The sequence below is a fragment of the Phyllostomus discolor genome, chromosome 4, assembly GCF_004126475.2.
Source record: "Phyllostomus discolor isolate MPI-MPIP mPhyDis1 chromosome 4, mPhyDis1.pri.v3, whole genome shotgun sequence".
Classification (NCBI taxonomy): domain Eukaryota; kingdom Metazoa; phylum Chordata; class Mammalia; order Chiroptera; family Phyllostomidae; genus Phyllostomus; species Phyllostomus discolor.
In genome coordinates this window covers 21,309,805-21,523,333 of record NC_040906.2, presented here as the reverse complement: position 1 = coordinate 21,523,333, position 213,529 = coordinate 21,309,805, and the positions used below count along the sequence as shown (strand labels likewise).

Here is a 213,529-nt window from a genome sequence, read left to right as displayed (position 1 = left end):
CGAGGACCAGAAGCAGAGAAGGAGAATAGTAATAATAACCACCATAATTTTGTTCTGAGCAACAGACATAATGTGCTGAATGCATAACCTGGATTTGCTTATTTAATCCTCACAACAACCCTAAACACTGGACACTCCTTAGCAGATGAGGAAACAGATAGAGGAGACAGAAGTGACTTTCCAGGTCACTGTGGACTCAGAGGAGAAAGATTCATTTGCTGTCAACCCTGAGAAGGAATTATTCTGCTGCGATGGACTCCCCATGGTAAACCAAGGGCTCAATTTTGCATTTTATTTTTAATTTCCATTTTCCAATTACACTTTACTTTCAATATTATCTTGCATTGGTTTTGGGTAAACAGGACAGTGGTTAGACAATACTATACAAAGTGTTTCCCCCAATATTTACAGTACTCACCTAGCACCATGCATAGTTATCACAATATTATTGACTTTACTTTTTATGCTGTACTTTACATCCCTGTGACTATTTAGTGACTACCAATCTGTACTTCTTAATCCCTTCACTTCTTTTACCCAGTCCCCCAATTCCCCTCCACTCTGGCATCCGCCAGTCTATTCTCTAGGTCTTGAGTCCATTTCAGTTTTGTTTTTTCATTTATTTTGTTCTTTATCTTCCACATATAAGTGATATCATATGGTTTTTGCGACAGCATGGATGGACCTGGAAGGTGTTAATGTTCAGTGAAAATGGTCAGTCAAATAATAAGAGCCTAGAGGTCATTTGCCAACAGGGCCTCTTACACACTCTGTATACCTGGAAGAACTATGCTCTGCTCACTTACTCCCATTGAGTCAACTATCAGAAGAGAGTTCCTGGTTTCACCTTTCCACCAATGGACTAAGACCTGCCCAGGCAGATTAGAACTGCCCCATAACAACCAATCAGAATTCACAGTGCTGACCAGTTAGTACTGCCCTCTTCAGACCAATCAGCAGTGTATGGGTTTGGATACCTCATTTATGTAAAATGAACCTAATTGAGAACTTGGGCAGGAACTTTCCTTTATAAAAGATAGCGTTCCCTTTGTCTCAGTGGAATACAGTTCAGATTGTTACCCAGATTGGTAACTGAGTCTATGTCTCCAGGCTATAGCAACCTTTGCTCAAATATTGTTGACAAAAAAGTTTGTTTTTCCCCATAAAATCGCTCTAGTAGCGCTTATTTGTCTTTAACTTCATTTGAAACAATTTTGTTAGTGTGTATTGACAGTTGTTGTATCAGTGTTCATTTAAAAAAGAACTCATCACCCTGGCTGGCATTAGCTCAGTGGATGGAGCGCGGGCTGAGAACCAAAGTGTCCCAGGTTCGATTCCCAGCCAGGGTACATGCCTGGGTTGCAGGCCATAACCCCCAGCAACCGCACATTGATGTTTCTCTCCCTCTCTCTCTCTCTCTCTCTCTCTCTCTCTCCCTTCCCTCTCTAAAAATAAATAAAATCTTTTAAAAAAAAAGAACTCATCAAAATTGGTGAATTTTTGTGTAGTCATCTTAATATCGAAGATGGAAGAAAGTACACATTTTCAGCACATTATGTTTTGTTATTTCAGCACATTATGTGGACTTTGCAGTCCACAACTGAACTGCAAAGAAAGATGTGTGCAGTAATGGAAAAGGTGCTGTGCCTGATTGAAGGTGTAAAGACTTGTTTGTGAAGTTTCATGCTGGAGATTTCTTGCTGGATGATGCTCTAAGGTCGGGTAGACGAACTGAAGTTGATAATGATCAAATTGAGACATTAATTGAGAACAATCAATGTTATACCACAGGGGAGAGAGCCAACATAATCAAAATATCCACATCAGTAAATTTATTGATGAAAATGAAAAATGTGTCTTCTATGGAAAAAAACCAAGTGGACTTTTTGGACAATGCAATGCGTGCTTTCCCTTCCTTATTACAATCTATAATTAATTTGGTTTTAACCTTACCCAGCTAAGTGTCTGGCAGAGCTACAATTCGGCCCTAAATCTGACTCTTTTAGGTCTTAAGATGAGTTCAAGGAGAGAAATATGAGGAAGTGGTTTTTGGTTTGTGTTTCTTAAGGGTAACAGGTGCTGGAGAGGAAAGGGGCGTAAGTGGTAGAGAAACAAAATGTGAAGCAAGGGCATGAAGGGAAATAAACTATATGTATGTAAAGTGGAAAAAAGATGAAAATAAACCCCTTGGGTTCTGAAAGGACCAAGTACTTTTTCAAAAATAAAGGTCAGAGGAAGGGACCTTTTTTTGAGACGCCCCATCCCTATACTTTCAAGCTGGTCGCCCCACCCATTAGGAAAAGGAGGGACTTCCGCCTCACTGGGCAGCTTCTTCCGGCAGAGTCCGGAAGACTCTAAGGGAAGAGGTGGTGTCAAAACTGAGCAGCCAATCAGGGCGACGCCTTCGTCTTGCCCGGGACTCGTGAGGTAACTTGCTCCTGGGAACCATGACCATGGCGTCTGGCTGCAAGATTGGCCCGTCCATCCTCAACAGCGACCTGGCCAACTTAGGGGCCGAGTGCCTCCGCATGCTGGACTCTGGGGCCGATTATCTGCACCTGGATGTAATGGACGGGTAACTCCGCGGCGCTCGGGTGCGGGTTGCTGCGCGGGGCGGGATGGGTGCCCCTGTATTGAGTGCCTGGCGGTGCACGGCGTCCCTGTGCCGCGGAGCGCCCCACTCGGAACTGGGTATTGAGAACGAGACCGGGCTGGAAGCCCTGGAGGCCCTGCCTGGATTGAAGCCGAGGCGGCATCCCGGACCGCGAATGCGTCGTAGACCTCAACCTCTTCCCCTCTCCCCCTCTCCCCGCATAACGTACGGTCGGTCCCCTAGCGCTTAGCACCTGGAAGCGACCTTACACCTCTAGGGCGGGCCTCTCATTTTCAGACGGAGAAACTGAGGCCCAAGGGGATAGGCATGACTTGCCCAAGCTCATATAGGTTATTGGTGGCAAAGCTTGAGGAGACTGCCTTGGCACCTGGAGTGAGATCGCCCGAGTTCTGCCACCTGCTGGGATGACCTGGAACAAGCCATTTAACCTCGTTGAGCTTCAGTGTCATTACGTGAAACATGCGAGTAATGGTAGAATATACCTCTTAAGCGACTTTGAAAGGTGAAATGAGGTTGTACGCGCCCAGTTCGTAGTGCCTGGCATAGAGTGAATTCTCTATGGTTGTTAGTTGTGTCATTGTTCGAATTTTGATTTTGCTGTCCATTTTCTCTTCAGGCACCCTGCTCTTCAGGGAGGTCAGTTTTTTTTTTTTTTTTGTAGTTGTTGCACATAATCAGTGTTGTTTAGAAGCAGGATGATACTGGTTTCTTAATTTGATTACAAAATGAGGAAACTTAGAGAAAGCAGTAAGAATCGCCCCGGGTTCCTCACCCTTGTGACACAGTTGCAACTTGGGTTTACCAAGTAGTTTTCTGAGTCCCGCTGATAAGTCGTCATAAAATCGTAACAGCCATTACCTTGGGTTGCGGTAGGAAAATAAATTTATTTTAAATGGGTAAAACCTCTGTGTGCCTTTGTGCAAATTTGCAAGTTGTGTTATTTACAAAACAACCAGTTACTTCTCTTTTTAATATCATTCCTCTTAGAAGTTTTATCTTTGTTCTCTCTGGTTCAGTTGTTGTTTCTCTTTTGCATTCTGCTCAGTTGCCTTGCCCACCTTACCTGTGTGCTCACAGGTATAGTGTGACAGTGGCAAAATCTTGACCTTAGAGTACTCTAAGAACTGTAGGCAAAGAGTATAAGAAGATCAGTAACTATCTCTCACAAAAGCTTGATTTTTAGTTTGCTATCATATGGAATCTACTTAGATACTTTTTTGACCACCTTGCTGGAAAGCCCTGAATGTTCACAGGTAATATTGTGGAATGGAGTGTGTACCTCAGAGATGGTAGCTACATTATTTTTTTTTTCTGAGACACACAGCTTTGTGTCAGACACCTGGGCATTTCAGGGTAGAAGGGGCTCCATGTATGTGGATGCTGTCTGTTGACACAGAAAACAGTATGGTTTTCAGGAAGTCTTGTTTGGGTAAGTGAGTGATTGGGAAAATAATTTTCAGTTCACCAAATTCAGAATGTTAATGATAGCAGTAGCTCTCAGCCGTTTTGGTTCTGATGCTTCTTGTGAATGAACTCGTACAACCGGAGGAGGTTGGCACTGTTACCAGCACCAGCATCTGACGGTGGAGAATCAGATGCAAATAGATTGTCACCTGTCCTCAGTTTCAAAGCTAGGACTGGAAGCATGCAACTGCTGTATTGTCTCAGAAATTAAATGTCCTCTGTGGGTACTGGGCTTACAGAGAATGTCTTAGCCATTCTCTGTCCTTAAAGAGCAACTCATAATTTATATACTTATTTTTGCTACTTATTTCATAGCTCTTTAGCTACACTGTAAGCTCCCTGAAAAACAAGGTGTGTCTCTCTGGTTCAACTCTGTATTCTCTTCGGGTAAATCACCATAACAAGCTTAGTTATAGTAGCTTGAATGAATGAAAGGCTATATCATAATCCTGAGCTTACTATAAAAGTATTTGTGTTTTTATTGACTCCACTCCCTATCTGCCAAGAAACTTGTTGGCTTAAAAAAACTAAATTCTGCATACACTATTTAAAAACCCCTTTTCCTCTTAAGCTTCACAACTTTTTGAGCTAACAGCTATTCCTATTCCCCTATTGTAAAGGAGGAAACCAGTTTAAGGAGGTTCAGCCCCTTCCTGAATGTCCCACCAGATGAAGTGAAGCCAGGCTGAGCTGTAGTGTCTCCTAGGCTGGGGTGTGAAAGTGGGGGTGTGGACTTCCACTGTGGCCAACCACATTTTACCCTCTGTCCTCCTTTCTGGGAACTGATTCCATGCTTCTCTTGGCTGGTTCCCTTTACAAATCTCCAACTTTACACTTAGTTTGGATGTGCTTTTGTTTTCTGGTCCCCCACTCCCACTGAGGCTCCCATTTCTCTTCTGATTAAAACTGAATGTCTTCATCTTGAAAAACAAGTTCTGGAAACACTCTTGGGGGTGGGGCACCAGTATGGTTAGATAGTTGAAATAAAAGACAAGAGGAAAAGAAAACTGGAAAGCACATAAATGTGTCATGACCAGATAGGAACTGGAAATATGTTGGTCCTAGGTGTGGAAACAGAGCAAATAAGCAATTTCTAAATTAAGTACCAGAAGTTAAAATTGGAGAGATTTCACATTAGTACTAGATTTTGACTTTGGGAAAACACCCGAAGGTTTGCCAATACCGGGAGGTTTCCACAGTCTCACAAATCCCCAACAGGCTGGAGCTGAACGGCGGCCACCGTTAGCCAGGCCAGATGTTCTTCGTTGGTCTCTTGTCCCCATTTCCCTTCTGCTCTCCCTGTTACCTGCCAGCCCATGTAAGCCCATGAGTTTGTGATTCCTGGCTCACAGGAATTGTTTTCTGATTACAGTTTTGTGACATTTTATATCAGTCTTTGCCTTTTTGGGAGATTTGGTAAAGGTTTGATATGTGTGAAATACATTGCATGACAATTATAAACAAAGTTTAGGGTTGATGGAACATGATGAGAGAAAATAATTGTGTCTCTGTGTTATAGTAATTAAAGTATAATTTCAGTAAGTCCTTTGGGGAAAAAGATTTTTCTATCACATTTTATTCTTTGCAGACTTTACTCCCAAAAATACCCTCATGGACAAAAGAAGTAATGTAATAATAATGAAGCAGACTTCCCTGATGAAATTTCTTTTCATTAGAGTGAAATGTGGTGTTTTCCAATCCAATCTGATAAGCGCTCCCTGTGAACTTAAGAATTCAGATTCCCAGGTCCTCTTTGGTGTCAGTAGGCTTGAAGTAGAGCCTGTAAATCCTTTTGTTGCAAGTGTTCCATGCGTATTGTTGTCAAGCAAATTGGGGGTCACCCTGACTTCATGCTGGGGTGTGTAACCTTTTTTGTTATGTCTTAGCTCTGAGCCTTTGGTTTCTTAGGGCATTGGTGAATTTTTGTTTTCCCAGTGTACTTGCTGAACCTAGTGCATTGAATTGACCTTCAGGTGGTGCAATTCATCATGTAATTTGGGGGGGGGGGGTCAGTAGTTCTATACACTCTGTCTCCCAGTGAAGTAGAAGTATATTTGTTTTAATTCTCATATTTTCCCAAGATGTGGTTATGCTTGTTCTCATGATAATGAAACCTAAGTTTGAGACAACGAAAGTACCGGCATACCTTGGAGATATTGTGGCTTCTATTCCAGACCGCTGTCATAAAGTGAGGATTGCAATGAAATGAGTGGTCATCTTTTCCCTGCTGTAGGGGTCTTGCTTTTGGTTTGTTTAAAAAAAAAAAAAAAAAAGCAACACCAGTGAAATGCAGTAAAACAAGGCCACACAGCAAATTAAAAGAACTGTGAACGAAATACAAATCTTTCAATTCCAGAGTTGTATAATATTAATTAAGCCTCACTGCCTGCTTCTCTGACCCTTGCTTCCAGGTTATAAGTAAACATAAGCCTCTTATCTATAACCCTAGCAGCCGTTGCTCTTAGGCAAATGGTAGAATGATTTCTTAAATACTAAAACCCCAATCTCCAAGGATCAAGGTGCCAAAAGTGAAAGTGTCTGTACCCACCCACCCACCTTACCAGTCCCTCTCAGATGTGTCCTAAGTCCTTTACATCTCCCGCTTAAGTCTCTCCTCACCTGGACTTTAGTTTTCTGTTATTATATTGTTGGTGGAGTGGCAGGTGAGCATAATAAAGGACTTGGACTTTGGAGCCAGGTTGCCTGCTTTTCCTGCCTGCCTCCAGCACTGTCTTGCTTGGGTGAATGCAGATAATGGAGTACCTATCTCTTAGAGTTGCGGGATTTTAATGAGTTAATGTGGAAAGTGTTTAGAATGGTGCCTGGCCGATACAAATTTGAACTTTTAAATTAACAGTCTTTCTGCCTCTCATCTAAGCTTAAAATCCTAACCATGATGTATTTTCTGTCTTCAGTGCTCACCCCCCATTTTATCAGTGAACAAATCCTATCATGTTTACCTGTTCTTGTTCCCGTTGTTATTGTTCCTTGCCACAGGCCAACACCTCTTACCTCCCTTCTTCCAATTTACTGACAAGTCTACTGTCCTACTTTGTCATGTGCATCTTATTTTTTTGTTTGCTTCTTACTTCATATTTGCAGCAGGATGACGTCCAGGCACTGAGCCTGGCATTTGATATCCTTGTTGAGGCAGAGTCTGCTTCCTGCCTTTCACGCAAGCCCAGCTGGTCAGCACCATCTTCCTCCTTTGAACACAACTTGCGTATTTCAGCCTTTGCTTCATTTCTTTCCCCACCTTTACAATTCTGTTTGCTCCTTAAATTTCATGATGTCACCCTTCTTGTAAAGTGCTATACTGCTTGCCTCTGGAGCCGTTTTACCTCCTATTTGTCTACTTGTTACTGTTGAGCTTTTCCTGCAATCCTCACATGGGGTAATACCTATTACTTTTAACACATAAAGCCCATATTTCAGTGGCTTACCATTATGAAGTTTATTTCTGATTTATGTAACAAATAGTTCAGTGTGAATGTCCTTCGATGATGAAATTCAGGGCAGAGACTCCTTCCATCCTGTGGCTCTGCTGTTCCTTAAAGGCCTCTTTATTGGCAGAAGGGTAAAGTGAACGCAAAAAGGGAATACTGTTTAACCTGCTGGGTGCTGCAGTGACCTCCATCACTTAAACAGTCCACTGGTGAAGACTAGTCACATGGACCAACTGGATGTAGAGGGAGTTGGGAATTGTGGTTCTTGGCTGGCTGTGATGGCTCCCTAACAACTGTACTGTAACAGTAGATCATGAATTCTGGTGAGTTTTTAGGCATCTCTTACCAATGAGATTGTAAGGTTTTCTGGGCTAAGTAGGAGCTCTCACATATTTTTATAAAATACAGTATTCTGAAGCACGCAGGGTGGTACTTAAAGGAACACAAGGACTAACTGGGGTAGCAGGATGTTCAGTAATCCAAGCCTGAAACCTGGAGGACTTAGTTTGAATCCTGCCCCCACAAGTAATTAACTGGTTGACTTAAGGAAGTTATTTGCCCTGTGTTCTTCATATTAACAACACATCTACTTCTGTTGTAGGGAGTAGGCTGTTGGGAAGAGGAAATGAAGAGTAAGATACAGTACCTGGCATGATGTAAACCCTCAATGAATAGTGGATTTTAGTACACACCTTAAGTTTCCTTATTGATGACCTTTAAAAATGTCTAAATAAACTCACTGAGTGCCCTGTGGTATAGGTGGATTAGAAGTAGCCTCAGGTAGCCCGTGACAGACTAGGGTCCCGTGAAGACCCATATTAGAGTCTGGAACTTCCTAACCAGTATATGACTTGGGCAAGTCATATAACTTTTGGGGTTTTGATTTTGTTATCTTTCTAGTTCTGTCTGTCAGGGATTACGAATAGCAGAGTTAAATCATGTAGCATTATTATGATTTGTTTAAATATCAAGGAGATATTGCATTGTAAAGCCAAAATTATCCAGATATTTTTGGTGCTATTTAATACTGATAATGTTAAGTATTAAATTGAAAAATAATGCAATCATAAACATTTCCCTCTACCACCATCAGAATGCATATTGAGCAAAATACAGAAACTGAATTGAAAATATTTTCAGAGTAAGATTTTGTTTGTCTTGTAGGCATTTTGTTCCCAACATCACCTTTGGTCACCCTGTGGTAGAAAGCCTCCGAAAGCAGCTAGGCCAGGACCCTTTCTTTGGTAAGTGGGTGTTCCACCATCTGAAGCTGGATGTGTTGCTCCACTAAAGGAAAAGATGGTTGGTTTTATCAACTTTCAATTTCATCTAGAACCCCTTTTCCCCTCGCTCTGTGCTGGGGCTTCCTTGGCTGCCTGTAATAAGCCAAACCCTTTCCTCTCTCGGGCCTGGGCACTTTTGCTAATTTCTTTGCTTGGAAAACTATTCACTTGGCTAGCTCTGCTTCATCCTTTGGCCTCAGATCGTTTCTCGTCTCCTCATAGAGGCCACTCTAAGCACCCTATCTTAAATTAACCCTTATCTATTTGTATCAGCTTCTGGATAGTCTTCTTAGAGCTCCCTTTAATTTCAAGTTATTTTTGTTAGACTGCACACTCCTTGAATGCAGGGATTTCATATATTTTTTTATTGTAGTTTTCCTAGAGCTAAGCATAGACACAAGATTAGAGCTCAGTGTAATTTTAAATGAATTTATGAATTGATTCATTTATGGTCTAGAAATGAAGCCAATGATCTCATACAAATTAGAGCTTTCTGCACATGGGACCTATATAGGTTCCCACTTTAGTGCTGTAGGATGTGAATTAAGACATTTAAGATTACACAGTAACCTAGAAGTTACTTCTCATAGATCATGAATTGAGTCCACACATTGTTGCTGCTCTTTTAAACTTAGTTAGCAGTGGCTTACTTAGCAAATCTCTTGTACATAGGTTTCTTGGTGGCTTTAACCATACTACAAGTTCTCAACCCCATGTGGCTAGTGACTACTGTATTGTATAAGGCCACCATGGAACATTGCCATCACCATAGAATACTGTCGGACAAAGCCTCATCCATCCACTTTGAGCGTACCAGAGAAAATGTACATCATTGCCTAATGTATATGATATGAGGGACACAATGTTCCAGCAACATGTTCATCATTTTGAAATTTCCAAGTAATGGAATGTAATCCTCTGATAATCTAAACCTCTTTTTTATTACATTTTGGAAAATGAATTTTCCACTATAAATTTGCTCTTATGACTGTCAAAGGTCGATGAAATAAGTAGCATTATTTGCCTACAATGGCCACAATGCCCTCTGCTTCTGGCTTTGTGTGGATTTAAGCCAGAATTTTTATTCCCTTTTCTCTCCCTTTTATTTGGGCTCCTAGTGTCGCTTCTCACTGCTGTTTGTGTCTCTTACTATCAGTGCCTCCTGCCAGCCCTACTGCCACCATCACACATAATCTTCTTTTTCTTCCTGTTTTAGTTTGTTATTTGTTAAACTTAATAATTTATCTTTTAGGATTGGGTCTAAAATAAAGATGAATGGATTCCATGTGCTTTAATGTTTGGGTTTGTGACCTTTTTTAAATTTTTAATTCTTGGATCTTATTTGTTGGTTAATTGAAACATCAATATATTTTAGGAACTAAATCACACATTGTATGTATGACTGCTAGAGTTCTTAACTGTGTAATCTCAGTACTGAGTAGGAACAGCCATCTAAGAATTAAAATGGTAGGGGAAAGTCTGTTTTTCTATTATCCAAGTCAGTGGCCTTCAGGTTTGGTCTGATGACCCATGGGAATCCCTTCCAGATGGTCCATGAGGTCAAAACTATTTCTACATTATAACATGATTTGCCATATTTGTACCGAGGATGCAGAAGCAATAGTGAATGAGTTTGCTGGTGCCTTAACCCAAATCAGGGTAGTGGTATTGAACTGTACAAGTAGTCACTAATATTCTTTATCATGATGTGTTCATAGTAAGTGCCCTTGATGAGGTAGTGCAAATGGTTAATGTAGTAAATCTTGATCCTTGAATGGATGTCTTCTTAATATTTTGGGTCACCAAGTAGGTAATCTAAGGCACCTCCCCTACATACAGAGTATGCTGGCTTTCTCATGGAAACTGCTGTGCTGTTTCTTGAGTTGTGAACTGAACTACCTGGTTTTTGTTGTTGTTGTTGTTTTAAGAACAACATTTTCACTTGAAAGAACAGCCGACTGATGAACTATGGTTATCAGACTTGGGTATTTTACTGACATTTAAAAAAATTATGTTAGCCTGTCACTTTAAGGAAAATATCTTCTTAGTTTTTGTTGCCCCCCTGATAAAGTTATAGCTTTCAAGTAAAAATTAGAATTTTGGTAAGCATGTGTACCTGCTGCTGTGAACTTTTCTAGTAAGATCTGTAGTGATATACTAAATGTGATTTTTTGGATAGCATATAATGAAATGTATCTTACATGGGAGATCTGTGTAATTCAGTGAACCAGTACTTAAAAGGTCCATTCAAAGTGTAAGGTAAACCTACAGATTTTAGTGTAACAAAGTAGGAAAAGTTTACTGGTAGGGTTTACAGATTCCACATTGCAGGCAACGTTTAGTAAAGTACAACTTGCTGAGTTTGGGTGTAGAAATGAATATCCACAACTTTTCTGAAAAGAGTGGTAATGTAGTCCTCCCTTTTTTGTGTACTATTCTGCCTTCTTTTCATATAAAACAGCTTATTGTAACAGACTGAATGCAGAGCAGATGTGAGAATACAGACATCTTCAGTTAAAGTAGACATTAGAGATTTGCAAAAATGTAAAATAATACCACTTACATCAACACATAAGATTTGTTATTGCTTATTTTTAAAAGAATTGATAAGTAGACTTCAACATTTTCTTAATTTGAACTTCTAATACACCAACTCTAGATAAATCTATCCCACATCAACAGTGCTTTTGGGGGGTCTTCAGTAATTTTTAAGACTATAAAGGGAGCCTGATAATAGAATATTTGATAACTGCTCATTGTGGTATGTTAATCACAGGCAAATTGACTGAATTGCTGACTCCCTCCCTGATCACTGGAGATTCTCCAGTAAGCATTGTTAGTGGTTACTGCAAGCTAAAAATTGAATGACATAGCAGTCTGGCAACTTAAGGAATGAGTAAACTAGATATTTTAAACCAGATTGAATTTTCCTTGTTTATAATAGAAATAAGAAAGGCCAAAGAGCTCTACCTTTTAAAAACAGTGTTTTGTCTGTTAAAGTATGTGGATTGTTTTTTTGTTACTTTTGTTTAGAAATGTAAATTTTAAATCTTGATGTTATTAGTCAAGTGGTATATTCTTCTCTAGACATTTTTTTCAAAGCCTTAGTGCCTTTCATAGTCTTATTTGAGTTCTAGAATACTAGAATTTTTTTTTCTTTAATATAGTTGAGCTGTGTCAGAAATGTGCTTCCTCAAGCAAAATAAAAACTCAGGTCTTCTCACTGGTGTCTGTCCCACAGAGGAACATTTACTGTTTCCTTCTTCACCACAGTTATTTCTTGATTTAGCCTCTTTTAATCTGCCCTCTCCTTCTCAAGTCAAGATCTTGAAGAAGGCCATGCCCATTTTGCTTAACATAATATTTATATGTGACTTAAGCTTTTAGATTAGGGTGCATGTCAGACTTCTTCTGCTAACATGTCCTTCCCCCTCAAATCTGTGCTTTCCTCAGCGGCTTTCTGCCTCTCAGTTCATGGCGGTTCTGTGCTGGTTACTCCGACCCCAGTCCTTGCATCATCCGCCTCTCCTCGCACTGTCCACATCTGATCCTCAGCAACTGCTGTTGACTGTACTTGGAGACCATACCCAGAATCTCCCCACTTCCCACCTTCTCAGTTGCTGCCATTGTCCTTTCTCACCTGGGTTATTCCTGGAGTATTTTTTCTATGTCATTTGGAATAAAATCCAATGGCCTGCAGAGCTCTACACCGTCACCTCACCCCTTGCTTCTTTGCCCTGATCTACTTTCTCCATTGCTCCGCCCCCCAGCCTCATGGGCTTTGTTAGCTACCATCCTAATGAGTGTATTGTATTTACTTTTTATTTTTTTTTTAATTATGTGCCTCCCCCGCTGAGAATGTAGGTGCATGACAGCAAGGATTTTTGTCTGTTTTTTTTTTTGCTCTATCCCTAGGGCCTTAAAATAGTTAATGATGCAGTAAGTGCTCAATAAAATATTGCTGAAGAGAATCACTTAATTTAGCTTTCTTATTTATTTACTTATTTTTAAGGTTTTATTTATTTTATCTTTAGAGAGGGGAAGGGAGGGAGAAAGAGAGGGAGAGAAACATCAATGTGTGGTTGCCTCCTAGCCGCCCCACCACAGGGGACCCAGCCCACTACCCAGGCATGTGCCCTGACCAGTGACCCTTTGGTTTCCAGGCCAGTGCTCAATCCACTGAACCACACCAGCCAGGGCAGCTTTCTTATTTTATAAGTGAGGAAACAAGCCTTCATAGGTAACATGACTTTTTAAAAAAGTTTTTTAGAGTGGCATTTTCTGGACCTAGGCATATACTTATTGTAGAAACAGGTTTATTTGTTTGTTTGTTTGTTTGTTTTGAATGAATTTTAACCAGAACCTCATCTTCAGGATAAAAGGAGGCTAGTTATACAGAATTGTGACTATTTAACAATTATTGTGATGTCAGAAGAGTTTATATATGAAATGGGAAAAACTACAGGTGGGTTTCAATAATACGGGACAAGTATTTTCCTTTCAGTAATATTTAGGAGATGTGTCTTTTCTTTCTAGACATGCACATGATGGTGTCGAGACCGGAACAGTGGGTAAAACCAATGGCTGTAGCAGGAGCTAATCAGTATACCTTTCATCTCGAGGCTACTGAGAACCCAGGGGCTTTGATTAAAGACATTCGGGAGAATGGGATGAAGGTGAGAGGTCAGCGGTGACAGTATGTGCTATACTACTCACACTCAGAGTTGGGACTGCAGGCAGGAAATGACAGGTAGATAAGACCGGACTTAAGCAGATGTTGTTCATTGGGAAGCCAGAGTTTTAAGTATACCTTGTTTTTTGTATAAATGTATAATACTTCTTTGGAATATTACTGGTTTTTAGAAACATTTATATTTAATCTCCTTGTTGACTTTTAGAAAAATAATTATATAGTCTGAACAATCTATGCTTTCCATTTGTGTATTCTATTTTTTAAGAATAGGTATTTCTACTGGGCCCGATACGCCACAATAATATAATGTGAAGTAGTTGTCAGTGTGATGTAGCAAATTTGTCTCTGTCACAGGTTGGCCTTGCCATCAAACCAGGAACTACAGTTGAGTATTTGGCACCATGGGCTAATCAGATAGATATGGCCTTGGTTATGACAGTCGAACCTGGGTTTGGAGGGCAGAAATTCATGGAAGATATGATGCCAAAGGTAAAAGAATTATTTGAATCTGGGGTGAGACTTATTATTATGTGTGTTTATTCAATAAGCATATATTGAACCCCTTGTATATTTAGGTTTGCCCTGTTGTGAAGGTGGGGGATGGAAATGCCTACAGATCACTGTAATACAGTATGATCAATGCAAAGAGATTTAGGTGTGGAAATCAGAAAATATATCTTAATCTTGAAATTTTCTATGGAAACCATTACCTCTACAACCTTTAGAGCTTTGTGGGTTTTCATTTACTATTGAGTGTATTGTCTTTGTCTTTTTTCCATGAAGAATATTCTCTGTAAAACCATGACAAATTTGCTGCTATTTGTCAAACAGAACAAAGCTTGAATTTAGGAAACTTAATTTGGTTCACTATATTAGAAAGGAAGTTTTCCCCAGTCATAATTTGTATTGATATAAAGTTATTGTGTGAGACGCTTGGAGTCCTATGTTAGTGGCTTGTACTGGCTGTTTGATTTTTTTGTTTGTTTATTTTGTTGTGTCCCCATCACCCTCATATCCACTTCAGGAGTCACTTACTTCCTTGTGTGTATCTAGGTTCACTGGTTGAGGACCCAGTTCCCGTCTTTGGACATAGAGGTCGATGGTGGAGTGGGCCCTGACACTATCCATAAATGTGCAGAGGTGAGACCGCTCCTCAACTTGGCCGTTTCCATTGTCTTGTGGGCCAAAGAGGTTTCCTCTACATTTCCTAAAGTGCCTTTCTTTCTTGGAAAAGTACTTTTTGTTCAAACGTAGAACTAGGAAAATAAAAAAAGCAATAAATGAATATTCTAAAATCACATAATCATTAAATAGTAAGTTTGATTATATCAGAAAGTTCTTTTTTGAAAAAGGATGGACTGAGTGCCTGTCTTTAGAAGATCATTAAGTTCAGGGCCTTAGAATGAGCCTTTTTTCTAAATAGGGAAAGAAAAGATACCTTTCTGTAAAGGGAAAAAATTGTTACTCTGTAGAACTTATGTGTGTTAGTTACCAATCTGTCTCTTGTAAGAGCTTACTAGAGCCGTTTCTGTTGAAGTTTTAGATCTGATGCTTCCTAGCACTGTGTAGAGCTGAGATGAGCTTTTCCCTAGTAGTCAGCCAAGCTGAGTGAGTATCCTGAGCCTCATTACAGGGGTGCCAGCCCTTCGTGTAGCACTGCTGGTGGTTAAAATTTATGTAGCTTGTTCTTACTAAGCAACATGGTCTAGTCTGCACTTCCTGCTTTTGTTTAAATGCTACACTTGTCTGTTTGATATTTGTGAAAAGCTTGACTGTAATGAGTATTTATGGAAGAAGAGCTGGCTGAATGATTAGTGAGGGTAAATCCTTTGACCCCCTCATGGAATTCTTTTTACTAAACTGCTTTGCCATTCTGCTGCTCCTGTTTACATTAAGAGATGTATTAAATCGTAACCTTATAAAGCTTTTTTTTTTCACTTTTATGAGGAATGTTGTAGAGGTATAGAATGCACTGTATCATAGAGTTGACAGCATTTCATTGGAAAAACTTTCTCAGCTTTAGTGGTTCTCCAAAATAGTCCCTCTTTCTTCTGTCAGTGAATCACATAATGGGTTGGGTTTCTTCCCTCTTTGAGTCAAACCCTAGGAAGCAGAGAGCTAAATTTGGACTCGTATTATTTGCTTTCTTGTATTTTTGTTTTTACATTTAAAAATATCTTGAAGTTCCTTAAACCACCTCAGAATTGTTCCAGAATGTAATGAAGCCTAAGTAAAAAGTCATTCCATTCCTTCTAGCATCAAAATGAGAAATTATTTAATGTTGCCATGTTTTATAGTTTTACATTTTAGCAAAATTGTCCTTTCAGACTATCTACCAATTCATTACATAATTCAAAATTAAAACATAGTTTTTAGTACTAGCTATGGGGATATTGGTATATTTGGAAAATCTTAATTGAGTTGAGGATTAAGGGTTTTTAATCCTTATCTAAATATTAGCAAAGATGCAGTATAGCTTATTTAGAGGTCATTACAAAAAAGTCAATGGTTTCTTAGACACATCAAAAACAATTTCGCATCCTCATTTGTTAAGCATTTTAACGTCTTTCTTCATTGAACCAGATTGCTTAAATTTGTTTCCCTCAAAGGGGCGTTTGTGCAATTTAAGTGCTGACTGACAGATGCAAGCGTAGAAACTCTAGTCCGGGAATTCTGTTGTAGGTTTTTCTGCTCCTTTCTTTGAGGCATAACCTAAGTGTTTACTTCTTCCAGGCAGGAGCTAACATGATTGTGTCTGGCAGTGCCATTATGAGGAGTGAAGACCCCAGATCTGTGATCAACCTGTTAAGAAATGTTTGCTCAGAAGCTGCCCAGAAACGTTCTCTTGATCGATGAAAGCACCAGGAGTCCAGTGTTTCTGCCCATGAAATCCTTTTATTGGAGAACAAGAATACTGATTACCAAATCATACCACAATTTAGGCAGTGCTGCTTTTCTGAGCAATTATTCATTCCAGTGACTAGCATCTATTGTGCAGAATATTCCAAGAGGTTATAAATTGTTATGTATTGCTTTAGTGATGAAATTTAAAGATTAGTGTGGCGAAATATCATTTTTACTGGGAGACTTGATTTTTATAAACAGTAAAAATGTGGTGGCTGTATTAAGGTTATAAAAATATGTCTTCTAGGGAAGGCATATTAACTACTATGAAAAAATGTTTTTCTCCATTTAATTTTCTGTTGTTTCTCAACTGTTTTCCAAAAGCAAATTAAGTCCTTATGTTTTCTGTTCTGTGTCATTTTTGATTTGTGTGTATATGTGATAATGAGTAGAAAAAAACTTAGGAAAAAAGTCTAAGTTTGAATCGGGCTGGGATGGCATACTGTATTCTTCTTGGTTTTAAAACATCTATTATTTACTTTGCACCTTATATTTTATATATGTAAACAATGTGTGAAGCCCAGGGATTTTCAGGTGATCTGTCCTAAAATACAAGCATAGATTTTTATCAGGGCGTGATCTTGGCTTTGCTGCAGGGGCAGGTTATTCAGTGATTTCCCTACCACCACCTCATCCTCAGTCACACCCCCAGTTTTTAAGGACATGAGATAATGTGCTAGCTCCAAGCAAAAAGGAAAGCCTCTATTTAGAAGTAAAATTGGATTGACTGTTCTGCTTTCCAACTATTTGACCTAGGCAAATCAAATCAGTCAACCTCTTTGAACTTCTATTAACTGATTTATACATTGAATGTAATAATTATAACAACTCTGCAGGGTTGTGTTGAGTATTAAAAGAAATACTATTATATATGTAAAACTTCTGCTACTCTTCCTAGAATTGTAGCATAGAATTGAGTAGGTATTATTATAAAGTTTGTGTTTTGTAGGTTATAAAGTACTTTGATATAATCTCATTAAATCTGTAAGTCACTCCTTTGAGTGGGCAGACAGGTATTTTTGTCCGTGTTTTAAAAAATGAAGATACTAAAGCTCAGCAACAGGCTGCTAGCATGGAAAGGATCCAGTAGGGATTTCTGGTTTATACTCTTTATAGATGGAGGCCCTGGGAGGTGGACTAGGCAAAGGGAGTTCCCTTTACTTACCATTGTCTTATTTCCCATCTAACTTGACCCTGTAGCAGAACCAGATGGCTGAGGATATCCTGGAACTGTGGATTTTGACTCCAAGGATATATATTTTATTAATCCAAGAAAGACCAGGTAGGCTAAGAGATGGGAGGGTACAGAGTCAATCCATAAACTAAGTGTTTATAATTATGTCCCAAATTATTCTTTGACAACAGATGTGTGTGAACCACTTCATTATTGTAAATACTCTTGCTGTGTAATACATATAGCAAGAAATAATAGGAGCAGTGTCATTAAACTTATCTAGGCTACTGTGAGTTTTAAGAAAAAAAATTTGAAAAATAAGATCAACACATATGGAATAGAGTTTGCTTGGTTTTTCTGACTTTACAAGGTAAAAGTGTGTATCTTAATGTTGTTTATTTTGGTGTGGGAAAGTTTTGTGCCATGAATAGATGGCATTTAATCAAATCAGACAACAGGCATATAGAAATAACTTTAATTAAAAAACTTACATAGAAGATTATAATATCAGACATGACAGAAAGATTTATTTGCCCGGACAACTTGGGTTTGTCTGGCATTTGTTTTCTTTTTTAAAAAATAAATGTACAGTAAAACTACAAGCAAAAAATGGTCAGTATTGAGTTTGAATTCTTTTTCTTTAAAGGGATTAGCATAATTTCTAATCCCTAACAAAACAGTGTCAAATCCTCCAAGTCTAGGCCAGATGGCCAGGATTGTCGGTTATTTGGGTACTACAACTTGGAAAACCTTTTTTTACATGAGAAGGAACGATTCATATAAATTGTCCTCAACTTTTACACAGGAATAGAAAATGATGTCATAGCTTCAAAGGGAATTTTCCTTAATGTACACCCCAATATCCAATATTGATAATATTGAAGCATTTCCTTTAAAAAGGTTTGATTCTCACTCTAGGATACAAGTAAGAATAGATGCTTATTTGAACAGAGTAAGCTATGGTAAAGAATTACCAATTAACTAGAAAAATAGTAATATTTTTTATACTGACAGAACTTTCCTGTGTTGCTTATTTTAAGTTAGTGTCTTCTCTTCATGAGGTACATGACGTAGATTAAACTCAAGTTTTAAAAAAGGTGATAGGTGATAGTTTTTAAAACACCAATGTTTAACTTCACTTTGCTTGTCTTATTGTTAGGGGTACATAAAAAATGACCTGTGTGTAGTTTAACAGATATCAGTGATTTCAAATAAAGGAATATTGTGTTATCTGGTGTAGAAATTGCCATAAATAACTTCTATTGGTTAATCACATTTTTTAAAATCCCTCTTCTTGACCAATACTTTTAGGTGTCCATTGCCCTTGGAAACCTATGCTGCCTTATCTATAGTGCAGCTCTTATTTCATGGGGTAGTTCATACATGCATTTTTGAGTGGTATCTGTCAGTGCATATGTGTGTATATATGTATACTCTATACACACATTTGTATATTCTAATACCATTTGTGTAGAAGAAAGAAGAGCTGTCATTTGATGTATAGGGGTATATGTGTTTATATGTATGTGTATGTGGGTGTAAAATCTTTTAAAAATTATTTACCCAGTAATGTGATTTGACATCAAATTTGTAGCAGTTAACTTTTGGTGCTTTTGATTTGCATCATAAACACAAATGACTAGCACTTGTCTGTAAGTGAAAAGCCAGTTAGTTGCCCCTGTGGTTTAAGAAGGAAAGACATACGTGCCCATTGTATAAATAGCATAAAAGATTACTACATGCAGTACATGCTCGTACTCTGGAATTGTGACTGCGGGGGTCAGAGACAGAGAACAGGGCTTATTTTTTCTCTCCTGTTTTCCGTTCAGTTACATCGTTTGCTTAACCTGTTTTTGTCACCTATTTTTTTTAACATGAGTAAGTCCTACAGGAAAGGTTTTGTACTCTTCCATTCCGTCTGTGTGCTTTTTTGGATGTTGGCTGTTCTCTGCTGCACTGGTACAGAAGACTTCACCGTTGAAAGCTGGGCTTGATCTTTCAATCTGATCTTTTTCATCTTGGCATAGTAAGGTTTCTGTGTCTTCACCCTTCAGTGGAAAAGCCCGTCGTTCCCACCACAAAGACTGAAAGAAAAAATATGTTCAGTTAAGTTTCAATTAATTTGTTTTGTTTAATCAGTGTATCAAGTAATCTGTAAATATCAATTTTGTAATAACTATAGTTCTTTAAGCACAAAAAGCACATAAAGGTGCAAATTTTCATTTGAATTTAAGTATCTAGCAACTCAAAAATGGAACCTACTGAGTATTGTGTAGGGACCTTAGAGAATTATTTGTCCACTTTGCCTGTCCCATGAAGGGGAAGCGCTGCCAGAGGGCACTGGTCTTCACTGTCAGCCGAGGCGCGCCTCGGGAAAGCCCCTTTAGTCTTGATCCACTTCTCCACTCACTGTCTCCATGTGCGACCCCTCATTACAGGCACACACTGACTTGCCCTTTCTCTCAGCTTTCTACACTCTCTCCACTCGAGGTAATGATCCATTGCCTACTTAACGAATAAAAATGCACGAACTTTATTGACGCAGTGTTAGAAAACAGTCCCCTTGCAGCTCTGTGGATCTGTGGGGGTGGGGAGACAAGGGCAATAGCAGCTAACATCCACTGCGGGCCAGGTGCTGTTCTCCACTCAGATTTGTTTTATAATGAAACTTTGGTAGTATCCCCATTTCCTAACATAAACGCGTAGGTGGGTATTGACATGTTCCATTAAAAGGTAAGTATTTATAGTGATGGAACTAGAATGTTGGAGTACAGACCCTCTGATTTGTCGTACTAAATTTGTTATGTGATGATGACTCCTTAATTTATAACAAGTAATTTTTACAAACAAGGTTAAAAAAGATAAAAGGCAATTAAAAGGTTTAACTAGTCATGATTAGACTTACCTTGATTTCTTGATTTTCATTTACTGAAGGTGAGCCATGTGCATGCAGATCCTGGCTCCGAGGACTTGTGCTAGCACAGTGCTGACCGCCGTTACATTCACTAGGGTATTCTTGCAGACGTAAGTCTTGTCCTTCAACACGTTTACTGTAAGCCCTGACAAGAAAATCAAGAAAACATTTAATTATTTCTTGAGGTCTTAATATTTTAGGAACAACCCAAGGTGTCATTAAGCCAATTTAATTAAGTAGGTATTTCTTAAACACTCTGCCACAAGCACGTTTAAAAATGCATCTGCTGATCTTCCCGATGCTGTTATCGTCATATCTCAAAGACTTAAATATATATATGTATTTTTTAATTATATTTTTATGAAGTCTTTTGCTGAACTATGATACTGGTTTTCGTTTTGTTTTGGTTTGCCTTTTTTTTCCCTGTAAGAAAACAAGAAATGACATTTGCTTGACCCTTAGAGTTATTTCTGAGTTTCCACAGCATCCTATGATTACTGTAATGTCATCCGTGAAGGACTCAATTCACATTTTCCTCTGTACTCCTGGAAAGTTATGTCTCTGGAATGTGGAGAAAGATGAGACTTGAATCCCATATATATTTGGATATTCTTAGAATAAGGATCTACAAAAAATCTGGATATCTTGAGACCCAGAGAAATGTGTTTTAACAATACTGATTACATAAGAGATGCCCTCACACCAATGTGACTGACTACCAGACTCAATATGATTTTTGAGTCTTGGCTATATTAAAAAATAGTCAAATGTAAATATAAAATACCAGGGATTTTTCTCAAATACAGTCACACCTTGGTACTCGTCTGCTTCAGAATTGGTTAAACCCTGTACTCGTTGAATTTTGACAAAAAAATGTTTCAGCACTCAATGCTTGCAGGCCACTTGACACTGCTCTTGTGATAAAACAGAGGTTGATGTGTCGGTCTCGTGGTAGCTCGTGAACAGTTCGGCACTCCTCACAAGTTCCAGAACAAGTTGACAAGTACAAGGTACCATGTATATAATTATTAATATTGTTTTTAGGGTTTATACCCTATTCCCTCAAAGTCATGTTCAAAGTACAGTATTTTAGACTATTGGTTTTTTAGACTAAACAGGGTTTTTTTTTTTTTTTTTTTTTTTTTTTTAAGAATTTCTTAAGAAAAACATTTTTGACATGGTTATGTTAAAGCAGATTACCCAAATTCTGATCCCTAGTGTTAGGCCCACTATTACAATACACTGAAGTGACCTCCTTTATCTAGGCAGAATTATCACATATTTTCTCAGTTAAATCTATTCCTGAGGCTGATGGTGAGCATGAGATATGAGTGCAGTAAAATAAAGAAACTCATTTCATCACTATGTATTAGCCCAAATGTATTTTGAGTGTAAGCTATGTGCAGTGTTTCCCTTCTCGTGCAAATAGCTGATGTTATAAAGGATCTTTTTTATTCCTTTTTAGTGATCCCTCCATATTCACACAGAATTTTTGTTGATTCCTTGTGGATTCCGTGTTTTGAGTTTTAAATGTACAACACCTGCCTGCTGCTTCTTCGGTGCCACTTGCTTTGCTCCCACAGTGACCATCTGGCTTGCTCTCTTGCTTCATATTTTTTGTGTCTTAGGGAAAAGACTTCATCAGAAAGATCTTCTATCTGGAATTAGAAATAAAAAGCTTTGCTTTTATCAGAAACACTTTGAAATGTGAAACCAGGTATTCCTCATCAAGAGAGCAAGAGGAAGAATATTCTCAAATGCAGTCTAAATCAAGAGAACAAGTGTTATGAGATGAGCTTCAAATAGAGAGTTAAAAACTTTTGAAAACTTTTTTTTAACTAGTGGATCACATTTGAACACTTAACTAGATTACTAATAGGTTCACAGTACTTTCGTTTTGTATCCAGTATTCTAATGCTATATTTATTCAGTAGTTGTATTAATTGCTCATTGTGAAGTGCACTGTTCTAGGAACATGTTAATATTGAAGAAAAGTCAAGATTGTATGAGTTAAATTAGAATTATTTTAACAAATGACTTACCTGGAGTTTTAAGACTTTGGTGATAATGTTTTAAGAATTTGGGTTTCCTGACTGGGCTCACACTGAACTAGGGAAGTGGATGGAAGGAGGGAGGGACATTAAAAAGTAAATTTTGGTAGTTGAAAAACATGGTCAGAGGGCACAGAAAGGCTGTTACAGAAATGAAATGTCTTTTACATAATATACGGCTTCTATATCACTTTGGTATGTGTTTGGTTAAATAGTATGTTCTTTAATGTTTTACCCATACAGATCCCCAATCCCTTTCCTGCAATTCCAAAAATACGGAAAAAAACAAATTTTCATAAATTCATTTGGTGACATAGCCTGATCTGAAATGGTGTGAGGCTATTCTATGTCTTTATAAATTTTTCATTATAGAAACATTTATATCTGATTATGAGAACTGTTCTAGACTCCTTACACATATTACATGATATATGTACTGCATTATTTTTCTAAAGTTCAAAATTTTCCAAATTCCAATCAAATTGTTCCCAAGATTTTGAATATGGTGGGCTTGACTATTAAGACTAAATCTCGTCATGCAGGAAAATATGACTTAATATGGGGAATGAATGTAGAGATTCACATAAAATCAGTATTTTAACAATTCATGTAAGCAAATCGTATGTTTTTATTTCCTTTATTATTTTTTAAAAATTTTTAAAAGATTTTATTTTTAGAGAGAGGGAAAGGGAGAGAAATATCAGTGTGTGGTTGCCTCTTGTGCACCCTCTACTGGGGACCTGGCCCACAACCCAGGCATGTGCCCTGACTGGGAATCGAAGGAGTGACCCTTTGGTTTACAAGCCGGCACTCCATCCACTGAGTCATACCAGCCAGGGCTGTAGTTCCTTTATTTTTTTATACATTATTATCTTTATAGTCAAATTTGCAAAAAAAACTTTTTTTCTAATCAAAATATCCTTAATGAAGAACTTTGTTTTCATAAGTAAAATGAAAAAAAAAAATAGTATGTTAAAGGGCTTATATTTCCACAAGTATCAAATTCAGCAGACTTTATAATATATAAAGTGCTTTTATCCCATAATAAAAGGCAACTTACCTCTTCTTCACATACATCATATTCATCCAAAGGCTGAAGAACAGCCATCCGCCAGCTGTTGAAGATACAAACCAATTTCAAACAGCTCTAGGTCAGTCACTGATAAACTGGCTCAGCAACACACACACACAGCACACCATCCTGGCCTTGTTTGAATTTAATAACCAGATCACAGAATTTCTCAAGATTAAACAGCCATCTCAACCATCTAACCCTAGCCTACCACATAAATTCAATTATTGTTGCTACAGAACATCATAACCACAAATAATAAATGTTATTCCTTATGTGGAATATATCAACATTCTCTGTAGTAATTCTCATAGTACCTCCTCGAGTATTAGGAGTTCTTAAACCTCCACGTAGTTACTAAACAGTTAGAAATGAGCTGCGATAGACAGCAGTGGGAATTACTGGAGTTGTCACCCAGCTCACACCTGTTTCCAACCTCTTTTTAAAATTATTTTGTTTTTCAATTACAGTTGTCTGTATTTTCTCCCCACCCCTCCCGCCTCCAACCTCTTCTGTCAGTGTTTCCTGGGGCCAGATTCCTAGTCTTAAGAAACAGCTTTCATCATTGCTGAAAAAAATCAAATGATTTCATTGCCAATAGGAAGCAGATCTGTGTATGACATTCAAGGACCTCCACAGTTGGGTCCTAGCTCTTCTAGCATTTAACTCCCTTTATTGCCCTACACAGAGGCTTGCCTACGTGTTTATATGCCTTTGTTGTGGTCTCCCTATGTCAGTACACTTAACCTTCCACCTATAGGATGTGTTCACAGACTTTCCCATTCATCTTTGTGTTTACTGTGTTTATTGCTGACTTGGCAATTATCTACATCAAAATCTTATTTTTGTTGTCACAGGTGTTACTGTCTTAGAGTGTAAATGCTCCTTGCAAAAAGAGTTGCTTGCTTTGAATTCATTTTGCAACCTTGTTGTAAACCTTCATTTTAAAGAGCAATTATTAATTAAATGAAGTATAATTATTTACATTCCTAAAATACCTTTTAGAGCCATACACATAACAGATAACTACATAGTGAATGAAGAAAAAAAAGACTGCTAAAGTAAATAAGTCTCAGGAATTCCCAGTTCTTCACAAAAACTGAGAAGTAAAGTTGGGATACTGTACGCACTTTTTTCAGCATAAGTAATGTATAGCTGTCTCCATTTCCCCTCCGTAGTTACCCAAGTGGGAGGAAGGGGGAGAGGAGGAGCTTCCTTTTATTAATTAATATTTTAACTTTGCTCCAAAAATGTAAGTTCATTCAAGAAAAGGAAAGAAGAAAGAAAACAAAATGTAAGTATACATACCTTGGAGTAAGTATTTCCTTATACTGGAGTTTCTCTAACTTAGCTGGGGCCACTAGTGACATGGGAATCACAATATTATCTATGTCATAAGAACTCTCACTCCGCAGTCTCCGTCGTGCAGTGTTCTGCAGCAGAGCAAAACAGGGTTATTACAGTTGTACAGCACTATCTGGTTACCTGTGACTATACTCTCAAGTTGTATAAAGATGATCTGGAAGCATAACTTTTATATTTTATAAAAGTACTATTAAAAATATGACCATAAAGTGCTGAGAAAAGCAAGGAAGCATACCTGTCTTTTGTAAACCAGACAATGTCTTTTGGGAGGCAGGGCAGGTATGCAGCGCACATTTGTGTGTGCACACATAACAAACTTTTTAAGACCATAAAAAGTAGGAATGCCTTAAAATGCAAAACTCTTTATTATAAAAGATTACCATAAGGCAAAGATCATTTAACAAACTCAATTTTTATTGGGAAAGACTTTACTTGGTAAGTTATTTAGTAAAGATCGTTACTACAGTCTTCATTTATGTGTTCCGGGTCCCTGCACTTCACACTTTTTTCTAAACCTTCCCAACTTTTTACCTCTACTCTGATCAAATGAAAAAGAAAATAACGCAAGTGCTGGATTCTTACTAGTAAGGTTATATTTAGCTTCATGATAATGAGTAGGGAAGGTTATGGTAGTTTGTTTTTAACAGAAATAAAAGCCATAACCAAGGATTAATGAACAAGTAGCTCCCTAATGAAAGAGTTAATCGAATTTATTGTTCCCTAATAAGATAGTCCAAAATATACTAAGATGTGCTAGTAAATTAGGCTATTAACAATATGTACTTCATTCAAATTGGTCAGTTTTAAAATTCTGTGAAGCAGTTTTAGAGTTTAGTATGCAAAACGTACTTGTGATGAATTCTGGGTTCCTGATGTAACACTGGCATTAGTAGCAGCAGTCAAATTGCTATGGGATCCTGGTTCTGTGCGTTGAAAAGCAAATTTTTCACTTTTGGTTCTTTCTCCTGCCATGGGGAAAAAACATTGAGAATGTCAAGCAATGTGACTTACAAGTATTAGAATTATTTTCCTACTAACATGATTCCTTTTATGTTTATTAGTTTTCCTTTTATTATATTTTAAACTTATATCAAAAACAAGAGAGTGGAAAAGAATTTTACCCACAATTTTATTTTCTGGGGTAATTACAGTTTTATACATTATTCTACTTTTTGGAAGATCTTAGCTTGATCTTTTAACCATTAATTTTTGAATTTTTTTCTAATAAATTACTAATTTAGAAAAGTTCTTTTTTCTCTATTATTTTTATAGCATCCTGTTACTTTATGAGAAATTTTTCTTAGGGTAAGTCTACTTTTTTTAGAGGGTAGGGTATTTTCTGTGTCTCTTTCTTGATCCTTTTTTCTATTTGTTTTGGTTCCCTACTTGTGAGTATATATATAATTTATTCACTTATATATTGCCCTTGTTTATTTTACTTTAGTATGACCTCAAAAAATACTTTGCTGTGTAACATAAAGTCTGATACCTAGTCCATATTGACTTTTCTCCCCACTTGTTAAAAAATGTCCTTTATGTAATTTCTTCAAACCAGGATCCACATACTGAAATTGATTCTTGTCTCCTAGGTTTCTTATAATCTAGAATAGTTCATTTTTCATGATATTTTACTAAAGAGACTAGATGAGGAGTCCTGCACTTTATGGAATTATCTAGTTTTTTTGTAGTATAGAATCAAACTTGTTCCATTTCCATGTTTCCATCAAACTTGAACTTATATTTATCAATCCAAGTGAGATATTTACATCTTAGGTAATTTGTATTTCATAGTGCATCTAATTAAGATATGCAGGTTTTCCTGTGTTTCACTGTAGGCATGTCTGAACATTCTTCAAAGGCTAGGTTGTCTTAAGAGTGAGGCACTAAAAAGCATAATGAAATCTCTGGTTGTGGGTAGGAATTTAATTTTGTGCTGCTATAGTTGATCAGGTAGTGATTATCACATTGTAACTTGGTCTATTTTAGCAGGATTTCTAGAGACAGTGATAAATCTGTGACATCCATCATGTATAATTATAGTCAGTACAGTACATCTTGAGTAAAATTAGTATATCTGGGGAACATTTTATTAATGTATATACAGGGTAAGTTAAAAGCAGGTTTATAGCATACGGAAAATAATACAAAAGTTAAACAATATAAAAATAAACTTTCACATACAACTGTAAACCTACTTTTGCCCCAACTTATCTTATATCCACTGAAACAATGAACAAAAAGCATATAATTTGTTATTTAATGTATATCTTTTCAATTGTTTCATTTTTATCATTAATTAGCCATAACCATGGGAACTTTCTGAAATCCCCACCAAATCCTCACTTTATATTACTAAAAGAATCTTAGTTTGAATGATATCTCTCTCATTTGTTTTGGACCTGTTAAGTTCCTAAAGGAAATTGAACTAGGTGGTTGAGTTACCTTAAGTGAATCTTATCCAATTTCTCAAAATTCTGACTAAGAGTCAGTGTGTTGACACCTCCACAGTATGTACCAAAAATGGGGATACATTTCTCTGTGTCAACCTTGCACTAACATAATTTTAGTCCAGAACACAACCTTTGAGAGTAAGTCCTGTCCAGGGCGATAATACATAACTCTGGTCAGGGAACAAAGAAAAGAAATCTTTAATTGGCACAAAGTGGATGCACAGTCCACAATTAATTCTAAATTGATTATGTGCATGTGCAAATTAATGTTCATAGGACCATGGATGTTTTATATAATTAGTGACTCCTGAATTATCAATTCCCATGAAGCAGGGCTGGTTTGGAAATCAGAATTTCAGTTTTTAGTAATATCCTCATTTTAACCTACCTAGTGCTGTTTCACTCAAGTGTCTTTTCTTTCTTCCCTGTAACGGCTGTGCAGAAGATTCTGACCTTATTTGAGGCTTGCATATAGGAGAATATCCATTTCTCCACTGACTCAGAGAAGCGTTGTGCACTAAAACAAGTGGAAAGAAAGGAAGTGGATAGTTTTAATTCCTTAACACAGATAATGGACATTTTAGTGTTTCTACTTACAACATTGCAGGATATTAATATACTATTCAAAATTACATATAATAAGATTCCTTACAAACATCTTCAGGAATGTGTCCAGTTTCCTATAGTAGCTCCATGATTTAAGGGGATGAAAAGGAAAGGGATCTGTTTTCAAAGTCTTCTACATTACAAAATGTTACAGAAGAGATAGGTTCTTTCTGTCTGTAAATCTTGGTTGAATATGACTGAAATCCTTAAGTTAGTTCCTGCTTACCCTTGGATCTGGAATTAACTCAGGACCAATTAAGATTTTACAGAATCTAAACAGACTGGGAGCTCTTGAGAATACAGATTTCATCAGCCTCTGACAGTGCCTACCACTATTCTTTCACTTTTTTAAAGCAATGAATTGTTAAAACTTTATGTCACTTAATATCTCTGTGCCTCAGTTACTTCATCTGTAAAAATAGGGATAACAGGCATTAGAAGGATGTCTAACATGGTTAAGTATTAAATAAAGGTTAGTTTCTTCAGGATCACTGTCTCTTGGAACCCCATATTACCAGTACTTGACTGATCAAACTGGCTGCTTGTTTGAAGGGTTTGGAAATGTGGGAAGGAGTGGAAAAAGGAATATGTGGGCTGAAGTGCCAGATTCTCACCAACACTGAAAAGAAACACAGCCTAGTAAAAGTAACTGGGATTCTTGATTTCAAGATGGCACAGCACTCTAAAAATGACAGATAAAATTTTTATAGACAAGCACAGATCTGCACATATACATCCATACTAACAAGCAAAAAAGGGAAATTGTCAGTGGAGCAGAATCAAAGACTAACACCACATGGAATTAGACTGAAGAGCAAACTCAATGCAAAAACACATGGGAAATGTTACCACAAAAATGTGATCAACATCAAGGGTGCTCTAGACCTGGAGGAAAGGGGAACTGAGCAGGACAACCACCTGGAGCAAGTGATCGGGCGCCAGCAGCTCAGCCAGGCTGAATGATGAGAGATTATCCATCTGAATAAAATTGGAGAGTCTTGAGCACAGAGATGGAGAGAGAAGGCAATGTCCATGTACCCTACTTTGAAATGTCCTGCCCATCCTTAACTGCCTCTGAAAGATAGTACAGAGTGCAAATTTCTACTCTTCCCATGAAAAGAAATGGATACATAGTGTCAGAACAGTGAATAGCCACTTTAAAGATGAGAATACAATCAAGACTCTCAAAGTCTGAGAACCAGATACACCATAAAAAAAGAGGTACAAACGGGAAAACTACCTGAAGAAATAGTTGACAGAACAGATCAACAAGTCTTCAAAGTACTAGCATTGCCAAGAAAAACAGGTGAAAGGCCTCTAGAGAGACCTTAGAGATGGAATATAAAATTTTCATATTTAAAAACAAAATCCAACAGCTGAATTAATGTTCAGAGCTAAAAACCAAAATTAGTGGGTTGGAAGCAGTCCACAATTCAAAGGAATCCAGAGTGATGAAAAAAACAAACCAAAATGGGGTAACAAGTGAGATGAGAGAATGAACAGAAGGCTATATTTGAAGAAATGGTAGCCAAAAAAATTATATTAATGCTAAGATTTCAAGAACTTGAGTGTCAAATGGGAAAAAAACAAACCATAAATCATACAGCACATCACAATGAAAATATCAAGTTACCAGAGAAAGGATAAGATGATTGCAAAGGAATGATAATCAGATGGACATAAAGCAAAACAGTGCAGGGACACGGTGGCTTCAAAGAGCTCAGAGGAATATTAGAATTCCTAGATGGCCTCTAAGATTTTTTTAAGGGGTCAGGACATGTTTTATTATACGAAAAAACAGGTACCAACAGGCAGCAGGACAGCAAGCACTGTGACGATTGTAGGAGGCAGCTGGGGAGTAGCTAGGAACCAGTGTGGCTCTGTCTGGATTGGGAGACCACTTGGACACTACGCCACAGGAAACTTGAAAGCAAAGAGGACGTCCACCTCCTTAGCGCACACTTGCTTAATGAAAACTGAAGGAGTGAAAGGATTACAAAGTACAACTTCAGTAACTGGCTGGTTGGAGAGTTGTTTCTGGACAATAAAAGCAAGTGGGAAACAGCAGATCAGTGAATGTCTGCACCAGCAGCAGGCCCAAGACCACCAGCTTATGTGAGAGCACTTACGGTGCATGGCCACAGCAAGCCACTGGGTGTGCTGGCGTGGATGCACTTTCCAGGGGGATGTAAGGGAGACTGCCAGTATACCAAGTGCTCAAGCTCACCAGGAAACAAACACCAAGAGGCACGGACTCTAAAAACAGAACCAGTATGCCATGTGGGTAAGTCTGCTGCCAAGATTTACCGCTCAAAAAGGAATGTAGAGAAAGATGTTAAGCAGAAGGCAAGATGGCAAGCATAATTCTAAACTCTTCTAAAAAGATACAACTATAATTGTGAAAGTTAGGTTTTAATATGTATGTGTGCCTGGCACATGTAGATGTTCCAATAGTGCCAACTCTTGTGTTAATAGAAATATTTTTAAAATGGAGCATTTTAAAGCAAAGGCCGGACAATTCACCTTTTTCTTCTAAAAGCAATTCACCACCCTCTTTATCTTCTAAAAGCACATCATATATTTTGAAGAAAACTACCAAAGTGATGCTTTTTATTGAATTTTACTCAACAATTTTCTTCATACTTAACATGTTTCTTTTTTTATTGTTTTGTAAGGTTGCAATGGACTCTTGAAACAATAGGCAATATATGAGATTTCAGTCTAACTCCACACATTCTCTTAATCTGTTTTATTTATAATAACCTTCCCAGCCTTTGGGTTCTTGCTCTCCCAAATCCTGCCCTAAATTCTATCCTAAAACACTCAGTACCTCTCCTGCCTTACCTTTTAATTTATTCATTCAGTAACTTCATGGAGGTCCAGTTATGCCAGACACAGATATTGTGTTACATATATCCTAGGGACACAGTGGTGAGCAAAAACCAGCAGGGTGCCTGCCTGTGATGCAGTTTTATAGGCATTATCTCCACAACTGCAGCTAGTGTGGAGACAGAAGTACTATTGAGAGAAGTTAAGAGTAAGACAACTCTAGGAAAGGCTTTCCCAGATAAAGCAATAGATTTCAGCTAGCAGAAGTAGCTGACGGTAAGGGGAAGGAAAAAATGTTGCATATGAAGGCAAAAGGAAGCAGGACGAATTTGGCAACAACAACAGCAGTAGTGTAGAGTAAGGAAGCACAGTGAAAAGTGCACCATGAACAGGTAGGAGCCAGCCTACATAGGTAGGGCTTCCGATTAAGAGTATTTCCTGTGTCAAATATTGGAAGGGAATGGGGTTAGGGAGCAGGTGTGACGTCATTAGGTTTGCATTTTCAAAAGATCGCTTAGTACAGGGATTGCAAGGAAATAATTGATTAGGCTATTTTGGTGGTATAGATAAGGGATCATTAAGCTGGACTGAGTAGTAGAGATGAAGACAGAGTAACAGATGTGAAACAAATTTATAAGACTGCATTGAAAATGTTTTGATATGAGAATTGGAGGGTGGATGAAGAAGGCTACTGTGGTTGTGCTACTGTTCCTCTCTCATCTGTCCACTCAAAGAATAATAAACTTCAATTTGTCATAATTTCAGACTCAGAAAACTTGGCAGTAGTACAAAGAAGTCCTGTGTACCCTTGACTCAGATTCCCCAAATGTTAACATTTATCACATTTGCTTTTATCTTTCTGAATTCCAATGAAATTAAGTTGCTGGCATGATACCCCTCTAAATACTTTCCAAAATAAGTAAAAGGGCATTCTCTTACATAGCCACACTGATCAAAATCAAGAAATTAATACTAGTAGCTAACTATAGACCTTACTCAAATTTCATCAATTATTCCTATGATGTTCTTTATAGAAAATTCTGATCACTCTGTATTCAGTTGTCAGTTCTCATTATATCTGAAACAGTTTCATTGTCTTATCTTTCATGACTTTGAATATTTCGATGAGTACAGGCCCTTAAATTGGCATTGTCTTTTCTCTACGTCTTTGTTACTCTAAGTCAGCATTGCTGTCACAACTGCCAGCTATTATGGGCAGTCCACAGTAAATCCAAAGTCTGGAGAACACATACCACTACTTGCCTTCACACAACCTACCCTACACAGATACCAGGCCATTTGTGTGTACTTGAACACATTGCACTGTCTCATGGCTCCGTGACAAGTCACGTGTTTGTTTCCATTTTAAAACTTTGTTACTCACTATGCACCAATAGCATTTGAGTCACCTAGGACCTTGTTATAGATGTAGAATCTCAAACCCCATTCTAGAATTGCTGAATCAGAATTGGCATTCCAACAATATCCCCACTTAATTTGCAGATTACAGTTTGAGAAGTGGTGATTTGAACACTTCACTCTTCTTCCTCTAAATTCCAATTAAGTAGAGCTATACATCACTGTCTTACTGGAGTTCATCTTGCTCTTTTCCTATCACTCTTAACCTCTCTTCCCCTGCCTTCCTCTAGGCAGAGTTATACACTTCCTCTTCTTTTTAGAACATTTTCATTATATATGTACCCATCACGTCTCAATAATTGTGTCTGCTACCCATTACAATTTCTTTGATTTCCTGATTCACCTTTGATTCTTCACTTAATGCTCTACCTGGCACAGAGTAGACACTCAATGAATGTCTACTTTTACTTAGTTCTCTAGAAGTCACTAACAGTAAAACAAATTAATGACTAGCGAGTTAAAATATTTATATAGGATGAAACCTAAGTAGTGCTTATTTGGGTTGGGAGTGGTAGGACAGGAGAGAAGTGGATACAAAGAATACTTCATTATTTGCCTAATAATACAGCATTCAACTCAAATGTCCTATTAGTTCTTAATTTCCCATTACTAACATTTCATTACATTACTGAGACATTACTATTAATTCTATGCCTGACACATTTACACTGCTCTGTTTTTTTTAAAGTCAGATAAAAGCAACATTAGAATAAATATAATCACCTCACCTCACTAACAATATATAATTTCATTTTTGTATATTTCCTTTCAATAATACATTTCATACTTCAAGTATAATTTTATTTGAATATATGTAAAATGTTTTTTATCTGATAACTCTTCATTGTTATTTTTTGAGATAGTCACCTAACATTCTTCGATTAAATATAATTTAACTATTCCCTAGCCATTAGAGCTCACTGTCATATTATTTCTATTATGGACATTTTTGAAATAAATCATTTCATGCATGCATTTTTCCTACTTTTAAAAAAGTTTAGTCTCAGGATAAATTCTCAAGAGAATTAAATCATGAAAAAGAACCAGAACATAACCTATATTTTCCTATTATTTCTTTATTCTTTTTTCCTAAACATAAACAATTGTTCCTTGTCCTAAGTGCTTTAAATTTACTGTGAGAAATTAAAAAAAAAATGGAGACTAAGATAATGAACTCCCATGTACCTATCATTCAACATCAAAAATTATAAATTGGTAACCAATCCTGTTTCATCTCCCCCCACCATTTTTTGCTAAAAGTGTTTTAAAGTAAATCCCACACATATCTTATCATTTACATATACTCATATGTCAGCTGGAATCTCCTAACAGATATAGTATGTGTATTTATATAATCATGTGCATTATCACATCCAACAAAATGAACAATTCACTGATGTCCAACATCCAGTCCAGGTTCAAATTTCTCTGTCTCAAAAATTGTGCTTGTGTTGGTGTGTAGGTGTGTGTATGCACAGCTGAGTTCAAATCTGGATCCCCAAAAGGCCTACATGTTGCATCTGATTGCTAAAAAGTAGCATTTTTACATGTATCATACATAAAAGTAAAACCTTTTTTTCCTTTTAGATTACTTAACATTCTTTGATAAATGTTTCCATCCTTATATGAGTTTAAGATATTATTGACCTTGGCCAGTGTGGCTCAGCTGGTTGGAGCATTGTACCGTTAACCAAAAAGCTGTGGGTTGGATCCCCAGTCAGGTCAGGGCATGTGCCTAGGTTGCAGGTTTGATCCCCAGTCGGGATGTGTACGGGAGGCAGCAAATTGATGTTTCTCTCTCATATTGGTATTTCCCCTTCTCTCTCTAAAGGCAATGAAAAAAATGGTCCTCAGGTAAGGATAAAATTTTTTAAAAGATTTTATGTATTTATTTTTAGAGAGGGAAGGGAGGGAGAAAGAGAGAGAGAGAGAAACATCAATGTGCGGTTGCTGGGGGCTGTGGCCTGCAACCCAGGCACGTACCCTGACTGGGAATTGAACCTGCGATGCTTTGGTTCGCAGCCCAAGCTCAATCCACTGAGCTACGCCAGCCAGGGAGTATAAAATTTTAAAAAGATATTTTTGAAAGCTGTATATTCCACTACATTAGATAGCTAACCATGTCTATTATGCTCAAGTTGTTTCTAATTTTTTACTAACACAAATATACTAAGTAAATATGTTATAAATAAAGGTGGTTCTATATTTAGGATTAGACTACGTTCTTGGAAATGGGTTTATTGAATCAGAATACAGAGTTGATAGGTTAGTAATTTATTGTGAGCAAGTATACAAGTAGTTTTCATTTTCCTCAATGGTCTTATTTTAAGAAGTAGATACTTTAAAGGTCTTGTAAATACAATTCACAATACTTCCCAGAAGGCTTATATCAATTCTTAGTGGTACCTCAAATATATGGAGGGTCCTATTTTAGCTACAGTCTTACCAAAATTGATGATTATAATGTTTGAATTTATTAATATAACCAGATAAAGGAGTCTGGCATATAAGTATTCACTGAATACAGATAGTTTTTCTAATTCATAAGATAGTTTTTACATTAATTTTTTAACTCATTTGGAATGTATTTGAATGTTTAGCCATCTTAAATTCGTTTAAGTTAGAGGTCTCATTTTATCTTTTCCTAAAAGTCATTATTTAATGCCACTAATTACTACAGAAACAGCAGTTTGAGCATGTGCTCTGAGCCAGATTGCTTGGATTTGAATCCTAGCTCTGCCACTACTCAACTGTGATCTGGGGAAAGTTAGTCAAAGAGAAAAGTAATACTTGCTGTACAATATTGTACAGATTAAAGCAAACAGATATAAAGCCCTTCAATCGGTACTGGCATATAAGGAGTACTTCCTAATTGTTCACTATTATTTATTGACTAGGCCATCCTTTCCAGCTGATAGGAAGCACCACCTTATCATATAATGAACCCTTTGGTCTGTCTCTAGGCCTTTTGTTTCATTTCCTTGATCTGGCTTCCATCAGCACCAACATCTCACCACATGTATTTCTTCTTATGCAGTCTAAACTGAGAATGCATGCAAATGGGTCCATGCAAAATACACCAATTTAATTTTTTTCCAATCAAAATAAGAAACTAGTATGATCTCATTTCTATTAAGTTCTGAAGGTTTACAGCAAAAGTAATTTTGCTTCTATGTATGAAGGTTAAAAACTCATTTTACAAGAGCAACCAATTTCACCATTGAGTAAAAGTAAAAACTGGATTCTTGTTTAAATTAGTCCAAGGTAGCATTTAGGAACTTAATAGTTATAGGCTGCTAAACTGACACCATGACAAACCAAAATGTAGGGTTGGGTCTAGTTTTGTTTTTGTTTTCAATATCCAGTGCTTGTGGATTTAGTTCTGGAAATGTTGTAACTGTAAGTCAAGGATCTGTTTGGATTCCACCATGGGTATGCTCTTTGGGTTGGATGGCGGAGGGTGAGGCACATTTTGCCAGGCCCATGTCAACTACCTAGTAGTCATCAAGGTCAAAAAATTCATCCTTTCCTCCTTGGTATTCCATTCCCTGGAAATCTACACGGTACCACAAGATACCTCCAATTTCACCAAATCTTTTCACAAAATACGATCTTTCTTGTGACTTATCTGTGACAATTCCCAGTGTAGCATAAATTTTTTATAGTTGTTTGCAAACTGAGCAAAGGCATGCTCTCAATTAGTTTGTGTTTTTGTCCTCTTTGCCTGTGAAAAGAGATTTACCCATCTCTTCTTCTGGAGTTAGAGAATTTCCTCCTCTTCTGTGCCTTGGCAGTGAAGAACATATCTCACTACATTCAGATTTTCATGGCCTATTAGAATTTCTACAGCTTCCATTTCTAAAGCCTTTAGTGTATCTTCAACTCCAAAACAGTACTTGCCATGTCCTGGCTGATTTCATCAAAGTATCATCCTAGTAATTTGCTCTCTGGAATAAATTTCATGTTGAAGAGGACTTCAGTAGATAACTCATTTGCTTGGTGGAATCCATTTTCACCACCATAGAATATATCAAATAATTTTAAAACTTTTGAATGCACCCTCTGATCAGACATATCAGATTGACTTAGTTCAGCTTTAAAGTCAACTGATCCAGCTAAAACAAGACCAGCCCCATTCACTTTGTCCCCGGAAGCACACAGCTGCATAGCTGTCTCAGCTGCTTTCTGAACATAGTTAATGTCACTTTTCCATTCTTAAATGGGCAAAACTCAAGGCTGTCTGACCTCCTCTACCATATTTCCTTGGGAAATTCAGAGTGAATTTGTGCAGGATTTCACTGGTGTTTCCTTGGAGCGTGCCAAAAAGTGCACCACTACCATCTATTACAATGAAGCCAAACTTGCTACCCTCTGGTGGTAGCGCTGTAAGAGCCTCTGGATGGAATTTGTTGTCATGTTGACTTTCTTTTCCTTTCCTTCTTCTGTTAACAATTGTACCACAGTAAACAACCAGGCCATTTGGAGGTGCTTTGTTATAAAGTTTGAGCCTTTATTGTCCAGATATAAGGGCTCCCAGGATTGAAAGGCAGTTTGATTGTGACTTAATGTTAGAGACACAGCTCCAAACTCATCTGCTAACATTTTTGCCACTCCTGAAATCTGGTCTTTGGGAGGAATGATCAGTGATTTCATGCCTGTGCATCATCGCAGGCCACTTCCAAGCTTCTTGATTTTCCAGATCCCCACATCCCTGTCCCCAGCACTGGGTCATCTGCCATCTTCTCACCGCCTCCACCCTGAGGGCCCAGGCCTGGGAGGCTGCAGCTGCTCACTGCCAGCTCCACAGGACTTGAAGGAATATAGCTTCCTAATACAGTTTGATATCTGACACCTTCTTACTGATTTTTTAGTTTTTATTGGCCACTCAAATATTCTCTGAGATAAACTTCTGAATAATTGTTTCATTATAAGAATACCTCTGTGATTCTGACTAGAACTACATTATAAATTAATTTGGGGAAAAGGGACATCTTAAGTTATTTAAAACTGTCTTTTGACAGGAATGGGGTATTTCTCTCCATAACAGCACGTAGTCTTATGTTCCTTGGTAAACTTTTGATGTTTTCCTCATATAGGTCCTTGTTAGGTTTATTCCTAGATATATTTTAATGTGTGTAGGATACCATTCCTTTAAAATCTGGTGCTTTCCAGAATTCTAATTCTAAGAGGCATTCAGTTGACTCTTATGTTTTTGAGTAGATGATTATTTCTTCCTGAAATAATTTTATCTTAAAAGTAAAACATTTTTATGACACTTTTAATACTGACGTTTTAGCTTTGCAGATAGTAAAAATATGTTGATACTTTTTTCTGATAGCTTCCAAGCATAGACACTGTCCCCACCCCCATTCAGAGTACTCAGAAACATTTCATTATAATTTTTCAGGTTTTATTTTATAACTTTAGTTTTTTACTTGAAATTCTTGAACCAGTTAGAATTAATTCTGATACATAGTATGAAATGACTGTGCAAATGAGCTTTCCCCCAAAGACTAACAATATTCTTTACTGAATAGTTCTCCATTTTCTCACTGATTTCACTTATATAATAAAGTATAAGCAGTTAGTCTACCTCATGGATCTACTTTCCTAAGTGTAAGTAAAATTGAATCTAACCTAATTATTACAGGTTTTTGTCATACTTCCATAAGTGGTTGTGCTAGATTCTCTCAATACTTTTTCCAGCAATTTTCTTCATATCCTCTCATTTATTTTTCCCAAGGAGCTTTACAGTTATTTTGTTAAGTTAATCAAATTCCATTAGAACTCCTAATTATACTGCATTAAATATTTAAACCAATAGGGAGAACTTACATCCTTATTAATCTTACTGTCCAGGAATGCTGTTTATCCATATTTATTTAAATTTCTTTTTATATTTATCAGTAATATTTCATAATTTCCATTCAGTAAGTATCACACATTTCTGGTTAGGATTACTCCTGTGTATTTTCTGTGTGTGTGTGAAATGTGAATATTAAAAATTAAAGATTTACATTTATTCCTTTGATAAATTTTATTTCTTTCAAAAGCAAAAATAGTAAGTATATGAAAAATATAAAAGGTATATATATAAAGTACAAGATCTGTAAATGACATACCAGGGGATGGAGATAGGATACAGTCTCCTACAAATTTATTTTCGGCAAGATCTCCTTTTATTTCAGTCTTTTTTAACAATGTTTCAAAGTGAAAATGGAGAGGCACATCTGGAAAAATAAATTAAAAAACCATATTTTCAGTGAACACTACTCTTTATAGATTCATTAAGATGGCTTTCTTTCCATAAATAGCACATACCTTACAAGCTTAGAAAAATAAGGAAAAGCTTAAAAAGTCACAATTCTCACAAGTGGCAGAATATTCTTTCAAACATATAGGTAGTGGTATTTTGGAATTGCTGATCGAATGTTCTAAATAAATAAACATGATGAACAACTAAAATAGTACATAGATGAACAGAATTGTAAATATTCACAAATGAAAACAAATGTACCCAAAATGTCTTTAGTCAAACACACAGCCAAACCTGGGGACTCTTTTTAAGATCATTCTATCCTATCTCCAAAACCTTTGCATTGGAAATAATGAGGTTTCCAAAAGATAAAATACATGGCTTTAATTATTTGAAGGAAAAACTTTTCAGATGCCACTTTTTATGAAAATGTCAATTTTTACATTTTCTTAGGTTACCAGTATTATGAATCACAAAATGAATCTTTTACAAGTATTAAAGCCTACTGACAAGATAGCTCTCATTAAAGAGAGACATTCAAGTCACTGTTTGCATTCTATCTTCTCACAACCAAAAGAGAAGCTAAGTAGTAAGATGTGCTTCACATTATCAAGGGTTATTTTTTAAATCAAAAACACAAAAACAAATTCATCTTAAAAAGCATTTATTAAGAGAAACCTAACGTTTTTCCTAAGAAACATAATTTTATAAAGCAATTGATATACTGAACATGATGTTACTGAGAGAAGGTATTTATTTTTTTAAGAAAACTATGAACATATAGCAGGACAGGCCTAGGAAGGGTCTGAATTTTAAACAAAGCAGCATCTCTCCCTCAAATGATGTATTTTGATGGCAGATCCATACTAAAGTGTGAAAAAATATGAAAAAAAAAAGGGTTCATGAGTATCATCACGGAGGCTGGCTGAAACATTTCAGGATTCTGATATTTCCAATTACCAAAACAAGTTTGTTTCTCCAAAGAACTAGCACTTACTTTCATAAAGAGACTATCATCTATTCTACCACTGTTCTTCATGAGTTGTGAGAAAACATGATGTAACTAGGGAAGGTTCTTGTTCTACCCAAATACCTTCCTTAGTACCCACACTGTTGCTGGTGGGCTTTTATCAAAATTCTTCATAACACTTTATTATATGTATTAGTTTACATTTCTATTGTCTTAGACTGCAAGTACCTTGAGGGATTTATTTATATTTATACTCCTAACTCCTATTTAGTACCTAGTATACAGTAGGTGTTCAGATTTTTACTAAGTGAATACAAGAAGAAAAGAATAATCCTAATTAGTAGGTGAGGAAGATAATCTTAACTTATTATAGGGGGTATAAAAGGGTTGAGATAAAGGACTAGCTCTCAGGGTTATATCGTCAGAGCAAATTTACTAATAAGAAACAGGCAGTGAAGAGTAAAAGTTGGGAATATGGCTCTGGAGGATGACTATCTCAGACCAAATCCTACCTTTATCACTAATTATCTCTGTCATCCCAGGTGAGTAATTGAACATCTCCAACATTCTCGTATGTATCTAAGACAGAGGACAATAGTGCCTACCATCATAGAACTGTTGTAAGAATTAAATAAGAAAGGGTAACATGCTTTTATATGGCCCAGTGTACGCTAAGACCAAATGCTAGCTGCATTACTGTTATATTTATTAGTTTCTTTCTATTAAGGTTTCCTCAAAGATGTAATCAAATAGTTCTTGCCAGGAACTCACTTCAAAATATGATGTACTTAAGACACCATCTTAATTCTGGTAAAAACCAAAGTAAGATTCAGAGCAGGGATAGGTACAAAGACTGTTGCTTTACAAAGAGCAGCAGTCCCTGGATGATTAGGACCAAAGGCTGAAAGGAAACGAAAGCCCATTTGAGATATTCCTTAAAGAGAAGAACCTGAGATAACCAGAAGGTAAAATGTTTGTTTGTTTGTTTCTTTTTTTTTAAAGCTCAGTATGTACTTTAGTTCTTAGATAAGACGAGAAAGGTTCCAACAGAAACCAGTAACTGGAACCTTAAAACCACTTTGGGATATGGGGACGTAAATGTCTCATTTACTCTGTTGTAGATTATAGATATTCTCAGGGCTGTGACTTAATTCCTCTATGAAAACTGTGTAGTTATAATATCCAGGATAATTGATAACTAACATGTTATCAGATTCCTTGTATTTATAGGATTAGATTTCCCCTTAGAAAATATTCAGTTACTTAGAAAATTTCTATAAGGGGCTTACCTGACGGCAAGGATAGAACAGAGTGGAAAGAAGAATCTAGCTCTGATACATGTTCTCTGAGTATCTGAGACTTTGAACTGTGTTCGCAGGTACTCCAAGTTGAAGCTGACTGCAGACAAGGCATTTGTGTAGTATTTAAAAACACTGTTTCTTTTGAAGGCAAAGTCTGCAAGAAAAAAAAAAACATCATTTAAAGACTTCATTTTTTTCCCCTTGAAAACTGAGAAAGAGAGAATGTAACAGTTATAGCACAGTATCTGAATAACAGAGAAAGAAGTCCTGGCTTAAGTCACCTTGGAGAAAGACCTTTAAAATGACAGGGTGAGAGAAGTTACTTAAGGCCATGAATGTGATGAGCTTTGACTATTCCTTTTCAGTTTTTCAAAATGAAGAGCAACGTCTATAAAAATGGGTCTTTCTTCCATCTTGTAAAATCATAATAAAGAGAAATGAGTTTGAGAAACTTTGGGTAAAAAAGTGGTTACACTCCAGATTAGTGAGAACTCTAGGAGATCGTGAGCAAGGACTATGGTAAGAACTGTGTATATTCTTTGCCTCCTTGCAACCTATCACAACCAATCAGTGAAACTTAAATTTCTGCCTTAAATTCTACTGACAGACAATATCTTCAATGGAAAAACAGTGAAGTACTATGAGTATTTTACATGTTTACATTAAATTTAATTTAAAGTAAAACATTAAAAAGATATGCATGAAACATGCAATACATTACATGAGTTTGAGGCTTTTAAGATAAAGATTTGAGTCCAGGAACCTCAAGAAAACCATGTTACTAAATCAAAAAAGTATGAATGCTGACCAAATGAATTTTAACTTATTTGCTTAAAAAAATTAAAAAGTGAATAAAACTTCAAGTGCATGAATGCCTGAGACTATTTCATTGACGAAAAAAAGTCCCTGTTAATGTATGCTAAAATTTATCACATAATGACTTGTTTACATTTCATTGGCCAGGACTTAGGTCAGATGGTCACACCTAGTTACAAGAAAGGCTAGGAAATGCAGTTGTTATTATTCTGGGTGATCTAGTAAACAGATGAGTTTTTATAAAAAGATACAACGTGTGGATACATGATTATAAGAATGTTGAGTCATTTCCAAGATTTATTTTAATTATATGTATAAATATATAGGAACAGTTGCTGTTTCTTACATTTACAAGATGCAGTGGTATTTTTGACTCATTATAGAATTATTTGCTCTTTCTTGATGTAGTTCAGAAAGGTATAAGGAACACTTATTTGAAATTACAAAGAGAAAAATGTTCATTTCGCTTTTTCCATATATGGCTAGAGCATTATGAATAAAAGTTAATAAAATCTGAATATTTACCATATAATTAGTTTTCTCTTGAAATTTTTCCAAATCCGGGAAACCCATTAGCCAATTTGAAACTATCCTAAATAATTATGGAGACAAGTGAGGGGCATCTAGGAAAAGGCCTTTTTTTCCCTGCAGAGAAAGTGAAGCCCAGGAGGCTGAAAAGGAATGGATGGAGAAATAAGAGAAAAACCAGGAGATTCTTGCCAATAAAAATGCAAATGTCTAGAGGGTGTGATCAACAATACCATATGGTGCATAAAATTCAAGTCAAATCCTGGAAAATACTCATTAAATTTTATAACTTCAATAATGAAACATTTCATATGTACAAAAGAATATATAATTTATATTTTTTAAAATAACTTAAAAATTGCCTATACTCACCATCTTACTTTACGAAACAGAACATTACCAATACCTGTGATGTCCTTTTCCTCTTACACTGCCCGCACAAGGCTGTAAAAGAGACTGCTACTAGATTGCCACTTTCCTCCTGATACCTGTGCTGTCTCCCTGTTCAAAGCTCCTGATTTTTGCCTGGGCTCATTTGTTAAGCTTTCTTGCATTTAAAAATGACTGAGTTCTAGCCAGAACATCGTGAAGAGAAGTCATGTGTGCAATGTCCAGGAAGTGACCTTAAGAAAGTCACTTACTCCTTCATTCTTCCACCGTGATTACCTGTAACAGCTGTGGTGGTGGGCCTCTGTGCCCACGTGGGTGAGGGTAATGCAGAAACCATTAAACAGGCAGGAGGAGCCTGGCTCCTAGGTAACGGTGTAAAGCACAGCTGTCAGGACTAGAATATTTTCAATCTACTACAAGACAAATAAATTCACATCCTGTTCATGTCACTATTTGGGGTTTCTGTCATTTGCAGCTAAACCTGTATCTTAACCAATACAACATGCCTCCTTAATCGTATTTCTCCTACAATACCCAGGAGTAGCTGCTATCCTGAATTTTATCATTTTCTTGATTTTCTTTATAACTTTTCCAAATATTTACTGCTTAAATCTGTATGCTTTAAAAATGTAGACAGAATAATATTAAGCATATTTTCGTGCTTTACTACTCAAAATTATGTATAATCAATTTATCATTCTCCTGTTTATAAACATCTCGGCTATTTTTAGTTTTTACTATTAGGGACAATGCTAGTGTAAATATCACTGTACAAGAGTGGGCAAAAGTAAGTTTACAGTTTGTATGAAAATAATATAAATATTACAGTAATTAATAAATATTAATTATTTTCATACTCACAACTGTAAACCTACTTTTGTCCACCCCTGTATTTGTGCCCTGACACATGGGCATAAGAATGTCTCTAGCGTATGGTGATAGAAATAGAATTACTAGGTTATACAAATGTATGAATTCACATATTCAACTTGACTAGATGATACACTGTATTAAAAAGTAGTTGTAACTAATTGACACTTCAGAGCAGATCTTAGGTCTCATTGCTTCAGACCCATGCCAACACAGTATTGTCAGACTTCTTATTTTTGCCAGCCTCGGCATACAGATAGTATCTCATGGTTAAAATACACATTACTGTTTATTTTGAGCACCTTTTCATGCCTATAATTGGCCATTCACATTTCTTTCGTTAGGGAAACACATTCTTGATGATCTTTTTATTGGGACGTCTTTTTCTTATTGATTTTAAAAGTTCACTTTATGCTTCTAGAAAGTTCTATATATTGCTCCCTGTCTGAGCTTTTCACTTTCTTTGGTATCTTTTAATCAACAGATATTCTTAGCTTAAATGTTTCCTTTTATAAATATCTACCATTAGAGGTGCCAGGCCCATTCAAAGGGGAAAAATAGTCTCATCAACAAATGGTGCTAGGATAACTGGATATTCACAATTAGGAAGCAAAAGAATGAGGTTGAACTCCTACCTAACTCCATATACAAAAATTAACTTGAAATGGATCAATGACCTAAATATAACAGCTTAATGCCATAAATATCTTAGCAGAAAACATAGAATAAATCTTCATTATACTGGCTTAAGCAATAGAGTCTTAGGTATGACATCAAAGCACAAAAAACATAATTGGACTTCATCAAAATTAAAAACTTGTATATCAAAAATGTTATCAAAAATAAAAACAACCTGCAGAATGGCAGAAAGTATTTAGAAAATATCTATCTGATAAGGGACTAGTACCAAGAATATGTAAAGAATTCTCGTATCTCAATAAAAAAACAACTCAATTATAAAATAAGCAAAGAAAAAAATAAGCAAAGGGCTTAAACATTTCTCCAAACAAGATACACAAATGGCCAACAAGCACATGAAAACATGCTCAGTATCACCAGTCGTTAGGGAATGCAAATCAAAACCACAGTGAGGTACCTCATCACACCCACTAGGATGTCTGTATTTTTTAAAAAAGGAAATAATTAAGTGTTGTTAAGGAATAACAAATGTTGTAGAAATTATGGGACCCTCATACATTGCTGATAGAAATTTAAAATAGTTCAGCTGGTGTGGAAATTAGTTTAGTGTTTCCTCAAAAAAGTTAAAGTGTAGAATCTGCTCTTGCATTTTAACATAAATAGTAGCATATGAGCTGTTTTATATCTTGTCTTTTATTCCCTGGTAAATGGTACGTCTTAGAGACCTTTCAACACCAGTTTGTGCAGAGCCTCCTAGTTCTTGTTTATAGTATTCCAGTGCATGGAGACTCTAATGTATTTAGCCAGTTGCTGATGAGCATCTGGGTTATTTATAGTTTTTGCTTTTACAAGCAACGGTGCAATAAATTATTTCATATCATATATAAATTCATATTTAAAATAATTTGAGGTAGAATTTACATTTCATAAAACTAACCATTTTAAAGTTAACAATTCAGTGGCCCTTAGTACATTTACAATGTCGTGCAACCACCATCTGTAGTTACAAACATTTTTTATCACTCCAAATAAAACTCCTTACCCGCTAAAAGCAATTTCTCCCTATTACTTCACATCCCTAGCCCCTGGCAACCACCAATCTCTCATTATGGAGTTATCTATTTTGAGTATTTCTTATACACGGAATCATACAATATGTGACCTTCTGTGTCTGACATTTTTCAGTTAGCATAAAGTTTTTGAGGTTCATCCAGGCTACAGCATGTGTTGGTACTTCATTCTTTTATGGCTGGATAATACTCCATTGTGTGTATATACCACAGTTTGTTTATCCACTCATCCACTGATGGACATTTGGACTGTTTCCACGTTTTGACTATTGTGGCTAGTGCTGCTATGAACTGTGTGTGTATGTTCTTGTTTATAAACGTGTTTTTCATTTTGGAGGGATATACAGGCATACCTGGGAAATATTGTGGGTTCAGTTCCAGACCACTGCAATAAAGGAAATATCACAATAAGTGAGTCACACAAGTATTTTGGTTTCCCAGTGCACGTAAAAGTTATGTTTATACTATACTGTAGTCTATTAAGTGTGTAATAGCATAGCATTATGTCTTAAAAAGCAATGTATATACCTTAATTTAAAATTACTTTATTGCCAAAAATGCTAACCATCATCTGAATCCTCAGCAAGTCATAATTTTTTTTTTGCTGTTGGAGGGTCTTACCTTAAATTTGTAAAAAAAAATGCAACACCTGTGAAGTGCAATAAAGTGAAGCACAATAAGACAAGGTATGCCTGTACATGGAATTCATCCATGTTGTTGCATGTTTCTGTATACACTGTGATATAGAACTTCATATATCAATATATTACAATGATTCATACAATTGTAACTATATGAATAATTCAAACTGGACTGTTTACAGTTTGAAGGGACTATGAATAGTGCTTGCCCGAATACTAATATACCCGTCCTGTTGACGCACAAATGACGCTCTTCTAGGATATCATTCTAGAAGCAGAATCTTAAGTTACAAGTGTGTTTATTTTCAACTTTACTAGGAAATACCAAATGGTTTGCCAACATACTGTACCAATTACTCTCCCACCAGCACTGCCGTAGCTCTACATCCACACCACTACTTGGTATTATTTTATTTTTGATAATTTTCCAATCTAGTGGGTGTAAGTGGGTCTTTCAAATTGCCAACACTTTTTAAATTTGTTGGATGGGCAGAATCTCTCTTTTATTAAGTGGCATGTTCAAGTCTTTTGTTCATTCTTAATTGGTTGGCATTTTTCTACTTTAGTAATTCTTCATATTCTAACTATGAGTTCTGTGGTTGTTACATGTGTGGCAAGTACCTTCTCTCCCACAGCTACTTGTGTCTCACTATCTTTTGAACAGAAATTCTGCATTTTAATGTGGTTAATTTCACAACTTCATGGTTTATTAAAATGTTTTCCTACTTTGAGATCATCATATATTTTGTAGTATCTTCTAAAGTGCCTTTTAATGGTTCCTTTTATATTTAATTCTATAATGCACCTCTGGATGATTATTGTATGTCATAAGGGACAGAGATTCAATTGTACTGTTCCCATTAGAATCACCAATTTCCCCATCACCAGTACTTAAAAGATTACCCTCCCCTGACTGCTCTCTACTACCACCTGCCACCACCTGACTGACTACCACCTGTCTTAAATCAAGTGTCCATGTACACTGGCTCTGCCTCGGAGCTCTCTAAGACTTTACTGTTTATTTCTCCAGCCCTACACCAATACCACACTGCCTTAACACTTATATATATATAGCTTTAATATCTGGTAGAACAAGTCCCCCCAATGTATTCTTTGATATTGTTATATTTATTTTTAACCTTTGCATTGCCATATAAATTTTTCAATGAATTTGTCACATTCTGAAACAAGCAAAAAACAAACAAAAAACTACACAAATACATAAAACAAACTACACTTTGAGATTTTAATAAGCATTGTATGAAAGCTAGAGTCAGTATGAGAAGAACTGACTTCTTGTAATACTGTAGTATTCCTAATTATGAATATATATAACCATTCATCTACCTCTCAATAATACCTCTCAATATAAGTTTTAGAAATTTTTCTGTAATAAATTTGTACAGCTAAATATATTACAAAATACCAAAATACTCTAACTATATTACAAAGTATTTCACAAATTTTGTTAATATTGTAAATGTTATCTGACTACTAATTTAAAAATTAATTTTATTTTTTCTGAAAAATAATTTTACAAACTGATTATGACTCTAAATAATTCATCTGTTTATTCTTTTGGATTTTCTACAAAAACAATCTACAAATAACCATTCTGATCCCTCCATTCTAAATTATATATATCTCCCATGCCTTATCTTATGATAAGATATTCATCACAGACAAAGCAGTTTTAAGAGGGAAGTTCAGCCCTGGGTGGCGTAGCTCAGTGGACTGAGCATGGGCTGCGAACCAAAGCATCGTAGGTTCAATTCCCAGTCAGGGCACATGCCTGGGTTGCAGGCCATGGTCCCCAGCAACCGTACACTGATGTTTCTCTCCCTCTTTCTCCCTCCTTTCCCTCTCTAAAAAATAAATAAAATCTTAAAAAAAATAAAAGTGGTTTTCCTGTGAGAGTGAGAAAAAAAAAAAAGAGGGAAGTTCATAGCTATAGAGGTCTACCTCTATAGGTAGGCCTCTGTAGGAAACAAGAAAAATTCCAAATAATCTAACTCTACACCTAAAGGAACTAGAAAAAGAATAACAAACAAACCCCAAAATACAGAAAGATGAAAATAAAGATCAAAATAGAAATATAACAGAAATTTTAAAACAATAAAAAAATCAGTGAAACTAAAAGCTGATTCTTTGAAAAGATAAACAAAATAGACAACACTAGCCAAACTCATCAAGAAAAAGAGAGCAAGAAAAGTAACAACACCGCAGAAATGCAAAGAATCATTACAAAATACTACAATTACATGTCAACAAATTCAACAATTTAGAAGAAACACATAAATTTCTAAATGCATATAACCTTCTAAGACTGAACCAGGAAGAAATAGAAATCTAACAGATGATCATTAGCAATGAAATTGAGGCAATAATCTAAAACTCCCAGGAAATAAAAGTCCAGTGCCAGATAGCTTCACAGGTGAATTCTAGCAAACATTTAAAGACTACCTATCCTTCTTAAAATATTTCAAAAAACTGAAGATGATGGAATGCTTTCAAACTCATTATATGAAGCCAGCATCAACATGGTTTGAAAATCAAAGACATTACAAAAGAAAATTTACAGGCCAATATCCATGATGAACATATATGCAAAAATTCTTAACAAAATATTAGCAACTGTTTTCAACAACAGAAGAGACATACCTCAACATAATAAAGGCTACATATAACAAACCCACAGCTAATATCACACTCAATGGTGAAAACCTGAAAGCTTTTCTTCTAAGAGCAGGAACAAGACAAAGATGCCCACTATCACCACTTCTATTCAACAACAGTATTAGAAGTCCTAGCCACAACACTCAGACAAGAAATAAAAAGCATCCAAACCAGAAAGGAGGAAGTTAAACTCTCCTTACGTGCAGATGACATGATACTATATATAGAAAACCCTAACAAGTCCACCAAAAAACTATTAGAATAAATTCAATAAAGCTGCAGAATAAATAGTCAATATACAGACATGTATTGCATTTCAGAGACTTCTGGTCAAAATGGAGGCATAGGTAGACACACTGCCTTCTCGCACAACCAAAAGAACAACAACACATCAAAAAACCACCAGAACTGACAGAAAATTGAACTGTATGGAAGTCTGACAACAAGGAGTTAAAGAAGAAACATTCACCCAGACCAGTAGGAGGGGCAGAGATGGGCAGCTGCGCAGAGAGGACTCCTGGCGAGGTGGTGGTTGGAGAACTGGCAGGCAAAGTGGTGGCAGGAGGGCCCAGGTAAGACTGTGGCTGGTGGACTGGGCAGTCCCATATTCGTGTGCAGATAAACTGGAACAAATGGGGGTGAGACAGACTGAGCAACCCAGGGTTGCAGTGTGGGGAAATAAAGCCTCAAAATCTCTGACTGAAACACCTGGGGGTGGAGGGATTGCAGCAGCAGGAGAAATGCCCAGCCTCACAGGAGAGTTCATTGGGGAGACCCACAGCATCCTAGGATGTATATAAACCCTCCCTCCCAGGAAGCAGCACCAGAAGAGCTAAATTTGCTTGTGGGTAGCGGGGGAAGTGACTGAAAACAGGCAGAGAGTGGAGCAAGTGGCATTGTTCCCTCTTGGACCCCTCCCCCATATATAGTGTCACAATGCAGCAATGTGGGTTGTCCTGTCCTGGCAAATACCTAAGGCTCCACCCCTTACTACATAAGAGGAAAGCTGAAACAAAGAAATAAGGCCCAAATGAAAGAACAGATCAAAGCTCCAGCAAAAAGAGAACTAAGCAATGAAGAGATAAGCCAACCTATCAGATGCACAGTTCAAAACACTGGTAATCAGGATGCTCACAGAAATGGTTGAGTATGGTCACAAATAGGAGGAAACTGGAAAGGCTATGAAAAGTGAAATAAAGGAAAATGTATAGGGAACCAACAGGGACGGGAAGGAAACTGGGACTCAAATCAACAGATTGGAGCAGAAGGAAGAAATAAACATTTAACCAGAAAAGAATGAACAAACAAGAATTCAAAAAATGAGCAGTGGCTTAGGAACCTCCAGGGCATCTTTAAATGTTCCAACATCCTAATCATAGGGGTGCCAAAAGGAGAAGAGGAAAAGCATGAAATTGAAAACTTATTTGAAAAAATAATAGAGAACTTTACTAATCTGGCAAAAGAAATAGATTTCCAGGAAGTCCAGAAGCTCAGAAAGTCCTAAAAAAGTTGGACTCAAGAAAGCACACACCAAGGCACATCATAATTACATTACTCAAGACTAAGATAAGGGGAGAATCTAAAAGCAGCAAGAGAAAAGGAGATAATTACTGACAAAGCAGTTCCCATAAGACTATCAGCTGATTTCTCAAAAGAAACCTTGCAGGCAAGAAGGGGCTGGAAAGAAGTATTTGAAGTCATGAAAGGCAAAGACCTACATCCAAGATTACTTGGAAAGCTATCATTATCAGGAAAGCTATCATTTAAAATGAAAGGGCAGATAAAGTGCTTCCCATAAGGCAAAATTCAAGGAGTTCATCATCACCAAGCCCTTATTATATGAAATGTCAAAGGGACTTATCTAAGAAAAAGAAGAAGACAAAAACTATGAACAGTAAAATGACAACAAACTCACAACTATCAACAATTGAACCTAAAACCAAAAATGAACTAAGCAAACAACTAGAACAGGAACAGAATCACAGAAATGGAGATCACATGCAGTGTTATCGGGGAGGGCTGGAGAATAGAGGAAAAGGTAGTGGGAATAAGTAGCATAAATGGTAGGTAGAAAGTAGTATAGGAGATTAAGAATAGTATAGGACATATAGAAGCCAAAGAATTTATATATACAACCCATGGACATGAACTAAGGTGAGGAGGGAGGAAATGTGGGTGGGAGGGGGGTGAAAGGCAGGGGGAAATGGGACAACTGTAATAGCATAATCAAAAAAGGTATTTAAAAAATATATTATATTTCTATACATCAATAATAAATGAGCAGGTGGAGAAATTAAGGAAACAATCAGCCCTGGCTGGTGTGGCACATTGGATTGAGTGCCAGCCTGTGAACCTAGGAGTTGCTGGTTCAATTCCCAGTCAGGGCATATGCCTGGGCTGCAGGCCAGGTCCCCAATAGGGGGCCCTTGAGAGGCAACCACACATCGATGTTTCTCTCCCTCTCTTTCTCCCTCCCTTCCCCTCTCTAAAAATAAATAACACCTGTTTTTTTTTAAGAAAATAATCCCATTTACAATGCACCAAAAGCATGAAATACCTAGGAGTAAATTTAACCAAAGAAGTGAAGTCCTGTACTCTAAAAATGATAAAACACTAAAGAAAGAATCAGAAGAAGATACAAATAAATACAAGGACATACCACACTAATGGACTGAAATTATTAATATTGTTAAAATGTCCTTATTGCCTAAAGCAAAATATGGATTCAGTATAATCCCCATTTAAGTACCAATAGCATTCTTCTCAAAACTAACACTACCAATCCTAAATACATATGTGGAACCACAAAAGATCCCAAATAGCCAAAGAATCTTGGGAAAGAACTAAGTGGGAGGTATCATGCTCCTCAACTTCAAACCATACTACAAATCTACAATAAAACAGCTGGTACTGGCATAAAAACTGATCTACAGATCAATGGAATAGAATAGAGTGCTCAGAAATAAACCCTTGTTTATATGGTCAATTAATCTACCACAATGGAGGCAAAGTTATGCAATAGATTAAAGATAGTCTCTTCAAAACTGGATAATACATGCAAAATAATAAAATTGAAACAGTTTCTTACACCATATACAAAAATAAACTCAAAATGTAAAAATAAACTCAAAATAAAACATAAATGTAAGACCTGAAACCATAAAGGCTTGGACAACAAAAGAAAAGAAATAAATGGGACTACATCAAACTCAGAGTTCTAGTACAGCAAAGGAAGCACCAACAAAACAAAAAGACAGCCTACTGAATGGGAGAAGACGTTCACAAATGATAGATCCAATAAGGGTCAATATCCAAAATATATAAGAAACTCAAATAACACACAAACAAAAAAAATCCAAATAAAAAATGGCATTTCTCCAAATGGGACATAAGATGGTCAACAGACATATAAAAAGATGGTCAACATCACTAAACATCAGGAAAATACAAATGAAAAACACTGAGATATCACCTCACACATGTCAGAATGGCTATCATTGAAAAATCAACAAGTAATAAGTGTTGGTGAAGACGTGGGGGAAGGGGAACCACCATATACTGTGGATGGGACTGTAAACTGGCACAGCCACTACGAAAAACAGTATGGGGAATTCTTCCAAAAATTTAAAACAGAGCTGCTGTGCAACCCAGCAATTCCACATTTGGGTATACACCACTTTTACCTAAGTAGTAAACTAATTTATTTTCCATTGTTAAACCAATCATGCATCCCTGGTATGAAACCAGCTTTGTCTAATTTCATATTCTTTTTATATACTGCTAGATTTAGTTACTACCATTTTGTTTAAAATTTTGGCATCTCTGTTAAGAATGAAGATCAGCCTAAAACCTTTCATTTCAAAACTGTCCTTGTTTATATAAAGAGTATGCAAGACTCAATTTATTTTCTTTAAGTTTGCACAGGGCTGAGTTATATTTTCCTAGAGACTATTCAGTAGCATTCGATGTTCAATTCGGTGAAACCATCTGAATCTCAAATTTTCTCTTAAGAAGAGTTTCAATTATAGATTCAATTTTTAAATGGTTATAAACTATCCAGGTTTTCCATTTCTTTTTGTTTAACTTTGATATGCTACACATTTTTAAGAGTTTGGTCCATTTTGTATAAATTTTCTAATTTAAGGACATAATGTTGCCTATTTTCCTCCATTGTTATTTTTTGAAAGATCTGTATTGTCAGCAGGACATACTGCCACTCTGTGTAAAATTTAGGGCTCTAATTTTAAGAAAGGAAGTTGATATTGCATAGGCAAGTAGCTGGGAGGTAACAGAACCCAGCACAAACAATATTGACTGAGCTGTAAGATGACCAGCTCCAAGGTACATCAGGAGTAGCCTTGATATAACCAATAGAGCACAGCAGCATCTTGGCAGCTGAATTACAGCAGAACACTTACAAGTCAAATTAAAGTCTTTCCTTAAAACAGTAGAATATCATTAAAAGACCTGTATACATTTTTCTTCTGAAGATATTCTATTGTTACTGAAATTCTAGATATGTTATTTATTTAACCTTTGTCAGGATCCAACTGTGGTCATGAAAAGGACAACGGATTTCTAACTTCAAAGAAATCTACAGGAGGACTGTTTACATGCCCATATTCTTCTTATACTCAGCCCTTCTGGAAGAAAGGCAAAGAAAAAAAGAAGAGAGTAATAAAGCAGCCTAGGAATAATAAGAATGTATGTTGTGGGCCAAGAAAATCCACTTTTAATGAAATAATGAATAAAACATTTCATTCCTTAGAAATGTTTTAAATGATTAAAAAATAGCTAACTTACACTTTGAGACTCTTGCCAAAAATGTTATGCAAGTAAACAAAACTACTACAAGATTTAACATTTTAACAAATGTGTTTTTAGAGAAACATTAATAAGCCATATATAAACTAGTAATGATTCGGTATCCCTAAGATCTCTTAAAAGCTTTTAGATACAGTTAACACTCAATATTATTTTGTATTAGATTCAGGTATACAGCACAGTGATTAGACAATCATATACTTTACAAAGTATTCCCTCAAGATTTTTAAGAAACTAAAAACCTATTATTACTATTTGTTAAGCAACTCCCAAATGCATATGCAAGTGATCTATAACAATAAAGCACTGCATTCATCTATATATTTATAGACTACATTCTTCCAAGTAACACAGAAAGTAAATTAGTCATTTTAACATATTAATGTTGATGTGACACATTGGTACAGGAATGGCAAAAAACATAGCACGTCTGCTGCTAGTCTCTCCTCATCTGTGACCAACATTAATAATCGCTCATAGCCCTCCCCCCGGCCCAGACATCAAACTCTTTCTCAGGCAGAGCTTCAGACAGCCAACAGCCACTACCAGTCAGTTCCAGTGGGCAAAAAAGACAGGGAACATTTTCTGTTTTTTCATAAGTGACTGGAAAGAATTAATACACCACATGAAGGAGAATGAAATGGGGCTATAAGAAAAAAAAATCAAGGACCGCATAAGTTTAAAGTAATGACTTAAGGCTTGTTTATTTGGGTTCTGAAACATGTTTTGCTCATCCATTTCGCAATGGAGTTCACAGAATTACGAATCAGATGACTCCAAGGCAGGTTTCGGTCATGTTCTACTGTAATGTATTTCCTAATGTGAGTATTAATTATCGCAAGACTTGACTGGGCATTTTACAAAGTGAACTAAGCAATATCATAATTTTTTTTTGCCTCTTCTTCCTTTCCTCTTTAAAATTTTTCTTTAATCATATTAAATCAGTTAAGTCTAATCATTTCTTCTTTGAAATGTTTTTTATACCTGTCCATTTCATTCACTCTTTTTAACCTTACATCCGTACTACTGTAATATCCTCTTAATAGGTCTTTTTTTCTGGTCTCTTCCCAGACCAAGTTATCCTGTTAAAAGGAAACAAGTCAATCTTTCAAATACATTGATCATATCAGTCCCCCAAACCACAACCATCACTGATTTGATTCCTCAGAGTTGTCATAATCATTGAATCATAATCACCATCATCTCTGTCATCCACATTTGATGAGGACTTATATGCCAGGCATTGGAGTTAGGTAAATTTCAACCGTGGTATCTCATTATTAAATAAGATACTAAACTCTATGAGGTAGACTTATGTTTTCCTTTCTTTACTGCCTGATTCAGCTGATGTCTTAATTTGGGGTTACCTAAGCCTCAACACAGACCCCAAGTGAAAGAACTGCTTACTGGTGACAAACTCCTCCCATCCCTGTATGTATGTATGTCCTTATGCTGTAACTACCTTCAATTGGTGGTGTCTATTTCTCCATCCCCTTAAATCTGGGTTGGCCATGTGACATGCTTTGACCAATAGAATGCAGTAGAAATGATGTTACTGCGATCCAAGGCCTAGGACTCAACAGACTTGCAGCTTTCTCCTTGCCATCTGACGCACCATCCTGAAGTGTGATGTAGTAAGGCCATTCTAGCTAGCTATTGCAGGATGAGAGGCCACAAGGAAGAGAACTAAGTCTCCTCAGCCAACAGCCAGCATTACCTGCTAGAAAAGCAAATGAGGCTAACTTCTTTCAGCTCCAGCTGACTGTAGGCACTTGAAGGTAGTCCTACTTTTTTATGGGTCAGAAAAATAAGGCAGTGATTTTCACAATACTACATGCTATTAAGAAGAAGTAGAACTAAGATTTCAACCTGAACAATACATTTTACAGAATTCATGAATAAAATCACTAAAATGTGTTGCCTCCCCACGTGAAATAAATTTTAGGCTCTTTAGGATTTGTTACCCTCCATATTTATCTACAATAAAGCATATCTTTTCAAAAATACAATGTTACAAATACTATACATTTAATTTAAGAAGGGACTGAAGAAGCATATTATGACCAAAGAAATTTTTCTTTAATTCTTAATTGCAAATAAATTTGTACTTTAAAGAAAGCAATCAGCCAAATTTACATAGTTAGACTTTTATACCAGAGTATTATTCTGAAGAATATTAATATCTTAAATGTGCCTGCCAATGCATTTTCTTATATCCAAAGATATTTTTATATAGGTAGATCAAGCAATATTACACCAAGCTTTAAAAAGCATCGATTTTTCTGAGAATAAACTAAAGTGTCCTAGTAATGAGTAGGCTTAGACAGCAAAAGATGTGATTCAGCTAGAAGAATAAAAAAGCCAAAAAAAAATGAAATAGATTTAAAAATCACATGGAGTTTTAACAATTGTTGGTATGGAGTGAGATTTCATTGGAAGAAATAGCCTGAAACAGTTAAAAAAAAAATTCAGATCAGACGTTTTAATCAAGCTCATGAAAGACACAGTGTTAAGACTTAGCATTACCACTTAAAACTACAAACCTGCACTTTGTTTACAAAAGCCTGATGTGTCTTTTCATTCTCCTTCATGCTTTCAGTTGTCCACATTAAATGGGTAGTGAATATTAAATAAGAAATATATATATATATATATATATATATATATATAAAGTATTTATAAGTTAAAACAGTGCCTGGCAGACAATTGCTTAACAAATATTAGTTGTTATTATTTGACATCCTCACTGGAGATTGATTAGTATTCTAAAAAGGGCAAAGTAAAGTGAAAGTTCATAGTAATTTATACTTGTCATTAATTTTGACCAGCAAAGGAATGATAACCCCTCCAAATAATGATTCTAAATAGTTATTCCAATCTTTGTGCCTCTATTTCTTTCATCTTATAGCTCTGGCAGAATAAGTAGAGTAACAGTTGCCTATAGAAATGTGGGTGATAAGAAGGGTACGTAATGAACTCTTAGATCTGCCAAAGGAGATTTCTAGGCAGAATGTTCAAAGTGCCAGTGGGTTTTATTTATTGCCTGTGATAAAGTTTGGATGGAGTAGGATGAGCTTAATACAGAGCTGTAACGTTTTCAAGCAGAATTTAGAGGAGGTAAGAGCCAAGACTTGCTGGGTTCAAAAATAAGAGTTTCTTGTTTCCGACCACTTCAGACAGAAAAGGGTTCACACAGTAAGAAATGATATCAATTCAAAGATCAAATCCAGGGAACTGTCAGTAAAACTGGGGCTTCCATCTCAAGGGTGAGACTGTAAGACCTTCGTTAAGACCTTAGAATGGTTTTAAGAGTGTTCATAGATTGTACATCTAGTCAACAGGGCGTCTAAGGATCTTAAAGTTGGGCATCAGTGATTTTCTCTTTTGGTCCAAAATTGTTTCTAAGTATCTTAAGGCTATTATCCCATAGCTGCCTCATATGAAGTCCAAAATCAAGAAGAGATTTGTAAATACTACTTTTTCCCCCATGGAATTCATTTTACTATGATACATAAGAAGTCCACAAAGTTTTAAGGACTTGAACCTTTAAAATTTAATCTCTATTATATATATTTTTCCATTACCATTTAGTCCCCTAGTATAAGACGGACGTAGTTCAAATGAAAAGGCCTCCAGGCCTTCCCCTTCTACAGACAGGTAGGTACAGATAGTGAGAAAACTAATACACATGCAAAGGGCCAACTCAAGTTACACATGGATTTTCAACCACGTGGGCATCCTTTTTCTTGAAGGATGGTACCTGTTGGTAGATGAATAGCTCTGCTTGTCTGTAAAATTTGGGGGTTCCCACCACTTTGATTCATTTTGTCCAGTCTCTGTCCCTTTCGGTCTAAGCTGGTGGTGTTTCTGTTGTTATATTTTTTAAAACCTAGGGGTTCTCCCCTACATATTTGTGAAGATGACCCATGTCATTAGACAAGTGTGTTCTCCCCAGAGCTTTTGTGAATAAACCATCTTTAATTCTGGCTTCTGCTGAGAAGGTTCATTCCTTGAGTCATATGCCTAATCTCTCCAGCAAAAGTTTGTCCAGTCACACCCTTGACTTCTCTCCAGAGCATGCTATAGAATTTCTTGCAACAGGATAAGACTTTTCCAAATTATCAAGCTCTGGTTCCTTTTGCGCAACAACTCCTTCCTCAGTCTATCAAGTTCCCCTCATATTTCACTATAAACAACAAGGAGAAATCAAGAGTGCACATTCCACACGTTGCTTGATAATTTCCTCAGCTAACTGTCCAAAAGTTCAATGTTTACACATTTGATTTTCCACTTAACAGTCGAATATTAATCAGCCAAGTTTTCTACTACTTTATAACACAGACTGTCTTTCTTCCAGTCTATAATAACATTTCCTTCAGAAATCTTGAGAAGCACTTTTGACAACTGTTCATGACAGCCTATGTATTCTCTAAGATGGCAGCACCTTTATCCATCCTTGTGAGCTCTCATCAGTCTAGGCTTTTTGATCATACACCTCAAAATTACTCCCCACTACCCAATTCTAAAGCTGTTTCCACATTTTTAGCTATTTGTTAAAGCAGCACCTTCCTTTATGGTACTAAACCCTGTATTTGTTTCCTTGGGCTGCCATAACAAATTGTCACAAATCGGGTGGCTTAAAATCATAGAAATCTACTTTCTCACAGTTCTAGAGACCAGAAGTCCAAAATTGAGGTGTTGGCAGAACCACAATGACTTTTTAAAAAATCTTTATTGTATTTTTTTCTATTACCACTTAGTCCCTTTATGCCCCCACCTCCCCTCAGCAATCACCACACTGTTACACTCCCTTTGAAGTATCTAGGGGAGAACAGTTTCTTGCCTATTTCAGCTTCCGGTGGTCCCTGGCATTCCTTGGCTTGCGGTGGTATAACTCCAATCTCTACCTACACCCTCTCATAGCCTTTTTATCCGTCCCTGTACCACAAATCTCTCTCCTTTCTCTTATAAGGGTACCAGTCACAGGATTTAGGGCCCATCCTAAATCTAAAGTGATCTTATTTCAAGATCATTAACTTAATTACATCTACAAAGACTGTATTTCCAAATAAGGTCACTATATTATTTTGCTAGGTCTGCCATAACGAAGTACCACAGAATGCTTTACACAACACGAATTCATTGTTTCAGAGTCCTACAAACTAAAAGTCAGATGAAGAAGGTTGCAGCAGGATTGGTGATTTTTTTTTTTTTTGAGAACTGTGAATAAGACTCTGTTCCAAGCCACTCCCCTGGCTTCTGGTTTTTGCTGCCAGTCGTTGGTGCTCCTTGATTTGTAGAACTGACTTCAGGCTTCATCTTCACATGGCATGCACCCTGTGTGCATGCATCTGTGTCCAGATTTTCCTTTTTATCAGGGCACTGGTCATACCAGTTGTGGCCCACCCTAATCACCTCATCTTAACTAATTACATCCACAACAACTCTATTTTCAAATAAGCTCACATTCTGAGTTATAAGGGGTTAGGACATCAACATAGGAGTTCTTGGGGACACAATTCAACCCATAACAGTATTTCATTCCACTATCTTTTTTGCTTGCATGGTTTCTTTTTTATTTTTAAATTTTCTTTCCTTTTTTTTAAAAAAAGATGTCATTTATTTTTAGAGAGGGGGAAGAGAGGGAGAAAAAGAGGGAGAGAAAAATCAATGTGTGGTTGCCTCATGTGCGTCCCCAACTGGGGACTTGGCCTGCAACCCCGGCATGCTCCCTGACTGGGAATTTAAACAGCGACCCTTTGGTTCACGGGTTGGCACTCATTCCACTGAGCCACAACAGCGAGAACTAAATTTTATTATTTACAATTTACATTCAATATTATTTTGTATTAGTTTCAAATGTACAGCATAGCAGTTAGACAATGATATACTTTACAAAGTTTTCCCCAATATTTCCAGCACTCAGCTGGAAACATATATAAAACTATCATATTTTACCATGTATAATGTGCATATTTTTGCCGGAAGTTTTTAGGGAAGAATAAGGATGTGCATTATACATAGGCATAATGATCACATACCATGGGTATAACAATAGGTATAATAATCCAGTGTATCATGTGCACCAAAACATGGGTGCACATTATACACAGAAAAATACAGTATGTGATGCTTTACAAATCTGCATGTCATACTTGTGTGGGGGCCATGCTAATCTTCTCTGTATCATTAGAATTTTTGTATACATGCTGCCAAAGCGAGCCCTTTCATGGTTTCTAATTAGAAGTCAGCTATAATTCTTATCCTTATTCTTCTACAGGTAAGATGTTTTTCTCTCTGCTTTTTTTTCCCCCATGATTTTCTCTGTCTTCAGTCTTCTGCATTTGGAATGTTATGTCTAGGTGTTTATTTTTTTCATATTTATCCTGCTTGAGTTTCCTGCATATGTGGTTTGGCACTTGTCATTAACTTTGGACAATTCTCAGGTACTATTACTTCGAATACTTTTCTTTGCTCCATTCTTATCCTCCTGGTGTTTCAATTACACATTTTATATACCTACCATCTGAAATTGCCCCAGAATTCTTGGCTGTGCTGTTCTGTTTTTTTTTTCCATTCCTTTTCCTCTTTGCATTTCAGTTTGTAAAGTTTCTACTAACCTATTGAAGCTTGCCAAGTCTTTCCTCAGCCATGTCCAGTCTACTGATGAGCCCATGAAAGGCATGCTTTATTTAGGTTACAGTGTTTTTGATTTCTAGCATTTACTTTTGATATTTCTCCAGAGTTTCCATCTCTCTGCTTACATGACCATTTGTCCTGGTATGTATTGTACTTCAGCTGTTGAAAACTTTAACATACTAATCATTGTTATTTAAGAGAACTGGTCATATTTGAAGCTGGTTCTGATGATTTGTCTCTTCAGAGTAGGTTTTTCCCAGAGTGCTTGTAATTTTTTGTTCAAAGTTGGACATGACGTATCAGGTAACAGAACTGAAATACACAGGCCCTAAAATGTTATGTTAATCTGGCTACCAGTTGGACTATTTTAATGTGTGCTATAGTTGTAGGTGTCAGAAGCCTCAAATTCCCCTAAATGTCCTTATTTTTGTCACCCCTGTTGACTTCGGAGTTCCATAAGTACTCCTCAGAAAGAGTCTCTGCCATATGACTGTGTAACCCACTGTTACACCACAGTCTGGTTGGCTGGTGGCAAAGTGTAAGGGAGAGAACGCATATCTAGTACAGCAGCACCATTTTGTAGAACCTTATGATCAAATCTCAGTCTTTGAGTGGATCTGTGTTCCAGACCTGTGTTCCAGGTCTGTGTTCCAGGTCTGTAGAACCTTATGATCAAATCTCAGTCTTTGAGTGGATCTGTGTTCCAGGATCTGTGTTCCAGGTCTTGACAAGTGTTTCTTACTTTCCACTCCCATTCCAACTTAGGTGAAACAGAAAGGCTACATGGCACAGGAGTAGGAGAAATGTTCTTCTCCTAGGAATAAGGCTCTGGTAAAATCTTTTCCCCTGAAGAGTAAGCCTTGTTTTAGACAATACTCTGGGCTTACTTCATAAATGTTATAGTACCCCTTCCATGCCAGAGCCACTATGAATCATTCTTGTCTCTTCACTGTTAGAGCTTAGGGGGTTGCCTAGAAGTGAAGTCCATGAAAGGGTGGGAGCTTCCTAAGAGTATGGTCCCACACTCTCAAGCTAATCCACACTCGGCATCTTGCAATTCATCAAAATTCCATGTAAGTGTTCCTACCAGTTACTTCATGGTTACTGTGGCTTCTGTTCCAGGTAAGCAGGCCATAGCTGTGACTCTCTGTTTTGCTACTCTTCATATTTCGGAATGGCAGTTTGCTCTGCAACCTCAATTCCCTAACAGGTCCATAGAAAGTCCTACCAATTCTTTAATAGTAGATGACTTTTTTTGTAACTTACACATAAGTGTTAGCAATGAGATTAATATCTATTGGGTTGGCCAAAAGTCCATTTAGTTTTTTATGTAAAATAAAAGACACATTTTTCATGTTCACCAATAACTTTATTGATTTGGATATTTTGAGTATATCGGCTATCTCTTGCTCCTGGCTTCTAGTGGGTAAAGGCCAGGGGTGCTCCTAAACATCTCCCAATGCTTAACACAGCTCCAAAGCAAAGAATTATTTGGCCAACATGTCAATAGTACCAAGAAACTTCACAAACCACTTTGACACATTTGATCAGTCATAGCACCTTTTCCATACACTGCACAAATCTTTTTTGTGTTTCAGCTGCATTTTTACTTTTCTTAAAATAATAAAGCCTAATTAGTATTGCATATTTTCTTCCATCTTCAATATTAAAATGGCTGCACAAAAATTCACCAATTTTGAAAGTTTTTTAAAATACACATTGATATATATGACAGCTGTCATAATACAATCGAAAAAATTGTTTCAAATGAAACTAAAGACAACTAAATGCTACTAGAGCCATCTTATGGGAAAAACTAAATGAAATTTTTCGCCAACCCAGTACTATATGGCAAAGACTCCCACCTTTCACTATTGCCCTTCTGAAGGCTTTTCTCAACCAGTACTCTAGTAAGAGTTAAATACTACAGAAAATTATTTTTAAATTATTTGCCAGTACTTCCAAGAATTTTTTCAATTCTTCCAAGAATGTTACACTGTTAGTACCATTCTAGACACACACGGGTTAGTTTATTACATAAAATGAATGGCTTAACCACTTTGCCCCTTAAAATTTCAATATGTATTTGCTAGAGTAATGATATTTTCTTACATAAATGCAAAAGTTATCACATTGAGGAAATTCAAAATTGCTGCAATATTTTACATAATCTACCATTATGGTCCACCTTTGTCAATTATCCCAATAATTTTCTCTCTGCAAAAGAATTCTGACTTGGATCATATATTCATTTGTTACCCCCTATCTTTTAAGTCTTTCTTTGAATCTCTTACAATTCCTCAGCTTTTCTTGGCTTTCATGACATTGACTTTTTTTTTTTTAAGCATACAGGCCAGTTCTCATTTTTTAATAGCATGTTTCTGATTTTGGCTTTGTCTGATGTTTTCTCATGACTTAATTCAGGTTATATCCCTGGTCAGAATACTACATAGCAATATTGTGTCCTTAGTTTTGATCACTCAGGTGAGCTTATTACCTGGATCGCTACCATTTGTATGGTTAAGACCATACAAATACCCTGCTCCTCATCAGATTTCTCAGTCCTGATGCCAGATTTTTCACCTACTTATGATGCTTGCCCCATCAGTCTTTAACATGATTATTGCAATGATTCTCTAATTTCATTACTTACTCCACATTTATTAATCAACATTTGATTGTATGTTGAAGTTCACCCAGTCCCCTTTTGATCAGTTTCTCACTCTCATTAGTGTAGACTGAAGGCTTCCTACTTTTTCAATGGTTCATAACTATCCTTAGTTATTTGGCCAGATTTGATCAGTGAAAGCTTCTGCAAACCAGCTCCTAGCTTCTTTTGTTATGCACCCAGCATTAATTTTTGAGCTTTCCTCTTTTTTTAAAAGATTTTATTTATTTTTACTTTTAGACAGGGAAGGGAGGGAGAAAGAGAGAGAGAGAGAGAGACAGAGAGAGAGAGAGAGACAGAGAGAAACATCAATGTGCAGTTGCTGGGGGCCATGGCTTGCAACCCAGGCATGTGCCCTGACTGGGAATCGAACCTGCAACACTTTGGTTCGCAGCCCGCGCTCAATCCACTAAGCTACGCCAGTAAGGGCTGAACTTTCCTCTTTTATGGTAACATTAAGATGTGCCAGGCTCATCTAATATCTCCTTTTTACCAGCTCTGGAGATACACAGTTCTCCAAAGATGCCTGTTCCTTCCAGTAGGGAATGGTATTAGTGCCAGGTGTACTCACTGCTACTAGGGTAGTTTGAGTCTTGACCTGTCATATCCAATTTGGTAGCCGTTATGCACATGTGACTATTTAAATCAAAATTAATAAAAATAAATTAAAAATTCAGTTCTGCAACTGTACTAGCCACATTTCATGTGCTCAATAACTCTGTGTAGTTAATAGTTGCCCTATGAGTCAGCACAAATGTTTATACAGCATTTCCAGCATTACAGAAATTCTATTGCACATTACTATTCTAAACACTTTCACAAGTCAAATTTAGGCAACACATACACACAGCCGCACAAACACAAGTTCTCACTCTCCATTACATTTTAAAAATCTTCCTATGTTCTACTATATTAATTGTTTCTCATTATTAAACAATTATTTGTTGAGCACATACTATCAGACAGTTACTGTTCAAGGCCCTGTAGATTTAAAAATGTAATTCCCCGTTCTCTGAAAAAATAAATGTGGACTTCCAGTCAAGATGGAGGCAGAGGTAGACACATTTCGCCACTGAATGCAACCACAAAAAGAATTACAACTAAATCTTTAAACAAATAACACCTAGAACTGCCAGAAAATCAAAGTGTATGGAGTCCAACAACCAAGAATTTAAAGAAACCACATTCACCAAAACAGGTAGGAGGGTTGGAGACATGAGGATGGGGTGGAGAGGCGAGGAGACGTGGTGTGGCGTGGAGAGGTGGCGGTGGCAGAATGGGCATGGGCAGTCTACGTTCACTGCGGTGGATAAAAATTGGGAGGGATACCTTGGGAGTGAGTGATCCCAGCCTCAGGCCAGACTGCACAGCCTAGGGTTCCAGCACTGGGTAGATAAATCCCCATTACCTCTGGCTGTAAAAAGTAGTGGGGATTGGGGTGGCAGAAAAAACTGCCAGATTTTCAGGAAACTGCTTAAAGAGCCTGCACAGTCTTAAAACATACACAAACCCAACCACTCTGGTATTCAACACCAGGGCAACAACTGGAAGGGCGCCAGTGGCATACAGGGAGTGGGTCAAGTAACTGAAAATGGTACAAATGCCAGGCAAACCCCCAGGAGCCAGGCAGCTGCACTGTCTCCTCTCTAAGCCCTCCCCACACACAGAGTGTGAAGCAAATTGCCCCACCCTGGTGATTATCTAATGCTCTGCCCCACACAATTTACAGTCACCCTGTAAAAGGAGTCAAAACAGCTCTGCTGAATACATGGAAACAAACACAGGGAGGCTGCCAAATTGAAAAGACAAAGAAATATGGCCCAGATGGAAGAACAGAACAAAACCCCTGAAAAAGAGCTAAACAAAACGGAGATAAGCAACTTATCAGATGCAGAGTTCAAAACACTGGTGTGATCAGAGTGCTCAAAGAACTCACTGAATATGGCAACAACAGAAAGAAGAAATGAAAGTATACTAACTTAAATAAAGAAAAATCTACAGGGAACCAACAGTGAAGGGAAGGAAGACAGGATTCAAATCAACAACTTATAACGTAGTAAAGCAATAAACATTCAACCAGAATGGAAAGAAGAAACAAGATTCTTTTTAAGAAATGAGGATAGTATAAGAACACTCTGGGACATCTCCAAACATGCCAACATCCAAATCTTAGGGGTGCCAGAAGGAGAAGAGGAAGAGCAAGAAATTGGAAACTTATTGAAAAAATAATGAAAGAAAAGTTCCCCAATTTGGCAATGGAAGTAGACATACAAGTCCAAGAAGCACAGCATGCCAAATAAGTTGGACCCAAAAAGGACACATCATAATTAAAATGCCAAAGGTTAAAGATAAAGAGAGAATCTTAAAACCAGCAACAGAAAAACACAGAGTTACCTACAAAGGAGTTCCCATAAGACTGTCAGCTGATTTCTCAAAAGAAACTTTGCAGGCAAGAAGGGACTGGCAAGACATATTCAAAGTAATGAAAACAAAGTAAGTACCTACATCTGAGATTACTCTTTCCAGCAAAGCTATCATTTAGAATGGAAAGGAAGAGAAAGTGCTTTCCAGATAAGGTAAAACTAAAGCAGTTCATCATCACCAAGTCATTATTATATGAAATACTAAAGGGAACTCTACAAGAAAAAGAGGATCAGAACTATGAACATTAAAATGGCAACAAATTCACAACTGTCAACCACTGAATCTGAAAGACAAAGGAAAGAAGCAGAACAATCAGCTGGGAGGGGGAAGGGGAAAAGAGGGTAAAAATGCAGGGATAAGAAGTACAAATTGGTTGGTACAAAACAGACAGGGGGATGATAAGGATAGTATAGGAAATGGAGAAGCTAAAGAACTTACATGCATGACCCATGGACATAAACTAAGAGGGGCATTGCTGGAGGGAAGGTAGTATCAGGAGGAGGGGGGCCAACAGGGTAAAAATAGGGACAACTATAATAATATAATCAAAATTATACTTAAAAGTTAAAATGTGGAATATAGTAAAAAATAAAATAAAATATGTAATAAGACAGAAAAATAAATGGTTATTGTAAAGTGATATATTATTATAATACAGGGTGTTACATCAATATATACATCAATATGTATGTCAAGGAAGGCTTCCTGAAAGAAATAAGGATAATTTTGGGGTTGGGGCATTTGCTATCATCCATCAGTTTTTTCATCTGTTCCAATTATTCATTTAAAATGTCTTCTTTATTTCTCCCATGCTTTTTTCAAAATCCTGTTTATCTTTCAAAGCCAATCTTTTATGATACATTTCTTAATACGTTTGACCAAAGTCCCCTCCCAAACCCCAAAATACACTATCTTTACTGATTTCAAGCACACAAAGATTTGGTTTATTTTTGTTGCTATCAATGTAATGGGTTCTAAGAATCTAAGAACATAAGCTTTGCAATCAGACTTGTTCCTTAATAGCTGTGTGACCTTGGGCAACCTACTTAATCTACCTACATCTCAATTTCTGCATCTAAAGGTAGGATTAATAATAACTCATTTATATTTTCATGTTTGAGGATTAAATAAAACAATGTACTGAAAATGCCTAGTACTATGACTGGAATACAATAAATTATATGGTTCACTAGTAACGATAATCTTACAATTGTTCCTTCCCTTTTTCTCTGAAACTTCTAGATTTTTTCCCATCATTCCTGGCCAATCTTTACACTATCAAGGCATGTATATAGCATGTTAGTAACATCTAGCGAATCCCCTAAATTATTCAAGCAGATTCCTTGCAGTCAGCAAATTATGACATATTCACATGTAAAATATTTTAGATAGATAATATTTGTAACTATAAAATTACAAAGTCAATTTCAAAGATATTATTTCTCTATTGCTTATGGCAACTTTAAACAAAAACCTTTAAATATGATTTCACATATAAAATTATTAAACAAAAATATTTCTCATTTGGTAAATTTTGAAATAAAACTTAATTTAAAAAATATTTTCAAGTTGGTGAAGTACACTAGTAATATTTGAACTACTACTAAATGGAAAAAATCAATCTATTAATAAAAACCAATTTGTCAGAATCCACATTCCTATGTCCAATTGGATCCTATAAAACCATATTTACAATTGGTTACTAATGAAACAAAGCATCTTGATATTGATACAAATATATCTGAAATACTTAATGTAGTTATTATAGAAATAGAACTAGAGAAAACTTACTTTGCCTTTCATCACAGTTTGTTTGGGTATGCACTGAAGATATCTGGCTAACATTTTGCTAACAAGCAATAAATATGCTTTTCAAAATGAGTGCTTTTCATGAAATGTATTTTATTTGTAAAAAGTTAAGCATGGAGGTGTAAAATTCAATCTAGGAAAAAAATACTGAATGCTCACCAGGATTAGCAAATGCCAAACTGGAAATGGAGAATAAATGCCATTTCCTCTAAAATAACTGAAAGCTGGGAAGATTTTTACTTTTGTTTTTACTAATCAAAGACAAATGTGCAGAACATTTGTTTTCCTTACCAGTAAAATTTTAAAAATCACCTTGATATGGAATTTCCCTTCAAATTACTTGTAATAGTGGATTAAAAAAATGGAGATGTGAGAAATTTCAGAATACACGCTAATGTTTTAAAAATTATTAAATCCCACTAATATACTGTCGATACCTATTATACCAGTTATAAATGATATATTTAAAGCTTTCTAGATGTAATTATTCTAAATAACAGTATACAAGCCATATCCTCTTTACATAAAATACATTCATAATAAAATCTCTGTTCATGTTTCCCAAAGGCAACCTTACCTGCGGAGTCCAATAAAAAGTAGGGCTCAATCTGTAGAGTTTTCGTTTGTGGAAACTCTGGAGTGGCCTTGTTCGAGCTGCTGTACTCATGAGAGTCAAGGATGGAGATTTCAATCTTGTCCTGTCTTTTTTCCTTTTCTTACTGTGCTTCTGGTTAAGTAACCAGCTACTTGAGGAAGAGAGCTCATCTAAATTCTCTGAAGTACTGAAATGCCATGAAGTAATTGGGGAGTGGAGGGAATAAAACAAAACAAACAAACAAACAAAAAAAGACAAAGAAAACTAAATGTAAATTGCCTTAATCTATTATGATAGAAGAGTATTTATTTTAGCCAACTTTGTGGTAAAAATTGGTGAAAGAATTGATATTAATGAGGAATTACATATTCAAGTTGTAGAAATAATTTTTACCTCTATTTTCTCCTGCAAAACAAATGGCCTATAGGTTAGAGATGCTCACATGAGTTCACCAGGACAATGTAAGTGTTCACTGTAACTCAACAATACAGTGTTGTAACTATTTAAATTTTTTTTTTTTTGCATTTGGGTGAAATTACACAGAATTACAGGTTTAAAGCAGCCAAGCTCATCACTGCATTGTAGTTCACTACATACTGTTCTGGTGAATTTTGGAAAAAAGAAGCAATCTTAGTTTATTTTGGAAATTTTTAAAACTTATGATACAGAAATCACAACTATAGAATAATGAAAAAGGTCACACAAACTGCATATGAAAAAGCATATTAAATTTATAATTATTATTCATATTAATTTTAAACATTATATTTAAATATTTTAAAACAGAAGAACATCTGGGGAAAGTCAATGTTTATTGCCATGTAAATTTAACTTCATTTATTCCAGTACATTATATATAAAATAATTAAGCTTTTAGTCACTACAACATACCAATTTCAATATTACTTACATAGACAGAAACTACTTTATCTAGTATTCTAAAATGAACAAGTCAATTTGCTATATGTAGTATATATGTTCTAATCAGCATATAAGTTCTAAATGTGCAATTTGGTTCAAGTAGAATCAATATTTAATGGTAAAAGTGAGATAACGGCTTTTCTGTAGCACTATCAGTGGTCTCCCCATATCCATAATTTTCCCCTCCAGTACCTTCTATAGCAGTCCTTTCGGAAGATAAGTCTGATCCTGCCCTGCCTTTTCCTTCCCTGTCCATGCTGCTCAGAATCTCTCAAAGCCTTCCCACTGCTCTTGAGACAAAAACCCTCAGTGTAAAAGGCCCTGATGGGTCTGGCTCCTGCCAACACTCTCCTGTCCTGTCTTGCATCACATTTCCTCTTGCTCCCACTGTTCCAGCCATACCACCTCATTTCATTTCCAGTAACTCACACTCTCTATAACATGATATAGTCATATGTTATTCCTGCTTCCTAGAATTGTCTCACATCCTCCCTCACCTACTTAATTTCCAATAATCATTTGAGTCTCAGTTCAAAAGTAAATTCCTCAAGGAAGCCTTTAAACCTTTACCAGTGTCTCCAAATACTAGGTCAAATCACTTCATGAGCTCTGATAGCATGTTTACCCTTCCTTCACAGCATTTTCCATGGTGAGAATTTTACATTTATTTTTGTATTTGATTAATGTCAGTCTCCCTTTAAGTAGTGTAGATACCATCTGTTTTGTTTACCTTTTATCAGAAGTTCCTATATATATATATATATGCACTGCCTTGAGTTCCATTCTAAATCCTTAACTCTTTGGTTTACAGAAGTTAGTTTTTGATAGTAAGATATAATGTATCTTGTTTTACCTTATAATCAAATGACAAATTTATAAGAATAAGCAGATGAGAGCTACAAGATATTTTGATTTGTAAAAGAAAAGGCATTAATCAAGTCTAAAAAACATCTGAGAGTTTTATCTAAAAATATAATCACAAAGTCCTGATGTCATGTTTTATTAACACTGTTCAATTTCTCTAAGTCATTTAATGACTTTCTGAAAGCACTGGTTTTCTATTACAATCCTGGAAAATCTGGATGACAACAACAGGCATTGAATTTGCTTTTACAGAGTATAAATAGAAAACTTCGAGTGAATTTTTTAAATAATCTATTTCTATACTCTGGTTACTATAGGAACAAAGGCCCAGAAGTGAGTTAATTAATCGTTTACCTGACATTTTACTATAAATCACCACCAAAATCAATTTCTGCAAATAGTATGGGCTTATATCATCATTAATGAATAAAACAACCTAAAGATATAGGCATATGGGGTTATATCTTCACTTCTTGGTGTCATCTTGGTGGTGGAGGTAATGGTGGATAGATGTGGAAGGACCGTCTAATTTTAAACTTTTTTTAACACAGCTAAAATTTTTCATAGTAAATTATTTAAATATTTAATAACCTTTCCTTAAACCAAACTGTGTTCTTAGAAGGACTAGAGTAAATATCATGATGTTCTGCTCAAATACCTAGAGTAAAAAAGAAACTTTTGGACCTGGTTATAAATTTAGAATGCTAGAACCATAAAAGCATAGGAAAGATTTCACAAAGTTATTTTTAATTTCAGGGAATAGAAAAGAATAAATATTCAACACAGAATTTAAAAATACTATTTTAGACCAGTGGTTTAACATTCTCCCCTCATTTACCTGGTCTCGTATTTAAACACACTTAAGAAAAAGCAGAAATCAATCACAGAAAAGAGAATTAGAATGTGCATCCTCAAGATTAGGAGAGACCCAACCCCAGTTTCCCATACATTCATATACACAAATACCGACGACCCGCCACACTGCTTTCCACAATGCCCTCACAAAATGTACATTCACCAGGAAGTTCAAAATGTGACCTTATTTGGAAATACAGTCTTTGCAGATGTAATTAGGTAAGATGAGGTCATACTAATTCGGGTGGGCTCTAAATCTAATCACTGATGTCCTTATAAGAACACAATGACAAGACCCACCCAGGGAAGACCCGCCATGTGAAGATGCAGGCAGAGATGGGAGATGGTATGTAAGTCATAGAACACAAAGGACTGCCACCAACCACCAGAAGCTAGGAAAAGACAAGGAAGGGTTCTTCTCTAGAAGCTTCAGAGAGCAGGGCCCCACCTGACACCTGGATTTTGAACCTCTAGCCCCTAGAATTGTGAAAGAATAAATATCGGTTATTTTAAGCCAACAAATTAGTGGCGATTTGTTAAAACAGTACTAGGAAACTAATATATCCATAAAAATACACACTTAAGAATATTGTTTTTCCATGATTTGTAATCTCTACTCCAAGTTTCCTTTTCACCACTTGGGAGTTCTTTGGTGAATTCAACCAATACCAACTAAGGTAGGCAGCAAGCTTTCCCAAATATGCCCTGATGCCCACTGTCTGCCAACAGTTGAGTTTATGACGTTCTTTTCCTTCGATAGTGTTTGAAGAAATAAATTCATCATAGACTCAAGTAACTCAATGAAGGTTAGGATGATAGTAACCAATTTTAAAGAAATTTATCAAATCAAACTTACATAAACTTACTAAAATGGCCCACTAGGGGCATTACTTACCCTCCAAGTGGTAAAAATAAATACCTCTTTCAAATGACTAATAGATCAACAACCAGGCATTACTTTTGTATAGAAAAACAGAGCTTTGACTATGCTATTTCCCCTCCCTTGGATATTAAGTAACGGAACTACACCCCTTACTCAAAAATACAAGTCTCTTCAAATCTAGCAATAAGAAAATGTGTTAATGTATATGTAAAATGGCATTCAAAATTAGATGTGGTCGCTCTAGAAAATTCAGGCATATACCTCTTCTAAAAAATGAAGGCACATCTTAATGCAGCCACAAAAATGGAAAAAATATTTTAAGTATAAAAAGCTTCAGAAAATTCCAATAGATCACAATTATAAAAATAATAGGAAGGAAATACATACTGAGCAATATAAGTGATTCCCATTTTATTCTTAGCATTTTGTGATTTTCTAGTTTTCCTACAATAAGCTTATACTATTTTTATAAGAAAAAAACAAAAAAAAACGTCATCCAGAAATTAGTCTTTTTTGTGTTAAGGGACTTCAATAGTAGCTAAAAGAGAATAAAAGACTTCAGAAACATAATAACCAAATGTAATATGGACTTTCTTTGGATTCTGATTCTAACAAATTAACCATAAAAAGACAATTTTGAGACAACTGGGATAATTTGAATATGCATACAGAATTTCATGATAACAACAAATTATGGCTCTTATATACAGTAAGAATAATAAGCACATGATTACATGATGGTATGTTTAAAAAGCTTATCAAAAAAATATACAGAAATGTTTACAATTAAAATAATTGATAGATTTGCTTTTATAAAGTCCATAGAGAAAATTGTGTCAGGAAGGGAAATGGCTGAAATGAATTAGCAAAATCTTGAGAACTGTAAATGCTGGAAATATATGAATTCACTTTACTATGCTTTCTATACATTAAGGTTTTCCATAATAAAAGGTAGAGAGAAAAAGAGAACCACTATCGCAGTGCTATCTGCCTCTTAACTTCATGTGGGACTTCCACAGGAAGCCCGTAAAATAGTTACATTTTTCTGAGAAATGAGACATAAGGTTGTCAAATATTTCTAGCTACTATATAGTTTGGGAGATACAATTCAGATTCTTCAGTGTAACCTCTGAGCTGTTTTCTGACATATGAGATTTACATAGTTTAAATTGGGACTCTGTTTTACTAATTACTGTTTTTCATTTTACAGAAATCTGTAAACAAAAAACTTAAAAAACATGAAAACTAAAATGTTTTTCAAAATCCCGTCACCTTATACATACAAACACAGCTTTCAATAAAATTTTGGTTTATAGCCTTCAAGTCTCTTCAAAATATAAAATCATACTGTACACTGAGTCTGTTATCCTGATTTTCCCCCTTAACATTCTAAAATAAGCATGTTCACATGTGATTACATACTTTCCATGCACATAATTTTTAATAGTTACATTGCATTCTATCCAGTGGTTTTATAACAATTTATTTAAATATCCCCTATAATATTAGGCTTTAGAGTTACATTAATAGAAGTAAAAAGGGAAAGCAAATGTTTACAAAAGAAAATAATTCCTGCTGCCATCACTTTAAAAACACAGAAAGGAAAGTTTTATTTCCTTACTGGTGTCACATGCATCTAGCTAATATGATAAAGTCATTCATAGTCACCTAAGATTATGTTGAACACATTGGCCTGGAATATGCTGCTAACAATATTTTCTTATATCTGAGAAGTGACTGTAAAATATTATGAGGGTAAAAGAATCACATGATATGTGATTAATCTGCCAGTTTTTCAGTTAGGGTACCTAATTAGAAAGAATGACTGCATTTCATGAGATAACTGCCATTAGTGGAAATAAATAGCATGGCAGTGATTTGCTGAAATTTAATTTCATATTGTATTCTGGGACTCATTAAAGCAAAACAAACATCAACAACAACAATAAAAATCAAGACATTATTTCAAGTAGAAATTCACTTTCTCAGAGATAATGCCCCATGGGGTAAACAAGAATCCATTTACAACATTTTATCTTCATTTGAGTACAAGATCTAAAAACCAATAACTATCTCTATGATGATAAAGTACAAAGCTTCATTTGTTTGAAGACTTAATTTGTTCAGATGAACCATTCCTGGTGACTCATCCTGATGACTGCTGCCAAGATTAACAAAGCTTAAAAAAAAAAAGATTCTGACTTCTGAAAGACACTGCCTCTAAATAAGATGGGGGTGGGAATCAATGAATAACAAGTGGACAAACAGGTGCCCTGTAAAACAATTAACCAAGCGAATTTACTTTAGACATTGTGAGACAGTACCATTAGGATATTAAAAAACTGGCCTTAAATACTTTTATAAATTTTATTAAACAGTAAATTCTAAGTGGTTCACTAAAAAAATAATATACAGAATAGGTGACCAAACTTTAAAAATTCAAAATGTAAATTTCTTCTAACCTACTTATACACAAAAATTACAATATAATGTGATGTAAGGCTAGACTATATAGGCTTTAAGTGAACTTCACTTATGAGATTACTTATCTAGCAATCTCAACTATACAGAATGCAGCTGGAATTGCAAAAGCCTTTTAAATACCCTAAAAAGATCTCAGTAAGCCCATGCACGAAAGCTCATTCTTGTTGCTATTCAGAGAGGGCTTCTCTCTTACTAGAGAATGTCTCAACTATACTACTAATACACCTACCACTTTGGCCATCTGATTTTCTTGTCCAGAGTTAAATTAGATGAGAGGAAGTAGGACTGCAAGGAAGCAGCCATGAGAGCAACAACTAAAGTATCAATCCATGAGGAAGAAGAAACAAATATGGAGTGCTAATTACCTGCAAGAAATCCTGAAAGATCTTTCATTCACTCAACAAATATTTATTCATGTTCATGATATGACTCTTACTAATCTAGATGCTAGGAAAACAGCAATTAATAAGATGGACAAAAGAATGTCCTACTCTTACAAAGTTTACATTTTCATCCAGGAAGACAGGTAATAAACAAGTAAAAAAATAAATAAAATACCACAATTGTTATGTCACTTGATCCTCAGAAGCCAGAAGCAGAATGTTCTCCTTTTAATTGTGATGTATAAAGTTGCCCAAGATCACAAGCCTACCAAGTGGCAAAGTAGGGACTGATCTCAGATCTCATTCCAAAGTGATACTCTTAACTTTTCTTCATAGCACTTGATCAGGGTATACAATTATATTTATTTGTGCAATTATTAGGTTGATATCATTTCTCCCTAACTAGACTGTGCTACGAGGACACAGACCACATCCCAATTTTTGTTGTTGTCCAACATCATATATGCAGTATGTATGTATGGAAAGATATATACACACATGCGCACGCACGCACACACCTCCACGATGTCCAATCCAATGCCTGCACACTGAAGTCATTCAGTAGGTATTTGTTAGCTATTACGTGAATTATTTTACAGATATACAACTATTAATCTTAATAGGTCCTGAGGATGTGGTCATAGTGATAAATCTGAATTATCAAAAAGAAAAGGAATTAAATCAGTATCATCCAAGAAGCAATGTGTAATATATTGTACTGAAACAATACTTTCCAAAGGGTTTATTTCAAAGTTTTTTGCACTTGAAATGAATCATCATTCCTCCTACTGTCTTGGGTATGTCTTTCCATAATACCATCTAGATTGTTCTTAAGGATTCTAGCACATGTTGGGTAATTTCTCTCTATTCACTATTTCTCTTGATTTAAGCTCACATAAAATTATTACATCGAAAGCAAACCACAACAGTGATGTGACAAGATATATACACTGTAGACTGTATTGGACCTTCATGTTTTTATTTTTCATTTGTTTGAAAAAAATGAAATTCCTCAAAAATAAACATTTACCTGAAGAATATTAGCACTAGGAATATTTGTGTTCCAGGAAATTTAAAGATAAAGAAATGAGATGTAAGAGAATAATGACTTGCTTAAGGTCACTAAATGTCCACAACAACAAAATGTAAAGTGTGTACTCCTATAACCACAAGTTACCCTAAAGCTACTGAATTATATATTAAAAAACAGTAATTGATTACAATAAACAAAAATTAAAAATTTGTGGGGAGGTGGAGGAAGAGATTAAATACCCCAAGATGGTCTTTTGAGAGATATGTTTTAGGTAACATGCGAATAAAGCCCAGTAGTGTAAGTGTGTTCACACTGAATTTTAGAGTACTTGATTTAATTACAGAATTCCATACAAACTAAGCAGACCAAAGACAAGATAGCAACTTTACATCTTCCAGGAGATGTGACTCATACCTGTATGATGAATGTCTTCAGTAATAGCTGGCCCATAAGTCTTTACATGCCCTCAAATCTTTATCTTAATCCAGGCCACTTTGCAGCATTTATTTTAAAAAGTAACAACAGTTTTATATCAATGACTAGTATGCTGCCCAATATATGAAAGAAATAATGAACCACATCTACAACTTTAACACATATTATGTCATTACATAAAAATATCAATGGCTAATATTTTTAGGCTTTTTCTATGTGGTAGGCATTGTTCTAAGAGTTTTATATAGACTATCTCATTTACTTCTTACACAAATATATACTGCATGTCTACTGTATGATAACCATATCTGGTTATGCAAGACATACACTAATTTTTAGTCAATGACCTGTTGAGCTGTATACTATATTTTAATAGACCCAACAAGTATCTTTTAAGATAATATGACTGTAGATAGAAACTGGATTAGAATGGAGACTGAATGATTGTTAAATGTTGGTTAAGACTTTATGAAATCTTTGAAACAGAGAGACTATAAATATTTGGACACCACAATGACTTTAAAAATGTATAAAGCAAATATATATATTATTTATCATAGTAAATTACTAAACTTCCTGTTACTCTTAAACATACTTTTGTCTATATCTACAAATATTCTGCAACTTCCTATTCTCGTACTGCTATTCTTAGTTTGACATTTGTACTAATTTACACATTTTAGTTGAGTAGGTGCCTCAAAACTTACAACTGAATATATGAGTACTTTTCAAGTTGTTGGGGCATTAAAAATACACTAGCGGAAAAGAACCTATGCAACCACTGTTCATAGCAGCGCTATTTACAATAGCCAAGCACTGGAAACAGCCTAAGTGCCCATCAGTAAATGAATGGACTAACACAGTGGTACAACTACACAATGTAATGCTACCCAGCAGAAAGAAAAAAGAAGGAACTCCTACTCTTTGTGACAGCATGGATGGAACTGGAGAGCATTACGTTAAGTGAAATAAACCAGTCCGTGAGAGATAAATACCATATGATCTCGCTTATTAGAGGAATCTAATGACCAAAATAAATTAATGAGCAGAACGGAACCAAGACATGGAAACAGGGAACAGTCTGATAGTTGCCAGAGGAAAGGGGGTGAGGGGAATGGTGAAAAGAAGGGGAAGGGAGTAGTCAAAGACCATGTATGCATGACCTGTGAACATGGACAACAGTATGGGGATTGACTGTGGGAGTGGGGGGTGGGCTGGGCAGAGGAGGGCAAGGGGGAAATATTGGGACAACTGTAACAGAACAAGAATAAAAAGAAAACTTAAGGAAATACACTATAGCTACTGATCCTTTTTTTTTTTTGCCATTCATTTGTTTCCACAAGCATGTTCGAATGCTTCATTAGAAGGCAGAACAGACATCCTAGATTAAGACAAATTTAACAGAAAAAGACAATGGCAAGGGTTATAAAATGAACAACTAGATAAGTTTTTATCACCAAATTTTATGGTAACATATTGAGATTTAATTCTTTGTTTATTTTTCAACAAATTAAATGTCATATTCCTACTTGTCTTAAAATTTTGATATTCTATGGTTATAATTTTAACAATGTGGGACAAGTCAAATTGTGCTCACAAGTTTAGGGTGAATAATGTCACTTAAATACATTTTCAGAACTATGACAACCATTGTACTTTCTAGTTAATCTTTTTGGAAGTATATAATTTGTACCAAATTTTTCTTAACTTTATATTGTAAGATATAAGATACCTACAAATAAATACATAAAATATTTATCTCATGTTTAACTTGTAAATATGATAATGTAATATCTCACCTTACTTCTCCCATAAACACAATTCAGGTCAAGAAACATTATCAGCAGCTAAGAAGATTCTTCCCCCACATGAACATTCTCTTCATACTTAACTTAGAATGATAGAAAGTTAAATCCATACTTTTAGCAGCCTCCTGAATAATTCAATGTCCTGAGAACAATTTAGATTCATTATCTTCCTCCTGATGTATATGCTATCGTTACCATGGACTTCTTTTTTTAACCCCGTTAAACACATTTTACTACTGTTTGTTCACATATGCCCATATAATTATTTACCATTGTATTTCTTTTTACACCTCAATGACCTGTCTGGGGTCATTGCTTTCTATTGCCTAGAGCATATCCTTTATGGTTATCATTAATTAGAGTCTACTAGATAAACTCTCTCCATTTTGATTGTCTGAAAACATTTGTTTCACATTCAAAATTAAAAGATGTTTTTCCTGGGTAATTTTCTAGGTAGACGGTTTATTTACTTATTTATTTTTTTGACACAAGGGAGATACAATTCCACTGTACTCTGGCTCCAATTACTACTCTTGAGAAGTCAGCTGTCAGTCAAATCATGGCTTCAATTAAGGCAATGTCTTCCTCTTCCCTGGCCTCCATTGTTGCTTTTAGATGTTCCATTGGTCTTTTTCCCCCCACGTTTTCTCTATATTTCTAATGGTAGATTTCTTTTTATTTGTCCTCCTTAGCAAATCTGGTTTAGCTTCCTGAATTTGGTGTCTTTCATTAAATAGGCAATTTTAAGCCAGAACCTCAACTATTGCCCCTGCTTCCTTCTCTATCTCATCTTCCAGTTCTCAAATTGAGTCTCATATTAGACCTGCTCAATATGGTCTCCACATTTTAAATGGCTTTTGTATTTTCCATTGTTTTATCTCTGTTCCTTCATTCTGGAATTTTCTTCTAATCTATCTTCTACATTACAGATTCTCTCTTCAATTGTGTCCACGTTGCTGCCAAACTCAGTAACTAAGCTTTTAATTTCAATATTTCAATATTTTTAGAAGTCTTATTTGGCTCCTTTTCAAATGTTTGCTATGTTGCTTTTATAGTTTCCTTCCTGAAGACATTTTCAAGCTTACTTTTAATTTCTAAAATCAGAACAAGTACTGTTTTTTAAATAATCAGTGTTTGACAATTCTAGTATCTGAAAACTTTATATGTTTTTGCTGTTATTTACTCTTTATTCTCAGTCTTATTACTCTGTTTCCTCACATGTTTGATTATATGTTACTGTGGGCTAATCACTGACCTTGAAAAATTATTCCTGATAATTTCCTGGGGCTAAGAAAGAAGGTGCTTTTTTCCAGAGAGAGTCTGCATTTGCCTCTGCCATCTAAATCATTTTTAAACTAGGGACTCTTTGGATGACTCCACGATGCAAATTTGGACTGAAAGCTCCATGTGAAAGTCCGTACCATGGTCAGAGCATCTCAAAGGCAGGTTTGCTTTTTTCTTTTATCTTCTGCTTTGCTCAACAGCGAGAAAGATCTTCCCAGTGGTACCCAAAGGGTGGGGCAAGAGAAGTAGTTTACTTTCTGATTACGTTTACTGCAAGGGTGTAGCCTTGGAGGAGGGTTGTCCCAGCTAAATATGGGAAGAATTTCATTTCATCTCTCTACCACAGGCAAGGCCATGCTTCCTCTAAACCCACAAACTATTAAAATTTCATTTGATTTTTCTGGACTTAGCTTTGATTTCTCTCTATCTGAGAAGCTGTCAAAATCTTAATTATTTCAGAATCTGGCCTCAGACAAAATGAGATTGCTGTGCTTTGCTTAGTTTTCTGAATGCTTGTTTTTTCTGAGCTGGTGGCTTAGAAATATCATTAACAACATTCAATAATTTCTCATTTTCAAAATAAACAATAAAATATTCTTATACAATCCAACAATTCCATTTCAGGGTATATATCCAAAAAATTAAAAATGGGGACTCATACAAATATTTGTATTCATAATAGTCAAAAGGTGAAAGCAACCTGAATGTTCATCCAAGGATCAATGAAAAATCAAAATGTGGTCTAAACATAAAATACTATTCAACTTTAAAAAGAAAGGGAATGTTAACACATGCTATAATATGCATTAACCTTGATGACATTATACTAAGTGAAGCAAGCCGGTCACTATGTGATTTCACTTACATGCGGCACCTAGTCAAATTCATACAGACATAAAGTAGAATGGGGGTTGCCAAGGACTGGAAATAAGGAAAAATGGGAAGTTATTATTTTATGGGTGTTTCATTTCAGGAAGATGAAAAAATTTCTCAAGATGAATGATTGTCATTGTTGCACAACAACATGAATGTACTTAATGCCATTAAACTTAAAAATGGTTAAAATGGTAAACTTTATGTTACATACATTTTACCAGAAGTTTGAAGAGTTTTATTCAAATGATGAATTTTCTTACCTTCACATTTACTTAAATACACAAAATGAATAGTGTTCATATGCTTAATAGGGACATCTTCAGAAAGTGCTTTGTGTCAAGTCTGAATACTATTAAACAGACTGAGCTGTGACTCTTGAAAAGCTTTGAGTATGAAAGACATTTTCTTCATATATAATTATATGTAAAGAAAACAGTAACAACATACTGGAAAAATAGCAAGATACAAGAAACAAAACTAGGCCTCAATTCGACATTACTCACAGGGTCAAAAGGCTCATAAATAGATAAATTTCACATTGTTTCAACATAGATACCTTTAAATAAAGCTTTTTCATATTATTATAATATATGACTATCTCTTCAATTCATTTTCAAAATCTATGGTAATATCCCCAAATGTCAATAAGGTAAAATAATCTGTTAAATTTGTAGATTTTTCACTACTACGCATTTATAACTAGTTTTACCAATATCAATTAAGTATTATTTAGGGGTTTTAAAAAACCCTTAGAAACCACATAATATCATTCTCCAGGGATGGGCTGCCCATGCTACAATAAAAGGTGGTGGGTGGGAAGTACAAAAAGAAGAAATAGTATTTCACTTGTTAATGTCTATCCAAATGTTTGCCTAACTCCTCCAACTCCATTTCCCACTCTTAACTGTGCTATAACCAACCACTTTATAAACAACTACCTCTACACCTATCTTAATCTCTTCTATGCCACCCTGAAGAATATATATTTTCTCGTGTCATAAGGTCCCTTTATCATAACTTTGTGATATGTATTTCTACATTCTCCATCTCTAGCTCTTTCCCTTCCCTTTATTTTAATAAAGTTACTTACATTTCTCCCATCTCAAAAAGAAAAATAAATACCTTACTTGACCTTGTACATCCATTCTACTTTATAGTCTACAGTCAAGCAGCCGTGAAAGTATAATCTCAATTCCTTCTCTCTACTTCATCTCCATCCTCATCTTTACTAACCAGCTCTTACTGCTTTCTCCAGCATGCCACTACACTGCTCTCACTAAGGTCTCAATTTATACCTGACTGACCAAGAGACATTTTTCAGCACCTTTCTCTGGCATCTGACGCAAACACAACATCTTCTCAAAATTTTCTGCTTTTCATTCAGTTTTTACTGTCTTATCTGAAATATACTCCAGTTTCAATGTTCCTTGTTAAATAGATTTGTTTTTATGGTATATATTTTATGGCATATATTATCACAAATAGAAGTTTTACAAAAATGCTAAGACCAGGAGTATATCCCAAATCTTTTGTTTCATACAGCAGTTTGCTGGTTATCTGGCAACAAAGGTTTAAAATTTGCTCACCTTCTCTTTGATGAAAAGTAGCTATATTTTATTTTCTAGCAAATGTTAGAGAATAAAACAATCTTTCCTTGAAGGGAAACATAATATTTTGATAACAAATATGAAAATAAATTCTTTCTGAAAGAAATGTTTTACATAATTTTGAAAAAATGTTGATTGTTGCTAAACATAAATTACTAAGAAAAAATTAGTAAGATTAATTAAATCACATATCAGCACATTTCAAAAAATAAAGAACCAATTTTTCTCTGCTTTTCATTCTTTTAAACAAAGGATTTTAGTAGGCTTTGAACCTGTCAAAAAACTCTCTAAAATAAACCTTCTAAATAGTTTATAAGAACAAATGCTTGACATCAGGAAAGATGGCAATTACCTCCTGATTTCAACAAGGCCATTTTAACTATTAGACAAAACTGAGAAAGTATGATTTAGTAAACATAGCCAATTTTACATTTCTTTCATTTGGATATATGTATCTTTACTAAGTATCTTTTTCAACTATGACAACTGTTAAAAATAAAATATTCAAATAAGTCACATAATACCATTATGACTGTATGATATTTTAAATAATTACATGGTTCACCTACTAGAGTACAAGTAATTTAAAAGTAATATCTTCATCTTCTTTATCTTTGTATCCCTAGGAGGTTGACTATATAGCATAAAATAAATAGTTATGCAATGAATGCTTTGTAAATGAATGACCAGTTATACAGGCGAGTAAGTTAAAATGTACACACATTCACACACATCCCTAAGTATATGTGTAATACCTAGTTAAGTAAATAAAATATTACCTAAAATAGGTAGGCCCATATCACAATGCACATACATCAATGCACATACATCAATTTGATAGTATTTAATGGCTCAACTTATAATTATGATTTCTTAATTAGGATATGTTCTTATAAATAAATATACCATAGTTTTCTTATGGTATTATGTGAGTAACATGTGAGAATTTTTACTTTCAAAGTGAGTCATAGGTGATATAAGGAATGAATATAAAGTCAACAAAAAAGTAAACCAAAACTAATTAAAAAAACTAATGACCCAGTATATGTAAAACTGTAAAAGTATTAAATATTAGACTTTTAAAATAAGCTAGAACTAAAAATCAAATAATAGGATTTCTACGTTAAGACTTGGTTTAGATTCACCAGTCTCATTAAGAATGTGATAGCCATTTAACATAATTTTCACCATAGTCTAAATATTCCTTTCAAGTTATATTTTAAAAATTTATTAATAATCATACAATTATTAATATAAAAATTTCCCAACACTCAATTATACTTAGTCCTCTATAGTGGTTAAAGCAAAGATGTCCACATTATTGAACATTATTATTGGAAAAATAGTAGATGAAGCAACAAAACTATATTCTATTAATATCTTTAATTATAATTTCATCTTTGAAAGGAAAAACTCAAAGAGAAAAATAAGCAAAATAAAAGTACAAATGCTATTCCCCCCAAAAATCAGGATTTTGTATATTTATATATCATGTAACATAATAAATTGTTACTGTTCTAGGAATTATATTAATTACATGTGGAAAAAAATTCACCTTATAAATACTGAGACACAAAATGGCTGTGTAAACCTTAATTGAATTTTATGAATATTTATCATTCTTCTATACCCAAACCATATCTAGAATCTTTTGTCTCAAAATGCATTATAAGGGCACTATGGAGCTTAAGAATATAAAATGTACCAAATGGAAGATGTATTAAATAAAGCAGTAATCTGTAGCATATGGTATCATTGTTTTTCTTTTTATAGAAACATTATAAAACTTCCTGGAAAGCTGTCTCCCTTGTTCTCAGATTTATACTTACCTTAATTATATATGTTTGATGTTATCTAAAAATATATCTATGGTCTACTGATAGTACTCTAATAGTGCTTAAGAAAGAAAAAAAGCTGTAATACTTAAAAAACAACAAAACAAAAAACAAAATAAAAAAATACGTGAAGGCAAATTTGGAAGCAAATTTACCCCATTGATACCTACCTCCTGGAAATGCCATTGGCCAGACATTTATGGCTACAGGATTTGGAGGAGAGGGGTGATGAAGTTGGGGACAAGTTGAGAGGGGCAATCAAACTGTTGATGATTTCAGTCAACTGTGCACTCTGCAAGAAAACAGTCAACTGCTAAGCAAGAAATGTGAGTTAAATCGACAGCCTTTTAGTGTCTATTAAATGCTTAATTTCTCATGGAACAAGTAAGTGTTCATATTTTATAGTAAATACAGGTTTGGGCAAAAAGTAGGTTTACAGAAGTGGGTATGTGAAACAGTTTATTCTTGTATTATTATTTAATAATAATTATATTACTTTTGATACAAACTATTGCAAAACCTACTTTTGCCCACCCTTATACATGTATTTTAAACTACAAAAATGATTTAGACAGCTACTCATATTTCTATTTCTTACATGTAAATTTACACTTTAAAGTACTACTCCTTTTTCATATCCTTTTTTGTTACAGTTCCTTTATCTACTCATCCTGTTCTCTAAAACATTTGAAGTCAGCTAACAGCATCTAATAATACTTCCTTTGAGGCAGCAAAATTAATAACAAAAATCCTAGCTGTAATTTACTAAGTGTGTACTATGTGCCAGGCACTATATTAGCCACTAGAATATTTCTAATTGTTACAACTAACCTACAAAGTACATAATATTAGAACTTCTGATAATACAATATATAAGGTCAATTACAGATGAGGAAATCGAAGCAAAGAGAGATTAAGCCACTTGACCAAGGATTATAAAGTTGATAAGAAATGGAGCTCTGATTCAAATTCAGGCTGGACTTTCATGCTACTTTGTTTCTTACTATTTTTTCTAATTCAAAATTATCTAGGTTTTTTTTTAGGTATCTAAAATTTCCCTTTATCCTAAGCTTAAATATATGTAGTATGTTTGTAATGTGTAATGAATATTAAATAATTCTCAAAACAATCATCTGAAATAACTAATAAACACAGAGCACACCAATAGAAACTGTACCAAAAAAAATGACGACAACTATTAACTACATATATAGTCTATGTTCATTATTTTAAAAAGGAAAGCAGGGAGAGATTTAAAAAATAAAAAGAATATCACCTGTAATCACATGCATAGAGAAAGCCATTGCAATATTTTGGTGTATATTCATACCTCTACAGTAAGTGTCTGAGCACATGTGAGCGTTAGTGTATATACAACATGTGTGCGTATGCACACACCCTCCCTTTGAATTAAATCATGACACATCAATTTCCTAAAACTTGGTTTTCTCACTTCATATCATGTGACTACATTTTTAAAAATCCATAGACCTATTCCATCATTTTATTAATGTAAGATATTCTACTATACAGAGTAGAGGTAAATGAAATAATTATTTTTAAACTCTTCATTTGTATGAAACTAACGACATGCTATTAGAAATAATAAGATTCAAGAATACTAAATCTAAAATTTGAATTCTTCAAAAAATCTTTTTTGAAAAATGCCTTGAAATGTTTTCACCATTTATTTTCTTGAAAAATAATGCATACTTAATAACTTTATATTTAAAATTACTACTCATTTTTAGATTGAAGCTCATATTCAAAATTAACAATACACATCAATTCTTTATCCAGTAATCAAGCATTTATTGGTTTATTCATGCAAAGAAATGTACAGAGTGTCTATTTTCCAGTCTGAAACACTGACATACTCTTTTCTGCCTGCAAAAATATCATCCAAAATATTCTAAGCCACTGGAGGTCACTGGTCAGATATGTCTGAACACGTGGCCCAGAGGAACAACATTACAACCAACCCTTACTTAGATTTACCCTAACAACCATCCCACTTCAGCCCAATAAATCTCATATGTTTGAGACCATATTTGGGATAGTGAAAATTTATTAGGAACTTACTCAACGTTCTATTTACATGATCATTTATTTGCACAAATATTAGTGAAGAAAAGTATATTGTTTCACTCCACTTTACATGATCATGTTTATGAAAGCACCCATATTCCAATATTACCTTTCACTAAAAATCTGTCAACAAATTATTCAAATAATCATTGATCATTCAGATTTACTAGGTGAAAGCAGTGTTCTTTCCCTGTGAAAGAAGTTCAGTGATAAGGAATTTTGTTTGAAAAAAAGATTTTTCCACCCTAGTATAAATGAGTTATCATCCTCTGGCTATTACTAATTAATACCTTACATATTATATTTAAATAATCTTAATTAAATCAATAATATAATAGATACCAGTCATATACTAAGTATTTGAATTGTATTTAATGTCAGATTGCCAACTTTAACAACCCATACCCCAAGGAGACGCACATTTATTTAAACAGTATAACTTAGAAGTCGTTTCATGCCACTCACACTGTGCTCTTCTCATTACCTGTTTCTCTATGTTGCGAAGAAGCAGTGTAGGGCTACTTGGTGACATTTCAAAATCCTGTTCTGGTAAAGGGTCTTGACTCTCTTGGGGAATCTGAGGGTTCCTTGCAATATTTAATGAAGTTGCTTGGTCTGCAAATTGTATTTGTTTTTTCAAAGTGTCTTTTGGAAGTTGACATTCTTCTAGGATCACTATCCCCTAGGCAAACGGCAATTAAAGAGTTGAAATCAAAACAAATTGACTGCTAAATTAACCTTAATGTTATAATGCACTTGAAACCATGCTTCTTATTACCCCTTGGAAATTAGAGAATACACACTTGAAAGTAGTTTTAAAAATAGACTGATTTAAAACATGTGCAGCTAAAATAACATGTATGCCTGATGGATTGAGCCTGTAAAATACTGTCATAAATTATATACATACAGTTATTGTCTTATTGGTTTTAGTTACTAGCATTAAAAGTGTGACATGTTTAGAATAAAGCTGAAGGCTTATATGCAGAATATGAACATTTCAGACTGAAATTTAGAACATTTCCTGATTTAATCTTATGATACTTTGGTTATTAGCCTCTCCATTTGAGTTTTATATTTGAGCACTCCCATTTTCATAAATTAAAATACCAAATTTATAAACATCCAACAACAATCTAACATTACATTAACTCCTTTCAGAGCCCTGTGAGGACAGGCCCCGAGCCTGCTGCTGCCAGTCAGTGACCATGGGCAGGAATGGTCACTGACCATTGAGAAAAAGGACTCTCCGGGCCAAAGTTCTTGATGTTTAGGGTGAGCTTATAATAAAGACACAAGCTGTTGACGTCGATGGGGTATTTTCTGAAATGTAAGTAATCAAAGGAGTAAGTGGGGATCTAGCTTCCTCTACACACACACACACACACACACACACACACACACACACACAGTATTTTTCAGACCCAAATGTAAGGGAAAGGTGCATCTTACAGTCCAAAAAAAATTGGTGCTTTTCCTTCAAATGGCTAGCTAAACTTTCTCCCACATTTCCCAGCTGGTTCACTCCAACTGCTATCACCCTTAGGCCTCTCAGAGGGAATGGGAACAGGAGAGAAAGGGGGAAAGGAGTGTGCAAATAAGATCTTAATGATTTTATAGTTAGTTCTCACCACAAAACTTCTTCCCTTTCTACTCTTTTTTTTAGCCCCTGTGAAGAATAATACATGTTATTATATAATATGTAGTAGATGTAGATTTTTGCAAAATGCCAAAAAGCCCCTACAGGCTAGTTGAAAAGGTATTAAATGCTTCATGTGGTTAAAATATTATATTCTTGAAATGAAAAACAGACTAACACATTAATGTAAATATCAATATTTCAAAATGGAACAAATTAAATGACTGCTGTGGGTCAGCTTACATCACGTATGAGTGCTACTTATAGGATGAAAACTGCCTATGGAGTATAATATGCTATGTATGAGTAGTTCAGTTTATACTACAGTGACTATAAACCTGTACAATGAACACAGTCATGTTGTTAAACATACATTTTATGATTTTGTAGTAATATATACCTTGACACTTGGTAAAAGTAACAGATAAATTCTTGTTTTTATTTATTTATTTATAAATATATTTTATTGATTATGCTGTTAACATTTGTCCCATTTTCCCTTTTATTTCCCTCCACCCTGCACACCCCCTCCCACCTGTATTCCCCCCTTTATTCTTATCTATGGGTCCTACATGTAAGTTCTTTGGCTCCTACATTTCCCATACTATTCTTAACCTCCCCCTGTCTATTTTCTACCCACCATTTATGCTTCTTAAATGGTAGGTAGCTCTATACCTCTTCTCCCTCTCTCCCCTTCCCTGTCCGCTGCTGAGAACCCTCCACGTGATCTCCATTTCTGTGATTCTGTTCCTGTTTTAGTTGTTTGCTTAGTTTTGTTTTTGTTTTTGTTTTTAGGTTCAGTTGTTAATAACTGTGAGCTTGTTGTCATTTTACTGTTCGTATTTTTTACCTTCTTTTTCTTAGATAAGTCCCCTTAACATTTCATATGGTGAGGGCTGGACAATGATGAACTCCTTTAACTAGACCTTATCTGGGAAGCACTTTTTCTGCCCTTCCATTCTAAATGAAAGCTTTGCTGGATAGAGTAATCTTGGATGTAGGTCCTTGCCTTTCATGACTTCAAATACTTCTTTTCAGTCCTTTCTTGCTGCAAGGTTCCTTTTGAGAAATCAGCTGATAGTCTTACAGGAACTCCTTTGTGGGAAACTCTCTCCTTTCCTCTCGCTGCTTTTAAGATTCTCTCCTTATCTTTAATCTTGGCTAATGTAATTATGATGTGGCTTTGTGTGAGCTTCCTTGAATCCAACCTCTTTGGGACTCTCTGAGCTTTCTGGACATCCTGGAATCTATTTCCTTTGCCAGATTGGGGAAGTTGTCCTTCATTATTTGTTCAAATAACTTTTCAATTCCTTGCTCTTCTTTTTCTCCTTCTGGCACCCCTATGATTCGGACGTTGGAATGTTTGAAGTTGCCCTGGAGGTTCCTAAGCCTCTCCTCATTTTTTAAAAAATTCTTTTTTCTTCATTCTGTTCTGGCTGAATTTCTTCCTTCTGCTCCAAACCGTTGATTTGAGTTCTGGTTTCCTTCCCATCACTGTTGGCTCCCTGTACATTTTCCTTTATTTCACTTTGCATAGCCTTCATTTTTTCCTCTAATTTGCCACCATATTCAAGCAATTCCATAACCATCCTGATTACCAGTATTTTGCACTCTGTATCTGATAAGCTGGCTATCTCTTTGTCACTTAGTTGTAATTTTTCTGGAGCTTTGATCAGTTCTTTCATTTGGGCCATTTTTTTTTTGTCTTGATGCACCAGTTACATAGTGAAGGACAGAGCCTTAGGTGTTCACCAGGGCGCAACCCACGTCGCTGCCTCGTGAGGCAGTATGGGGGGGCAGGATCTGAGAGGGAACAATGGTGCTTGCTCCATTCTCTGCTGGTTTTCAGTCATTTCCCCCTCTTCCCACAAGCAAAGTGGACCCTTCTGGTGCTGATTCCCATGTGGGTGGGTTTGTGTACGTTCTAGGGCCCTGTGGGTCTCTCCAACGAACTCTCCTGTGAGGCTGGGAGTCTTTCCTGGCACCTCAATTTCCACAGGTGTTTTCAGTCAGCAGTTTGAGGCTTTATTTCCCTGCGCTGGAACCCTGGGTTGCTTGGTCTGTCTTGCTCCTGAATTGTTCCTCCCGGTTTATCTGCACGCGAATGTGGGACCACCAGCTCTGCCAGCTGCTGCCTCGCTGTCCGCCAGCCTCCAGCTCACCCATCCCAGCCCTCCAGCCTCCGCCTTGCTGCAAGTCCTCTATGCCAAGCTGCCTGTCTCCGCACCTCCTACCAGTCTGGGTGAGTGTTTCTTCTTTAACTCCCGTGTTGCTGGACTTTCATACAGTTTGATTTTCTGGCAGTTCTGGTTGCTTTTGTTTTTAAATTTGTTGTTGTCCTTCTTTTGGTTGCACAAGGAGGTACAGTGTGTCTACCTACACCTCCATCTTGGCCAGAAGTCACAAAAAATCAAATTCTTATTTTTATTTATACTTACAACAATGCAAGTAACTTTAAAAAGTAAAGGGGATCCAATTTTTAATCCCATCTTAATGATCATTTTCCTAATATGCAGAAATATGGCTGTCAAGAAATCTAAAAAACATGTACTTAAAAGAAGTTTATTTGATATTTAAAAAATTAAATTAGACTTGATAAATATGTATCATTTGTCCATTCAAATTTGTACAAGTCTCTTATTAAGTTTTTTGCAAGTACCTCATGCAAAAGAAATACAAGTTTTTACCATATCAATTTAACTGTAATTCTCTTTGGTTTGATTAGTTTATATTATGTGCCAGGCTCTGTGAATTAGCCTGATTTCATAATCCCTAGTTATAATATATTTCTACAGAAAAACTGATTCTTAAGTTCAAAAGCCCAATTTATAAACTGTTAAAATACTACACTACCTTTTTTATAAGTAGGGGCCCTAATATAGTTAGTTCAATGAAGAACAGTATTTTTAAAATTTAACTGGGGAGAGACTCATAGCCAACTTCATAATCTATTTTTCCCTTAAACTACTGCCCTGGATGAAACTCTCACAGTGTGAGGAGAACAGACCATGACTCTTCTCTGTCATGGCTGAGAAGACAGAACAGGGAAGAGGAGTGCATCCTCTGGAGACACTGCAGAGACAGTTTCTGTTCTTAAAAACCAGAAAAAGAACATGTGTGTTGGGTCATCACCATGTACACTTCGAATATCTTTTAATTTCATTTGTCAACTATACCTCAATAAAACTGAATTTTTAAAAATCAGGAATAGTCTAATGATAGATAAAACAAGTCAAATAACAAAGATATGAAAACTCTTTAGAATTACGGATTGAGATAACTGAGACAAGTGAAAACTCTAGCACGAGAAGAAAGCAAATCAACTTCCCCAGAGGAAACAACTGTTTCTGATAATAACACTAGAGAGGTCCCCACCCCAACTCCCAGGGTCTTCCTAGAAGAGACATAATGTGAAAAAAAGAAACAATTGTCTTAGCAACATCTTTATTATTTATATAAAGTCATCGAGACTAATTTTAAGCAAAAAACTTAAATAAAAATTTTAAAACACAAGAAATGTACAATTTAAAATGTAGAAGACCCTATTACAGGATAACAAACAAAAATGTAAAAGAAAGACCATAGCTAGCCTCTCAACCAAGAATAACTATTTAAAAATTTTTTGTAAATGTGAGAAGAAGCTGTTGTCTTACTGAACAGCTAAAGTAGAGAAAAGGAGAAATATGCAAGTTGTAATGTGTTACAAAGCTGTTACAAGAACAAAGAAGAGATGTTAATATCTGCTTTCCTCTTCCTAAAAATTTTTTAAAAATTTAGGCCACCTGGAACCTGTTAAACAGAGGGCAAATGACAGCTTAAAGACCTAACACTACTAGTAAATCTATTATGTGTGTTTCCTGCACTTAATTAAACAGACTATTTATAAAAGAGTATCTATCAATCTCTTTCCCTTCCCCTTATCTCTGATTTAACCTAGAAGAATATTTTTCATTCCTTTCAAGATATATTAAACAGAAAGTTTCTGTCCACTCAAAATAATCACTATTCTCAATGCTTTTTTTCCTTATAATAACTCAAGAAGCTGTAAGAGCAAAGAAAGCACTTATTTTCCTATTAAGTATAACAGCAGCTCAACTACATGGAGGACAAATAAGCAATTAAATATCTTAATTCCTAAGAAATGTAAGAAGAAAGTATCAAAATAAATATTGTATTTCAAGAGCATAATTTTAATGACATTTTCCATAAAACAAATATAATGTCATTCTTAAGAGAACAAATGGCCACATATACATCTAGCCTAAACCAAGATAAATGTAAAGCCATATAAATTTTTATTTATTGATTGATTTTAGAGAGAGAGAGAGAGAGGGAGGGAGGGAGGAAGGGAGAAAGAGGGAAAATAGAAGGGAGAGAGGGAGAGGGGAAGGGGGAGAAAAAGAGAGAGAGAAAAATATCAATTTATTGTTTCACTTATTTATGCATTCATTGTTTGATTTTTTTGTATGTGCCCTGACTGGGGGTCAAACCCACACCACACCCTTGACGTAACAAGCCGACACTCTAATCAACTCAGGTACTGGCCAAGGCAGGCCATATAAATTATTACTAGGCAGTTTACATTTCTTTCCTTAAAATTATTTAATAGATATAAACATATAATCAAACTTTTAAAAATGTTTAACAATTATATAGCACTGCATAAAACAAACAGAATATTAAATATATTTTCCCAAGTCAAAGCAGTATAAACTAGACTGTCTAGATTCAGACATAAAAGTTAGTAATCAATTTAACTGGAAACCCACTTTCTTGGAAATTTGTAAGTTGTTTTAAACTTGAATTATTCTTAAAACTCCTTTTACTATATAAAATGCTTGGGATATATCCTTTCAAGAACGTGATCAAAGAGCAGATATTTGGTGATCTTCAAAGGACTGGGAAATCACTACAACTGAAGGCCCCAGTAGAGACAAAATTACAAATGAGAAACAGTTGCTATAGTAATTGAATAGGAAACTTCCATCAGGAAACTATTCTTGAACATAGTGCCCTCAAATCCAGCTGATAGAACCAGTCAGACCAAAGTTTTATTTCTGTCCTTCTACCCACCTTCCTACAGAAATCACCACCAAATTCTAAAATGCATTAAACGATATTTCATTACTGTCTACCTTCCTCTCCTGTCCTTGCACAATTCATACTTTCTGCTCCAAGCTATACTACTATGTTATTCCTAAAAAAAAAAATTGTTTTTTGCCTTCAAACCTTTAAGAAATGCCCTTTTCTATTTTCTAGTTCCATTGATTCATTGAGCAAACTATTATTTATCCTCCAAAGTCATACTGAAGCATCAACTCTTTACTGATGTTTTCTCTGACCTGCTAACCTCTAAAATAAGAGTTAAGTATTCTCTCTATGCCACTTCTGTATGTTATTAAAAACATGTTATCACTCCACATATTAGATTACTTGCAACTATCCAGCTATGTGGTCTAATTCTCCTACCAGAAAATAAACTCATGATAAAGCTTAAACATTATTAATCTTTATTTATGTGTAGACCATAGATGGGGTTGGGCTAACCACATGGTTCAAAAACTTTCCTTCACAGCTTTTTCTTTTCAGACCAATCACAGTTAATACTTACAGTATTATCTCCATTACAATATTTTTTCCACATTTTTGCCATGTAGAATAGTTTCCCAGAAAAACAAATTATAAAGAGATATTTAGCAATATTTAGATCCATGGAATTGCAAAAGAACTCTTTATGTTATTGCTTCTACAGGAAAATATACCACGTTTCAAGCAAACAGCCTATAATTTTGGGGAAACAATATATCTGCAAGCTGAGGAAATCCCATGGTTAAATTTCCCATGGTTGGAATTAAACCTGTATTTATTTGTGTAATCATTTACTTAATATTTACACTCAACAGACTGTAAACCCTACAACACGAGAGATTTGTACTATTTACAATTGACCAAGAATAGTATCTGAATTCATTCACAAACACACACCACCACCACCCAAAGACAGTAAAATGGATAAGTTAGTCTTAGACCAAAAAAAAGTATAATTAATTACACTGAGGCCCAATTTCCAACATTCAGTAACAAAACAGCAATAAAGTAATATTTCACACCCATTACACTGGAAAAATCAAGAGGTCAAAAATTATATAATGTTGGCAAAAATGTGGAGGAAACAGGAGCTGGCCAGTGGGAATACTTATTACCCAATCACATCAGTGAGTATAGGAAAGTCGAAGACAGTCATGCCTAAGATCCAGCATGCTGCTTCCACTTTTAGGCATATAGCCAAGAGAAGCTCTCCACAGGCTCACAAAAAAAAACTTAAAAGACAGTCATTGCAGTATTGCTTTTACTGGTGTAAAAATAGAAACACTGCCTATCAAAAGAAAGTAAGAGAAGAGATAAACAATCCATTGTATTCATAAAATTCCACTCATTTAATTAAATACCATACAGGAGGTATAAAAATGCATAAATAGTATACTGAGCAAAAAGAAGCAAGTGCAAAGGAGTTTGTAGTATAATTTATATAAACTTCAGAAGCATGGAAAATAAATATCATTTGTAGAAATACATAGATACCTGTCTGCCACTAATATAAAAACATATATACTGAAATTTATGTAATTCTATTAACTGTCACCCCATTAAATTTAATAAAATAAAAAAATACATAATAATATCAAAAAATATTGGAATCAGAATAGTGGTTACAGTGGCATAGAGAAAGAGAATGGGATCAGGTAGGACTACACACATACTTCAATCATATGGATACTGCTTTATTCTAGAAGCTAAACCCATACTAGCAAAAATTTAATATACGATAAACTTGAGGGTGGTACACAAGCATTCATCATATTGCTTTCTGCAACTTTTTATGTTTTAAAACAAAACAAAAAAATCTAAGGAAATATCAATAAGATACAGTCAGTATTTCTTACATATGATAAAATAAATGCCAACAAAGTAGAGGTTTACAAAAAATACTTATCGTTTCTATTAACTGAAACCCAACAAAGTTCTGAATTGCTTAAGTATGATAAAATGATCACAATATATGTACAAAGGCATTACAAAGATAGCTTCAATTTACAGCAATTAATATATCAAAAATCTTAATATTCACTACATTTTTACAAAACCTGTAATAATTATTTTGTGTGGAGAAATGAGGAGAAACTCAAACAGTATAATTGTTTTTAAAGAACAGAAAAACACAGAAAATACCTTGGAGGCACGAATCTGCCTATGGACATCCGTTAGTTGTTGGATTTTGTATTCTAGCTCTGAAATCTGGGCTTGAAGCCATGTCCATCGGCTGCCAACTCTTGCTCTGTCTACAAGCCACTTCCATTCAGTACTACAGTTACTGTGAACAACACATACATTGTTAGTCAAAGCGCAAAGGCAATCAAGTTCTCACAGAGGCTGCTTAATAACTTCCTTGACTCCTGTCATACAATCCTAATTTCCTTCCCAAACATCTAATTACATGAACTGAAGATGGCATATCAATTTCTTATCAAAGAAAAAGACATAATTTTCTTATCTTTCTATTCCACAAACACTTGTTTTTATTCAATATTACTATCCAACAGTAGGATAATCTCCTTTGCTACTTAATACTTAATTAATGCTGAAGGGTTGAAATAGAAGTGGGCCAGCAAAGAAAAGGAAACAAGAATGACAATACTAACACCATGTAAAAACTGTCACATGAAGCTTTTCTATGCAACCAGATGTTGCACACAAAAAGTCATGTATCAGAGAAGTCATTCGAACTGTGCTAGATCTAAATCTATGTAACAAACCTTAGTTATTCAATTGTACTCCGTGTAAGTGTTGTTAAAACAAATCACTATTACCTCATCAAATATTTAAAATCAATTTAAAGAAATTATTGAAAATTATTAATGCTCTGCTACATTTCAAATAAGCATATCAAATATATAGATTTTGACATATTTATTAAAATAAACAGCTTGTTAAAAAGCTGATTCCTAGCATTCACAGGGCAGATATGACCAAGAATTTATATAAAGGTTATTTTTCATGCATATTTGAAAATAAGGGTTGAACCCTAGAGCATCTATATTTGGTGAGGGTGCTGCTCTGATACACATTTTTAAAGATTACAAATTAATTACTTTATGAAAATACTCCAACCATTTCAGCTAGAAAACAGTTTTTTGGGAATGTGTGTGTGTGTGCATGAAAATTAATTAGGAGCTTCAGATTAAAGGAAAAACGTGACAGAGACTGAGAGTGTAACTGAAGGACAATACTTAATGGCAAAACACAAACTTCATGAGGAACTTGTTTAAAACAGCACTTATTGTCAAAATCCATAGAATGTACAAGATCAAGAGTGAACTCTAATGTAAATTATAAACTTGGAGCGATAAAGATGTGCTAGTGTAGGTTCACAGATTGTAAAAAATGCACTACTTGGTGTAGTATGTTGTTAGTAGGGGAGGTTACATTTGTGTGGGTACAAGGGATATGTGGGAACTCTTGGTACTTTCTGCTCAATTTTGCTATAAACAAAACTGCTGTAAAAATCAAGTTTATTAATTTTTTAGAAACACATTTAATCATAATGGAAAGACTTGCATATATACTTTAGTCATAGGAAATACTTAAGAGATCATTTATTGTCAGGGAACCATACAACTGTAACTTTACTGTACATAACTTACCCATTATAATAGGATTTTATATTACCGATGTTCCGCAAAACTTATTTTTTAAAAGATTATAATTTCATACAAAATGATTAAGAAGATCTTCATAAATTAGGGCTACTCTTGGCATTATTATTTATTCAGTTTATAATCAGTATTGTGATTTTATAAATTTCATACTCTTAAATCACATTTTCATAACTATGGACAAAATAAAAAAGAGTGCCTGTTCAAAATACCTATTCATAGATAATATTTAATAACACTAACTAACAATCATGAGACTGATAGAAAGGCAAGGGCCACTTATACAGTTGCATAAATGAGGATAAAGTGTTGGATTTTATGCAAAAAGAAAGTTATTACCAAGCTCATAACAAAAACATTTTTCCAAACACTCTGGCTACAAGGTAGGGGAAGCACTGAAGTGGGACATGAGAGGAAATAAGGAAACCTGTTAGGGTACAGCTTTAATAATCTGGATCAATAACCTGGATATGACACAGATAGTGATCTCCAAATATATCATGTGCTGTTCTCCATTTCCCGCCTTCCTTGCAGCACAGTTGGAACCATGTGACTAGTTCTGACCAATGGGCTGTGTGTAAAAGCGAACTAGTCATTTCCAGTCCACTTGACCACCTTCAAAGCTACTAGTGCAGAGAGTATAGTTACAAGATGGAGGAGGATCACAGACCAAACCACAATGGACTTTATGTAAGCCAGGTGAATCTCTGAGGTATTAAACTACCGAAATTAGGAGGTTAACTTGTTACTCTAAATACAGTCTATTCTGACTAAAACACTGAGTAAAAAATGAAAATGGCTTGGACTGGGAAAGGTGTGGGAGATGAAGAGTTGAAGAGAATGAACTCAAGGCTCATTTTAAAGCTGATAGGACTTGTAGAAGTATGGCATGGTAGAAAGCATGGGGAAATCAAAGATGATCTTAGATGTTCTTTCAGTAAATTTTGCTCCAGTTGGAAAATTTCCCCACAACATGAAATTTTGCTTGGCTGTCCAAAGTGATGATTAGCTAATGGTCAAATATAATGAAGAAAAAAAATTTTCATGGAGTTCACGTTATTGTACTTCTAGTAAAAATATTCTGATATTCAAATTATATTTAGAAAAATCACTTTTATGTGCATAAACTATATTATATTTTTCTAACATAGAAAAATAGCAATATCAAGAAGCATAAAATGAAGTAAAAATAGCCTCTTCAACAAATGGTGTTGGAAAATCTGGACAGCTACATGCAAAAAAATGAAACTCGATCACCAACTTACACTATACACAAAAATAAACTCAAGATGGATAAAACACTTAAACATAATTTGTGACACCATAAAAGCCCAAAGGAGAACATAGGCAGGAAAATTTCAGATATTCAATGCAGCTATATTTTCACCAATATATCACCTAGAGCAAGGCACATAAAGAATAAGCAAATGGGACTTTATCAAAATAAAAAGCTTCTGCATATCTAAAGAGAACATCAGCAAGATGAAAAGAGGACCAACCATATAGGAAAATATATTTGCAAATGATATCTCAGACAAAGGTTTGATCTCCAAAATATATGAAGAATTCACATGACTCCATTCCAGGAAGACAAACAATTCAATTAAACAATGGGCAATGGACCTGAACAAACAATTCTCCAAGGATATACAGAGGGCCCAGAGACATATGAAAGGATGCTCAGCATCACCAGCCATCAGAGAGATGCAAATTAAAACCACAATAAGATACCACTTCATACCAGTCAGAATGGCCATCATAAACAAATCAACAAACAAGTGCTGGTGAGGCTATGGAGAGAAGGGAACCCTAGTGCACTGTTGAGGGGAATGCAGACTGGTACAGCCACTGTGGAAAACAGTATGGAATTTCCTAAAACTAAAAATGGAACTGCCTTTTCACCTAGCAATTCCACTGCTGGGATTATACCTTAAGAATCCTGAAACATTAATTCAAAAGAATCTATGTACCCCAATGTTCATAGCACCACAATTTACAATAGACAAGTGCTAGAAGCAACCTAGGTGCCCATCAGTAAATGAATGGATCATAAAATATGATACATTAACACAATGGAATACTATGTATTGCATGCATGCAGAAAGAAGGAGCTCCTACCCTTCACAAGAGCATGGATGGAACTGGAGAGCATTATGCTAAGTGAAGTAAGCCAGGCAGTGAAAGACAAATACATATAGAAAGACATATAATCTCACCTATAAATGGAACCTAATCAACAAAACAAACCAGCAAGCAAAATATAACCAGAGACATTGAAATAAAGAACAAACTGACAGTAACCAGAGGGGATGTGGCAGGGAGATAACAGGGGAAAGAAGGAAAAAGAGTCATCAAGGAACATACAAAGGACCCATGATAAAGCCAAATGGGAGGTAGGATTGAGGGTGGGAAGTGGTGGGGGGCTCAGGGGAAAGTGGTGGTGGGAAAATGGAGACAACTGTATTTGAACAATAAAAAATGATAAAAAAGGAAAATACCAATATCATAATAAATTTAAGTCAACTAAATAATGTTGGGGCTTTGTGGTACATGAAGTGAATTGTCTGTAAAGGATACATTATCCTACATTTTAATAGGAGTGAAAAACACATTCTCTACAATTAAAGTGGTAAACAGGCTTTTCCAACAAAAATGCTCCCTTGGTTGAAAACCTGTTTTTCTCAAAAATAATTAACATTGCAAACAAGTTACAGATAAGCATATGGTTATCTCACACAAAAGGAGATTAACACCTGTTGTACCCCAAAGTCAAAACAGGTTGTATGTGAACAACTTATACAACCAATGATGTAATAGCTTATATAACTTAGATCATAACCAATGAGAACACAGATGATGCACCAACAAACAAATAAGAATATGAGGCATACTTAGTGTCTAGACTTCCCAATTAGCATGTAAGATTGGCCCACTAGACCACTAACATTGACGCCCTGCATCTCTCTGGGGTGTTTAACTGATCGTAGACTACCACAAGCAGACCATAAAGAGGGGCTCCTCCTTCCAGTGAAAACATTTGTGAGTGGAGACCACCTGGGCAGTGAGACTAGTCAGTCCCCAGAATAGCTGCATATGCCTTCAATCCCCATTCTTGCTTATTTGCAGTCATCACTTAACTTGCTCAAGAAAAATAAACACAAACTGTTTAAACCAAGTTGTTTTGAGTACAGTTTCTCTTGGCACTGACTTATCAATATCATGAAGCTACATCCCTGTTTTGACCTTGAAGTGTAGTTCCTCAGAGTAAGTCAGTGCTTTCTAATATTACATCTTAAGTTACCAAGACTTAAAAAGGGTCTGGTATAAATTAAATTTTTCCTTTAACATGAAGAATTTTTTAGCTCATTAACAACAATAAATTAACTACAACAAAGAATAAAAAAAGGTGGTCCTGGCTGGGTAGCTCAGTCAGTTAGAGTGTTAGCTCCATGTACCAAGGTTGCAGGTTCGATTCCTGGTCAGGGCACATATGAGAAGTAAAAAGAAATGCATAAATAAGTAGAACAACAAATTGATGTTTTTCTCTCTCTAAAATCAATAAAATGAGCCCTGGCTAGTGTGGCTCAGTGGATTGAGCACAGCCTGTGAACCAAAGGGTTGCTGGTTCGATCCCCAGGCAGGGCACATGCCTGGGTTGCAGGCCAGGTCCCCAGTAGGGGGCACTCAAGAGGCAACCACACATTGATATTTCTCTCTTTCTCCTTCCCTACTCCTCTCTCTAAATATAAATAAATAAATCCTTTTAAAAAATAAAAATTAAAATAAAATCAATAAAATGAAAAAGAGAAAAGGAAGACCCATCTGTGGAAAACAACTATCCCCCCCAAATAAGAGTTATCTTGGGAAAAATACATTAAATCATGCCAAACTTAGCATGGTTTCTAGCACGAGCAAACTATTTGCTCACCTAGAAAGAGCTTCTCCTTTAGACCAGGGATTGGGTAAACTTTTCCTGTAGACAATCTGATAGTAAATATTTTAGGCTTTGTGGGCCACATGGAGTCTTTAACAACTACTCAACTCTGCTATTATAGCATGAGAACAGCCATAGATGGTACATAAATGAATGGGTGTGACTGCATTCTGATAAAACTTTGTTTACAAAAACAGTCAATGGGCCAAATTTGGTCCATGGTCTATAGTTCTCCAATCCCTGATGTAGGGCATGTTTTCGTATGTTTCTCATGTTTCCCAAGGGATTATGACAAAGTGTCTGTTCAAGTCATTGGCTCACATTTAATTATGTTATTATCTTACTTATATGAGACCTGTGTCAGACTACATGTATTGGACATACATATAGCTCCTAGCCTGCAGCTTGCCTTTCATCTTCCTAATGGTGTCTTTCAAAGAGCAAGATTCTAATTTTGAAAAGTCCAATTTATCAGATTTTCCTTTTATGGATAGTTCATTTTATGTCCTAAGAAATCTTTGCTGAACATAAAGTCATAAAGATTTAATCATGTTTCTAAAATTTCAGAGTTTTAGCTTTTAGATCTATAATTTAGTTTATTTCTGTGTATGGGTCTAGATTCATTTCTTTATATATGAAAAATTTAATTCCTGAACCATTTTTAAAAGATTCTCTTATTTTAATAGAAAAAAAAACTATCCATGAATAAATAAAAGACTGTCTATAAACACGGTCTATGCACAACACACACACACTGTTAGCATATCTATCTCAGTGGCTTAACTCAATACCACAGTATTACTGTGGTTTAGAGTAATTCTTAAAATCCAGTAGTGTAAACTCTCCAACTTTGTTCTTTACCAATATTTTTGACCATTCTAAACTTGAGAATCAGCTTGTCAATCTCTACAGAAAAAAAAGGAAAATAAACACCTAGTTACGGTGCTTAATATTTCCTATATGTATTATTGTCAACTGCAAATAAAGACAATGTTATTGATTTGTAATCTGGATGCCTTTTATTATTTTTCTTACCTTGTTTGAATGGCTAGGAATTACACTACAATGTTAATTTAAGTCAAGAGAGTGGACATCCTGACGTTCTCCCTGATCTTACAGAAAGAGCATTCAGTCTCTCATCATTAAATGTAATGCTACCCATATACCTTTTGTAAGTGTCCTGGTCAGACTTAAGAAGTTTTTGTCTATTCTAAGTTTGTTGTAAGTTTCTATCATGAATGGGTTTAAATTTTGTTGAAGTATTTTTGATTCTATGGACATAAGTGTTTGTTGTTTCTTTTTTGATTGAGTTTCAAATATTAAATTGACTTTGCTTCCTGGTATTAACCACTTTGATCATGATGTATTATCTTCTTAATATTTTGGTTGACTCTACTTGGTATTTCATTGGGGATGTTTTGCATCTACAATAAAAAATATTGATCTGCTTTTTTTCTTGTAATGTCTGTGTCTGGTTTTAGAATCAAGCTTATACTTGCCTTATAAAATGAGTTAAGAGATGTTCTCTCCTACATTTTTTGGAAAAGTTTGTGTTGAATCAGAATTGTTTATTATCTGAGTTTTAAGAAAAGTAATTAGTAAAGCCAACTGGGACTGGAATTTCTTATCAGAGAAGGTTTTTAATTATTGATTTGATTGCTTGGATACAAGGGGTTTTTTTTAAGTTTTCTATTTCTTTGTCAGTTTTGGTAATTTGTCTTTCAAGCACTTAGTCTATTTTGTCTGAGTTGTTGAAATTGTTCATAATATTCCAAGTATTCCATTAATGCTTATAACATCTGTAGTTATACTTTTCTTTCCTATTATTAGTAATTTTTTCCTGATCTAACTAAAAGTTTATCAACTTAATCTTTTCAAATAACCATCTTTTGGTGGTTTCTCTAATTTTGTCTATACTTTTGGGCTTTATATTTCATTAATTTCACTCTTTGTAATATCTTCCTACTTACTTGGGGTTTGATTTGATCATGATGTTGTAGGAGACATAGAACAAAGACTTTACACTTTTCTTCTATTCTTATATAAGCATTTATAGCCATAAATTTTCATCTAAGCACTGCTTTAGTAATCTAGTAGCTGCATCCCACAAATTAGATATGCTGTTTTCATTATCATTCTGTTCTAAACTTTACAAATTCTCTAGTTGACTGTTTCATCCATGAGTTATTTGGAAATGTGTAGTAGTCTAATTTCCGTATTTCAAAACTACATATTCACCATTTCATCCCTTTGTATAGATCTGAGTTTTCACTCTATCATTTTCTTTCAGCCTGAAGGACACCTTTTATGTTTTCTTATAGTATTGGTATATTGAGCAATATTTGTTTTGTTTCAAAATATTATTTTGTCTTTGTTTTTTACAAGATCACTTTACTAGGTAGAGAATTTTAGGTTGACTATTTTCAGCACTTTAAATACATCATTCCATTGTTTTCTGGCTTGCACATCTTCTGATGAGAAGTCAGTTCTTTTCGTTGTTGTTGTAATATCTTTGATCCAATATGTAAAGTGTCTGCCCTCCCTCTTACTGCTTTTAAGATTTTTCTCTGTATCACTAGAACTTCGTGGTTTGATTACAACATACCTTAGTGATTTAACTACAAAATGAACTATAAACAAGTTCCTTTTTATCCTGTTTTTAATATATCAAGCTTCTTAAATCTATGATTTTATGGTTTTCAGCAAATTTGGAAAAAATATGGCTATTATTTTTCCTGTTTTTTTCTTTCTCCTTTTTTACATTGAGAAGTCCAATTCTATGTATGTTAGAATTTGATATTGTATCCATGTCACTGCTATTCAGTTCATTTTCCTTTTGGTATTTTTACCCTATGAGCTTCAGTTTGGGTAGTTTATGTTGCTGTGTGTTAAAATTGATTGAATATTTCTTCTGAATGTCTAGTGTCTTGTTAAGCTGAAACAATAGTTTTCATTTCAGAATTTGTATTTTTCCCCTGAAATTTCAGTGGTTCTTTTCTATATATTCAGTTTCTCTCATTATATCACATTTTGCTTTTAAGCCCTTACATATGTTTACAATAGATATTTTAAAGTCTTTCCCAACTACTCTATCATTATGTCTGTTATTTCTGTGTTTTTGTTGATGATTTTCTCCTCCTTCTTTGCATGTCTAGTAATTGGTTGTGTGTGTAACACATTTATTATGGACACTATAAATATTGTTGAATTTCTGGGTTTTATGGTCTTCGTTTAGAGTGATTTTGTTTCAACGGGTTCTTAAATTACTTGCTGTTCAAATTTATTCTTTTCAGTCTTGCTTTTAAGATCTGTTAAGAGTTATAGAGTAGGCCCTGGCCAGTGCGGCTCAGTTGGTTGGAGCATCATCCCATAACTTAAGTGTTGTGGGGTTGATTCTCGATCAGGGCACACACCTAGGTTGTGGCTTCAATCTCTGTTCCATATGCACACAGGAGGCAGCCAATCGATGCTTCTCTCTCATATCAATGTTTCTCTCTCTCCCTTCCTCTCTTCTCTAAAAGCAATAAAATAATGTCCTCAGGTGAGGATAAAAAAAAAATTTAAAGAGGCATAGAGTAGCCATTGACTAGGGCTAATTCAGTCTTACTCTTGAAGTGTGGCCATTCTGAGATCTCTAACAAATACTCCAAATGTTCAGCGAAGTCTCTCCACTCTGTTTATTCAGAACTCAAACATATCTGAACTGTGTATGAGTGCTGGAAATTGTTCAGATTACAGCTTCCTAACAGTTCTTTGTCCCTGTGGAGTTTTATGTACACATGCATAGCTTAGTATTCAACAAAGTTCTCTCAAGGGGGCCACATGAAGATTTCTGGTGCTTTTTCTTTGCATAAGTATATCCCTCAATTTCAGTATTCTCTACTAATTCCAGCTACCTCGGCCTCCCAAACTCTAATCTTCATCTCAATTAAGATCACTGTGCTCTGCTTAGCTTTTCTCTCCCAGCACCAGAGACCAGAGGTGCCTTCAAGCAGAAAACAAGAGGAATCACACAGGAGTCACTTCTACTGTTTCTCTTTTCTCAGGAATCACTGAAACTCTGCCCTTTGCTCCCTTACACCCACTGTGTCCATTTTCTGAAAACAGTGACTGTCTCATGTACAGGGTGAGACAAAAAAAGCAGGTTTACAGTTGTGAGTACATAAAAGTTTATTCTTCTGTTATTGTTTATTAATTGTATTATTTTCCATACAAACATCTGTAAACCTACTTTTACCCTTTGTATTTTGTCCAGTTTTCTAGTTACTCACAGCCAAAGAGCAAGTATAGTACCAGTAACTCCACTCCATCATTGCTAGAGCTCAAAGAACTTTTACGTGTGTGTGATCTCTCTCTCCCTCTCTAATGGCTTCCATTTTTGTTCTAATATTTCACACTCAAAATTCCATTGCCTTTAAAAAAACACAACAGTTGCACATTGGGCTAACATCTTTAAAGAAAAAAAAATATGAAAGTAGTCCATAGATTCCTTTGTTAGTGTTCCTGTACAATTTCATGGAAGTAGAATTTTTTATCCATACTGTATCACCCATTTATCTCTCAACTGTTCTGTGAGAAGAAAAAGTTATATCATGCTTGAGCTACTCTTCCCCATAACAACCTTTATGCTAAATGTTACAGAAACTGCTATGAATGATTGGGGGGGGGCATGAGGGAAACCCCAAACATATGGTATTAACTTAGGGGTAGGACAGCAAGCAGACAGGAAAGAGGTAGTATAGGTTAGTTTCCCTTTCTATACGACACGATATATACCATATTAGGAAAACATGATCATTTAAAATAGAGATCAAGTACCTACCCAAGACTGTATTTTAGCAGAAGCAGTTAGAAAATGTTATAATGGAAAAAACGAAAAAGACAACAAAAGAAAATTTATAATGTTCTGGCTGTTCCTTGCTGTTTAAGCCTAATATAAATTAATTTATGCAAGCAGTGATTTACAAGCAGAGAAAAAACCTTAGGGTGGCTCCCTCTGACTACACTACTTCAGTCAGAGAAAGACAAATACCATATGATTTCAATTATATGTGGAATCTAATGAACAAATTGAACTAAAAAGCAAAATAGAGACAGAATCAGCAGGATGACAGCTATTGGGCTGGGGAAGTTAGTGGGTGGAGGGATTGAGCAAAAAAGAAAAAGGACTCATGGACATGGACAACAATGTGGTGATTGCAGGCAGGGGAAGTACAAGAGAGTTACATGGTAATGGAAAAAATACAATAAAATTTTTTAAAGATTTTATTTTTTGAGAGAGGGAAGGGAGGGTGAGATAAAGGGGGAGGAACATTGATATGAGAAACATTGATCAGTTGCCTCTGTTACATGCCCTAACTGGGACCAAACCCTCAATCTAGGTATGTGCCCTGACCAGGAATCAAACCAGCAACCTTTTGCTTTGGAAGACAACACCCAACCAACTGAGCCATACCAGTCAGGGCCACACTATTTCTAATTTAATAAAAATTCAATAATACAGGGACTTTAAGGATCAGGCAAGTTAACTGCTTCTCTACAGATGACAACAAAAAATATATTCCAAGAATCTGTCTTAAGAGTTCTAAGCCACACAATGAAAGACAGCCTAGGAGCAAAAATCAGATGAATGTACTATTTTGGTGGCCTCAAGGTAGCAGTCATTAAACTGAGGGAGAGAGGAAAATAACTAGTAAATTAACTAGTCTTTACGATTAACAACTATAATCAAATAAGAACTTTTGCTGTGTTATTTTCACATATAAATGACTGGAGGCCAATTAGAAAGTAAATGACAAAGCTCTATTAGTAAGAAACAAACACAAACAAAAAACAGAAAACACCACAAGCCTAACCTAACATGTTCTACCTGGGGAACCCAAATCTGCATCAACAGGACACAGGGTAAGAATACAGGCAGCCTTCAGTAAGAGTACACCAGCACTCATTTCCGATACAGACACAAAGGACAATGGATAAGAAATAATTCTCAAAATGGAAATTCAGGGACTATGGAGCAGAATTAGGATCCTATCAAGTCCTTATTCCAGTTTCAGAGCAAGAAGTCTTATTAATTACAGTAAGGACCAGGAACTATCATGTGTATCCCATTCTTTTATTTTCCCAGTGGGAGTTTTTATTTTAGCTTTTCTGTTTCTACTCCAATATATATAGACAAGTAAGAGGGCTAGATGGTTAGAAAACTTGTCTATTAGTTTATAGGTCACCACATCATAAGGAATCACATCTTGGATTTGACAAAGAGAAATTTACTCCACCTACTAAATACCACTTTCAGTTGTGATCCTTCAGGAATTGATGTGTTTTCTCTATGAGAAGAGAGTGCATGGATATGTGGGTGGCCAACAGGGTAAATTGAACAAACAGACTGCTTATTTTCCCTCAAATCCACTTTCTATTTTTGATAATAAAAGCCCCCAAGTTTTACCTGAGCCCATAGCAGCTCAGCTACAGACATTATTTTCCAGCCTTACTTGCAATTATGTGTGGGTATGTGACTAAGTTCTTGACAATCCAATATGAGCCAAAATAATGTGTGCAGCCTGTCACTAAAAATGATTGGCTGTGGAAATCAGGTGAAGTACTGGTGAATTACTTTCAATAACATCCCACAGAACAGCAAAGCCAACAGTTCCCTGCAAACAAAAAAAACCCATAAGGCAAAGCTAATTCTTCACTATTAAACGAGAAAAAAAATTCTACATATTCATTTTGAGGTCTTCTTAATTTGACAGTTAGCATAAACCTTAATAAACCCCTCCCTCAAAAATGTTTTGTGTCATTAGGATCACTTAGGTTAAGAAGTTCTGATTAAAGTGTTCATTCTCTTTAAGAAAATTAAGCCTCATTGACATACAAGTTGATAACTTGAATACTCTACCACATAGTTGTATATACGTTCAGGAAAAACAAATAAGCAAACTAAATGAATAAATAAATGAACAGTTAAATTCTAGGAAATTTTGACACAGAGATAAACCAAGTGGGGAAGCCATTTAGGGTGTCCAAGGAAAATCTCAGACTGGAACTTGAAAAGGGCTCCCTAAAAGGAAAGAGAAATAAAAGGGAGAAAAAATCTCTAATATATTGTGCATTTCTGACTAGAACTCTGGTAGAACCAAATGCATCAACTGCCTAAACCAAAATTTTCAGTGTAAGTTTACAAGAATTGACAAATGAGATTGCCAAATTTAGTCTTGTTCTCCTACTACCATCTATCTGCCCCATTCCCCCAGCCAAAGAAAAGATATGAGAAAAGAAAAAGGTTGGGGACCACTTATTCACCCTAATGCTATTCTATTTCTATTATATAGAAACAATTTTGAAAGCTAATGGTCTGATAAATAGTCTTAACTGTGTTTTTATTTTTTTTAAAGATTTTATTTATTTATTTTTAGAGAGGGAAGGGAGGGAGAAAGAGAGAGAGAAAGAGAGAAACATCAATGTACAAATGCTGGGGGCTGTGGCCTGCAACTCAGGCATGTGCCCTGACTGGGAATCGAACCTGCGACACTTTGGTTCCCAGCCCACGCTCAATCCACTGAGCTATGCCAGCCAGGGCTTAACTGTGTTTTTAAAATCTGTACACAATATCCAACATACATATTGACGCTTACAAATAAAATAAATTTTTTAAAATGAATCAAAATGTGTTTGCTAAATAGTTTGAAGTCACATACTTTAGCAATTCAACAAGTACTGGGTGTGTGTGTGTTGGCACGTGTGTGTCTTTTGTCCAGGAAACCAGGCTGCTAGGTGGTGTTTCCAAACTACAGTAGTCCTCACTTATCCACAGGGGACACGTTCTAAATCTCCCAGCAGATGCCTGAAACTGTAGTTAGTACCAAACCCTACATATACAATATTTTCCTATACAAGCATACTTATAATACAATTTAATTTATAAATTAGGCACACTGAAATTAACAACTAATAATAAAATAGAACAATTATAACAATACACTGTAATAAAAGTTACATGCGATCTGTCTCTTTTCATGTCTTCCACCCACAAATTTTAAGATGGAAAATGCCTTTCCCATCTTAACTAAGCACTTATCATGCACCTTGGCTGTAAATTTACAGTATGAGGTGTCCCAGCAAAACTAGCACAAATTTATTTTTTCTTCTGTACAACTTCATAGAAGCTTCATTCTTACTGTACATCTTAGCAACCTCAGCATATGACTTCTTTTCTTTTCTTAAGCCAAGACCTTTACCTTTTCACTCAATGGAAGCACTTTAGAACTTCTCCTTGGCATATCTGAATTGACATCATCCCCACTCTTACACTTTGAGGTCATTATTAAGTAAAATAAGGGTTACAGGAACACAAACACAGATACCGGTGATAGTCAATCTAAGAACCAAGATGGCTACTAAATGACTAACAGGCTGGTAGCACATTAAAGCGTGGATAAGCTGGACAAAGGGGTGATTCATGTCCCGGGCAGGATGGAGTGGGTGGGACAGCATGAAATTTCATCATGCTACTCAGAATGGTGAATGACTTAAAACCTATAAATTGCTTATTTCTGGAATTTTCTCTTTAATATTTTCAAACTGAAGTTGACCATGAGTAACTGAAAGCACAAAAAGTCAAACCAAAGACAAGAGGGGAAAGGGCAAGCAGAGCTAAAATCCAGCAAAAGTTCTCCATTCCAAGCTCTGCAATTATGAATCTAAACCTGCTCAGAGGAAGAAGCACCTTCTATCACATACAAACGGGCTAGTGATGGCTCTGCTGGCCACTACAATGGGCAATGGGGAAAAAAATGAGATAAAAGATCATCAGATTATACTTGTTACTCAAAAAAGTATCATCACTATCAGATCAGAATTGAGTACAACTGTTTCTGCTATAACACAATATATGCATTCCCAAATAATAATGTGCTCTATAAAATAAAAACAGCTGAACTTACAGAGAAAACACAATTAGAGCCAGACTACTCAAAATCTGTGGAATTTTCAAATCTGAGTCCTAACAAAACAACAACAATCCTTAGAAAAATATTAGTATAGTTTACGTTTCCAGTGGCATGTGTATCAATAAGCCAGTTCATCCTTTCAAGTTTCATATCCTGAAGCTCATGCTTCTCCCTTTGAAGTGATTCCTTGAAGATACTCACTTCTAATAGAGAACAGGTCATGAAAAATTAAAAAGATCATCTAGAGGTAGCTTTCTCCATCAATTTCTTTTTAACAAAAGTGAGCTATCCTTATAGCTTCTTCAACAAAACTTATAATTTCCTCAGATCTTGTAACATAGTGGAATAAATATCAATTTTCAAGCCAATAAACCAGTACTTTATTGCAATATAGAAAGGTACTTTTCCAGAATTTTCAGCATTTTTTCTTAAACTAAGGCTCTCTCTTTAGTTGTGAAGGAGCTTTCCTCTTGATCATTCCAAAACATTAACGTGTTTAAAGTGGTTTGGAAAAAAGTTCCAAACCAAATTCCACATTATTGACATCATTCCCTTATATGCCAAATGTTTAAAAAAGGTTTTCAGACAGAAGGAAAATTATATAGGTCACAAATAGGGGTCTATATAAAAAAGAATGCTAGAGAATAAGTGAAGGTAAAATAACAGCTTTTATTTTGCTTATCTTTAATGGATAAGCAAAATAATTATCTAATTGATAATGGATCTAATGGTTTGTTGAAATAATAGCAACCAGTAATCAATTATGTATACGTGTGTATGCTTATTTACAAGTGAAAGTGACACAAAGGACAGGAGAGAAGAATTAGGATTATTTTGTTATTATAAGGCACTTGCACTACCCAGGAAGGGGTATGTTATTTGAAAGAATACTTGGATTAGGGGTATATGTACATTGCAAACTCTAGGGTGACCACTAAAAAAAAGTTAAAAAAAAGAAGTATAATTGAAATACTAAAAAAGGAGAGAAAGTAAACCATATAAAATGTTCAACTATAGCTACAAAATCCAGAAAAAGTATGGAAGACAAAAATGTTCTTATCAAGACTGCCTATTTACATACCAAAGTACAAATTTAAAGAATATTTGAACATACAGGAACTAGTTTGGGGAAACATCTCCAACATCCAAGACAGTTGTTTGATTTGGAATATACCGGCAAGTTTCCTTGAATAAAACAAAGAAACATGTCTTTATGTGTCAAAAATTTATCCTGAAAGTAACTGATTTCATTTCCCACAAGAAAGAAAAAAGAAATGCTAGAACTCTAAGGTCCTCCACCAGAATTGAGATAACATAATTGCACTAGAGTCTGCCAGTGACCAATCCACATCCTCTTGCACTTGCTGGTTTCAGCACACACAGACCTGGCTTCCAACTACCTGCACGTGTATTTCTTTGACTAAGGTTTTCTGTTGTTTTTGCTTGAGCCTGCTTTGTCACCCAAGTACAAAAGATTTACCACAACCAGGAACAGCCTTCACTCAGTAACTGAGGGGATTTGCCGCACAAATTCTCCAACTTCCTCACCTCAAATGGTTAATTCAGGGATGTAGTTTACACTGGTTCCCCAAGTTTCCTGTGGAATATTAAGCTCCATTCTTTCACAATAGCAAACCACCTGATAACAGATTATTGGTGCTGAATCTGTGCCTTATTATGTGTAGGAACTTTGCTTCAATACTTTATCTAATTATCTACAGAAAGAACAAGAATCTGATTCAGAGAGTTAAGGATAACCTCAACTTTTGCTCAGTGTCACAGAGCAAGCCATGATTATAACACAAGTATATCCAAAACCTCTGCTCCTTCACCAAAGGAACAGAACATCATGGAAACTGCGGGGAGGGTGTCCATTAATATTAAAATGCTGCTATATTTATTTCCAAAGAAAATTTAAAAATTTTTAAAGAAACTTTAAAAAATTTTTCTAATTCATACTATACTCCTAACCAAAAGTTATTTTTAAAGTGTATCACTTATGTCATCATGAATTAAACTACTGCTTAAATTTTTGGAGGGAAAGGAAAAGGGGCAAATCAAATATATTACTTATATTTAAAATAACAATGGTAATGGTAATGGCAAATGTGTGATTGCCTTCCAACTTCCTAAAACAATTACATTCTTCACAGCTAGGAAAACTCTAACTCTTCCTAGTTAAAGGAATTTTTCTTATCAGGGCTATAAACTTTAAAAAAAAAAAAAAGAGAGAGAAGACAGAAAGATAAAAAGAAAAGGCATTTACAATGATATAATCTGAGATTATGAAGATAAATAAAATACATTTTACTTATCAATTTTTAAAAGTTGCAAATGTTAATACTGTAACAAAATAATTACTTTTAAATGTCTGTATTTTTGCATAGTTCATTCATTCATTCATGGACCACACATTTGTGCTGGTTCTAAGATAAACAAAATTCATCTTGTGCCATTTTTGGTATTAGAGACAAAGGAAGAAAGTAAAGGAAAATCAGTAAACAAAATGGAAGATAAAGAGGGAGAGCGAAATTTCATGGATTGCTGACCTCAATTTTCTCTCCTTTACAACTACATATACAAACACAGAAAAATTCATTCATTCACTCAACTAATGCCAGACAAGCAGTAAAAGGTAGACAATGCTAGGCAGTGGGTATGAAATAAAGGAAAAAGTAGTACTCACCCTTAAAGTTGTTTAAAATTAAGTTGAAGTCAACTTTAGTATTTGTCCCTGAAGACCTTATAAATTAAGAGGTCAATTTATATTTAACAGAGATAGTAAAAATGTAATTGTGTTAGCACCCACTTAAAAATTTAGATGCACAAAATGTATCTTTTTTACCTATTTTAGGTTTAAGGTTTAATTCTGAACTTTGTTCATTAAAAACAATCATCCACATTTGACAAGCGAGTGTCCAGAAATATAAAGAAGAAAATTATGAAAAAATTATCAGGATAAATGTTTTCAATTTTAAAAGAAACAACTTGAAACACAACTAATTTTAATTTAAAAAAACTATTTTTACACTCACATCAAAAGACACAAAAAATTAAAATTCTTATTTGTTCTCAAAATTCAGTCAACATCAAAATTAATAAAATGTTAAAAAACCATTGTCCCCACAAATCTATCAGCATTAATAAAAATCATCAAAACAAACAAAATTTAATATTAAAATTTTGAAGTGGTATAAAAAATGTCAGATATTGTTCAAAAAGCAAAAAAAAAACAAGTAAACAAGCCTAAATAATTATCAAATTGTTTAATTCATTGATTAGTGAATTAAAGATTTCAGAAAGTTATTACATAAATTTTGTATTACTGATTTGAATCGATCACATGACTGTACCTTAAAAAAATTGTATTTGACTCCTAGAACTATAAATATGAGCTTTACCAACTAAGGCATTATATTAAAAGGTTAGTAATGCAAGAAGCTAAAAGTATATCTAAAGAATATTAAATGTTTTAGATGAATTATTTTCCTAAAATGTGTGTATAATATCTTTGAAGCCCTTCTGGTTGATTACAGGAAAAAGAAAGAGAATGAGAATTGAACTTTCCAAGCCTGAACCTAATTTCTTTCCAGGCTACTTTACTTCAATTTTCCTAATAGAACTGGCAAAGTTAAAAAGAAATGAGTGCATGTTGCCTGATGGTTTGTATAAAATTTTTTTTCAATAGCTTGATTTTCTTCATTTGTGTATGTTTTATACAAATGTCTGAATATAGTGTTCTTTCAATAAACTCAGGGAGTAAGTACAAATATTAATACAAAATGTATTGAACCTATCAGTAATTATTTGCTTGATATATAAGAATTATAAAAGTATAAAATGTGGTTTCCACCCTTACTAGGTATTGGGTTATTAAGACTAATAGATATATTAGCAAATCATATAGGATAAAATATGATTTAATGGTAAATTGTATGGCAGATTAAGTGTTGTAGGAGATCAATTAAAGAGAACATTAATAAAGGTCAAAATCATCTAGAAAGACATGATTGTCTTATTTCTGTTTCTACCTTAAAAGAGACACATCTATCCATTAGCTCTTCTCAACAACAAAATAATAAACAATGTACTCCATATACCTACTAAATTTTATTAATTTAAAAACTAATAAATTTCTGTACTTCTTTTAGAACACACTTAATAATTCTTGTGGCTATAATTATCCATGACACAATGGTGACAAAGTTGTATGATCCAACAGAAAGAGCACAACCTTAAACTAATGGGGAAGATTTGTAGCTTCACCACTTGACTTTTTGACGATGGGCAAGTTACTAAATCATGCTAAACCTGCTGCTTCTTAAGTGAAATAAGGTAACAACAACTACCTCCTCTGGCTGTTGAAAGGATCAAATAATATATCATGTGGTAAATAAATAGCACAATGTCAGAAAAATATGTTCAATAACTATTAGCTCCCACATTCAAACAAATTTCAAATATAGTGGTAACAGAACACCAAAGACTTTGCTTTACATTTTATTCTCAATGAAAATGTATTCTCATTTTATTCTTTATGAAAATTAATAACAGTTCTTTTTATTAATAAAAAAATGTGTTCAGCTTCTAATTTTATGATTCTCATTCATCTTTGAGAATTTGATAAAAAGGTTGAACTTCCTCCTCCCAAAATACCACATATATGCAGGATATTTTGTATCAATTTAGGGACATTAACAGATTCTCTGAAAGGTAGATTAAAAACCATGTTCTATCTGGCTATTTAAATAAAATTAATTCAAATTAAATAAAATTAAAACTTTAGTGCCTCAGTTGTGCAGGTGACATTTCAAGTGCTCAACAGCCAGTCACACGAGGCCAGTGCCTACAGGATAATGGATACAGGACATCCCATCATCTTTGAAACTATTAGATAGAGCTGTTCTCAAATGTTAACATCAGTAAAACTATTTTGCTGTGTGTTTTTTTAAATATCTATAAACCTCTCTTTGAAGTAGATTCCCAAGAGGGGAGGGGCTCTGAATATTTAGAGTCTTTAGGGTCCAGCCCATAATAAGCATTCAACAAGTAGCTGGTAGCTAACATTATAGTTTTGTTTTGGCTACATTAATCTTGCAAAAATTGACGAAGTTGGTGAAGGCCAGAGCTGAAAGCTGTGAATATAAATATACAAACAGTTAAAAATAAAAGTAGCAGGTCAACTTATATATACTCTCAACTGACAAACTTCTGAAGTCAGTGGGGGCTCCCCATGTGCAAACTTTCTATTTTTTGACTTTTAGCTATACATATTGGCTAGATCACTTAAGCAAAATTTTAGGCCTTGTCCATAGCCTATTCTGCTCAAGAATAGGAAAAATGCTTCCTTAGAGCCAGTTAGCTTTTATTATTCCTGTGTTGGTTTTTCCTAGATAGAGCAGTTGAGTAACTTATTTTTAAATAGTATGTATATATTTACAAACAGTAGTTTAAAAGATGAAAAAATTTTACCAGTTCTATAACTTAGATTACAGCATTACGATTTTAGAAAATCTATCTCCTTTTAATATTTCTTGAAATCAAGACAAAATTGCTGCTATATGCAGAACAACAGTAAGAGATCTAATAATAATTGTGCACTTACACTGCCACATTTTTTCTAATGGTATATTCTTCCAAATCGTCGTCAGAGCTGCTATCAGTTGCATCAGAATCCAGACCCTCTTCAACATGAGACAACAGCCCTGTAGCAGATAGTGCAAATCTTTGGATTTCTGCAGCTGTACATTGTGCAAAGCCATTTTTTGTTTCACTCCACAATTTATTCTCCGCAGTCAATAAGTTGATGTCTGGCTTAATTTCAGTGCATTTAGGTAAACCATTATTCAAAATTGTGGTAGGTTCATGAAAGATCTTCATTTTGGGGAGCTGATGTTTCATAGAAAATTTCATTTGCTGACCATAGTGCTTAACAACATGCTTTGCTAGGAGCATCTGCAAATGTTTCTGAGTTCTTCTGGCCTGGTTAAGTAAAATTTTCTGTTTGCTTACACAGTTAAGTAAACGAGCACTCACTTCCTCCTCTTTTTCAGCAGCTGAAGAACTAATAGGCATATTTGAATGGCCAGGACCAATTTTCTTTTGAGCAGAATCCAATAAACCCCTTTTAATCTCAGCATCAGTAACTTTATCCAAAAGTGCATTCTTTTGGTATGATTTACAGTTTTGTAGTTGGACTTTATCTACATTAGTGTCTTTGGTTATATTTGAATCTAAAATAAGTTTTACATCTGTCATGCACTGGCTTGTGTTATCTGACAGAGGTTCCTTTTTGATGAACTCTTCAGAATGAGAATGACAGATTTTACTGAGCTGAATGTTGCTGCCATTACACAGTATGTTTTTCAGCTTACTGCAGTTGGGTTCTCCTAATTTCTTTTGTTTATAATTCTTATTGTATTTATTTAATGTAGAATTAGAACCCATTAAAAGAACTGTCTGATAATGTTTTGAAGACTGAGGGGAGCCAAAATGTTTTAAATTCACAAAATTAGTGTTAACAGTAGGTTCAGGAGTTGGAAATCCCAGCATCTGAGAGAAAGTGTCTCCCTTTAGCTTTTCATCTACAGTTCTTGGACCTTCCATGCACAGCATCTTGTCAGACTCCATGGTACTCGGTAAAGATGAAAAGCAGATACCCTTTGTTGTTGCCTCCCTCAGAGCTGGGGTCATGGCGAATCCTGCAGATAATTACTGGAAACCTAAAGTAATGTAAAAATAAATAATCAAATATCTAGAAAAGTGTTATGCTTGTATATGTTTCAAGGGCAACGTTTTTAAATGTTTGATTAAAACATGAACAAATTCAAACTCCTTTATTTCCCAACTCTTAACACCATCTCTGCTCTTTTCTAGCTCATAAGAAATCAATAGCTATTCTTCACTCTGCTGTGGGCCTATACCCAAAAGTCTAATTAATTAAAGTTCCACACTACCTAGCTCAGTAAGCATTAGCCAAGTATTTGTGGATATAACATAGCTGGCACTTAAACAACACAGGGGTTAAGGGCACCAACCACCCACACAGTCAAAAATCTGCATATAAATACTTACTCCCCCAAAAGTGATAACATATATAGCTGATTCACACATATTCTGTATGTGATATATATTCTTATAATAAAGTATAAACTAGATAAAATAAAATGTTATTAAGAAAATAAGGAAAGAAACAGATTTACAGTTTTAATTGAAAAAATAAAACAACTGTGTACAAGTGGATCTAAGCAGTTCAAACAAGTGTTGTTCAAGACTCAACTGTTCATCTCAAGATTCCATTTTTAAACGTCTAGAGACAGTCAAAAAATTCCAACCCTGAATGTGGGAATCATACTTCAAAAATGTAACTCAATCTCATACTTTCAGCCAAAAGAATTATGTTTATAAAATATAATAAATTGCCCAAAACCTCCATTGCTCAATTTAAATTTCACAATCTGAATAGTATTAATAACAATAACTAAAATATACTAACATGTAAGAAGGTGTAAGTAAACTGAACTACAAATAAAAAAGTGTATAATTTTACAACTGTTAAAAATAACGTGATAGTGAAAACTCGCCTAATCTGCAATGTGCAAACCTTTCCTGAAAAAACACCTGCAATAATGTTTTTCTTTTTCACAAATGCATAGTCATCAGTTATCATCACAGAAGCTGTTAATCCTGGGAAATGGGACTGTTACAGATGACCACTGAAGATTAATCCCCACATTAAACAAATTCATTGTATTTTATCAAAAGAAAAAAATGAAACTATATATTCTGAAATATAGAAAATGTTAATTCAGTACCATTAAAAATTATGAAGACTGAATAGTGAAAAAAATTATCATTAACAATTAATAAGTTTTGGAATATACTTTGGACTATAATATTCCATAATTTAGTTTAAACACATATGACAGTTAATAGTCACTTAAATGGCCACACTATCATTTTGTATGTCCCCATATAATATGCTAGCTGTAACTCTACACCTTCAATTCCTAGGTAAAAACATAAAATCAAAAGCTAATTCTTTGTAAAGATTAGTCAGAATGGTCAAAAGGAAAAAGAAGCACAAAACTGTCTATGCAGTTAAAAAAAAAACACATAGAGGGTTTAAAAGCAAGTGACATACTAGGAAAAGATATCTACAACATATATAAAAAACAAAGAATTAGTATCCAGAATACAAAAAGAACTCCTACAAATGGACAAAGAATAAAGCAGTCAGGCATTTCACAGATGATGACATCCAAATAGTCATTAAACATATACTTATCTCACCAGTAATGAAGGAAATGTAGATTAATAAACCAAGAGACCAGTCTTCCAATCACCAAATTGAAAATAGTTTAAGTCTGAACATATCACAGGTGCACAAAAGAGCAGTGTTTTTAATAGCAAAACATTCTTTCAAGGCAATCTAGACATCTAACAAGAGACTGGATAATAAAACATGATGGAATACTATATAGCAGTTAAAAAGAATGACCTAGATCTATACGCACAATATGGACAAACCTCAAAAACAGTATAAAGTTTAAAAAATGGTGCAGAAAATATATAGTATACCATACAAATAAAATACAAACACAAAACCATACCTACCATATAGGTACATATGTGTCTGTCTGTCCATTTGTTTAAAAAACCAGAAAAATAATCACCGAACTTGTAACAGTAGCAGCATCAACTAAGTTCCATGAAACAGAACAGAGGTGGTTTAAGAGAAGCTGAATTTTAACTATAGAATTTTCTTATTTGGGGGTGGAGGGAAGACTAAATACACAATGAACCAATGTTAATGGTTGTTAATTCTGTGTGATTAAAAAAAAATAGATGTTCGCCTTTTCTATACTTTACCATATAATGTCTAAAAAAAGTAGAGATTTGTGTATAATTCTCTTCCAAAGTTTTTACGTCTCAAAATGTATACACTTTTATATAATGCCTAAAAAGTAATAAATCTTATAGTAACAGATTCTCATTTCTCCTAAATTCAAAAAAAAGGAAAAGAAAAATTACCAGATTATTGGGTTATTATTATATATTTTACATTCTACTTTCATGAGATATATAAAAATAATTATAAAACAAGCTATTGGCATTGGTAATTTTTTTTAAGAATTAATCAGTCACTTTGTAACTCAATGACTGTATCTCTAATCTACAAACATCTATGCCAGTATTTAGGTAACTATATTGCTCTCTAAGGGAACTGCCTTAATGACTGTCCTTGCGGATTCATATGGAAAAGATACTATACTCTACCTCCTCCCTACCCACTTACTCTATCTCAAAATGTGCTAAGGATATAATAAAAGAGGCTAGTTGAAGGAGCAGAGATGGAATATCATGAGGCAGTACAGTTGATGTTAGGCCCTGGACAAACTAAAGGAAAAAATAAAAATAAGAGGTAGAAAAAATATACACAGGTTAATGGCTAAGAACTAGAGTTGGCAGCAAAAAGAGAAGGTAAAGAAATAAATGTAGGTTGAGAGTCAGTCGCTAAGGCATTTTATGATAGAGAACTAGAATAAGACACATAAAAATACCCCTCAAGATATCTAGGGTGTACCTGGTATGATAGGAAGTTTTAAAAATGATTTTAATAATCCCCTTCTCCTTATATTCATACCCTTATGTAATCCTCTCCTATGAACCCAGAGTATGGACTAGATTTAAGGACTTGCTTTTAGCAAAGAGAAAGCAGCAGAGGTGATGGGATGTCACTGCTGAAAATAGGTTACAAAAAGACTGTGGTTTCCATCTTGCCACCCTGTTACTCAGAGATGCCAAGTGCCATGCTGTGACCTGCATAGCAAAGACCATTGTCTCCAGCCAATGGATGACCTAAGGCCTGTCAATAGGTGGATGAGCAATCTGAGAAATCAACCCTTCCCCAGTAAAGCTTTCAGATGACTACAGCCAGAGTCAACACCTTGACTGCAGCCTTGTGAGAAACCTTGAGCCAGAGGCACCCAGCTGAGCCACGCCTACAGCTCTGACCTGCACAAAAATACTACAAGCCATTACATTTTAGGGTGATTTGTTAACTAGCGATAGATAACAAACACAATTAATACGAAGACTATTGGGTTGTAGTCTCTGGAAGGCCAACCCATATCGCAGTTCCTATTCTAGGATTTATGTGAAGTTCCTCTATATTCTATTCTCAAGCATATCCTTATGAGAAATTATAGCCTGAAAATCTAATCTCCAGCCAAAAGAAACTGATGAAAACAGTTGTCCCTGTAAATTGTTTTTTAAAAAAAGGTCAATTATGTTCACAGTTTTAATATGAAATGTAAGTGCATTTATTCCAATTATTTAAATATGTAATCACTGCACATAAAAATGTTTCCTAACTGAATATTCTAAATTGTACCACTTCTGACAACCTCCATAAACAGCTGCACTTATCATTAATACTTCTAAGGCTTGAATTTTGCTATTTTATTAACCACTATATCGCCAACATGAAAAACTATATGATACATAGCAGATGCTCAATAAATATCTGCTGAATAAATAAGTGGTTGACATATACTTAGAAAATAACCCAAAGTCATCCTTGCCATGCCTGCAAAGTTCTACATTATCAGATCATTGACTACTTCACCTTCTGCAACTCTCTCCACATGTCACTACACTTTAGAAACAATGACCTCTGTGCTATTCTTGAAACATATCAAGCAAGTCCCTGCTTCATGGACTTTGTGCTTGCTATTTTCTCAACCTAGAAAATTTTTTCCACAAAGAAGACTGGTTCCCTCACTTCATTTATGTTTCTGCTCTACAGTAACCTCATCCGAGTTTTTTCTTGACCAATATATTTAAAATAACTTTAGCCCCTCACTTCATGACTCTCTATTTCCTTACACTGTTTTACAGTTCCTCATGGTACTAGCTAACATTTTATTACATTCTAGGGAGGAATATAGTTTGTTCAATGTTCTACTCACCAGCACTTAAAACAATGCCTGATATACAATAATTGTCAGATATTTACTGACAAAATTAAAGAAACACACAAATCATAACTTTTAGAAGTGGCCAGGGTTTAATAATTAGTAGTAAGCAATAACACATATTTCAATTACTACTTTTAAAACAAATGTTACAAACAGAGTAATAAATAAAACAGATATGTCACAAGCAAGTGTGGCTTATTCCATAAATGCCAAGACTAGCCCAACATTTAAAAAGCAACCACTGAAATTCATCACATCAAGAAATGAAAAAAGAAAAAAATATGATCCCAATAGATGAAGTATTCTACGAAATCCAAAATCTATTCATGATTAGGGGGAAAAATTTAGCAAATTAGGGAACAGAGGGATACTGCTAACCTGACAAAGAGTATCTACACAAAAACCTAAAGATCACTACATAATTAATGATGAAAGACTGAACACTTCTGCCCCCAAGACTGGGAATGAGGCAAGGTGTCTTTTTTTACCACTCCTATTTATTGTCATACAGGAGGTCCTGGCCAGTGGTATAGGAAAAGGAAAAAGAAATAAAAGGTATACAGATTGAAAAGTAAAAATAAAACGGTGTCTACTCACAGATGAAATTACTTTCAACATAGGAAATTCCAAGGAATTTACAAAAAAGCTCCTAGATCTAATGAGTTTACTAAGGTAGCAGATACAAGGTCAAGATACAAAAATCATTTATATTTCTATATACCAGAAGTGAAAAACTAGAAATAGAAAAATTTTTAAGTATTAATTCCAATAGCTCCAAAATCATGAAAACACTTAGATATAAATCTTACAAAATATCTCCATGATCTATATACTGAAAAAAAATTTAAATCATTGAATATCTAAGTAAATAGAATGACATACTGTGTTCATGGATTAGATTATTCAATGTTGTCACAATGTTTATTCGTCCTAAAATGATGTATAGATTTAACACACTCTCACCAATCGAAATCTTGACAGGATTTTTCCTGATATCAACATGCTGAAAAATGTACATGGAAAGGCAAAGGTACCAGAATAGCCAAAACAACAAAACAAACCTGAAGTACTCATATTACCTATCAACTTACAATAGCCAAAATAGTGTGGCTTTGGTAAAAGAATGACCACAGATCAGTTGGAAGAATGAGAACTCCAGAACCCGCATAAATGGTCAACTAATTTTTAACAAAGATATAATGATAGTTCAATGCAGAAAGACTAGTTTCTTGTTGTTGCTGTTGTTATTGTTATTTTAAACAAATGGTTTTGGAACAATAGGATATCCAAATGCAACAACAACCACAACAACAAAAAAAAACACAACTGGGTCTTGAATGTATGCCTCATAACTTATATAAAAATGGTTACATCCACCACAAAAGATTATAGACCTAACTGTAAAATGTACAACCATAAAACTTCTGGAAAACAAAAAACACAGAAAACCTTTGTGATACTGGATTAGGCAAAAAAAAAATTTAAGATATGACACCAAAAACATTATTCATAAAAGAAAAAAAACTGACAAATCTAAGTTCCTCAAAATTAAAATAAATACTAAATAAGATAAGCATTTAAAATTATTTTAAAATAATTTTAACATAACAATTGAGAGTACAACTCCTGGAAGTCACTAAGTTTACCATTAAGGTTAACTCTGAATAATGGTTTCCACCACTATACATTTTTACATTATAATTATTTTGAATCATGATTTCATTTTATGCACAATGAACAAATGTTTGAAGGCAGAATGTATAAGAATACTTACTTGAGAGCATAGAATAATAATAATTCTGCAAATACACCTCAAGATGATCTCTATTAGTCCCACAGAGCTGTGTTCCACGTGATCACAGCACTTTACAGCTCTTAATTAAAGCAGGAAATGAAGAACTAGCCAACATTGAGTCATATAGGTTTGTCTATTTTTGGTAGAAGCCAGATTTTTTTTAAAGATTTTATTTATTTATTTTTTAGACAAAGGAGAAGGGGGGAGCAAGAAAGGCAGAGAAACATCAATGTGTGGCTGCCTCTCCTGCACCCCGTACTGGGACCTGGCCCACAACCCAGGCATGTGCTTTGACTAGAAATTGAACCAGCAACCTTTTGGTTCTCAGGCCAGTATTCAATCCACTGAGCCACACCAGTCAGGGCAGAAGCTAGATTTTAACTTCCATTTAACATATATTCAACCTAAAACCTAACATTCAATAATTCAGTTAAAACATATTTATTAAACAATGTGTAACAGATACTATCTTGGGTAACAAGATAGCAGTGAACATGAAATATAAGGTTTTGATTCTTATATAGAGCTTACAATTTAGCAAATGTTAGATTTAGATAAATATTCAAATAAGAAAATATCATGTAAATAAGGGTTCCATAGGATCTTTATGAAGATTAAACAGAGTGACAGAACATGACTACAGTAGGATAAAAATTAAATTAGATTTATAGATGAAGGCAGGCCTCTGTTTGAGTGACATCTGCCCTGAGACCTGAGATGACAAAAATAAGCTAACCAAGATTTTGGTAAGAGACTTCCAAGGAAGAAAGACAACTAATAGAAAGCTTTGAGAAAGGAATAAAATTGATGTTTTTGTGGAACAAATGACAAATATGTCTAGAACATAATAAGCCAAAGAAAGAGAGTAATAGGAAATAAGATCAAAGAGGTAGACAGATAGATAGATAAGACAGTAGACAGGGCCCAAACCATAGACACTGGGCGTAAATCAAAGGAAAGCCACTGAAGGTATCTGGATAAGGAAGTAACATGATCTGCTTTACATTTTTATTCAACAAATAATTATGAGTGTTCTGTAGATAAAAAAAAAAATTGTATCGGAGAGAAAATGAAAACAGCTTCCGTGAGCAGCAACAGAGAGACCAGTTAGGAAGCTACTGAAGTAATCTAAAGGAGAGATGGTAGTGGTGGTTTGGACTAGTGAGATGGTAGTAGATATGAGAATGGACAGATCTAGCATATGTTTCAAAGCAGAGCTGAGAAACTTCTGACTGCCAAGATTTTGTGGGGCTTAAGGAAAAGGAATCGTGCATAACTCTTAGGTTTTTACTTCAGCAACTGAGTGGTCAGTAGTACTATATTTTGAAATGGAGCAGACTTGGGGAGACAGAAGGTTGAAGAAGAAAAATTAAAAGTTCTGTCTGGGATATGTGGGCTTTGAAGTGCATATCAGCCATTCAAATAGAAGCAGCTGGGTAAACAAGTCTAGAGTTCAGGCAAGAAGTCATAATTATAGATATTACTTTGGGGAGTCTTTGGCATATAAATAGTATTTAAAGTCAAAGGACTAGAAGAGTATATCTAGAGAGAGACTATAGACAAAGAGAATGGAACTGAGGATCAAGCTCTAGGGTTAACTCATATTCATTTGGTCAAAGGAGGAAGAGCTACAAAAGAGAAAGGGCCTTATTTAAAACACACACACACACACACACACACACACAACCTTAAAAAGTCTTTCTTTCAGTGAGGTAGGAGGAAATTCCAGAATATGGAACTGTTCAAAAGTAAATAAAGAAGATATGGACAGCTCTATGAAATGCTACAGTAAGGTCAAATAAAATGAGGATAAAGAAGTGGCAGATAACATATTACTATCTAAGAAAACTGTTGAAGAGTGTGTTTCTTTGCTAAAAGTAATGAAGAATTTTCCAGCTCCAGCCTGTACTAGCTTTCCATGTTACGGAAGGGAAATTCCCAACACTCCTCCCCGCCCCACAATTAGCCATCTTTTCCCACCTAAGTAGGGGTTAAAACTGAGACTAATCTAAGTTCACAGCCCAGGGGCACAAACTCTGTAAAAGACACACTTAATCATCAATCAGACTTTAGAACACTTCCCCTTCCCCTCACATCTTACTAAAGACCTGTTCACTGGAGTTCCTTTTAACCAGTACATCATGTCTCCACTTCCAACAAGAAATTACAAGTTATACTAAAAAACAAAAAGTACAGTCTGAACATACAAAGCAAGCATCAGAATCAGATTCAGATATGGCAGAAATGTTGGAATTATTGGACCATGAATTAAAACAAGTTAAATGACAAATCATGGTTAATTTGCTAAGAGCTCCAATGGAAAAAGGAGACAACTGGCAAGAACAGGTGCATAAGATAAGTAGAGGGAGGGAATTCTGAGAGAGAATCAAAAAGAAATGCTAGAGATCACTGACACTATAACATAAATGATAATGCCTTTGATTGGCTCATCTGTTGACTAGACAAGGCTGAGAAAAAACTCTGAGTTTCAGAATATATCAACAGAAAATTCTAAAAACAAGAAACAAAGAAAAAAAAGGCTGAAAAATAGACTATCTAAAAACTGTGGGGCAAGTACAAAAGGTATTAACAAAACTTTTATGTAATGAGAATGCCAGCAGGTGGAAGAGAACAGAAGAAATACTTGGAGTAATGATGACTGAGAATTTCTCCAAATTCTCAGGAAGGCAGGATTTGTTTTCATTCACTACTGTATCCTATTGTTTGGTACATAGCAGGCACTTAACAAATATTTCTTCAATAAATACCATCCAAAATAATAAAATTATTTTAACATTTCAAGAAAGGAGGTTCATTAGATGTTTTATTGTGAAGGGAATCTTAAGGCTAGGAAACATTAGCATGCAATATCTCTGTCCAATATAAATATCACTTGAATTACATTTGTAATTTTAAATTTTCTACTAAACATATTTTAAAAGTAAAAAGAAACATGAAATTAATTTTAATTTCATCAAACCCATCCCATAAAATATTACTTCAGCATGTGATCAACATAAAATTTCTTGGTAGGGTATTTTATGTTCTTCTGTATGTGTGCTGTCTTCAAAATCTAGTGTTTGGTTTGTATTTGGCAAAAAAACAATTTGTACTAGTCACATTTCATGTTCTCAATTGTCACATGTGGTTAATGAACTGCTTACTATACTGGACAGTACACAGTATAAAGTATATGGCCCCTTACTCCCACCAATTAAATAGGAATCAACCATTAACTAAAATACTTCTGTCCTCAAAGTTCCTAGCCAAACATGTTGTTTAGTATTTTTAGACACCTGTAATACTCCAGGTTATACAGAAAGAATATGGGAAAAGAAAATCCTCAAAGACTTTTGTAAGAAGCATCCTGATCTTATGACTATTCAGTTTTTAATTATGCACATAATTGTGTTGGGGGGAAAGTATTTGGAGCTTAGCTAAATCTAAGAAATTTCCTTCTAGGTTCTAAAATATTGTATTTATTTGAGCCACCACCATAATTTTTGATAATTATTTATCTCATATACACCCAAGAGACTCAGGCAAAAGAGGTCTCTTCTCTAAAAGAAGTTACTCTAATGATATGGGACTTCAAAAATCTGGAAAGGATAAAACTGAGAAAAAAATTAAATTCCTTTAACCACAACATACAGAAACTAAAATGTTAAGCTAACAGGATTTAAGAAGCAAAACCACAAGAAACTATATCAGTACCCTTTCAAAGCAAGCAACTTTGTAATTTTGACTATCTGTCAAGAGGCAACAGCTCTAGATAATGCAAAACACATTTATATTTCCTGGACATGAATTTAACTATTATGTTTTACAATGTAATTTTCAACTTACATTCTAGTTTAACTAAAAATAAATAAATAGCAATTTCTCTGCACGTCTTCAACCCAGAAATTTTGGGGTTGGCAAAAAAAAAAAAAAGAAAAAAGCAACAGCCTGTTGTAAAACTGTTGCAGATAATCCACCAGTAAACCACCCCCCAGTGAACAGTACAGAGCTCAGTATATACCCATTTTTCTTAGAATCTCATTAAGAAGTACCAACCAGAGAGAAAATTTCAGCAAGGCAAGCCAAAGTTTATGCTGTAAACAACAAACACTTAAAAACTACACAGAATCGAAACCTTTTTCTTTCTTTCAGGTTATATTAAATTTCATTATTATATACAGCCCTGGCCAGGTGGCTCAGTGGTTGGAGAGTTGTTCCGTGCACCAAAAGGTTACAGGCTCAATCCCTGGTTTGGGCACATGCCTAGGTGGTGGATTCAATCCCTGGTTGGGGGAAGTACATGAGACAACCAATTGATGGTTCTCTATCACATTGATGTTTCTCTGATTCTTTCTCTTTCTGTCTCTTTCCCCCCAAAATGAATAAACATATCCTCTGGTGAAGATTAAAAAAATGTTTTGTTATTATACATAACATCAAATTAATTCAATAAAAAAATGGGGAGACTATAAAGTAAGTCTACAGTATAAATTCTAATTTTGGTCTACAATTTAATAAAAAAAATTATTGTAAACTAAAGAGGAAATTAATTATTCTGACAGTATTATTACTACAAATAAAAAGCCTTTCCCTGTTGTCTAGAAAATGTTTTCATTAGTGACCATCTTCACTTTTAAGATTTATAAATCATATATATTTATGAATTTAGCATTAATTAAATGCAATATCCTTGGACATGATACATACTAAACATGCCATCCCTCAAAAGATATACACATAATTACCATGTCAATAATTAGAGTTGATCCTGACACTTACTAATCAGGTCTATACAAATTAATACATAGATCACATACACCAAATAGTTTTTGACATACTTTCTAAAAAAAATAAAAAATTTGCCAATCCGGCCTACAGAGTTAAAACTGATAATCTAGAGTCTAGATGGTATAGATTAAGAACCACCTACTCAGCCATAAAAAGAATATTTTACTCTGCAACAGTATGGATGGACCTGCAAAACATTATACCAGGGTGAAATAAGCCAGCCACAGAAAGACAAATACCATATAATTTCATTCATATGTGGAATCTAATGAACAAACTAAACTAACAAGGAAAATGGGGACAGACTCATAGACGGAGAGCAGGACGACAGCTCTGGAGGGAAGAGGAGATTTAGAGGGTGGGTGGATTGAGCAAAAAAAGGACTCATGGGCATGGACAACAAGGTGGTGATTGCTGTGGGAAGGAGGGTATAGGGGACTAAATGGTAAAGGAAAAAAATACAATGAAGATTAAATTAAAAAATATATATACCACCCTTCTCCCTGAGAGGAAACATTAGAAATTGAAGACCAAATCTGATTTTCCCTACCCTAAAATACTGCTTCAGATTTGACTATGATTTATATTCTAGCATGCATATGTATATTCATTCCATTAGTCCATGGAAGATATCCTATCCAAACTACCCTTAAACATTAAATTTGCTCTTTCAACTGGAATCTCGATAGTTCCAATTTTTCTAAATGCAGAGCAGTAACACAAACTAGGAATGAAGTTTTCACAAAGAAGGCAGACTCATCGGTGAGTTAAAAGAAAGTGAAAAGACTACCAAGGGCATTTTGAGAGATGGGAGAAGCCTGAAGTAAGAATGAATATTAAATTACTTCCACACTTTCAACTTAAATATGTTTCAGATAGCATCACTTATAATAAAAGAGCAAGAGAAGGAAAAAAATTCTTCTAGCAAAATATGACCAGCTCTTTCAAACATTACCAAAATATACAGGAACTCAATTTCTAATTTCTAATCTCATAAAGCAAAAATCCTATTAAAACAATACAAGTAATGAGAAAGAGTTTCCATTGGTAAAATTTTATTCCTCTACAAGCCAGGAATTAATGAAAGGTATGAATTCAAAATACAGTGTTGTTTTCAAGATTTGTTTATCACATACGGGCATTCTCAATTTACAGCAGAAAACACTGCAGTAATTGGCATGACCAGGGTACAGTTACCTCAGTACTTTGTACTCAACAATGTTTATAGAAAAAACTTCCACTTTGAAAACTTTGCCTAAAAAAGGAATTCTCTTTGAAGACTAAAAGAATTTAATTAAAGATAAAGCTACTTGGGTGGTCATACAACACATCAAACAGATCATACTTCAAGCAGAATTATTATTACTCAGTTATAAGTACATGACTCATAAGAATATAAATGAAATGGCTTTTTTTTCTCCTGTATACATCAACTTGGAAGTATGTTTTTCTGTGTATATCAACTTGGAAGTACATTTAGAATTATACTATCACATTTGCTCAGTCTATAGATTTTGGCTCCAATTTAACTTTATGTGGTTAAACACTGATTAACAAATGACATACTACCAAATAAAAAATTTTAATTACTTTAAAAAACATGCTTAAGAATCCTTGCTTTTATAGAACTAGAAACATACGCTAAATAGAAAGTTCATTAAAATCATTAACAAAGCTTCAACATTATAAATGAATGCATTTCCTCACAATTATGCAATACTCAGAGAACTTTTACATCTGTAGTATTTCTAAAAACCTACAAATATTATCAAGTATTAAAAACTTCCATTATGAATTGTCTTCAGATTTTCAATATAGACTCTCTACAGGCAAATACAATATTACCATTTTCACTAACATTTGCTGGTAGTTTATTTATCCCACATGATCAGGGAAGAAGTACAGCTCAGTGAAATCTCTCTTCAGGACCTTTAAAAGGAAAAAAAATACAAATCTTTTGGAAATGATATGGCTACCTTCCTTGCCTTTCTAAATGAAACATACTGAAAGTAAGGTCAGAATGTATTGATGACTCAGGGACATCTGTTATAGTCCTTAATACAGTAAGGATTTAAGGACAGAAGTATAAGAGATGACGTGCTTTAAAGTCAGTAAATCGACTGCTAATTACCTACTGGCTGTCACTTCTGTTGTAAGCAAACCCATTCCTTGCTGTTTATAACTTGACAAACCTAATCAATAAATCAAACCTAATCCCAAAAACAGTTCTAAAACCTGAAGAAAACAGCTTTCTCCTCCTTCAACTACATGATACTGTATAGACAAATGTAAAAGGGCATGGAGATAATTAAATAAATGAAATTATAAACAAAAATTACACATGACATAAGTTTTACATGGTAGATTAATGGCAGTAAAAGATGTTACAGGCAATAATTGGTGCGTTATCTAGAACAATCTGAATAATGAAACTAAAACTTTAGACAGTAGGCTTTTTTTCAGACAGAAAAGGCTACAAGTGAAAGAATGATTGAAGTGAAATTTGTAAGTGAATTCCATACTAGACAGGTAAATGAATAAAGGAAATGAAATAATCTGAGTTATCATGATAAATGGTCTCAAAGGTGGATGGAGCTCTTAGATAATGCAGCAGTTGGTGCAATGGAAAGTCACTGGACCTTTTAGTAGACAACTGTGATAAGATCATGCCCTCCCACCACACACATACACACCCGAATGAAAACTTAAATAGACCAGTGAAATTACAAATAATACACAGTATATTACCAAAAATGTACTAATAAATTAAGACACAAAAAGATAATTTCCTGAGCTTCCAGAAGTCAAAAAGGTAAATATTAACAGGCAATTAGCAAGTATTTATTCAGTACCCACTATGTGACTTGCAGCATGACAAATGTGAAATATATCCCTCTCCCTCAAGAAGCTTACAATAAATTAGGAAAATAAATATATCATAAAAGAAAAACTTAATGTCTATCATATATTTATTTTCCTAATTTTCCTAATTTTTCCTAAAGAAAAATTATGCAAATTAAAGCAAGGTTTTCACTTTAATGCTAATACCAGATTTTGAACTAAGTTGTAATGTGACGCCTGGTCATACACTAGACGAGTAGGAACCAGTAACAACATTCTGGACAGTCACTTGGTGATGTTACCAGAATTAAATACACACACACAGACTCCCTGACCCAGTAATTCTACTTTTACAAATCTGAGGGAAAATTTTTTCCAAGATTTATGTAAAAGGCTATCCTAATAACGAAATCTACACTAGCAAAACGTTAGAAACATCCCAAATATCTGCCAGTAAAAAATTTAAATGATAGTTACATGATGTAATGTTAAACAGCCAAAAATAATTTTTGCAAAGACTATTTAATGATATGGGGATGTTTATGAGCTAAAGTTAGATGAATATGCTGCATGCTCCCATTTCTAGGGAAATACACAAAATGGGTAGGAAAATATTTAAAGAGAAATACAAATTATTTGTATTTTTACTTGCACTCATCTGGATTTTCCAAATTATTTTGTAATAAGATTATGAGCAATTGATGTTTGAGAAGGCTCATTAACAGACACCCCCAAAAAGTTTTTAAAAAACCAGTGTGAAAGAACTGGCCTGGATTAAGAGAAATTTCATGTATTTAAAAAAAAAAAACAAAACGAAAAAAGCCTCCCCAAAGGCTGGGAAAGAGAAGTAATGACTGTCTAGATTAAACCTTTAAAACTATGAGGAAATGATGGCACCCTTGACACTGATCTAAATCAGTAAATTGAAATTGAGGGAGATCAAAGATAACAGTTACAACAGATTTTGCAGATATTCAAATATATCCCATTTCATGATTCAGTGTTCATATTTTTCCGGTATGCTGGTTTTATACAAAACAAAAACTCTGACTTTTGTTATAAAACCGTATTACGTAGCAATTTTTTTATTTGTAATGTTGGTAAAGATTATAAATCCCTATTACTAACACAAGGCATTTGATTTCATAATAATCTCTTAAGGCAAGGACAATGCCATGAAACTATTTACAAGAGAAAACAGATCGGAGGAGAGGTTGTGACTTGCCCAAGAAGGCAGCTAGTTAACAACTGGAAACAGCAGAGACCACTCACTACTAAGCCTCTTTCTCAAGCAATCTACAGTCCGGAACAACAGATTTTTCTCGACTATTAATTATTCTTAGAGCCACTTTTTCCTAGTCAAAAACACACTGGGGGTCTTGTCCGCAGTACTGTAAATATCTCACTCAGGTTTTTGTTAATCTGCCTCTTCCTGCATTTTGAAAACATTCCTACTAACCAAACCTCGGCACGAAGTTAAGCAAACCGATTAAGGAAACACGCAAGAAAGCTCTCCTCTTAAATCCCACCCCCTGACTGAAGTTTGGGGAAAGCAAAAGGAGTGTGCTTCCCATAACTTAAAAAAACACAACCCCCAAGCAAGGAAAAAACCAAACACTTAATTTTTTCGGAGTAAAAAAACATTACACGAACGTCCATCCAGTGCTTCCCTCTTGGATGTAAAACTACCTATCGTACTCCTTTCCAGTGGTTTCTTTAATGACCCGAACACAGCCTCCTATTTCTTGCTACGAAACTGCACAGAGCCTTAAGTTTTCCAGCAACACCGGTCCCTTCTCACACCGAGAAGTGACACAAACTTACAAACATCATTCCTCAGTAATTATCTGGACTCCCTAACTCCACCCCATCTAATTCTACAGATCAAATCAACGTTTGCTTGAAATACAATGTGAAATAAACAAAACAAGGGTCATGACTAGCATAACAACCGACTCTCCTAGAAACCCCCAAAACAGCGTTTGCCACCGCTGCACCCGCTGTGGTGCCGCAACCCCGAGCAAGGGGCGGGCCCGAAGACCACGTGTTCAGCCTTCTGCGCACGCGCTGCCAAAACAAAAGGAAGGCCTGCCAAGCCCCTCCCTCCCCCACGTGACTGTTCCTAGGTCCGCCCCCAACCTCTCCCTCCACCCCGTCCCTCCCCTCCCTTGAGCTACTGCCAAGGCTGTTAGGTTTAGCCGTTTAAATCTGGCTGCGGTCCGACCCCTGCCCTACAGCACAATCCTGTGCGGGACCCAGAGTCGCACAGCCCAGAGAATTCGAGGGGCAAGGGAGCTGCCGGTCGGTCACCTGGCCCGCAATCTAGCCAGTGGTCTTCTCCGCCCTCTCCTCCCCGTGCAGCCCCCAGCCCCAGCAGAGGAGACCCACCCCCCGCCGCTGCGACGCCGGCCACTCGCCTGCTGGGGCGCCCTGGCTCCCCTCCGCCGCCGCACCTTTGGTCCGGCCGTGGTGGGGGCTGCTGAAGTGATCTCTAGCTGCCCGCCCGCCTCCCCCACCTAGGGCGCAGCTGACTCGTCTCCAGAGCGCGCCCCGTTCCTGTCCCGGCTGCCGCCACCGCCGCCGCGGTTTAACAGTCCGCCCGCAGCCCGAACCTCGGGGCAGCTCGGGGGACAGAACCCTGCCGTGGTGGAGGGGCAGTGGGCGGGGCACAGCGCAGGCCAATGGCAACGGGGGAGGGGCAGCACCATGCAAATGAGCTCTGGTGGCGGGGAAACCCCGGCCAGGGCGGGGCCTACAAAAGCTTTCTGGAAGTGGTTGGAGCTGGACCCCACAACACCACTGCAGAGGCGCGGCGGGCTGCACCCTCAGGGCGTGTTTCGCGTCTCCTCTGCTTCCTCCTTTACCCTTTCCCCGTGCCAGCTGGGAAAAGCATAAATACACAACAAAAACGCTGCTCGGTGACTTCCCGCCCCTGCTTTGCTATTTCTGTGCCACTGTGACAGTGGAAACAAAGCGCTGGGGAAAGTAAGGCTGCTTTACTCCCTGCTGCTCTAGCCAGCTCCAGGCGTCCTGACTACTCCTCCCCGCCGCTCGAGCGTCAAGTTTTAACAAAGCTTTGTCATAGACGCTGAGTTTACGTGTCTCCGTGCATTTGCTTTTACTCGGGCTGTGCGTTCAAACCTAAAGCCATAATTCTGTACAATCCCCAAAGGGCCCTGGAATAGGGTGACAAATCTGCCTTGGATCCAGTTGGATCGTGTTGTAAAAATCCGGATCACCAATTCAAGCATTTTTAAATCCGTACAGAGCTACTCTGAATGGCGTTGGAGTTAACACCGTCCTGCAGTAGCGCAAATAAACGGAGTTTTATGTGGAGATAGTTGGCCAGGGACACATAAAAACATACTTCAGAGTTTTGCACCTGGCCCAGTGCTCCACTCACTACTAAGCTACACCCAGCATTTCCCCAGCCACAAACTCAATTTTTAAAAAAACAAAAACAAACAAAAAACCCTCGGCACTAAATATACCTCTTTCGATGATGAATTACAGGCTTTACTAAGCACCTAATTCATGCATAGAATGATTCGGGGATGAAGCGCAATAGAATTTTAGATCCAGAAAGACAACTGTCGTCATTTCAACCTTATTAATTGGCTATGATCCGGGGCCGGGGGGGGGGGCATGGAGCACAAGGAGGCGGCAGGGGAAGGGAAGGAAAATCCAAGTAATTGGAGTTACAACAAAACATAATACATGACACAGATTACTGGAATTGGAAAATATCCGGCTTGTTACTGGCCTTTTTGGCAGATTGTGACCTGACAGAAATAATTTTTATAACAAGCTGCATTTATGGGAAAGATATGTTTCAATCATTGATCAAAACAATAACTGTACCTTCATTTGGGATAAAGGAAAAGTTTTAGGAAATTAATTTACCTTCCTTGGAATAAAAATTATAAGCCAATAGTGTGTTGTGGAAATTGAGTCAACAAATATTTATTGGATATTTATCATATTCAAAGGGCTGTCATAGTCCCTGGAAACAGAGTGTGAAAATGATTAAGGCATTAAAATGTGTATTGTTGTTGTTGTTGTTGTTTTTTAATTAACAGTCTGGGAAGTCAAGTAAGCCTGTGTTGAGATACTTCAAAGGAAGATTTTCTCACTAGAGCTGGGTATTTTAAAAGACTTTAGGCAGAAAAGGAAGAAAGGCATCAAAAGTTAGGACATAGTACCTTTGAGTTTGAGTAGAAGTTGTGTATATCATATTATTGGGCTGGAAAATTACAATGCCAACTAGACTGAGTAAATCTTGAATAATAGAAATTCAGATTTTAACCTGAAGGAACTGTAGTGCCAATGAATCACTTGAGGCTCCAGTTTAGTCCTGTGAAATAATTATCAATTACTGAAAAACTCATGTATTCGCCAAACGGTTATGAATAGGAGATACGGCAATAAGCAAAGTTTCTGTCCTCATAGAATTAATAATGGATGATACAGGCATTAAGCTTTGTAGTTACACAAGTAATAATTCAGAAGGCAATTTTACATACATTATCTAGTTTGCTCATCACACAACCCCTACCAGGAGGTAGGCTATTTATAATTCTCTAGGTGAATTCTTTTATAGTCAGTCCGGCAGTCTGCCAAACTTGCAGACCTTAAATAAAAATTTTAGTTTGTCAAGCCATCATACAAGTAAAATTTTATCATTCCTTATATATTTGGTTTATGATACCTTAAAAAAAATACTAGGAATTGGTGGGAAAGAGGGGTTGGAAATGAATTCCAGTTTTTCAGACACTATAGAATATCACAGCTCCTTAATACAAAAACTGCCATAACCGAACCATTTTTCAAATTGTTTTCTACATTTATTGTTCAACAAAAGTCTGAAAATTGCATAAAGTGAATTTTTTAAATCAAGGATATGTCATTATTCAGAAAGTACATTAAAAGCATTCTGATTTCCAAGAAAAATATAATAGTGGCTATCAGACACAAAAGAACCAGCAGGGCCCTGGCTAGTGTGGCATAGTTGATAGGAGTATCAGCCCATAGACCCAAAGTTTGCAAGTTCGATTCCCAGTCAGGGCAGATAATTCAAGTTGCGGGTTCCACCCTAGTCCGAGTGGTACAAGAAGACAACAAATCAATGTTTCTCTCTCATATCGGTGTTTCTCTCTCTCTCTCTCTCTCTCTCTTTCCCTCCCTCTTTCTCTAAAAAGCAATGAAAAATAAAAGTTCTCTGGTGAGGATTTAAAAACTCCCAGCAAGAAAGAGCAAAAGGAAAGGGCACCATTCTCGCTGACATAATTAGTACCTGTCTGGAAGTGTCCAGGTAAGCTACATTACAATGATTTCATGAGATGAACTTCTTCTGACACTTTTTAGCCAGTCCTTTCATTCAGGAAACACCTGTGTGGCACTGAATTATACAGCTGACATTGTAAAAAATGCTAGTGATACAGGAGAAAGCTCACACCCGAGTCTTAAACAGCTCACAACCAGGGAGAGGTTACAAGCACAGTGTTTTCTGTTCCCCTCTCCTGCTCTGTTTTCCTATTGGCACTTACCACCATCTAACATAACACAGATTTTGATTGTTTTGTTTTTGTTTTCTCGTCTCCCTAGAGTATAATGTAAACTCTATGAAGTCAGACTTTTGCTGTTTTGCTCACTGCACTGCTGTGTTTCCAGAGCCGAGGACAAGGCTTGATATACATAAGTTGTCAACACATATTTGTTGGATGAACTTATGCATTTAATTCTCACATTTTGCAAAGGGAGTGTTATGTTCATTTTCCAGAATAAAAAAATGGAGGTTAAATATTGTATTCTATATTCTCACATTAATAAAAGGCCAATCTTGGATTTCAAGGCAACCATACCTACCTCGAAAGCCAGAATTCTTTCCTCACTAAACTCTCATGGAATAAAAAGCTGGTTTGGAAGCCTATACTATTTACTCCTCTATGTTTCCATGCCCAGGGCAACTATCCTCCACTGTCATGTTCTAGCATATTTAATTCCTTCTTTTTGTGATCATGTTTAGAAAGTGGCATAGGAGAAGCAGTAAGGCTAAAGGCAATTACTATTTAGGATAGATTTAACTATAAGTAGACAAAGGGTGGGTGTGGGTGGCAGGAGTATAGGATTTGAGAACCAGGGAGAATACAAAAGTAGTTAGAAATGGCCCATGGCTATAGGAGAGTCAAAAATGACTCCCTGTGTGTGCACATTTATTCACAATAGCCACAAACTAAAGACAAGTCTGGATACATCACCCACTATGGTTAAAAAATAAACAAAAATACTTAAAAATAAAACAAAAATAAATAAGTGGGACTACATCGAATTAAAAATATAAATAAAAATAAACAAATTATGGTACATCCTTCAAATGGGATACTACTCAGGAATAAAAGAAACAAATTATTGATACACAAGATAACATAAATGGCCCTGTCTGGTATAGCTCAGTGGATTGAGTGCAGGCTGTGAACCAAAGGGTCGCAGTTTCAATTCCCAGTCAGGGCACATGCCTGGGTTGCAGGCCAGGTCCCCAGTGGGGGCCATGTGAGAGGCAACCACACATTGATGTTTTTTTCCCTCTCTTTCTCCCTCCCTTCCCCTCTCTAAAAATAAATAAATAAATCTTTTTTTAAAAAGATAACATAAATGAGCCATGAACAGTGTGTTAAAAGAAGCCAGACATAAAAAGAGTAAATATTGTATAATTCCACTTATATAAAGCTCTACAAAAGACAAATCTAACTAAGAATGACAGCAAACAGGTGAGCAGTTGCTTAGGCTGAGGTGGGGAGAATTGAGTGGGAAGAGTATGAGGAGTGATGGGAATACTCTATGTTTTGATCATGATGGAAGTTAAATGGGTACATGCATTTGTCAAAGCATTGAAATGTTTTCTTAAAACAGATACATGTTATTATATGAGAATTATAGTTCAATAAAGCTAGTTTTTAAAGCAAGGCCTATCTGATGAAGGTTGACTCAGAAGTCTCAATGAGTTTTAGGTCCAGAACATAGACAGACAGAAAAATGGAAAGCTCATTTGTACCAGTTAGGATATGGATAGTACGTGTGAAATGTATCTGAAAGCCCAGATATGATGGCATACAGAATAAGGGTTACTTATCTCTCTTATAAGTTATTTTATTGATTCTAAGACACATTATTTTTCAAACTTAAACATTTCCAAGATTAGAATGACCCATTATTGATGTAATAACAAAGCATTGATTCAGTTTTATTGCCAATGGGCTTTTTTTCTTAATAATATACAAATACTGGTGCATCTTAAGATTTAATAAAATGTGGTTTTAAAAACAAAAGTTTAAAGAGAGATGAACCAGAACTGATATAACAGCTCCACAAGGTCACCAGGAACCCAGGCTCCTTTCTATTATTCTCTTCTGCCTCCATTCTCAAAGTAACTTCATGGCCCCACATGGCTCCTGGAGCTCTAACCATCACATCCACTTCCCAGGCAGGAAGCAGAGAAAGGGAAAAAAAAAGGTTAGCAGCCTTTAAGTTGCTTCCCCTGAAGTTCCTGTCCACAATTCTATAACTTTATTGTGTGGACATATCAGATGCAGGGAGACCAAGAAATACAGCTAATGTCGAACACATTGTCAATCTCCAATAATATAAAGATTGTTATTTATTAGAAAGGGGAGAACAGATGATAAGGCAATGTTCTTCACTAGTTTCCAAAGTAAAATGTCTAAAACAGCTAAATGTAACAAACTGATATAGGGGCAGGGAGGTCAAAGAAACAGCTAAAAGAGATTTTTTTGAACTATGTTCCCTTTTTTTCAGGCTCTGTGGCTTTGCCCATGATTGTTAAGGATGCAGAAGACATTGATATAATTAGAGAGACTAATGGTGTGCAAGGCTACAAAGGTAGGCAAAGGTAGTTTAGGACCAAAGTATGGAAGGATTTGATGCAGGTTTAAGTAAGGAAGGAATATAAAGCTTATTCCATAGGTACTAATGGAACCATTGAAGATTCTTGAGTAAGTGAAGTCATAAAATTGCTCTTTTGAAACACTAATTTTATAAGTCTTTACATTAAACAGGCATATGCAGAAATACTGGTGAGAAATCACTACAATCGAAAAAATATCCCAACATTCTGATTCATCTCATACACAAGGTGAACATCACGGCAATTTCTTGAGGTCCATGAAGGTACTACATATATGTTGTAACACCGGTTCTATTTCCTCAATGACATATCATCATGTGTAAGAACATATGAAAGTCGTTTTGGTCACGATGGGCCAGGTTATGATGCAGTAACAACCCCAAAGTCACAATGACTTAACACAAAAGAAGTGTATGTACCTCACACAGACTTTATTGCGAGTCCAGGCAATTTTCCAGGGCACTTATCTTGACTGTCTGTCCAATCTGGGTTCCAGGCTTTGATCTTAAGTTGCCTCCACAGCAATTTAACAATCAACTGCCACAGGATAAGACATGTCATTTCCATCTGTAATCCTGTGGGAAGGACTAGTCATACCGTCCTGCCCAATTACAAGGGAATGAGAAAATACTAACTTATTTGCACAGATGAATGTTAAAACTTTCTACTATAAAAGTCATGTAAATTTTTTTTTAATGGCATCACCAGATGAGGCTGTGTCTCATTTGAGATGTGACACTCTCCAGGCACTAATTCCAACAACCAAGATCTAGAGTGTAGTTTTTATAGTAGATATTTTTAGTCGCCTATTTGATTTCTATTCCATAATTTCCCTTTCCTAATATTTTCTTGATTTTCATGCTAGCATCAGTCCTCCACCCAGCTCATGTGCTCTGAGTGAATCTGTTCCTACCTGCCTGTCCCAAAGTGTGCTTTAACTGGCTTAAGCCAACGAATGCATTCCACTTCCCTTAGCACAATCATTGGTTCACAGGTCGGTGTGTGATAAAAACTAGCCCCATGTGAATGAATTTCAGCACTCACACCTAACATGCTGGGCAAAGGTGCATTCTCTCACTCTAGTCATGAACAAGAAAGCCCATTCCCATGACCCAGTTTTAGAAGCAGGCCCGCATGAGAAAAGGCAGACCACAGACACGGAAAGCAATTGGTAAAGTGGATCCTTATTGACAAAGCAAAGCTGTTTAGTCAACCAGCTTTAAATCTGCCCTAACTCTGAGCTTTCCAGTTTTGTGAGAACTTTCTTCATTTTTTAAAGCCAGATTTGATGTCATTTTTCTGTTTCTTTCAACACAAAACACTCTACCTAATGTAATATTCTGTTGTAAAATGAAACATAACTTCTCTTGGGATATGTTAAGATAAACTTCTGGTGAGTTTAGGTTTAAGAAAAAGACTGAAAAAATATGATTTTTAGTAATGAAAATAATTTCAGGAAGGATTTGATGAACCAGAATGTAAAATAAAGAAAAAATAAACAAATAAATCTGGCAGTAGCTTGAAACCGGAAAATTCCCACTGAAATAAACGAGGGATCTTTGGAAAATGGCTGATTTCAGCTGTAGGGCAAACATTGCTCATGGTTGGTATGGGAAATGTTGTTCCAGAGAGCAAGGACTCAATGCTAAATAACAAAGGATTACATGATGTCTGGTATTTGCCTTAAAATAATCCATGAATGCAGGGGGGATGTGGGGAAATACGTGACTATACATTAGTCGTGAATGGATGATTGCCAAAGCTAGGTGCTGTATACATGGTGGCTTATTATGCTAGTCTCTGTATTTTTGTGTATCTTTGACACATTCACTAATAAAAAGGGAAAAAAATGTAAGAACAAATTTGAAATTCTAACTGGCCAAAGGTGAAATTATGCATTAAAAAGAAAAAATGGCTGCAATTAGTTAAAATACATCAAGTTTCCAAAACCCATGAGTCATTATTTATACCAAAGGTATCACTACCACTGAAGGTTGCTAGGACACCCATTCATTACAAGAAAAACTGATGAAAGGAGAAAATCAAGAATTCGTTCTGCTTTTCATTTACAAATTGTATTTCAGGACATGGCAGCCATGGAGGTATAACTCCCAGAACTCCCTTGAAGAAAGCCCTTTCTGTTTTATGGTAAGAAATACAGTTAACTGCCCCTCCAGCGGTAGCGCCTTTAGGATCCACATTAGCTTTTGACCTGAGGCCACCTCTTTCCAGGCAGTCCACAGACAACTAAGCAGGGCAGAGGAAGCTGGCGCTGGCCATTCCCACCAGATGTGGGACTTCTCCAGTGGACAGTCTCTCCTCCACAGGTCTTCATTGTGTTGGGTGAGACTGTCAGACCTGCTTCACAATCTCAGGCTTCAATGGTCCCTGCCCAATATGACTTCCTTCCCTTTTCATTGTTCACGGGTAGTTACCTCTCAATAAACCTCCTGCACTTTCATGTCTCAGCTTCTGATTCCTAGAGGGTGCATCAGACATACAGATTAACCAAAAAGTTGATGAAAGTCCTTCTTTATGAAAGTCAATAAATGCACAAGGAGTTAAAATATTAGAAAGTCATCTTTTGTAAAAACTGACCACTTATTACTTTTACTGGGAAATAAATAAATAAATAAATAAAATCCATGAGCCTGAATCTAATCAAGCCTCTGGCTCTATCAATTTACAGGAAACACAGCGACCAAAGGAATAAAGTAGAAATCGCCATGAGAAATCAATCAGGCAAGTCAATAATGTTGGACATTCTACATAATAAATGACTAGGGTTTTTTCCCCAACAAATCAGTGTTACCGAGGAGAAAGAGAGAAATAATCCTCAACTCATAAAATTAGGTGACCATTGCCCTGTTAGTAAAACCAGGCAAAGACAATGAAAGAAAAGAAAATTACAGCTGATGTTCCTTATGAGCATAGATGCAAAAATTCCCAATAAACTATAATCAAATTAAACCAAGCTATACGTGAACACTATAATACACAGTGACCGAGTAGGATTTATCCAAAGGATGAAAGCTTGACTTGATATTCAATATATAATCAATGTAATCTGTAATCTTAACAGTTCAAAGAAGGAAAACCACATGATTATATCAATTGATGCAAAAAGCATTTGACAAAATTCATTACCCATTAATGATTTAAAAAATCTCATCAAATTAGGAATAGAATGCAATCTCCTAAATCTAATAAAGATTGTCTACAAAAGTCTAATTAAAAATATCATATTTAATGTAAAAGCCTGACTACTTTTCCCTCAAGGTCAGGAACAAACCACGATGTCCATTCTCACCATTCAAGGCAGTGTAGTGTTGGCAAACCAGGGAGGGAGATACACAGATCAATGAAATGGAATGAAGTCCAGAACTAGAGCCATACGAATATGAGAATGCAAAAATATAAGATTGGTTCAAATATATGAATTGAGAAATATGGTCAATTGATTTTTACAAAAATGCAAAGGCAATTAAATACAAAAAAGGACACTCTTTCCAACGAGTGGTATTTGAAGAATTAGACAACTATATGCAAAGAAATGAACCTCAACATAAATCTCACACCTTGTAAAAATTACTAAATGGAACACACATCTAAATGAACAATGTACAATACAAAGTTATTAAAATAAAACATTGGAGGAAAACTTTAGGACTAGAGTTGGGTCAAAGAGTTCTTAGATGTAATACCAAGTGCACGATCTGTAAAAGAAAAAAGTTAATAAATTGGAATTCATCAAAGTTAAAAAACTTTTGCTCTACAAAACATACTGTTAAGAGAACGAAAGGACTAGATGCAGGCTTGTGACCCCCCCTGGGACCTGAGAGGGTGGAAGATTTGTGAGATGCTGCTACAAGGCAATGCCTCAATTGCTTTACTGTCTACCAAAGAGATTGTCAGGGACATATTCTTCCTGTTTAAGAGTTCTGATGGAGTCTGAGGCTTTTGGCCTCACCACCCTTAAGGCACAAATGCAGCTATAAAACTATTTAGTAGCAACATGCAGTGGACTCAGCAAGAGTGTCCTCTTATTCTTGTGTCAGTCATCTGGTCTGCTTGTTTCACTGTCATCCTGTGCCAAGGCCTCCGAAAACTGACACCTGTGACTGCTCACCTTTTCACTCTCTGTGTAAGCAATAAACTGAGTCTTCAAAAGGTTCATTGTTCCTTTACATGCTAAATCTGTCAGCCTGGCTTTGCCTTGTGCTTGACAGTGTAGGGATACATGAAAAATCCTCAAAGCTCAATTAAAAAAAAAAAAGCAACCCAGCTAAAAAATGAACAGAATTCGCTGAAGAAGATATGTGGCACGCAAATATGCACATGGAAAGCTGTTCATTGTCATTAGACATTGGAGAAAGGCAAATTAAAACCATATACCACTACATACCTATCAGAAAAAATAACATAAAAAATACAAGTGCTAGAGAATTGAACTTTTACATTATTGGTAAGGTGGCCAAAATGGTACAGCCATTCTGGAAAAACAGCTTGGCAATTTCTTATAAAGTTAAACATTACATTTACCTTTCTAATGCAACAATTCCTCTTCCTAGATATCTTAGCAACCAAGATTTCTTTTTTTAAAAATTATTTTATTGATTATGCTATTACAGTTGTCCCAATTTTCCCACTTTGCCCTCCTCTACCCAGTACCCTCATTCTCTCCAGCAATCCCCCTCCTTTAGTTCATGTCCATGGGTCAGGCATATAAGTTCTTTAGCTTCTCCATTTCCTATGCTGTTCTTAACATCCCCCTGTCTGTTTTGTACCAACCAATCTGTACTTCTTAATCCCTGCATCTTTTCCCCCATTCCCCCCTTTCTCCCTCTCACCTGATAACCCTCTGAATGATCTCCACATGTATGATTCTGTTCCTTTTCTGCTTCTTCACTTTGTTTTTTAGATTCAGTGGTTGTTGGTTAAGAATTTGTTGCCATTTTAATGTTCATAGTTTTGATCTTCTTTTTCTTACAGAGTTCCCTTTAACATTTCATATGATAATGGCTTGGTGATGTTTACCTGCTTTAGTTTTACCTTGTCTGGGAAGCACTTTATCTGCCCTTCAATTCTAACTGATAGCTTTGCTGGAAAGAGTAATCTCAGATGTATGTCCTTGCTTTTCATCACTGTGAATACTTCTTTCCAGTCCCTTTTTGCCTACAAAGTTTCTTTTGAGAAATCAGCTGACAGTCTATGGAAATTCCTTTGTAGGTAATTCTCTGTTTTTCTGTTGCTGGTTTTAAGATTCTCTCTTTATCTTTAATCTTTGGCATTTTAATTATGATGTGACTTGGTGTGATCCTCTTTGGGTCCAACTTATTTGGGACTCTCTGTGCTTCCTGGACTTGTATGTCTATTTCCTTCACCAAATTAGGGGAGTTTTCTTTCATTATTTTTTCAATAAGTTTTCAATTTCTTGCTCTTCCTCTTTTCCTTCCAGCACTTCTATGATTTGGGTGTTGTTATGTTTGGAGATGCCCCAGCAGCTCCTTATTCTATCTTCATTTTTTAAAATTCTCTTTTCTTCTTGCTATTCTAATTGAATGTTTTTTTCTTCCTTAAGATCCAAATTGTTGGTTTGATTCTCAGCTTCATTCTCTCCACTGTTGGTTCTCTGTAGATTTTTATTTCACTTAATGCAAACTTCATTTGTGGCTGGGTCTTTTTTATGCTGTTTCTGTACCCAGTGAGTTCTTTGAGCATCCAGATCACACCAGTGTTTTGAACTCTGCATCTGATAGGTCAGTTATCTCCATTTCATGTAGTACTTTTTCTGGAATTTTGTTCTCTTCTTTCATTTGGGTCATATTTCTTTGTCTCCTCAATTTGGCAGCCTCCTGTGTTTGTTTCTATGTATTAGGTAGAGCTATTTTGACTCCCTGACTTAGAAGCATGCCTATTGTAGAAAAGTCACCTGTAAATTATGTGGGGTGGAGCCTTAGGTAATCACCATGGCTTGGCAACCCATGTCACTGCTCTGTGGCTCTGTGTGGGAGAGGGCTCAGAGAAGGGACAATGCTGCTGCCTGGCCTCTGGAGATTTTCCCAGGAGGAAGCTGTCTTCTGGCACTTGCTCTATTTCCAATCACTTTGTTTTCTCCCCATAGGCCACTTGTGCCCTTCCAGCTGTTTCCTTGGTGCTGAATCCCAGAGGGTTTGGGTCTGCATAAGTGCTGAAACCTTTGCAGGCCCTTTAAGAGGAGTCTCCCGAGAATCCTGCAGTTTCTTCTGCTGCCCCAACCTCCACTGATTTTTACAGCCAGAATTTATAGGGAATTATCCTCCTGGTGCTAGATCCCTGGGCTGGGTGGTGAGGTCTGGGTCTGGCATCACTTGCTTCAGAGGTATCCCTCCTGATTGCTATCCACCGCACATGACTGTGGTACCACCCATTCCACTGCCGCTCTGTGTCTCCGTGCCTCTTCATGTCTCCACTTCTCTCCCCTGTCTGGGTGAATGTAGTTTTTTAAAATCACTCAGACTTCCATACAGCTCAATTTTCTGACAAATCTGGATGATATTTGTTTTGTGGTCTAGTTGTAATTTTTGCTGTAGTTGTGGGAGAGGAGAAGGGTGTTTACCTGCATCTCCATCTTGACCAGAAGTCAACATTTCTTCAAGAAGGCAAATGAATAAACAAATTGTGAGACATTCATACAGTGGACTACTATTTAGCATTAAAAAAGGAGCAAGCTATTAATTAATGCAATATGAATGAATCTTAAATGCATTTTGTTAAGAGAAAGAAGCCATTCTTAAAAGGTTATATATTATATGATTCCATTTATATGACAGTCTCAAAATGACCAAGTTATAATAACAGAGAACAGATCATGGGTTGCTGGGGGCTTGAGGTATAGGAAGTGTGTGATTATAAAGGGAATGAGGGAGTTTTTGTGTGGGTGGAACTATTGTGTATTCTGATTGTGCTGGCAGGTGCATGCATCTCTATACATGCTAAAACTCAGAAAGCTGAAAAAGGGCATTTTTACTGTTTGTATGTAAAACCACAAATGGGGGATGGTGGGATGAATTTACTCTATGTTAATTTAAAACATAAAATTTAGACAGGAGGAGGAAAAAAAGAGAAAGGGGGAGACTATGATAAAAAAGAGTTAGGAGAAAATGCAAAAATATGTAATTTGTGGACTTTTTTGGATCCTGAATTAAACTGATCACAAAAGACATTCTTGATACAACCAAGAAAATTATAATGCTAATTTGGACCTATATGTTAGATTTAAGTGTTGGAAGGACGATAGTGAGCTTGTAGTTATGTAGAAAAAATCTTAATCAGTTAGGAATGTATTCTGAAGTATGTGTGTGTGTGAGAGAGAGAAAGAGAGAGAAAGAAAGAGAAATAGAACTAAGTCTGGGATTCGCTTTAAAGCAATGAAGAAAAAGGTGGGAGAAATAACATTGGTAACTGTTGAAGCTAGGGTTCATTTTACTATCTTCCTATTTTTAAGTATGTTTGATGTTTTCTGTAATTTGTTTCTTAAAAATGGAAAATTAGATTTCAAAAAGAGTAGAACTTCTTTTGAACATGTATTATAAAGCAGTAGACATAATAGGCATAAGTTTGGTTTCCACTGCAGTGTCAAATCTTTCCAATGACTCAAAATAAATAAGTGCTGTGTGTGCCAAAAATAATACTGACATATGAAAAAATCCAGTCTCCTAGAAATCTTATACCTTGAGCAATAAACTACTAAAATTACTAGATTAGTAAAGATTTGCAGTTAGATTTTACAATAGCAAATCAAAACAGCTCCTTTTTCATAATGTCATTTCAATGACACCATCAGAGAAATAAAGGGTAAAAATAATTTTAAAGCAATAATTACAATTCTAAAAATCTCAGCCAAAACCCAAAATTACTTGGGCCTTCTGATTCTCGTTAATTATTTACACAGTGTGGCTTTCTTGCGGTTTGGTCCAGTCTGTTCTTCTGAGCATTTTTATTTATTATTTCTTGAGCACTTAGCACTGAGTGAGATGTAGATGATAAATTCTCTTCCTAGAGGACAATAATCAAAGCCACATAAGCAAAACACAAAGATTAGCTATTTAAGAAATGAAAACCAAACAAAAGGTTAAGAAACATGCTCCGAACTCTCCGTTTTGCTTTGCTTTTTCAGGGCACGAAACAAGATTAGTTTGCAAGATAAACAACCCATTTAGAAGAGATGGAAATCATCCCAGAGATCATTCCAACAAAATGTCCTACCTTAGCTATCCTTACAGTTTCTTATACATAAAAGGTACTAGAACCTATTGCTAGCTCCAGTGGACTGTAGTAGTTTTGTGTGTGTGTATGCGAGTATGCTTTAGGCCTGCCCAGCAGACTTGGCTGTTCCCTTCCTTTTGGTAATACCACTCCCTGTTTCAGGAACTGCTCCCCCTAGTCTCTGTGCACCTGATGGGACTGTCACTCATAGTGCTACTTTCTTCTACTTTATGATGACATTGGGCTGAAGGATGCGGGCCTGGAGCAGCACAAGGTCATTTTTATAGGCCCTGTAATGAAACTTCTCTGCAATGTCCGTTAGGCCAATTTGCAAACAGAAGTCAAAATAGGTATGTATGGTGTAAGCGCCAGCAGGTCTAAGCCCTAGAATCAGGTCCTTTAGACTAGTTTCTACAGTTCCATAGATGGTACTAGCTACTCCGCAACAACCCTTTTAAACTGGCACATTCAAGTTTTTCTTTGGGATGGTATGAATTGGGTTTCTTTTGTCATTTGCACCTGAAAAAAATCTTGAGTTAAATAAATGGCTCAAGGTCCAATGGCTCTTAAATGATAAAGTTATTCAAACCCAGGTAGGTCTACCTCTATGTAGCAGGCTTTTCCTTCTATGCTAATTTACTTTGCATCCTAAAGATGCTCTATTTCTAACATGTAGTTGCCTTCAAGATTGGAAAAGGAAGGGAAAGGGGCTGAAAAGAGAGGGTCGGTCTGCCTAATCCTATGCTGTGTTCTGGTAGTATGAGGGAGGTGAGCGCTGTAAGTATAGTAATATCTAATATTACTCCAACTCATGTCGCATGGTATTTGATGCATATGAGTGAGAATTCAAGCCAGCAGTCATACAAACTTCTACCCAAGAGTAAATCCAAAGCATACAATTCTAGGAATAGTATCAAAGTATATTCTCTTCCCTCTGTCTACCCAGTTTGTAATGATTGCATTGAACAATAATGTTTAATACCAACAATACCAAATAAAATGTTTAGGTTTGCCGAGTTGAAAAAGAATACACATTTTTGTTTCTATTAAAAACTACTTTTATTCCCTGTGTCAACAGTATATGCAAAGAAAATCAAGTACTAAAATGATGTGAGCCATTTACAAATTAAATTACTGGTTTATGTTTTGGTAAGAATTACTTCTAAGTCTGAAAACAAATGTCATTTCCTCGCTTTCCTATTTTAAATGCTTATTCTCTTTTATTGCGTTTGTAATTTGAAATTATCTTGTTCATTGACTTACTTCTTATATTATTTATTAATTAATTCATTACAGTAGACTGTTCCAAAATGAAAGTCACTGTTCTGATACTGATAAAATACACCAAACGCTTAAAGATAAAGGATGATGGATTATTTTGTGTTCTCCTATAGAACTGGGTGTCAGGAGGTGAGAGAACAAACAGCATTCTCTAGCGGGGTTAGGCAGGGACTTAGCTGAGTGCCAGACAGGCTTCCTGATTCAGCGAGAGCACCTCTTCATTTACCGCCATTTTACAGGGACTCCCTGCATAAGCTTTAGTTTGAAGAAAGGGTTCCATTACTTAAAAACAGAGGTTTAGGGTAGTGTGGGAGAATTCCATTGTTCTGGGAAATTTAGAGCAAAACATAGGAAACATAGGAATCAAAACATAGCTGAAACTATTTTGATTCTAAATTATATTATTTCCCTTCAAAGTCAATATGCTGTAAGCACCATTATTATTTTTAATATTTTGTTGTTAATATTAATAACAAAATTATTTCTGCTTCAATTTTAAAGATTTAAGCAATTACACATTTTTAGAATTTTAGGAAAAATGAAACACTAATGCCTCTAGAATTAGAAAATCTTTGTCTTTTAGCTACATAAAAATTAAAAGTTCAACTTTGTGTTTGAGAATTTTAGAATCTTTGGAAAGATTTCTTCTCCCATTGTGTTAATCTTATATTTGCATTTAATTTTTTTTTCTATAAGAGAGCATATGAAAACATGTTTAGTGTTTCCTCCCTGTCCAGGTTGCATTTTATCTTGAGTAGATGTAAAACCAGATTAGTTGTAATAGGATTCCAGGATGCGGGCAGATGGCTATTAGTCTTGGATGATGTCTCTTGCAATCAGCTCCTTCATTATTTCATTGGTACCACCGTAGATTGGCTGAACTCGGGCATCCACGTAAGCTCTGCATAATTCAGAAAACAATTGAAGAATAAATAAAAAAATATTAGATGTTATAAATTTGGTGTCACCACAAAACTGTTGATGACTTTAAGGTAGTCACTTCATAAAATCCAACCAATAAAAGTTTTTCATAATTACTTTTTTCCACTTTGGCATTCATCCTCAATTAGTATAATTACACAATTCTATTAAGAGAGTGATCATCTGTATACTTTGTTTTAGTTTGCTGAAAGATATTATAAATTCCAAATAACATCTGTAGGTTTGTTTTAATTTTGTAAAATTCAGCACATACAACAGCACTCTTTAAAATGTCCACTTTAGATTTAGAAATGGGTACAACCTTTTAATGTCTTGTTATCTTTTATGATTCCTAAAAAAGTTGAAATCCACTGGTTTTGTAGAAAACAAAAGAGAAAAGAAAGTGCGTATTTTCTAAAATTCCTTTGGATTCCTGCCACCACTGCTGCCATCAGTGGTACAAATAGATGTTTTAGAAAATGTTGCTTCCCACAAAGTTAACAAGTAACTCATTTTTGGAAATGGTTAATAGTCACTCCAGTAATGTATGAGGTTACAATACTGAGGGCTGAGTTCACTAGCCACCTCCCCCCTGCAAAAAAAAATAGTTATAAAAATTTACTTTGGCAGCAATGGTAGTAACAATGACACTGTTCTTACCATTTCTCATCTCACTTTATCCTGCCAGCTCTGAGATCAGGGAGGAGAAACATTATACTGTTTTGCAGGTAAAGGAACTGAGGTGCAGAGAAGTTAATACATTTACTAATTAATGGTTGCTATTTGATGGTCAAAAAGGAAATTGGCAGACTGGAATGAGAAGGCAGGTGTCCTGCCACCCTGGCAAGTGTCTCTCGTATTGTATCATAATGTTTTCATTGACACAGGTGCGCAGGACTTTCATAGTAGACAAATTCGAAGGCATTTCTTTCTCAAGCATAAAACCTGTTTGTTTTTTAATTGAATTTTTGAGACAAATTAAATGTGCCAATTCTGGACTTCTCCTTTGTCCTATTCATCATGAGACCTTGGAAAGAGTAAGCACTCAGTCAGTATTTGCTGATTTGATTTATTATATTACAAAGATATTTTAGTGTCTCAATGCCAACTTTCAGAAAATACTTGAAGTCTAAGGACATTTGTGTTTTCAAATATATATGTGTGTGTGTGTGTGTGTGTGTGTGTGTGTTTTATTTTGAACAGATTCCATTGCTGCCCACAAAATCCAGCCCCTGCATTTGGAGGACCTCCCTAGCATTTCAGTCTGCTTCTGCAATCTGAATCTTCTAGACATTTTTTGATTGGGTTGGGCATTTTTTTTTCCACATGACAGAAGTTCCAATGGAATTGGTAATGACAGAAATCAGTAGACCTTTTATAGGTTACTAATTAAATTCAGCCATCAACTAAAATTAACAGAGAAAGGCAGCAGAATAAATGTTTAACCACACGATGACGAAGCTCTGTGTCTCAGGCCGCTCTTCCTAGCAGTGGCAGAGAAGTCTCGAGATGGCAAAGGCTGTCTCACTTCTCCCAGATCCCAAGCCCCATGAGTAAGACTGAAGTGAACTCATGCTAAAGAGCAGTTACTTAAGGACGAATAACAGATAAATAAAATGAAACAAAACAAAAAAGTACCTCTTTTATCTGCGAAACCAAAGCTCAACAACACACACACACACAAATAGTATAGCTTAATCTTAGGATATGACAAACACACGTAGAAAGTTTTTTTCTATTAAATTATAGTCTGTTGTACATCCACATACCGCCTAATGTGTCTAATTAGCCTTTTTGATATTACCTATTACTTTCTTTCTTGTAATTTTATAAAAAATTCCTTCCCCATGTCTTTGGGGAGAAAAATAGTAGTCCAGTTGAAAAGTTCATACAATCTTTGAAGTAACAAGCTGCCCAAGAAGGGGCTGATTATACCTGAAAGGAAATGTACATCTCTCAGACTGAAACTGGGGATTCCAAACACTGAGCCATAACTCCACGGTCTGTGCTTGCTACTGTCCTGAAGGGGCAGCCTCCCGGGCCATGGGCATGGTGACTCCTCCTTAACTGCTACACTTTTCTCAGAACCTGAACTAAAACCAGACACTGAGCCTGCTTGTCTGCTTTCCTCGTGCAGCTGTGACTGCACAGTTGAGTAGAGAACTATAAACACCCATTATTATGTCGCTTTTCTCCCATAGTGAATATTGTGAGTCAATTATTCTGAGTAAAACATGAAATGCACAGGAAATATTTCAGTGATGATTTAATTTGTGCTGGCAAAATTCAATGTTTACTTTTGATTTCATGACTATGCAAAGATAAAAAATAAATCTGCTTTGGATTAAGGTCTGTTTGAAGTAGTTCTAAAAGGATATACCAAAATCCAAATCCAAGGTTTGATTAAAAAAAAAGAAAGAAGTCATTTAGCTATTTCATGCCCACATTCCCAAGAAAGTAAAAAGCCTACTTACTGCTGAGTTTTTATAAAAAGTTATAAATTATATATATCCTATGCTTAAAGCTTTATGAGCTGCCCAGTGGCTATAGAAAACTAGTAAATTATATCTATGGTGAAGCTTCTGTTCTTAATGTAACATTAATAAAATGTTTATTTTCCTCATTAAGGACTATAAGTGTATCAGATGTTCCAATTATGCTTGCCAAAATGATACATTTGAAAGTTAATTTGAGTACTAGTTTGATAATTTTCTCTTTAGATATCTGTATTTAGATTAAAATTAGAAAAAGTGTTTTGGCTTTCTCATCCTCTGATGCAGAACTAAATTGGATTTCTCTTAATATAGCAAAAAACTTTCTTGGGAAAATTTTATAAACTGAAAATATTGCTAAATAAAAGGAAAATATATTCTCTAGAGTGATGAAGAGATTTGCTATGGGGAGATTCCTGAGGCAATTTCATGGACAGATAAATGGATAAAGAAAATGTAGTATCTACATACAATGGAATACTACTCAACCTTTAGTCAGAAGAAAGCTCAGCAGTATGTGGCAATCTGGAAGAATCTTGGAGACATTCTTCTAAGGGAAATAAGCCAGTCACCGAAACACAAATACTACATTGATTCCACCTACATGAATTATCTAAAATAGTAAACCTCATAGAATCAATGACGAATGGTAGTTGCCAGGGGCAAAGGGGAGGGAGGAAGATGGAGTGTTACTAATCAATGAGTTTAAAATTTGTTAAGTAGGATAAATAATCTCTAGAGATCCATACTACAACATTGTACCTCCAGTTTATAATACTCGACAGTACACTTGAAATTTGTGAAGAGGGGAGATCTTATGGTGAGTGCTCTTACCGAGGTAAAATAAAATAGAACAAAAAGAAAAGAAAAGAATTAATAGTCACTCAAATTAAAGGAAGAATAATAACCTACTTTTTTTCAACCTATTATATTAACACTAAATTTAAATGGCAATAACATTCATAGCTTAGGAGGGTAAGTCATCAGACTTTGTTCATTGTGAATTGCTAGCAATTAGAATCTGGAAATTATAAAAATTTAAAATAGGCATACTTTCGAACTAACAATACTACTTTTGAGACTCTTCTGTTGCAATCACAAACACATGTATTTAAGATAATGTAAAAAGGTGTCTGTTGTAGCATTGTCAGAGTAAGAAACTAGAAATAACCTGAATAATAATGGATAATCGATAAAACATTATTCAGCTATTTCAAAAGTGATATTAGTCCTTCTATATAACAATTCAAATAAAGTCACGTATCAAGCTTTAGTATATTGGTCCCTTTGCTTTCTTTAAAAATGGTAAAATCCTAGGAGGGAGCCAATAACATAATGGTGTTTCCATCATGTTATTGAGCAGAGTATCTGCTTGAAGATACTCTGTAGTAGCCCTGGCTGGTGTAGCTCAGTGGATTGAGCACAGGCTGTGAACCAAAGCATCGCAGGTTTGATTCCCAGTCAGGGCACATGCCTGGGTTGCAGGCCACGGCCCCCAGCAACCGCACATTGATGTTTCTCTCTCTCTCTCTTTCTCCCTCCTTTCCCTCCCTAAAAATAAATAAATAAAATCTTAAAAAAAAGATATTCTGTAATCAGTTGAAAATTTTTGCATCATCTTTCCTTCAGTGTATAAAGTACAGTGATTTTTCTTTCTTTATATCATCCAGAAGAGTGTAACAGAATAGCCACACTCACCTTGCAATTGGGTACTCCCACATGTATCCCCAGCCTCCATGGAGCTGTACACAATCATAAGCTACATGGTTTTGCATTTCAGAAGACCTAGGTGAACAAAATATAAAGTGGAAAAGAAACATTTGAAATCAATTTGTATGAGGTGCTTCACAATCAGGGAACAAATGATTTGTCAAATGCATACATTTATCAAATAATTAATAATAGGTATATTGTCCTGGCTGGTGTGACTCAGTTGGTTAGGTATTGTCCTGCAAACTGAAAGGTCACCGATTTGATTCCCGGTCAGGGCACATGCCTGGGTTGCAGGTTTGGTCCCAGGTCAGGGCCTGTATGGAAGGCGACCAGTCGATGTTTCTCATTTACAATGATGATTCCCTCCCTCTCTTTTCCCCTCCCTTCCCCCTTCTCTCTAAAAAGAATAAATAAAAAATAGGCATATTAGCCAAGCAGAGATATAATTGTGTATAAATCATATATGAAATAAATCTCAGGACAATTTTCACATAATGAATGCTTTCTTCATCAATTATACTTCTGGCTGGGTTTTTGTTAAGCCTGGAAACAAAGTGTGGAAGGCACAGCCTGTTAGGTTTTTGCTACTTTACACCTGAAAAGGACATAGTAAAAACTTGAATTTGGTTTCAAGCTTTGAATCTAATTTATTTAGATTCTCTAGATGACCTAAGTTAACAGTATACTGCCATCTATTTCCTTTTATTTTGGAATGCCTTTTTTTTTTTTCCTCCAAAGATGTCACTTCCTACCTGAAAGCTGCAGGTCTGAATTCAAGTAACCGAGAAAAAAAATTTCTTAGGGCTTTCAGAAATAAACTGAAAGTAAAAGCCAAAACTTAAGGGGGCACACTACTATTGAGTATTGCAACCATAGGACACTTATTAAAGGTTACTTGGAAATTATCATCCATGAAATACATTCTAGTATAATAATACGAAATATTTGAGAAATATGCTTTTTGATCTTATCACAAAAACTTCAACTATCATTAAAATTTATAAGCTAATTGGAAAGGATTTTTTATTTATCTTAACGTAAAAAGTAAGTTAGTTCAAGATTATTTTCTACTTTTCAATAGCAGAAAACAAAGAAAGGTAAGCATGGACACATTTTCCTATTAAAAATAATCTTTAACTCGAAATAACAATATCCTGTAATAATTAACAGACAAGGCTCAAGGGCAACAATATTTGGAATCCTATAAATTTTTGTATTTGGCAAGTATTAATATATTAGTGAAATATTTACTGGGCTGTAACTAGTTGCTTTGTCCGCTTCAATGTAAAGTACCAGTATGTCTATATACCTGGGGTTTTCAAGAATAACGAAGTCTATAGCTATCTAAATATCTCTTTTTCCAAAAATATCTTATTGAAAATCAGTTTTATAGTTTTTAAACCCATCAAAGAACTTGCTGTAAGTATAAATATAAAATATCACTCCTCCAAAAAAGTCACCCCCCCAACCCCAACAAAAGTTCAAGTTTCTAGTAATTCCACATCAATTTCAACCTGGCAAATTTATCATTTTGGAATCATTACATAAAGTACTATTCCGCATATTTTCCCATTCTACTTCTGATTAAACTGAACATGAGTTAATGAATAATGACAGGAATTTTTTCTAGGTTATTTTTGGGCTAATGAGATGTGAGAATGTTTGCTTTTAAAACAGAGAAAACCAAACCCACATCCAGAATCTGATTTAAACTGTGTTCGTGCATCTTAAAATACACAGAAGCCTTATGGGGTCCCTTTTTAAAAAAATCAACTCATCTTTAATACCATGGCTACTCATCTTCAATACAAATGTAAGTCTTTCTGAAGTTAATGGGACATTGTTTTCCTCCCACTGAATAGAGCATGTGCAACTTTTGATTAGACAGTCAATTCTTCAGAAATTTTTCTTTGAAAAACACCTCAAATAGGAAAATCCTGTCCAAGCTACTCATTTCACAAATAACAAAATGTTTTCTCAGAGAGAATGGAATTTAATTTTAGTTATTCAATGAAAGAATAGGGACTACTTCAGGGCTCCTAAGTTTTACTGAAAGTGTTTGGGCTCACTCTGCTGTCAGGCTGCAGATAATTTGAAATTAAACTTAATTGAATGAACTAATCCGTCATCCTACTTCGGTCTCTTACTGTTTTATTTTGAATGGCATGCTAAACATTAAATACCAACTTGAGTAATTTTTCGCACATTATAAATAGGCCTAATGGGGCCTTTCAGCATTTTTTGCAAAGTTGGTTCATACTGCGAGTTCCATTGACACAGCCTTCTCCCTTTAAGGCCCTCAAGGCCGAGTTGAAAGTTGGACGACTTCCGTAACAGTCTGTGCAAACACCGCATTTTAATCGCCGTGGCACACATACCAGTATTTCGCCATGGAAGCAGTGGCAGAATCCAGACGTTTTGCTGCATGCAACTGGAGACAGCTGTCCACAAAAGCTCTGGTTACACAGATCTCTGTTTTTAATTCTGCTAGTTTATGCTGCACCGTCTGAAGTTGAAAGGAAATGAAAGATAAAAATAAGTATGGCAGAAAAGCATGTTTTGAGTCACCTAGCATATCAAAAATTATATAATAAAAGATTCTTCAGGCAAACCAAAAGTGGAGTTACTAGGTTTTCTTTTTTTCTCCTGAAAGCAGGCCTATGCTAAAGAAAGGGCTTAAATTTAAACCCGCAGTATATCATTGCTAAGGAAACTTGTAATGAAAGAAAAGGTGCACAAATAAATGCATAACTATCTTATGTTCTAGATTTAAAAACGTAGACCATTTAGGGGAGTTTCCTGAAAGACACGGGGACTGATGAGTGAGCACCACCTTGTGGTATGGCCCTTTAGGTAGTACAACTGTGAAAAAGGTGTTTTCCTCCAGAATGGAAATCCACGAAGTGTTCTCTTTTAATGAAATTGAGTAATCACATTTCTCAATTCTGCTTCTTTGTCTCAGCATAAAGTAACAAAGTAACAAGCCTGAGTGACAACATAAAAATATGTTACGTTGCACACAGTATTTCATCTAGATCTGTAGAATGCAATAGAAGAATAACAGAATGGAGATCTCAGTGGATCAGAGCCTGTACCCCCAACCTCTGCTGCCTCTCCCCACCCGTCTTCTTATTCCTCTCAGTAGCCTGTCTAGCAGCGTCTAACTTGAATCAAATGGTGAGCAATTGTCAATGCTAATCTACCTATATACCTCCTCCTCCTGCTGGCTGTAGACAACCAATAGTATTCTTTCTATCCAGATCAGCCTCAGTCGTTCTCGACTGCTCTTGCTCCCACCAAATTGTCTTGCATTCCCGACTCTTGGCTCTCACATCTTGAACTTTAAGTTTACATGTGGTCTCGTTAGCGCCAACTCTTGATCCGCCTTCAGAGGCTGGATTTGACGTGAAGTGCTGGCTTTCCACTTTGGGTAATCTCCAAAAATGTATCACATTAGTTGACCTGATAGGTTCAACGCCCGGCTATACAGTCAGCGGGCTCTACCTTCCATGTGGAGATTTAGATAGAAATAGAGTTTTGATCATTGTGCTGTGGAATATTTGAGTGAGACCTTCACTGTGGCTAATAAAAGGAATGGAAGTTAGTGGCAAAGGTGACTCGGTGAAACTTAAACTAGAAATTAAATGTATGCCACCCATACACTGGCAAGTCCAAAGCCATGACTGAGTTCTCAAAGGAAGGTTTGGGGGACCAGATTCTCAGAGGATGCTGGCCTGTCTTTACTACTGGTTACAGTAGTTCTCAAACCACAAAACTGAACCTTTCGGCATCATTGTGGTGGAGAAAATTTGGGTACTTCCATTTCTGGAAAAGAGTAGACAAGGAGAATGAGAAGACACAGGAGGAGGCGAGATCAGGGTGTGTCAGGTGGAACAGGTGCTCTGATGGACAGATTCCTCGTAAGTGTTCCAACGTAACTGTGGTGCTGATGAAAAACCCAGCTGACAGCATTTCCCATGGCATTAACTGTCCTGTTCTAGAAACAGATGATGTGGCTGGCGTCTAATGATTCCAAAACTAAGCAGTGGGAAGGCCGATGCCACGCTTTCCCACCGATATATCTTGGACTCTAAATCAGAACATGCTGGGCGACATCAAAAGCTTCTTCTCTTCTTGTTCTTTCTCTTACTTTTTCCATTTTTCTTTCTATTCACTTAATTAGGTCAAATCTCTACCTACTAATCAGCACAAAGTTTCCCACTCCCACCCCACACATCCAAGTTTACTCATAGAAAATCTAAACGTGGAATAAGAAATGGAAAAAAAGTGGGGAAACCGTTTTCTATACATGCACCACAGATGAATATATGTTCCATGAAAGTCCCTGCAACTCAGTTCTGAGCCTACTTCTGGTTTATTTAGCTCAATGGCCCTTCATTTGGAAAACCACAGGGAAACTGACAAGTCTCAAGAAACTTTTGACCCAGCCTCACCCCCGTGGATGGCACATTTGTGAAGTCATGCACTGTTCATAGGAGAGAAGCAAGATCTCTTAAGTCCAATTCTCTCACATGAGAGCTGTCCCGATGGGAATGCTAGGAGCTTCTAGAGGCTGAAATTAAATTTCAGACCAGGAGGGGCACATTTAGAATTCTTGTGTCAGCACATTTGGTGAGGTCCAGAGGTCTGAAGGAACTGAGGTCTTCAAGAGCGCATAATTTAACTCCTTGGAGATAAAGAGATTAAATATTTACACGTTATTGGCATTGACTTGGGCATGACTATGCAGACTTGGTCTTTGCTCTTCACTGCAGACACTATGTCATACTTTTAGAAATGATTCTCTACCGAATGGCAGCTCCTAATTGTACCACACATTATTAGCAAGGTGCTCTCGTGAATGATCAACATGCTCATAGCAGTATATTTTAACATTCATTAACAGTCACTAGACCATATTGCAGCCAGTATTAAAAAAAAATTTTTCCTTGTTACCAAGTAGACCAGATAACCAGATAGAGTCTCCTTCAGAGTTCTGAGTGACAAAATTCTTAGAACCACAGAATTGTGGAACTGGAAGACACCTTGGAAAGTTATGCAGCCTAGCATTGCACTTAAACACCACCACTTGTTTCACTCTCATATATTTCACCTGAAATATAAAATATAACATCTTGGGTACACTGTCTAATTTTACAGTTAATTAATCTTAAATTCAAGTCCTTAAGAATTAGATATTCCCTTTTTTTGAGGAACATAAGAAGTGTTATTTTTTTCCTCGCCTATTCCTTCTTCTAATACTTTGTGTCCTAAGAATTAAGAGCACATACCACTCAGGAAATAACTAAAGTTTGCATTAGAAAAGAACACTGAATTTTCACTTCCTTGAACATCCTATCTACCTTAAATTTCTGGGTAAGAAAACTAGCATCTGAGTTAAGAGTGTAGGTTCTGGAGTCAGAGTATCTATGTAATCTTGGGCAAGTTACTTAACCTCTCTATCTTTCAATCTCCTTCTCTGTAAAAGAAGGATAAATATAATAGTTATTACATGGAGTTGCTGTGAAAAAATGAGACAATTCATTTAGCAGTGTCTGGCACATAGGCACAATGTAAAATAATGATAAATGACAGCATTATCATTATTGAATATCTGAATTTTACAGTTTTATTGTCTATTTAATGGAAAATTTGACTTAACATCAAATATAGAAAGTATGAATGAAAAGAAATGGAAGTCCTATAACTACTTAAGTATGGTAGGTCTCCATCTTAAAAAGAAAGTAAATTTTTGTGAAACACATCCAGAGGGCTAGAGAGGACCACCATGTTTAAAATTCAAGGATAAAAAAGAGAAAGGAAACTGAATTGTTATATGTTCATAAAATGATATTTAGCTAAGTATAACATGGCATTTAGAAGTCTTCTGTTTCAATGTAATGACTAGAACTATAGTGTACCCAGCTCTAGAATAGGGTGTGTAGGCATGTACCGGTCATTCTTCGTCTATGAATACACTAAATTCATAGATTGAATATTAAAATATTATTCAAAGGTACTTATCTAGATAAATCAGAAAGACTAGAAGAAATATCTCAGAAATCTCAAAACAGGCATTTACGTGGAAACCAATACTACTCATGTCAATGAACATGCCGGTGGAAGTAGAATGCTACTGCCACCTAGTGAAATTTTAGTAAATTACCTCTGAAAGAAAGCAACCAAAAATTGGCACCTGCTTTGCGAGGGATCGAAACTATTCTTTTTGTTATCTCTCTCTCTCTCTCTCTCTCTCTCTCACACACACACACACACACACACACACACACACATTTCCCTCACATTTAATGTCTAGGAAACGTCAAACCACATTTAACATTCTGAGCTACACATTCTGGGTAATATTACAGTTATCTTTGTTGTGATTTAATATGACTTCCATACCAAAAGCACAGGAATTGTATATTTCCAAGAGGGAATAAAAATATATCTTTTTGGTTCATTTTTTACATTATTCAAAACAGGTCTAAATGCATGAGCATTTTAATAAATATTTTTGATGTGAAAGTGGTGGTGGCTGGACTTCAGAAGCGAGTGATACTAATTCCACTTTGGGTATGGCTGGGAGAGTCACAGGGCGATACCAAGTGGCATCACCGCTGTTATATTGCTTCACGCCTATAGGTACGACTCATGCCAACAAAGTTACATCTGAGCACACGAAATTTAGAAGGCAATCAATACCTATGTGCTCTGTGAAACAAAAAGGAATAAATCATGAATGTGAGTATTTTTCAGTGGGAGACTACTGGCATCTTGACTGAGACAATTAGTTGTCCTGCAAAGCATCTCTGAGTTACAGAACATTTAACCACGCTGGCGTCCAGGGCTCTGCACCACCTTCCCTGACCTTTGTAAATGCCTGGGGGGAGGAGGGCAGTGATGGAGAATCACTGATATGTGTAGATCTTGCATTACATAACTGCAAGGGAATATAAAGTATAACATCTAGGGAGGTCAAATCATACAGTTTTTTAAAACGTTTCCTTGGCTAAGCATGGGCCTCATTTTGTAGATTCAGAACAACTGAACGTAGATCTGTTATGTCAGTTAGAAAGTTAGGATGTAAAGAAGTCTTTTCAGAATGGGAAAAGTTAACTAGATGAATATATAGGTAGGAAAGGGGTCCCAAAATGATGTGGAGTTGGTCCAGGCCAGGAGCAAGAAGTTGATAAAAAAGGCTCCCTTCATTGGAACAAAGTAGAGGAAGACATTACTTAAGAGGGTGAAGAAGCTAATTTAATGAATGCTTACTTTGCCAGACTATATTCTATGCACTTTGTGTGTATTACATCATCTAACCCTCACAGTAGCTCCCCGAGGTGACATTATTCACATCAGACAAATAAAAGAATATTTCTGAGAGGGATAATACAACTTCTCTAGGTCACAGGTATGCAAGAAACTGTGCTAGGAGTTAAACCACAACTGGACTTAATTTCTACAATACTGGTTCTAAAAAGCTACCAAAGTGTTTTATCTCTTCTTTTCCCCTCACAAAGCCTTTCAGCCAAGTCATTCTACTTAAAACTTTCGAGTTGATTTTCAAAATCAGGTGTTTTTTGTTTTTTTTTTTGCTGGTGAAATGTTTCACCAATTTGAAGGGTGCATTGTTTATAAACTATTCCTCCATTTAAGGTGACACTAGACAATCTAACATTTGATCAGCATATTTAGTGATTATGGACCTCATATGCTGAGTTCTTCTGAAAAATACCTTATACTTGCTGGCCAAACCAAAGTTAATGAAACACCATCATTCACTTTCTCTGTACCTGAACCTAGGCAGCTAAACCCTTTTAGAAAAGCTGTTACACAGAAAAGTAGAAGGTACCCCTAGACGTTCATGATCCATAATTTCATCTGGGTCCTCAATACTGCTTGCAGGCTTACCATTTTTCTCCAGTTAGTTCAGTCTCTCGCTCTGAGGAGGGGATTGCAAACCTCCAATTACCATTCACAGCCAGCAAAAGGAAAGAGTTGCCTACCATTAATACATTTTTACTTCCTCATTTCCATTTATGCCTCTGCTCACTCTATTCTGGCACCACCCCTGCACCAGTCCATTCGTGACTCTTAGAAAAACACCTCTGTATCATCATGTCCAATGGGCACTCTTTGACCTTCCTCTTATTTTCCCTCCAAGCAGCTTTGGCCCCACTCCCTCCTACTAAAAATTCTCTTTTCTTTCAGCTTCCGTGACACTTGCCTGATTTGCTTTCTCCTTTTTAGGTGTTCATTCTCAGTTGCCTCTGCAGGTTCTTCCTCTCCAATCCCACCTTTAAATTCTGTCTTCCCCGCCCCCCCCTCAGGATTCTGTCCTAGGATCTCTTCTTGCCTCATTGTCTATTCCCTCTTCCTCGGTGATCTCATCCACTCCCATGGACTCTATTACCACCTCCATGAGATTTACTCTGTATGTATGTGTAGCCTGGACTAATTTCAGATGGGTAATTGATATCGTGTAACACTAAATCATGACAGCAAGCTTACCTGTAGATGTGCAATTGTTTTCCCAAAAGCTTTTCTCTGTTTAGCGTACTCCCTGGTTTCTTCAAACATAAATTCGCTGGCTGAACTTGCTGATATGGCAATCAAAAGCCTTTCCTATAACCCAGAAATTAAGTCTTGAACATTATTCTAATTACACAAGTGGTTTTCACATGATTTCAATGATAATACATCCCATAAATAATCTTTAAAAAACTCCAACTAGTTTATTTCTTAACTGTTTATGAAAAAGGCTCCTATGGAGATTTCTAATATTTTAACATATCTGTAATAACTCCCTAAAGCAAATCCTTTATGTTTATGATTGATTGTCTTTACTATATATATGTAACTATATATGCAATTTATGAAATTTCCTCCTCTCTTGATTTGTCTATGAGAAAAGAATTCCGAAGTCGCTGGTTTTGACTTGTTGATCTCTGCACAGCACATACCCTGCAATATCTGTGGAAAACAACATTTTAAAGTGCACAGCTTAAATTCTGCGTATTAGTGCAAAAGTATTCACAGTTAGTTCAGTTCCATCTTGCTGGTGATTTTGATACTCCATTTCTTTTTTTAAAGGTTTTATTTACTTGTTTTTAGAGAGAGTGGCATGGAGGGAGAAGAAGGGAGAGGACCCCGGCAATGTGCTCTCGCATGCCCACAACCCAGGACCTGTGGGTCCTGGCCCACGATCCAGGCATGTGCCTGGACTAGGAATTGAACTGGTGACCTTTTGGTCTGCGGGACAATGCTCATATCCATGTCTGTGACAGTGTCTCTAGCCCTAGCCAGTGTTCCTGGTCCCCAACTTCATGTTTAGCTCATGCTACGGCAGTTTCTAGGCAGGGGTGACCTCTTCTGCTGGCGGGTCAGGCTTAACGGTCACTCAGAAACCACACTCCAAAACACAGGTGTGAGGGCTGGCCCTATATAGCTAAAACTACTTAGTTTGGACTTAACAGTTTTCCTCTTTGATTGCCACGTATTATTATTTTTTTAAAACCTGCCAGACATTTTGGCTGATAATTCCTTACAAAAAGATAATAATTCTTGACTTGTTGTTTAGAAGCTAAAATAGTTACAAAAAGGAATCACAGAACTGAAATTTTCCCTACTCATAAGCTTTGACCGAATATCCCCAAGTTCAGTTATTTACTTATCTAACCTACAACTATTTTTTACATCTTTAAATTATAGACAAATGATTGGCTGTATTATAAGTTTTATATGTGTGGATTTATATAGTTCTATATTACTTTATTCGAGTCTATTATCTAATCAGAAGACAGAATTTTTAATACTTCTCACCTGTGGAAGCTCTTTCATGAGGTAATAGAAGCCCTTATTCTCTTCCCCCAGGAGGGCACTAGCCGGCAACCATACGTCTTCAAAGAATAATTCTGCAGTGTCCTAAGGGGACATACAATTAAGTACAGCATTACCCATTTAAATCTCACGAGGACCCGATGAGGAGATTATTTCCACTTAAGAACCTGGGGGCCAAATCGGGGTGGTTAATGAACACAACCAGTAAGGGGTAAATCAGGGATTCAAATCCAGGTTCATCGGACTCCAGAAGTTCTGCCTTACCCACTACACTGCACTGTCATTCTAGCTCCAATGCTGTCCAGATCTGTAGGCACTGACAACTAAGGATTGCTAATGAATATTAACTAATTTTTTTCTTTTTAGTAGTTAAACAATCACAAAGTAGTTACCAAATAATAGAAAAATACTTTTATATTTCATAATTTTCTTTAATCAAATCCAAAGAGGGCCAATTATCATTTAATTTCTAAATCATTTAACTTCCAAATCATTTATAAAGATGTTTAAAACATCCTGATTCACTTGCACTGTTCACCACAGAAAAAGGTACAGTTGCACAAACAGTGGAATAAATATCCATGATCATTTCTGGAAAGCATTTTTTTTTTTAAGGAATTCAGCATTGGAAGGTTTGATTGTGCTTTATGTAGTTCCATATATTATATAAGGCATAACTGAGTACATTCAATTATTTATGCACAGAAACGTATTATTAAAAATTGAGTAAACTTAATTATTACCTGAATATGATTTATATTATGACTTACCTGGGCTTTTAGTCCCATTTTTTGGAGCTTCCGTCCCTTGATAAATCCTTTCATTCCATCTTCCACCAGAAAAAGGCTGATGCCATGAGCAGGAGAGCGAGCATTGGGATTTGTCACTGCCACTACGATCACGATGTCACAGAGCTTCCCGTTAGAAATGAACACCTGGAAAAGCCCAAGCACACTGTGATGCTCCACAGTAATCCAAGTCCATGTGCAAGTCAAGGCCGGGGGAGGTACAGTCAAGAAGACTAAAGCAGACAATGCATGCTTTATAACTCTGTATTCTATCCAAGTAGCGGGACTGATAATTATGTTTACATAAGGTTATTCATATGTAGAAGGAAAATAACCCAGTGCTTCAAAGGATGAAGCTCATGCAGGCCTTACAGAAAATGAACGTCTTCTTTTTTAAACACTCAACCAGCAACAAATATATTTACCGAGTATATACCAGGCATAGTTTTTGGTGAACAAAAACTTCTGCTATCAGTGATATTAGATTTTAAGGAAGATATTTACTCTTGAGCTTTCTAGTTTTATCAGTGGGTTGATGTGCTCTTAGAAAGACTGAAGGGCTCTCAAATTCTATCAAAGATGTCTTCCTCTCCAGAGATCTTTGGAAATGCTTCATGATATTGACAAAGGAAGCATTTTCCCCAGTTGCTCATCCACATCAAATTTATTAACTATTGTTTGTTCCTTGTTTGGCGTGAGCCTTACCTTCTCTTTTTCTGGCTCGATGAATATTGTTTGGAATCTAAACTAATATTTTCTTTTCTTTTTTTTTTTAAGATTTTATTTATTTATTTTTAGGGAGGGAAGGGAGGGAGGGAGGGAGAGAGAGAGAGAGAGACAGAGAGAGAGAAACATCAATGTGCAGTTGCTGGGGGTTATGGCCTGCAACCTAGGAATGTACCCTGGCTGGGAATCGAACCTGGGACATGTTGGTTCCCAGCCCGCGCTCAATCCACTGAGCTACGCCAGCCAGGGCTTAAACTAATATTTTCTATATTGGTTGAGGGGGCATGCAAATGGAACAGAGAAATGGAATAGGTCTTTTATAATGTAACAGTTGCAAAATTCTACTGGCAAAACACAACGACTCAGTTCCTGGGTGAACTCAGACAACCTCAGTTCCTGTGTGAGTCTTCCTAGATATGCTCGAGTCACTCCTCAGCAGTCTTCGAGACACTGTTGCCATGGCCTGCCCCTGGAGAGAGGGGCTCTGGAAGCCCCTCCTGACACACCTTGCTGCCATTAAGAATCCAGTCACTTCCATCCTTTTTAGCATGTGTTCTTATTCCTTGCAAGTCGCTGGAATTGTAAAAAAGGTTAAAAAAATCATTAATTAATAAAAATGGAATCAGGCCAGTGTTCTTACGTAAGTATATAGATGGTCTGATAATTTGAACTGGTTACACCATTGTAAAATTGATCTTTAATATTAGGAATTCTCACCCAAATGCTCTAAAAATATCTAATGTATTATATTCAAAATCATTTATACAAATAAATACATGAGTTAAGATTGCATAAACTAGTCAGATATTATTGAGCATAACAAGGCCCAACGAGCATTTGAGACCCCCAGTTTGGACTCAGGTGATTTTTCAAGGCCCACCTTATCCGTGAGATTGTTTGCCATGTACTTGCCTGCGTCTGTTCACCTCGGTTCCTTCCCTTTCTCTCTTAATCAAAAGCTTAGCTATTTAAAAGGCTGTTTCAAATGCCACTCCCCCTAACAAGCTTCCTCTCCCCCTAACAAGCTTCCTCTCCAACTAGATTATTTTTTCTAAATATAAAAGAAGTTATATCTTTAATACCATAAACAAATATTCATAATTAAAATACAAAAACACAGAGAATACTCTAGACAAAGGAGAAAATGATTTAGTAAATATTTTATATACTGGAATGAACATTTAAAAATATATTTTTTCTGTATTTCTCCATGGAAACAGATATATACATGTATGCATTTTGATAAAAATGGAACCATACATACGATTTTGACCTCCTAATTCTAGCCAAAGTTTTTCTATAAAATGAATTTTATTAGCAGCATAGAGTTTCATCCTATGGATTTATAATGATTTTTTAAAAACAATCTCCTATTGTTGAAGTAGCTTCCAGTTCAAAATATCCTATAATGACTAATGACCCCCAAGGATGGCAGGTCCTAATCCCTGGAAACTGCAAGTGCTACCTTATATGGAAAAAGGGTCTTGCAGTTGTGTTAACTTGAGATGGGGAGATTATTTTGGATTGTCTAATGGGCCCTAAATGCAATCACAAATGTTCTCACGAAAGGGAGGCAGGTGAGATTACAAAGACAGAAGAGGAGGGGCGATGTGCCCCAGGAGCAGACACCGGAGTGATGAGCTCACAAGGCAATGGATGCCGTCAGCCACCAGGAGACGGAAGAGGCAGGAAGCAGATTCTCTTTACATACGAATCACACTCTCTCTGTGTTTTATACAGGTTATTATGGTAGCCAAATAAGAAAATCAATGTGGAAGCATATGAAATGTTAAGGTATTATACAAATATGCGTAATTATACATAATGGAGTCCCCTAGGTGTGTGCAAGGGAAAAAACCCAGTGAAGCCCTGGATCTTTGCCAGCAAACTTGACCTTTTTTCTGTGAAGGCCAAATCAAAGCAAGAGAACAGCATGACCAAGCCATCTCTGAAAGCAGGTGAAATGGACCATGTCCTATCTTCTTTATTCTTCCCTCTCATACGTGTTTTCTTTTAAAATGTGTGTGTGTGTCTGTGTGTGTGTATAATTTATTTGTTTTTAGAGAAAGAGGAAAGGAGGGATAAAGAGAGGGAGAGAGACACGGATGTGTGAGAGAAACGTCACATAGATTGGTTGCCTCTTGCAAGCCCCTGACTGGGGACCCGACCTGAAACCCAGGCATGTGCGCTGACCAGGAACGGAACTGCCAACCCCTCGGCCTGCCGGCCAGCACTCAATCCACTGATCCACACCAGCCGGGGCCACGTGCCTTTTCTTTATTTCTCACTATAATTCCTCAAAACTCTAATCATCTTCACGTGCAGCTTTTCTCCATTTTTGCATTCTCTTAGCCACATAGCCCCTTTTCTTGTCCCTAAATATTGAACTACTTGGCTATCTTTCCATTACTCTCACCAAACTTCCCCCAAAATCTGCCTCTTTTTTCTCCATTCTTATTCTCTTTCCTTCACAATTACATAACCACAGATAAGGACAGAAAACGTAAGTGAACAAAAGTCAAGCAAGCCTTTGTATGAGTTAAGTTGGATGAGTTAAGATACGTCAAGATCTTTCATTATCCTCTTGCCTCTATGTCAGCACAAACTCCCAGTTGGTTGGAACCGAAACATAGTATGATGCGTCAGAATACTGGGCTGTCAGCCAGTTATCTTAGAGAATTATCTTAAAAGCAAAGAAAGAAGATTAAATTCCTACCTCTTTTAGGTAACAGTTTTAGGCAAAAGAAGTAAGCCAAAAACCTTTTATTTTGGCAAAATTAAGTATCAGTATTGGCCTGAAATTATAGGTTTCTATCTGGGAGAGATAAACACAATTACAACATATTGCCAAATGACACTATGAAATATTACGACATTTAAACATAAACAGCACTGTCAAAAGAGAAAATCTAAAACATTAGGGCCTGATGTTTGCAGAAACAAGCCTTAGATGTTTAATTCTGCTTTGCCACATCTTTAAATTCTTCCTCTCTATTGCCTGTTGCTTGTTGGTCTATACATTGCTGTTCTCTTGGACATAAACCATTTTCCTTACCATGCTAGCTTGTTAAACTACTGTTCCCTCTCTACACTTTCTTTTACCATGCAACTCGGAAAAGATTAGTCTGTATCCTCTGTCTGTTTTCTCAATACCCACACCACTCCTTCCAAAGTTACTTCTGCCCTTACTCTCTGCCGAAATCACAATCAACACATTACCCCTAGACTGTCATGACATTTTCTCAACTCTCAACCTTTTTGTGGCCTTGACATTTCTAACTCCTTACTCCAATCCTATCGCCTTTTCAAACTCATTCCCCCTTGTGCTCATGACGGAAATGTATAGATTTCCTTCAAACTCAATCCTTCTGTTTCTGTTGCCACATTTTGGGGGGCTACAATTTCAAGGGAAACATAATACCCAAGCTTTCCACCCTTTCACTTTACCCCTTGAAATCCGGTTCCACCATGTGACATATCCAGTCATTTTTGAATAACCGGTTATTTCTCATTCATCAGATCTCAGTGTAATTATAATGATTTTTCATAGGCTTTCTCTAGCACTCATATCTAAATTCATTTTTCCCCTTCCCTACCAAACACACAGGCACCATTAGTCTTTATGTAAATAGTCCCTTGTTTCTTCATAGTACTCATCACAACTTTTTTTTTTTTAAGATTTTATTCATCCGTTTTTAGGGAGGGAAGGGGGGGAGAGAGAGAGAGAGAGAGACAGAGAGAGAGAGAGAGAGACAGAGAGACATCAATGTGCGGTTGCTGGGGGTTATGGCCTGCAACCCAGGAATGTACCCTGGCTGGGAATCGAACCTGGGACACTTTAGTTCCCAGCCCGTGCTCAATCCACTGAGCTACGCCAGCCAGGGCTTACTCATCACAATTTATACTTGTGAATATATCTATTTGTTTCTTCTCATTCTCTTTAATAAGCATGTGGGCTGCATCTGTTTTGTTCACCACTGTATACATGGCACATGGAAGGGTCTTACTAAGTAATTGCCAGATGACTGAAAAAACATTCATTTTTATGAATGGCTTTTAAAACCTACTGCCATTCCGGCATGTCTCCCGAGTTTCAAGTCCATATTTTAAAAGCCTGCTGAACATTTCCATATGCATGTCACACCACATCTAAATTTCATCATGCCCCATATACAACGCATATCCTATCATTTCATTTGCATTACCTTATGTAAATAATATCTCAAACATAGCAGGTATTATAAACTGCTTTATTGCTATTTGTATATAAGGCCTTATTTTCCCATTGGAATTTGAAATTCTTTGAAGGTGTGAATTATGCTGTGTTCATCTTTGTATTCCTCCTAGCATATTGCTCATAGTTTTGTATAAAGCGAGTACTGAGACAAATATTTGCTGGTAGAGCTTTGCCTCCTACTCTTCAAAACCATTAATTGCATGTTCATTTACCTTCCAGCCCCGGGCTCTGTCATTGCTATGGCACCAATACATTTCCCTGCAGTCATCGGGGGGATGAAGTGCTTAATCTGTTCTTCTGAGCCATAGTTCGCAATGTAGGCCATGACAATATCTGAATGGAGACTAAAACCCGGGCCTGAACAATTCGAATAGACTCTTAGGGAAAAAAAAAAGAATTTAAAGCACAAAATCATTATTTTGTTCAGTTTTTAGTTTCTGATTTTCAATAAAAAAAAGCAACAACACAGTATTAAAAGTCTTACAGTGTTATAATAGCATGTATTCCCCAAAACCTACAAAATTCCTGAAGGTTTTCTCTCTTAGTTTTTACTATTCTTTTACTTTCTGGTTCTAACATAATAACAGTACTCTAATAAAGTTTGATGAACACTTAGTAAATTAAAAGATAAAACATTCAAAAATATTAATGAAGTACAACTGTATCACCCTAACATAGCAACTAATTTCATTTTAGCAAATTACCTTTATTATAACAATCTATTCTAATACAGCTGCAGTCATGGCGTGAATTTTGCACTTAGCTGTGTTCTTTTTAAATTATATGAAAAGATCTTATTTTTTACCTAGTTGTTGTAATAATGATCTTAAGTACCCACAAAATGTTACAAATTGCTTGTGTATTATAATTCACCTTTTCATTCTCCCACTGTCAGACATTTAGATTGCCTCCAAATTTGGGGTTTATGATCTAACATAATAATTATTTCTCTATATAACTCCTATTTTTTCTATTAAATTATTTTCTTAAGATAAATTCCCCAAAGCAGTATCCTAGATCAAAGAGCAGAAATACTTTCATTTTTATGAGTATCTATACTTTTAATCCCTGAAACATTTATTGTTCTACCTTATCATGCCACCAAGAGTTCAGGAGAATGTCATTTTCACTGCAACCTTGTCAGCACTGTGTGTTATGATTTTTTGTTTTCACTAACTTTTATAGATAATCAAAGTGATATATCTCAGTTAATTTAATTTGCATTTGATTGGTAGTAAGGATGGACTTTCTCATTTAAAAAACCTGCCTGCATTTTTTTTTGCTGAATTATTGGTTTAAATCTTTTGCCCATTTATCAACTAAAATCTTTATTTGTTCTTGTATTTTAAACTTTTATTATATTTAATGGAAATATTTTTCTACTATTCTATTCTCTTTCACATATCTTTTTAAAAGAGAGAAAAGTAACCAAATGGGTCAATTAGAAAGGAACTATCTATGTAATTTCCAACAGCATCTGTTTAAACAACTTAAAAGGGGATTTCCTATATTCTTACATTTAAAAAATGTGCAAGAGTATATGGGTGATATAAACCTTTACATTTTATTCTGAATTTTCAGTGCCATAAAAAGATTAGAAAGCATTATTTATGATCATCTCAGAAAGGTGAGCAGTGTGCTTACAAACAAGACTGAACTTCCAATGTCCCCATACTTACTGCTCCTCAAAAACAACAGCTGTCGAGTAGAAGTCCCCACCAATGCCACCATGATGCTCTGCAATATTGATACCGAGCAGTCCTTGTTTCCCAGCTTTTTCCCAAAGCTCCCTACTCACTTCTCCAGCTTTCTCCCACCTGCAAATAACACACATTTTAAAATCAGAAAAGCTTTTTTCATATTATTGTTTAAATTGACAACTGAAATTCATGAATACTTTAGTGCAGAAGTACATTTTTAATTCAAGGAAATTATTGTTGACATTTTCATGCCCTTCTATTTGCCTCTGACTCCTCCTATTTGCATCTGACTATTTTATTATTTCTCCTTGTTCTTGTTCTCTTTCTCGCTTATATTTGCCATGCACACCCCCTGTTCTCCCTTCATATTATTTACTGGACCTCTGAATTGCATCCACTGACATTCAGGGGTTCGGTATCTCTCAGCTGATAATCTTAGGCAGCAAGCTTAGTTGTGTCATATATCATATAGTCACGGAATTTGCCCAACTTGTCCTGGAAAGACAGCTGTGTCTGCACACTTCCTTACTATGCTGAACTTACAGGATAAGCGCATGTGAAGGGACTGACAAGAGCAGTCAGCATCATTACAGTTGAAGTAGGAACAATGAAGGAGCAGAAGTGCCTCGCCATACAGCTCTGTCACGTGAACTGAAAAGATTATGCGTTTGGGTAGGATGGTGCAGCTGCTGCCTCTCTTTAAAAATGACATGATGAGGAGAGATATGGCTAGCTGGAGTTTAAGAACCTGAGAATTTTTTTGAAGTGGTAATTAGGCAGTGAGATACTGGCACTTGAAGGTAGTGATTAAAGGTAAATACAGACACTTCAAGAAATTTTAAAGGAAAGAGTTTGATTATTATGTGTTGTTTTGGTGTGTTTTGTATACTATCTAAAATAGCTTTGAAAATTATTTTATGATCGACTCCAATTTGTCAACTTTCATCATTTTTACTTCCAGTTCCCACCAGCAATTTTTCTGGAATGAAATTTAAGAGATTTAAAAAGTGAACAACAAATTCTCTTAGAGTGAAGTCTACTACATTTCTTTTGTCTTTAAGAACCTCATTACTTTTCACCAAAGGCTAGTTGTATACGGCATCAGAGTTTAGCTATTTTTTGTCAGTCTTACCAAGAAGTATTAATAAAAACTTAATGAAAGCTATTTCTAAATAATTTTTGGAAACCATTTCAATTGTAGGAAAGTACTGGCATTGAATAAATTTTTGGAAACATGACAAAATCCTGTTTTAAAAAAAATGACAATTTTTGGTTAGTAGAGTTGGTGATCATTATTAATTAACTAATCTCATCCAGTAATAAAAGGATACTTTGAGGTAGCTAGTTCCCTACCAAGATTTGCATCATGCTGGCCTTTTGAGCTTTTATATATTTTAATTCATTCATGAAGCAGAAAAAGAAATACTATGGAATTGACTAATATTCTCTTGCCACTTAACCAGTTTTCAAAAATATATTCTTAGATTGATTTATAAGTTTTTAACATTTTTAAAAAGATTTTTTTAAAAGATTTTATTTATTTTTACAGAGGGGAACAGAGGAAGAAAAAGAGGGAAACATCAATGTGTGGTTGCCTCTTGAGTGCCCCCTACTGAGGATCTGGCCCAAAACCCAGGCATGTGCCCTGTCTGGGAATTGAACTGGTAAATCTTTGGTTTGCAGGCTGGCGCTCAATCCACTGAGCCACGCCAGCCAGGGCAATTTTTTAAACTGAGATATAAGTAACATATAATATTATATTAGTTTAAGGTGTACAACATAACAATCCATTATTTCTATGTATTGCAAAATGATCACCACAGTAAGTCTAGTTAACATTTGCCCCCCAATACACAGTTACACATTTTTTCTTGTAATCAGAACTTTTAAGATCAACTTTCAAATATGCAATGCAGTAGTGTTACTGTAGATAGCAGCCAGGAATGAGTAGCTGGAGGGGAAATGAAGCAGGGCCCCCACCATTACAGTCTAATAAAGAACTCGAAACAGGAGGCTGGAAACAAAAGGGAGACATGTCCCGCCCACTGACCTAGCAGTCCTGAGCCTGGTCTGATAGGATGACCAGGCATCTGAACATCACCAGCAAAACCACGGTAGCGCAAGAGGAGGCGAGCCCTTCGAAGCCTGTGTTTTCCTCTCCACTAGCTGGGAACGAAAGCCTTTGTGACAGTGTATTTATTAATCCAAAGGTCTGGAGAGGGGCCGGGGAGAGGGGAACTTAGAGTTTAACTAAAGTAGACAACCTCTGAACTCCAAATAGTTGATGCACACAGATTAGTGGGTGCCTGCTGATAGCTAGGTGCTCAAGTGTACAAAACTAACTTACTAACAAACTTACTAACAGCTTTATTTCCTCCATATGTAGGGCATTCTGACTACCTGAGTGCTTGCCTCTATTTCATAAATAAACTTGCTATCTCATCTCTCCTATACGTGTTTGTCTCTCACATGAATTTGTTTCTTGCCAGCGGGGCAAAACCCGAGAAACAAGCCGGGGTTGGGGAGCCCTGACTGGGCTGTGTTCCTGTAACAGGAATATTAAGTACAGTTACCATGCTGCATATCACATCCCCATGACTCATTTGTTTTATAACTGGAAATTTTTACTTTTTGACCCCTTTCATGTTTTTAATTATATATTTTAAATTTACATTTTTAAAATATATTATATTGATTATGCTATTATAGTTGTCCCATTCCCTCCCCCTTTATTCCCTTCTGCCCTGCACACCCCTTCCTACCTGCATTCACCACCTCCCCCTTAGTTCATGTCCTTGGGTTGTACATATAAGTTCTTTGGCTTCTACATTTCCCACACTATCCTTAGTCTCCCTCTGTCTATGTTGTACCTACCTATTACGCTTCTTATTCCCTGTACCTTTTCCCCCATTCTCGAGCCTCCCACTTCCCACAGATAACCCTCCATGTGATCTCCATTTCTGTGATTCTATTCCTGTTCTAGTTGTTTGCTTAGTTTGCTTTTGTTTTATTTTTAGGTTTAGTTGTTGATAGTTGTGAGTTTGTTGTCATTTTACTGTTCATATTTTTTATCTTTTTCTTAGATAAGTTGCTCAGTGGCAGGACATGCTGCAGTGTTCCCAGGGTATAGCATGGCCCGTGTGACTGGGCCTCAGCTCGAGTTGACCCCAACAGAGCCAATGAGGGGTGAACAGCGCAGTCCCGGGACCTCTGCGCCCACGAGACCACCCATGTGCCCTCCCCTGCGTGTGGTGCAAGGGGGCTCCCAAAGAGAAAAGATGGTGGTGGTTATGGCCTCGCACCCTCAAGGGTTTCCTTCTCCTCTCCCTTTCTCACAAGTGTGCCCCCACCCACTGGGCTTGGCGCCAGGTCTGGGGGTTCCAGGGGATCCCTGGTGTCTGCACTTAAGGGGTCGGAGGGGCTGCCCCACCTTCTCTATATTTTAATTTTCATTTATAAGCTTTGAACTAGCTTAGAAATCTTGTAATCTTATAGTATTATATTGAGGACAGTAAAAAAAAAGTTTATAAAGCACTGAACATGATATTTTTTTTCTATAGAACATTCCACAGCATTCTAGGAAATAGTACTTATCGTATTCTTGGTGTATATTATTTTAAAGAAAAATGTGCCACTTACTCTGCATGATATGGAATCACTTGTTCTTGAAAAAACTTCCTTACACTTTCCCGGAAAATGTCATGCTCGGAAGAGAAGATTCTTCTAATTCCTATGTCTGTGAGTTTTTTAGCAGAAGGACTTTCAAGGCGTTCCTCCCCTCCAGAATGAGAACATCTTAAAAATATATATGCATACATTAAGAAAATTAAGTGAATTGTTTCTCTTCATACCAAAATTATTGTCACTGAACAACATGAAAAAATCTTGATGATTTTCTCCAGAGACACTTTGGAGGCAGGTAGAAAGAATCTGAAATTTGACAAACCTGTTCCCATTTGAGCATCACCACTTTTGATAGGATCTTCCTTACCTGGATGAGATTAAGAAGTAATTTACCGTTTTTTTTTTTTTAAATGATCTTTTTATTTCCAAATCCATAAAAAAAGAAAATCATGCCTAGAACTAACTCTAAGTGGGAGTTGAAGTAAAATATTGTAACAGTGATTGAAAATAACTAGTTAGTGATCCCAGTTATATATTCTGTAACAAATCAAAGTGTAATATTAACCCTATGTTTTTAATCAACTCTATGTTTCCCCTCTGGCTGAGTTCGTGTTGTTGGTGAAACAACCCGTTCAGAACGAGGAGCACACTTTGGCAATGAACCACAGAGGACGCAAGACAATATTAGAATGAGAAGAATGAGTTCGAGTGGGAAACGCGGGGCTCTGTTCCAGGCCCCTCCCCTCACTACCAATTCCTTTTCTCCAGAGATTCTGCGTGTCTGCACTTTCCTGGTTTCAGTGTTGTCAGTGATGTAGACTGAATCATGTAAAATTCAAATATTACAATAAAATAATACTGTTAAGTCTTCATGTCACATAAAACGTTTACAATTAAGCAAGCCCCTCCAAATTAATATTTTATCCAGGATGACACAAGTTCACATAGCGAGTGTATAAGATATAAACTATGTTGATGCTCTTGTTGCATTATAGAGCCAGTTTGGGTGTAAATCTAAATCAAAGTGCCCACCAAGCCAGGAAGAGAGTCCTCACCAGGAAATGAAATTGGTCAGCACCTTCATCTTAGACTGTTCAGCCTATAGATTTATGAGAAATAAACTGCTGTTATTTAAGCCACTCAGTCTATGGTATTTTTTATGGCAGTCTGAGCTGACTAATATACTTAATATACACTTTGTGTTGTTTTGTCTTATACTTGTCTTTTATATACTTATACTTGCTTTAGTCGAGTTTTAATTTGTTAATACAATCGGAGATACGTTTTACATGGTAACCTTTAGTTGTGAACATTTAATACTGCAATTTCTACACTCAATCTGCCTTTTGTCTTTGTAAAAAAATGTTCTGGTTGCTACTTGTCATCAAAATCACTTCGAATGCCTTATTCATTCATATAGTCAATGAATACTTTCTGAATGCCTATTATGTATCAGACACTGTTCAGAGGAGACTGAATAATAGTAATAGTAATGATCAATAACTTAAAAAGCAAATGATGTAATATACTAGGAGGTAATAAGTCCTACAGAAGAGAAAAGCAGATCAGGGACCAGACCGCGAGTGTCTGGAACTGGGAAGGGAAAGGTCGCAGTATGAAAGTGCAGTCAGGGCTGGTCAAATTGGGAAAATGAGATCTGAGCAAACAAAGATGCTAGAGTGAGTGAGTCAAGCAGATTGCAGGCATAAAAGAATGTCAGAACAAGAATAAGATGAGGGCGAAGCCTGTGAGGCAAGATGCTCTCTGATGTTCTCTACAAAGAGCAAGGAGGCCAAGCGCGGACGGAGTGAGCAGAGTGAGAAGAAGAGCAGTGGGTGAGGGCAGGTGGAGTGGGACCGGGACGCGCAGGGTCCTTGCAGACCACTGTCCTGTGGCATCACATAGGCTAAAATTACTTTCCCATCATCAAAGTGATTGGTTTCAGTTTCTTGCTAGTAGAAATAAAACTGTAGTGAATGCCTTTGTCCGTATAGGTTTCCATTCTTGGGGTTTTTCCCCAGAAGGAAAAATGTGCTGAGGCTAAGAAATTGGTACTTTAAGACACTGAATCATTTGTCAAAATAATTAGTAAGTAAAAGAGCAGAATTTACATTCAAGTCTGCCCGGTTCTTAAAATTTTTATTTCCCATGTTATGTTAAGGAAACCTTTGGAATATTTCTAAGCAAAATACACAGTGCACAGGAAAGTGAAAGAAGTGTCAGAAAGAATAAAGACTTTCAATTCTCGAAAGTGTTCCAGAGAGAATACACAGAGGGTATAAAATCAAGGCATTTGGCAGCAAGTTTGTTGGAACACCCATTTCTTACTTTAAGGCCAAGGAATGGGTACTGAATAAATGGGCCCCTTTTCTTCCTATGAAGACCAGAAAATCTGTATTGAATAAACTGGCCATTGTTTTTCTAAGGCTAAGCTCAAATTACTCTTCTTCTTCTTATTAAACCTTATTTATATTATAAAGGGAAGACAGACCCCCCCTTTTGGCAACATTTGGGAACTTGTTATACATACACAATCTCAAATCTCACCTTAGACCTACTGAATCGGATCTTGTATTTCCCTAAAGTGATTCATACATAAGCACATTGGAGTTTAAGAAGCTTATTTTATAGGGGATAGTCTGACAGTGGCCAGAGGGGAGAGAAGAGGGAATTTCAGGGGGGAATGGGTAGGGATTACAGGAACAAATTTGGAGGCCACATGGACAAAAACTAGGGGTGGTGGGTAATGGGGGGAAGGGGGGAGGGTTGGGTGGATGGGCTGGAACGGGAGTAGGGGGGAGAAAACTGTACTTGAACAATGATTGAAATAAAAAAAAAAGAAGCTTATTTTAATAACAGCAAAATCTCTGACCTATTCAGAGGGTCTCTGAGGTCCTCCCTTTCCCAACATTCCCTGTATGAGAAATTTCCTTCCTATACTTCAACCAAAATAACTATTCACAATAGACCTAATGCAGAAGCAGATGAGAACTGAGCTGTCTTTTATTTAGCTGGACAGCAAAAGCCTTAGACAATGTGACTCTTCTCATTTTGTGGGGGGAGGGTAATTTTTCATAAAAATGTTATGTTAACATGTAATGCATTTATTTTTGTTACTTTTCAATGAACTAAATATTTTTAAAATTTCTGTGTTGCGGATGTCTATTGATATTGATAGCTGCAACCCACATAAACAGATCTTTGAGATTCTCTATTTTCAAGAGCTTAATGGAGTCCTGATGTTACGGGAAAGGGGACAGGGCCAAAGCAGCTCTACCTAGGGCCCACTGGTAGTGTGTGGGTTCTTGACATTGTGTAGGAAAGAGCTCACAAAATGAGTAAGTGACTGAAAGCTGGGGACAGTGAAACGAGGAAGGGCCTAGGATACAAGTGTGGAGAGCAGGACCAATAAAATGGCATTTTTCTGATTAACATAGCCTAAAGCACATAAAGCAAAGTGAAGTCCCTTATGTCAACTAAAATCGCTGTCAGTCAGCCATGACACTTTGGTTCAAGAAGAAAATTACCTAAGTCAAAGTAAACACATCAGGCAAGGAGGCACACCTGAGGTATCTGTACACGTGGTCGGAGCAGCCATGTCTACAGAGCAGGACCACTGAAAGGTACTCTCCTGGGAAGATTCCCCACTTGCCAGCAAGGGTGTCAAGCAGAATAGCATGTACCTCCCATAGGCTCCTGGGCAAATTCCCCACTTGGCATTTGGGATGCCAAGACATTTATTGAAGACCCAGAAGGGTGAAGCATACCACTTTGAAGGTATAACTGAGGCAGGCTCCAGACCACTGCTGAGACAGCTGAGCTCCACACACCAGCGTGCTGCTCCACACCACACTGCTCTCCCTTGGCATCGGCCACCGGAGGCTCTGCCCTGCTGGACTGAAGACTTCATCTGCCCTGCTGCCCACCCGGCTCAGGAGATCCTTGTCCACCATGCTGTCTCCCAGATCTGCAGACTGAGACACTAGGACTCGAGTTTGTTATCCCCCATTGATTGCTGCTTGTGTTATATTTCTCTTAGATGGTTCGAGTGTGAGTAGGATACTAATATATGTTGATGTTCTACTGTGAGTGGCCCTGCATTCAATAAAAGCTAAGTGAAAAGCAGCATAGTTACGGTGTGTGACTCTTGCCTATTTGTTGGTGCCAGGCTTCTCAGCAGGCAGCTAGCTGAGCAGTTGCCCAGCTGACTTATAGGAAAGACTGTATCACAAACATACACTTGTGACAAGAAGCAACAGGAGAGAGACTAGGCAGGGCTGCTGTGGTTCTCTGAAAATGTTTTCAGGAAAGAAAGGATCCTAGGAGGGGGCTGCATCAGCTGTCTGGAGAGTCAGAGGATAGTTCATGGGGTTGGCCCAGGACCAGCTGGTGCTGCCCATTGCTCCCCTGGTTGCAAGGCACATGGGGACCTTTAGAGTTTAGGAGAGCTTGGGCTGGTCTTTTGTTTTGAGGGTTTTAAAGGCTGGGACTCATGGAAAGTCTTTGAGGAGGATCTCAATAGAATATTTATCAGCTTTTCCAAGTGTGCCCTTCCAGAGTCGGGGTTTCCCGTGATTGGTCAGTGCCAGGACAGGGGGTCTAAACCACATGACCAGGCCAGCAGTGTACCAGTGGAGGAAAGGCCTCCCTGAGGGTGTAGGGGTGGTGGCCCGAGGTGAGTGCCAGTTTTGTCCATTGCTGGGTACCCAGGGCTTTCCACCTGGTGAATGTAAATTCATCTGGCCATAAACTGTTCCATTAGTTTGTTTAGCTATCTGTTTCGGCTTTCCCACTCCACTTGCCTAGGAATTTTCCTAGCTTCTTACTAACACACCTCTCTGACATCAAACACTTTGAGGATCATTGTCTTATGAGGTTTTGGGGAAGAGCTTAGAAAAGCTCTTCCTATAGTCCAGTTGCCTTCTCCGTGAAGCCATTCCCACCCTCTTCAGGAATAGCAGGCATTTGTCTCCCTGGTCCGAAAACATCTGAAAGTACCTCAATGTTGTAAGGAGCTAACTTACAACAGGAGCTGTCTGGTTACCCTCATTAATAGCGAATCCTCCCTGATTCCAGTGTATCCAATGAATGGATTTAATGTGTCACCCTGGCATCTGAAGATTTGACATTATAAACACTACTGTAACATTCATTGAGCCACTTAGAGACTGTCTCCACGAATTCCTCTGCGTTTTATTAAAGCATTTGTTCGCAAATCTCAAGTAATGTTCTCGTGTGATGGGGCCGTGCCAGGTATCTGCTGTTCCAGGGTGTCTTCTGGGAGACACTTCCCCACGCCCCAGCCAGTGCTTTCTCCAAATCAAAGTGGCCGCGGGAGTCCCACCACCTAGTGGGTCCCTGCCTCGGGCCACAGTTCTGAAGTCAAGGCAGCGCGAGCTCTACGCCCAGGGGTGACCACCGACCCTGCTTCTGGTGTCAACTTCAGAAGCCGACCAGCTGGAGTGGAGCAGGAGAGACAGGGTTCGGCGACACCCGCCTTTCCACCCTCCGATGGTCCCAGTAGCTCCCACTGCGTCCCAGACCCTTCCGCACCTTCTCCGGTGGGCCCAGCCCCAGTCCTGGCTCCAGCTGCCTACTCGCAGTTCGGTTCCAAGTCCCCAGGAGGCGTGAGTTCCGCCGCCCAGGCAAGGCAGCCTTCTCTGCAGGGACAGCTGGAGCCGGGGGCACTCACCTTGCTGAACGTGGCGGACACGGTGCGCACCAGCCGCCCCACAAGCGCAGGGACCTGCGGAAGAGGCGTGAAGCCATGGCTGGGACAGTGAAGGGAGGCGGGGCGGAGGCCTTGACTTTTGGGGGACTTGAGGGCGGGACACCCGGTGGGCGTGCTGTCAGCGGGACCATCCCACTGGGCAGTCCCACCTGCAAAGTGACACACTGCCCTGGAGTTGAAAGCACCCAGAGCGCCCAGTTGGAGCTGCACCCCGCAGCCCAGACGCCCCAGGCTCTCCGCTCGGGGTGTTGCGGAGGGTTGCAACATTTTCCTCTTGCAAGTCCTACAAAATTAAAACAAAACCATTTGTTCTCTGCTCTGCAGAATTCTAACTAGTTCATCTAAGCAGTTCTTCTGAGAATTCGTGAACAGCTATGAGACACGTAAGTAAGCCGCCTAGCTTCGAAATGGACCCAAACACAAGCCCGCAAAAAGTTTTTTTTTTTTTTTCCAGCATGGAAAATTGATTTACTTTGCACAGACAACAATACAAACACTAGTTTCAAAGAATTGTGCTGTTATTTTTTTTTCTGGCAAAAATTAGTGACCACTTCCTGGAAAAGAGTCATAAATATATTCAGTATGCAAATCAAACTCGTTAGTTCAGCTCTCCAACAGTATTTGATTTAAATTCATGTCTTGCCATTTTCTTTTTCCCCAGATTCTTCTGAATGAAGTCTGAGCTCTTGACATTTATGGGTTTGGTTTTTTGGTACTAGGGTATCTCTGAAAGTCTGAGCGCTCAAGAGTCCGCAGAGTGGATTGGAAGGGGCTTACCCCATTCTAATAACTGATGGCAGTGATCAAGGGCCTGCAAAGGCACAAGGGAAAAAGGGATTCTGTGTTAGAGATTAAGAACTAGCAACTAACAATGCAGAATATAAAGAAGTTAAACCAGAGAAAGTATAATTCCAAAGAGTAGTGTGTGAGTATTAGCTGATAGGGGTTGACGGGGTTCCCCATGCTGGTTTGCTAGAATTCTGGACTTGCCGGCCGGTCAACTGACACTACTTTGACCATTAAGAATCTATGTTAGGGTATTTGCCAGCTTCATGGGATTACTGAGGGTAATAATAAAACACGACATAAGTGTGGTCTGAGAATCACTGCAGTAGCTCCTCTTGTTGAATCAGAATGTCTGATGATGAGGCCCAGGATTTTGTATAGTAAACATATCCCACAGGTGATTTTTCAAAAAAAAAAAATAGGCTTAATGCATTCACTTTACTTTCCTTGTATAAAAACACCATGTGGTGGCCAAAGCTTGAGCCTGAGTCTTCTGCATGGAGACCCTTCTAAGGATCTTTACTAGAAAGTCAGTGAATTCCTGTCAGGGAAACTGGGTGAGTATGGTCTCTTTAGAGGTGTTTGGGTGAGATAGCTGTAGATCTTGGAAATGGCATAAAAGGCGGCCTTGGCAAAGCTGTCCAGGGCGGCAGTGCAGCCTCCAGCCTTCCATACAGTCATCCTCAGCAGCTTCTTGGGCAAAGAGGCCCAGATAATAACAGCGGCTCTGGGGGTAGGTATCTGGGGCACCGGCACAGAGATGCAATGGCCTCTCACCTCTGACCAATTTCTATCATTTACGGAAATTCCAATATTATGACCAATCACTGTGCAGAATAAAGAGTACTGTTTCCTTGCTGTACTAACAGTATAACCCTGAATCTCATCCCATGCTATGGCTTGAGTGCCTCCAGTTCTGAGACCTGCCTCTTTGGTGTGTGTGCAATCAACTAATACTGATCAGTGCTTTGGAGATTCATTGGTTTTACTTTGGCTATTTCTGGACTTTTGACAATTCCTCCAGGTTCTCTTTCTCATTGATGGCATTTTTTGAAGAGTAAAAGCCAGGTATTTCATAGAAATAACTCCATCTGGTGGTTCTGAGGTTTCCTCATGGCGGAATCAGTACAAAAATATATAATATGATGTCTGTCTCAGCACAGAGCATTAGAATGTCCCTGATGCTAGTTTGTCCCATTCTTGGTGAGGTTAATTTGAACCTCCTTAATTTTAAATCCTTAGTTTGGTTAAAATGGTGTCCACCAGATTTCTTTACTGTAAAGTTACTATGTTCCAAATTGTGAAATAAGAACAAATATGCTTCTAGACACAGAGTGATCTGAGCTAAAATGAAATGAAATGTTTCACAAATTACCCAGTATTTCATGAACACTTTGAACCATTTTTATCTTTCTGGCAGGAATAAGTCATTTACCCAGGAGTCCTACCAGGCATGGTTTTATTAATTGAAATACCAGTTAGGGGCCAGAGTAATCAGGGAATGTTCCAGTTGGTGCATGTTAACTTTAGGAGCTAACAGAAGGGAAAGTAGGATAAGGTCACTGGAGGCATGAGGAACAAAATTATGAAAGAGGTATGGAAAGGAGGGACAATAAAGAAACCCGTCCAACTGAAGGATATGTGCTGGGAAGAAGTAGAAATTCAGGTTCACGTGAGCTATAGGGTGTAGTGGACAGATTTCCATGTGAGACTACAAGGGTTTGAATCCTGGCTCTGCTCCTTAACCATTTGTCAGTTGTCATTTTGGGGGTTGATTGGGCTGGTGTTTATCAAGGGCGTGCCACCGAGGTTGGCAGCATTGTAACTATTCAGTTACTCTTGGCAAGTATGTTTATTATTATTGAATATCACACCAGGGAACTATTCATTCCGTTATTCAGTAAATACTTGTTGAGTTTCTCCTAACATTGAGGGTTCATGCTATGCAAGATAAAATCCCTGCTTTCAAAGACTTTGGAATAGTTATGAAAATAAGACTGGTATAAGATTATACAAGACACAGTATGATAAATGTAGGAGAAAGCTAATGCTTCAGAGTAGGGAGCTGACACTGTGGGTGGCCTAATTGGTTTGCTTCTTTTCTCGCTTAATTTTTACCGGATAATAGGAAAAACATGGGCTATAGCATTCCACAGATGAAGGTTGAAAACCTCTGTCTGAGTTACTGAATTTCTCTGTCCCTGTCTCTTTATTTGTAAAATGGAGATATTAATAGTATCTACTCTCAGGGTGGTGAGGCTGAAACAAAGCAAAATATGTCAGGCATTCAGTCTGGCAGCAATAGGAGCACAGTATATAGTAACACCATTACTGTTTTTCCTGAGCTTAATTCTTAGGAGAGGCCATGCTCTTCCCAAGTTGCCAGGGAAACACATAGGACCCAACCCTTCTGGTTTAATTACTGTCCTTCATTCAGAAAGGATTTATGAGACAGAGGAGTTTTAACTTTGGTTGGTAAGTACTTATGCAATACACAGATCATGTATGATAGAATTGTACGCTTGAAACCTATATAATTTTACTAACCAATGTCACCCCAATAAATTGAGTTTTTAAAAAAGGTAAAAAAAGGAAAAGAAAATGGACTTGTGGCAGCTGCTCCTTTAGTTTCCAATATTTAGACTGCAGGGCAAGCAAGGGTTACTAGTGCTTGCTTTAGGTCTACGTCTGCCTACTCTGTTACTAGGGAAAATGAGAGAAAGAATGGCAAGGCCTCTTTTCCTAATACTATTTAAGAAAATGCTGCCCTTACCTGTCCTCTGTCCCAGAAAAGTTTGTAATCAATACTAGGTTTTTTTTTTTTTTAAGCTAATAGCAGAAAAAAGTTTCATTTCCCCAGATTCTAGAACTGAATACTAACTCTGGCTAAATGCACTAGTCTGGTATGTACAACCACTGAGAATGTTAGACTTTAAACTTTCTTTGTCTCTGGGGGAGCAGAGTATTCATTCTCTGAAGGAGAACACAAAAGCCCAGACCATGAAGGAACAGAGGTTTTGTCCAACTCTTTGGAACCTTTAAAACGTGTTAAGCTCTAATGATGATTATGGCAGTAGCACAGGATCACACATCAGACACAGGGGAGTTCATGAGAGTGGAGCCAAGAAGCAGACTAAAGTTAACAGATAATCCTATAATGAAAACAGAAGCAAAGGAAGGCGCTGCAAGGGCAGGGTTCAGCTGGCTTCTTCTGGACGTTGGGAAATCGCTCTGGCTTGCTGACTTTTCCAAAGGCTCCTTTGTGCACGGGCGGTCTGGAGCACGCACAGACTTGGTTGGTACCACATGAATTTCATAAACCTCCATTTACCTGCCCATAAATGGAGAATGATGAACCCGTATCATGGGGTTGTTGGAAAGATTTATCAGATAATAGGGATCAAGTGGTTAACACAGTGGCAGGAGTATAATAAGCATTTATAAATATAAATATTAAGGAATATTTTTATTTTGGAGTGCAGAAGCACAGAGTGACTACTAAAAACACTTTTAAAAAAAAGCTCTCCAAGTTCAAAGAAGGAAAAAAAATTACCCCTAGTTTTTTCAATTGAAATATAAAATTCTGAACCCTTTGGAGTCTCTAAAGAAAAACATCCCCTCTAACTATATTTAGCTCCCCTTCCCTGATGCTTATAGTTCTTATTCGACATTGTATGGAGATACACTGTCTCGTGCTTGCAAACTGCTGTCCGCCTGCTTATGCTTCTACTCTGATACCTGCTAGCAGGTGTCGGGGTTCACCCGGTCCTCTCCCGGGCTGATGAGAGTGCCCCCTTCTCTAGCTGCAGTCACTGGGTTTCAGTCTGTTTACAAATGTAGGAACACTGAGTGATTAGGAACTACTGTTTTATTATTTTATATTTTATTTGAAGGATAGCTTGATAACAACGAAGAAAACCGAATCTGGAATTTGTTTTTCTAAATTTGTTTGATATATACATATACGTACATATATACACATGTATACATATAGGAGAATTGCTTCTGTAGGGTATACTCTCTAGGTGGCAGGCACCTTAATCAAAAGAAAATATTTAATCAAATTAACCTATAATTACAAGCTAATATTGTTGAGTATCAGCTTACAGACTAAACCATGTGGACTGTGAAGTACACTTTTAAGTCAGAGCATTTTTTTTTTTTCAAAATTAGCTGTCCCACTCTGATCTCCGCCACCTGGGGGAGCCCCTTCACACTGCTGTCTCCCCTTCCACATTTACGCATGCCCACTCCTCCTTCCCTTCGGTCTGAGAGAAAGAAGGCTCTGTTCCCTCGCTCCAAAAGTCCTCTCTCTTTCCTCCTTAAGGTTTTTACTGATCTGCCAACCCCCACCTACCCTTATTGTAGGTACACAAATGTACATAAAATACACACATTGCCAACAACAAAGTAATGCCACTTTACTAGTTGGCAAAAAATAGCAATGACTTATGGGAATAGATAGAAGTTCCCGAATCTGTGGCCATGAAAAATTTATCGCATGGATTCCATTATAATTTTTATATATAAATTTCTGATCTCTCTGAAACTTATTTTGGTATAATAATGTATTTTTCCCAGATGACTAACCATTTTTCCCAGCACTATTTATTGACTATTTGATTTTTTTATGCTGATTTAAAATGCTATCTCTATCATTTGCATTCCATTTCTTTTTCTTTTCTTTAAATTGAATTTATTGGGGTGACATTGGTTAATAAAATTATATAGGTTTCAGATATATGGTTCTATAACACATCACCTGTACATTGTATTGTGTGTTCACCACCTCAAGTTCAATCTTCTTCTGTCAGCATTTATCCACCCCCCACAACCCTCTCTTCCCTCCCCGCAACTCCCTTTCCTACAGGTAATCATATTACTGTTAGCTGTGTCTGTGAGGGTTTTTTTCTTATTTCCTTTACGTTTTTCACCCAACCCCACAACTTCCCTCCCCTCTGAGAACTGTCAGTCTGTTTGTTCTCTACCTATAGCACAGGTGGCAAACACAAGGCCTTCCACCTTGTTTTATCCAGCCTTGCACCTTGTTTCTACCCAGTGGCAGCGCCAAGCTCCTTGCCCCTAGTTAAGGAGTAGTTACGTTTATACCGTCCTCAAATTACATCCGGCCCTTTGAAAGCAACCTTGAGGCTGATGCGGTCTCCAGTGAAAATGAGTTTGACACCCCTGACCTGTAGGTTGGTTTCAATTTTATTAGTTTATACTGTTCATTGGATTCATATTTGGGTCTATTTCTCGACTTTCTATTCCATTTATCTGTTCATTCATTCAACAAATATTTGTTGGGAGCTTTCTACTTGACTACATGTCAGACACTCTTTCAGGTGCTATAGACAAAAATGAGCAAAACATGTTTCTGAACCCTGTGGAGCTTGTCTGTGGAAGCAGACAATAAACACATAGATATGAATCAGGTGGAGAGTCTGATTCGTAGATATGAATCAGAACTTATCTCCATAACAATGGAGATAAGTTCTGTGACTGTTCATGAGACAATTATGCACTGTTTTAATTATTTGGGACTTCGGCCCCAGAGAGAATGGGGTGGAGAATAAGGAAGGAAAGACAGAAGGAAGGAGGAGGGGAGAGAGGCAGAGTTGTGTTAAAGAAACACTATAGAAGAGTGAATGCTCTATCTGCTCTGCCACATAACTATCTGTAGAACCCTGGGCAAGCTGCTTATCCCAGATCTCAGACGTCTCAACTGTGAAATGGGGGTACTGCAGTGGATTGTTGTGAAGCAAATAAAATGTAAAGCAAAATAAAGCAAACAAAGTGTGAAGCAAAGTAAAACTACCTGGCTCACTATAATCCTTAAAACATTTTCTTCTCACGCTTCTTACATTTTAGGTGGCTAAAGCCTCCTGCCATTCAACTGCTTTTCTTTCAAAATGGAATTTTCAGAACATGGCCTGGGTTGGTGGTGGGGTTCAGAAATATTGAGTGGTTGCGGAAGACTTCGTCTCTCAGGGGAAAACTGGTGAAAAAACAGCTCACCCCTGCCTGAAAATCCCCACCCAGTCCTTCCTGCTTCCAGGAACTTCAGGGGTTTTAAGTTGAGAAGGAAGGGCAGGAAATGCAAACGACCTTGGTGCCCACCAGTGACACAGAGCGGGAAGGCTACATAAAGAGCAACTCCTGGAAGGAGTTGCTGCTGTGATGCAAGTTGCATTCCAGGGCAAAGTTCATTACCAGTTATCATACAGGAGGATAAGGTGCAAAGCTTGCAGGATCGAGAAGCTCCTGTTCTTGACAGCCATGCAATATTGTGTCAGCTTTCTAGTCCCTGGCTGGTTTCCTGAGGTCAATAGGTAAGTGTCTCACTTGCAGGCTGGGCGGAATCCACAGATGGAGGGCGGATGTTGCCCCAGCTACTAGGCCTAGTTGAAAGAGGTGTAACATCAAGTGAAATCCCAGGCATTTTCTTTGATTACCCAGAAGGTGATCGTGGTTTTTTTTTTTTTTTTATTTTTAATTACCCAGAGAGAGATAGTTACTAAATGACATTTTCATTGTGAATATTCACCCAGGTGTTCTGGAGGAAATACAGGCTATGCTATAGTATGTCACCTTTGCAGCTAATGAAAATTCTAGCACAATGTTACCTTTCTAGATTACAAAGAGTTGATAAATAATGTCTTGTTTTTGCAATTCTAAAGTACTTACCTTCTGGGACATTTAGCAAAGTGTCTTCACAATCTATAAAGCAAGCCATAAATTTGAAGGTAATTACATTGGAAGGTTCACTCACATAAGCTATGTAGATATAGATACCTTGATCTGCTCCAAAGCTGTATAAATTTGCTTTAGAATAACCTTTTCCTGGTGCACTATTGCAAAATTAGAGTGATACTAAAATCATCCCTAGAATTTAATAGTCGAACTCCAGTGGGGAAAAGGAAAAGGTTTTTCCCCCCTCATTTTTAGTACCTTTGAATTTTCTTCCTGCTACAGAGGGCAATTTGATCACAGTTTGATTATGGAGGAACTTTGTTTATAATTAATTTATTTAAGTTGCTCACAAGTAAAGTCCCTTAAAAATACAATAGCAACAAATATTATCTCTTTATCTAAAATCATTATTATTTGGGTATACTCTACATGGTCTCTCACCTTAGGACTTATGAAACTTGGAACTAATTGCTTGTACTTTTGCAAAATTTTGCTTAATGTTGTAACTGTTTGGCTACATTACAACCCTTGAGTTTCTGTTTGTCAGATCACACTTAACTGTGGAAAAGTTCAAGATGGGTGTAGCTTCTTCATTTTTCCACATTTTGATGGCAGCTCATAATAAAAGCAAGTCTCGGACCAAATTCTACCATGTATACAGACATTTAATAAACACGTGTTTATAAGTAAGCACAAAACAATTTGTACTACAAGGGAAAACCCCAGGTCTTTGTCCCCTCGAGTGCTCTACTGATCTTTGCATAAGAGTCTACTTGGAGCTGACTCAGAAATATTCCAGAGGCAGATTCTATTAACCTGATAGTTGATGTCACAAATGCAAAGCTTGGACACCGGACCATTTGAGGACCAAGCTCACATGGGACATGAGTTAGTCCTTTTTCTGGAGTATCCATGCTGAATATGCTACCTGCCTGTTAGTCACTTAGTAATGATTTTGGTGATTAGCTCGACTGTCACAATAAATCAGTGCTGTGTTCAAGTGACCCTTATTTTACTCAGTAATGATCCCAAAGCACAAGAGTAGCGATGCTGGCAATTCAGATATGCCAAAGAGAAGCTGTAGGGTGCTTCCTTTAAGTTCATAGTATATATAGGGTTTGGCATTATCTGCATTTTCAGGCACCCACTAGGGATCTTGGATCATATTCCGCATGAGTAAAGGCCACCTCTACCCTTGACTTGTCAAGGGCAAGGGCAAGGGTGGGTGTTTTTCCCACCTCCAGGACTATCAATAAAGAGGAAAAGAGAGTGAGCAGAAAGTCTACAGGGAGACTTACCTTTCCAGGCCAGGCCTCGAAGCCAGGCCTCAAAGCAGCCTGTGTCCTTTTCACCCATGTTCCATGGGCTGTAACTACTTACATGATCCCACGTGGCCTCACTGGGCTCCAACCAGATTGAGGAGGCTGGGAAATATTGTCTTCCTTTGTACTCAGGAGGGAAAAAAAAAAAAAACGGTTGATAACCATGCAACACTGATAGCATTTCTGCCATGCCCATCTGGTAAAATCCTCCCACCAGATGCGATTTTCCATATTTTCATTTAAAAATTTTGACCTGCTGAGTGAATTATCTGTGTTTTTAAGTATATTTTATTGATTATGCTATTAGTTTTCTTAATTTTTTCTCCCCTTTATCCTGCTTCTGCCCTGCACCCCTCCCACCCTCCACTACTCTCACCCCCTTTTAGTTCATGTCCAGGGGTTGCACATATAAGTTCTTTGGCTTCTCTGTTTTCTATACCATTGTAAACTTCTTCACTACCAACTATGCTTCTTATTCCCTGTACCTTTCCTCGCTTTCTTCCCTTCCCCCTCCCCTCTAAAAACCTTCCATGTGATCTCCATTTCTCTGGTTCTGTTCCTGTTTTAGTTATTTGCTTAGTTTTTGTTTTTTAGGTTCAGTTGTTGATAGTTATGAGTTTATTGTCATTTTACTGTTCATAGTTTTTGATCTTCTTCTATTTCTTAGATAAGTCCCTTTAACATTTCATATAATAATGGCCTGGTGATGATGAACTCCTTTAACTTGACCTTATCTGGGAAACACTATCTGTCCTTCCATTCTAAATGATAGCTTTGCTGGATAGAGCAATCTTGGATGTATGTCCTTGCCTTTCAAGACTTCAAATACTTCTTTCTAGCCCCTTCTTGTCTACAAGATTTCTTTTGAGAAATCAGCTGATAGTCTTACAGGAACTCCTTTGTAGATAACTGTCTCCTTTTCTCTTGCTGCTTTTAAGATTATCTCTTTATCTTTAATCCTGGGTAACTTACTGATGATGTGCCTTGGTGTGTGGGCTCTAGCTTCTTTGGGACTCTCTGGGCTTCCTGGACTTCCTGGAAGTCTATTTCCTTCATCAGATCAGGGAAGTTTTCCTTCATTATGTTTTCAAATAAGTTTCCAATTTATTGCTTTGGTTCTTCTCTTTCTGGCACCCCTATGATTCAGATGTTGGAACCTTTAATGTTGTCCTATAGGTCCCTAAGCCTCTCCTCAGCTTTTTGAATTCTTAGTTCTTCATTCTGTTCCAGTTGGATGTTTATATCTTCCTTTTGTTCCAAATCATTGATTTGAGTCCCAGTATCCTTCCCTTCACTGTTGGTTCCCCGTAAATTTTGCTTTATTTCATTTTGGGTAGCCTTCATTTCTTCCCTCATTTTGTGCCCAAGCTCAATCAGCTCTGTGAGCATCTTGATTACCAGTGTCTTGAACTCTGCATCAGATAGGTCACCTGTCTCCTCATCACTTAGCTCTTTTTCTGGAGTTTTGATCTGTTCTTTCATTTGGGCCATATTTCTTTGTCTCAGCTCACCTGTTATGTTGTAAGGGGAGGAGCCTTAGGTATTTGCCAGGGTGGGGTAACCCTGTTTGCTGCATGGTGGCACTATCTGTGGGGAGGGATCAGAGAGGGAACAATGCCACTGGCTCACTCCGCTGTGACCCCACTTTCCAATGAACTCTCTCCTGTGAGACTGGGAGTTCCTCCTGCCGTCACAATTCCTGTAGTAGTTTATAGCCAGTTTTGAGTCTTTAGTTTCCAGTTAAGCCAGCCCCGCCTCACCTGTGTGGTCCACTACCTTGCCGCACATCCTCACTGCTCACTGCCCATCTCCCATTTCCGCCCCTCTTACTGGTCTGGTGGATGAGCGTTTCTTCAACTCCTTGGTTCTCAGAGTTCCCTGAAGTTTGATTTTCTGACACCCATGGTTGTTTATTTTTTTTTTAAATTGGTTGTTATCCTTCTTTTGGTTGTGCGAGGAAGCAAAATGTCTCTACCTATGCCTCCATCTTGGCTGGAACTCCGAATTATCTGTGGGTTTATCTTGCTCTCCTCTGAGGTTGACTCAGTCAGTTAGGGACATGTGTAATTACACAAACATTTACTGAGTTCCACAGATACAAAGATGATCATGACCTGCCCTCCGTCTATAAGAGACCACTGTCCTGGGTGAGACATAGCTGTAAAAGGCACAGTTATAAAGGTATTTACAGAATTCCAATAAAGCATAGAGGAAATAGTTTCTTGATAGTGAGGACTCTGTATTATTTGTGTATCTCCGCGAGTGTAGAGGAGAATCTGGCACTTATCACATGCTGAGCACTTAATGATATTTGATGAGTAAGTAGAGTGAGTAAGCCAGGTAATAAGGAGAAGAGTAATGGATTCATAAGGCCTTTGAAATATGCAGAGGGACCTATATAATATATAGGGATTGTGGCTTTCATAATTAAGTGTAAAAAAATGCAAAAAGATTAAATGATAATTTTAGGCAAATAGGGGAGGCAAAATACTGAGAAGCCTTAAAGAATATTGGCCTCCATCTATAATTTACAAAGAGGTAAAGACCTCTTCACAAAACTGTGCTTTGGTGAGCATAATATTTGTGGGTATAAAATTGTACTTTTTATGATTTTGGCATTATACTCAACATATGTATTATGATGTTTAATTTCAGTTGGTAAGGGGACTTGACAACTTTAAAAAGTAACAAATAATCACCAGATGCAGTGAAATGTAGATTTTTTCCCCCTGGAAGTTCTACCTCCTATGTAAAGTCTTAAGAAAGGGTTCTGTTATCTCATGTACCTACCCAAAGCTTTTATTCAACTGTGAGTGAGTATTTGAGCCTCCTGAGGAACATCTTCAAAATAACCTGCTCCCGTGTCAGATTTCAGGAATTAGTCACTGAAAGGTAGAGCCCTAATTGAGAACCTTTGGTGTATAGCACCTACCTTCTAAAATTTCTGTCTCCCTGTATTAGTTTCCTATTGCTGGTATAACAACCTGCCAAGAATTTAGAGCTTAAAGCAACATGACTTTACTACTTTACAGTTCTGGAAGTCAGGAGTCTGAAATAGTTTCATTGGGCTGAAATCCAGGTGTCAGCAGGTCTGTGTTCTTTCTAGAGTCTCTAGGGAAGGGTATGCTTCCTTGCCTTCATCATTTTCTAGAGGTGGCCCGCACGTCTTGGCTCATGGACTCTTCTTCAGTCACTGCAACCTCTGCTTCTGTCCTCACATGTGCTAATGGCTGTGATCCTCCCACCTCCCTCTTATAAGGGCCCTTGTGATTGCATTGGGCCTACCTGGAATCAAGAATCCACAGTTTTTAACTTAAATCATATCCTCAAGGTCCCACTTATCATGCAAATTAACATCTTCACAGGTTCTGTGGATTAGGACTCGGGCATCTCAGGCTGAGGAAGCCATTATTCAGCCTTTCACATTTCTTTCATATATATAATTTTTAAAATGTGACAATTAGTTTAGATGTGTGAAGAGTAAATGAAAGAAAACTCAATATTATTAAAATCTTCCCAAATTAAAAAAAAAAAAGAGTAAATGAAAAATATATGTGAATACAACATTTCGCTTAAACTCTGACACAGGAACTATAGCAAAGAAATATTAGCTATTATACTTTAAAAATGGGTTTTTAATAGAATTTTAATGAGTCCAGCATCATCTTGTCTTGTTCACTGCTACATTTGTCCTGCACGTGGTATGTTTAATGAATACTTGCTACATGAATGAATGAATGCTGAACATCTGCAGTGGATTGGACATTGACTTTTCCTTACATTTCATCATTTCCTTATATTCCGTAATTACATGAGTCAGTTCTTCATAATTAATTTTTCTATCATCTTTGTTATTTTATGGTTCCGATTTCTTAAAGAACTCTATGTATACTAATAACTACTGAGAATTTTGAATTCTGTTAGAATCCTGGTGATAGTTGCTTCATCTCTAGTCAGTTGAAACTTGAATAATGAGCTGGCCACACTAAGAGTATTTCCTCTTATTTCATGCTCCCTGCTTGCGTGATCTGTCTTTTGACTTCAATCAAGAGTAAAGCAGCAATTAGAGCTATAGAGAGTAAATAATACAGATTTTGTTTCTGAACAAGAAGCTAGAGAACTCCTGTTTTGAAAGCTGTCAGACTTATAAAGATTCATTAATTAGGGTTAAGTAATTCAATTCCCTGAAAGATAAATCTAGGGAGGGTGGATGCTTGTGGAGAAACCCATTCATTGCTTAATTCAGTTTTCCTATTCCATCTAAAATCGTTGTAATTATACCAATGGCCTATTTTTTGATAACAGCAGGAAAATGACATTAAATATGACAGCTCTAAGAGGTCCAAATTTATAAATGAAGGAGGGGACAGGAGGCAAAGCTCAGGTGGAAATGCGAAGTCCGCCTGCCGCTCACCCCCTGCTGGGCTGCCTGGTTCCTAACAGGCCGTGGACCAGTCCAAGTCCTGCGGGGCTGGGGACCCCTGCTATATGAGACATCGAAATGGAGTAGCAAATGGTTTTTCATTTTGTGGACCATCTCTTCTTTCCAGGTAGAGAGAAGAGCAGGCGCAAAGTCGGAGGCAAAACCTGGCGGGAGAACTTGGCAGTTTGGCATGTTTGAAATGTAACATAGAGAGTGAGTGGGAGAGTGGCGTGAGATGTGGGAAGGGGGTGGCAGGGTGGGGCCAGGTCATGCAGGGCCCTGGAGCCCAGAAGAAGGAGTTAGGATTTCATTTTAACATCAGAGGAAAGCCATGGAGGGCTTTTAGGCAGGGCAGCAGAGTGATTATTTATGTTTGTAGATTGGAGCCCAGTTAAGAGGTCGCTGTGCCCTTCTAGGTGAGATAGATGGGAGTAACCCAGAATAGATGTGGTAGTGGAGATGGCAGGAAGTGCACAGACTCTCAATAAATATTTTTGGAGATGGAATTGACAGAGCTTTCCAACTGTCTTAGCTGTTCAGCCTGCTATAACAAAATACCATGGACTGGGTAGCTAATAGACAACTGAAATTTATTTCTCACAATGTGAAGATCGGAAGTCCAAGATCAGGACGCCAGCATGGTCAGGAGAGGTCCCTTTTCTGGGTACTGGGCTATTGGCAAAGGCCTGTGTGAAGTTGTTGTTTTTTAGGAATTTTAAAATAGACTTGATTGTTTAGAGCAGTTTTAGATTCATAGAAAAATGGAGCAGAAAGTACAGAGAGTTCCCATATACCTTCTGTTTCCACACACGCACACTGTCCCCCACTATGAACATCCCAGCACTGAAGTGGTGCATCTGTTACAGCTGATGAACCTACGGGGACACATCATTATCACCAAAGTCCACAGTGTGTGTCAGCAGCCACTTTTTGTGTTGTATACACAATGGGTTTGGACAAATGTATAATAACATATATGGCCCCCATTGTTGTGTCCTACAGAGTGTTTTCACTTCCCTAAATATCCTCTGTGTTCAGCCTAGTTATCTCTCCACCCCGCCACCCTGACCACCAACTCCTGGCAATCACTAATATTTTTATTTTCTCCGTGGTTTTGCCTTTTCCAGAATGTCATATAGTTGGAATCTTACAATATATAGTATTTTCAGATTGGCTTCTTTCACTTAGTAGTATGCATTCAAAGTTCCTCAGTGTTTTTTCATGGCTTGGTGGCTCATTTCCTTTTAGTGTCAAATAGTATTCCATTGTCTGGATGGACTACAGTTTATTTGTTCATTTACCTGAAGGGTATCTCGGTTGCTCCCAAGTTTTAGAAATGATGAATAAAACTGCTACAGATATTCATGTTCCATTTTTTTGGCTTCTTTGGGTAAATACCAAGGAATGTGATTGCTGGATCTTATATTAAGGGCAAACTTAATTTTCTAAGAAACCATCAAACTGTCTTTCAAAGTGTCTGTATTATTTTGCAGCCCACTAGCCATGAATGTCAGTTTCTGTTGCTCCACATCCATACTAGCATTTGGTATTGTCAGTATTTTGGATTTTGGTCATTTTAATAGATGTGTAGTGGTATCTCCTTGTTGTTTTAATTTGCAATTCCCTAGTGACATATAATACTGAGCATCTTTTCATATGTTGATTTGTGATATGCATGTCTTCTATGGTTAGGTATCTGTTCAGGTCTTTGGCACATTATTAATTGGTTTGTTTTCTTATTGTTGATGTTAAAGAGTTCTTCATATATTTTAGATAACAGTCAGATATGCCTTTTGCAAATATTTTTTCCTACTTTGTGGCTTGTTTTCTCATTCTCTTGACAGTGTCTTTTGTAAAATAGAAGATTTTAACTTAATGAAGTCCATCTCATTAATTATTTCCTTCATGACTCATGCCTTTGGTATTCCATTAAGAAGTCATCACCATACCCAAGGTCACCTAGATTTTCTTCTCTGTTATCTTATAGGAAGGAAGTTTGCATTTTTGTACTTCTCATTTAGGTCTGTGATTCATTTTGAGTTAATTTTTGTGAAGGATTAAAGTCTGTGTCTAGATTCATTTCCTAATGTGTGGATGTTCAGTTGTTCCACTACTATTTGTTGAAAGACTATTTGTTTCTCCGTTGTGTTGCATTTGCTCCTAAGGATCAGTTGACTATAGTTATAAGTCTATTTCTGAGCTCTCTATTCTGTTTCATTGATCTGTTTGCCTATTCTTTTACCAACACCACGCTGTCTTAACTACTGTAGCTTTATATAATCAGTCTAAAATTTGGGTAGTTCCAGACCTCCCACTTTGTTCTCCTTCTTCAGTATAGGCATAGCTCAGAGAGATTACAGGTTTATTTCAGGTCACCTCAGTGAAGCTCATATTGTAGTACAGTAGTCATATGAATATTTTGGTTTCCCAGGGCATATATAAAAGTTATGTTTATACAATACTGAAGTCTATTAAGTGTGCAATAGCATTATATCTAAAAAACAATGTTCATGCCTTAATTTAAAAATGTGTATTGCTCCAGAAGGCTAACCATCATCTGAGCCTTCAGCAAATCATAATCCTTTTGCTAGTGGAAGGACTTGCCCCAGTGTTGATGGCTGCTGACTGATCGGGGAGTGGGGGTAGGGTGGCTGCTGTAGGCTGGGCTGGCTGTGTAAATTTCTTAAAATAAGGCACTAATGAAGTCTGACACATTAATTGATTGTTTCTTTCACTTGAACTCCTAGAGGCCATTGTAGGGTTATTAATTAGCCTAGCTTCAATATTGTTGTGTCTCATGGAATAGGGATGCCCTAAGCGAGGGGAAATGGCTGGTCCGTGGACTAGTTAGAGCACACACAAAATCTGTTGTTTGCCATCAGTTATGTGGGTGTGGTTCATGGGGCCCAAAACGATGAGAAGGTGACATTCAATATCACTGTTCGAAGATTGCTGTAACAAATATAATAACAATAGGAAAGTTTGAATTACTGGCAGAATTACCAAAATGTGACGCAGAGACATGAAGTGAGCAAATGCTGTGGGAAAAATAGCACCGATAAATTTGTTTGAGGTAGGGTTGCCAGAAACCTTAAATTTATTAAAAAACACACAGGATCCGTGAAGCACAATAAAGCCAAGAGCAAGAAAGACAGACATGCCTGTGTTATATAGGCTGTTCCTGGTTGTTGCCTCTCCACGCGTTCTTCGCCTAAAGCTGTGCTGTCTGTTGCGACCTCCTGAGCCCACATTCTGTGATAATAATGTTATGAACATGTTCCTCGCTTATCTTCACAAACAGATCAACATTTATAAAATGCGTTTTGTAATGAAACCAGAAGATGGCAATAGAGTAACATAAATCTAAACATCAGAGGCGGTTTTTGTAGCTTTTGTCCTTCAGAATACTTGCGTTGACTAGTTCTCTAGTCCCTTGTTTTCCATTTCTTGCAAATAGCTTGTTATGCAAATGGGCCGAAACACATACCCCCGCCCCACGCCTCCCCCAAAAGGAAGAAAACGAAACAAAAACACAAAAGAAAGGATGCCAAATAACAATGAAACCCCACAAATGTCCGCATCCTCTTGCTGTGTGCCCCAGAATATCCAAGACCCTTTCTCAGCCAGGCAAGTTCTCATTTCAAGAAGTTTGTGAGAACACAAAGAAAGTGAAGGCTGTCTGGAGGAAGTGGCACATCCCAGAGCCGTGAACAGACATGCATGTAACTTCTTTCAGCCCTAATCTTTGATGTGTAACAAAACCTAGTGGTTAGGTTCGTGGGTTTGCAGAAATATTTGGGTTCAATCCTAATTTTACGATTTACAGGCTGTGTGATCACGGGCAAGCTTTTCTTTCTGAAACCTAATTTTCTTGTAGTAAAATAGGGGTAATAATAGCTGTTATCTTGTGGTGATACTGTAGGAATTAACTGAAACGATACATTTAGTTCAGTGTCTGACATGTAATAAAAAGCTAAAATGTGTTAGCTATTTTCTTACCACTAAATTTGGTTGAAAAAACTTGCTTTGTAATTAGTTTTGAAAGAATACTAACTATTGAATTGTGTCAGAATCTTTTGTTGTTGTTGCTGCTTGTTTAGTATGTAATTAAAATAAAATAAAAGGGAAATAAAATTTTTCTGGAATAGGTTGCAACTTTCTACTTATAGTGGATGTCAACTACTGCCATTATATCAGGGCTACATAGAGACAGGTATTTTTTAGTATTTAGAGTGTTTTCCTTTCTTTGCCATAGATATAGATTATCCTTAACAGTGAGCATTCAGTCTCCTGTAATTCGTTTGTCAAGTAACTACAGGCTCATTTCCACTCATTGATGATGCCATTAGAGCTTTATAGATAGATGGAGCTAGACTACATGAAGTGATCTTACTTGTGACTGATGGTAGTAAAAATATCAGTAAATTGACATCTTTCCATTGCTCGAGCTATCCTATTGATAGCTCCAGCTATCAGTAGGAACTCAAGTGGAGTATATGAAGTTTTGCATTTTAATTTGCATAAAATAACAAACTACATTCAGATCAGCTGAGGGGCTCCAACCAGAGAGAGAGCGAACCATTAAGGATAACTTGTCTTCACAGAAGTCTCTGACTCTGTAGAAAAAAACATCATACATCATCATACCAACATCATAATAGCTTATTTCTTTCATAGCAGTTAAAACTGAGACCAGAGTCAGAGAACTGTGAATTGTCCTACCCACTGTCTTTATACACATGATGTTACCTGTGTATTGTTATTTTGTTTCTCTCTTTGAAATCCAGACAGCATGTGTGCTGGGCACTGCTCATTGTGCTGAGCACAGTCCCTGCCCTGTTGGAGTTTAAATTGTGCCAGTGGGGGAGGTGCTAAGGCAACAAATGAGCACATGGCGGTACATCCAAAGATGATAGCATCTGGAGGGATAAATGAAACAGAACAGGGACAGGCTGTCCAAGGCCAGCGATTGGACTCATCTGAGCAGGTATTCAGGAGAAGTGAGATAAAAGCCAGGAGTGTAACCACCAGAAGAGCTGTCTAGGTGGGGGAATCACAGGTGTAAAGGCCTTGTGTGCTTGCCACGTTCAAGAATCAGCAAGGGGATTGGAGTAGCAAGAAGAGAGTGTGACAGAGGGTGATGCGTGGGTCACTGGCCAGCAGTGATCACAGAACGCTGCGGATGGCTCGTTGAACCTCGAGAAAAACATACACAGAGACAATCAGGTCCTGGGGGGAATAGGAACAGCAGGGCCACTCCTCACGTGGGGAGCGCCTTGGCTACCCTCTCTCCTGGAGCGCGCTGCTTGGCCACCCTCCCTGGTGGGGAGAGCACGCCGTCCCCCCTCCAGAGAGACTTTTTATTGGTTTCCTTTGAATAAGAATTCAGGTAAAACTCATTACTCATTGCTAGGAAGTAAGGATCAAACAATAGATAACAAGGAAGGCCTATTTTGAGTCAGGATCAAAGAGATATAAAACTCTGAGGAACAAATTAAATAGGCCTGATCACCTGGGGAACCTGCCCTTTCCAGCACAGAGCTGTACCACCCTGTCATTGTTTCAGGCTTAGGTGGAGCAAGGGAAGTAAGGCAACCAAGAGAGAGGGAGATTTTCTTCCAGACAATGAGGACTCAGGCTACGTCAAAGCCGAGGAGCGAGGGTCCATCACCCCCTTTTGCTGTAGCCCCCAAAGTCCTTTCTTGGGGGCCTTCCACGTGATGGTGCCTGTCTTAGGTCGTTCCCCCCTTGGGGAATCTTACCCATCATTGGCTAACCAACCAAACGCTGGGGTTCAGTTATGAATGAAGCAGCAGAAGCAGTGCTCCTGCCAGGGAGATAAGCTTTTGTCTCCTTGCTGGCTTACGGCCCAAGGCCACTCCCTCAGCCTTAGCCTAGGTGGGGGTTACAGCTTCTGATACCAGGCAGGGCGGTTCCCAACAAGAGGGAGGATAATTCAGGAGTGAAATGAGAGATGTAGTGGGATCGATCCAGATACTGTAAGACCTTACAGGACTTTGTACGGTCGTTGGCTTTTACGCTTAAGTAAGCTGGTTGTGGATTGGAGTTTTAAGAAGAGAGTGAGGTAATTTCACTAGTGTTTCAAAAGGGTCACTGTGGCTGTGTTGTGGAGAACAGGTTGTAACAGGGCAAGAATGGAAATTGGTAGAGAGTTTCAGAGGCTATTGCTGTAATCCACCTGGGCCATAGTAGCTTGAAAAACAAGGTGGTAACAATAGAGGTGGAGTGGGTTGTGGTCAGAATTTGAGTGTTTTCTGAAGATAAAGCTGACAAGAGTTGTTAACAGACTGGATGTGGGGAGAGAAAGTGACAAATCAAAGATTATTTTAAGGGTTTTCACTGAGATGGGGAATACTGAGTAAGAAGGAAGTTTTGGAGGGGAAAATTAGAATTTCATTTTTGGATGTGTTGTGTTTGAGAATACTGTGAGGCAAATAAAGAGGTTGACCAAAAACTTAGATATGAGACCTTGGAGTTCTAGGGAGAAAACTAGGCTGAAGAATTAATTTAGGAGTTATTAGCATATAGATGATATTTAAAGTTAAGAAACTGGATCCCCTTGGAAGTGTGTGAAGAGAGAAATAGATGACAGAGGTTGGGGAAACAAAAGAAATGTCAGGAGACAGGAAGAAAATCAGAAGATCGTAGAGTCCTGAAGAAAGCGTTTCAAAGAGGGGCGGGCAATTCTGTAAAGGGCAACTGATGGGTCAGTTAAGTTGAGGACTGAGAATTCAGTTATGAAGTTGGGGTAAAGCGTTGCTTTGATCAGAGCAGCTGTGGTGGAATGGTGGGAGTGAAAACCCAGCGGGCTCAAAAAGAAACAGTAGAGAGGAGGAATTGAAGATGATGAGAGAAGACAATGCTTTCAAAGGGCTTCTTTGTAAAGGCACAGAGAATTGGAGGAGAGCTGGAGGGAGCAGTGGGGTCAGGAGTGTTTTTTAAGACAGGGGAGGTATTACAAGTGTGTATGGTGACTGACATTGTCCAGTAGAGAAACTAATAATGCTGGGGGTGGAGGGGTTATAGAAGCTATTTCCTTGAGAGTAGGAGGGGATGGAATCCACGCACAAGTGAAGGAGATGGCCACAGCCAGCTTTTCCAGAGTAACTGGAGAGAAGGCAGAGCCTATGGACACAGAGAGGTGGGGAGAACTTACGGAAGCTCTCTTCTGGTTTCTTCTGTTCTCTGAGTGAAATAGGGAGCAACGTCATCCTCTGAAAGTGAGGTGAGGCAGGAAGAGTTGGAGATTTGAGAGGAGAGAAGAAAGTATGAAATAATTATCCAGGATCATGAGAAAGTAAACGCCTGATAGAAATGTAATAATAATACTACTGGACTAAGCGCATGCAAGGTTGTGAAGTGAGACCAGTTACCAAGGGTGTTTTTCCAACCACTGTCTTCTGTGCAGGTGTCACAAAGTAGGCTGGACGATGGATGTGGCCGAAGCTGAGGTTTGGCCATGTTGGCAGTACAGATGACAACAGGAGCAAGGGGGGACTGAAGAGGTATGCAGGAATGTGATTATGATTATGGAACATGGAAGCTAGATAAAGTGTGAGCTGAGGGCATGAAAGGGTGAGGGACAGCGGGGAATCAAATGGAAACAGGATCAGTGGTTTGCAGACTTATTGGATGAAGCTGCTAAAAAGGTGGAAATAGAAGGTTAGGAAATGCTGTGATGTTTGAATCTGAGATTTTGGAGGGTGTGCAATTATTGGTAACGGCCATGTCCAGGGGCATCACTGTGAGATTAGGTGGCCAAGAAAAGATTGGAGAACAAGATCGTTGGAGTGGAAGGGCCATGGCATGGTGAGGTCAGAATGCTGGAAGGATGATTTGCAAACTTGTGGGGGTGAGCAACTTGGGGGTCTGTAGTGATTACAATGAGGAGGGGCAGCCATTGTGGCATGGCCTGATGGCAGTAACTTCAAAGCTGGAGTGTTCTGCGGTGGGGGGAGAAGAGTGTTCTGGAAAAGATTCACCTCATCTCTAGACTGTTTATATGAGGTGTGGGGAATAAATAGGTACCACTTGGCCAGAAAAGGGTCCTCAGGGGAAAGCCATTTTGGTTAGAGTAAGAAGATGAAAGGAACTTTAAGAGATTAAGGATATACTTTCTCTCTCTCTCTTTCCCTCTCTCCTTTTGAAACTGTTTGATGTATTTTTTCTTTAAGATGTTAATAATTGTTTTACCACAAACTGTTTTAAGAATATTGCTGCACATCATTGCTACATTAACTGGAGATGAAATGTTTATGAAATAATCTGTATTTTCCTTATGAGGCATAGATTTTTTTGGTAATGGAAAGTTCAGTTGAATGCTTTAATGAAGTGTAATGTAAGGCATATTGAACCAATTAATCTAGAAGGCTAATGTAAGAACAAGAAATTTTTGTAGCTACTCAGATGATCTGAGCATAATTATTTAAGAGCACAATTAATAATAACAGTATTACTTAAGATAAGACAGGAATTGTAGGTCTGCTTCTGATAAATAGTTGCCTTACCTAAAAGTGAATTAGTTTTTTCCCCTCACAAATGAGGATAAACATTTATAATTACATGGATTGATTTTCAAATGAGACTTATAAAAAATGATGACTTCGTTTGGATTTCAAAAATCAATTTTATACACACAACAACTTGGATGGAGCTCAAGGGCATTATTCTGAGTGAAAAAAGGCAACTCCATATGACTCAATTTCCCTGGCATTCTTGGAATAACACATTTACAGGGGCGGAGAATAGGATGAAGGGTTAGGGGATGGGTGAAGGGTGAGTGTGGCAATACAGGGGTAGCAAGAGGGAAACTTGTGGTAGTACAATAGTTCTGCATTTTGATTGATGTGATTACATGAAGCTACATGTGAAAAATTGTATAGAACCACACACACACACACACACACACACACACACACAGATGAGTGCAGGTCTAACTGGTGACATTTGAGTCAACTCTGGGTTGTTCTAATGTCAACATGCTGGCTTGTTATTGTGAATAGTTTTATGCAAGATGTTGTGCTGTGGGGGGCAGCAGGAGGGGAATGAATGGAAGATTCGTGGCCCTTCCATGTGTATTTATGTGCAACTTCATGTGAAGATACAAGTACAAAAAATTGACGGAAGTCCTGCTAAGTTTCCCCAAACACACACACACACAAATCAAACATAAATGTCACAGGAATCAATGGATGCATAAACATGAAATAATGAATTGGGGAAGAAGGGTATTACATTTATAAGCAACACGTAAAAATGCCTTTTCTATTTTTATGCCACCTGTATCACAAACAATTGATTAGTATTCGAACTGACTTTCTGGCATTTGACTAGGAAATTGCTTTTGATACTTTCCACATATTTGCCTTATCAGCCCATCATTATCTAGTTGTTTCTTTTTCTGCTAACCCTCTTGACATAATTTTCCTTGGAAATGGGTTGCAGAAACCCCACATATCCATGCAGAGGAATTATTAGTACTGCTTTTAGAGGATGATATGGTGATGCAGTCCCTGTTTGCCTTTTTGCCTAGACTTTAGAATTTCAGAGCTAATATATAAGGAACACAAAAAAGATTTATATACAAGAGAAAAAAGAATTACTTGCATACATAAGTTTATAAATAAGATTAAGGTATTTGTAATGTCATTATAAGTAAATGAGTTCTTGTCATGTCTCCTAACTTTGGCTTTTTATAGCCCTCTCTGTTTCATATGTTTTAGTAATTGACCCTACATTGTTATCACCTCTAATGCACATTTGACTTCAGTCCACTTATTTCTTTTTCTCAGAGCTCCCTGTCTCTGCTCAACTCTCTTCCAACTACCAGAATATATCTTTTATAAAATAATCTCTCTCTTTAGTTTTATTAACCACCTAAGAGGAGAAATATGGAGATATATCTACAGCAGGTCCTAGGAAGGAACCGAGGTGTTCTTAAGGCAGTGTGTTGCTCTGGCTGTTGGCCAGACTGTATTCCGGGATTGACTGTGTTTGTTTAAATCCTCACATTCAGAAGGAAAGATGGAAGGGACAGACCCCAGGCAGGGTTCTGCAGCTGGTTAGAAGCGGACCCAGAGCTCCTCACTCCCCTTCCGTGCCCTTTTCATGTGTGTTGTGAGGACGGGTGAGGAATCGTTCACAGCCGTGCACATTGCTGACGTTACCAAGTTGTGCAATAATTTCTAAATGAAAGGAGTTATTATATTTTGAAATCTAATGGTAATGAAAGTACTCCTTGAAAATGTGCTACCATAATATGTATTTTTCTATTTGTATATGTAAGCACCATCCCATCTCAGTAATCCTTGTTCCATGAAGGGTCAGGCATTATAGAATGTTTTCTAGGTCCTCATGGATAGCAGAGGATAACAATGATTTACATTTATCCAATACTTTTATATTTTCTCAAGGGTTCTTATTTGATTTTCATAAAATCAAGTGAAATATGTAAAATTGGTTTTGCTATCATTTTGTGGCTTAAAAAAATTAGCCACGGCCAGACCCAGTGGCATGCAAGAATTAGAGCCCACATCTTCTGGTGCTGAATTTAGGGCTCCTCCGTCTAAATAAATCAAACTGCTTCTCAAGTCGGCAAACGTGGCTTAAAGACCTGTGCAGGAACAGGCTCTATCTCCACTCTGGTTGCTACCCTGCGCCACGGCCTGGAGAGACTTAAGGGCAAGACAATGCAACCCAAGGTGAATGCAGACCCGGGAAGTATAGTTAATATCTGGCAATATTTATTGTTTAGCCTTACTTCAATTTACGAAACAAGGTGTTATTCAAAATGCAAATATTATTTCACGACAGATTTCAGGAAAAATTACGTCAAGTATTCAGACATTGTACGAGACTATGCAACAATAACAGGATTCTAGCTTCCGCCTCAAAGGGATACTACTCCACATACAATCGTATTTGGTAAATGAGGTGAGAGGGTTGCCAGAAACTCCTTTGCATGAAGACACACGAGCCTTCTAAGACAACTCACTGAGGAAAAATGGAATTGTGCACAATGCAATGATTAAGTAAGAAAGTCTTGGTTCTCGGTTCTTGGTTCTGGGTAGGGGTGGGGGGGAGGGCAGGCTGGCTCTGATCACTGCACGGTGCCTGTCATTTGGTTTGATTCCTCACTCCAGCCCCAGTAAATGGATGTGTGTGTTGTGGGTTGTTGCCCTCCCTTGTAACTCTGTTTTGCAAATGAGGAAAATGCACCTTCTCTGGGCAGAATTGAGTGCTCAGTTCTCCATGTGGGCACAGATTGCACACTCCTATGCAGTGTCCCATGCATGCCCTATTTGGGGAAGGTATGAAATCATAACAAAAACTAATTTCATTTAAACTATTCAATATCGATCATATCAGTAGTAGTGTGTAGGGGCCCTTTCATAGAATTTAACATTAGGGGAGAGTGGACATTGCCTACTATTAAACCTAAAACTGTGTTGCTTTGACAACTTAAGAGTCTTCAGTGTCTCAATAGGGACAGGAGGTATCGGTGCCCAGAAGACATGGCCAAGTGCGACAGGTGCACAGGGATGGATTGTGGGTGTCCAACAGGCATATTGGTGCCCAATGGTCCCCGTGGGAATGGCAAGTACCCAGCAGGTGCCACCAAGCTAAGGTGCATTGTGATTGGTACCAGTTGTTCAATAAGGCAGTGGTGCTGGAGGCCTTGCCTCAGCAAGGTGGTGGTGGTAGGTGAGGGCACATTAGTGAAATCTGGCTTTTTGCTATTATTGTCTGCCCATTTGGTCCCACAATCTGGTGGGAAGTCTGGAGTAACTCGGGTTACACAAACTCAGATTAATGCATATTGTACTAAATATTTTGTTTGAGCCGTGGTTGGTGTGGCTCAGTGGATTGAGTGCCAGCCTGTGAACTGAAGGGTTGCTGGTTCGATTCCCAGTCAGGGTGCATACCTAGGTTGTGGGCCAGGTCCCCAGTTGGGAGTGTGTGAGAGAGGAAACTGATCAACATATCTCTTGCACATCGATGTTTCTCTTCCTCACTTTCTCCTTCCCTTCCTTTCTTTCTAAACATAAGTAAAAAAAATATTTAAAAATATTTTGCTTGAGGTCAAACATTAAAAATATTTTAGGAAAAAATGTGATCTAGTGTGATTCTTATAGAATGTGATATATTTTTATTTCCTAGGAAAGAAAATTTGATAAGCTTTTGTATTTTTGAACTGGTCACATCCAAATAATCACACAATTAATTCATGATATAGAAAATGATCCTCCACATCCCACGAATAGCTATATTAAAACCGAGCTCCCTGAAGAGGTGCAAATCGACAGGGAGGTGACTGGGGATAGTTATTGCAGAAGGGATGCACAAAAATAGATTTTAAAATTTAACTAAATGGTCAAATTCAATGAAGAGGAAAATGACTTTTTGGGAGGTGAGACATTCACTTAGAAAAGGTCTTTTGGTATTTGATTTAGTAATTAATTTTGAGAGATGGAATGCCTCAGTACAAAGGCATTGTTGGTTTTTTATGTGAAAGAGTCAGGATTACAAGAAATTATACTCCAAAAACAAATGTGTTTCAAGTGGGCTGGCCTCAATGAGGGGCCTGCAGGAAATATGCCTCACCCCTGCCCTGAGAGTCTCCCATTTGAATGTGTCCCCTCCTGGGCCAAACCCTCTGTCACTCGCCATGGATTTTACAGCATTCTTACGCAACAAATATACTCCTTTTATTTTCAGTCAGCATACTAAAGCATTTCTTAAAAGCACATACAACCCTGGCTGGCGTAGCTCAGTGGATTGAGCACGGGCTTCGAACCAAAGTGTCACAGGTTCGATTCCCAGTCAGGGTACATGCCTGGGTTGCAGGCCATGACCCCTAGCAACCGCACATTGATGTTTCTCTCTCTCTCTATCTCCCTCCCTTCCCTCTCTGAAAATAAGTAAATAAAATATTTAAAAAATAATAAAATAAAAGCATGTACAGCACTCTTCCCAAGAATAGTTTTGCTACATGTATTACATAAAACATGAATGGTACTACTAAATGAACAAGATTGGAAGTTGTGGAGATGACCCTTCCATTTGTTGACTGTGTCCCATCTTGTGGCACATGCGTTGCATTAGAGGGGACTTCCTGACAGGGACCATCTTCAGTTATTAATTATTGAATGGTTGCCCTGTTCCAAAATCTGCACTATTAATAGAGAGAACCACCAATAATACATCTGCTTTACATAATTAGAGCTTGCAAGGTGAGATAATAAGTGTCAGTAATTAAGAAAATTGGGACTTTTTCCTTGGAGGAGAGCTTTTATTCTACTTTTTGAGACATGTTAATCCCACTTCCACTCTCCTCCACTTCAAAGGCTTGCGTGGGTCGTTGCAATGACATTCCCTGGGAGCTGCCTGCCACTGTTCTGCAAGCTTGGCTCTGCCGCTACTACACCACAGGGGGTCACTAGAGACCAGCTTGAGTTCCTGCTGCCTTTAGGCAGGTCATTTCAACAGGGTTCTGTGTATTTGCTAAGAGGTCCGTTGTTAGTCTCCTTTCCAAACTTATTTTATCCCTGCCAGTGTAATGATATGCATCTTCAGGATGGTAGACAACCAGGGGACCTCCTAAATGTAGGTAAGTAAGTAGGGTAAAAGCCACAGTTGTTCACTCCCTAAGACCTTTTATATTAAACTCAGAAGGGGCCTTTTAGAGACAACTCACCACAAATATTTAAAGAAAAATTAATTGTAGGAATCAGAGTTGTTTGCTGTGATATGCGATATATAGAAAACACAGAGCAGTAAGCCACACACGGTCATCAGCTCGCCCTTAGGGAGTAACTACCACATATGCCGAATGCAGGCAAGGTCACCTAACACACAAGTGTCCAGTCTCCACCATTCCTGGGAAGGAGTTTTTTCTCCCCTGATTTTATAGAAAAGAAAACAGAAATTTCGAAAGATTAAGTGGCTTGCCTATAATCTCATTTCTAAATCTTTCTGGCTCTTTAACTCATAACCTTCTATCACAACAGCCTGCAATAAATGCAAATAACGTTCCTCAGTACTTTATAAAACCGTAAGCGACTCATCATTTATTCAATAAATATTTAATTTATAATTTTATATTCCACCTCATTCCAAAAAGGATGAGGAAGCTTATAAAGCAAATAGAATAAACTCAGTAGGCTATAAAAGAGAAAAGAAAACTAAGTCAGGGAAAATAAAAGCAAACTAGGCAAATCAAGAGAGAGAAAGTGATTACAAAGTGTATAACAAAGCTATATGGCAAGTGTGGACCCAAAGGCTTACAAGACAAGGGGAAACCCTCCTTGCCTTTTAGTCACAGCATTCAAATATACACTTCCAGTATTTCTTTCTTTTTTTCCCAAGATTTCATTTATTCATTTATTTTTAGAGAGGGGGGAAGGGAGGGAGAAAGAGAGGGAGAGAAACATCAATGTGTGGTTGCCTCTCATGTGCCCCCTACTGGGGACCTGGCCTGCAACCCTGGCCTGCAACCCTGACTGGGAATTGAACCCAGGATCCTTTGGTTCCCAGGCCCACGCTCAATCCACTGAGCCAGGGCTCACTTCCAGTATTTCACATGCGTTCTTTAGTTTTGTTCTTTTACTCATCAGCTAATATCTTGTCAACCAACACATAAGTATGGAACTGAAGCTGATCTGCTGTTGGATATACTTAATTTCCATCTTTGTTGATTTGTTTTAAATTTAGGGAACACATGCTTCTCACTGTATCAGAAAGACTTTCAGTTTTGAACTCGGTTCTATATAATATGTACACAATACAATAAATATTCAAATAATTCCAGAAAGACAGAGGTGCAGGCAATTCAGTGCATGAACCCAGATGGCGTTGCTGGTCAAAGGTGAACTGTTAGTCGATAGGAAATGACTCAAAAAGACAGATGGAAACAGCCACTTGACTAGAGGCCAAAAAAAAAAGAGGTTAATTTGGATGAGTAGTTAAAGAACATCATTGAATAGTGTTCAAAAGAGTGAGTTGTATAGCAGTGAAACTGTTACAGGGTGCAGCCAAGAGGGGGGACCCCAAATGGGCATTGAAAATGGGGTCCAGAACTCAAGGTGTCTAGGAGATTTTAGGATGTCTTCACCACCCCCCCCAAGGGTGTGGGTTGGGGGAAGGGACAAATGGAGCAGGGCCATTGAGAGCTGTTTTGCATAGCAATAGCCTTGCAGCTAACCTCTGGTGTGGTCATTTAACATATCTATAGCCTTTGGCTGGTCGCTTAGATATGTTAAATAGTTGTGGCCATGCCCTGAGCCAGGGGAATGGAAGTAACTACCCCACCAAGGTGTAACTGGGGGACAGGTCCCTCGAGTTACAGCACCTACGTGGGGCCACACCTGCCCAGACTCATGATGGTGACCAGAAAAGCTGGAAGGATATGAGTTCTGGCATGTGAAGCCGAGTGTGGGAGGAGTTGGAAATGGGGCTGCAGAGGAAGATTGGCGCAGGGATTTAAACCGAGATGTGGCAGCCATTAGAGAGAGAACCATGCGCAGCCCTGAGAGGGAGAGCCATGCGGCTGTGGAAGTGCAGAGAAGATCATAGCTATTGAGGGGAGAGAACCACACAGCTTTAACAGAGTGAAGACTCCCTCGGCCCTGAGGGAGAGAACCATGCGGCCTTGACAGAGTGGAGACTCCCGCAACCCTGAGAGGGAGAACCACGCGGCTCTGGCAGAATGGGGACTCCCATGGCCCTGGGAGAGAGGACCACGTGCCTTTGCCAGAGTGGGGACCCCCGCAACTTTAGGAGATACGGTACTCTGGACTGGGCAAAGGGGGAAGGAAGGAAGGACTGTGTCTGTTTGTGGGTGTTTTAAGGGACTTTGGGATTTTGGTAAAGACATTAGGTCACTACTTTAAGTTTGTATAGCATTTAGCATTAAATAAACATTTCCTTTCCTTTTCACAAATCTCTGGCATTGAGAGACGTCTTTCCTCTGGCGGCAGACATAACGGACCTGGGGGCTTCTTTCAGTAATAGTATACCGTCCCAGGCCCCCCTTGTTTGTTCTGTAACAAAACCTCAAAGGCTCATGTGCCGAAACTCACATCATAGAGTCCTTCCTGCACAGAAGCTGGAGGCAGGTTGCAGTTTTGTCCAACAGAGCAAGGCAATGAGGAAAAAAATAGTTACAGATTTTACAGTGTCATGAAATTAGAAAACAAAATCCATTGTCCAGGACAATTTTTCCTGGTTCTGAGCGAGAGATTTTATTCCATTTTTTTGAGAAATAATGAACATATATCATTATATAATTTTAAGGTGTAGAGCAAGATGGTTTGATTTACATATGTTGCAAACTGATTACCACCACAGATTTAGTTAACATGTATCACCTCATACAAATGCAATAAAAAGAAAAAACATTCTCTTTGTGATGAGAACTCATAGGATTTACTGTCTTTAACTACTTTCCTACATATAATACAGCAGTGTTACCCACAATCATCATATTATTCATTACATCCCTAGTAGTTACTATTTTTTGTACATCAGATCCTCATACCTGATTTATTTTGTAGCTAGAAGTTTGTATCTCTTCACCCCCTTCATTTCCTTCATCATTATTTCCTGCTTTCTGGCAACCACCAGTCTGAGATTTTTTTCTAAGAGAAAAATCTATGTGATATGAATAGTTAATTTCTCTTCCTTTAAGAGTCAAGAGGTCGCCATTTGGGAAAAATGTCTTAAATGTGTGTAATTGCTTCTTGATCTCCACAACCTTTTTAATAAAATACAGGAATTCATCAGATGACAAGATCAACCTCTAAGGCCATCTATGATTCTGGAAACAAGTGTGTATTAAGGAAGATTTTTTGTTTGTAGGCAAGCATAGTTCTAGAGAAAAATCACACACATGGGGAAGTGATGGTGCCACAGTCAAGGAAAAAAGGGCATGGGATTTTAACTTCAGTTCTGGTTACATACAGATTTTTACGAGGGGACTTGCAAACACCAGTTTGGTCTCTACAGTAAGGAAACCCACAATAAGAGTTCATTTTATCATTATTACTGTATGGGGGTCTTTATATTTTCTATTATAGTATTGTCACCTTTCTCAGTTTTGATGTTTTTATTCAGTTGGAACAGAAAAAAATAGAATTTTGGTTGTTTAGAAAACTTTAGCGAAGTATTTTTTCCCATTTACTTATTTATTCATTGTTATGTTATTACAGTTGTTCCAATTTTTCCTTCTTTGCCTCTCTCGACCCAAAACCCCCCACTCCCTCTGGCAATCCCCGCTCCTTTGTTCATGTCCATGGTTCATATAATATGCTCTTAGCCAGCTCCATTTCCTATACTTGCTCTTAACATTCCACTGCCTATTCTGTAACTGCCAATTTGTACTTCTTAATCCCTTCCCCTTTTCCCCCATTCCTCCAGATCCCCCTGCCCACTGGCCACCATCCCAATGTTCTCCATATCTATGATTCTGTTTCTGTTCTGCTTGTTTACTTTGTTTGTTTTTCAGAGTCAGTTGTTGATAGTTATGTATTAATTGCTATTTTACTCTTCACAGTTTCAATCTTCTTTTTCTTAGGTTCCTTAGCTTCTTTAACATTTCATATAATAATTGTTTGGTGATCATGAACTCTTTTAGCTTTATTTTATCTAGGAAGTACTTTATCTTCCCTTTGATTCTAGATGATAGCTTTGCTGGATAGAGTAATCTAGGTTATAGGTCCTTGCTTTTCATCACATTGAATACTTCTTGTCAATCCCTTATACCCTGCAAAGTTTCTTTTGAGAAATCAGCTGACAGTCTTATGGGAACTGCTTGGTAGGTAACTCTTGGCTTTTCTTTTGATGCTTTTAAGATTCTCTCTTTATCTTTAACTTTTGGCATTTTAATTCTGATGTGTCTTGGTATGGTCCTCTTTGCACTCATCTTATTTGGGACTCTGTGTCTTGGACTTCCTGAATTGCTATGTCTATTTCCTTTACCAAATAAAGGAAGTTTTCCTTTATTATTTTTTCAAATAGGTTTCCAATTTCTAGCTCTTCTCTTCTCTTCCTGGCACCACTATGATGTGGATATTTGAATGTTTGAAATTGTCTCAGAAGCTCCTTACATTATCCTCGATATTTTGCATTCTTTTTTCTTCTTACTGTACTAATTGGATGTCTTTTTTTTCTTCCTTATGTTCCAAATCACTGATTAGATTCTTGGCTTCATGCACTCCACTGTCAATTGCTTGTAAATTATTCTTTATTTCAATTAGTATGTCCTTCATTTCTGCCTGGGTCTTTTTTATGATGTTGAGCTACCCACTGAGTTCCTTGAGCATCCTTATAACAAGTGTTTTGAACTCTGCATTTGATAGATTGCTTATCAACATTTTGTTTAGCTCTTTTTCTGGATTTTTGTTATGTTCTTTCATTTAGGCCATGTTTCTTTGTCTTCTCATTTCGTCAGCCTCCCTGTGTTTGTTTCTACGTATTAAGTACAGCATCCTTGACTCTGTTGTGGTAGCGTTGCCTAATGTAGTAGGTGTCCTGTAGGGTCCAGTGGCACAGCCTACCCTATCTCCCAAGCTGTGTACTCAAGGTACACCATCCGTATGGGCTGAGTACTCCCTCCTCTTGTAGATGAGTATTGATTGCTGTCAGCCGGTCAATGGGAGGGATTTACCCAGGCCAGATAGCTGGTAGGACTGGCTGTGACCCCTGGCCAGCAATCACCTCCCTCTGTGGTTTGTGGAGGTGGTCGGGTGGTGCTCTGACATGGTCTGTAACAGGCTCTGCAATTTCCTGGGTGGTGCACCCCAATGTCAGCTTCCACCTGTGTTCTTTCTGGGGCCTCTTGGCGCAAGCTATAAAGCAATCTGCAGATAGCTGCTGCTAGTGTTGGGCCTGGGGTCACTCGGTGAAATGAATGGGCACTGGGCTCAGCTGTTGCTTGTTTGTGCAGATTTAGGAAGGTCTAAAGCCTGTGCCTAGCCAAGACTTTCATATGGAGAAGCCACTGTTACCAGAGTGGGTGGGCCTGTACGTTAGATGGAGCAGACCCTTAGGTAATCAGCAGAGTGGAGCTTATCATGTGAGCCAGGCTGCTGGAGACTCAGATGTGGTCTTGCTGCACTGTGGCTCTGTGTGGGGGAGGGTGCAGAAAAGGTACAATGGCTGCTGTCTACAGCTCTGTCTGGAAGGAAGCTGTCCCTCAGCTGTCACCCTGATGCCTGACACTTCCGTTCTTCTCCGTATGCCACCAGTGCCCTTCAAGGAGCTGCTCTGGTGCTGGAGCCCAAAAGGAGTGAGTCTGAGTAAGTCTGTGTATGGTACAAGGCCCTTTAAAAGGAGAGGCCTGAGAATCTGCAGTTTCTTCTGCCGCCCCAACCCCCACTGGTTTTTATAGCCAGAAGTTATGGGGACTTATCTTCCTGGCACTGGAACCCTGGGCTGGGTGGTGTGGTGTGGGGCTGGGACCCCTTGTGCCCAGTATATCCCTCTGCTTTATATCCACTACACGTGGGTTTGGGGCCAGCTGGTTCTGTATCAGTTCTGCATTTCTGTGTCTTTCCTCCGTCCCTCCTACACGTCTGGATGAATGTAGTTTTTTAAAACTTCATAGTTGTCAGACTTCCATACATCTTGATTTTCTGATGGTTCTGAGTGTAATTGTTCTGCAGTTTAGCCATAATTTTGCTGTGGTTTAGCCATAATTCTGGTCGTGTGAGGAGGTGAGCTGCATTTACCTCTGCCTCCGTCTTGACTGGAAGGCCCTCACTAATACTCTTTTTATCTAGGTTTAGCAGACTCAGCAAATACTATGTGTTAAATCTTAGTCGAAAGCCATGTGAACTTCAAGGGATATTAAATCTATTTCTGATTTAGTTATATATTACCCATTAAAATATTATTTGATAGAAAATGCTTCATGTCCAGAAACCTTATGAACCATTTTATCATCTTTTTTATTTGATCTGGGAAGTTGATTTTCATGGATAGTAAATAAAGTTTATATCTGGAAAGATGAAACCATGAAGTCTATCAACATGGTTATTAAAGTTCATACTACCAATCTTTCCAAACAGATTTGACATGGCTTACAGGGAAAGCATTTCAACAGGGCAAAATCAAAATAAAGGTAAAAAAAAAAAGGTGTAAAGAAAAGAACAAAGTAATGATATAAAGAAAATTGAGAAAGATCCTTAAAAATTAAAAAAAAAGTAATTTTTTTCTGAGCTTCCTGGCCCCCACTGCAGCAGGCAGACCGAGTGCTTTCACACGGAAGCGGGCTGACACTCTGCCCCCCCTTCATCTGGCACACCGCACGTTCTGAGAGGAGGAGCTGGGCAAAGACACCAACAAACCAGGAGCAACTTGTTTGGCAACAGTCAGCAACATAAATGATATCTTGAATCTTGCAAATTCCCGTCTAACAAAAGTAGCTTTATCTGCCTCTTTTGAAATAATGGGGTCAAATTATTGGGTGATTTTTCACCATAAAAAAATGAAATGAAAATGAAGTCAATTGGTAAGTGTGTGGAAGTTTCATTAAATATCTGTTTAGTTGTTATTTGGATGCCTATTCCTTTTAAAACCTAAAACTTCTTTGTGATCTTTGTTTTTTGCAAGTGAAGTACTTGTCTTTTAAAAATTATTTTGTTACTGAATATTCCTTTTGACATTAGTTCTACTATCATTAGGTAATTTAAAAATTAAAGAAACTTCCATTTTTTTAGGTTGCTAATTACAAAAGTAGTACACCCCATTATAAAAAGTCAAGAACAACCACCCCAATAAATTCAATAAAAAAATACAAGAACATTAATCACAGTTACTGATTAGCTATAGGGTGAAGGATTAGTGCTTTAGAGTGGGGGAACTTCTTCCTTTTCATGTTAAACTTGTCAATACAATATTTAGTTTCTGCAAGAAGCATGTTTAATATAAAAATAAATTAAATAAAAAGGAGATCGTATTTTAAAAAGTCAAGAATGCCCACAAAAAGTTAAGAAAGCATTCAAACAAAAAATCCCCTAATTATACCTGTTCATCCATACCATCAATAATACCTGGGTATCTTTCTCAGCCTTTTGAGTGTGTCTATATATTTTGTAGCTTAAATTTTATTGTTTTTTACATGCTACAACTAAATGGAACTTGAATTTGGACCACTGAGACAAAAATCAATTCCAGAGATGCACTAATTTGACTGAATCAAATATTGGTGGATTTTATCTGCCACGTGATGTTCAGGGGCTACAACTTATGGAATCTGTAATATAAATTCTGAACTCATGTATTGATAAAGTGATGATTTGGATTACTCATATATTGGGAAGAAACAACTTTTGGAATTAAAAATGTATAATAACTGGGTAAACCTATTTTGAGGTTGGTTTTTTTTCCCCCTCAGCTCTCTGGTCTTCCCTGGTCTTTCTGTCTCTGGCCTTCCCTTTCCTTTCCCTACCCCTCCCTCTTCCCTACTCTGTGTTATTCTACAGCATTATCACCTACTGTCTCTATCATTTGCTTGTACATTTGGTTTATGCCACCAACTGAATGTAAATTCATGGGAACTGCTGGTTTTTTAAAAAAATGTTTGGCTCACTGATGTGTGTAGATAGAGGAGGGCCCACCCACATAAATAATTTTAAAGTGTTATCAGTTTAGTATTGTGCTCATAATATTTGACATTATTGAAGTAGACTGGTTTGATGAATAACAATCCCTAGACTCTCAGGAGCAGCAAACTTATGGCATGCGCACCGCTACTTCCACGTCTTATTTTATGGAAAACTTTACAACAATTTTCAATGCTAATCTGCCATGGCTTTCTTTCCTATTAGACTTGGGCACAGCTCCACAGTCCTGGTTAAAATAATGTTCCAGACAAACACTACCAATTACCGATTAAAAGGAGTTTGTAGCCATTTGTCATCTGGTTCTAGAAGGTAGATTTATACTTCACGTTCATTTTACCACTAATTGTAGGAACTTTCACTTATCAGTACATTCTTGTGTTCATTAATTAATGAATACATTCACTAAATTTTTATTGCATGCCTATTGGGTTTTACTACTTACCTAATCATTCAGGATACAAATGTCAATGAGACATGTTTCTTACCTTCAAGGTAAGGGGATAGAAGACATAGGAATAGTTCCATCCATGCATCCATTCATGCTTTTAAAAATATTTACTTAGTGCTAACCATCTATCAGGCATTGTTCTAGGTTCTAGGGATATAGATAAGTTGTGACTCAGATATAATTATGCTGCATTATTGTATTTATATAATTATATACACACACATATATATTTATATAATTATGAATACAGTAGTAGGTACCAGGTGCTACAGGTGTGCATCGGTGGGGGGACACGGGCAAATGAAATGAGGGAAGGTCAATGGAAGGTATGGTGCCTGAGCAAAGTCTTGGAAGACATAAAATCATTTTTCTGAATAAGAACTTCCATAATAATTTTAAGATGTTATGGCTATAACAGGCAGCATTTCATTTATTTAGCCTTTGTAATAAATAGTCCTTACTTAGGCAATTTATCTATGTTTTCTCACAACAGGGCTTTCTAAATACTCTATTATATGTATGACAAAATTAAAATTACCCACCAGAACGGGTTGAAGGTCAAGTCTGTGCTCTCACCCACTGCACCATC

General features: G+C 36.8%; 3 protein-coding genes, 2 long non-coding RNA genes, 1 other non-coding gene and 1 pseudogene across 12 annotated transcripts; 2 read left to right on the top strand and 5 right to left on the bottom strand.

Annotated features, from left to right (window-relative positions):
- Positions 1–2,388: 2,388 nt before the first annotated feature.
- On the top strand, positions 2,389–18,645 carry RPE (ribulose-5-phosphate-3-epimerase). 4 transcript variants are annotated; one of them, XM_028510798.1, is made up of 6 exons: positions 2,389–2,575; positions 8,689–8,768; positions 13,344–13,483; positions 13,855–13,989; positions 14,554–14,640; positions 16,234–18,645. In XM_028510798.1, the coding sequence occupies exons 1-6, from the start codon at positions 2,448–2,450 to the stop codon at positions 16,354–16,356; spliced, it is 693 nt and encodes a 230-aa protein (XP_028366599.1). In that variant the 5' UTR covers positions 2,389–2,447; the 3' UTR covers positions 16,357–18,645. The 4 variants fall into 4 exon arrangements, with proteins under 4 accessions (XP_028366599.1, XP_035878803.1, XP_035878802.1 ...); XM_036022909.1 differs by having other exon boundaries at positions 2,393–2,564; positions 16,234–17,125; XM_036022910.1 differs by lacking the exon at positions 8,689–8,768 and having other exon boundaries at positions 2,392–2,564; positions 16,234–17,125.
- Positions 18,163–131,035, bottom strand: KANSL1L (KAT8 regulatory NSL complex subunit 1 like). Of its 4 annotated transcripts, none has more exons than XM_036022906.1 (15): positions 130,818–131,034; positions 113,600–114,716; positions 93,626–93,767; positions 85,241–85,438; positions 82,839–82,960; positions 67,383–67,587; positions 40,800–40,965; positions 38,407–38,514; positions 27,819–27,947; positions 25,830–25,945; positions 24,924–25,048; positions 23,604–23,658; positions 22,038–22,150; positions 20,484–20,637; positions 18,163–19,662 (listed from the first exon to the last, which is right to left on the bottom strand). In XM_036022906.1, exons 2-15 carry the CDS (start codon positions 114,685–114,687, stop codon positions 19,435–19,437), a joined length of 2,949 nt encoding a protein of 982 aa, XP_035878799.1. In that variant the 5' UTR covers positions 114,688–114,716; positions 130,818–131,034; the 3' UTR covers positions 18,163–19,434. The 4 variants fall into 4 exon arrangements, with proteins under 4 accessions (XP_035878799.1, XP_028366595.1, XP_035878801.1 ...); XM_028510794.2 differs by having other exon boundaries at positions 130,854–131,034; XM_036022908.1 differs by lacking the exon at positions 27,819–27,947 and having other exon boundaries at positions 130,818–131,035.
- LOC114495505 lies at positions 35,508–37,432 on the bottom strand (annotated as a pseudogene).
- On the bottom strand, positions 59,384–59,486 carry LOC114495791. Its single transcript, XR_003684465.1, has one exon. It is a non-coding gene; the product is annotated as a U6 spliceosomal RNA (small nuclear RNA).
- On the top strand, positions 106,166–109,251 carry LOC118500006. The gene is made up of 2 exons (XR_004902527.1): positions 106,166–106,410; positions 106,623–109,251. It is a non-coding gene; the product is annotated as an uncharacterized LOC118500006 (long non-coding RNA).
- A 14,683-nt stretch (positions 131,036–145,718) lies between the features above and the next one.
- Positions 145,719–177,739, bottom strand: ACADL (acyl-CoA dehydrogenase long chain). Its single transcript, XM_028509712.2, has 11 exons — positions 177,586–177,739; positions 171,909–172,064; positions 168,249–168,386; positions 166,782–166,946; positions 162,839–162,905; positions 161,589–161,753; positions 160,801–160,902; positions 159,490–159,603; positions 153,354–153,481; positions 150,961–151,047; positions 145,719–146,750 (listed from the first exon to the last, which is right to left on the bottom strand). The coding sequence occupies exons 1-11, from the start codon at positions 177,660–177,662 to the stop codon at positions 146,660–146,662; spliced, it is 1,290 nt and encodes a 429-aa protein (XP_028365513.1). The 5' UTR covers positions 177,663–177,739; the 3' UTR covers positions 145,719–146,659.
- Positions 177,740–184,041: 6,302 nt separating this feature from the next.
- Positions 184,042–186,567, bottom strand: LOC118500005. The gene is made up of 3 exons (XR_004902526.1): positions 186,402–186,567; positions 185,098–185,130; positions 184,042–184,811 (listed from the first exon to the last, which is right to left on the bottom strand). It is a non-coding gene; the product is annotated as an uncharacterized LOC118500005 (long non-coding RNA).
- Positions 186,568–213,529: the final 26,962 nt, after the last annotated feature.

Bases quoted from the DNA above. Each gene is read 5' to 3' on its own strand.
- RPE (XM_028510798.1), top strand. From the start codon at position 2,448: ATGACCATGGCGTCTGGCTGCAAGATTGGCCCGTCCATCCTCAACAGC. The intron at 13,484-13,854 runs GTGAGAGGTCAG...TCTCTGTCACAG, and splicing joins TTCGGGAGAATGGGATGAAG to GTTGGCCTTGCCATCAAACC. The intron at 14,641-16,233 runs GTGAGACCGCTC...TACTTCTTCCAG, and splicing joins CTATCCATAAATGTGCAGAG to GCAGGAGCTAACATGATTGT.
- KANSL1L (XM_036022906.1), bottom strand. From the start codon at position 114,687: ATGACCCCAGCTCTGAGGGAGGCAACAACAAAGGGTATCTGCTTTTCA. The intron at 25,049-25,829 runs GTACGTTTTGCA...GCTCTGCTGCAG, and splicing joins GAACCCAGAATTCATCACAA to AACACTGCACGACGGAGACT. The intron at 19,663-20,483 runs GTAAGTCTAATC...TTTTTCTTTCAG, and splicing joins ATGAAAATCAAGAAATCAAG to TCTTTGTGGTGGGAACGACG.
- ACADL (XM_028509712.2), bottom strand. From the start codon at position 177,662: ATGGCTTCACGCCTCTTCCGCAGGTCCCTGCGCTTGTGGGGCGGCTGG. The intron at 172,065-177,585 runs GTGAGTGCCCCC...TATATTTTTAAG, and splicing joins TGTCCGCCACGTTCAGCAAG to ATGTTCTCATTCTGGAGGGG. The intron at 166,947-168,248 runs GTAAGTATGGGG...TTTTTCCCTAAG, and splicing joins GCTGTTGTTTTTGAGGAGCA to AGTCTATTCGAATTGTTCAG.